The 208,825-nt window shown below is 43.0% G+C and overlaps 4 protein-coding genes across 7 annotated transcripts; 2 read left to right on the top strand and 2 right to left on the bottom strand.

The window, feature by feature from the left end:
• The first annotated feature begins 8,129 nt into the window (after positions 1–8,129).
• Positions 8,130–56,118, top strand: LOC106573647 (E3 ubiquitin-protein ligase znrf1). The gene is made up of 5 exons (XM_014148886.2): positions 8,130–9,412; positions 24,361–24,456; positions 54,021–54,126; positions 54,459–54,549; positions 54,835–56,118. The coding sequence occupies exons 1-4, from the start codon at positions 9,028–9,030 to the stop codon at positions 54,514–54,516; spliced, it is 645 nt and encodes a 214-aa protein (XP_014004361.1). The 5' UTR covers positions 8,130–9,027; the 3' UTR covers positions 54,517–54,549; positions 54,835–56,118.
• An 11,358-nt stretch (positions 56,119–67,476) lies between these two features.
• LOC106573646 (SNF-related serine/threonine-protein kinase) lies at positions 67,477–123,860 on the top strand. The gene is made up of 6 exons (XM_014148885.2): positions 67,477–67,920; positions 104,833–105,556; positions 112,890–113,031; positions 117,946–118,158; positions 118,364–118,501; positions 118,994–123,860. The coding sequence occupies exons 2-6, from the start codon at positions 104,968–104,970 to the stop codon at positions 120,213–120,215; spliced, it is 2,304 nt and encodes a 767-aa protein (XP_014004360.1). The 5' UTR covers positions 67,477–67,920; positions 104,833–104,967; the 3' UTR covers positions 120,216–123,860.
• A 3,181-nt stretch (positions 123,861–127,041) lies between these two features.
• On the bottom strand, positions 127,042–135,288 carry LOC106573645 (anoctamin-10). Of its 3 annotated transcripts, none has more exons than XR_001321394.2 (13): positions 134,942–135,271; positions 134,141–134,394; positions 133,562–133,735; positions 133,177–133,317; positions 132,746–132,865; positions 132,003–132,653; positions 131,686–131,741; positions 130,803–130,877; positions 130,369–130,533; positions 129,983–130,179; positions 129,628–129,765; positions 128,400–128,516; positions 127,042–128,312 (listed from the first exon to the last, which is right to left on the bottom strand). XR_001321394.2 is itself a non-coding variant. In XM_014148883.2 (13 exons), exons 2-13 carry the CDS (start codon positions 134,385–134,387, stop codon positions 128,304–128,306), a joined length of 2,085 nt encoding a protein of 694 aa, XP_014004358.1. In that variant the 5' UTR covers positions 134,388–134,394; positions 135,135–135,288; the 3' UTR covers positions 127,045–128,303. The 3 variants fall into 3 exon arrangements, 2 of the variants coding, with proteins under 2 accessions (XP_014004358.1, XP_014004357.1); XM_014148883.2 differs by having other exon boundaries at positions 127,045–128,312; positions 129,988–130,179; positions 135,135–135,288; XM_014148882.2 differs by having other exon boundaries at positions 127,047–128,312; positions 129,988–130,179; positions 134,942–135,270.
• Positions 135,289–139,924: 4,636 nt separating this feature from the next.
• Positions 139,925–197,442, bottom strand: LOC106573787 (fatty acid 2-hydroxylase-like). 2 transcript variants are annotated; one of them, XM_045697206.1, is made up of 7 exons: positions 197,055–197,442; positions 157,714–157,803; positions 153,185–153,327; positions 152,652–152,752; positions 144,639–144,811; positions 144,247–144,380; positions 139,925–140,868 (listed from the first exon to the last, which is right to left on the bottom strand). In XM_045697206.1, the coding sequence occupies exons 1-7, from the start codon at positions 197,334–197,336 to the stop codon at positions 140,814–140,816; spliced, it is 978 nt and encodes a 325-aa protein (XP_045553162.1). In that variant the 5' UTR covers positions 197,337–197,442; the 3' UTR covers positions 139,925–140,813. The 2 variants fall into 2 exon arrangements, with proteins under 2 accessions (XP_045553162.1, XP_045553161.1); XM_045697205.1 differs by having other exon boundaries at positions 139,929–140,868; positions 144,128–144,380; positions 197,055–197,441.
• Between the last annotated feature and the right edge of the window lie 11,383 nt (positions 197,443–208,825).

Consider the following 208,825-nt stretch of genomic DNA (forward strand, 5'->3'; position numbering starts at 1 on the left):
TAGTGGCTGGGTGTTTTGATACACGATCCAAAGCGTAATTGATAACTTCACCTTGAACCTTGTTTTACCCATCTATAAATAGGTGTCCTTCTTTGTGAGGCATTGGAAAACCTCCATAGTCTTTGTGGATTTAATCTGTGTTTGAAATTCACTACTCGACTGAGGGACCTACCAGATAGCTGTATGTGTGGGGTACAGAGATGGAGTAGTCATTCAAAAATAATGTTAAACATTATTATTGCACACAGAGTGAATCCATGCAACATATTATGTGACTTGTTAAGCAAATTTTGTACTCCTGAACTTGCCATAACAAAAGGAGTTGAATACTTGACTCAACACAATACTTGACACAACTGTTTTACAGAAACAGGGCTTGTCTGTCCTTTGTAAATAGAAAACAAATTGTGCAGGCTACTTTTATGTCCGTTTTAGATTATGGTGATGTTACCTATATGCATGCATCGGCGAACACATTAAAACCACTGGATGCTATTTACCATTGTGCACTCAGGTTTATCACGGGTGATAGTTACAAAAGTCATCACTGTATCCTATATCAACATGTGGGTTGGGCCTCTCTATCTGTGAGGCGAGAGCAACATGCTCTCTTGTTTATTTATAAAGCGCTTCTTTTAAAACTACCTCCATATATATCATCATTATTTTCCACTAGATATATAAATTTTAAAACCAGATCACAGATGTGGATTACATTAGAGACTCCTGCGGTCTCCACAGAGTTGGGTAGGACTGCCTTTAGTTCCTTTGCACCTTATTTATGGAACAAACTGCAGATCCAACTTAAGTTAGATACTCTGGTGTCCCTTGCCCATTTTAAAAATGTTATGGAGGATCAATATGATGTTGTCTGTGATTGTTTCTGTTGAATTGTGTCTTTGTTTTGTATGTTTGAAATGTTCTTGTCTGTATGCCTAAAACTGTACATGTCAACATGTTTACACAGGGCACAGCCGTAAAAGAGATCCAGGTCTCAGTCTGTTTTCCCTGTTAAAATAAAGATTTAAAAAAACACATTTCAGCTTTTCATTTCTAATTTATTTGTAAACATTTCTAAAAACTAAACTTCACTGTGACATTATGGGCTATTATGTGTAAATCAGTGTCACAATATTTCAACTTAATTCATTTTAAATTCAGGCTGTAACACATCAAAATGTGGAAAAGTCTAGGGGTGTAAATACTTTCAGAAGTCACCCTATGTGTGTGTGTGTGTGTGTGTGTGTGTGTGTGTGTGTGTGTGTGTGCGCACGCGCGTGTGCGTGCGTGCGTGTGTAATGTGTATATATGTGTGTTTGTGTTGTGTCCATATGCGTGTGTGTTTATGTGTGTGTGTGTGCGTATGTAATGTATGTGAATTTGTGTGGGCTTTGTGTCAATGTAGTGTGTGTCAGTGAGTAGTATATGTTGTGTATACAGTATATACTGTAGTTTAGTGTGTGTGTGCGTAGGGTCAGTGCAGATATTTTGGGTACCATTAATTGATTATGTTGCAGTCTCGCTATTTAGCAGTCTGGCTATTTAGCGGTCTGGGAATTTAGCGGTCTGGCTATTTAGCGGTCTGGGAATTTAGCGGTCTGGGAATTTAGCGGTCTGGGAATTTAGCAGTCTGGTTATTTAGCGGTCTGGTTATTTAGCGGTCTGGGAATTTAGCGGTCTGGGAATTTAGCGGTCTGGGAATTTAGTGGTCTTGGAATTTAGCGGTCTGGGAATTTAGCAGTCTGGCTATTTAGCGGTCTGGGAATTTAGCGGTCTGGGAATTTAGCGGTCTGGGAATTTAGCAGTCTGGCTATTTAGCGGTCTGGGAATTTAGCGGTCTGGGAATTTAGCGGTCTGGGAATTTAGCAGTCTGGCTATTTAGCGGTCTGGGAATTTAGCGGTCTGGGAATTTAGCGGTCTGGGAATTTAGCAGTCTGGGAATTTAGCGGTCTGGGAATTTAGCGGTCTGGGAATTTAGCAGTCTCCTGGTTTGGGGGTAGAAGCGGTCTCTTGTTTACTAGGTGTTGTGCAATGAATATTGACTATTAACTATTCTGTAACCACTCCCTCTTCAATCATAATTGATTGGAAAATGTTTTGTTAAAAAAGAAGACGTGTCATCGTATCTTTAAACTCCCTGATGAAGGCCATGAAGTTTTAAATTCTTTGTTCCATTGAACTTGCCATACAAATAAAGGCATTTGAATGAATTAATATGAAGAGTGCATTGGTCCTTCTTTCTTTTTGATGTCTCGGAGCCTGTTGGTCCTAGAGTCGATGCTGCTGTACCATTTGCCAAACAGTCTATAGCTTGGGTGGCTGGAGTCTTTGGCAATTCTTCGGGCCTTCCTCTGACACCGTCTGATATAGAGCTCATGGATGGCAGGGAGCTCAGCCCCAGTGATGTACTGGGCTATCCACACCACCCTCTGTAGCGCTTTGCAGTCGAGGGCCGTACATTTGCCATATCAAGCCGTGATTCAGACAGTTAAGATGCTCTCGATGGTGCAGCTGTAAAACTTTCTGAGGATCCGAGGGCCCATGCCAAATCTTTTCAGCCTCCTGAAGGGGACGAGGCGCTGCCTTGCCCTTTTCAGGACTGTGCGGGTTTGTGTGGACCATGTTAAGTCCTTAGTGATGTGGATGCCAAGGAACTTGACGCTTTCGACCCACTCCACATCTTTCTTCTAAAATCCACGATCAGCTCCTTGGTCTTACTAACATTGAGAGAGAGGTTGCTGTCCTGGCACCACACTGCTAAGTTGCCGTCGGGGATCAGGCCCACCACAGTCATGTGGTCAGCAAACTTGATGATGGTGTTGGAGTCGTGTGTGGCCACGCAGTCGTGGGTGAACAAGAAGTACAGGAGGGGACTACGCACACACCCCTGAGGGGTCCCTGTGTTGAGGATCAGCGTGGAGGAGGTGTTGTTCCCTACCCTCACCACCTGGGGGCGGCCAGTCAGGAAGTCCAGGATCCAGTTGCAGAGGTAGGGATTTTGTCCCAGGGTCCCTAGCTTGGTGATCAGCTTGGAGTGGACTATGGTGTTGAACGCTGAATTGTAGTCTATAAACAACATTGTCACATAGTTATTTCCCATCTTGTCCAGGTGGGAGAGGGCAGTATAAGTTATTTCCCATCTTGTCCAGGTGGGAGAGGGCAGTGTGAAGTGCAATTGATATTGAGTCTCATCTGTAGATCTGTTGAGGCGGTATGCGATTTGGAGTGGCTCTAGGGTGTCTGGGATGATGGTGTTGATGTGTGTCATGACCAGCCTTTCAATGCACTTCATAATTACAGATGTGAGTGCTACATGGTGATAGTAATTTAGGCAGGTTACCTTGGTGCTCTTGGGAACAGGGACAATGGTGGTCAGTTTGAAACATGTTGGGATTACAGACTGAGACAAGGAGAGATTGAAATCCATGAAGACACTTGCCAGCTGGTCTGCGCATGTTTTAAGAACACCCTGGTATTCCGTGTGATTGTTAACCTGTTTAAAAGTTTTGCTCACATTAGCCACAGAGAGCGAGATCACACAGTCATCCGGAAAAACTGGAGCTTTCATGCAAGGCAGTGTTATATTCCTCGAAGCGAGCATAAAATACATTTATCTCGTTTGGGAGTTCTGCATCGCTGGGCATCTCACGGCTGGGTTTCCTTTTGTAATACGTTATCGTCTGCAAGCCCTACCACATATGACGAGCGTTGGTGCCGGTATAATAGAGCCCCACAGTGGTGTCATAATACCCATGAAACCTAGCGGTCAGGGCCTAAAATTAACACCCGTCACCTGCCATTTTGGCATTGGCGGGTAAGATGACTATTTCACCATCCACGGTGGCGGGTTATCAGGGCTCCACAGTGCAAGCATTTCACTCAAATCAAATCAAATTGTATTTGTCACATGTGCCGAATACAACAGGTAAAAGACCTTAACTAACAGTGCAGTTCAAGAAAAAGAGTTAAGAAGATATTTACTAAATAAAATAAAGTCAAAATAAAAAGTTCTGGAGAAGATCTGCAGAGAAGAATGGTAGAAACTCCCCAAATACATGTGTGCCAAGCTTTTAGCGTCATACCCAAGAAGACTCGAGGCTGTAATCGCTGCCAAAGGTGCTTCAACAAAGTACTGTGTAAAGGGTCTGAATAATTATGTAAATGTAATATTTCACTTTTTGCTTTGACATTATGGGTTATTGTGTGTAGATTGATGAGGGGAAAAAACTATTGCATCCATTTTAGAATAAGGCTGTAACGTAAGATAATGTGGAGAAAGTTAAGGGGCCTGAATACTTTCCGAATGCACTGTACATTGTTTCACATTTGCGACTGACCTCTTGAATGTCCCGCAAGTCACTAGATTTCTCCAGGAATTCAAGTCAGGGAAACGTGCATTCTGTCCGGCTAGGCAGCCTCTTGTGAGGAAGCAAAATATCTTCAAGGGAGAAGAGGGAGGCAGGGGAAGGTCCGACTGTCTCCATTAAAAAGTCACTGTAGTTAAAAAGTAGATACCCGCCAAGTAACAAGTAATTAGCTAGCTACTAGTTTCTGCTGTGTGTTTACACTTTGCTTCCCTGGTGTGTTTACACTTTGCTTCCCTGGTGTGTTTACACTTTGCTTCCCTGGTGTGTTTACACTTTGCTTCCCTGGTGTGTTTACACTTTGCTTCCCTGGTTTGGCACGAGACTTCGAAATGGTGCAACAGTCGGCTATTGAGTCAAGCGAGAGCAATCGATTTCCGACAGTCAAAACAATCGGATAAAACAGAGAGCTTTGTAAACATTTGGCCTGTAATTACGTGGTATTATGAGAAGAGCACATGAGAGACATGTGCTTAGCTTAATCCTTTAAAAAAGATATAGCAGACTTGCTACATTTTCACAGAATAAATAGGCTCACCTGTCTCATTAAACACATTCTCGATATTAAATTCTGAAGATAAAGTAGACAGCATGTTTATCTTAGGTGACTTGTATTCCTTTGCAACAACAATAAAAGTTTCAGTGGAGGTGAGTGATTTCATTTGCAATTAGTAATTTATTCAGTAGAGGGCCCAAGGTCGCTTTTGAGCTAGCGCCGAGACCCCTAGAGGGCGTAATTTTCCTGATGTTGTAATACATGTAGGTATCGACGCAGTCAGCCCAGCCGGTAATACATTAGCGTCTCCTATGGACCGGCTCGTACATAAAACATTCTCCATTCAGGCTGCAAAGGAGTCGGTTTCCTTCTTAACTCGATCGAACCTGCCTTTACGTCATGTCGGAGTTATCGGAGGAATGACTTGTCTACTTAGGAGGAAAGGCTTGGAGTGTTCACATGCTATTATCCCTTATTGATGTCACTTGTTAAATCCCTAATACATGTCAGACATCCTTTTAAGGTATGTACCCAGGATGTCCCTCAGGTTATCTATCACTGGCCTTTTAACTATCCCAATGCCTAGGACCAAGAGGCATAGAGAGGCAGCCTTTAGTTATTATGCACCCAGCCTCTGGAATAGCCTGCCAGAGAACATGAGAGTGGCTGAAACTGTGGATATACAGTGTTTAAAAGACATCTTAAAACACTGCTTTTCCTTAGGGTGCTTTTTAGTTGTTCAGTTTGTGTCATTCTTTTATTTTTTATCTTATGTTTGTTGTGTAGTAAATGTTTTGCTTTTATTTTCATTGGGTTTTTTTTGTTTTTTTCCCCTGTAAATCACATTGCGTTGCATTCCATGTCTGAAATGTGCTGTATAAATAAAGCTTGATTTGATTTGATGGTGTATGTGTGCCATTCAGAGCGTGAATGGGCAAGCCAAAATATTTAAGTGCCTTTGAATGGGGTATGGTAATAGCTGCCAGGGGCACTGGTTTGTGTCAAGAACTGCAATGCTGCTAGGTTTTTCACGCTCAACAGTTTCCAGTGTGTATCAAGAATGGTCCACCGCCCAAAGGACATCCAGACAACTTGATACAACTGTCGGAAGCCTTGGAGTCATGGGCCAGCATCCCTGTGGAAAGCTTTCGACACCTTGTAAAGTCCATGTCCCTGACGAAATGAGGCTGTTATGAGGGAAACTCAATAATCGGAAGGTGTTCCTAATGTTTGCTATACTCAGTAAATATATATGTACAGTATATATTATAGGCTGTAGTAGGCTACAAAATAGACTTTCCAGTGACACTGACTCACCCAATGATGAAGATGAACCCTAGGCTACTCACCTGTCATGGCCGATGCGCTCGTGCCAATCAACAGCCTATCTTAAAATAAGCTACTTTGAAAAACAGCGCTGTTCGCTCAGAATCACTCAAAAAATTGTGGTTAGCTTCTACAGACAGATTAGTAATTTATTTTCAGCAGTAGGCATTTGCTTTCAAACTGTATGCCTACGATTTTCTCGTGATTGTATTTTGAAATTTGCAAAAAGCTAATTGACAGCCACAACCAACAATAGAAATATAATCCATAGATGCAGTTTCCATTCAAATCAGGATTGGCAACCATTTCTAGGGTACACATGAGTTTAACAGTCAAAGTGCCGGGGTTAAAGGTTCCAAAATCCTTCTATGGATTATATGTCTATGGCCACAATGCAACAAGCTGTTCTATATTTGGCAAGCGCTGCCCAAATTGTAGCCTTCATGACAGTAAGTGCTTACTATAAAATGTTTTCCACAGCTATTTTTTAGAAGCTATTGATCCTCTGTGGCTAAATGATGCTCTCTGGTGTAGTATTTTAAATTATTTTATTCATGTATGTTCAGACAGTAGTATGCTAGTATAATTTTGGGAATGAAAAACAAATTATATTATAATTTTGGCAAGCAAAAGAATAATAGCCCCATCTTGCGGCGCGTTGGGCTACCTTTGAGCAATTCCATGATAACAGAATGATCCTCAGACTCAGATTTTTCACTTTAAAATGTATGTCAAACAAAAACCAATGACTGCAAGGTTAAACAAACCATACAACTCTATAAACAAGGACTACTTTTAACAATTTCCACAGAAGATTTTACAAAATCACTTGAAGAACCGTGCAGATTCAAAGATTGGTAACATAATGATGGGTTGTGTGTGCTCTTTGTGCCCTGATTCGGTTACCAAACTTTGCATCTGCATTGACATACATTTTAAAGTGAAAGAATTCGAGTCTCAGCATCATTCTGTTACCATGGAATTGCCCCTTCTTAAAAAGCAGTTGGTAGATTTCCCTAATTGTTTTGATTTATTTGACTCTTATTTTAACAGGTACGTGGACTGAGAACACATACTAATTTACAGCAACGACCTGGGCAATAGTTACAAGGGAGAGGAGGAGGGATGATTGAATGAGCCAATAGGAAGCTGGGAATGATTAATTGTCCATGAAGGTATGAGGGCCAGATTGGCATTTTAATTAGTGTGTGTGTGTGTGTGTGTGTGTGTGTGTGTGTGTGTGTGTGTGTGTGTGTGTGTGTGTGTGTGTGTGTGTGTGTGTGTGTGTGTGTGTGTGTGTGTGTGTGTGTGTGTGTGTGTGTGTGTGTGTGTGTGTGTGCGTATGTGCCTGTACAGTATGTCTGTGCGTGTGTGTATGTTTAATGCAGCAGCAATGACTATACATCAACAATGACGTCCTGAATTGGATTATTTGACCTGAGATATGAGAATCAGAGAATCTGTGTGTTAGACTGGCTTTATTCTGCAGGAGTGAATGGGAGTGACAGGTGTCTGTCACTCCTGACTGTGCTGTCACTCAAACCTGCTCATTATCCTGAATCCAAGAGATCATTAGCCTGAATCCACAGACGATGTGTTCATGGCATATCATTTGTCTTTCAGCTTTGATTTATGCATGATTAATAGTTTTCTCATTAATAAATAGCAAACAGCGGCAGTAATAATTTACGTACCGCTTATAAAGGGTTTGTTAATGGTTAATAGTGTTTATTGTTTTTTTATTTATAGTTTAAGAACCAGTAATAAACAGTTGTATGATAATTGCGTGATAAATTCATGCCAATAACAACTAGGCCTATTTGGGGGAAATACCTTTAGACTGCTAATTGTCATTTGTCAACAATCTCAATAATTCATCATATGGTAAAAACGTGAATGCTGTGCCATCTGCATGTTAACTTGGTTATGACAGCGTTACTAGCTCTTATCAATCTCTGTCCTCTGCTCACACTGCGTTCGTCTGACATGGTAGCCTGGGGTGAGCCAGACAAGCACCTTCAATGGATTTCTAAAAGATAGACAGACAATTGGGACAATATTTTTAATCAATTCCTCGTGATTAAGAATATATATAGACTACTGTATATTCCCTATTCACACGCGTTACATTGTTAACCCGAGTATGCGCACTGAACGCCTCCATTGTCTACCAGCAGCAAGGAGTGAGAGCGAGCGCGCGGATATGAGAATGCAGGGGAGCGGCATACATTGACCCAAATCTCCGGGAACCGGAGAACAAGCGGACCCGGACACACGTACGTCGTTGGAAAGACAGACTGGCAGACAGACAGCAACAGTTGTCATGGCTATGGTTATGATCAGCTGAACCAGTCTTCAAGACAAAAATAATAACATTAAAGGGGGGTAGCCTAGCCTACTGCAGAGAAGCGCGACTGTCGGAACCGTTGTTGCGCTTTGTGCTTGTCATCATCTCTGTTGTGATTTGGAGCAGGCTGTCCTGTCATTCGTTGTGAGGGGAAAACGTTTTGCGTTTTGCTTATCTTTATCAAGGGGAGTTGTTTTTCTATCATTAATTTGACATCATCCTCTTATAAATGATCGTTTTTCTCTGTTGAGCTGAATCAAAACATTCGAGTCGCTCATGTTCCTGTCAGGGAAATGGGCTGTTGCGTCTGTTATACACAGCTGCTTTAGTCAGACTTGACAACCGGGATTTTTTGAAGCTGCCGTTTTGTCCCTGGCAAGGGGCGATCAAGTGCACTGCAGACAGGCGTGTCGGGGGCGATTCCAGTGACGGCTCTCGACTCTCTGCGGAGCCCCGTTTCAACAGCCCCCACCCAATTTTATCGGGCGATTTGGATGGGGGGCAAGCAGAGTACGGCAGGGCGGCCCCGGGGTGCTTTTCACGGTGTCTCGGCGGATGACAGCGCAGTGCCACCCTCGGCCCACTTTGGGCACTACCGACCAAGTGGCACTATGGGGTTACGCAGCCGCTCAGTGAGTTCTGTGGCTGGGATGGGCATAGAACATAGTCCTACGGTGCCCTTTGGGTTTTATACCCCCAGAGGAACAGACTCGGACAGGGCCGGAGGGGGGTCTGGCACTAACGCCGCCCATGGTAACGGCTACCAGGAAACGGGCAGCGGGCATCACACGGATGGTATGCTCTATCTGGGCTCCCGAGGGTCGTTGGCAGACACCTTGCCCCTGCACATTGCACCCCGGTGGTTTAGCGCCCACAGTGGTAAGTATCAACACAGCCACCCATGGCTGGCTGCACACATCACAGTTATCATTAGGCCTCTATGTCATCAGCAAACTTCCCTGCCATCCATGGAACTTCATTAATGAATTAGTGTGTGTGTGTGTGTGTGTGTGTGTGTGTGTGTGTGTGTGTGTGTGTGTGTGTGTGTGTGTGTGTGTGTGTGTGTGTGTGTGTGTGTGTGTGTGTGTGTGCATCAGGGCAGTTAATCAGGGGTTCATTGAGTGTCTGACCTTATGTACCTTATTGGGGGGGGGCACAGCTATCATCTGTTTACCTCAGACCACAATATGTCTCACTGACTGGGCTTTTCAGGGCCTGAGCTGCAGAATACTGACGACACTGGCTCAGGTCCCCAGGCACTCATTACCAAAGCCCAAACCAGCAACCCACAGGAGGGAATGTCAGGCATCAACATCCAGACTGTTTGCCTTTTATCGCTAGGTGACCCTGCTGTTCCTTTTGATGACTGAGACGCTCCCATAAAGGATAAGGCTATGGTCCTGCTTCAGGTACATAATTCAGCCCTGTTTTCAAGACATGGAGTCTCTCTCTGTCCTCTCTGTAAAATGGCTATTAATAAGGCTGATCACAGGTGCCTCCGTCAAGTGCCCTTGGGAAGTGGTGAGGGAGTGGGGGGATAGAAGGAAGACAGAGACACCAGATCTTAAATTCTACCAATTTCAAACTCTCCAGTCTGGTGTGGTCACACTCCTATCATAGTATGGATTTGACTGAATTGCAGAATTGATTGAAAGAACCATTAAAAATATATATTTTCAGGATATTTTTTGGAGCCTTTCTCTTATCTCAGTGGAACATTGGTCAGACATCTTGTTGCCTTCAATTGATTAGTCAAACTAGAAACAGTACTCACGGTCTGCAAAGCATGAAAAACTCTGGTGAGGTGCCACCATGGCAGGTAGACAGTAGACAGTTCTGCAGCATAATAAACAATGTAATTCATACTTTAAAACCCAAAGTCTGACACAAGGTCACATCTGAAATCCCCTATGACAATGGTATACATGCCGAGACACACACACACACACACACACACACACACACACACACACACACACACACACACACACACACACACACATTTCTTAGGCTTAAAGCATTAGAAATATTACAGGGCCTTCTGATATTTACCAACTGGACTGTTTTGGCCTGCCCTTTTCCATGCAGCCTCATTGATACTCCATTAATACTCTTATTAATATTGTATGACTGCTGATTAGTCTGATCCTGGCAGGAAACCTCATTCTGATAGCCAACTTGTTTGATCCAGCAGCAAACAGTTTCACTGATGCAGTTCCTGAACAGAGTCCCGTCTACATTGTCACTTAGTAAATTGCTCACCTACTGTTGTTGTTATGCACTCTCAGATTAGAGACCCCTTAGCAATGGTCTGTGTAATCTCTCCTCCTGTGATAGACCCATGGTGCTCACTCACCCATCACAGAGCTAAGTAATCACTCACCGATTTGAGCAGAGCAGAGGCACTGACTGAACTCTCTTTGAGCAGAAGCCAATGTAATTGTTCTAAAATTAAAGCCATAAGCAATCATTCACTTGTGTACACCACCATTTTAATTGAAATGTAAGTAATGATAATAACACACATGAACACACACACATACTACTGTAGACACACAGTGTTGTGGCTGAGTTTTAGTGGCAAGTCTTTTAGGAATGATGGGATGTGCTGAACTGAACATCTGAAGATCTGTGCTGAACTGTCTGGCAGCGGAATTCAACAATATAGGTCATTCTCAATTTATTTATGTTTTCCCTTCCCCTCACACACTCTTTCTCTATCTCTGTCTCTTTCTCTTCTCCTAATGTCTCAGCACAGTGTACACAGACTCCGAGACACACACACACACACACACACACACACACACACACACACACACACACACACACACACACACACACACACACACACACACACACACACACACACACACACACACACACACACACACAAACATACACACACACACACTCTACACTGGATGGCTAAGTGAGGAGTTTCTGTTGCTGCGTCTGTGACAACCACGTTTCTTGTCACTGCTATTTTCAAGACGAACACTTGCTTTCTCCTTACCACCCTCACAATATCCTCACACACTTGTTTCATCAAGACGCAGAGGACGAGGGAGGGAGAGAGGGAAGAAGGGGGATAGGGAGAGATGGAGGAAAGGAGGGAGAGAGGGAAGAGATAGAGAGAGGGAGAGAGAGGCTTGACATGTTCCTCTGACAGACTTCCTGTCACCAGTGTTTCACAGCCAGTCTGTTGTTGAGTGACAGCCGACAGACCTTTCTAATAAAAGGACGCCACAAGTGCAAACAACTGGCCAATTAAAAGGACAGGGGGCCAGGGCAAAGGCAGTGACAACCGTTGCCATGGTGCAGGGACTAAATCCTGTCATTATACAGCAGAGACTTTCTAAAGATAAACCTTTGACTTCAGTAGCAGGGGGCATAAGCCTCTGTTAATCAAAAAAGCAGATGATGCCACTGTATAGCAAGCATCACACTGATCACAGGATGCTTTCTATGTCATTAAGCATCACAAACCTAAATCACATAGTTTCCCAGTGCTTCCCATCACAGCAAAGCAGTCTCATTCACTGTGTAATGATACCCTAGTCTCTCCCACACAATACACCCCAATGCCATTACACACCTCCCTCCTATCCACACTCTACCCCCCATTTCACCTGTATCTAAGGCCACATTACCTCCTGCAATCAACCAGTTTAGTGAGGAACACAACAATAGGTCAGTATGTCTCTCTCACGGCTCCCTCCTCCCCATTTCTCTCTCCGTCTTTACCTCTCTCATTCAGCTGTTTCCATGGAAACTGCTGTTCTTTCCGGTAAGGTAAAGAGTTGTCTGAGTTGCGATTGAGTTGGATGTGATGTAATCAAATGGCTACTCTCCATGTATGGGCATAATGTCCTGTACTCTGGACTAAACAGGTCTCTAGACATGCTGACACACTCCAGCATTTAGTATCATCATTAGAGGGACAACCAGCCCAGACATGTGGAAAGAAGATGCACACAGGCATACACAAACAAACAAGGTCACTCATTTAATAAGCTTATCCATGTTGTCTAGCCTAATGACCTGTGATAGACAGTAAACAAGTGATGTCCTTGACATGACAGAAAGAGGGCATGAAACAGCAAGGTGTTTATTCTTCTGAGAGACAGAGGCTTTCTAGACAGCAGGGTATTACAGGGAGCTAGCTGTCACACTGCTTGCCTGCCGTTTGATTGGAGCAGGAGCTAGAGGCAGCCACAGACTTCCCATCTGTACCTTTAATGATGACTTCTCTCCTCTGGGTGCATCCCAAATGGCACCCTATTCCCCATATAGTGCACTACTTTTGACCGGGGCCAATAGGGCTCTGGTTAAAGTAGTGCACTATATAAGGAATACAGTGCCATTTGGGATGAACGTTCTGTCTGTCTGCCTGCCTCTCTTCTCTGTTCATAACGCTACTCCTGAACCTCTCAGTGTTGTGTCACTGAGTTTATGTCTGGCCTTCTACCACCATTCCACCTCTCCTCTCTTCCCTTCTCCATTACTCCCCTACATGATTCTCTGAGGGAGGACTGATCCGGTGTAATGTCATTTAGAATGCAGAGGAAGATTCAGTCAGGACTAGCTGATGAGATTTGTGTTTTGTGTACTATAATGTGTTTATAAATGTGACTTGTTACAGGAAGCTAGGCGTATGTCGCATGTCACTACTTCACAGGAGAGGCATTTGAACGTAAACATTAATTTGTTATCAAAATGCATTTTTTGGGGCAGAAATGCTTTCTGGGACATATGAACTTTCATGTGCCTTAATAACAAACATGTATGCCATCTGTAAATATACGACTAAAAGGGTTAATTTACAAGCCTAGTTGGTTTAGCCACAGAAAAAGGCAGGAACCTTCCCGCTAGCCATGATTGGCTGAGATAATGGATGGGTTGGACATGCCGAGAGATGAGTTCGGATTGGTCTGCCATGTAGCATGCTTCAGTCTATAACATGAGCTGCTCAGTATGTGTAGATAATACTTTCTCCTGCACCTTTTTTGAAAGATATCAAGAAAAACTGCAAAAGTGTTGCTACAGTGCTCTCAATATTGCTGCCCTGAATTTTTGTTGTTGTCATGGAAGAACTTGAAATCAGTGGAATGCCCGGTGTAAGCAGAATATGATAGCAAAGGAGATGGAGAAAATTATAGCGTTTGATTGCAAGTATACGGAGGGAGTCGAAAATCTCCGGATTACATCTCCAAACTAAGGCCAACCATGGCATCTGTAACAGAGAGGGAGAAGCATCCATGTATACGGGTAAAAGTCTAGCTAGCTACATTTTCAGATATATTATACATTTCTAATTTTGTCAGATAGTCATTTTCATTGCAAGTTAAAGCGTACTGTTAGCTAGCTAGCTAACGTTAGCTGGCTGGCTCGCTAGCTAACATTACGTGTATGACCTCTTTAGTAATATTATTTGCATCTCAGAAATCCATTTGCATTGCTAGTTATAGCCTAATGTTGGCTAGCTAGCTAAAATTGAACCTAGTTGGTTAGCCTTAGCTACCTGCAGATTCATGCGTGGTGGCTAGCTCTGATAATCGGGTTGGGATTAGGGCTGTGGCGGTCATGACATTTTGTAAACTGGTGATTGTCAAGCAAATAACTGCCGGTATCATGTTAACTGACTGTTATTTAACATAAACACATTTTGCATCTCCTGGTTTCTACGCATAGCCTACAAGCCAATGATGCAGATCTTTGGAACATCTACATTTTAAAAAGTCTAATAAATCCATGTAATATAGCCTACACCATCACAATAAATCCATTATTTATTTTAGACAGGTCTAAAGAAACACGATATGAAGAAAATGTAGTCTATTTCAGAAGAACAGTATAGCATACTCTGAGTTGTCCTTATGTTAGGTCCTGATCTGGCTATGCCATATGGCTGTGGGCTACGCTAGTTCATTTAGGGGACAAGCTTTGCTTAGAATTCCGTGGCATTATTTGTATATTATTTTATAGTATGAAGAATACAGTTGAATATAACTGAATAAAATAAAAATGATATTTTCTACAAACGATTTGAGGGAGTTCGCACATGTGGCTAGTCTATGTTTTGAGCAGTTAACAAAGAAACAGGTACTCCTACAGTGTATGCTTAAATTAGAGTTATTTATCTAACTTTAGTTGTGATAAAAATGTTGGGCTATATGTTTTGATTTTTCATACATTCTAAGGCTGCATGGTACAGCTCTAATGATGACATGAAAGGCATGAGCTCTGCTTAGTTTTTTTGCGCTAGCTGTACACAGTTCATCAGTCTCTCATTCACAATTTGACAAAGACTAGATAATGCCTCAAATTTCCCGGCTGCATCCCCTTTGTGTGGCCGTAATGCCCCCTAAAAGAATCCATGCCTTTTGCGGCCAGTGGCCGTTGTGCCCTTGGGCTGAATATAATAATTATAATTCCCTTCTCCCGGCTGCATGCCGAAGCACCTCTCACTCACATGGCTACAAGTGAAGACGAATACATCAGGGACGCAACTGCACACGTCCTTATCCAATTCCGAGGCGCATATTGAAGATATTGGAAGAACTGTCCACATTTACTTTTCGTCAGCGAACAAGATGAGTAGTGTCACGGCTGTCGTAGGAATGAGCGGACCAAAGTGCAGGGTGTGTGTCGTTCCACATTTTATTTAAACTGTGAAACTATGCAATACATAAATAAACTGAATGACAAAACAACAAACCGTGATGCAGAGGTGAAACATACACTACTCAAAATGAATCTCCCACAAACCCAGGTGGGACAAACACCAACTTAAATATGACCTCCAATTAGAGACAACGATGACCAGCTGCCTCTAATTGGAGATCATCTCAAACAAAGCATAGAAATACAAAAGTAGAACATAACAACATAGAAAAACGAACCTAGAAAACCCCCCTGTCACGCCCTGACCTATTCTTCCATAGAAAATAACAACTTACTATGGTCAGGACGTGACAAGTAGGCCTAAAGAACTGCAAAAGTGCTAGCCTATGTCAATCTACTATCCCCCATAGCACAAAAGTTGACCTATTCTATTCTGTGTGAGAAATAAATATTCCAAACATAGTCTGGGACAGTTGTGGGATGCGATAGATCCCAAATTAATAAAACCACTAGCATCAAAAAACATGGTTTTAAGCAATGAGCCTGATGCAACAGATGAGAATGTTTAGCTTAAAATGTGATAAACTATTTGGCTATTTCTTCATATTATAAGTGCAGCAAAGCGCACACAGTAGTAGGCTATAAGCGTTAACGCCATTCTCAAAAGTGACCACAAATACAATTATGCATGTAATGCTTTTATAATAAAGGTGCATTTTTATGGTGAAAATTATCTTCCCCAAATTTGAAACTCACATGCTGCTTATGTATGCCAGTTGGGCTCTATACCTGTTGTAAAGCAGATTATTAAGCTTAATTTTAAGAAGTTATTTGTCCACTTTAGTTGTGATACAAACCTTATCAAAACATATAGGCCTATGGGCTAGGCTACATGAGGTGTGCGGCTATGATTTGAAGTCAAGAAAAAAAGCATGCGCTGTTTCTTACCTTAAACTGATAATATATCATTCACAAGTGATAGGCTAATATTTTCACCCATCACACTACTCACCCATCACACTTTTCCATATACTAAATAATATATGTGTGAAATTAGTTTTGATTTAGAATGGTCCATTATCATGCACCTGTCTCAAAAACGGACAGCGGAATTTTTTTAATGTAATCTGTGCACTTAAATAGCGAATGGAGGACGCTTTTCCCGTGGTTTATTTGCATGCCAGCCAGGTAGGCTATACTCCTGTTGTAAAGAGAAGCAATATGGTTAATATTAGCAAAGTTGATAAATAAATATAGTAGGCCTAGCCTATAGAAAGATGATGGGATCCTCCTCTTTTTAATCGAGGCCATCACTCTGTTTTCTCATGCAATTGCATAGCCTATAGATATTTGATTACATTGTCATTGATGTCATAGTGATTAAAGGGACAATAGAGTGCTGAGTAACAGGCAGTTAGCACGTTTGGTAGGCTACTAATGACCATCAGCAGCAGCATCAGAGCTTGGAGAAGCCTAATTACGTGTCTAAACGGTCACGTGGAATTTGACTGCCATCATGACTCATGACCGCCGGTGTGGCGGTAATACGGTCACCATAACAGCTCTAGTTGGGATTATTGCCGTGTCCAAAACAACTGGGATCTCTGAATTTAGAAATCTCCGACTTCTGACTTCAGTGCGTTCAAGACAACTGGGAACTCGGAAAAAACGAGCTCCGACTAGGTCATGTGTACATGTCTAGACAATAGTGACCCATCCACTCAGCTAGATGTGGCTGGGGGGGGTGGTTATAGCATTTATTTCACATGACCCGCTCCTGTTGTAAAGAGAAGCAATGTGGTTAATATTAGCAAAGTTTAAGAGGGTGTGAACGATGCTGAATGGGTGTAGACACAGAGTTCCACTACGTGTACCAAAACATTCAAGGGCCATTTTTTCTGGTTAAAAATCACCTAATAATTATCTAATATTTATACAATATTTATCTGGACACTTTCTATTTTTGATGATGCTAGTAGGCAAATATGCAAGTAACCATTTCACTGTACTGTTTACACATTGTGTCCTGTGCATGTGACAAACTTTGATTTTTATTTGATATAGTGTGTGTTTACCAGAGGCGGTAATGTGAAGAACAACATGACCTGCACCAAAATCAGATTAGGATATACTGTAGGTCAAGGACAAGATAAAGTGTGTTTTTGCTACCACTTACACCACTTTTAGTCTTGAAATCTTTGGTTGTTTGGTTGTTTTCTACACTACCTTACTTACACTGTTCAGCACATGGTTTCACATGTGAATCCTTAAAGAGATGGTTGGGGCTAAGGCTTAAGAGGGTGTGAACGATGCTGAATGGGTGTAGACAAAGAGTTCCACTACCTGTACCAAAACATTCAAGGGCCATTTTTTCAAAAGTGGGGTTGCAAGTTTATCAACTTTCAAAGCAGAATTACTTTCCCATTGTTACTCAACTGCAGTGTGTGATGTACCACTTTCTAGCTCTGAGTCTCTACTTTTATCCAATGTAGAAAACGCAATTTCAAAGGTTGCTACATAGGACCGAATCGAGCTGGTTTGTCACAAATTGATACCAATGAGCTAAGTGAGGGATATTAAAATATGTATCTGAATATTGATATTGGGACTTTGAAATCCAATGATCTGCCCCTCAGGGCATCTTCTTAATGTGAAGACTCCCTATAGATGTTTATGTTTATGGAAGTCTTAAGAGAACATGTGGGTAGGCATCCATGGATTTTAAACCCACTGAAACCGACTCCTTTGATCTAATACATGCTATTTTTTTATATTCTAATCTATATCAACCATCAAATATTATATATCATTTATGCAGAATGCTTGAGGATATAACACGGAATTTCATTAAACTAGAGATGCATGGTTCGTGAAGCATACAGATTCATGATTGCTATAAAGTCAATTCAAGCTCAAGATAGAAGCAGAACATTTGTCTAAATGAATTGCTACAATGAATTTAAAATAGTATGTTGGCTTGGAAGCTGAGGATGAGTCATGATGAAGGTCTTTGGGAACATCTGGAAACTAAGGTCTAAAAGTTAGTACTTCATTCATTCGAAACTAGAAAACTATATCATTGCATTTCCTTCCTTGTTTTCCAGTTGAAGTTTCATTCCCAGGTTCATCTGGCTAACATTTTTCATTGAATGAGAAGTGAGATTCACAGTTTAGGCCTATGGAGTAAATTAGTTGATTTAATTGTAATTACGCAGTGGTGTTTGTGCCACATGAGTGAAAGATTATATCAGATGCATGACCTTGCCTTACTATCCATTGCTTTACTATCAATTGACTTACCACCTGGATTCGGTCTTATGTAGTAACATTTGAATTTCTGTTTTTTACATTGGATAAAAGTAGAGACTCAGAGCTACAAAATGGTACATCATACACTGCATTTGAGGAAAAAATGGGAAAGTAATTGTGCTTTGAAAGTTGATCAACTTGTAAACACACCTTTGAGAAAACCGTCTTTCAATGTTTTGATAGTACTATTGGAGAGCCCTTCTTTGTCTACACCCATTCAGCATTGTTCACACCCTCTTAAGCCTTAGCCCCACTCGTCTCCAACCGTTCTGTTCTAACTTGCCAGCCACTTCCAGACATCTAAGAGAGAGAGAGAACAGCTCAACATTACTCACCCTATCGCTCTGTCTGTGGTTTCGCAATCAGTGCGCACACTGGACGCTCTGACCAATATGTAGGGTTGTTCCGAAAACTCTGACCTCACAACTACAGTCAAGCACCCAAGCTAACTGGCTAACATTGGCTAGCTACTTCCAGACACATAATGAGAGAACAAATCACTCTGACCATTTTACTTGCCCTAGCAGAGCTGGTTAGGCTTTTTTCATGTTATCCAGAGTGTTGGTGACTGTAACTGTGCTGCTGGCAACAATTGTATGACGCTTTGTTGCCGACGTTTACTGACACCGTACATATTCAACGGGTTTTGAGCATTCAAAAATGCATCAGCTATTCTGCGCTCTGGCACACTAAGACGAGAGTCTATTGTTAAGAAATGTAGCTAGATAGCTAGCTAGGTAAACAATGAATCCCAACGCATGACGGAACGTTAGTTAGCGAACCAGCCAGCTAACATTAGCTAGCTAACAATACACTTTAACTTGAAATGAAAATACTTTGTCAAAATTAGAGTGGAGTCTTTTGTTAAGACATGTAGCTAGCTAGCTAAACAATGGACCATAATCACAACTCATGATGTTACTACGCTGCATGAATCTGCAGGTAGCTAACCAACCAGGTTCTATGGCTATAACTAGTCAAACAAATGTGTCTGAGATACGAAGAATAAGATCATACACATAATGTTAGCTAGCAACACAGCCAGCTAACGTTAGCTAGCTAACAGTACACTTGAAATAAAATCACTTTCTGTCAAAATTAGAAACGTGTAATATCTGAAAATCATACCAGTATACATCATGGTTGGACGCATCGTTGCCCTTAGTTTGACGATGTAATCCAGACTGGTGATTTCTCCATCTCATTAGTTATCATACTTGAATTCCACTGATTTCAAAACTCAGTCCTCCAGAAAGTGGAGAGCATACACATAACGTTAGCAAAGCCAGCTAACATTAGCTAGCTAACAGTACTCTTTAACTTGACATTAGGTTTATGCAGTTTTACTACACGATACATTTAGCCTGTTATGGATAGGGGGCAGTATTTTCACGGCCGGATAAAAAACGTACCTGATTTAATCTGATTATTACTCCTGCCCAGAAACTAGAATATGCATATAATTATTAGCTTTGGATGGAAAACACTCCAAAGTTTCTAAAACTGTTTGAATGGTGTCTGTGAGTATAACATAACTCATTTGGCAGGCCAAAACCTGAGAAGATTCCATGCAGGAAGTGCCCTGTCTGACAATTTCTTGGCCTTCTTGATTATCTCTATCCATTACAGGGGATCTCTGCTGTTACGTGACACTTCCTACGGCTCCCATGGGCTCTCAGAAGGCGGCAAAAAGCTGAATCGTGGCTTTGCAGGCTCTGGCTGAAAAACATTAGCGCGTTTGGATAGTGGCTGGTCACAGTACTGTGAGACTCAGGCTCGTGCACGAGTGGACTCCATGTTTTATCTTTGAACGAAAACCACCACTCCCGGTCGGAATATTATCGCTTTTTTTACGAGAAAAATGGCATAAAAATTGATTTTAAACAGCGGTTGACATGCTTCGAAGTACGGTAATGGAATGTTTAGAATTTTTTTGTCTCCAAATGCGTCATGCGTGTGACCCTTATTTACACTTCGGATAGTGTCTTGAACGCACGAACAAAACGCCGCTATTTGGATATAACTATGGATTATTTTGAACCAAACCAACATTTGTTATTGAAGTAGCAGTCCTGGGAGTGCATTCTGACGAAGAACACCAAAGGTAATCAAACTTTTCTAATAGTAAATCGGAGTTTGGTGAAGGCTAAACTTGCTGGGTGTCTAAATAGCTAGCCCTTTGATGCCGGGCTATGTACTCAGAATATTGCAAAATGTGCTTTCACCGAAAAGCTATTTTAAAATCGGACACCTCGATTGCACAAAGGAGTTCTGTATCTATAATTCTTAAAATAATTGTTATGTTTTTTGTGAACGTTTATCGTGAGTAATTTAGTAAATTCACCGGAAGTGTTCGGTGGGAATGCTAGTTCTGAACGTCACATGCTAATGTGAAAAGCTGGTTTTTGATATAAATATGAACTTGATTGAACAAAACATGCATGTATTGTATAACATAATGTCCTAGGGTTGTCATCTGATGAAGATCATCAAAGGTTAGTGCTGCATTTAGCTGTGGTTTTGTTTTTTGTGACATTATATGCTAGCTTGAAAAATGTGTGTCTGATTATTTCTGGCTGGGTACTCTGCTGACATAATCTAATGTTTTGCTTTCGCTGTAAAGCCTTTTTGAAATCGGACAGTGTGGTTAGATAAAGGAGAGTCTTGTCTTTAAAATGCTGTAAAATAGTCATATGTTTGAAAAATTGAAGTTTTTGTATTTTTGAGGAATTTGTAATTCGCGCCACGCCTATCATTGGATATTGGAGCAGGTGTTCCGCTAGCGGAACGTCTAGATGTAAGAGGTTAAAAAAAAAGCTGTGTTCGACATGATTACCTAAACATACTGACCAGCTCCAATAGACAGACACATGTTATATGGCAGACCAATCCAAACTAATCTCTCGGCATGTCCGGCCCACTCATTATCTCAGCCAATCATGGCTAGCGGGAAGATAGCTCTCTTTTTCTGTGGCTAAACCAACTAGGCTCGTAATTTAACAATTTTATTCGTATTTACAGATGGCATACAAGTTTTATATTAAGGCACATGAAAGTTCACATGTTCAAGAAGGCATTTCTGCCCAAAAACGAATTTTGTTAAAAAAAAATATATTTTTTACATTCAAACAGCTCTCCTGTGAAGTCGTGACTTGCGACATACGCGTAGTTTCCTGAATCGGTTCACATTTGGAGAAAAGTGAATAAATGTCTAATACTGCAGTGAGACTGTGATAACTTGTTGTATTGACTCAATCTGAGTGTAGACAACATTGGTGGGTAGGGGGAGGGTAATGTTTACAATTTACCCTGAAATCACAGATATTCACATTTTAAGCGCTTCTGAAGAAGGGTAAATGCTGTTTAACATCGCCTAAAAGAGGATATGGCTTTCCCTCTCTACTCTGTCTAACACATGGAGAGGAGTGGGAATATATTGAGAGGGTAATGATCCTAAGGAAGGAAGCTATCGTAGTGCTGGTGGCCAGTCATGGACATTTTATGAGCTTCCGAGACACAAGTATTTTTGTAAGGTTTTTAATTCTTTATCATTGACAATGGGGAATGGGGCAGGACTACAGAGGTATCATAAAAAATGCATGGAGTAAAGATTGAGTCTGTCGGCTTGGGTTGAGAAATGTGTCGGCTTTGTGGAGAGATGCCATGGGACACTTTAACAGAAGCGCAGTGTGACAGCTCTATTTCACTTCTGTAGAAACAGAGCATGCCCACTCCATAGTTACTAGGCCTATACCAATGGCTTGATATCTATACAGTGTGACAACTATACTGTACATTGTCCAGGGTAAGTAAACATTGGCTGTACTATTACTTTGTAAGGTATGATGAATCTGCTGTGATGGTTAGTTTCAGGTTGGGACATTCTTTGTGTTGATATTTGTGCTCTCTCTGCCAGTATGAAGTATGTCTTGTTAGTGGTTTGATAAAGGGCCAGCTCTGTGTTCATGAAACACACTGTGTTCACTGTAGGGAATATCTTTGTTTGCTTATGTTTTCATGCAGTCTTGTGATTTACTTTAATGGTCCCTATTTGACCTCACAGTTTCCAAGAATACAATCAATCCCCCATGACTTACTGTAAACTTTAGTTCCCAGCACCACCCTAGAAGTCGTACTAAGTTATTCCAAGCAACGAGTGGTATTTCTCAGTTACAGTATGTTCTCAGAGACTGATTTCTTTTCAGTGCTGTCAGTGGATGGATGAGCACACACACACAAAGAGGTCCACAGTATCGCCATGTGAACTCTGAACATTTCTTTGATCATTGAAATGGTCATAGAGCTGTTGCCATATACTGTCTGCATTGCCATTTACAGCTAGGGCCTCTTTGGCCTCTTGCCTTCTGGGAGGTGATCCATGGGCTGTCTCTATCCATCACATCCAATCATCTCTCATAGAAAGTCCTCACTCTACTTTTCTTCTGCACCTCTATTTTTTCTAAAATTCTTCCATTCCTCTCTCTGTCTGTCCCTAAGTAAGGGCTGGAAATAGCAGCCAGGGGAAATGTGGGTCAGCTGTCATGGGGGGCGGGGCTTCGGTTTACTGACTGACTAGGTTTTCTATCTATCCATCCCACCCTCATCCCTTTGTCATACTTGCTGTTTCGTTCAAGCTCTCTCATTTATAAAGCTGTCTCATTCACTTCAGCTCTAGGCCTTTGCAGGGTGTTTTCATCTCTCCATCTCTTCTCCTGACTGTGCTGGTCTGTCTGGTTATTGCTTTATGCTTTCTAGGTGAACCCCAGACAGACTCAGACCAACCAGACAAGTCTCAAAGTAAGAGTTTAGACTCTGATCCCACCGAAGGAATGAATAAATATTGAGTTAACATTAAGATTAAAACACACATTCTGGTGCGGGAGTGTGGAGCAGCGATAGTGCTGCAGTCTTCCAAGTATACATGAATGATATGGGTAGAAACCACCCCTGGCACATTCATGCGGTCTCTCCTCTACCTGTATCCCAACATGGACTTTCAATATTGTCTGAATAAAGAGAAAATACGTAACGAGGAATGAATAGCAACAACCTTTATGACTGCATAGTTGTCATTGGACCAAAAACAAGCTGATTTTGGCACAGCTGAGCTTTTTTTTGACCAGGGTCGGGGATAGGGTGCCGTTTGGACAGAGCCCTGGTGTCTGTGCTTATGGTAGTTGTGTACATGTGAAGTGTTGGGTGCAGCCATCTGAACACTACTGGTGTCTGTGTTAAAACAGTATTGAGGACTCATGATGCAAAACTCAACTCATGTGGTTGGAGGGAGAGCCACGCCAGGAATTTATGTAATCTCCTTTTATGTGCTTTGCTAATACTGTAATATGCACAAAGCTGAAAACAAACATCGTAAGAGAGATAGCTAAGATAGAGCTTTGCAGTAATTTCTGTCTGCTATTTGGAATGGGATATACACATTGACTGTCTTTCATTTGTATCAACATTTCGATTTTTAATATTCAGGGACCATGCACAACAAATATCTTACCAGATTTAGCAACATAGCTCATTTTCATCGGCAATGTCTTTTCATATGCAGGTTAACATTCATCATTTTTACAGATTACTACATGTTTATTACATAGTGAGTAAGAGACAGGTCTCTATTACATGTAAAGGGGACTGACTTGAAAATATCAACACACACAGAAAGACAGAGAGACACAGACAGACAGAGTGATTCAATGTGAGTCTACATGGTTGATGCCACTGTTTGTGGTGCCCCATTCTAGTTGGGAACACTGGTTTGTAAAAATCTAGGATCATTTGGTTCACTTATTCACTGTTGTGAGTTGGATGGTGGCTGTGAGAGCCAGAGAGCCAGTGTAACATGCATACACTAAAGTCTAACCAATCCTCCCTCTCTTTCTCCACAGGGTTCAAGTGTCCTGTCTGCTCCAAGTCTGTGGCGTCTAATGAGATGGAGGTGCACTTCATCATGTGTCTAAGCAAGCCCCGCCTGTCCTACAACGGTGAGACACCCTTCCTCATACAATATGGCCTCCTCCCTCCTCATCTCTGCTTCCTTCCCCTCACGTCTGCCACTTTTCCTCTATGTGAATCTCTGAAACCTTCTCCTCTTCCCCATCTCTCTCTTTTCCTACTTCAAATTCTTGCCATCTCTTCATCCCTCTATCTCTCTCTGGTTCATGTAGCCTCTTCTCCCCCTCTTACTCAAATGATGCTGGCTGTGACTGTAGGAATGTAGCTGTGAACTCTATATGGCCCGTCTCTCTAGTACCAGAGCTGGGGTCACGGTGGTGTGTTATTCCCTCCATTGATTCTCTCCATAGCACTACTTAGTCTGTCTGTCTGTCTAGGGGTGTGTCTCGATAGGATAGTACTGGAGTTCATAATTGTCAAATACAGTAGATATAGAAATAGAATTAGAATCCTGTATTTCTTTATCAATGGCTTGACCTGCTTGTACTCAAGTAATCACAGTATCCAAATAAGAAAAGCCTGATCTACATGTACCATACAGTAGCCAAATACATAGATAGTGGCCGTATGCCATTAGCGTTACTATAGTTTTTTGTGTAATGCTGTCATCAAGGCAACTACTTCGAATAATCTCAAATATGAAATATCTTTTGATTTGTTTAACACTTTTTTGGTTACTACATGATTCCATATGTGTTATTTCATAGTTGTGATGGCTGTACTATTATTCTACAGTGTAGAACATAGCACAAATAAAGAAAAACCCTGGAATGAGTAGGTGTGTCCAAACTTTTGACTGGTACTGTATATGTGACCGAACGACTTGATTCATTCTTACAGTATATAGCAACATTTGAAATTGTGTTTTTTACATTGGATAAAAGTAGAGACTCAGAGCTAGAAAATGTCTTTTTTGGGGCTAGCGGGAAGGTTCCCCTTTTTTCCCGTGGCTAAACCAACTAGGCTCGTAATTTAACAATTGTATTTGTATTTACAGATGGAATACAATTTTGTTATTAAGACACATGAAAGTTCACATGTTCCAGAAGGCATTTCTGCCAAAAAAATGTATTTAGATAAAAAAAATACATGTTTACGTTCAAATGCCTCTCCTGTGAAGTAGTGACGCGCGACATACACCTAGTTTCCTGAAACGAGTCACATGTATACCTGTCTTGACTCCCTGAGCACAGTATGTTCAGAGTCGATTCAGGTATTCAATCAGCCTTTCCAGGACATTATCGGTGACTGTTTGCTGTTCTTTTCCCTGTGTGCCTGCCTGGCTCCAGGTTGTGTGATTGACAGTGTGGCTGGCTGAGATATCTGTCTGCCTGTAGTCTTGGGCAGCCCTGTGTGACTGACTGACTGACTGACTGACTGACTGACTGACTGACTGACTGACTGTCCGGCCCAGCCTGTCTGGTCTGTCTGGGGCTGAATGTGACGATGTGGGCTACGTGTCACATATGACCAGTCTGCTTTCTGGGGCTCATTTAAGGCCAGGTATGTCTGGACACATAGGGAGAGGGATAAGGAGACCAATGAGGGGCTGAAAAGGAATGGGGTTAAAAGATTGATTGAGATAGTGAAAAGAAATAAAAAGAGAAACTGACTGGGATTGATGGAAGAGTACGGAGAGTGATACAGTGATGGCTGATAAAGAGTAAGAGGGGAGAGGAGTAAAAAGATACATATCTCCTTGTTTGTGTGGTTTTCTACTTCCCTGTCACTCTTTTTTTCTTACTTTTTCTCCCCCTCTCCATCTCTTCTTCTATCCCTCTCTATCACTATCTCTTTCCTTCTCTCTGTCACTCTCTTTCTCTCTCACAGTCTGTCTCTCTCTCTGTCTTTCGCTCTCTCCCCCCCTCCTCCCTCTCTGTCCGCAATCCCCTAAATTAGTGACACACAGGGACAGGACTGTGGCTTATCTTATTTCCCAGAATGCTCTGTGGTCTATTGTCAATCAGCTGGGCCCACTGCCTGTCACACATCAGCAGATCTCCTCTCTGCAAGGCCAATGTACACACACACACACACACACCCTGCCCGCAGTGGCCCGTGATAAATATGTGTGCCTGTCTGTATACTTACTGTGTTTCTGTTTGTGGAGCATTTAGAGAGTTGTGTGTGTCTATAGAGAAATAATGAGATAGACAATACATACATTGTGTGGGTATCTGGCCAACAAGGTTTGCATTGTGATATTGGTTAAGGGTTTGAAATGCCACACATTATTGTGTTGTTTACCCTGTGGTATTTACTGGTGCTTAGCGCCATGAACTCCCGTCTACCCCAGCGGGTATTGCTCCTGCTAGGGGATGAACATAGGGTGACACGTAAGTTACACCCAGATAATACAGAAATAGCAGTGCATTAACAGCAGTCAAAGACAGTTCCATCAAAATGATATGTATTGAATTATTCATGTAATATTTAGCTGATAAACTCCTTTCACACTCAGTGTCATTTGCATACAGTATTTTACCAACAGAGGTTTGGCATTCTCCCCAAACACATCAAATAGGAGTAAAGTAGTTTGTTCTCTCTCTCTCTCTCTTGATTTCTCTTTCTCTCCAACTCTATCCTCTCTATTCAAGGGCTATATTTAAGCATACAAAGTCGTAGCCCAAAAAAGACACAGTGGTCAGCTCACGTGGACTGGGTATACCAAGGCCTCACTCTCCAGCTCATACTCACATGTTCACTAAAACAGTGTCACATTCATTCACTCAACAACCACTTCACGAACACCCCTAGAATCCTATAAAACACTAACATAAGACAACCTATCTTTGCAACCACAAGAATGAAACAATTTAACACAAATAAAAATACATACACACCACACAGTCACAAACATATAGTACATAGGCGGTATACAGAGAGCCCTGTAGACATAATGCACTGTACATTGCAGTGGGAAGACCTAGACCAGGGCTCTCCAACCCTGTTCCTGGAGAGCTACTGTCCTGTAGGTTTTCTCCAACCCTTATCAAGTTCACCTGATTCTAGTAATTAGCTGGTTGATAAGGTGAACCAGTTAGTTACAACTGGGGTTGGATTGAAAACCAACAGGACGGTAGGTCTCCAGGAACAGGGTTGGAGAGCCCTGACCTAGACCTAAATCCATCCATTGTACTGTAGACCACATTGCATGTACACAAACACACACACTCACTCACAACTAACCTGTCTCCACCCTCCCTCCGGCTGGTTGGCGTAATGCGGAGGGAGCTGCTGAAGCCATAGCTCCTTAGAGGATAAAGCTAAGGAGCAGGAGAGTGGACTAGGGGAGGAGGAGGGGGTGCTTATTGTTCTAACGCAGGGGTGTGGAAGGGGAACAGCTGTGTATAGACTTACTGAGATCCAGTTTTGGAGATTGAGGATGCTGGAGGAGGAAAGGGGTTGGGGGAGAGGGGGAGGCAGCCAGGGGGTTGATGGGACTGGGCGGCTAAGCTAAGCTGATTTACATTCAGAGCATATGTCTTCTGTCTGTCTCACTCCATTTCACGCTGTCTTCTCCTCCCTTCACCTTAGCTGCCCCACATTTCCTCACTCCTCTCTCATCCATCCTCCTCCCTCTTCTCCCGCTTTCCTTTGTTCATATGAGGAGCTTCAATACTTAGAGTTAGAGTTGCAAAATTCTGGGACGTTCCAGGAATCAGGAGGGAATAAGCAGGAAATCCGGATTCCTCCATCCAGGATTCTGGAAAACCAGGAAATGTATTATTAAAGTTCCCAGAATTTTGCAACCCTATGGTATTTACCCAGGGATCAAACATTTTTAACGGTCATTCTCAAAGATACACTTCCTTGAATGCTTTGAATAGAGCATCAGAGATTCAGAGCAGCCTATCGCCTAGTAGTCTACCCTTTGTTTTAAAACCACACACTCACTCACACAAAACAGTCACCGCAAGAAAGCATGCATGCAGGCACGCACACGTTTCCAGGGGAAGAAGTATGGAGTGAGATTTGTTTCTTTACTCTGTAAATATGTTTATCACAATCCATGTCTATATTCAACATAAAGTGCCTTCGGAAAGTATTCAGACCCATTAACTTTTTCCACATTGATACGTTACAGCCTTTTTCTAAATTGATTAATAGTTTTTTTCCCCTCATCAATCTACACACAATACCCCGTAATGACAAAGCAAAAACAGATTTCTAGAAATGTTTGCTAATATCACAGTACAACTTGATTGGAGTCCACCTGTGGTAAATTCAATTGATTGGACATGATTTGGAAAGACACACACACCTGTCTATATAAGGTCCCACAGTTGACAGTGCATGTCAGAGCAAAAACAAAGCCACGAGATCAAAGGAACTGTCCGTAGAGCTCCAAGACAGGATTGTGTCGAGGCACAGATCTGGGGAAGGGTAGGAAAACATTTCTGCAGCATTGAAGGTCCCCAAGAACACAGTGGCCTCCATCATTCTTAGATGGAAGACGTTTGGAACCACCAAGACTCTTCCTAGAGCTGGCCTCCCTGCCAAACTGAGCAACCGGGGGAGAAGGGCCTTGGTCACGATGACCCAATGGTCACTCTGACAGAGTTCCAGAGTTCCTCTGTGAAGATGGGAGAACCTTCTAGATGGACAACCATCTCTGCAGCACTCCACCAATCAGGCATTTATGGTAGAGTGGCCAGACGAAAGACTGGCCACTCTGTAAAAGGTACATGACAGCCCACTTGGAGATTGCCAAAAGACACCTAAAGATTCTCAGACCATGAGAAACAAGTCTCTGGTCTGATGAAGATTGAACTCTTTGGCCTGAATGCCAAGCGTCACGTCTGGAGGAAACCATTCATACGGTGAAGTATTATGGTGGCAGCATCATGCTGTGGGGATGTTTTTCAGCGACAGGGACTGGGAGACTAGTCAGGATCAGTAGAAAGATGAACAGAAAAAAGTACAATGAGGTCCTTGATGAAAACCTGCTCCAGAGGGAAGATTCACATTCCAACAGGACAATGACCCTAAGAACACAGCCAAGACAACGCAGGAGTGACTTCGGGACAAATCTCTGAATGTCCTTGATTGGCCCAGCCAGAGCCCGGACTTGAACCCAATCTGAATTTTTTTTATCTAAAAACCTGTGTTTTGCTTTGTCATTATGTAGATTGATGGGGGGGGGGAGACTATTTAGAATAAGGCTGTAACGTAGTGTAACAAATTGTGGAAAAAGTAAAGTGGTCTGAATACTTTCCGAATGCACTGTATAACGTTATTAGGATGGGGTATGTCGAGAATGCACAGTGAGTAAACAAAAGTATATAAACAGAATATGAGGTTAGGGTGTACAACTATGGCACAAAGCATTAGACTTTGCCAAACTGCTTGCATGCAGTGTCTTATAACTGGTACAGATTTTTGAAAACTATACAATTATGTTGGTTTTCATTCCAACCCCTATTTCCACCCATAGTCTTTTCTTCAGACATTCATGGATCACTGCTTTGGGTCTGATGTCAGCAACACTTATGTCCGGTCCCAAGTCACTCCCCAACTATTTGTTTCTGTAAGGTGTGAGATAAATCATTACACTGCTTATAGACTAGATGTCCTCCGTTCGCCTATTAACAATTTGACTCACTCCCACATATGGTGAACACTTATCAGTTTCCAGGTCATTGAGGAGGGAAGGACGGAGGAATTAAGGAGGATTTTTTTTTTACACAATTTACAATCTCCTTATGCCTATTCTAAACAGAGAAACTACTGTATCTGGTCACATGAACTATAAAAGTGGTTGTTTACCCACAAATACAATTGTACACATTTTTCTAAAGTTGGTCACAAAACATTTTTGTCAATAACATTTTCTGAGAGTATTACCAGTGGGTCAATAAATACATATGGGAAAGAAGAGGAGGGCCACCGCAGACACAGGAGGTTGTTTGGTAGATTTTAGTTCCTAAACGAACCATGTGTCTGCTATGCTGATAGATGAAATCCAATCTTTACAGAATGTACTGGTGATGGTGCCCTGGTAGGCGGAAGGTCTGGAAGCATGTTGATGCTTTTGGAAGGCTGCCATCAACCACTGTAACCTTCATTGATTGAGTCAGGATCTTCCACCCAACCCAGAATTTGAGGAGCATCTTTAGCATGTCTCTTAAGGCTAATAATGAACAGAACAAAATCATTCCACTACTTTAGTAGTGTGTACCTTTTTATAGTACAGACTACTATTATAGCAAAACTGAATGTCTACATAGGTATTGAACTTGATTCCCATTTTCAAAAAACTGACGGAGGTATCCAGTTGTCAGGCATTTTGCGTCTGTTGGGCATTCGTCTACATTCTCATCACTGTCGTCGTCCAGGGGCCAGACTATTTGTGCAAGTACAATTTAATAGAAAAAAATGTGGTATAACATGACCTTAAATACCCATTGCTCCTTTTTTTCTCTTTCTCATTGGAACGTTAGGCGAGAACGTGCACTCAGATTTCCAGCAATTGCGCTGATTGGTTATCACACAAGTTCTTTTCCCCAGGGGGGTTGAGACCTGCTGTTTGAATTTGAAAACAAACGGTTTTCAAAGCAAGGAGGCAGCGCTCAGGGGCTGTGTGTGTGTGTGTTTTGAGTGAGTGTGTGAGTGACAGAGAGATGCAACCAGTGAAAGCACATCCACCCCAATTATTGACTCATTGTGTCAACAACATCAAAGATCTGCCTCCAGATGCACAGCCAGGGCCAGGTAAAGGGTATAGATGTACTAAAATGTCAAAATATTATGAAGGGCACTATACCTCTTGGCTTAAGACAGCGGCTGCCTCTCACCGAAACACCAATGGAACAATGTCTGGTCGCTGTGTCAGGAAGTTCCACACGGTGATCTCCTGAAGGCCCTTTCTCATTGTTTGTCAGACCACCTAAAATACGTGATTACAATGCACACAAGCCTTTCGTGTTGAGGAAGCAGTGCAACAGTTTTAAAAGGTTTTATAAAAATGTTGGCTTCATGCAGTTATATGCTAATTTCCTCAAAACAAAAACAATAACAATTGTACCTGGGGCGGCCAGTCGCATTGTTCAGCTTTCAACCCCAGCCCCCGTGTGCCGAGACCAAGACACGTTTAAATGTTGAAAAACAAGACCTGACCGAGACTAACCATCTTAAAATGACAGATAAATGCTGATTTTTTTCAACATTATCCATTGCATACTGGCAGGGCATACTCATCTGTCTTACACGTGTACAAAGCAAGGTGCCCTTTAACTTTTGTGTTTTATCACTTCTACTTCAACGTAACCAACAAGAGTCTGTACTCAGTGGTGTATCTTGACCTCTTGAGTTGAGAGACTACATAGGCTATTGTCTTATCCCAGACCGTGGCTCTTTCTCAACTGTATTTCCTGTTTTCCTCACCTCCTGGAATCCATGACAACAACAAAAAACACATTTGAGAAAAATGTCAGAGGAATCTCAAAGAAAAAGGGAAAGGGAAAAGGGGGATACCTCTGAATCAGAGAGGTGCTGGGGGCTGCCTTAATCGACATCCACGCCTTCGGCGCCCGGGGACACAAGGAAAGACAATTAAGAAAGAGACGTGGTCTCAAATACCATTATATTTGTAGTCTCTCAAACCATGTGGTGAAGCCTTAGAGCAGCACCCAGTCCATGATATTGGTACCAACACATAGTATAGACACCATGAATTAACAAAGACCGCATATGTGGTCTCAGGATCAGAACTACTGGATAAAGTAAATCTATTATAATGACACATTGACTCAATACATATTGTGTTCTTAGAATGACAATAATGTACACTATCAAAATACACACCAGCTTAATGGTGTCACTGATGTCCAAGGCCAGACAGTCATATGGTTCCACAGTGGCAGTAACTGCTTTTCTCCCCAAGAAAAACATGGACCACGGCCGAGCTCAATCCACGGAGGCACGGACACCCATGACAAGGCGTATGACATTAAAGTGAGATTCATGTCATGTGCCTTTATGCTCAAGTTAAGTCTGTACAGTATGATTACAAAACGTATGTCACGTCCTGACCAATATAAGTTGTTATTTTCTATGGTAGAGTGGTCAGGGCGTGACAGGGGGTGTTTTTGTGTTTGTTCTATGTTTTCTCTTTCTATGTTGTAGTTTTAGTTTGTCTATTTCTAGGTTAGGGTTTATTTTGTTGACCTTCAATTGGAGGCAGGTGGTCCTCGTTGCCTCTAATTGGAGGTCATATTTAGTAGGGGTGTTTCTGCATGTTGTTTGTGGGTGATTATATTTTGAGTAGTGTGTTTTTTTCCCTCTCTGCATCACGGTTTGTTGTTTTCTGTCACGTCCTGGCCAGTATAAGGGTTAATTGTCATTGTAGTTTGGTCAGGACGTGGCAGAGGGTATTTGGTTTATGTGGTTCGGGGTGGTGTGTTTGTTGTAGGGGATTTGATTTATGTATTCCGGGGTTTTTGGGCACTCTTCCTTGTTTATGTAATTCTATGTTTAGTCTAGGTAATCTGTTTCTATGTTGAGTTAATTGGGGTGGACTTCCAAGTGAAGCAGCTGTGTGGTGTTGCCTTTGATTGGAAGTCCTATATTAGTTGGGTATGTTTGTCTGTGTATTTGTGGGAGATTGTTTATTGTTTTGCCGAGTGAGCCTTTCAAGACTGTTTCGTTGTTCGTTTTGTTGTTTTGGTGTTCACTTAGTTTGTAAATAAATACACAAGATGAGCATCAACATTCCTGCTGCGTTTTGGTCCTCCTTAACCAATGACGACCGTGACATTTTCTGGTTAGTTTAAGTATTTATGTATTGCATCACGTTTCACTATTAAATAAAGATGTGGAACTACGAAAACGCTGCGCTTTGGTTGTGCTCCTTATCACAGCCGTGACAACGTAGCCTTTAATTGAACTGGTGACATTGCCCTCAACCCACAAGACAAAGAGCAGGAAACTGACAAGAAGAAATCGACAGAAACAGAATGCATGTCATTGACTAGGCAACAACATATTAATCAATGTTACAATGAACAACAAATTACTTGACTAGCTAGCAAATAAGCCTAGATGGAGCAAAACACAGCAAGCATAATTTCTTACTTTTTTATCAGATAATGGTCCAATTTCTTACCTTCAAACCAGTTGAGAAAGAGCGATTTGTCCTGCCTCGAATCACTTGTCCTCTAGTTCCTGAATGAAAATAAAAATAGATTTGCAACATTTATCATCAGCTAGCTAACTATCTGGCTAGCAAGATCACCAATTCAGGATTTAAAAACTGTGGTCCTTCAAAATTGACACATTCCTGAAGTTACAATTAGTTAGTTTAACGTAAGTTGTTCATCTAGCATAAACATGATGAGATTGACATCTATGCTAGCTAGCTTTATCGCATCCAACGTCGTTAGCTAGCCGATGTTATAGCTAGCTAGCTATATTTAGCTAGCTTGACTCGGCATCGGTTGTACTGTTGAAGTCGGAAGTTTACATACACTTAGGTTGGAGTCATTAAAACTTGTTTTTCAACCACTCCACAAATTTCTTGTTAACAAACTATAGTTTTGGCAAGTCAGTTAGGATCTACTTTGTGCATGACACAAGTAATTTTTCCAACAATTGTTTACTAATTAATTGTCTCACAATTCCAGTGGGTCAGAAGTTTACATGCGCTAAGTTGACTGTGCCTTTAAACAGCTTGGAAAATTCCAGAAAACTATGTCATGGCTTTAGAAGCTTCTGATAGGTGTCGTGTCTTTGGGCACCATTAACTGAAGACATGTTTATCAAAATAACTCCCTGTTATTATTATTACGCGACTAAACTGATTAATCGTTTAACTGTAATTAACTAGGAGATCAGGGCACCAAGGAAAATATTCAGATTACAAAGTTATAATTTTCCTAATATAACTTTCCTATATTATAACATTATATATTATATTATATTATAGTATAGGCCGATTATCTTATGGTTTAAATGGTGTATTTTACCTCGCGTCCGTCTCATTCCAAACGTCGTAAATTGTTGTATCTGCACGAACCCAGTCTTTACTAAGTCATCCATACATCAACTGTCTTAAAATCATTTATTTACTAAACAAAGTAATTCACAGAAAGTATACAAACAGTAATTATCGTCACAAAGAATTGGTAGAGTAATGTGCCCTAGTGGGCTAAACCGGCATGGCGGCTTGTTAAACCAACAGGGGGGTCAGCTGAGAAGACCCTACAGAGTTGATAAATATTAACAATTGATATGCTAAGCCTTTGCACATGAACGCTCACTCATTCGGGAACAATTGCAATCAATATATATTTACGCTCAGTGTGTCGTCGGGATCCTTGTTGGAGAGTTTGTGTCCTGTTGGAGAGTTTTTGTCCGTGTTCTCTCTCTCTCGGTTAGAATGGATCTTTCAAAGCGACATTCATTAATGTCGTTATAGAATGGATGTTTCGTCAGTCTTCACGTTCGATGATATCAAATTTATAGCTGCAGACTATTAATTAATATCAAAGACTTGTTCTTATTCTGTCAGTATTGATAGTCTAAAAGTTTAACCATGTGGTATGGTCAAAGTTCAGTAGAGGAATGCATGGTCAAACCTTGGCTCTCTTTTCTGAGGTAAACTGGTCTATAGAAAGTAACCCTGGGTGGGCTTATATACAGAACGTAGAAAAACTGTCACGTGACGCCTTGTCCTGTCTGTGTCCCTGGGGGCGTGCCGATGACTGAGTTAAGCTTTGAACAGAAATACAATTCTATCACATTAACATCAGTACATAGCCTCTCAACATATTCCAAATAGCTTTAATCTTATTAACCTCTCTGGGCTAGGCGGGACGAAATCGTCCCACCTACGCAACAGCCAGTGTAATCCCGTGGCGCGATTTTCAAATACCTTAGAAATGCTATTACTTCAATTTCTCAAACATATGACTATTTTACACCATTTTAAAGACAAGACTCTCGTTAATCTAACCACACTGTCCGATTTCAAAAAGGCTTTACAACGAAAGCAAAACATTAGATTATGTCAGCAGAGTACCCAGCCAGAAATAATCAGAAACCCATTTTTCAAGCTAGCATATAATGTCACAAAAACACAGAAGACAGCTAAATGCAGCACTAACCTTTGATGATCTTCATCAGATGACACACCTAGGACATTATGTTATACAATACATGCATGTTTTGTTCAATCAAGTTCATATTTATATCAAAAAACAGCTTTTTACATTAGCATGTGACGTTCAGAACTAGCATACCCCCCCGCAAACCTCCAGTGAATTTACTAAATTACTCACGATAAACGTTCACAAAAAACATAACAATTATTTTAAGAATTATAGATACAGAACTCCTTTGTGCAATCGAGGTGTCCGATTTTAAAATAGCTTTTCGGTGAAAGCACATTTTACAATATTCTGAGTAGATAGCCCAGCCATCACGGCTAGCCGTTTTGACACCCACCAAGTTTAGCCCGATTTACTATTACAAAAGTTTGATTACCTTTGATGTTCTTCGTCAGAATGCACTCCCAGGACTGCTACTTCAATAAAAAATGTTGGTTTGGTCCAAAATAATCCATCGTTATATCCAAATAGCGGCGTTTTGTTCGTGCGTTCAAGACACTATCCGAAGTGTAAATAAGGGTCACGAGCATGTCGCAATTCGTGACAAAAAAATTCTAAATATTCCATTATCGTACTTCGAAGCATGTCAACCGCTGTTTAAAATCCATTTTATGCCATTTTTCTTGTAAAAAAGCGATAATATTCCGACCGGGAATCTGCGTTTAGGTAAACAGAGGAAAGAAAACAAAGCATTCGGTTGACGCGGGCACGCGCCTGAGTCTCACAGTACTGTAACCAGCCACTACCCAAACGCGCTACTTTTTTTCAGCCAGAGCCTGCAAAGCCACGATTCAGCTTTTTGCCGCCTTCTGAGAGCCCATGGGAGCCGTAGGAAGTGTCACGTAACAGCAGAGATCCTCTGTATAGAGATAATCAAGAAGGGGAAGAAATTGTCAGACAGGCCACTTCCTGCATGGAATCTTCTCAGGTTTTGGCCTGCCATATGAGTTCTGTTATACTCACAGACACCATTCAAACAGTTTTAGAAACTTTAGGGTGTTTTCTATCCAAAGCCAATAATTATATGCATATTCTAGTTACTGGGCAGGAGTAGTAACCAGATTAAATCGGGTACGTTTTTTATCCAGCCGTGTCAATACTGCCCCCAAGCCCTAACAGGTTAAATCATTGTATACAACCATTTAGATGCAACCATTTAGTATGGTAATATGGCACTATTGTCTCTAATGAGTATCACAAAATTGTACCAAGCGGACCAGTTCGTAGCTGGATTCTTCCCCGATCTTTTATACCTTCTCCAAAACATAAATGTCGTTCGGTTCCCCAATTCTGTGAGTTGGAAGAATTCCTTTGTCTCTCTATGAAACCCCTCTCTGTCTCAAAACTGGGCCATGCGGCAGGACATTCTCCTTCAGAATTTTACGACCCCTCTCACCACAGCAGTGTCAGAAGTATAGAGGCCGGGGGATGGTGCATAGAAAAGGCCTGGTGCGAGGGAGGGGGTTCAACTGTGTTCTCTGTACCCAGAGAGAGGGCAACGTCATGACATAGGCTAATTGACATAATTTGAGTCAATTGGAGGTGTACCTGTGGATGTATTTCAAGGCCTACCTTCAAACTCAGTGCCTCTTTGCTTGACATCATGGGAAAATCAAAAGAAATCAGCCAAGACCTCAGAAAACTAATTGTAGACCTCCACAAGTCTGGTTGATCCGTGGGAACAATTTCCAAATGCCTGAAGGTACCACATTCATCTGTACAAACAATAATACGCAAGTGTAAACACCATGGGACCGCGCAGCCGTCATACCGCTCAGGAAGGAGTCGCATTCTGTCTCATAGAGATGAATGTACTTTGGTGCGAAAAGTGCAAATCAATCCCAGAACAACAGCAAATGACCTTGTGAAGATGCTGGAGGAAACAAGTACAAAATAATCTATATCCACAGTAAAACAAGTCCTATATCGACATAACCTGTGTCTGGTGTCTTGTTAGACTGTAAACTCTCCTTCCCAGACTCACATTAAGCATCTCCAATCCAAAATTAAATCTAGAATCGGCTTACTATTTCGTAACAAAGCATCCTTCACTCATGCTGCCAAACATACCCCCGTAAAACTGACCATCCTACCGATCTTCGACTTCGGCGATGTCATTTACAAAATAGCCTCCAACACTCTACTCAACAAATTGGATGCAGTCTATCACAGTGCCATCCGTTTTGTCACCAAAACCCCATATACTACCCACCACTGCGACCTGTACGCTCTCGTTGGCTGGCCCTTGCTTCATTCTCGTCGCCAAACCCACTGGCTCCAGGTCATCTACAAGTCTCTGCTAGGTAAAGCTCCACCTTATCTCAGCTCACTAGTGACCATAGCAACACCCACTCGAAGCACACGCTCCAGCAGGTATATCTCACTAGTCACCCCCAAAGCCAATTCCTCCTTTGGCCGCCTTTCCTTCCAGTTCTCTGCTGCCAATGACTGGAACGAATTGCAAAAATCACTGAAGCTGGAGACTCATATCTCCCTCACTAGCTGTAAGCACCAGCTGTCAGAGCAGCTCACAGATCACTGCACCTGTACATAGCCCATCTGTAAATAGCCCATCCAACTACCTCATCCCAATACTGTATTTATTCATTTATCTTGCTCCTCTGCACCCCAGTATCTCTACTTGCACATTCGTCTTCTGCACATCAATCACTCAGTGTTTAATTGCTATATTGTAATTACTTCGCCACCATGGCCTATTTATTGCCTTACCTCCCTTATCTTACCTCATTTGCACACACTGTATATAGACTTTTTCTACTGTATTATTGACTGTATGTTTGTTTATTCCATGTGTAACTCTGTGTTGTTGTATGTGTTGAACTGCTTTGCTTTATTCTTGGCCAGGTCTCAGTTGTAAATGAGAACTTGTTTTCAACTAGCCTACCTGGTTAAATAAAGGTGAAATAAAAAAATAAAAAAAATAAACCTGAACGGCCGCTCAGCAAGAAAGTAGCCACTGCTCCAAAACCGCCATAAAAAGCCAGCCTGCGGTTTGCAACTGCACATGGGGACAAAGATTGTACTTTTGGAGAAATGTCCTCTGGTCTGATGAAACAAAAATAGAACTGTTTGGCCATAATGACCATCGTTATGTTTGGAGGAAAAAGAGGGAGGCTTGCAAGCCGAAGAACACCATCCCAACAGTGAAGCAAGGGGGTGGCAGCATCATGTTGTGGGGGTGCTTTGCTGCAGAAGGGACTGGTGCACTTCACAAAATAGATGGCATCATGTGGAAGGAAAATTATGTGGATATATTGAAGCTACATCGCGTCCCATTTGTTACCAAGTTAAAGCTTGGTTGCAAACGGATCTTCCAAATGCACAATGACCCCAAGCGTACTTCCAAAGTTGTGGCAAAATGGCTTAAGGACAACAAAGTCAAGGTATTGGAGTGGCCATCACAAAGCCCTGAACTGAATCCCATAGAAAAGTTGTGGGCAGAACTGAAAAAATGTGTGCGAGCAAGGAGGCCTACAAACCTGACTCAGTTACACCAGCTCTGTCAGGAGGAATGGGCCAAAATTCACCCAACTTATTGTGGGAAGCTTGTGGACGGTTACCCGAAACGTTTGACCCAAGTTAAACAATTTAACCTCTTTGGCAATGCTACCAAATACTAATGAGTAAATGTCTGACCCATGTGATGAAAGAAATAAAAGCTGAAATAAATCATTCTCTCTATTATTATTCTGACATTTCACATTCTTAAAATAAAGTGGTGATCCTAACTGACCTAAGACAGGGAATTTTTACTAGGATTAAATGTCAGGAAATGTGAAAAACTGAGTTTAAATGTATTTGGCTAAAGTGTTTGTAAACTTCCGACTTCAACTGTATGTCCTAATGATTGAATTTAACATTCATATGAAAGTATGCCGTTGAAAATGTTAACATAATTTGTTGAATAAATAAACATAATTCTCACATTTCACGAAGTTGTTGTTTAATATTCTTCTAGAAAATGTTGTCCCAAGTCATGGGGATATAACATCCTGCCTTGACATGACGTCATCGCACTGCGCCTTACGTGACATAGATCTCAATGACTGGAGCTGCACTGTCCATTTGTGGATTGAACCAAACATTGTCTATTATATTGACAAGATAGTCAAGTGACCGCTCTAACAATGGAAATACATGTCCTCAAAGATGGAAGTCAGGCGGGATCAGGTGGGACCATTATAGCCAATGAACACATGAACAATAGGCCATAGAGATAGATGGAGGACTCATCTTTGTATCTGGGCCATTGTAACGTTTGTGACCCCATGGCCAGTGCCATTGAGGCTATCTCCATTTTGAAGTAGTCCATTTTCTTCTTCATTGGCTGATCGCTTCCACCCAGACTACTTTAAAGTGGTGGAAACCCTCAATGACAATGTCCATGCTAAAACAAGTTATATCCACGATGAGTCCTCTATATATCTGTATGACAACGGGCACAACTCAGATATAAAGTTGTTTTTTAAAGTTGCTGAAATGCCACGTGTGTCCGTCCACTTATATCAGTGCTTTCGTAACAACCTAACCATTATGAAACTTCTATTCGATCAAATAAGCCTCATGTAGCAAATTAGCAAATTTGACACACTCATTGATTCCTCACTTTGTGGGCTTACTTTCATGGACAATTTTGGCGCTGAGTAAAACCTCTTGCTTCATCTCTTCCTCTCTTTCTACCACACATATCAGCAGAAAATACAGATTCACAAGCACTTTTTGATGTGCAAATACACATTCCACAGTTGTAAATGTTAGGAATTTCTGAACATTTGCTCACATCGTTGTACATTTGTTCAAATTGTTGTTTTATTTGTGAGCTACGTTAAATACATTTACAGATCATGCTTGTATTGTGACTCATGCTGAACATGCATATGGATCTTGGTTTCATTTGTGAAATATTTATACATGTTTACGGATTATGGTTTTAATTAAGAAATGTTTTAATATATTCACATATCATAGTTTTATTTGTGAGATATGTTGAATATACGCACAGATTGTGGTAGACATATTTACAGAATAAGGAAACAAATCTCACTCCATAATGAAGTGAGTGAGTTGCTGTAACAGGATGTGGTCTGGTCTCCTACTTTGGTCTGGCACAGTGCAGCGCAGCATTTCCTGTCAAATTAAAACTAGGTTTTACTGGAATCCACCACCTCTTCTTCAAAGAACACTGTTTCGACATGTGTTTCAGTGAGTCATGGTAGGAGTATGAGCTAACATGTCATATCCTGCTGATCAAGACCTTGCTGAACAAACGGCTGGATGTTTCAGTAACAGCTCAGACTATACGGACACACAGACACACACACACACAGTAGAGCATACCCTTATAAAAAAAGACATGTTCACATGTTGAGCTGACATTTCATATGTGAAATTTAATTTATAGTTCACATGTTAACACCACCTTTTCACATCAATCAAATGTATTTATAAAGCCCTTTTCACATCAGTTGAAACCCAGCCTAAAACCCCAAACAGCAAGCAATGCGGTGGCTAGAAAAAACTTCCTAGAAAGGCAGGAACCTAGGAAGAAACCTAGAGAGGAACCAGGCTCTGAGGTGTGGCCAGTCCTCCTCTGGCTGTGCCAGGTGGAGATTATAACAGTATATGGCAAAGATGTTCAAATGTTCATAGATGACCAGCAGGGTAAAATAATAATAATCACAGTGGTTGTAGAGGGTGCATCAGGGGGTGAAACAGGTCAGCACCTCAGGAGTAAATGTCAGTTGGCTTTTCATAGCCGAGCATTCAGAGTTCGAGACAGCAGGTGCGGTAGAGAGAGAAAGAGTTGAAAACAGAAGGTCCGGAACAAGGTAGCACGTCCAGTGAACAGGGTTCCATAGCCGCAGATAGAACAGTTGAAACTAGAGCAGCAGCACGACCAGGTGGACTGGAGACAGCCAGGAGTCGACAGGCCAGGTAGTCCTGAGGAATGGTCCCAGGCTCAGGTCCTCCAGGAGGGGAGGGAGAGGGACAGAGAGAATTAGAGGGAGCATACTTAAATTCACACAGGACACCGGATAAGACATGAGAATTACCCCAGATATAACAGACTGACCCTAGCCCCCCGACACATAAACTATTGCAGCATAGATACTGGAAGCTGAGACAGGGGGGGTCGGGAGACACTGTGGCCCCGACTGACGATACCCCCGGACAGGGCCAACCAGGCAGGATATGACCGTACCCACTTTGCCAAAGCACAGCCCCCACACCACTAGCGGGATATCCGTAAACCACCAACTTACTACCCTGAGACAAGGCTGAGTATAGCCTACGAAGATCTCCCACACGGCACGAACCCAAGGGGACGCCAACCCGGACAGGAAGATCACGTCAGTGATTCAACCCACTCAAGTGACGCACCCCTCCTAGGGATGGCATTTTAGCACTAATAAGCCAGTGACTTAGCCCCCATAATAGGGTCAGAAGCAGAGAATCCCAGTGGAGAGAGGGGAACCGGCCAGGCAGAGACAGCAAGGGCGATTCGTTGCTCCAGTGCCTTTCCGTTCATCTTCGCACCACTGGGCCAGACTACACTCAATCATAGGACCTGCTGAAGAGATGAGTCTTCAATAAAGACTTAAAGGTTGAGACCAAGTCTGCGTCTCTCACATGGATAGGCAGACCATTCCATTAAAATTAAGCTCTATAGGAGAAAGCCCTGCCTCCAGCTGTTTGCTTAGAAATTGTAAGGACAATAAGGAGGCCTGCATCTTGTGACAGTAGCATACATGTAGATATGTACGGCAGAACCAAATCTGAGAGATAGGTAGGAGCAAGTACATGTAATGCTTTGTAGGTTAGCAGTAAAACCTTGAAATCAACCAAAGCCTTAACAGGAAGCCAGTGTGGAGAGGCTAGCACTGGAGTAATATGATCACATTTTGGGGTTCTAGAAGCCGTGCTTACTGAAGCTTACTGCTAACTGAAGTTTATTTTGTGCTTTATCCGGGTAGCCAGAAAGTAAAGCATTGCAGTAGTCTACTCTAGAAGTGACAAAAGCATGGATTAGCTTTTCTGCATAATTTTTGGACAAAAAGTTTCATATTTGCAATGTTACGAAGTTGGAAAAAAGCTGTCCTTGAAATATTCTTGATATATTTGTCAAAAGAGAGATCAAGGTCCAGAGTAATGCTGAGGTCCTTCACAGTTTTATTTGAGACAACTGTACCACCATCTTGGTTCATTTTCAGATCGAATAGAACATCTCTTTGTTTCTTGGGACCTAGAACTAGGATCTCTGTTTTGTTCGAGTTTAAAGGTAAAAAAATTGCTGCCATCCACTTCCTTATGTCTGAAACAGGCTTCCAGGGAGGGCAATTTTGGGGCTTCACCATGTTTCATCGAAATGTACAGCTGTGTATTGTCCACATAGCAGTGACTCCCGGTACCAAAACTCATAATTCTTCCTCGTTTTGGAAGAAACAAGCCTGAAACCTTGAACAAAGACTGTTGACATCTCCTGGAACCATAGGAATTGCAATCTGGGAGCTGGAATTACATAGGACCCATAGCTTTCCATTGAAAGAGCATGGAATCTCAAAAAAAAGAAAATTCCAGTTGGTTTTTCTTAGAATTTTCGGCTACCATATCAATTGTGTTATAGTCTCATACATTATGTTAACATTTCTACAAACTTCAAAGTGTTTTCTATCCAATGATACCAATTATACGCATATCCTGACTTCTGGACCTGAGTAACCGGCAGTTTACTTTGGGCACGTCAGTCAGGCGGAAATTCTGAAAAAAGGACCCTAGCCCTAAGAAGTTTTTTAATTTTAAGCCATGTTTCAGTCAGGCCAATCACATCAACATTATAATCAGTGATTAGTTAATTGACTATAACTGCCTTGGAAGTGAGGGATCTATTTTGAGATGTGAAATATCACAATCTCTTTCAATAATGACAGGAATGGAGAAGGTTTATATTCCAGTGAGATTGCTAAAGTTAACACCGCTATGTTAAGTTTTGCCAAACCTAGATCGAGGCACAGACACGAGGCACAGTCTCGATGGGGATAGCTGAGCTGACTACACTGACTATTCAGTGGCAAACTCCTCTAAGCTGGCAGGCTGGCTGACAGCCTGCTGCCTGACCTGCACTCTGTCTCATTGTGGAGCTAGAGGAGTTAGAGCCCTGTCTATGTTGATAGATAAGATGAGAGCACCCCTCCAGCTAGGATGGAGTCCGTCACTCCTCAGCAGGCCAGGCTTGGTCCTGTTTGTGGATGAGTCCCAGAAAGAGGGCCAATTATCTACAAATTCTATCTTTTGGAAAGGTTAGAAAACAGTTTTCAACCAGTGATTGAGTTGTGAGACTGCTGTAGAGCCCATCACTCACCCTAACTGGGAGGGGGCCAGAGACAATTACTCGATACCGACACATCTTTCTAGCTAATTTACACGCTGAAGCTATGTTATGCTTGGTGACCTCTGACTGTTTCATCCGAACATCGTTGGTGCGAACGTGGATAACAATATCCCTATAATCTCTACACTCGCAAGTTTTAGCCTTAGCCAGCACCCTCATCAGATTAGCCTTTACGTCAGTAGCCCTGCCCCCTAGTAAACAGTGTATGATCGCTGGATGATTATTTTTAAGTCTAATACTGCGGGTAATGGAGTCGCCAATGACTGTTTTTCAATTTGTCAGAGCTAATGGTGGGAACGTAAAGTTGGAAGGTAGCAAAGTAGCAACAAAGTACCCACGTGAGGAGAGTACCATGTTTTCACCTCATGTGAATTGTAGTTTCACATGAAATTTGCGGGTTTCACATTCACATTTCACATTTCAACCCCACATGTGCATCTGCAATTCCACATGTGAAAGTGTGATTTTCAAGGGGAGTTTTCTTACACATGAAACTGCAAATATGACTTTCATGTGATTATTTTTGACATGTTAACTCGCAATTCTATAACTGTGATTTTCAAATTCACATGTGAAAATTACATTTGCCATTTCACATGTAAGAAAACTTCACACTTGAAAATCTCACTTTCACATGTGGAATTGCAGATGCACCTGTGGGGTTGGAATTGCAGATGCACCTGTGGGGTTGAAATAATGTTATTCTCCTCACGTGTGAAAAGATGATTTCCACTGGTGGAGTTAGGGTAGGAACATCTAAAAAGCCCAAATGCGGGACCAGGGAATGATTTTGAGGGACATTCGCTGAACAGTGGACAGAATATTTTTTGGGGGGCAGGTTAATGGATCATGTTCAAATGGCAACATAGTTTTGCTGTATGAAGGGCGCTACCTGTTAAAGGGGCAATCCGTTTTTGGACTTATAAATGAACGACATGTACCCATTGATTCTTGAAGAATATAATGTACAAATGCCTCATGAGTTTAGTTCAATTGTAGTACTCCATCAGAACCCAAAATATAATCTTGTTTTACTCTGTTTGTAAACAAAGTAAATGTAAACAAACACTGTATAGTGTAAAATAACGATGGTTAAAAGTATAATTTCGATATCGAGTCGAGTCCTTGCATCCACAGCTTAGTCTATGGATTTGAGAGTGTTTGCTTTTCTCCAGCTATGTAGGGTCAGTCCTGGTCAGTCCCTGGATGGGAGACCAGATGTAGCTTGAAGTAGGGGGAAAACTTAACACGTGTTCAACCCACATCTGACTCTTGAAAATTTCAACAACAAATGTTTCTTCTTTATTTTTTTGTGATCTTTTCATGTTTATTTTTTGTAATGGGCAGCACAACACAGCACAGCACAGTCTCCGGGTTCTTCCTGTGCACAGAGACAGTAACTGTGAGCCATGTTGGGTCTACAAGCCAAACAATGATGTGGTGGTGGCACTGTGTAAAGGTGCCCGAATACTAGGTTCGGTTTGCTCCTAGCAGAACTCATCTAGGCGAAGCAAATGTCTGTGCCTCGCATACTAAAGTAGTAAATCCAAATCATGTTGGCTCCTGGACCCTGTCCATGCATTTCAAGGCTGCGTTGAGACAGTGGCTGCGTTTCAAACTTGTAAGAGACACACGCTCGTCCACTTACCCTAGCCTTATGCCCTCGGGGGAATCCCCGTCACCATCTTTGTCGTCAGTCCAAATGATTAGCCAAGCAAGGGAAGTTCGCAACGTAAGCCCCTCAGCCCTCGTTTTTGATCGAGTTTGCGAGTGTACAATTATGTTCACTTCAGGGACCGAAACGCCCCATAATTAAATTTGCGATGATTGTACATCCGCTTAGACTTAAAACCTCAACGTCAATATGGAGAAGTCAACATACAAGTGTAAGTAAAAATACATTTAAATAAGTTAGAAATTGTTCTACTAGTACACATGATGGCACAAACACATCTAGGTAAAGTGATGTTTTTGTTTGGTTATCTTTTGGAAATTGTAGAAATAAAACATTTTTCTTCTTCAGAAGTTCCAGCTAGGCAGGCTAACATTAGTTAGCTAATTAATTTGCTAGCTATCATACAGTAGGCATATATGAATAATTATATAGTTAATATTAGTAGACATGCAATCATAATTGACTGTAGCACATATAAAGCACCCACCCTGAAAACACAATCGTCGTGGGACGAACGAGGGACGAATTTCCGAAAAGGGCGGTCCATTTAAAATTCCTTCCTTCCTCCCTCGCCCCTTGCCCTGCAAGTGTAAACTAGTCAGACTTCATGATACGTCATCAGAAGTGCCTACTTAATTTGAGGGCTGAGGGGAGAGGGTGTGTCTTAAGTGTTCGGAATGCAGCCAATGACTTATCTGTGACCCAAGACCTACTCAGATAATCCCTACCATTGTGTCGCTGAGTTGTCATAGTGCTGCTGCAAATGTACATTGTCCGAGGGGCGTTGGCAGTCATAATGTAAGTAATCTAATTAATGTCCCTCTAACTCCCCTGATTGCCTCTGCCATTCCTAAAAATAGCCCACATTAACATGTGGAGCCTCATTCATGAAATCGATAACTTGCTAGTAACCGATAACATTCATATACTGGCAATCTCTGAAACCCACTTAGATAATTCCTTTGATGATACAATGGTAGGAATATATGGTTATAACATCTGCAGAAGAGACAGGAATGCCAATATTGGAGGTGTTGCTGTGTATGTTCAGAGTCATGTTCCTGTAAAGCTTAGATGGGATCTCATGTCAAATGCTGTTGAAGTAATATGGCTAGAGGTTCACCTGTCTCACCTGAAGCTCATTCTTGTGGGAAGCTGCTATAGATTACCAAGTGCTAATAGTCAGTATCTGGATGATATGTGTGAAATACTTGATAATGTATGTGATATCAACAGAGAGGTATATTTTCTGAGTGACCTAAATATTGACTGTCTTTCATTAAACTGTAACCAGTGCCTGCAGGTTATCAGTCAACCTACCAGGGTATTTACAAACAGTACAGGAATTAAATCATCCACATGTATTGATCAAATCTTCACTAATGCTGCAGAAATCTGCTCTAAAGCAGTACCCAAATCCATTGGATGTAATGGTCATAATACAGTAGCCATATCTAGGAAAACCAAAGTTCCAAAGGATGGGTATAATGTGTGACCGACCGCCTTGATTCAGTCTTATGTAGAAACATTTGAAATTGTTTTTGTTTTTATAAAACAGAGACATCGAGCTACAAAATGGTATATCATGTACTGCATTTGACGAACAATTGGAAAGTAATTCTGCTTTGAAAGTTGATAAACTAGTAACCTCACTTTTGAGAAAATGACCTTTGAATGTTTTGGTACCAACTGGAGAGCTCTTCTTTGTCTACACCCATTCAGCATCGTTCACACCCTCTTAAGCTGTAGCCGACCCATGTCTTTAAGGGTTGATCAGGGCTTTCTGTACTAACAGCAGCAGACAAGCACCCAAGCTAACTGGCTAACTTGCTAGCTACTTCCAGACACAAATGAGAGAACAGCTCACTGAACACTACTCGCCATAGCAGAGTTGGTTAGGCTGTTTTTATGTTATCCAGAGCGTTGGTGACTGCAACTGTGCTGTCAGATTGTCCGTACGGCCATATTCTGCGCTCTGGCACATTCAGACGAGAGTGCTCTGAAATCGGAGTAGATGGCCAGACTGACTTTACGAACACACCCAAAATGGTTACTTGCATAGTGGAGTCTTTTGTTAAGACATGTAGCTAGCTAGCTAGGTAAACAATAAACCATCATCTCAATTCATGACGTTACTACCCTGCATGAATCTGCAGGTAGCTAACCAACCAGGTTCAATGTTAGCTAAGTAACATTAGGCTATAGCTAGCCAAGCAAATGGCTCTGAGATACGAATAATAAGATCATACACATAACGTTAGCTAGCAAGCCAGCCAGCTAACATTAGCTGGCTAGCTAACAGTTCACTTTAACTTGAAATAAAAACGTCTTTGTCAAAATTAAAAATGTGTAATATCTGAAAATGTAGCTAGCTAGACTATTTTTCTCGTATACATCATGGTTGGATGCTTCTCCCTGTCAGGGATGCCATGGTTGCCCTTAATTTGAAGTTAAACTCCGGAGACAGGTGTTTTCTCCATCTCATTAGCTATCATACTCTAATTCCACTGATTTCAAAGCTCAGTTCTCCAGAAAGTCGAGAGCAACACTTATGCAGTTCTACTAAGCAATATATATTTTTTAAAGCAGCGTTAGACAGGATTACCTACACATACTAAACAGCTCAAATAGACAGAAGTTTGCTATATGGCAGACCAATCCGAATTCATCTCTCGGCATGTCCAGCCCACTCATTATCTCAGCCAATCATGGTTAGCGGGGAGGTTGTTCCCTTTTTCTGTGGCTAAACCAACTAGGCTGGTAATTTAACAATTTTATTCATATTTACAGATGGCATACAAGTTTGCTATTAAGGCACATGAAAGTTCACATGTTCCAGAAGCCATTTCTGCCAAAAAATGAATTTTGATTAAAAAAAAGTATATTACGTTCAAATGGCTCATGTGAAGTAGTGACCCGCGACATATACCTAGTTTCCTGAAACGGGTCACATATAGTGTATAAGAGGTCATACAATACGTTTTTTTGTGATTCCTATGTTGAAGGTGTAAATAATATTTGCTGGTCTGTGGTGTGTAATGAAGAGCAATCAGACGCTGCATTTGACACATTTATGAAATTGCTTATTCCAATTACTAATAAACATGCACCCATTGAGAAAATGTAAAAACTGTTAAATCCCCATGGATTGATGAGGAATAAAAATTGTATGGTTGAGAGGGTTGAGGCAAAAGAAATGGCAAATAAGTCTGGCTGAAACAGCCGATTGGCAAACATACTGTAAATTGAGAAATCATGTGACTAAACTGAATAAAAAGAAGAAGAAACTGTACTATGAAACAAAGATAAATTATATAAAGAATGATAGAAAAAGCTTCGGAGCACCTTAAATGAAGTTTTGGGCAAAAAGACAAACTCAGCTCCATCATTCAATGAATCAGATGGCTCATTCATCACAAAATGTACTGATATTGCCAACTACTTTAATGATTGTTTAATTGGCAAGGTTAGCAAATGTAGGCATGACATTCCCACAACAAATTCTAAACATCTATGCATAACTGATCAAATTATTAAAGACAAGCATTGTAATTTAGAATTCAGTAAAGTGAGTGTAGAAGAGGTGAAAAGCCACCTGGGTCTGACAACATGGATGGAAAATTACTGAGGATGATAGCAGACGATATTGTCACTCCTATTTGCCATCTCTTCAATCTAAGCCTACAGGAAAGTATCTGCCCTCAGGCAAGGAGGGAAGCAAAAGTCACCCTCTACTGGCTCAAACAGTCGGCCAATCAGCCTGTTACCAACACTTAGTAAACTTTTGGAAAAAATAGTGTTTGACCAGATACAATGCTATTTCACAGTAAACAAATTAACAACAGATTTTCAGCACTTATATGGAAGGGAACTCAACATGTACTGCACTTACACAAATTACTGATGCTTGTGAGCGAAATTGATAATAAAAATATTGTTGGAGCTGTTTTGTTTGACTTCAGTGCAGCTTTTGACATTATCGATCATAATCTGCTGCTGGAAAAAACTTCTGTTATGGCTTTACATCCCCTGCTATATTGTGGATCGAGAGTTACCTGTCTAACAAAACACAGAGGGTGTTTTTTAATGGAAACCTCTCCAACATAATCCGGGTAGAGTCAGGCATTCCCCAGGGCAGCTGTCTAGGCCCCTTACTTTTTTCAATATTTACTAATGACCTGCCACGGGCTCTGAGTAAAGCCTGTGTGTCTATGTACTGTATCCTGATGACTCAACACTATACACATCTGCTACCACAGCAAGTAAAATCACTGCAACACTTAACAAAGAGCTGCAGTTAGTTTCAGATTGGGTGGCAAGAATTAAGTTAGTCCTAAATATTTCAAAAAACTAAAAGTGGGATTTGAGACAAATCATTCACTAAACCCTAAACCTCAACTAAATCTTGTTATGAATAATGTGGGGATTGAGCAAGTTAACTTAAGGATCGGACCCTTTTTTCCATTTTCACCTAAAATGACATACCCAAATCTAACTGCCTGGATCTCAGGATGTGAAGCAACGATATACATATTCTTGATACCATTTGAAAGGAAACACTTTGACATTTGTGGAAATGTGAAATTAATGTAGGAGAATATAACACATTAGAAAGTAAATTAGTAAATTATAATACAAACAAAAAAACATGCATTTTCAATTTTTTTGTTGTTCCATCATCTTTGAAATGCAAGAGAAAGGCCATAATATAATATTTCAGTTTAGGTGCAATTTACATTGTTTTGCCTCTATATGGCAGCAGTGTGTGTGCAAAGTTTCAGATTGATCCAGTGAAGCATTGCAATACTGGACAATAATTTGTGTCAAGTCTGCCCAAATAAGTCAAATATTACAATTGATACATTTTCAAGTACATAACTATAGAGAACATACAAAAATGATATGGTAATGCAAAATGTAAGTCTACACACTGCCAGGAATGTCATACATGATGGATCATTAGCTTATACACTAACTTTCACACATTTAGATGGCCGGGTGGGGTGGGTGTGGAGCCAGAGACAGCAGCGGTCCAAACTGTAGAACCCAGTTCCTACATTTGAATATAAACATTTATTTTATCAAACAAAACTATGCTACATTTTATCTCTGGGACCCTCAGGATGACAAATCAGAGCAAGATTCCTGAATGTAAGTACATTATATACCTTCAGAGGTGAATGTATCAAACCAGTTGCCGTAATAAATATTTTGCTGTTGTTGTGCACTCTCCTCAAACAATAGCATGGTATTTTTTCACTGTAATAGCTACTATAAACTAGACAGTGCAGTTAGATTAATAAGAATGTAAGCTTTCTGCCCATATAAGACATGTCTATGTCCTGGAATGTTTGCTGTTACTTACAACGTCATGCTAATCACATTAGTGCACATTAGCTCAACCGCCCCGGTATAAGGACACCGATTGCATAGAGGTTAAGGAGACTAAACTGCTTGGAGTAACCCTGAATTGTAAACTGTCATGGTCAAAACATATTGATGCAGCAGTAGCTAAGATAGGGAGAGGTCTGTCATTAATAAAGTGTAGTGGCCTGAGGGCACACACTTAATGTGTTGCGAAATCTGTTGTGAATTGTATTGTAATGTTTTTAAAAATGTATAACTGCCTTAATTTTTCTGGACCCCAGGAACAGTAGCTGCTGCTTTGGCAGGAACTAATGGGGATCCATAATAAATACAAATACAAAATACTCCCTTAAAATAACTTTGCTTGAAAAATGAGAAAAAAGCAGCAATATTACTGTTTGTCCCTCTTGAGACACTATAGCAACCACATAGCCAATAACATTTCCTCAAATAGTCAGAGCCGGTGTATTACGATTTAATCTTAGTCCTGTATTGATGCTTTGCCTGTTTGATGGTTCGTCGGAGGGTATAGAGGAATTTCTTAAAAGCTTTTGGGTTAGAGTCCCGCTCCTTGAAAGCGGCAGCTCTACCCTTTAGCTCAGTGCGGATGTTCCCTGTAATCCATGGCTTCTGGTTGGGGTATGTACGAACAGTCACTGTGGGGACGACGTCATCGATGCACTTATTGATGAAGCCAGTGACTGATGTGGTGTACTCATCAATGCCATCGGAAGAATCCCGGAACATATTCCAGTCTGTGTTAGCAAAACAGTCCTGTAGCTTAGCATCTACTTCATCTGGCCACTTGTTTATTGACCGAGTCACTGGTGCTTCCTGCTTTAATTATTGCTTGTAAGCGGAAATAAGGAGGATATAATTATGGTCAGATTTGCCAAATGGAGGGTGATGGAGAGCTTTGTACACATCTCTGTGTGTGGAGTAAAGGTGGCCTAGATATCTTTCCCCTCTGGTTGCCATTTAACAAGCTGGTAGAAATTTGGTAAAACGGATTTAAATTTCCCTGCATTAAAGCGTTTTCCTGTTTGCTTATGGACGTATACAGCTCATTGAGTGCGGTCTTAGTGCCAGCATCGGTCTGTGGTGTTATATAGACAGCTACGAAAAAATACAGATGAAAGCTCTCTAGGTAGATAGTGTGGCCTACAGCTTATCATGAGATTCTCTACCTCAGGCGAGCAAAACCTTGTGACTTCCTTGTGTCCCAGCTGTTGTTTACAAATATACATAGACCGCCACCCCTTGTCTTAGCAGAGGCTGCTGTTCTATCCTGGTGATACAGTGTATAACCTGCCAGCTGTATGTTATTCATATTGTCGTTCTGCCACAACTCGGTAAAACGTAAGATATTACAGTTTTTAATGTCCTGTTGGTAGTTCAATCTTGCTCGTAGGTCATCGATTTTATTTTCCAATGATTGCACGTTGGCCAATAGAATGGATGGCAGTGGGGGTTTACTCGCTCGCCTACAAATTCTCAGAAGGCAGCCCGACCTCCACCCCCTTTTTCTCCGTCTTCTCTTCACACAAATGACGGGGATTTGGGCCTGTTCCCGGGAAAGCAGTATGTCCTTCACGTCGGGCTCCTTAAAGGAAAAAGCTTCTTCCAGTTCGTGGTGAGCATTCGCTGTTCTGATGTCCAGAAGTTATTTTCGGTCATAAGAGACAGTAGTAGCAACATTATGTACAAAATAAAATAATAAGTTACAAACATCGCAAAAAACGAACAAATAACACAGTTTGTTTGGAGCACATAAAACGTCATCCATCCTCTCTGGCATCATTCTACTAAATACTGATGCAGGGTTTTACCGGCTTAAGCCTGTCGCATGCTTCCCAGTTGAAACAGTTTGCACGGCACGGCCCCATTCTCATCGACGGGGCTGCTGTGGAGCAGGTTGAGAGCTTCAAGTTCCTTGGTGTTCACATCACCAACAAACCAACATGGTCCAAGCACACCAAGACAGTCGTGAAGAGGGCACGACAAAATCAATTCCCCCCTCAGGAGTCTGAAAAGATTTGGCATGGGTCCTCAGATCCTCAAAAGGTTCTACAGCTGCACCAGTACATCACTGGGGCCAAGCTTCCTGCCATCCAGGACCTCTATACCAGGCGGTGTCAGAGGAAGGCCCTAAAAATTGTCAAAGACTCCAGCCACCCTAGTCATAGACTGTTCTCTCTGCTACCGCATGGCAAGTGGTACCGTAGCGCCAAGTCTAGGTCCAAGAGGCTTCTAAACAGCTTCTTTCCCCAAGCCTTAAGACTCCTAAACATCTAATCAAATGGCTACCCAGACTATTTGCATTGCCCCCCTCTCTTTTACGCTGCTGCTACTCTCTGTTATTATCTATGCATAGTCACTTTAATAACTCTACCTACATGTACATATTACCTCAATTACCTCGAGTAGTCGATGCCCCTACACATTGACTCTGTACCGGTACCCCCTGTATATAGCCTCACTATTGTTATTTTACTGCTGCTCTTTAATTATTTGTTTCTTTTATTTCTTATTCTTTTTTTTTCAGGCATTTTTTAAATATTTTTTAAAAACTGCATTGTTGGTTAAGGGCTTGTAAGTAAGCATTTCACTGTTGTATTCGGTGCATGTGACATAAAATGTGATTTGATTTTGATTTGTTGGTCCAGACTAGACTGTGTTCAATGCTGCCCCCTGCTGTTTGTTTACACAGCAGCAACCAGATCAGGCCTAGACCTCTTTCTGACGCACTGACTAGATGCTCTTCCATCTGACTAGTCCCCAACTGTGTGTCTTTTGCTCTGTTCTATTCTGGTATTTCTGTTCTATTGCTGCTGTAGTTGTAAAGCCTATAGTAATTTACAGATTTTTTGTTGATCTTGATGCCTCACTGCCTTTGCTATTTCATATTAGGTACAATTTGATGATGTGTCATTGCCACTCACGGTTGTCTTGTGTTTTCTTTTTGTGTTTGTGTGTGTGTGTACCTGCTTGCCTGTGTGTGCGTCTGCCTGTGTGTTTGTGTGTGTGTTCCAGATGACGTGCTGGCCAGGGATGCCGGGGAGTGTGTAATCTGTCTGGAGGAGCTGCAGCAAGGAAACACCATCGCCAGACTGCCGTGCCTCTGCATCTATCACAAAAGGTGAGATGCCGGTACTACTCAAATGGCACCGTATCCCTTATATAGTGAACTACTTTTGATTAGGGCCAATTGGGGGCTCTGGTCAAAAGTAGGTTGCCACAGGAAATAGGGTGCCATTTTAGGACACACCTTCTGACTGAGCTCAGTTCCTGATCCTGACTGTACAATACGTACGCAGGCTCACAGGATTACACACAGCCTGAAATGACTCCACTAGATTAATTATACTCAATGGGGCAGTACATTTAGGCCTTAGCGATGTACTGTAGCTAAGGCCAGAGAGATATGTGCATTCATGTGATGATGGTGGGTTTTCTCATCTTTCTGTTCAGCTGTATAGACTCCTGGTTTGAGATCAATCGTTCCTGCCCTGAGCATCCTTCAGACTGACTGACTTCTGTGCTCCTACTCCTACTGTTCAAGGTGAGAGCATCTCCTCACCTCCTTCTCTTCCACACAGGAGACTGGTGACACGAGGTGTTTCAAAAAACATTATGATCCACATAGCTCACTCATTCGCTGCATAATGCATACGCAGTACGCACACACATAACCACCCTCAATAAAACGTACATTCTTAGTCAGTTTGAAGCTAGAGCATACTGTAAGTGTAAATTATGCACTCAAAATAACCTTCTGAAATGTCTTTGTGTATCCACTTTAATGTATGGTTAACATCTCCCCTCCATTTCTCTCTTTATCTATCAGGACACTTTATGTTCCTACCATGGATATCTGGACACTGAAGTAACCAAAAAACTAAACAATCAAAACAACCTATCTATCAATTGATCTATCAATCTATCAAGAGAATTCCTAGCAAACGGAACCAAAAAAAAAAAAAACATTAAGCTAATACTGTCACTTCCACATGCATAAAAGAGTGCTCCTCCTCCCTGCCACCTCTCCCCTAGCCCTAGAGGCTGCTAACTGCCAGTCCCTATGTTGGCCCAACTAGGCTGACCATCCCTCCAGGCCAACTGCCTCACCAGGCTGCTTGGCCCCCCAGCCAGCCAGTCACCACGCCACATGGCCTGGTCCTCTCTGGGCTCCTCCGGGGGTCTGGCCCTTGCTCTGCTCTGCCTTCCATTTTGCCTCCTAGGTTTGGCCCTGCCTGGCTCCATATCACTCATCTGGATCCAGCCATCTCATGGCCTTCATCAGGAAGAGACAGAGGAGGATAATGAAGATAAAGAAAAAGATGAAAAGGAAGGAATAGGGCTGGATGAACCCTGTGTGCCAGGGCAGGGTTGACTCCCAGGACGTTGTCTGATAATGCAACAAAAGGCTTTCCCCCAATCACCAGAGTTACAGCACCCGCCCACCCAATCATTAGTTGAAGAGACATGCGCTTATCTTTAGTCTTTACTTTGAGGTGGAGCAGCGATGTGTGAAGTGCAGCATTGGTGTGGCAGGCATGGTCTGTCTATGTAGGTTTCTGTTTGGGTTATGTGTGTGTGTGTGTGTGTGTGTGTGTGTGTGTGTGTGTGTGTGTGTGTGTGTGTGTGTGTGTGTGTGTGTGTGTGTGTGTGTGTGTGTGTGTGTGTGTGTGTGGAGGGGTGTAGTTAATGCTTCTATATGTGTCAGGGCAGTGAAAATATCAGTCAGACTACACTTGTTCTGTATGCGTTAGTGTGTGGAGGGGTACGTTGTTTATGCTTGGTGGTGGGTGAATGTGTGTGTGTGTGCTTATGTGTCGTGGGAGACAGTTGGGGGTCATTGGTTTATGTTTTTCTATGTTCTGGGACTGTGAGGATGATGTCCGTAAGCATACATGTGGTGTGGTTGAGGTTGGGGTGATGATGCAGCCATCTCTGTAGTGTGAGAGCCTGATTTGCTAAAGGGTCAAATAGAAGTCTGAGACAATACTATGTGTTGGTCTGTGTTTGAAATGTTTACAATTTAGATGTCCATTTTCCCTGTGTGAATGTGGTATTGCTCCATTTATTTTGCTAATGTTTACAGTTACATAAAATCGACATGACATACACACTCTTTCTCCTTGTTTTTGTCCACCAGGTTTTTGTTGGATGGGGAAACGCTGACCAGAATTAGTCATTTCCCTGTAAGAGCCTTGAGTGTGTTCATATGTGTGTATGTGTGATGCCTTTTGGTCTAAGCAACTGTCTGTGCCCCACATGTTTTCTGATGAAATAGGTCAGGTCCTCTCTGGTTGTGTTGGCTGATTGTGACTTAATGTAATGGACGTATTAAAGACCTATCAACCCAAAAATGACAGTCACATCGTGGAGCTATTCCGGGGTTTAACTTATTTATTCACATTTAACAAGATTTGTTTTCCCAAATCTGTCAGAAAACATACATTACTCTTCAGAATGCCTCTAGTGTATAAAGAATAATGATGATCCTGGAAGAAAAAAACTAACAAAGCTCAACAAATGGGTGAATATTTTTTCAATTTCTGCTAGATGAAAATGTAGAGAATATAGTACCTGTGAGGCCACTATAAACAATTCATTAGCAAGCAGACAACCACCAAGCTTCAACTAAACAAGGAACACAGGGGAGACAGACTACTAGTAAGTTATGATAGAGTATACTATATATATTCATGTCTCCTGCTAACTGTATCCCTGCCCGACTCTGCTAAAGGGCCATATACCTTGATTTCATTTAATGTTTTGAGATGACTTTTTTTCCAAGGATGTGAATGGGTGCCTGTTTTGGAGGTACCAACTAATTGTTTGATGATTTTGATGTGCAATCTGTGGGACGAATAATGATATTGATATATACACAGTACCAGTCAAAAGTTTGGACACAGATACTCCTTCAAGGGTTTTTCTTTATTTGTACTATTTTCTACATTGTAGAATAATAGTGAAGACATCAAAACCTTGAAATAACACATATGGAATCATGTAGTAACCAAAAAAGTGTTAAATAAATCAATATATGTTTTATATTTTAGATTCTTCAAAATAGCCACCCATTGCCTTGATGACAGCTTTGCACTCCATCACTCTTCTTCTTGATCAAATAGCCCTTACAGGCTGCAGGTGTGTTGGGTCATTGTCCAGTTGAAAAACAATTGATAGTCCTACTAAGCGCAAACCAGATGGGATGGCTTATCGCTGCAGAATGCTGTGTTAGCCATGCTGGTTAAGTGTGCCTTGAATTCTAAATAAATCACGGATAGTGTCACCAGCAAAGCACACATCACACCTCCTCCTCTATGCTTCACAGTGGGAACCACACATGCAGAGATCATCCGTTCACCTACTCTGCGTCTCACAAAGACACGGCGTTTGGAACCAAAAATCTCAAATTTGGACTCATCAGACCAACGGACAGATTTCCACTGGTCTAATGTCCATTGCTCATATTTCTTGGCCCAAGCAAGTCTCTTCTTCTTATTGGTGTCCTTAAGTAGTGGTTTCTTTGCAGCAATTTGACAATGAAGGCCTGATTCACGCTGTCTCCTCTGAACAGTTGATGTTGAGATGTGTCTGTTATTTGAACTCTGTGAAGCATTTGATGCTTGATGTTTTTTGCGACTGCACTTGAAGAAACTTTCAAAGTTCTTGAAATGTTCCGGATTGACTGACCTTCATGTCTTAAAGTAATGATGGACTGTCATTTCTCTTTGTTTATTTGAGCTGTTCTTGCCATAATATGAACTTGGTATTTTACCAAATAGGGCTATCATCTGTACACCACCCCTACCTTGTCACAACACAACTGATTGGCTCAAACGCATTTAGAAGGAATGAAATTCCACACCTGTTAATTGAAATGCATTCCAGGTGACTACCTCATGAAGCTCGGGCTCCAGCACAGCTCTCTAAGGCACTTCATCTCAGTGCAAGAGGCGCCACTACAGTCCCTGGTTTGAGTCTAGGCTGCGTCACATCTGGCCATGATTGGGAGTCCCATAGTGCGGCGCACAATTGGCCCAGCGTCGCCCGGGTTAGGCCAGGGTAAGCCATCATTGTAAATTAGAATTTGTTTGTAACTTACTTGCCTGGTTAAATAAAGGTTAAATATTTTTTTTTTTTTAAACATATTAAAAAAAAACTGGTTGAGAGAATGCCAAGAGTGTGCAATACGATTATCAAGGAAAAGGGTGGCTACTTTGAAGAATCTCAAATATATTTTGATTTGTTTCTAACACTTTTTTGGTTACTACATGATTCCATATGTGTTTTTTCATAGTTTTGATGTCTTCACTATTATTCTACAATGTAGAAAATAGTAAAATAAAGAAAAATGCTGGAATGAGTAGGTGTGTCCAAACTTTTGACTGGTACGGTATATAAATCTCTATATATATTTTTCATGTAATTTCCTTAACTAGATTCAGGCTTAAATGTTAATTTTAACAAATCTTCTCAATAAATAATGGTGTGCTAATGCTTGTCATTAAGCTATTTAGTTGACCCATCAGCTAATGTTTAAAGGCAAAAGCTGTGTTCTCTTCTGTCCTGGATAGATTGATAGATTATCTTGAGGAGAAAACTGGGATCACTCCTGTGACCACTTACAGGTGTTATTGCTCTGTTGCATAAAGCCTGGCTTGTTTTTCTCTCGTCTCATTGGCTTGTCTCAACACATGTCACCACTGAGCAAATAAGATTGTAAGAAGAAATCTTTAGAGACATGAGCAACTTCACCATGGCAATATAAATAAATACTTAACTCTCTATCAGAAGGGGCCATTTACAGTTTAAGTACAGTATGCACATATCAACGGCACAAAATAGAGCAGAAACAAAATGCAAACCGATGGATTTAGTTAATTACAAGTAATCAATAAATAATTTCAAGCCATACAGTTATGTTGTAGTAAAATCTAAAGAAGCAATTAATTCTGAGGAACTTAAGAGGATAAACAGAGGACAGACAATAATAACACAATTTGCCCTTGGGACTAGTCAGTAACTCACGCTATAAAAACAATTATACCAAACGCCTGACACCCGGTGGCAGACAGCGGTATTGCATCCCTATGGAGTACTTTACACTTCATTCATGTATTCAGTGCTCTGTGATAAGGTGATAGCTTCAGTTCCTTCAGTTACAGCACCTTCCCAGGATTCATTAGGTTTTTGGGGTCCAGAGTGGCCTTGAGGCCCTGCATGACCTTCATGGCAAGGGGTCCCAGCTCCTCACGAAGCAACACTCGTTTCCCCAGGCCCACCACGTGCTCCCATGTACAAGTCCTGTCCAGTTCCACTGCTTTTCTACAGAGTGAGAGAGAAACAGAGAAATATGAAGATAGGGATAAGAGAGAATGAGTTCCATGGTGAAGGACAAGGGGCAGATCAATGACGAGGTATAGAAAAAACGAGGGAGAAAATATAGAGGAAAGAGAGACCTACAGTACCTGGCCAGTCTCTCAGTGAACTCTAGTGACCTCATCCTGGTCATTTGGGTCCATGACCATTATACAGTGGAAGTTTCCATCTCCAACATGACCCACGATCAGACCTCAGGAGAGAAAGAAGCCGTAATACACTACTGTACACACACAAACATATACATCAGTTCCCCAACTAGCCGGCCCGAAGGCAGTTTTATTTAGCCCATCCAGTTTTCTGAGCAAAATATTATTATTATTATTAAACGTAGATATTTTTTTCATGTTCATTGTTGGATATTAAAGAAATCAGCACCGAGTGATTTACAGTGCCTTCGGAAAGTATTCAGAACCCTTGACTTTTTCCACATTTTATTAGGTTACAGCCTTATTCTAAACTTGATTAAAAAAAACATATAATAATCAATCTACACACAATACCCCACAATGACAAAACAAAAACATGTTTTAAGAAATAAAAAATGGAAATATAACATTTACATAAGTATTCAGACCCTTTACTCATTACTTTGTTGAAGCACCTTTGGCAGCGATTACAGTACAGTCAGTTCATTCTGTCGCGATTCCTTCATCCGCACAAAACAAAACATTACTCGTTGACTACAGTACTCATGTCATCTAGTTCTTAAGAAAATTATTTCTTTGTCGCGATCCCTTCATCCGCACAAAACAAAACATTACTCGTTGACTACAGTACTCATGTTATCTAGTTCTTAAGAAAATGATTTTTTTACACTTTCTTTACAATCTTTACACTCTCTTTGGATAATTAATTCCAATCATTTTAAAGTTAACAGCAGGTATTTTGCATGTAAGTTTAAGTATTTTGATACCTTTGATATCTGAAAATAAAATATGAACGCTCGAGGGAAACAGGCTTCCAGAAAAGAAATGAATACATATGATTGATTTGACATTGGAGGATTGGGTATGACGCTACAAGCTTGGCACACTTGCATTTGGGGAGTTTCTCCCATTCTTCTCTGCAGATCCTTTCAAGCTCTGTCAGCTTGGATGGGGAGCGTCGCCGCACAACTATTTTCTGGTCTCTCCAGAGATGTTCGATCAAGTCCGGGCTATGGCTGGGCAATTCAAGGACATTCAGAGACTTGTCCCGAAGCCACTCCTGCGTTGTCTTGGCTGTGTGCTTTGGGCCGTTGTCCTGTTGGAAGGTGAACCTTCGCCCCAGTTTGAGGTCCTGAGCGCTCTGGAGCAGGTTTTCATCAAGGATCTTTCCGGACTTTGCTCCATTCATCTTTGCTTCGATCCTGACTAGTCTCCCAGTCCCTGCCGCTGAAAAACATCCCCACAGCATGATGCTGCCACCATCATGCTTCACTGTAGGGATGGTGCCAGGTTTCCTCCAGACATGACGCTTGGCATTCAGGCCAAAGAGTTCAATCTTGGTTTCGTCAGACCAGAGAATCTTGTTTCTCATGATCTGAGAGTCTTTAGGTGCCTTATGGCAAACTCCAAGCGGGCTGTCATATTGCCTTTTACTGAGGAGTGGTTTCCGTCTGGCAACTCTACCATAAAGGCCTCATTGGTGGAGTGCTGCATAGCTAGTTGTCCTGCTGGAAGGTTCTCCCATCTCTACAGATGAACTCTGGAGCTCTGTCAGAGTGACCAACGGGTTCTTAGTCACCTCCCTGACCAAGGCCCTTCTCCCCCGATTGCTCAGTTTGGCTGGGCTGCCAGCTCTAGGAATAGTCTCTGTCACCAACAGCACACATCAATAAACATTCATGTGTAAGAGGAAGCTGGTTTGATGTTGATAATGATGTGTTTTCCTGTGTGCCAAATACACCAGATGTTGTTGTTGTTGTGGGGGGAGGCCAGAGGGAGGTGCTCATTTTGGAAGTGGGCTGCTCATTTGATGGCTACATGGAGCAGGCCTTTGCCGACAACAGCCCCTCGTTGCACGCTTGGACAGCCTCGGGTGTAGGTGGAGGCTGGCGACGCTGATATTTGACAGTCTTGGACACGTACACAGGCTTGCAGTGCGTGGCCTCCAGATTGCAGGCCTACCAAAGACTAGGACAAGGCAGTTGGCTAGGTATTGCTCTATTTCAGCTGTCGTGGACAGCCTGGCTGGAAAAGGAGGTGCTTTTTGAACCCTTGAGTGACCATGCATGTTTGAATCTTTTTTAAATGTACATTTAATTGGTGGATTCAAATAAAGCGTCTGTCTGTGTGTGTGTGTGAGACAGGACACATCTGCTCAGTGCCAGACGGCTGAGCTCACGTGTACAGACTCGTCTATGGCATGTTGCTGCCTGACTGCTTCACTCAAGGACACTCCATCTTCACCACACACAGAGCGGAATGCAGGGATCACCTGCTCTTACTCACCACTCTATTAGGCTAATAATAGCCTAATAATATGTAATCCGTACTTGAACAAAGAGACTATACAAGAACCACATAGGCTTATTGGACTTGTGATGAACTGCACTTAATTGTTCAAGTGTATACCCTGCATCTATAGACATTATAGATTGAAAGGTGAAAAAAACAGCATAGACAAACATTATATCCATATTATTATAAGCCTTACATAAGTATTCAGACCCTTTGCAATGAGACTTGAAATTGAGCTTAGGTGCATCCTGTTTCCATTGATCATCCTTGAGATGTTTCTACAACTTGATTGCAGTCCACCTGTGGTAAATTTAATTGATTGGAAATGATTTGGAAAGGCACACACTGTCAGTAAAAGGCACATGACAGCCCGCTTGGAGTTTGCCAGAAGGCACTTAAAGACTCAGACCAACAGGAAAACAACTTTATATTTACCATGTGGCCTTATCTTATTAGCCAACAGTGTACAGCCTGAGACCCTTCTTACTATTTCTTGTTATGCTTACCTTTTCAATTGCTTCCTAATTGCAATCACTGTAGTCCTATGTAAACCAATAAGCCTGGCAATTAGCATGGCAAACATGTTCATATGTAAATATTTCAATGAATCATTGTGATGATGAATTTTGAAAGAAGGCTATCATAGTTTCATGATAGCCAACATGGAACCATCAACATAATACTGCAGACTGTCGGAAGACAGATTTGATTGCCTTCATTTCTTTAATGTCACGATCAACCATCAGACACATATAAGACAAACACAAAAACATTAGCGAAACAAAGTAGTACATCCAATCATTGATTAAAGAATGACTACAATTACGGTTAGGTAGCAGTCTTGACCCCATTCATATTAATAGATAAACATTTGTGAATGAAACAGCTTACAAAGTAGCACCCTGATTTATGAGCCTTGGAGGCTCATAAATCAGCTCACCCAAAGGATTATATGCATTTGCCTATGTAACAGTGTAGGTTCCGTCCCTCTCTTCGCCCCAACCTGGGCTCGAACCAGGGACCCTTGCACACATCAACAACTGACACCCCACGAAGCATCGTTACCCATCGCGCCACAAAAGCCGCGGCCCTTGCAACGCAAGGGGAAACCCTACTTCAAGTCTCAGAGCGGGTGACGTCACCGATTGAAACGCTATTAGCGCGCACCACCGCTAACTAACTAGCCATTTCACATCGGTTACACCTATAAGGCACTTTGACCGCTAACATGCCTGCAAGGAGCATTTTTTTTAAACAGCCTACAAGGCAGCATCCTGATTTATTAGCCTCCGAGGCTGCAACTGAATCTGATCAAGCTCTGAGGCTGAAAGCTAATCAGATCAGCCTGTCAGGAATGGAGCTCTGTAAATGTAAATAATTATCCACAAAGCATGAAGTGTCCCTTCTAATTATACGCATATCAGTAATGCAAGCTAACAACCAGCATAGATAACTTGCTAACTAGCTAGCAAACTCACAAGACTAGCTAGCCAAGTGTGCTTGCTAAACAGCCCTGCTAGCAAGCTAGCTAACAAACTCAAAAAGATTGCTCATCAACAACAAATCAGTCTGATATAATATAAGTGATATATCAATATAAAGTTGCCTAAATTTTGAAAGATGCTATCTATATTATATTTTTTCCTCTAGGCTTCAGCTTTCTGGCTCGGTTTGAATGTGGCTCAATGGCTCTTGTTCCTTGGTTGCGATTGGCTCTGGTCTTGTAGATAGCACGCATCCTGGGAGACAGAGCTGCCGGTCATCGTCTTCTTCTTCAATGAGGTTTGACAGCATTTGGCATCCAATAAATGTTGCATTATCGCCACCAACTAGGCTGGAGTATAACTCCCTTATACTTTGCTTGAAAAAAAGGAAAATAAATCAACAAATACTCTAGCATCTAACCCTACACTCACTAAAAACCCACCACCCTACTTATACATTTTATAAACGCAAATGTCAGACAGAAAAGAAGCCTATAGTGATAACATTATTCCACTAGATGGGAGTATGGTACCACACGTCTGCTTTAGGCTATGCCTTATCTAGTAGGCGATAGTCAGATGCAATGTAGTAGGCCTTATGGCAGGCAAACAAATGTGCACTATTTTTGGAATTGAATAAGTTCCCCCTGACTAGTAAATTAGGAAATATAACATCAAGATTGGCCTATGGCTATAATTTTTTCAGCTAGCCATTGTATTTAGAAAGCTCTGGTTTTTGAACTTGTGACATGTCTGCAGGTCATGTGAAAGACAGCAGATAATTGGACTGAGAGTTTTCCTTTTCCCCAGATTAAATCAATTAAAATATCTGGCAACTTTTGTATTATAGCCCCAGTACCTAGTTTTGTCAATAAACTATTGCCAATGGTGATGATGGATTTACATATATCAAAGTGGGTCAGTGGCCTGCAGTGAGTCTCAGTTGGGGGCCCTTCAACCAGGACCCATGGTAGGCTATATAGAATAGAACAGTAATTCACTCATTATCCCATCAGAGATGTATGTGTACTGTGCCACAGGTCCAGTTCCAGAGGCCATGGCCAGGTTTCCTGATAGCGATGGAATTTAGGCTTACGAGTGTTTTAACGATGCAACTTTCCTGGCTGGGCCCAAAGCTCTGCTCCCTGGGCCAAATGTACTCAGAATCCTGATCATGCACCTGGAATGATGAAAATGTTCTCTCTCTTTCCACAATAGAACTCAAGGACTCCCCATATGTACTGTTTTCCCATATGTACTGTTTCCCCATATGTACTGTTTGCTTCTGCGCACATCTGCTTCCGTTTGCTTACAGGACTTTCTGTCCTCCTCCTTGGGTATTTACAGCTGAGCTTATGTGGTGCAACAGTAATGTACTTCTAATGATAAGTCAATTAAATATGTTACAGGTGTCTGAGAACAATCTTGTGTAATTTATCATAGGCTACAGTAGGGGAGAGTGGGGTATATGAAGCAATTTTATACATTTAGCATCACTCTGTCAAGTGAAATATAGTATTTTTTCCCCAAAAAATGATCCTTATGTAGTCTCAGGCTGTGTAGAAAAGAAATTGGGTACTGTTAAATCGGTGAAGCTAGCTCAAGGTGGATTTGTGATGATTTTCTGTGTTTCTTCTGTCCAGAGAGAGCGGGTGCTTCATGTCATGTGTTTAGGGACAATACCTGTGACTTGCTTTGTTCTCTGGAGCAGGGCACCTTTGAAAGAAGTGATTACTGGATCTACGGTGTCCACAGATCAATGTATAAGCAAAAATGTGGGTTGAAACCAGTACCAAAACCACGCAGGTCCCCTAAACAGGGGACTTTACATCTACGAGGTTTTAAAATCACATTTGAAGAAGATAAATTGTAGAAATCGGCGGGGGTTATGACTTTGTGGCCGTGGTAACTAGTGACGACCCCCAAACTCCGGCCTGGGGGCTCATTTGCATACATTTCAAACAAAATATTTCCGAAAAGTCTGTGCACGTACAAAAATATTAAGATTTATAAACTTGGAGCATGCATTTTTACATTTTAGTCATTTAGCAGACGCTCTTATCCAGAGCGACTTACAGTAGTGAGTGCATACATTTCATAAAAAAATGTTTTCTTTTCGTATTGGTCCCCCGTGGGAAACGAACCCACAACCCTGGCGTTGCAAACACCATGCTCTACCAACTGAGCCATACATACCAATGTTTCCCATTATAAATCAGACCTGTCATAAAACGGTGGGCGCATGAACGAGGCAAAACTTGAAAAACATAAGTTAACGCTGAACAAAAATATAAACGCAACATGAAAAGTGTTGGTCTCATGTTTCATGAGCTGAAATAAAAGATCCCAGAAATCTTCCACATGCACAAAAAGCATAATTCTATCAAATGTTGTGCACAAATGTGTTTACATCCCTGTTAGTGAACATTTCTCCTTTGCCAAGATAATCCATCCACCTGACAGGTGTGGCATATCAAGAAGCTGATTAAACAGCACGATCATTACACAGGTGCACATCATGCTGGGGACAATAAAAGGCCACACTAAAATGTGCAGTTTTGTCACACAACATAACGCCACAGATGTCTCATGTTTTGAGGGAGCATGCAATTGACATGATGACTGCAGGAATGTCCACCAAAGCTGTTGCCAGAGAATTGAATGTTAATTTCTCCACCGTAAGCCACCTCCAATGTTGTTTTAGAGAATTTGGTAGTATGTCCAACTGGCCTCACAACCGCAGACCCTGTGTATGGCGTTGTGTGAGCGAGCGGTTTGCTGATATCAATGTTGTGAACAGGGTACCCCATGGTGGCGGTGGGGTTATGGTATGGGCAGGCACTGACAATTTGAATGTACAGTGACAAGGTCCTAAGGCCTATTCTCGTGCCATTCATCTGCCACCATCATCTCATGTTTCAGCATGATAATGCACGGCCCCATGTTACAGGATCTGTACACAATTCCTAGATGCTGAAAATGTCCCAGTTCTTCCATTGCCCGCACACTCACCCAACATGTCACCCCTTGAGCATGTTTTGAATGCTCTGGATCCAGTTCCCGCCAATATCCAGCATCTTCACACAGTCATTGAAGAGGAGTGGAACATAATTCCACAGGCCACAATGAACAGCCTGATCAACTCTATGCGAATGAGATGTGTTGCGCTGCATGAGGCAAATGGTGGCCACACCAGATACTGACTCATTTTCTGATCCACACCGCTACCTTTTTTAAGGTATCTGTGACCAGCAGATGCATATCTGTATTCCCAGTCATGTGAACTCCATAGATAATGGCATAATACTTTTTTTTAATTGACTGATTTCCCTATATGAACTGTAAAAAAAAATGAACTGTTGCATGTTGCGTTTATATTTTTGTTCAGTGTATTTACTAGGCTATTAGGTCCAATTAAATGAGAGATGCGCATGGTAATTTGTTGTATGGCTCCTTCGGGAATATGAACCCATCACCGCCAGAAAAGAGGAGGAATATATTCTGCAATGGTTATGAAAATAAAAGAGTACAAAGATTCCTATTTCTAATGATACGATTCCGATGTCTAATTATTTTAGATTCTAAAAATAAAACACAGATTTTCGCTCTTCTCATTAATGGCAAATGGTTGCATTCTTGTTGATATGTTTTCCCGTTTGTATTTTTATTTTATGAATAAGCTTTTCATCATATGCCCCATTTGCACAAAATACTTGCCAGCTTGCAATACAATTTTTCAAGCACTAGAAAATGTGCGTATGCATGGTCTAAAGTTTGCGGAGAGGTCAGCACATTCTCACGTCAAGTTACATTTTTATAAATGCCTGCTCTTGGGGTGTATTTTGTACATAAGCACGGTTGAACTCTGTGGCCATACTGACTAAAGAGAATGTGTTTTACTATTTTCATTATTTCCCTCCAAAGGAATTCTAAAGAATTCACATTTGTAAAAAGCATTGTCTTGTGAAGTTGTGAATCAGGAGTTATGAATCATAGCTAACGCTACAGGTGACCTACTGTGATGTGGTTGAAAACTATAGACCACTATGCCTCACCCATATATAAATATGTGAAGAATGTATTCTCCCCATTGTGTTTCTTCATCTCCTCCGCCTACCTAATTATAGACACGCTGGCTGTTCAATTGCATAGTCCATAATAGTTTTCTGCTTTCTCGACTTCAGAACAGACATTTTCCTCTAGGCCTTTCCGCCTGCCTCAGCCCTAGCGCGCCATAGGAGAGAACATCCGCCGAATAAGACCGGAGTTAGCTGGAATGCTTTGACGTCAGTAGCAGGCCAACCCAGGCCAGCGCTCAGAGCCGACCAGACGGAGGTGAATGCACGAATAGGCTAGCCTACTGCAGAGAGAGACGCACTCACGTCGAGCATCCCTGTTGCCTCGTCCTTTGCGGAGACATCGGGGCACGCAAAAACTACGCACCTGGCACAGTCAACACAGCAGGACGAGGGGGAAATATTGTGTAATAGCGTTAAGATTTTAACACATCAAGAAGGCTAGTATTATTGGTATAGAAAGAAGTGCATTGCTGTTTACAGTGGTGGGTCGCTTCACTAGTCTCAAGGATAACCCATTTTCCTAACTATGGTAAGTATTTATTTTTTATCTTTAAGCTAACTATATTCTCAGTCATAGCAATTTTTGAATTATCTCCTTTGGCTATAATGTTATTGTCAGACTGCGGTGCCAGATGTGAACGACAAGTCTATGTTTGTGCATTTCATCAGACGCGTAAGCTAGTCAGTAGATGTGTATTTTACGAACTCGGGACTGCGAACTCGGGACTGCGAATAGCCTACTGCTGGTATTAATGTCCATGGGGACATTAGAATTATCATAATTTGTACTTTGATAACTAGATATATGCGCTGGCAGCTTTGACATAAAATTATACCGACTCACTTATGATCCATCCTCTCCAATACCGCTGTCATACAAAACTTTCACAATGCTTTAAAATACATTAAAATATATGTTAATGTTAATGATATATATTTGTGTAACTGTTTGGTAAGGATATCTTAATTCATTAAAGGTCCAATGCGGCCGTTTTCATTGCAATATTATAACATTTATGGTTAACAGTTAAGTACCTTACTGTGATTCTTTTCAATTAAAATGATCGAAAAGACACAAAAATAGCTTCTTAGCCAAGAACAATTTCTCAAGCAAGAATTTTTCTAGCATTGTCTGGGAGTGGTCTGAGTGAGGAGGGGAAAACTGAAAACGATCTGTTATTGGCAGAGTGGCTTGGGACTCTCTTTCTTATTGGTCGATTAATTAGTTTACCGCCTGGTGATGTCACCGGGCTAGCCAATACTCCATCCCACCAAAACAGACATTTCACAATTTTCACAATTTCACAGTATTATTCCAACCTGTAGTGTGGAAATATATAGATTGTAACGACCCTGGGTTTATAAGCGTGGATATCGACTCTGCCGCTCGAGCATGCTTTTGGGGCACAGTCGATAGCGCGCTGGACTTCGGACTAGAAGGTCGAGGATTCGAGACCTGCTCCCTGCCGTTTCATTACAATATATATACGACACACAAAATCACGTTTTTGACTGCACTGGGCCATGAATGGGACATGATGATAATGATTGTAGTACAGGGGATGATGAGTAAAAGGATTGTGAGACAAAGTCTTAAGTTTACCCATTTGTTCTGTGTGTGTTGTCCTTTGTTAGGGAGTAGCAAGTTTGGTGGCATCTCACAGTGCAGTGTGTGATCACTCCCCATCTCTCATAACTCTGTAGGCTATTGTTCGTTACTGTAACAAGAGCGCTGGTTCCTGGCCTGCACCTTGTCTTTCTATTGCCTTGCCATCCCCAGGGAGTACGGGCCAACTCTGACTCATCACAGGACTGCCTACCAGACAGGAAGATAGAGAGCAAGGGGGAGAGGAGAGAGGGAGAGAGAAGGAAAGGATGGAGGAGAATACAGATGGGGTGATTGAATAGCAGAGAAAAGTCAAAGTGAACTAACAGAGTGTGTGTGTATATATCCAGCGTGCATGTGTGTGTGTGTGTGTGTGTGTGTGTGAGTGAGACAATGCATACGTGTGTACATGTGACTGCTTGTAACTCCCCATACTTTATTCTGAGCAGGATGGGACAGTGTCCCCTGGGTCAGAGAGGAGAGAGCAGGCAGGTCACAGGAGAAGTATGCAGCTACAGACTAGAGGTCGACCGATTAATCGGAATGGCCGATTAATTAGGGCCGTTTTCATAAACACCTTTATTTACCTTTATTTAACTAGGCAAGTCAGATTAAGAACACATTCTTATTTTCAATGACGGCCTAGGAACGGGGGTTAACTGCCTTGTTCAGGGGGGATTTGGGGATTAGTTTTTGCAACCTTCTGGTTACTAGTCCAACGCTCTAACCACCTGCCTTACATTGCACTCCACGAGGAGCCTGCATGGCAGGCTGACTACCTGTTACGCAAGGGCAGCAAGAAGCCAAGATAAGTTGCTAGCTAGCATTAAACTTATCTTGTAAAAAACGATCAATCTTAACATAATCACTAGTTAACTACACATGGTTGATGATATTACTAGTTTATCTAACGTGTCCTGCATTGCATGTAATTGATGCGGTGCCTGTTAATTTCTCATCGAATCACAGCCTACTTCGACAAGTGGGTGATGATTTAACAAGCCCATTTGCGAAAAAAGCACTGTCGTTGCACCAATGTACCTAACCATAAACATCAATGCCTTTCTTTAAAATCAATACACAAGTATATATTTTTAAACCTGCGTTTTTAGTAACTATTGCCTGCTAACATGAAATTGTGTCACTGCTCTTGCGTTCATTGCCTGGCTCGTTGCGAACTAATTTGCCAGAATTTTACGTAATTATGACTTACCATTGAAGGTTGTGCAATGTAACAGGAATATTTAGACTTAGGGTTGCCACCCGTTAGATAAAATATGGACCGGTTCCGTATTTCACTGAAAGAAAAAAACGTTTTGTTTTCGAGATGATAGTTTCCGGGTTTTTGACCATATTAATGACCTAAGGCTTGTATTTCTGTGTGTTTATTATATTATAATTAAGTCTATGATTTGATAGAGCAGTCTGACTGAGCGGTGGTAGGCACCAGCAGGCTCGTAAGCATTCATTCAAACAGCACTTTAGTGCGTTTTTGCCAGCAGCTTTCGCAATGCATTGCGCTGTTTATGACTTCAAGCCTGTCAACTCCCAAGATTAGGCTGGTGTAATCGATGTGAAATGGCTAGCTAGTTAGCGGGTGTGCGCTAATAGCGTTTCAAACGTCACTCGCTCTGAGACTTGGGAGTGGTTGTTCCCCTTGCTCTGCATGGGTAACGCTGCTTCGAGGGTGGCTGTTGTCGATGTGTTCCTGGTTTGAGCCCAGGTAGGAAGGAGCGAGGAGAGGGACGGAAGCTATACTGTTACACTGGCAATACTAAAGTGCCTATAAGAACATCCAATAGTCAAAGGTATATGAAATACAAATCGTATAGAGAGAAATAGTCCTATAATTCCTATAATAACTACAACCTAAAACTTCTTACCTGGGAATATTGAAGACTCATGTTAAAAGGAACCACCAGCTTTCATATGTTCCCATGTTCTGAGCAAGGCACTTAAACGTTAGCTTTCTTACATGGCACATATTGCACTTTTCTTCTCCAACACTTTGTTTTTGCATTATTTAAACCAAATCGAACATGTTTCATTATTTATTTGAGGCTAAATTGATTTTACTGATGTATTATATTAAGTTAAAATAAGTGTTCATTCAGTATTGTTGTAATTGTCATTATTACCAAAAATTTTTAAAATCGTCCGATTAATCGGTATCGGCTTTTTTTGGCCCCCCAGTAACCGGTATCGGTATCGGCGTTGAAAAATCATAATCGGTTGACCTCTACTACAGACACAACTCACTCAACCCTGTACTTCTCCTCCAATAGAATTACAATTCTATTTCAATTCCTATTAATATTAACATGCTGTTCCATGTTAAGAAGAAATGGAGGAGTTAAATATGCGATAAGAGTTTAAATGCTGGAAATGAGTGTGGAATTGAATTCTCAGTGTGATAATGACTGAATTAAGAATTCAGAAGAGAGAGTGCTCTCTCAAGTCTCTCTGCTCCCCTATTCTCACGGTGACCTCACCATTTTGAATATTGCATGATGGGAACAAGTGAGATGAGATCCTACATAAGAAAACCCCACTCCATTCCTCCATCAACCCCTCCCTCCTCTATCCCCATCACTATCCTCACTCCATACCCTCCTCCCTCCCTTTTCCTCCTTCCATCCCGATCTTCTCATCCTCTACTCTCCCCTCTGATAAGAGACAGAATTGTTATTTATTTATTTTATTTGATATATTTTATTTAACCTCTATTTAACTAGGCAAGTCAGTTAAGAACAAATTCGTAATTACAATGATGGCCTACCATGGCCAAACCCGGACGACGCTGGGCCAATTGTGCGCCGCCCTTGTAGGTGTTAAGCATGTCCCAGTTTAGGTCACCTAACAGTACGAACTCTGACGATAGATGGTTGTGCAATCAATTCACATATGGTGTCCAGTGCACAGCTGCGGGTTGAAGGGGGTCTATAACAAGCGGCAACTGTGAGAGACTTGTTTCTGGAAAGGTGGATTTTTAAAAGTAGAAGCTCGAATTGTTTGGGCACAGACCTGGATAGTATGACAGAACTCTGCAGGCTATCTCTGCAGTAGATTGCAACACCGCCCCCTTTGGCAGTTCTATCTTGTCGGAAAATGTTATAGTTTGGGATGGAAATTTCAGGATTTTTAGTGGCCTTCCTAAGCCAGGATTCAGACACAGCTAGGACATGCCGGGTTGGCGGACTGTGCTAAAGCAGTGAATAAAACAAACTTAGTGAGGAGGATTCTAATGTTAACATGCATGAAACCAAGGCTTTTACGGTTACAGAAGTCAACAAATGAGAGTGCCTGGGGAATGGGATTGGTGCTGGGGGCTGCAGTGCCTGGGTTAACCTCTACATCACCAGAGGAAAAGAGGAGGAGTAGGATAAGGGTATGGCTAAAGGGTATAAGAACTGGTCGTCTAGTGTGTTTGGAACAGAGAGTAAAAGGAGCAGATTTCTGGGCGCGGAAGAATAGATTCAAGGCATAATGTACAGACAAGGGTATGGTAGGATGTGAGTACATTGGAGGTAAACCTAGGCATTGAGTGACGATGAGAGAGGTTTTGTCTCTCGAGGCACGATTTAAGCCAGGTGAGGTCACCGCATGTGTGGGGGTGGAACAAAAGGGCTAGCTAAGGCATATTGAGCAGGGCTGGAGGCTCTACAGTGGAATAAGACAATAATCACTAACCAAAACAGCAATAGACAAGGCATATTGACATTAGGGAGAGGCATGTGTAGCTGAGTGATCATAGGGCCGGGGCTAGCAGGAAGAGCCTGTTGAAACCCCCTCGGACGGTTACGTCGGCAGACCAGTCGTGATGGTTCGGCAGGGCTCCGGGTCGGCAGTGAAGGGTCCAGGCCAATTGGCAAAAGAGGTATTGTAGCCCAAGAATTGGCTGATGGACATCTTCGGCTGGCCGGGAGATGGGCCTAGCTCCAGGCTAGCTCCAGGCTAACTGGTGCTTGCTTCGGGACAGAGACGTTAGCCAGGAGTAGCCACTCGGATAGCAGCTAGCTAGCTGCGATGATCCGGTGTAGAGGTTCAGACGGCAGGTAGCCTAGTGGTTAGAGCGTTGGACTAGTAACTTGAAGGTTGCTAGATTGAATCCCTGAGCTGACAAGGTAAAATTCTGTTGTTCTGCCCCCGAACAAGGCAGTTAACCCACTAGGCCGTCATTGTAAATGAGAATTTGTTCTTAACTGACTTGCCTAGTTAAATAAAGGTAAAATAATAATAATAAAAAAAGAGCTTGCGGTTGGAATCCGGAGATGTGGTAGAGAAAAAGCAGTCCGATATGCTCTGGGTTGATATCGCGCTGCGCAGACTGGCAGGAATTGACCGGGCTGAGGCTGGCTGATGTCCGAGTTAACGGTGATGACCGCTAGCAGTGGCTAACCGACTACTAGCTAGTTAGCTGGCTAGCTGCTGATGGGGGTTCTGGTTCTATCGTATAAAAAAATAACAGATCTGTACCACATTGGGTGGGGCGGGTTGCAGGAGAGTATGTTCAGTCCGTAGATGGAAATTGAGATCAAAAACATAAAAAATATATACGAAATATTTACGAAGAAAAATATATATACACGGGACGGGACAAGACAAAACAGACGTCCGACTGGGTAGAAGCTGTTCAGGGTCCTGTTGGTTCCAGACTTGGTGCATCGGTACCGCATGCTGTGCGGTAGCAGAAATTATTTCTATGACTTGGGTGGTTGGGGTCTTTGAAATTTTTTTGAGCCTTCCTCTGACACCGCCTGGTATAAAGGTCCTGGATGGCACGGAGCTTGGCCCCAGTGATGTACTGATGTACACACTTCCGTCTGTGGCGCCTTGCGGTAGGATACCAAGCAGTTGTCATACCAAGCAGGGATGCAGCCGTTCAAGGTGCTCTCAATGGTGCAGCTGTAGGACTTTTTGAGGATCAGAAGGCCCATGCCAAATCTTTTCAGCCTCTTGAGGGGGAAGAGGTGTTGTTGTGCCCTCTTTACGACTGTGTTGGTGTGTGTGGACCATGATAGATCCTTAGTGATGTGGACGCTGAGGAAGCTCTCTACCTGCTCCACTACAACCCTACCGATGTGAATGGGGCCCTCCATTTCCTGTAGTCCACAATCAGCTCCTTTGTCTTGCTGACGTTGAGGGAGAGGTTGTTGCACCACACTGCCAGGTCTCTAACCTCCTCCCTATAGGCTGTGTCATCGCCGTCAGTGTCATCAGCAAACTTAATGATAGTGTTGGAGTTGTGCGGGGCCACATAGTCGTGGGTGAACAGGGAGTACAGGAGGGGACTAAGCATGCACCCCTGAGGGGCCCCCGTGTTGAGAGTCAGCTGGCGGATGTGTTGTTGCCTAATCAGGGAGAGGTTGAAAGTGAGTGAAGACACTTGCCAGCTGGTCAGCACATGCTCTGAGTACAGGTCCTGGTAATCCGTCTGGCCCTCCGTTTGACACAGTCGTCCGGAACAGCTGGTGCTCTCATGCATTGTTCAGTGTTGCTTACCTTGATGCGAGCATAAAATACATTTAGCTCATCTGGTAAGCTCGCGTCACTGGGCAGCTCGTGGCTAGGTTTCCCTTCGTAATCCATCATAGTTTGCAAGCCCTACCACATCCGACAAGTAGTAAGATTTGATCTTAGTCCTCAGTTGATGCTTTGCCTGTTTGATGGCTCGTCGGAGATCGTAGTGAGACTTCTTATAAGCATCTGGCTTAGTGTCCCGCTCCTTGAAAGTGGCAGCTCTAGCCTTTAGCTCAGTGCGGATGCTTTCTGTAATCCATGGCTCCTGTTTGGGATATGTATTAATGGCCACTGTGTAGTCGATGCACTTAATAATGAAGCCAGGAGGTATTTAAATTTGAAGCGTGCTGAAATGGGGCTGAATGGCACCAACAAATCACTAAGGATCATGGTGAAAGGGGCCGTAACTAGCAAAGGATCATGGCTGATGTAGTCGTTTTCATCCTGCCTAAGAGAGTCCACCGGGAACCTTCTCGTAGCCTGCCGGCTCGTGATTGGTCTGTGTCAGCACGTGGTCCTGTGTGACAACAAATGTAGTCGTCAGAATGGATCACTATTTAATTAAATATTTCAATTTGTAGCGAACTTTAAATAATTCACCATGGGGATCAAACACATTTTAGAGGCTAAAACGGCCATGAAATTGTTTTTTGTTTGAACGTTTTGGGGATCGTAATTTACATAGGTTTCTGGGTCAGACCAGGGATTTTGGCACCGCTAGGTTGTTACGCAGCAGCCGACCAGCAGAGCTTGTGACTTCACACTCCAGACCTGACACTGGGGGCCTGTGTAAACTGCAATCTGATTAATCCCGGAACATATTCCAGTCTGTGCTAGTGAAACAGTCCTGTAGCTTAGCATCCACTTGGGCGCATCACTGGTACTTCCTTTTTGAGTTATTGCTTGTAAACAGGAATCAGTAAGATAGAGTTATGGTCAGATTTAACAAATGGAGGGCGTTTCTGTATGTGGAGTGAAGGTGATCAAAGTTTTTTCACCTCTAGTTGCACAGGTGACATGCTGGTAGAAATGAGCAAAGATGGATTTCAGTTTCCGTATATTAAAATCACTGGCCACTAGGAGCACTGCCGCTGGATGCACCGCCTTAGCGCTCACGAGTGGCGGAGCGGTCTAAGGCACTCATTGATAAAGGTGTCACTAGAGACCTGGTTCGATTCCAGGCTGTATCATAACCGGACGTGATTGGGAGTCCCATAGGGTGGCGCACAATTGGCACTGCGTCGTCCGGTTTAGGGCTTGACCAGGGTAGGTTGTCGTTGTAAATAAGAATTTGTTCTTAACTGACTTGCCTAGTTAAATAAAGGTTAAATTAAACCAGCATCGGTTTGTGGTGGTAAATAAACAGCTATGAAAAATATAGATGAAAACTCTCTTTGTACATTTTTGATGCTCTGAAATAAATGATCCCAGAAATGTTTCATATGCACAAAAAGCTTATTTCTCTCATATTTGTGCACACATTTGTTTACATCCCTGTTAGTGAGCATTTCTCCTTTGCCAAGATAATCCATACACCTGACAGGTGTGGCATATCAAGAGGCTGATTAAACAGCGTGATCATTACACAGGTGCACCTTGTGCTGGGGACAATAAAAGGTGACTCTAAAATGTGCAGTTTTGTCACACAACGCAATGCCACAGATGTTTCAAGTTTTGAGGGAGTGTGCAATTGCCATTCTGACTACAGGAATGTCCACCAGAGCTGTTGCCAGAGAATGTAATATTAATTTCTCTACCATAAGCCGCCTCCAACGTTGTTTTAGAGAATTTGGTAGTACGTCCTCCGACCTCAAAACCGCAGACCACGTGTAACCATCATGTTTTTAAGCATGGTGGTGGCTGCATTACATTACATTTAAGTCATTTAGCAGACGCTCTTATCCAGAGCGACTTACAAATTGGTGCATTCACCTTATGATATCCAGTGGAACAACCACTTTACAATAGTGCATCTAAATCTTTTAAGGGGGGGGGGGGGGGTTAGAAGGATTACTTTATCCTATCCTAGGTATTCCTTAAAGAGGTGGGGTTTCAGGTATCTCCGGAAGGTGGTGATTGACTCCGCTGTCCTGGCGTCGTGAGGGAGCTTGTTCCACCATTGGGGTGTCAGAGCAGCGAACAGTTTTGACTGGGCTGAGCGGGAACTGTGCTTCCTCAGAGGTATGGGGGCCAGCAGGCCAGAGGTGGATGAACGCAGTGCCCTTGTTTGGGTGTAGGGCCTGATCAGAGCCTGAAGGTACGGAGGTGCCGTTCCCCATGTCCATGTTCAGCCACAATTCTGAGAAACATAGGATATTACAGTTCTTCCGGTCCCGTTGATAGGATAGTCTCGAACGGAGCGTGTCCAGTTGATTCTCCAGTGGTTGTATGTACGCCAATAGAATGCAGGGTAGAGGTGGTTCATTCCCCCGTCAACGTAGTTTCTCCAGAGTGCACCCACTTCGGCTTCACTTACTGTACGCCGCCTCTTTCTTCTCCGAGTTTTGGGGATTAGAACCTCGTCCGGGGTGAGCAGTATGTCCTGCACCGCCGACTCATTGAAGTAGAAATCTTCATCCAAATCAAGGTTAGTGATCGTTGTTATAATGTCCAGAAGCTCTTTTCGGTCATAAGAAATTATGGTGGAAACATTATGTAGAAAAATAGTTACGATCAATGCAAACAAAACACCCAAAATAGCAGAATTGATCAGGAGCACGTAAAACCGCTATCCAATCCAGCGACATGTCTCGTGTGTGCGTTTGCGCGTGCGTGTGTGGCAATGGATTTGTCCATATCCACCCTGGTCCTTGTGTTAAGTGCAGTACCTCTATTGCTTGTTTGTCTGGTATGTTCACATAGGTACAATGTGTTCTCAGCCTTTCTGCTCAGCTAGCACCAGGCACCAGAAGAATAGATATTCTCACCCATTTTCTCAAGATGTTAGCAAACAAACATGCTAAGTTTGCTGAAATCCTGATGCTTTAGCATTGTTTATTAATGTTTGTGTGCCTGTGAGTGTGTGTATGTGCATGAGAGAAATGTACAGTATGTGTTAGTTGTCAGTGTGTGTGTCTGTGTGTTTATAACAGTGAAAGTCATCTCCCCAGCGGAAGCCTGGTCCCTGTTTGAACACTATCAGAAGGAAACAGTGTTGTTTCCTCCCTGCTCCCTATAGGACGCAGCGGTCTCACACTGTGCTGTTTTAGGCCTGTTCTGCTTTGGTAGCTGACAAGAGAGGCAGTGAAAGCCACAATGAATAGGAGGGTGGCATTCTCTTTCACTCTCTCAGTCTCTGTTCTCTTTCCCTTTCTCATCTCTCCCTACTGTCTATCTCTTTCTCACATCTCCCCTCTATTTTACAGTCTACCACAGCACAGCTTGTGCACTGAACTTTGTTTAGCATTACTGCTGCTGTTTCTCTCAAATGGAAACATAAAAGCTCTATCCCAAGGACAGATCCTAAGGAAAGTCCGATCTTGCAAAACACACAAACAATGTGTGTGTGGCTGTGTGCATTTGAATGCACAAGTGTGAGTTAGACTTTCTGTGTATATACTACTAGTGTATGTATACATAGTTCAACTAACAATGATTGATTCCCAGAATGTTTCAGGTAGATTGTGTGCATTACATCACCTGAAAAACTTGTAAACAGGCTGAGGCCCAGACAAAGCCCAGGCCCAGACAAAATAAGTGGACATGAGTTGAAGCACTGTGCTGAACAATTAGCTGGTGTTTTTACAGACATTTTACAATCCTTGCTCGACCAGCAAAACGTGCCAGTATTGTGGAAAAACTCAACAATTATACCCATTACTAAAGCGTCTAATCCCTCTGTGCTGAATGACAACTGGCCTGTCGCCTTGACATCCTTAGTAATGAAAATTGTGAAAAGTCATTTTCTCAGCGCCACCCAGAAGCTCCTCGACCTGTTTCAGTTTACCTATCAGCCCAGCAGAGGAGTTGATGATGTCATTCTTACGCTCCTCAACATGGTCTGTAGACATCTAGAGGCCGCTAAATCCCATGTCAGGTTTCTGTTTGTTGACTTTTCTTCTGCCTTCAACATAATCCAGCCTTACATTAAAGCACAGAGGCTCATAATGGACTTCTCCTTAGATGGGGGGCTGGTTTTGTGGCTGTTGGACTTCCTGAGCCACAGGTCACAGCGGGTCAAGGTGGGTCCCCACGTGTCGGACATACACACCACCAACACAGGCTCCCCACAGGGATGTGTTTTGTCACCTCTCCTGTACATCTTGTACACTAAAAGTTGTACCAGTTCCGATCCTGACAGACACCTAGTTAAGTTCGCTGATGACACTGCCTTGATGAGGAACACCGTGGCCAGGCCCTAAATTACTTTGTAGAGTGGTGTGATGTTTCACACTTGGTCCTCAATACCAGCAAGACCAAAGAGATGTGCATAGGTGCGAACAACACCTACCTCTGCAATATCTACGTATCATCTACGTCAGAACATAGAGATTGTAGAGGAATATAAATATCTGGGTGTCCTCTTGGACAATAAGCTTCAGTGGAGTACAGACCTGGTCTACAAAAAGAGTCAACAGAGACTGCATTTTCTCAAAAAGCTGGGATCTTTTAATGTTGACTGTACTTTACTGACTCTGTTTTACAAATCTTTCATTAAGAGTATTTTAACTTTTTGTAATGTTTGTTGGTTTGGCAAAGCCACTGTCAGCCAGAAAAATATGCTGAGAAGGATTATCACCACAGCAAGCAAGGTACTTGGAGTCAAACAGACAGGCCTGGATGAGATCTTTAAGGTCAGGGCCCTCAGCAAGGCTCACAAAATTATTTTAGACCCAAGACACCCCCTGTACCTGGACTTTGAACGAATTTGTGCCAGGTGTGATATCGCTCCTAAACAGCTCGGTCTAATGTTCCTATCAATCCAGTAAGGCCAGCAGGCTAGTCTCTTTTTATTGCTATGTAACTGTATTGAGTGTTGTATTGTCAATTTGTTTTCTACTGTATTTAAAAACCACTTTAAACCTGTACATGATACTGCAACAGAATTTCTCCATGGGGTCAATAAAGTCAGTAAGTAGTCAAGCCAGTATGAATTGGTTAAAGCTCAATTATTGCTGGTGAAAAGAGCCAATAATGAGCCGAATTAGCTACTGTCACCTACCATTGACTGACATGTCTTGATACAACCGCCTGCATAATGTCTGCGTGACGCCTGCGTTTTATTAGGGCTGGGTGGTATACTGTATTTTATTATATACCGGTATTGATGCAGGGACTGGTTTGGGTTTTTACTTTACCTTCTATACCGGTTTTTGAATGTTTCGGTTTGTTGAATGTGATACGCCAGGTGTAATGCCAATTTTTGCTCGAATCAACTCTCCCCGCTCTTTCTCTCCGTGCCACTTTCCACACAGACCTAGCCACGCCCCCTGTCACTCAAGGAGCGAATTTGATGTTCCTCAACCACGAGACACTTGTGTTCAGTCTGCATGGTCTATGCAGCACATGCAATTCAATATCCAAGATGGCGTAGCAGTCAGACGTCTTTGTCCTTCGTCTTGTCGTGTCCCATGTATATATCTTTTTATACCTTTTCTTCGCATATCTTTTTTATATTGTTCTAAACCTCAAATTCAAAATACTCTCCTGCAACCCGCCTCACCCAATGTGGTGTGGATCTGTTTTTTCGAAAGTATTTACCTCGGAACCGGAATCCCCCAACAGAAGCTAGCCAGCTCACTAGCTACTAGCTAGTAGTCAGCTACCCACTGCTAGCGGCCATCAGCTAACCTTTAGCTCGGAAAGCTCTCGCCAGTTTGTTCAACGCGACTCAAACCAGAGCATACCGGACCTATTTTCTCTCCATATCCCCAGATTCCTACCGCAAGCTCTGAACCTTTTCACCTGGATCATCGCAGCTAGCTAGCTGCAATCCGAGTGACTACTCCTGGCTAACGTCTGTCCCGATACAAGCACCAATTAGCCTGGAGCTAGCCCATGCTAGGCCCATTCTCCCGGCTAGCTGAAGAGGCCCATCAGCCACTCCTGGGCTACAATACCCGGACCACTTCTACTGCCGGTACGGGGCACGGAACCCCGCCGATCCTTCACGACTGGACTACCGTCGTAACCTGCTCGAGGGGGCACTCAACTGGCCCCTACGCCGCGATGTCCCCTGAATACCCATCTGCTAGCCTGCTAGCAGCTGCCCGCTAGCTATCTAGAGCATATTGGACTGTTAGCTGAATAGACCCATCGGCCAATTTCTTGGGCCACTATACCTATTTTGCCAATTGGACTTGGACCCCTCTGCTACTCGGAACCCTACTAATCCATCACGACTGGTCTTTCGACGTCACCGCACGCGGAGGCTAAAACAGACTTTCCTCCCTCGCGACGTCCCTCTAAGGCCCTTCTGCTAGCTTACTATCCCCGGCCTGCTAGCTGTCTGAATCGCCGTGTCTCCAGCCTGCCCACCCACTCACTGGACCCCTATGATAACTCGGCTTCGCATGCCTCGCCCTACTATCAATATGCTTTGTCCATTACTGTCCTGGTTAGTGATTATTGTCTTATTTCACAGTAGAGCCTCTAGCCCTGCTTAATATGCCTTAACCAACCATTTAGTTCCACCTCCCACATATGCGGTGACATCACCTGGTTTAACCGTCTCTGGAGACAATATCTCTCTCATCATTACTCAATGCCTAGGTTTACCTCCAATGTACTCACATCCTACCAAACCTTTGTCTGTACATTATGTCTTGAATCTATTCTATCGCGCCCAGAAACCTGCTCCTTTTACTCTCTGTTCCAAATGTACTAGACGACCAGTTCTGATAGCCTTTAGCCGTACCCTTATCCTACTTCTCCTCTGTTCCTCTGGTGATATAGAGGTTAACCCAGGCCCTGCAGTGCCTAGCTCCACTCCTACTCCCCAGGTGCTCTCATTTGTTGACTTTTGTAACTGTAAATGCCTTGGTTTCATGCATGTTAACATTAGAAGCCTCCTCCCTTATTCACTGCTTTAGCACACTCTGCCAACCTGGATGTCCTAGACGTGTCTGAATCCTGGCTTAGGAAGACCACCAAAAACCTTGAAATTTCCATCCCTAACTATAACATCACCGACAAGATAGAACTGCCTAAGGGGGCGGTGTTGCAATCTACTGCAGAGATAGCCTGCAGAGTTCTGTCTTATTATCCAGGTCTGTGCCCAAACAATTTGATCTTCTACTTTTAAAAATCCACCTTTCCAGAAACAAGTCTCTCACCGTTGCTGCTTGTTATAGACCACCCTCTGCCCCCAGCTGTGCCCTGGACACCATATGTGAATTGATTGCACCCCCATTTATCTTCAGAGCTCGTGCTGCTAGGTGACCTAAACTGGGACATGCTTAGCACCCTGGCCATCCTACAATCTAAGCTAGATGTCCTCAATCTCACACAAATTATCAATGAACCCACCAGGTACAACCCCAAATCCGTAAACGTGGGCACCATCATAGATATCATCCTAACTAACTTGCCCTCCAAATACACCTCTGCTGTTTTCAACCAAGATCTCAGCGATCACTTCCTCATTGCCTGCATCCGTAATGGGTCTGCGGTCAAACGACCACCCCTCATCACTGTCAAACGCTCCCTAAAACACTTCAGCGAGCAGGCCTTTCTAATCGACCTCCGGGTATCCTGAGTATAACAGAACTCATATGGCAGGCAAAAACCTGAGAAGATTCTGTATAGGAAGTGCCCTCTCTGACCATTCCTTGAGCTTCTTGACTCTGTTTATTGAAGACTGAGGGTCTTTGCTGTAACGTGACACTTCCTATGGCTCCCATAGGCTCTCAGAAGGCGGGAAAAAGCTGAATGATGTAATTCCAGCCACTGGCTGAAAAATATTAGCGCTTTTGGCAAGTGCTCTATCAGAGGACAATGGGCTGAGGCGCGTGCACGAGTCGACCCCATGTTTTTATTTTCTTTCGTCTTTGAACCTAAACACAGATTCCCGGTCGGAATATTATCGCTTTTTTACGAGAAAAATGGCATAAAAATTGATTTTAAACAGCGGTTGACATGCTTCGAAGTACGGTAATGGAATATTTAGAAATGTTTTGTCACGAAATGCGTCGTGCGCGTCACCCTTCTTTATCATTCGGATAGTGTCTTGAACGCACAAACAAAACAGAGGATATTTGAACATAACTATGGATTATTTTGAACCAAACCAACATTTGTTATTGAATTAGAAGTCCTGGGAGTGCATTCTGACGAAGACAGCAAAGGTAATAACATTTTTCTTATAGTAAATCTGATTTTGGTGAGTGCTAAACTTGGTGGGTGTCTAAATAGCTAGTCCTATGATGCCGGGCTATCTACTGAGAATATTGCAAAATGTGCTTTCACCGAAAAGCTATTTTAAAATCGGACATAGCGAGTGCATAGAGGAGTTCTGTATCTATAATTCTTAAAATAATTGTTATGTTTTTTGTGAACGTTTATCGTGAGTAATTTAGTAAATTCACCGGAAGTTTGCGGGGGGTATGCTAGTTCTGAACGTCACATGCTAATGTAAAAAGCTGTTTTTTGATATAAATATGAACTTGATTGAACAAAACATGCATGTATTGTATAACATAATGTCCTAGGGTTGTCATCTGATGAAGATCATCAAAGGTTAGTGCTGCATTTAGCTGTGGTTTGGGTTTATGTGACATTACATGCTAGCTTGAAAAATGGGTGTCTGATTATTTCTGGCTGGGTACTCTGCTGACATAATCTAATGTTTTGCTTTCGTTGTAAAGCCTTTTTGAAATCGGACAGTGTGGTTAGATTAACGAGTCTTGTCTTTAAAATGGTGTAAAATAGTCATATGTTTGAGAAATTGAAGTAATAGCATTTCTAAGGTATTTGAATAACGCGCCACGGGATTCCAGTGGCTGTTACGTAGGTGGGACGAAATCGTACCACTGGCCCTAGAGAAGTTAAAATAAATGTTTATGCTATTTTTCTCGTAAAATAGCGATAATATTCCAACCGGGCGATGTTGTATTCATTCAAAAACTGAAAGAAAAAAATGGCGAGTTCTCGTGACCGCGCATCTCCAGTCTCACTGTCCCCAGGCTGACCACTTACAAACTCTGCTGCTGTACTTTGCCCAGAGACAGCAGACACCCCATTCCACTTTCTGGAGGCTTTAGAGAGCCAATGGAAGCCTTAGAAAGTGTCACGTTACAGCACAGATGCTGTAATGTCGATAGAGATGCAACAGAAGGACAACAAATTGTCAGACAGGGCACTTCCTGTATGGAATCTTCTCAGGTTTTGGCCTGCCATATGAGTTCTGTTATACTCACAGACACCATTCAAACAGTTTTAGAAACTTTAGACTGTTTTCTATCCAAATCAATTAATTATAAGCATATTCTAGTTTCTGGGCAGGAGTAGTAACCCGATTAAATCGGGTACATTTTTTATCCGGCCGTGAAAATACTGCCCCCTATCCCAAAGAAGTTAACTAACCTCCAGACGAGCTTCAATGCCATACAACTCTCTTTCTGTGGCCTCCAACTGCTCTTAAATGCAAGTAAAACTAAATGCATGCTCTTCAACCGATCGCTGCCCGCACCTGCCTGCCAGTCCAGCATCTCTGCTCTGGACGGTTTTGACTTAGAATATGTGGACAGCTACAAATACCTAGGTGTCTGGATAGACTGTAAACTCTCCTTCCAGACACACATTAAGCATCTCCAATCCAAAATTAAATCTAGAATCGGCTTCCTATTTCGCAACAAAGACTCCTTCACTCATGCTGCCAAACATACCCTTGTAAACCTGATCATCCTACTGATCATCCTACCGATCCTCGACTTTGGCAATGTCATTTACAAAATAACCTCCAACACTCTACTCAACAAATTGGATGCAGTCTATCACAGTGCCATCTGGCCCTCGCTTCATATTCGCCACCAAACCCACTGGCTTCAGGTTATCTACAAGTCTCTGCTAGGTAAAGCCCCGCCTTATCTCAGCTCACTGGTCACCATAGCAGCACCCACCCGTAGCACGCGCTCCAGCAGGTATATCTCACTGGTCACCCCCAAAGTCAACTCTTCCTTTGGCCGCCTTTCCTTCCAGTTCTCTGCTGCCAATGACTGGAACGAACTGCAAAAATCACTGAAGCTGGAGACTCATATCTCCCTCACTAGCTTTAAGCACCAGCTGTCAGAGCAGCTCACAGATCACTGCACCTGTACATAGCCCATCTGTAAATAGCCCATCCAACTACCTCATCCCCATACTGTATTTATTTATTTATCTTGCTCCATTGCACCCCAGTATCTCTACTTGCACATTCATCTTCTGCACATCTACCATTCCAGTGTTTAATTGCTATATTGTAATACTTCGCCACCATGGCCTATTTATTACCTTACCTCCCTTATCCTACCTCATTTGCACACACTGTATATAGACTTTTTGTGTTTGTTTATTCCATGTGTAACTCTGTGTTGTTGTATGTGTCAAACTGCTTTGCTTTATCTTGGCCAGGTCGCAGTTGTAAATTAGAACTTGTTCTCAACTAGCCTACCTGGTTAAATAAAGGTGAAAAAAAAACAATGTTGATGACAACAATGCTGTTTTCACATTGCTTCTTAATATAAATCCACTAGCGTTCTATAATGTCACTATTAGTTTGTGTATCTTACATCAGCAAACAGCTAGTTTGTCTTTTCTTTGCAAGTTGCCCTAAATCTTGTGAGACGCTAATTGTTAGAGCAAACGTAGCTAGCTAATACAGCCTGATAATACCAGTGATGGTGTAGACCTAAATCAGCATGTTGTTTGTGCAACAGTATCTTCTAAATCAAATGGAATATGCAAAGCAAGAATATGTTAGCTACATGAAGTAGCTAAAAGAAAACATGCAATGTAAGCAAGGCTTATAGAGTCCCGTAGGAAACACTTATCAACACTTTAGTCTTACCCTGTCACAATAACTCCTCAGTGGCATTTTAATTTGTGGCCATCTCAAACAACACTGTATTCAAAGTGCCAACTATTATATTCTAACTATAGAATTAGAATAGTCATTCTATTTCCATGATTCCAACAGTTTTTCTCAAAATTCGCAATTCAAATCGCAATTGTAACATTTGGTTAAAAATAAGTCCTAGATTATTTGCCCATATCGTGCAGTCCTACGTGGCAGTGTGGAAATGATCTCAATTGAGCAGTGGTGTAAAGTACTTAAGTAGTACTTGAAAGTATTTTTACTTAAGTCATTATTTGGGGGGATATCTGTACTTTACTTTACTATTTTTATTTTTGACTACTTTTACTTTTACTTCACTACATTCCTAAAGAAAATACTGTACTTTTTACTCCATACATTTTCCATGACACCTAAAAGTACATTTTGAATGCTTAGCAGGACAGGAAAATGGTCCAATTCACACACTTGTCAAGAGAACATCCCTGGTCATCTACTGCCTCTGATCTGGAGGACTCACTTAACACAAATGCTTTGTTTGTCAATTATGTCTGAGTGTTGGAGTGTGCCCCTGGCTATCTGTACATTTAAAAAATCATGAAAATGGTGCAATCTGGTTTGCTTAATATAAGGAATTTTTAATTATTAAGTACGTTTTATCAATTACATTTACTTTTGATACTTAAGTATATTTAAAACCAAATACTTTTAGACTTTTACTCAAGTAGTATTTTACTGGGTGACTTTCACTTTTACGTAAGTCATTTTCTGTTAATGTATCTTTACTTTTTACTCAAGTATGACAATTGGGTACTTTTTCCACCACTGCAATTGAGTGCAGGAAATGCAGAAATGATAAAAGTGCTGAAATTTGTTTTGGTTGAAGTTGAATTGAACAGTATAAAACAATCAGAATGGAAAAATACTGATTAAAATCACTTATAATGTATGTGTTGCCACCCTAGGATCACTCACTACTCATAAAGCAAATGTACAACTTTTATTATTCAAAAACAAAAAATACTGTGAAATACCATCATATATCATTTCTTTTTAAATACCGTGATATAATATTTTGGCCATATCGCCCAGCCCTACGTGTTATGTTGTAGTCTACCAGTGAACGTCTGAATGGCATGTAGTGAGACCAATGCCTGACTAATGTGTGCGTGACAAATGCATCTTAAAAAATTGCATTGAGCCATTGTGTTATTGACTGTACGTTTGTTTATGTGTAACTCCGTGTTGTTGTTTTTGTCGCACTGCTTTGCTTTATCTTGGCCAGGTCGCAGTTGTAAATGGGAACTTGTTCTCAACAGGCCTACCTGGTTAAATAAAGGTGAAATAATAAAAAAAAGCTATATTGTTAATCTGCAGGCTATTATAATAACGTAAGCCTCGACTGCGGGGGGGTCTACTCATACAATTTTGATTTGATTTTCTTTATTTTAGGTTAAAAAGAAGCATGGTAGGCCTACTGCTGGCAACTGTAGCCTATATTCAGCACTCATTTTTGGGGGGACACCGTTGCATTTGATGTGAACACCATGGCAGTTATGCACTCCAATAGTAATTATATGCAACATGCATCTAACCCAAATATAGCTGGGATCTTTCTCCCTTGTCAAATCAACATCTTCATTAGCCTATTATATTGCTGAAATTGCAACTTGAATCGATTGATCAAGTGGTTATAGCCTACAGTTACCTGATAGATATTCAAATCAAATCAAACTTTATTTGTCACATGCACCGAATACAAGTGTAGACCTTACTGTGAAATGCTTACTTACAAGCCCTTAACCAACAGTGCGGTTCAAGAAGATTTAAGAAAATATTTACCAAATAAACTAAAGTAAAAAATAATAATAACATAACAATATCTAGGCTATATACAGGGGGTACCGGTACCGAGTCAGCGTGCGGGGGTACAGGTTCGAGGTAATTTGTAGGTAGCGGTAGCAGAGAAAACAGTCTACGACTTGGGTGACTGGAGTCTCTGACAAGTTTGTGGGCTTTCCTCTGACACCGCCTATTATATATGTCCTGGATTGCAGGAAGTTTGGCTCCAGTGACGTACTGGGCCGTACGCACTACCCTCTGTAGCGCCTTACGGTCAGATGCCGAGCAGTTGAAATACCAGGTGGTGATGTAACCAGTCAGGATGCTCTCGTTGGTGCAGCTGTAGAACTTTTTGAGGATCTGGGGACCCATGCCAAATCTTTCAGTCTCCTGTGGGGGAAAAGTTTTTGTTGTGCCCTCTTCACGACTGTCTTGGTGTGTTTGGACCATGATAGATCGTTGGACACCAAGGAACTGGAAACTCTCGACCAGCTCCACTACAGCCCCGTTGATGTTAACGGGGGCCTGTTCGGTCTGCCTTTTCCTGTTGTTGTCATGCCCTGATCAGTTTCACCTGTCCTTGTGTTTGTCTCCACCCCCCTCCAGGTGTCACTCATCTTCCCCATTATCCCCTGTCGATTTATACCTGTATTTTCTGTCTGTCTGTTGCCAGTTCGTCTTGTTTGTTCAAGCCTACCAGCATTTTGTCTCAGCTCGTTTTTCCCTAGTCTCTCTTTTTCTCGTCCTCCTGGTTTTTGACCTTTGCCTGACCTGACCCTGTACCCGCCCGCCTGACCACTCTCTGTCTCTGACCCTGAGCCTGCCTGCCATCCTGTACCTTGGCCTCTGTTCTGGATTATCGACCCCTGCCTGCCTTGACCTGTCATTTGCCTGCCCCTGTGGTTACAATAAACATTGTTACTTCACACAGTCTGCACTTGGGTCTTACCTTGATTCCTGATAGTAGTCCACGGTCAGCTTCTTTGTCTTGCTCACATTGAGGGAGAGGTTATTGTCCTGGCATCACAGTTCTCTGACCTCCTCCCTATAGGCTGTCTCATCGTTGTCGGTGATCAGGCCTACCACTGTTGTGTCATCATTTTTGGTGTCATATTCGTGTCATAAGACCTATTCCGAACAAGCTATTACTAGAATGTTGGTTAGGTAATTATTACCCCAGCATCACTGGCATAGCGCAGTTTCTCTGGACCCCTCCACCCCCCCTCCCTAAAATATATATATATTTTTTGGATCTAATCCGTCAGCTGTCAGGCTCTCGCAAAGAGAGCCTGATGCGGCCATTCCCACTGGCAATAGGCTATGTTGTTCAAAGTGGCTAGAGAGGACACAGTAATGAGAGAAAAATCATATAGGCCTACTGGAAAAATAATAAGCTCCTGAAAATATTAGTATTATCATCCTATAGGATGAATCATGAAAAGAACTTGGCTACGTTTCATTCTTTGCACCCATTTAATAAGAGAGGAAATGCAAAACAAGCATCTGTCGTCATTCCTTGATCGCACATGCCGACCATCATGACGCTTACTGTCTACAGTTTTCTTTCTATCTGATTAAAGAGATGAAGTCCAGACAGGCTACGCTTATTTTAGGAAACTTTCTGAATGGACATAGAGAATTAGCAAACTCATACACCCACCCACTGAAAAGGACCCATCATTCAAAGCCACCTGCAGTACATCTCACTCAGACACACAAGCAAATCATATTTCTCCTTTCCCCAAAAACGTATTAAAAACCTTGCCTTAGCTTCAAATCCTTTCTGTACGATATCAAAAATGTGTCTACATTGTAGGATAATGCTAAATCAATGTAGTCTATCATATCAATTCATGAGAAAAGTTTTAAGGGGAAGATATAGAGACTGCTGAGATATAGGCCTAGGCTAAATGAAGACGCTGGGAGACGAATTCAGCTTTCAGCAGGACAATAACCTAAAACACAAGGCCAGATCTACACTGTAGTTGCTTACCAAGAAGACAGTGAATGTTCCTGAGTGGCCGAGTTACAGGGTTGACTTCAATTTGCTTGAAAATCTATGGCAAGACTTGAAAATGGTTGTCTAGCAATGATGAACAACCACTTTTTGAAAATAATAATATCATACAATCCAGGTGCACAAACCTATTAGAGACTTATCCAAAAAGACTCACAATTTTTTGGTTACTACATGATTCCATATGTGTTATTTCATAGTTTTGATGTCTTCACTATTATTCTACAATGTAGAAAATAGTAAAAATCAAGAAAAACCCTTGAATGAGTAGGTGTTCTAAAACTTTTGACCGGTAGTGTATATATATATATACACACGGAGTATACTGAACATTAAGAACACCTGCTCTTTCCATGACATACAGTAGACTGACCAGGTGAATCCAGGTGAAGGCCATAATCCCTTAGTGATGTCACTTGTTAAGTCCCCTTAAATCAGAGTAGAGGAAGGGGAGGAGACAGGTTGAAGAAGGATTTTTAAGCTTTGAGACAATTGAGACACATGGATTGTGTATGTGTGCCATTCAAAGGGTAAATGAGCAAGACAAAATATTTAAGTGCCTTTGAACGGGGTATGGTAGTAGGTGCCAGGCGCACTGGTTTGTGTCAAGAACTGCAACGCTGCTGGGTTTTTCACGCTCAACAGTTTCCAATGTGTATCAAGAATGGTCCACCACCCAAAGGACATCCAGCCTGTGGGAAGCATTGGAGTCAACATGGGCCGGCATCCCTGTGAAACACTTTCGACACCTTGTGGAGTCCATGCCCCGATCACTGGAGTCTGTTCTGAGGGCCAAAGTGTTACTAATGTTTGGTATAGTCAGTTTATATATCTATCATAAGGCTGTATGCCATTTTTGATATACAGTGCCTTCGGAAAGTATTCAGATCCCTTGACTTTAAAAAAAAAAATTTTAGGTTACATCCGTGTTCTAAAATTGATTCAATTGTTTTTTCCCTCATCAATCTACAGACAATACCCCAAAAACAGTTTTATTAGACATTTTTGCTCATTTATAAAACATATATAAATATGACATTTACTGTGCATAAGTATTCAGACCCTTTACTCAGTACTTTGTTGAAGCACCTTTGGCAGCAATTACAGCATAGAGTCTTCTTGGGTATGACGCTACAAGCTTGGCACACCTGTATTTGGGGAGTTTCTCCCATTCTTCTCTGCAGATCCTCTCAAGCTCTGTCAGGTTTGATGGGGAGCTTCACTGCACAGCTATTTTCAGGTCTTTCCAGAGATGGTCGACTGGGTTCAAGTCCGGGCTCTGGCTGGGCAATTCAAGAACATTCAGAGACTTGTCCCGAATCCACTCCTGCGTTGTCTTGGTTGTATGCTTAGGGTCGTTGTCCTGTTGGAAGGTGAACCTTCACCCCAGTCTGTGGTCCTGAGCGCTCTCGAGCAGGTTTTCATCAAGGATCTCTCTGTACTTTGCTCCGTTCATCTTTGCCTCGATCCTGACAAGTCTCCCAGTCCCTGCCGCTGAAAAACATCCCCACAGCATGATGCTGCCACCACCATGTTTCAACATAAGGATGGTGCCAGGTTTCCTCCAGACGTGACGCTTTGCATTCAGGCCAAAGAGTTGAATATTGTTTTCATCAGACCAGAGAATCTTGTTTTTCATGGTCTGAGAGTCTTTAGGTGCCCTTTGGCAAACTCCAAATGAGTTGTCATGTGCCTTTTACTGAGGAGTGTCTTCCGTCCACTCTACCATAAAGGCCTGATTGGTAGAGTGCTGCAGAGATGGTTGTCCTTCTGGAAGATTCTCCCATCTCTGCAGAGGAACTCTAGAGCTCTGTCAGAGTGACCATAGGGTTCTTGGTTACCTCCCTGACCAAGGCCCTTCTCCCCCGATTGCTCAGTTTGGCCGGGCAGCCATCTCTAGGAAGAGTCTTGGTGGTTTCAAACTTCTTCCATTTAAGAATGATGGAGGCCACTGTACTCTTGGGGACCTTCAATGCTGCAGAAATCTTTTGGTACCCTTCCTCAGATCTGTGCCTCAACACAATCCTGTGTCGGAGCTCTGTGGACAATTCCTTCAAACTCATGGCCTGGTTTTTACTCTGACATGCACTGTCAACTGTGGGACCTTATATAGACAGGTGTGTGCCTTTCCAAATCATGTCCAATTAATTGAATTTACCACAGGTGCACCTCAATCAAGTTGTAGAAACATCTCAAGGATGATCAATGGAAACAGGGTGCACCTGAGCTCAATTTCGAGTCTCATAGCAAAGGGTCTGAACACTTATGTAAATAAGGTATTTCTGTTTTTTGTTTTCGCTTTGTCATGATGAGGTATTATGTGTAGATTGCTGATGATTTTTTTTTTCTTTAATCAATTTTAGAATAAGGCTGTAACGTAAGAAAATGTGGAAAAAGTCAAGCGGTCTGAATACTTTCCGAAGACACTGTAGGCCTATTGTAAATGTGTATTATTGTGGCGTCACCATCTTCATTGCATATTAATTTGACAGAGGTAATGAACTACCCATTGATCAGCACAGCAATTGATAAAACAGGACCATGTTTAAAAAAACAAGTGTTTCTGAGCTCATGTCAATATTACACAGGTAAGCAAACAGTTACAGAAATCAGGAATAGAGTCTGGTTCTATAGAGTCCGGTTCTATAGACCTCTACTGTATATGAGAAACTGTGTCCAACAGACCACCACCTGTTGTTATGATGGTGACATACTGAACAAAAAAAAATGTTATTAAATAATGATGCTAAAATAATGATTTAAGGAAATACAGGCAGGCACCACATTTCTACAAGACAAAACAGCTGGCTCAATCAAGCATTATGGTCTTGTAATTATAAAAGCAAAGCTTACTTTCATATAATAAAAAAAAGCTTGAAAGGGTAGAGGAATGGGATTAGTGTGGTGTTTGAAGAATCCAATGCTTTAACTTGTATGCGGTACGAATCCCATTATTGTGGGAGCACCTCTAAGAGTATGAATTAGGCTGTTTGAGAAGGTTTGAATCCTAAGCAACCTGCATACATATTGTTTGAAATACAATATAACAACATAGCTACTGTAGTAGGTCAAAGCTGTGTGCTGGAAAACCTTGGTAGAGCATGGGTTGAGTAGGCATTGTGGTGCTCTTGAATTTCCTTTCTTTTTCAGCTTCACTTAAAACATTGTTTTTTTGTTTTTTTAATTAGCTATAACCTTGGTTGTCCTGCTTAACAGTGTTTTGTAAACATTCCACTTGAGAGAGAGCACAGAGAGAGAGCGAGCTCAGAAAGAGTGTGCAGAGAGAAAGAGAGCACAGAGAGAGAGAGCACAGAGAGAGTACAGAGACTTGGCCATCAGATACCCACTCCTTTGACCTGCACACATCAGACTGTGGGCAGGTCAATAATTCACAGAATTGATTCCTGCAGATAAACAGAGCTCTATGTCTGTCTGTCTGCACATGCTCCTCATAGGACTCAGCACTCAGACACATGTGAGAAGGCCTGCTCTCTCTCCATCCCTTCTGCTTCTTTGGCACATTAACCATTCAGTTACACACACTCGCACAAACACACACACACTTGTGCTCACACACTGACATGGCGGCGGCACACACACACTCACGGATACACACACCCACACAAACAAATTATAATATCACATTACAGATATCGATCCATACCATTTTTGCAGGATCGCAGTTATCTGACTCCCTGCCACTAACTCCCTGAATGCACTCAACATCCATAGCCTTTATTCCTTCCAACCCTGTCTGTATCTGCCACCCTTCTCCATTTAGACCTTCCCCACCTACCTCTGTTTATTCTAGCCCTTCCTCTCTCCTGTCCATTATCCTCTCACAGTTACGTGTATCCACACCTATAGTGACGCCTGTTCTGTTCTTTCTGCCTCCCTTCCTGTTTCCTTCGATAGTCCTCTGGGATTCTTGGACAGTTCACACTGGTCACAGAAGTCAGTTCAACGTCTAGTTTTGATTTACATGTAGTTGACTTTGTAACTAAGGTGAATTCAACATGACATCAACACAAATTTCACCATGTCATTGGATTTCGGTTCAAAGTTGGGTGAAAAAAAGACGAAATGCCCTTACAATGATGACTTTTTTCAAATTCAGTCAGTTTTTCACATTGATTCAATGTCATCACATTTTTTGTTTGAAATGACGTGGAAAACAACATTGACTCAACCAGTTTTTGCCCAGTGGGTTGTAACTTGTGAGGCACAGAGGTGGAACTATACTGTTTATGCTGGAATGTTTATGATGCCATTAAGGGATTTGAGATTGTTTTATGTCATGTGTTCCAAAAAAAAATGCCTTTTATGTTGTTGTAGTTTTTTCAAGTTTATGTTGTTCAACTGGCTGTGTTTGTTAGACAGAAGTCAATGAGGCCACCTGGCCCCTGCTTCCAGTCCCTTCTGTTTATAGGAAGGAACACTTCCCTAACCTGTCTGTCAGGTCACTATGTACTGTGCAAGAATGCACACACGCACTCCCTCTGCGTGGGTTCAATGACAGCCTGTGTCTGTGAGAAACTGGAAATGAGAATGAAATGCAGCCAGGAAATTTTGGCAACAGTTCTGAAGCTAAATGTCTCTATTGTAATAAAGGTGACTATGGCCACTGGGACTACTAAAATTAGTTTAAAGATTGTAAAGGGTGATTTACGGTCTTCCCTGTAGCTCAGTTGGTAGATCATGGTGTTTGCAACGCCAGGGTTGTGGGTTCGATTCCCACGGGGGGCCAGCACAGAAAAAAAAATGAATGAAATGTATGCATTCACTACTGTAAGTCGCTCTGGATAAGAGCGTCTGCTAAATGACTAAAATGTGATTCTGCTAGTATTATATGGGCGATTCCGCGGGAGCAGAAAATATTTTGGGAATCTCAGGTTGTTCTGGCAATTGTCAGTAGAAACTTCATGGTTTTTACATTTGTATTTACTTTTTTTAAATCGTGATGAAAGTGGGCCATTTTAGGCACTTTTTAGACATATACCTGCCTCCTGTAAGACCCTATGATCTATGAGCTGTACAGGATACAGACAACATCTTGGGTTCATTATACTCCTTACACTCTTAGAAAAGAAGGTGCTATCTAGAAACTACACTGAACAAAAATATAAATGCAACTTTCAGCCATTTCATTTTACTGAGTTACAGTTCATGAAAGGAAATCAGTCAATTGAATTAAATTCATTAGGCCCTAATCTATGGATTTCACGTGACTGGGCAGGGATGCAGCCATGGGTGGGCCTGGCTGCCAAGTGGGTGGGCCTATGCCCTCCCAGGCCCACCCACTGGGGAGCCAGGCCCAGTCAATCAGAATTAGTTTTTACGACAAAAGGGCTTTATTACAGACAGAAATACTCTTCCATTTCATCAGCAGTCAGGGTGGCTGGTCTCAGACGATCCCGCAGGTCAAGAAACCGGATGTGGAGGTCCTGGGCTGGCGTGGTTACACATGGTCTGCGGTTGTGAGGACGGTTGTACTTACTGCCAAATTCTCTAAAACGACGTTGGAGGCAGCTTATGGTAGATACATTAACATTCAATTATCTGTCAGCATGCCAATTGCACGCTCCCTCAAAACTTGAGACATCTGTGGCATTGTGTTGTGTGACAAAACTGCACATTTGAAAGTGGCCTTTTATTGTCCCCAGCACAAGGTACACATGTGTAATGATCATGCTGTTTAATCAGCTTCCTGATATGCCACACCTATCAGGTGTATGGATAATCTTGGCAAAGGAAAAATGCTCACTACCAGGGATGAAAACAAATTTGTGCACAAAATTTTTGAGAAATAAGCTTTTTGTGCGTATGAAACATTTCTGGGATCTTTTATTTCAGCTCATGAAACATATTACATGTTGCGTTTATATATTTTTTGTTCAATATAAAAGGGTTCTTTGGCTGTCCCCATAGGAAAACACTTTGAAGAACCCATTTTTGGTTCTCTTTTGGTGCTCTTTTGGGTGTCAGTTGGCTTTTCATAGCTGGGCATTCAGAGATCGAGACAGCAGGTGCGGTAGAGAGAGAGAGAGAGGGAGAGTCGAAAACAGCAGGTCCGAGACAAGGTAGTATGTCCAGGGAACAGGTCAGGGTTCCATAGCCACATGCAGAACAGTTGAAACTAGAGCAGCAGCACGACCAGGTGGACAGCCAGGAGTCATCGGTCTAGGTAGTCCGGAGGCATGGTCCTAGGTAGAGGTCGACCGATTATGATTTTTCAATACCGATACCGATTATTGGAGGACCCCCCCCCCCCCAAAAAAAAAGCCGGTGCCGATTAACCGGCCGATTTAAAAAATTTTTTAATAATGACAATTACAACAATACTGAATGAACACTTATTTTAACTTAATATAATACATCAATAAAATAAATTTAGCCTCAAATAAATAATGAAACATGTTCAATTTGATTTAAATAATGCAAAAACAAAGTGTTGGAGAAGAAAGTAAAAGTGCAATATGTGCCATGTAAAAAAGCTAACGTTTAAGTTCCTTGCTCAGAACATGAGAACATGTGAAAGCTGGTGGTTCCTTTTAACATGAGTCTTCAGTATTCCCAGGTAAGGTGTTTTAGGGTGTAGTTATTATAGGAATTATAGGACTATTTCTCTCTACACGATTTGTATTTCATATACCTTTGACTATTGGATGTTCTTATAGGCACTTTAGTATTGCCAGTGTAACAGTATAGCTTCTGTCCCTCTCCTTGCTCCTACCTGGGCTCGAACCAGGAACACATCGACAACAGCCACCCTCGAAGCAGCGTTACCCATGTAGAGGAAGGGAAAAAACTACTCCAAGTCTCAGAGAGAGTGACGTTTGAAACGCTATTAGCGCGCACCCCGCTAACTAGCTAGCCATTTCACATCGGTTACACCAGCCTAATCTCAGGAGTAGATAGGCTTGAAGTCATAAACAGCGCAATGCATTGCGAAGGGCTGCTGGCAAAATGCACGAAAGTGCTATTTTGAATGAATGCTTACGAGCCTGCTGGTGCCTACCAACGCTCAGTCAGACTGCTCTATCAAATCATAGACTTAATTATAACATAATAACACACAGAAACACGAGCCTTAGGTCATTAATATGGTCGAATCCGGAAACTATCATCTCGAAAACAAAACGTTATTCCTGTTACATTGCACAACCTTCAGTGTTATGTCATAATTACATTGTCACGATCGTCGTCGGTTATTGAGGACCAAAACGCAGCAGGTATGTGTATGCTCATCTTGTTTATTAACTTCCAAAAAACGAACGTACAAAAAAACACGAACGATTGACAAACTGACAGTCTGGTAAGGCACTAGGCTAAACACAGAACAATCACCCACAAATAACAAACACAAACACACCCTAATATATGTGACTCTCAATCAAAGGCAGATAGAGAACACCTGCCTTCAACTGAGAGTCCCAACCCCAATTAACCCAACATAGAACCAGACATACTAGACTAAACATAGAATACATGGAAACCAAACAGTGCCCAAAAACCCCGGAATACTAAATCAAATGCCCCTTCAACAAACACACCACCCCGAACCACATAAAACGAATACCCTCTGCCACGTCCTGACCAAACTACAATACTAATTAACCTTTATACTGGCCAGGACGTGACAGTACCCCCCCCTTAAAGGTGCTAACCCCGGAAGCACCTTAAAACAAAAAAAACAACCCCAAACAACAAAACCAAAATTCCCCTCTACTAAAGGGAGGGAAGGGAGGGTGGCTGCCGTCAACGACGGCACTGTGCTACACCCCCCCTCCCCAACCCACCTATATCTGGCGGTGGCTCTGGTTCCGGCCGTTCCAGGCTGTCGGGCCACTCTGGCATCGCCGGGGGGCAGTCGGGCCACTCTGGCATCGCCGGGGGGCAGTCGGGGCAGTCTGGCAACTCGGGACAGTCTGGCAACTCGGGACAGTCTGGGCAGTCTGGCAACTCGGGACAGTCTGGCAACTCGGGACAGTCTGGGCAGTCTGGCAACTCGGGACAGTCTGGGCAGTCTGGCAACTCGGGACAGTCTGGGCAGTCTGGCAACTCGGGACAGTCTGGCAACTGGGGGCAGTCTGGCAACTGGGGACAGTCTGGCAACTGGGGACAGTCTGGCAACTGGGGACAGTCTGGGCAGTCTGGCAACTGGGGACAGTCTGGGCAGTCTGGCAACTGGGGACAGTCTGGGCAGTCTGGCAACTGGGGACAGTCTGGGCAGTCTGGCAACTGGGGACAGTCTGGGCAGTCTGGCCACTCGGGACAGTCTGGGCAGTCTGGCCACTCCGGCAGTTCAGGGCAGTCTGGCCACTCCGGCAGTTCAGGGCAGTCTGGCCACTCCGGCAGTTCAGGGCAGTCTGGCCACTCCGGCAGTTCAGGGCAGTCTGGCCACTCCGGCAGTTCAGCGCAGTCTGGCCACTCCGGCAGTTCAGCGCAGTCTGGCCACTCCGGCAGTTCAGCGCAGTCTGGCCACTCCGGCAGTTCAGCGCAGTCTGGCCACTCCGGCAGTTCAGCGCAGTCTGGCCACTCCGGCAGTTCAGCGCAGTCTGACCTCTCTGGCGACTGTTGACTGGCGGGCAGCTCTGACGACTGTTGACTGGTGGGCAGCTCTGACGACTGTTGACTGGCGGGCAGCTCTGACGACTGTTGACTGGCGGGCAGCTCTGACGACTGTTGACTGGCGGGCAGCTCTGACGACTGTTGACTGGCGGGCAGCTCTGACGACTGTTGACTGGCGGGCAGCTCTGACGACTGTTGACTGGCGGGCAGCTCTGACGACTGTTGACTGGCGGGCAGCTCTGATGACGACTGTTGACTGGCGGGCAGCTCTGATGACGACTGTTGACTGGCGGGCAGCTCTGATGACGACTGTTGACTGGCGGGCAGCTCTGATGACGACTGTTGACTGGCGGGCAGCTCTGATGACGACTGTTGACTGGCGGGCAGCTCTGATGACGACTGTTGACTGGCGGGCAGCTCTGATGACGACTGTTGACTGGCGGGCAGCTCTGATGACGACTGTTGACTGGCGGGCAGCTCTGATGACGACTGTTGACTGGCGGGCAGCTCTGATGACGACTGTTGACTGGCGGGCAAGCTCTGATGAAGACTGTTGACTGGCGGGCAGCTCTGATGACGACTGTTGACTGGTGGGCAGCTCTGATGACGACTGTTGACTGGCGTGGCTGGGTTTACGCACTTGTAGCCTGGTGCGTGGTGCTGGTACTGGGCTTACCAGATTATGAACACGCACCTCCAGGCTAGTGCGGGGAGCGGGAACAGGACGAGTCGGACTGGGTTGACGCACTTCCGGGTCCACACGAGAGACAGGAGCTGGAAACCCAGGGCTATGGAGGCGCACAGTCGGTCTAGATCTTACCTCCTGCACAACCCGCCTTGGCTGGATGGAACTAGTAGCCCTGTACGAGCGGGGTGCTCGTACAGGGCAGACTGGGCTGTGCAGGGGCCTGATGGTAGCCGTGCGTAGAGCGGGAGTTGGGTAGCCTGGTCCTCGGAGGCGTACCGGCGACCAGATGCGCTGCGCAGGCATCCTCCTACCAGGCTGGATGCCCGCTCTAGCACGGCACCTGCGAGGAGCTGGAATAACGCGCACCGGATTGTGCGTGCGTATGGGTGAGATAGTGCGCTCCTCAGCGCAACATAGCGCTCTCCACCCCATACGCTCCTCCATATAACCACGGGTAGCTGGCTTCCGGCTCTTCTTACGCCTAGCCAAACTACCCGTGTGCCCCCCCAAAAAAAATTCTTGGGGGTGCCTCTCGTGCTTCTCCCTCAGCGCGTCCATGGTCTCGTACCTACGCCTCTCTGCCTTGGCTGCCTCAATTTCCCACTGCGGGCGGCGATACTCCCCAGCCTGGTGCCAAGGTCCGGCCCCGTCCAGAACTTCCTCCCAGGTCCACTTCTCCCGCCAGTCCAACTCGAATTCCCTCTGCTCCTTCTTCTGCTGCTTGGTCCATAGTTGGTGGGTGATTCTGTCACGATCGTCGTCGGTTATTGAGGACCAAAACGCAGCAGGTATGTGTATGCTCATCTTGTTTATTAACTTCCAAAAAACGAACGTACAAAAATAACAAAAAAACACTAACGATTGACAAACTGACAGTCTGGTAAGGCACTAGGCTAAACACAGAACAATCACCCAGAAATAACAAACACAAACACACCCTAATATATGGGACTCTCAATCAAAGGCAGATAGAGAACACCTGCCTTCAACTGAGAGTCCCAACCTCAATTAACCCAACATAGAACCAGACATACTAGACTAAACATAGAATACATGGAAACCAAACAGTGCCCAAAAACCCCGGAATACTAAATCAAATGCCCCTTCAACAAACACACCACCCCGAACCACATAAAACGAATACCCTCTGCCACGTCCTGACCAAACTACAATACTAATTAACCTTTATACTGGCCAGGACGTGACATACATAAAATTCTGACAAATTACCCAAAGTGTTGCATATACCCTGACTGCGTGCAATGAACGCAAAATGACACAATTTCACCTGGTTAATATTGCCTGCTAACCTGGATTTCATTTAGCTAAATATGCAGGTTTAAAAATATATACTTCTGTGTATTGATTTTAAGAAAGGCATTGATGTTTATGGTTAGGTACAGTCGTGCAACGATTGTGCTTTTTTCGCAAATGCGCTTTTGTTAAATCATCCCCGTTTGGCGAAGTCGGCTGTCTTTGATAGGAAGAAATAGTCTTCACAGTTCGCAACGAGCCAGGCGGCCCAAACTGCTGCATATACCCTGACTCTGTTTGCAAGAGAAGTGACACATTTTCCCTAGTTAAAAGAAATTCATGTTAGCTGGCAATATTAACTAAATATGAAGGTTTAAAAATATATACTTGTGTATTGATTTTAAGAAAGGCATTGATGTTTATGGTTGGAGCAACGTGTACCTAAGCGATTATATGCAACGCAGGACAGGCTAGATTAACTAGTAATATCATCAACCATGTGTAGTTAACTAGTGATTATGATTGATTGATTGTTTTTTATAAGATAAGTTTAATGCTAGCTAGCATTCGCGTAACCTCGTGGAGTGCAATGTAAAGCAGGTGGTTAGAGCGTTGGACTAGTTAACCGTAAGGTTGCAAGATTGAATCCCTGAGCTGACAAGGTAAAAATCTGTCTTTCTGCCCCTGAACAAGGCAGTTAACCCACCGTTCCTAGGCCGTCATTGAAAATAAGAAGCCTAGTTAAATAAAAGGTCTAAAAAATGTTTTTTAAATCGGCCAAATCTGCGTCCAAAAATACCGATTTCCGATTGTTATGAAAACTTGAAATCGGCCCTAATTAATCGGCCATTCCGATTAATCGGTTGACCTCTAGTCCTAGGGCTCATGTCCTCTGGGAGGGGAGGGAGAGAGAATTAGAGGGAGCATACTTAAATTCACACAGGACACCAGATAAGACAGGAGAATTACACCAGATCAAACAGACTGACCCTAGCACCCCGGCACATAGACCATTGCAGCATATATACTGGAGGCTAAGAAAGGCGGGGTCGGGGGACACTGTGGCCCCGTATGACAATACCCTCGGACAGGGCCAACCAGGCAGGATATAACCCCACCCACTTTGCCAAAGCACAGCCCCCACACCACTAGAGGGATATGAACAGACCACCAACTTACTACCCTGAGACAAAGCTGAGTATAGCCCACAAAGTTCTCCTCCACCACACAAGCCCGAGGGGGCACAAGACCGGACAGGAAGATCACGTCAATGACTCAACCCACTCAAGTTAAGTATAGAGCAAAAAAGCCTGGCATGACATGACGCATCCCTCCTAGGGACGGCATTGAAGAACACTAGTAAGCCAGTGACTCAGCCCCCGTAATAGGGTCAGAGGCAGAGAGTCCCAGTGGAGAGAGGGGAGCCGGCCAGGCAGAGACAGCAAGAGCAGTTCGTCATTCCAGTGCCTTGCCATTCACATTCACACCCCTGGGCCAGACTGCACTCAATCATAGGACCTACTGAAGAGATGAGTCTTCAGTAAAGACTTAAATGTTGAGACCGTGTATATCTCTCTCACATGGATAGGCAGACCATTTCATAAAATTGATCTCAATAGGTGAAACCCTGCCTTCAGCTGTTTGCTTAGAAATTCTAGGGAGAATTAGGAGGCCTGCGTCTTGTGACCATAGCCTATGTGTAGGTATGTACAGCAGGTAGGAGCAAGTCCATGTAATCCTTTGTAGGTTAGCATCAAAACCTTGAAATCAGCCCTAGCCCAGAAAGCCAGTGTCGCGAGGCTAGTACTGGTGTAATATGATTCTTTGGTTCTAGTCAAGATTCTAGCAGCCGTATTTAGCACTAACTGAAGTTTATTTAGTGCTTTACCCAGATAGCCGGAGAGTAGAGCATTGCAGTAGTCTTCTCTAGAAGTGACAAAAGCATGGATTAGATTTTCTGCATTATTTTTGGACAAAAAGTTTCTGATTTTTGAAATGTTATGAAGATGGAAAAAAGCTGCCATTGAAATATTATTGCTATGTTCATCAAAAGAGCGATCAGGGTCCAGAGTAACGCCAAGGTCCTTCACAGTTTTATTTGATACGACTGTACAACTATCAAGATTAATTGTCAGATCAAAGAGTAGATCTCTTTGTTTCTTGGGACCTAGAACTAGCATCTCTATTTTGTCCGAGTTTAAAAGTAAAACATTTTCCCCCATCCACTTCCTTATGTCTGAAACACAGGCTTCCAGGGTAGGCAATTTTGGAGCTTCACCATGTTTCATCGAAATGTACAGCTGTGTTTTGTCTGCATAGCAGTGAAAGTTGACATTGTGTTTCCGAATGACATCACCAAGAGGTAGAATATATAGTGAAAACAATAGTGGTGGTCCTAAAACGGAACCTTGAGGAACACCGAAACTTAAAATTGATTTGTCAGAGGACAAATCATCCTCAGAGATGAACTGATATCTTTCTGACCGATAAGATCTAAACCAGGCAATAACTTGTCCACGTAGACCAATTAGGGTTTCCAATCTCTCCAAAAGAATGTGGTCATCGATGGTGTCAAATGCAGTCTAGAAGCACAAGGACAGATGCCTTGGTCTAACGCCATTAAAAGGTCATTTACCACCTTCACAAGTGCAGTCTCAGTACTATGATGGGGTCTAAAACCAGACCGAAGTGTTTCGTATACATTGTTTGGTCTTCAGGAAGGCAGCTTTTTCCGGGTCAAGATTTGGCTTTTTCAAGAGATGCTTTATTACTGCCACTTTTAGTGAGTTTGGTACACATTCGGAGGATAGGGAGCTGTTTATTATGTTCAAAATAGGAGGGCCAAACACAGGAAGTAGCTCTTTCAGTAGTTTAGTTGGAATAGGCTCCAGTATGCAGCTGGAAGGTTTATATGCCATGACTATTTTTGTGAATGTGTCAAGAGATACAGGATTGAAAAACTTGAGTGTCTTCATTGATCCTAGGTCCTGGCAGTTCTGGGCAGACTCAGGACAATTGAGCTTTGGAGAAATATGCAGATTCAAAGAGAAGTCTGTAATTTTCTTTCTAATGATCATGATCTTTTCGTTGAAGACGTTCATGAAAAGCCATTCTCTCTTGGGAATGCTGCTTTTTAGTTAGCTTTGCGATAGTAAAGTCAATTTTGGATTGTTCTTATTCTCCTCAATTAGGTTGGAAAAATAGGCTGATCGAGCAGCAGTGAGGGCTCTTCGATATTGCACAGTACTGTCTTTCCATGATAATTGGAAGACTTCCAGTTTGGTGGAGAGCCATTTCCATTCCAATTTTCTGGAAGCTTGCTTCAGGGCTCTGGTATTTTCTGTAATACCAGGGAGCTAATTTCTTGTGACAAATGTTTTTTGTTTTTAGGGGTGCGATTGCATCTAGGGTACTACGCAAGGTTAAATGTAGATCTTCAGTTAGGTGGTTAACAGATTTTGGCACTCCAATGTCCTTGGGTACATGGATGGAGTCTGGATAGCGCAGCTTTTGATTATCCTGGGTTGTCTGAGTCTGAGCAGATTATTTGTTGTGATTGCAAACGTAATAAAATGGTGGTCCAATAGTCCAGGATTATGAAGAAAAACATTAAGATCCACAATATTTATTCCATGGGACAAAGGTATGATCCAGGGTATGACCGTGGAAATGTGTAGGTCCAGAGTCGATGATGGCAGGGTGGCAGGTAAGGTGGTGGTGATATGTTCCTTGACTAGTCTCTCAAAGCACTTCATGATGACATAAGTGAGTGCTACGGGGCGATAGTCATTTAGTTCAGTTATCTTTTCCTTTTTTGGTACAGGAACAATGAAGCATGTGGGGACAGCAGACTGGGATAGGGAGCGATTGAGTATATCCGTAAACACACCAGCCAGCTGGTCTGCGCATGCTCTGAGGGCGCGGCTAGGGATGCCGACTGGGTCAGCAGCCTTGCAAGGGTTAACATGTTTAAATGTCTTACTCATGTCGGCCATTCGGAGAAGGAGAGGGGGGCCCGTAGTCCTTGGTAGCGGGCCACGTCGGTGGCACTGTATTATCCTCAAAGCAGGCAAAGAAGGTGTTTAGTTTGCTTGGAAGCAAGACATCGGTGTCTGTGACGTGGCTGGTTTTCTTTTTGTTGTCTGTAATTGCCTGTAGACCCTGCCACATACGTCTCGTGTTTGAGCCGTTGAATTGCGACTCCGCTTTGTCCCTATACTGACATTTCACTTGTTTGATTGTCTTGCGGAGGGAATAACTACACTGTTTATATTCGGCCATATACGGGCGATTTTGCCCAATCTAGATCTAAGGCACAGAAACGGTCTCAATGGGGGTAGAGTTAAGTCTAATTCATGTTTTCTTTTTTGCCATGGAACATCTGGTATTGTAGTATACAAATCTAGTTTGAAGAGTGTGTTGTTACCAACAATATGTCTAAAATAAGATATATCTAAAAAGGTAGTTTTGAGATATCAATGTAAATATTTTTAATGTTGACTAAAGTCATGTGAAATTTTGTATTTCAAAATCTAGACATTCTCCATATTTGAGAGAACACTATAAGGAGTATCCTGACACCAAGATGTTGTCTGTATCATGTGCGTTTCACAGATCATAGGGTCTTAGGGTCTTACAGGAGACATATACAGTATACAGTAGGTCCAGCAACGTCTGGGGTAGGCCGTCATTGTAAATAAGGATTTGTTCTTAACTGACTTGCCTGGTTAAATAAAATAAAAAATCTGAGCAATGAAACTCTAATAAGGAACGCAACAGACTGCAGGGCTGAAGAAATTGCAGTGCATTTCAATGTTGTTAGGATCGAAGTGTTTTTTTTATAGTATTTCAAACACCACATCTCCCATACCGATCTGGATAATAAAAACCCTCCTCCATCTTGTTTGATATGAAGTACTGACTGTGTTTCCCATCGCTTAATTTGTCCAGGTAATGCATCAGTAGAGAGAGCCTCCAGCCCAACCCTCCCTCTCTTCATACCGAGACCCCTCATCCAGACTGAGACTGTCTCCAGCACCAACACACCACTCCCCTCACCCCGCCCTTGCCCCGCCCCACCCAGACATGGCTGCTTCTAAGAGTGGCTACGAGGGCAAGATCGCTGGCCTCTACGACCTGGATCGCACGCTGGGGAAAGGCCACTTCGCCGTGGTCAAGCTGGCCCGCCACGTCTTCACAGGCCAGCTGGTGGCGGTCAAGGTGATTGACAAGACCAAGTTGGACACCATGGCGACGGGCCACCTGCTGCAGGAGGTGCGCTGTATGAAGCTGGTGCAGCACCCCAACGTGGTGCGGCTCTATGAGGTCATTGACACCGCCACCAAGCTCTACCTCATCCTGGAGCTGGGCGATGGAGGGGACATGTATGACTATATCCTGCGCCACGAGGGTGGAGTGGCCGAGGACACGGCTAAAGTTCACTTCGCCCAGATCGTCCAGTCCATCTCCTACTGCCACCGGCTCCATGTGGTGCACCGAGACCTCAAGCCAGAGAATGTGGTGTTCTTCAGGCAGCAGGGAACAGTCAAGCTGACCGACTTCGGCTTCAGCAACCTCTTCAAGCCCGGGACCATGCTGATGACCAGCTGTGGTTCGCTGGCTTACTCCGCCCCAGAGATCCTGCTGGGGGATGAGTATGACGCTCCGGCTGTAGGTAAGACACATGGGGGACCTGGACAGTGGGTGTCTGGATGAGCAGGGGGTCTGTCTGTCCATCTGGATGTCTGGCTGATTAACTTTCTCTCTGTCTGTCTGGCTTGCTGGATGGATGGCTTTTTCTATCATAATGCTCAAGAGATGAGAGAAAGACATACAGTGTCTTCAGAAAATATTCAGACCCTTTAAAAAAAATATTTGTACATTTATTAAAAATTGAAAACAGAAGTACCTTATTTACATAAGTATTCAGACCCTTTACTATGACACTCAAAATTGAGCTCAGGTGCACCCTGTTTCCATTGAGCATCCTTGAGATGTTTCTTCAGCTCGATTGGAGTCCAATTTAATTGATTGGACATGATTTGAAAAGGCACACACCTGTCTATATAAGGTCCCACAGTTGGCAGTGCATGTCAGAGCAAAAACCAAGCCATGAGGTCAAAGGAATTGCCCGTAGAGCTCCGAGACAGGATTGTGTCGAGGCACAGATCTGGGGAAGGGTACCAAAACATTTCTCAAGCATTGAAGGTCCTCAAGAACACAGTGGCCTCCATCATTCTTAAATGGAAGAAGTTTGAAACCACCAAGTTTTCCAAACTCGGTCCTGGTGCCCCCCCTGGGTGCACATTTTGGTTTTTGCCCTAGCACTACAAAGCTGATTAAAATAATCAAAGCTTGATGATGAGTTGGTTATTTGAATCAGCTGTGTAGAGCTAGGGCAAAAACCAAAACGTGCACCCTGGGAGCTCCACAGAATTACCACAAATCCTCTGAGACCAAGATAAAGCTGGAGAAATGAACATCTGTGCAAGCATTCCTCTAGCTCACACAAACACAAGTATATATTCATTGAATCCATATTTAGAATTTACAGAAGCAAAATGTGAAAAGAAATTCAAGGGGATGTAGACTTTCTACACACACACACATACACACACCCACACACACACACACACACACACAAACGTGAACAGATGGAGTAGTCTCTGGGCTGCAGAGAATCTGGAATGGAAATGTAATTTGCGCATGGATAGGCGGCATAGCAATCCTCGCACGGCTTTAATCTAGGCCAGGGACAGTGAAGCTGTGTACATGCCAGGGGGTAGTTGTCTCTGTGTCAGAATAGGAGGATTGTGGGTTGCCACTCACAGTTCAGTATGTCCGCACACTGATGTTGTTTTTAATCTGGTCTGTTTACCGCAGACAGACAGGGTTGTATATGGGCTTTTTCTTCAATTTAAATCTAATTAAATACATTTCATTAAATCAAATGGAGAGTAGTGCAGGGAGAGTGAATGAATTATGAAGATATGTACTAGGTTCCAGACCTGCAGTATTCCTGACCTAAACATTCCCCAAGTACACAGTTCTATCCTGCCCCAGATATATGAACACCTGGCTGCACCTTATTCACCTGACCTCGTTGCTAAGAAAATGGCCTGTTATTGTGAAAACACCATGACATCCTCACACACATGGAACGTGTTGTGGTGCTGTGCCATTATCACCTTAACAGAACACTGAGAGACAGTAAAAGAGGTGAGTGAGGGCAGAGTAATTCCTTCTGTTCCTCGCAGTGTGGAATCCAGTAAACCTATTAGATCTGCTAGGTAATGGCCACCGGCCAGGGAACAGCTGAGTGTTCAATGACACAGACAGACACATATACAGGAGGACAGGATTACAGCTTAGAGGGAATCTAATCAGACTCAAACCTCATCTCAGCACGACACACTACTAGTCCACAGTGTGGTTCTATACATTCCTTAGTCATAACTGCTGATGGAATTGGCCATGTGAAATAATGAAGATCAGCACTACACTAAGTAAAGTATATATTTCCTATGGGTACATACTCTAGAAAATCTAGTTGAGACTGTTTGATGTCGATATTTCAGCACAGTGTGATCCAAGTAGGACTGGTAATACTACAGTACAGGGCTGTATGTGGTGCTGTGCTGGGAGTGTGCCAGGTTGAAAGCCCCTAACTGGGTCAGACCCAGACCAGCCTACCAGGTGACCAGAGCCAAGTGGGCTGCCCACTGTAGAGGGACCGCAGGGGTTTAGGCACGTGCACTGAAACCAAAACCAAAACCACCTCATTCACCTGCAGAATCAGGACCTGGCGTGAGCACCTACGCACCTTAAACATGCCCCCAAAATAAAGACTACACAAGCCAGCCCAGGAGATTTGTGACAGAATCCTTAGATCTGTATTCTCTGATCAGTCCTGTGTGTGTCACTGTGTGTTTGGGCTGTGCTCACCTACATTTGTAGTGGATGCTTTCATTCCCTCTGGTTAATACATTCGCTTGATGTACCAGCTAATCCACAAACACATCTGCGACACACTTTTGTAAAAAATCAAAACATGTTTATTGGCTTGCATGGCAGTGGCACTGCTGTAAAATAAAATCCCACATTTTTGGGCCTATTGCACGTGGGTGGCTTTGGCATTGTGTGTGAGACTGTGTGAACTGACCAGAGAAAGGTCCCATTCCCCAACCAACACACGACACGGGACAGGTTTCTGGCATTAACCTGGTTTGAGCCCGCTCATGATGACCCAGTGATTAGTGCCCTGTCTAAACAGAGCCTGGGAAACACACACATAGCAATGTGGCTGAAGAGACCTTTTTCTAGTGTCAACTTGTCTCTGATGTTATCTGACAGGCTTCGTTGAAGTCAAGCTGGGACAAGGCCTGACGAGTGTGGGTGTGTGTGGGGGAGGGGGTCCTATTACTACAGGATTCTATATGTCATTCTATGGTCTAGTCTCTGTGACTCAGTAGTCTTCAGATGACACCTGAAAACCCCATGGATGGAGACTGAGTCAGAGTGGTGTACAGTTACAGTATGACTGACTCTGAATGAATATTCTTTAGCTCAGCATGCTATTATTTTGGTCCACTGATCAGGTGCTGGTTTAATCCACACATTAGGCCTCAGTGACAGAGTGCCAGCTGAGAGAGGCAGCTCGCTCACTGAGGCCTGCTGCCACTACACTGCCATACAGCCCTGCTAATGATAACGCAACACTGCAAAGCATAACAAAACACAGCACAGGGTTGAGGTCAACTCCATTTCAATTCAGGCAATTCAGAAAGTGAATCGAATTTCCAGTGCAAGAATTTCCAACCACTCTGACGGTAAATGACACCTGGAAGATTGGACTTTCATCTGCTGAAGGGACAGAACGTGGCCCTGCAGCAAACTGCCAGGTGTGAAAGAAGAGCTGTAGAGACACACACATATATACACATATACATGAACACACGCACCTGCACCTGCACCCGCCCACATGTAGAATCATGTATTGACTATTTGTACACTGTGTACTGTATATTGTATGGAATATTGTATAGGTGGGTACTGTATACTGCTATGAATGGACCTCCAGGGGCATTGAACTGAGTGTCTGTCTCCTAGTTATTATGAGAGCAGTGTGACTGTCTGAACACAGTGGAAATATGATGAGGCAGAGACAATCAGAGGCCTGTGTGTGCAGAGTGCATAGTGCAGAGTCATGCAGGGTTCGTCCCATACCCAAGGCGATCTGACAGGGAGTCTGTTTTTTGTGTCTAACACATGGCTGTTAACGTTACATAAGCCAAACCAAGCAGTGTGGGGAAGAACAGATAGTCAGATACCATCTCAGGCCCTCTGTCTTGTCTTGTGTCCTGGGCTATTTCAGTAGATCTCGTCTGTCTACCTCTGTTCTGCCTTAACATTCAAGTCTACTTCACAGGCAGACATTTTCATTATGTATTTGTCACGTCTGCTCCCGCTCTTCCCCCCCAAGCGCCAGGCTGCCCAGCATCACGCACTCCTATCATCTATTACGCACACCTGCCTTCCCTCGTCGCGCGTATCTGCGATATTGGACTCACCTGGACTCACTCATCATCTGTTTATTACCTCCCCTATATTTGTCAGTTCCCTTGCTCTGTTCCCTGCTGATGCATTAATTGTCTTTTGTTTTTGTTACCTGTTTGCTGGCGCTGTTCCTGTCTCGTTCCATGTCCGTTATTTATTCAATGTTTTACTCCCTGTACCTGCTTCGTCTCTCCAGCGTCATTCATGTGACAGTATTTCTCTAAATCTGTAGTAGACAAACTAGTTGACATGTCAAATCTCTAGGTTAACCAAACATTTAAATGATCGTCAATTAAGAGCAGTAGGATTAAGTAATATATTTTAACAAAAGAGCAAGTACTTTTGATGTATTTGTATACATGTATTTCTAGATGAAACACTAAATAAGTTTGGTGAGAAGGTGACCATGAATTTGTGTTGTACTTTGTCAATTGAAAATGTGCTTAGAGTTTTGAAACCACTGCCTTTTTGATGATCTGTTTTGAGTTTTGTACTAAGAGTTATGAACAGATGGGGTGAGGTTTAGAGGGAGGGAGAGATGTAGATGGGAGAGAGCTCTCATTATGTACTCTAGAACAGAGTATTTCCTTTGAGTGAGGGAGCGGATTTCTCCTCTGGAGACAAACACCATCTGCTGGGATATTTAGAGAGAGAGGGCGGAGAGGAGGAGCAGGAAGAGAGGGAGGGGAGGGGGAGAGGGCACAGGGAGAGAGAGAGAGAGGGGGGGAGCAGGGTGCAGGTAGAGAGAGGGCACAGGGAGAGAGGGAGAAAGAGAGAAAGAGAGAGAGAGGGGGGGGCACAGGTAGAGAGAGAGGGCACAGGTAGAGAGAGGGCACAGGGAGAGAGAGAGAGTAGAGGGCACAGGAGAGAGAAGAGAAAGAGAGAGAGAGGGGGGGGTAGAGAGGCAAGAGAGGCACAGGTAGAGAGGGAGAAAGAGAGAGAGGGGGAGGGCACAGGGAGAGAGAGAGGGCACAGGTAGAGAGAGAGGGCACAGGTAGAGAGAGAGAGAGAGAGAGAGAGAGGGCACAGGGAGAGGGGGAGAGCAGAGAAAGAGAGTACAGAGATTTGGCCGTCAGACGCCCACTCCATTGACCTGCACACATCAGACTGTGGGCAGGTCAATAATTAGCAGCATTGAGCTCTGTGTATGTCTGTCTGCACATGATCCTCATATTCACACACTTGAACGAATGCACACATACAATATATATTGAACAAAAATGTAACCGCAACATGTAAAGTGTTGATCCTATGTTTCATGAGCTGTAATAAAATGCAATGCATTTACATCCTAATAGTGAGCATTTCTCCTTTTCCAAGATAATCCATCCACCTGACAGGTGTGGCATATCAAGAACCTGATTGAACAGCATGATCATTACACGAGTGCACCTTGTGCTGGGGACAATAAATGGCCACTCTAAAATTTCACACAATAGGCCGCAGATGTCTCAAGTTGAGGGAGCGTGCAATTGGCGTGCTGACTGCAGGAATGTCCACCAGAGCTGTTTCCAGATAATTTAATGTTCCAACGTCATTTTAGAGAATTTGGCAATACGCCCAACCGGCCTCACAGACCACGTTTAACCACGCCAGCCCAGGACCTCCACATCCAGCTTCTTCACCTGCGGGATCGTCTGAGACCAGTAACCCGGACAGCTGATGAAACTGTGGGTTTGCACAACTGAAGAATTTCTGCATAAACTGTCAGAAACCGTCTCAGGGAAGCTCATCTGTGTGCTCGTCATCCTCAACAGGGTCTTGACCTGGCTGCATTTCGGCATCGTAACCGACTTCAGTGGGCAAATTCTCACCTTCGATGACCACTAGTATGCTGGAGAAGTTTGCTCTTCACAGATTAATCCCGGTTTCAACTGTACCAGACAGATGGCAGACAGCGAGTATGGCGTCATGTGGGTGAGTGGTTTACCACCATGAGTGCCCCATGGTGGTGGTGGGGTTATGGTATTGCATTTTATTGATGGCAATTTGAATGCAACGAGATACCGTGATGAGATCCTGAGGCCCGTTGTCGTGCCATTCATCCACCGCCATCACCTCATGTTTCAGCATGATAATACACGGCCCCATGTCGCTAGGATCTGTACACAATTCCTGGAAGCTGAACATTTTCCAGTTCTTCAATGGCCTGCATATTCATCAGACATGTCAACCGTTGAGCATGTTTGGGATGCTCTGGATTGACGTTTTCGACAGCATGTTCCATTTAGGTCATCAGGCTGCTGATTATCCCGCACACCTGTCACCATCGTCTCGCGCACCTGTGCCTCATGACACTCACCTGGACTCCATCACCTCCTTGATTATTTTCTCTATATCTGTCACTCCCCTTGGTTCTTTCCTCAGGCGTTATTGACTCTGTTTTCATGTCGGTGCGTTGTTTGTGTTACGTGTTTATTGTTTCATTTATTTATTAAAACCCCTGAACTTGCTTCCCGACTCTCAGCGCACTTGTTACATTGGGCCTAATTTATTTATTTACATTGACTGATTTCATTATAGGAACTGTAACTCAGTAAAATCTTTGAAATTGTAGCATGTTGCGTTTATATATTTTGTACAGTATATAGAGAGAGATTGTAGGAGACAGAGACAGAACATGAGTATAATCACTGGGATTTCACATGGGTAAAATCTATCCTCATATAGGGCTTTCTCAAATATTTTTTTTTTTAACCTTTATTTAACTAGGCAAGTCAGTTAAGAACAAATTCTTATTTACAATGATGGCCTAGGAACAGTGGGTTAACTGCCTTGTTCAGGGGCAGAACGACAGATTTGCTAAAAGAGAATGTCAGTCAGTAAGAGCATAGCCAGAGCCGGCTATATAGAAGGCTCTGGGCAGGGCCATAGGGACACGGAGTGTCAGTGTGGGTGAGAGGTTGGGTCTCTCTGTCTCATAGGGCCACTCACAGTGTGGGTGAGAGGTTGGGTCTCTCTGTCTCATAGGGCCACTCACAGTGTGGGTGAGAGGTTGGGTCTCTCTGTCTCATAGGGCCACTCACAGTGTGGGTGAGAGGTTGGGTCTCTCTGTCTCATAGGGCCACTCACAGTGTGGGTGAGAGGTTGGCCCGGAGTGCTCCAGACCTGCGTGCTCCAGACCCTGCCTCTGACACACTGATTGGGGGAGGGAGAGTTACTGTATGTACTCACCCAGCTGTCTGGGACAAAGGCCTGGATCTGTAAACAACATCATTCATTTCAGCCGCTGGAACCAGCCTACTGAGGGACAAGTTATACTGTAGATGTTTGTTGGTTGGTTTGTTCCAGTGATTATTAGGGCAAGGAGTATTTTCTTGATCATGTGTCCTGACCATACAAATATCTAGGCCCTAGTGATCATATAGTATGTGTGTGCATACTCACTTTACGAAGTTTGACAATGTGTTTATGTATCTATGGTGACTGTATGCATGGTGTTTGTGTTACAGATATTTGGTCACTGGGGGTGATCCTCTTCATGCTGGTGTGTGGACAGCCGCCTTTCCAGGAGACCAATGACAGTGAGACGCTCACCATGATCATGGACTGTCGCTACACCGTCCCCGACCATGTCTCCGCAGACTGTACGGAGTGAGTAGCATCACCCTCTCCTTTGAGCCTCCAGCTCTCACACACACCATGCATTAACCTAAACACAGTGCCACACAATGCCGTTTAAATATGTCATGTGGTTTTAGAATTCTCTCAGATGCACTAGAAATAGACTGTGGTTATGCAACAGCGATACATGCAGACACATAATAACCACGATGCCAGTTGTCAGCGCTCCGTGTGTTTCTGAATGCCTTGCCCTAACTTGCCTTACCCCAGTCAGCCCCAGCCAACCTTTATTTTGACAAGGAGTCAGTGCTGAGACCAAGGTCTGGTTTCCAGATGAGCCCTGCATAGCACCACAATACACATCAAAATACAATAAACACATTAAACTACACATTCATATACACAATAAAATACACGTTATTATACACAACAATACATGAAAAGCAAAACAATCATAAAAAACGGTGAAAAGGACCCCTGACAAAAGGCTGAAATGCCCTAGAGGCACCAGTTGTATTGTAGATCATTCCACAAGTAAGGTGCAAGAAAATGAAAGGTTGATTTACCTAACCCTCTAGACACCAGCGGGCTTGATCATTTGTCATTTTAAATCTTAACAGTGATGTTAGGTAAGTCAGACGTTTGTGGAGCATATTGATGTGATCTACTTGACTTCAAAGAGGTGGCTGAGATTTTATTAACCCCATGTCTCCTATCGCCCAAACTCTGAACTTCACGCCTGACTGAGAACCTCGTGCAAACAGCCTTCTGGACACACTCTACCCTGTGCTCTTTGGCTGTTTTTGTCAGAGGGCGCAAGCCAATCACTGAATAGGGAATACAATATTGAAAGTTGATTTAAGGTGGCCAGCCAACCAGTGGGTAGAATAAAGAGATGGCTGAAATGAAAGTATATCTCATGATTTCCAAAAATGATGACAGTTCTAGGAAACTGAGAGTTGCTGAGTGAGTTGGTTCAGATCCATGTTGTATTGGACTGCCACTTGTCTGTAATTTATTGCGTGGTTACGATCAATCCCTGGATACCTAGTCACTCCATTCTACATCTGACCCCAGATCTCACCTCACCTCTGGTATCTATTAAAGTTCAATCTGAACAAAACTGTCTTTGTGTTAAAAAGGGATGAATTAGCTAAGCCCCTTGGTACCAATGCTATTTGTGTTTGAGACTCAAGAACACCCCTGCAGCCACTGAACCGCAGTCCAGACCTTCCAGACCTTGTGGTTCTGAGTCAGATGATGGAACCTCAGACGTCTAACTGACTGGCGCAGGAACAGTTTTAAACATAAAACCTGGGTCATATGACCAAGGCCCTGATGAAAGCTATTTTCATGGGAAGATGATTCCTTGCAAAACAGAACAGTCCTGCGGGCACAATCAACAGAGCGAAAGCAGACCTCTCCCTACCCACCCACCCTCCATCTCTCTCTCCCCTGCAATCTCTCACTATCTCCCTCTCACTCCCCCTCTCTCTTTCCCTCTCTCTCCTGCTATCTCTCTCTCCCCTCTGTTGCTCTCTCTCTCCCCCTCTCTCTCTCTCCCTTTCCTGCTATCTCTCTCTTCCCTCTGTGGCTCTCTTTCTCCCGCTATCTCTCTCTCCCCTCTGTTGCTCTCTTTCTCCCGCTATCTCTCTCTCCCGTCTGTTGCTCTCTCTCGTGCTGTCCCTCTGCTGCTCTTTTTCTCTCTCCCTACCTACTCTTGCTTTACTTTACTGCATAGTAGTGTTGTGGGATGTGCATGGGTCAGTTAGGAGGACAGTGTGTAAATCATTCATTTGTATTAATATTTCAGTAGTTGTATGAATAGGATATACCAAACAACAAGAGCATTATTGGAGGTTCAAAGAAGTATGGGCACTTGCACAGTGTAAATGGACATAAGGGAAAATAGGGCATTATTAAAGGAGGATAGAACCTTTAGGCTGAATGGTGATCCTGGTCTTGCATGGTTAAACCACTTAAAGGCGTGTGCACACACACGCACACACACACACACACACACACACACACACACACACACACACACACACACACACACCACACAATTGTTTTTCTATCCTCATGGGGACCTAAAATTGATTTCCATTCAAAATTCTATTTTCCCTAACCCTAACCCTAACACCTAACCCTAACCCCTAACCCTAACCCCTAACCCTAACACCTAACCCTAACCCTAACCCCTAAACCTAACCCTAACCCCTAAACCTAACCCTAACACCTAACCCTAACCCTAACCCCTAAACCTAACCCTAACCCTAACACCTAACCCTAACCCTAACCCCTAAACCTAACCCTAACCCTAACACCTAACCCTAACCCCTAAACCTAACCCCTAACCCCTAACCCTAACCCCTAACCCTAAACCTAACCCTAACCCCTAACCCTAACCCTAACCCTAACCCCTAACCCCAACCCTAACCCTCAAAATTCTATTTTCCCTAAACCCCTAACCCCTAACCCTAACCCCTAACCCTAACCCCAACCCCAACCCTAACCCTAACCCCTAAACCTAACCCTAACCCCTAACCCTAACCCCTAACCCTAAACCTAACCCCTAACCCTAACCCCTAACCCTAACCCCTAACCCTAACCCCAACCCTAACCCCTAAACCTAAACCTAAACCTCTAACCCTAACCCTAACCTTAACCCTAACCCTAACCCTTAACCCCTAAACCTAACCCTAACCTAAAATTGATTTCCATTCAAAATTCTATTTTCCCTAACCCCTAAACCTAACCCTAACCCTAAACCTAACCCCTAAACCTAACCCTAACCCCTAACCCTAAACCTAACCCTAACCCCTAAACCTAACCCTAACCCTAACCCTAACCCCTAAACCCTAACCCCTAAACCTAACCCCTAAACCTAACCCCTAACCCCTAACCCTAACCTTAACCCTAACCCTAAACCCCTAAACCTAACCCTAACCTAAAATTGATTTCCATTCAAAATTCTATTTTCCCTAACCCCTAAACCTAACCCTAACCCTAAACCTAACCCTAACCCCTAAACCTAACCCTAACCCCTAACCCTAACACCTAACCCTAACCCCTAAACCTAACCCTAACCCCTAACCCCTAACCCTAACCCCTAAACCTAACCCCTAAACCTAACCCTAACCCTAACCCCTAAACCTAACCCTAACCCTAACCCCTAAACCTAAACCTAACCCCTAAACCTAACCCTAACCCCTAAACCTAACCCTAACCCCTAAACCTAACCCTAACCCCTAAACCTAACCCTAACCCTAAACCTAACACCTAACCCTAACCCCTAAACCTAACCCTAACCCCTAAACCTAACCCTAACCCTAACCCTTGCCCTAACACCTAAACCTAACCCCTAACCCTAAACCCTAACCCTAACCCCTAACCCTAACCCCAACCCTAACCCCTAAACCCTAACCCCTAAACCTAAACCTAACCCCTAAACCTCTAACCCTAACCCTAACCTTAACCCTAACCCTAACCCTTAACCCCTAAACCTAACCCTAACCTAAAATTGATTTCCATTCAAAATTCTATTTTCCCTAACCCCTAAACCTAACCCTAAACCTAACCCTAACACCTAACCCTAACCCCTAAACCTAACCCTAAACATAACCCTAACCCCTAACCCCTAAACCTAACCCTAACCCTAACACCTAACCCTAACCCCTAAACCTAACCCTAAACATAACCCTAACCCCTAACCCCTAACCCTAACCCCTAAACCTAACCCCTAAACCTAACCCTAACCCTAACCCCTAAACCTAACCCTAACCCCTAAACCTAACCCCTAAACCTAACCCTAAACCTAACCCCTAACCCTAAACCTAACCCTAACCCCTAAACCTAACCCTAACCCCTAAACCTAACCCTAACACCTAAACCTAACCCTAAACCTAACCCTAACCCTAACCCCTAAACCTAACCCTAACCCCTAAACCTAACCCTAACCCCTAAACCTAACCCTAACCCCTAAACCTAACCCTAACCCTAACCCCTAAACCTTGCCCTAACCCCTAACCCTAACCCCTAACCCTAACCCCTAAACCTAACCCTTGCCCTAACCCTAACCCTAACTGCCAACCCTAAACATAACCCCTAACCCTAATTCCAACCCTAACCCTAATTGTAACCCTAAACCTAACCCCTAAGATCAAAATAACATTTTCCACATCCCCACGAGGGAGAATTTTCCTTCTTTTACTATTCCTGTCGGGACTTTTGGAGATTTACGGTCCCCACGAGGATAAAAGAGCAAGATGACACACACACACACACACACACACACACACACACACACACACACACACACACACACACACACACACACACACACACACACACACACACACACACACACACACACGCCTACCAGTGAGACGGAGGGAGCAGTGGCATCCCCTGGTGGTCATTCACAGGAACTTGTTCCTCTGCACCAGACTAGAGCCAGCTCTCAGCCTCTTACTGCAGCGCATTAAAACAGTCACAATAACAAATAGATTAGTCTGATGCAGACTTTGCACACCTCTCTGCACACACACACACACACACAGACATATAGAGAGGAATACAAAGTCCCCATCCTGTATCAGAGCCTGCATGGTGATGCACACAGTCAGTCTGTGCCATGCCTCTCAGCAAATGACCTGCCCTGCATGGATGCACCTAAACACTGTCTGATGTCTGCAGGTGCTCATGAATATTGATGATGAAATAGATTGACAGTTTGATCTCATATCACAGATAAATGGGGTTATGTGCTTTGCCTGTCAATAACTGAATCAGTATGCATGAGAAATTCACTCGTGTACCGGTGTTACAAAAAAAGAGACCACAGGGGTATATATAGTATCTGATCTATGGAAGGTGAATTCTCAACTGTGTCTATCTCTCTCTTTCTCTCTGTCTCTGTCTCTCTCCCTTTCTCTCTCCCAGTTTGATCTCCCGTATGCTGCAGAGGGACCCGTCTAGCCGTGCTTCCCTGGAGGAGATCGAGAACCACCCCTGGCTGCAGGGGGTCAACCCTTCCCCCACAGGGCACAGTGCCGCCCCCCTCACCTCCCACCGCAGCCTGTCCCAGGAGGAACACGAGATCATCCTCCAAGCCATGACCAGCGGCAACATCGCTGACCGCGATGCCATCCAACAGTGCGGACTTCCCTATATCTTCCTCTTCTCCCCATATTCTCTTTCTCTCAATCCTCTTCCTTTGTACTCTACCTCAGATCTGAAAGCTTTTAAAGCAAGATAACTTTAGTGATATGCATTTGTGGATGCAGTTCTGAAATGTGGTTGTTTTTAAATATTCTATTCTAAATTTAAACAAAATTGTGTGTCATTGTGTTACACCCAGGGCTCTAGAAGCGGATCAATACAACCACATCACAGCCACATATTACCTGCTGGGGGAGCGCATCCTGAGAGACAAGCAGGAGCAGCCCAGCGAGATCCCCAAAGTCGACAGTTCATGGGCCGAGCCACCACAACTCCAGTAAGACTCAGCATTCGTTTAGTACAGTCAGCCACAATGATTCATAAAGGCACACAGTGCAGTCAGTCAGGTACAATGATTCACAAAGGCACACAGTCAGTCCGTCACAATGATTCATAAAGGCACACAGTGCAGTCAGTCAGGTACAATGATTCACAAAGGCACACAGTGCAGTCAGTCAGTCACAATGATTCACAAAGGCACACAGTGCAGTCAGTCCGTCACAATGATTCATAAAGGCACACAGTGCAGTCAGTCACAATGATTCACAAAGGCACACAGTGCAGTCAGTCCGTCACAATGATTCATAAAGGCACACAGTGCAGTCAGTCAGTCACAATGATTCACAAAGGCACACAGTGCAGTCAGTCCGTCACAATGATTCAATGATTCATAAAGGCACACAGTGCAGTCAGTCAGTCAGTCATAGTAAAAATGCAACTAGCTGATCATGAACTCCACTAATTTCTAATATATCTTTCTCTTCTACAGGAGGCCGCGGTCTGAGCCTCTGGATCTGGAGCAGAGGGGGCTCCATGGCCTGCTGGCTGGCTGTCCCCGCCGAGGCGTGTCTGATGCTGGGGACTTCCTGAGCCACAGGCCCCTGCTGCATCAGCCACAGCCAAGTCACACAGAGAGCCCCTTCCCTGAGTACAGCACAGAGCCCTGCCTGGGGCTCACCCTGCGCCCTTCACCCCCTGATGAACCTCGGCAGGTCAAGAACCTGGGAGCCCTGCAGCTCATCTGTGAAGAGGAAGAGGAGGAGGAAGATGAGGCGGAAGAGACAGGCAAACCACATGTTGGACTTCATAATATTCAAACACTGCCTCATATAATAGGCTTGGTATCAACCACTGTGTCTACAGAACAGTCTAGTCCCATGCTCACAGCTCCAGAGGCTCCACAGAGCCCAGTCAGAGTAGTCCCAGGTCAGGGAGAGGAAACAGGCCTGTTGGCCACCTCAGTGGTGGAGGCACTGGAGACAGAGAGGGAGGAGTGGGACAGGGAGCTGCAGGCCAGGGTTTCTAGCCACAGCAGAGAGATGGAGCCTGACCAGGTGGCAGCCAGACAGGAACAGGAACAGGGTACGATGGAGTCAGGGGAGAAGCCCATGGAGGAAGGAGACATGTCATGTGACCTACTGAGGCTAGGTAGTCATTTGACTTCAGACCAGCCAATTAATGGTAGTTTGATCAGCCCTAAAGCTCACCCTTCATACCTGCCTGGCCTCGGTGGGGTGCAGTGTTGTGGGCAACAGGAAACTCCCAGCCCAGACATCATAGAAGGGGAAGATGCTATTCTTAAAAACAACAACATCACAGAGTCCAAGCCTAAGCTCCTGGTGCAGGGTGGGGGGTCCACCCCAGGCGCCTCACCCCGCGCTCTCCCCCATAACCACTGTGTGGACCAGGGCTCCGACGGCGTGGAGACGACCCGCAAGGTGGGAGGGCCTGGTGGGGAGTCTGAAGGGGACACTCCGGAGGAGCTTCAATTAGAGAGATCCCACAATGCACCACAGGGTCGCCTTGGGCCCAGGGAGATGGGGACAGACCCTACGTTCAGACTGGATCCTGGGAAGGGGAAGAACGTGAACCTGAGAGACCGCCTGCTGCAGTTCCCTCTCTGTGAGAAGGCCCTGTCCTTCAACATCCAGCCCACCTCCAAGGAGAAACTCCTGCCCTTCGCCCAGTACAACTGCTGCCATGTACTGTAGGCAGGGCCACCTGTAGATACCCTATACCTCCCACATTACTCACTCTATCCCCTGCCAAGGGGTAGGAATGGGCATCACTCCAGACACCCTCACACCAGGCCCAGACCCTGTCACTGTTCCATCTACTTCAACACAACACACTGGTGCAGACAGTATGTAGCCTATCTGAACGTCTGAGCTAAACTGAATGATCATACTGTGACCTCAGACACGTTCCAGCCAATTGTAGTTAGACCTGTGTAGCCCCCACCCTGACCTCTTTATACTTATCATCTACTGCTGCTTCCTTTGTGAGACAAAAACTGGACCTCATTGTGCTGCTATGTACTGGACTATAGAAAATGCTTTTTGTGTGGTCTTCTTAGACTATCACTATATACTGTAGCTTTGTATTGATTGCTATTTTATTTGCCCTTGAATCATAGCTTTTCATTTTGTACTAGCTTATCTAGAACTGAGCCCATTTTAGCATATGGTATGTTGTCCCTCTGAGGCCTGCTAGTACAGTGCTATAATTGGAATGTGTAAGATGATGCATAATGTATAGGTGAAAGCTACACTCCAGGCCTCAGGTGCCATGCTACGTTAGCTCAGCTTGCGGCCTGATGGAAGGTGTGATGATGCTCTTGACAGTGTAGCTGGAAGCATGGTATCATTTAATGCTGGGGGTTACTTACGTCAGTGACATTGTTGGTGCACTAATGTGGGTGCATTGTTGGGCAGCGTTGCTCATGGTCACATGATGAAGTAGCCCCGCTTGCGAACTTGAAAACCAGTGTCTGACCTTGGACCAAGGGGGAATTTCCTCTTGGTCTAATGGTCGAAGACGTTGGTTGCTCCCGTGGGAGACCCGGGATGATATCCTGCATGTTACATTGGCGCCCAACGTGAGGCGATCTCTCGTGGGGGAGGAGGTCAAAGGGGGGTGAATGTAGTGGACTTGTCGGGCTTGGTTGCTCACAGTCACGTGATGAGGTAGCCCCGCCTGCAAACTTCCAAATCAGGGTCTGCGTTAGGACCCGTGGCATTCCATGGTTCATATCACGTGTGTTACAGTAGCAAGACTTGGGATCTAAACTGACGGTAAGAGCAACACCCAGGGAGAGAAACATTTTTGGACAGAGTTTCATAATGGAGACTTAAAAAATATATATATGATATGGTATCAACTAAGTAAATGCAGGTCTTCCAGATTGTTTATGTATATGTACTTTATCATTATTCTTACAAATGCTATTGAACTCTTTTATCATAATGTTTTGGGGTTTTTTGTCGTAGAAGAGAGGTGTGTGATTATAACTATTGTTTTGTGTTCTAAGTGTGACAGAATTAATCAGGAGTGATCATGAGTCTCATGATTGCCCATACGAAGAAAAAAATACATTTAAAATATATGTTTTGATAAATTATTTAGGATACATGTGAAATTTTTTAAATTGGCCAAATAATGTATTTTTATTTATTCAATACATTTTAAATACATTCCAACATAAATTACAGAATATATTTAAAATGTTTATATCAATGTGTATAAAATGTATATCACAATATATGTTAAAGTCATCAGACAATGTATTTAAAGTATTTCAAAATGCATTCTGAAATACATTAAAGTTGTGTTTTAGAATATATTTTGACATTTATTTGGAAGTGTTTTGTTAAATATATTCCAACATGCATTTAAATGTATTTGTAAGAAATATATTTTTTTATTAAAATGTATGGCAAACATAAAAAAAGCCTAATCATATTGTAACAAAATGGTGACTGTCTTAACAATGAAGCTTTAGTAGGCTCTTTGGTCTCTCATGCACTTATATGAGTCTCATTAAGACTGCAGAACTGTCAGTCTACAATCTTAACCTTTAAGCACAGAACACAACATAACACATTAAGTGCCATGTCAGTTTGTCACGAGAGGCCAAAAAGCACTAAGACTAAGCCACACCTCCAAGTCTTCTAATAGGCTGCCACCATTACACAGTCTATTTTGTCAAAATGCATTTATTGTACTTGACACATACCAAAAGCACTAACATGCATATAAATGCATTTAAATGACTACAAAAATACCTACAAACATGATACATTATCGGTCAGTGAATGTGCATATGACAAATAAACAAACAAACTTGATGAGAGCATTGCAACAATGTCCTACAGGCAGAATTTAACGTGTGCTGGGTCGTTCCATGAAAATAGTGCCTTTTTGCGTCCCTTGTATATGTTAATAAGTAGAAATTATGCACCACTATTGAATTGTAAAAGCCTGTTATATGAAATTAAGTGCCATTGATATAGACCACAAGGATAATTCAATAAATCTGATTTTCAATATGAATAAAGCTTCCAATCCCCCTGTCACAAGGGGATTTATGGCTGATTTAACTAGTAGTTACCAGTTGGAGGGCCATTCAAGTGGATTTTTCCCAGATTTGGTAAATTCCCAATAGGTTACGAACGCACCATAACACCACTAACCATCCTCTGTAGAGCCGCTATGATACCACTCATTGGAAGCACAAGACCTATACCTACACTTTGACATATTGTGGAGAGTTGTATGATGTATGGTTTTTGTTTGAATTGATAAAACATTTTATAATAATAAAAACAGCCTAGTGCCCAATGTTTTTATTATTTAATTAAGCTGAAGAGTGGCACTTACTAATAGTCTGTTTGTTTTTTTATGGGGAAAACATATTTTTTATGAAGTTGAACATGTGCTCTTTATGACAGAATGTAATAATTAGGTGAAATCAAATGTTTTTTTGTACTCACCATCACAATTTAAATTATATCACTGCCAAAGTTTTGGCTTGGTGGCCCAACATTATTCTCCGTTGATCAATACAAAATAGAAGTTTAAGAAGCCCAATTAGGAACCACTTTGACACCCTGTAGACTAGATGTCATAGCCATGCATCTCTGGAATACTGTCAGGCATTACATGCATTTTAGTGAAGATGCAAATGTAGCTACATGTATTTGAAATACATTTTACTTTACGTTAAATATATTGAAATGTTTTTTTTTTCGTATGGGTGAGGATACCTGTAAAATGTTGTTGGATTTGCCTTGTGATTTGTGTATACATTTTGTTTGTCTAGTGTTTTCTACTGTAAGAGATACAGCTTGATCAAATCAGAAATCCTACTCTAGTCTAGATGGGAACTAGCTATTATGCAAGGAACAAATGTTATTGGAGAGTGTTACAGTACGAGTGTCTTCAGAAAGCTGTGTTCTTTCCCATCAGTGGAATGCCCGTAGGAACCATGGAACAGTGGTACACGGAAATCCCATGCTACTGAATGAGAGCAGAATGAATGGCGTAGTCTCAGCCCCCTCGTTGTGGAAGAGAAGAGTGTAGTGATGGACACAGAGCACTAACCTCAGCTGGCACATATAGGATATGAACACTCCAACTCCACCTCCCCTGTCTTCTTTCCTCTTCTGTCATTGGACGGGGGTGGGCCTCGGATTCCACCAACCGGCTGTCTGGTCCTCCTCCACACCTGGCCTGGAGTCAGCTGACTGAGGTGTGTCCATCTGTCTGTCGGCCCATTGACCCTGATTTAAACTATGACTATGTCTCGATGACATTCATTTATTTTTTAATTTTTTTATTAAAGTGGATTAAACCAGTCACGGTGTTGTGATGTGGTGATTTAAGGGTTACAGTTGAAGTCGGAAGTTCACATACACTTAGGTTGGAGTCATTAAAACTCGTTTTTCAACCACTCCACAAATTTCTTGTTAACAAACTATAGTTTTGGCAAGTCGGTAAGGACATCTACTTTGTGCATGACACAAGTCATTTTTCCAACAATTGTTTACAGACAGATTATTTCACTTATAATTTACTGTATCACAATTCCAGTGGGTCAGAAATGTACATACACTAAGTTGACTGTGCCTTTAAATAGCTTGGAAATTTCCAGAAAATAATGTCATGGCTTTAGAAGCTTCTGTTAGGCTAATTGACATAATTTGAGTCAGTTGGAGGTGTACCTGTGGATGAATTTCAAGGCCAACCTTCAAACTCAGTGCCTCTTTGCTTGACATCATGGGAAAATCAAAAGAAATCAGCCAAGACCTCAGAATTTTTTTTTTAGACCTCCACAAGTCTGGTTCATTCTTGGGAGCAATTTCCAAACGCCTGAAGATACCTCGTTCATCTGTACAAACAATAGTATGCAAGTATAAACACCATGGGACCACGCAGCCGTCATACCGCTCAGGAAGGCGACGCGTTCTGTCTCCTAGAGATGAACGTACTTTGGTGCGAAAAGTGCAAATCAATCCCAGAACAACAGCAAAGGACCTTGTGAAGATGCTGGAGGAAACAGGTACAAAAGTATCTATATCCACAGTAAAAATGAGTCCTATATCGACATAACCTGAAAGGCCGCTCAGCAAGGAAGAAGCCACTGTTCCAAAACCGGCATTAAAAAAAGAACAGACTACGGTTTGCAACTGCACATGGGGATAAAGATCGTACTTTTTGGAGAAATGTCCTCTGGTCTGATGAAACAAAAATAGAGCTGTTTGGCCATAATGACCATCGTTATGTTTGAAGGAAAAAGGGGGAGGCTTGCAAGCCGAAGAACACCATCTCAACCGTGAAGCACGGGGGTGGCAGCATCATGTTGTGGGGGTGCTTTGCTGCTGCAAGGGGGACTGGTGCACTTCACAAAATAGATGGCATCATGAGGTAGGAAAATTATGTGGCTATATTAAAGCAACATCTCAAGACATCAGTCAGGAAGTTAAAGCTTGGTTGCAAATGGGTCTTCCAAATGGACAATGACCCCAAGCATACTTCCAAAGTTGTCGCAAAATGACCACAAAGTCAAGGTATTGGAGTGGCCATCACAAAGCCCTGACCTCAATCCTATAGAAAATTTGTGGGCAGAACCGAAAAAGTGTGTGCGAGCAAGGAGGCCTTCAAACCTGACTCAGTTACACCAGCTCTGTCAGGAGGAATGGGCCAAAATTCACCCAACATATTGTGGGAAGCTTGAAAGAAATAAAATAAATCATTTTCTCTACTATTATTCTGTCATTTCACAATCTTAAAATAAAGTGGTGATCCTAACTGACCTAAGACAAGGAATTTCTACAAGGACTAAATGTCAGGAATTGTGAAAAACCGAGTTTAAATGTATTTGGCTAAGGTGTATGTAAACTTCCGACTTCAAATGTATGTGCTGTAGAGATTATCAACCAAGAATTATTCCTCTGAAGCGGTCATGGTTTTCATTTTTAGCCAGTCAAATTATAAAAATACATCAAAAGGAATTTCAGTACCTTTTTGGATGATTAAGTATGTTTAGTTTATTTAGTCAAACACAACCATCAACCCAGCTGTTACCATTCATCCAACACTGCATCTGTTCTGAAATCTTCCTTTTTAAAAGATACAGATAATGCACATGTAATACATAACATATACCAACATCAAGCTCATCATCAATCCATATGTTTAAATATAGTCATCTTCAAATAAAAGTACACAGATATGTGATATCAAGTGCTTTCAGTGGTGTTGCAATGTGCCTGAAGCGTATAACATAACACACATAATGTGAAAGTACACACTTAGAAAAAAGAGTTCAAAAAGGGTTCTTTGGAAGTCCCCATAGAAGAACCCTTTTTGGTTCCAGGTAGAACCCAAAAGGTTTCTACATGGAACCAAAAATAGTTATTCAAAGGGTTCTCCTATGGGGCAGCCGAAGATACCTTTTAGGCTAGATAGCACCTTTCTTCCTAAAAGTGTACGTGGAACACACTGTCGGGAACAAATGTACAAAATTATATGCATATTTGCACTTGTGTGATTATACAGCAAATGAAATACTTGCACAGTATGTTCCACACACACAATAAAGTCCAAAGCTACCCAATATTTCAAGAAGTCTCAAACACACTTATGCTGAAGCTGCATTAACACAATGTACAAAAGCTCTTAGCTCTTGCGCTTCGGCTTTCCTTCATCATCAGTGCCTCGCCTCTCACTCTAGTACAGGGATGTCAAATATATGGCCCACGGAATGGATCCGGCCTGCGAAAGGTTCCTATCCGGCCCGCGGGTGGTTTAAGTAAAAAAAAAAAATGTAAAAAAAAAAATGTTTTAAAAAAAATATATATATATATATATATATATATATATATAGCGAGAGAGAAATAGATAGATAGATATTCGGCGCATGCAAATTTTTTTTGGGGGGGGGGTTGACATATACAGTGCATTCGGAAAGTAGTCAGACCCCTTGACTTTTTCCACATTTTGTTACGTTACAGCCTTATTCTAAAATGTATTAAATTACATGTTATCCTCATAAATCTACAGACAATATCCCATAATGACAAAGCAAAAACAGGTTTTTAGAAATTGAGCTCAGGTGCATCCTGTTTCCATTGATCATCCGTGAGAGGTTTCTAGAACTTGATCGGTGTCCGACGCTCCCCATTAAGCTGACAGAGCTTGAGAGGATCTGCAGAGAAGAATGGGAGAAACTCCCCAAATAAAGGTGTGCCAAGCTTTTAGCGTCATACCCAAGAAGACTCGAGACTGTAATCGCTGCCAAAGGTGCTTCAACAGAGTACTGAGGTAAGAGTCTGAATACTTTTTTTATAAATGTGCAAAAATGTCTAAAAACCTGCTTTTGCTTTGTCATTATGGGGTAATGTGTGTAGGTTGATGAGGAAAAAAATATGTAATCCATTTTATAATAAGGCTGTAACGTAACAATATATATATATATATATATATATATATATATATATATATATATATACACACACAGTACCAGTCAAAAGTTTGGACACACATACTCATTCAAGGGTTTTTCTTTATTTTTACTATTTTCTACAATGTAGAAAAAAGTTAAAATATATAGATGTGTCCAAACTTTTGACTGGTACTGTATATATATTATTAAAAAAAATATTATTATATATTTTTTAGGGGGAATCAAACTCATTATACTTTAAAATGACTAAAACAACATTAAAACTGTGTAGAAATGCTAATGGGCCTACATTCTTACAGTTTCTTGAGTGTGTCCAGCTTCCTAAAAATCACCGATATGAAAGCTAAACAGACAAGGAGTATCAACATTTTCAAAAACAATGGAGAAGTATTTTTTGCACTTTTTGACAGTGAGGAAATATAGCACATTTTCAGTGCAGCTCTCCGGACCTCGTTGAAGACCGAATGGCCCCCGGGGCAAAATTAGTTTGACTCTCCTGCTATCTCCCATGACATGAGAGACTTCTCTAGTTATGACTAGAGCGGTCCTCCAGGGGGAGATACTGAGACTGACAGAACTTCTCAGGGCAGACTCTGGCTGGCTCCAGGATTTAGGTTTAGAGGTCAGACAGACATCTCTTTGGATCCTCCTCTCCGTCATCGACATGGCAGCTGATTCTAATGAGCCCCCAGGTCCAGACCAACATTTGAAGGGCAACAGGAGATTATGGACTTCCCCTCAGGGGTTCCCAGTGGTGTAAAGTACTTAAGTAAACATACTTTTAAGTACTACTTAAGTAGTTTTTTGGGGTCTCTGTACTTCACCATTCATATTTTTGACTACTTTTACTCCACTACATTCCTAAAGAAAATAATGTACTGACACACAAAAGTACTCGTTACAATTAGAATGCTCAAGCAGAATCATGGCACCTATCAATATAACACTTTGTCAGCCCTACTGCCTATGATCTGGCGGACTCACAAAACACAACTACTGTGTTTGTAAATTATGTCTGAGTGTTGGAGTGTGCCACTTTCTGTCCGTAATTCAAAATAATACGAAAATAGTGCCGGCTAGTTTGCTTAATATAAGGAATTTGATGTACAGCATTTACTTTTACTTTGTACTTTTACTCAAGTATGACAATGTAGTACTTTTTCCACCACTGTAATTAAGTACATTTAAAACCAGTTACTTTTAGACTTTTACTCAAGTAGTATTTTACTGGGTAACTTTCACTTTTACTTGAGCCATTTTCTGTTAAGGTATCTTTACTTTTACGCTAGTATGACAATTGAGTACTTTTCCACCACTGGGGGTTCCACAACCTTTATAGCTTCTGTAAAGTCAAAGGGACATGTTTGATTGTCAGACACTTGATTGTTACAGTAAGGTCAGGGCTTTTCTATAATGATTATTCTCTCACCTGCTGCCCAAGAGCTTGCATGGAGTGAAACTCAATCTGTTCCCTCTTGATTCTGACCCAGTCTGGTTCGTCTGGGATCATAAAAGCAAGAATCATCTTGACCAGGATCAGGACATGCTGACAAACAAACAAACAAACAAACACACATATACACTAAGAATTAGTATACATGAAGAACACCTCCACCCTAGTCACAGACGGTTCTCTCTGCTACTGCACGGAAAGCGGTACCTTAGTGCCAAGTCTAGGTCCAAGAGGCTCCTAAATTGCTTCTAGCCCCAAGCCATAAGACTCCTGCACAGCTAATCAAATGGCTACCCAGACTATTTGCATTACTACCCCCCCCGGTATGCTGCAGCTATACTCTGTTATTATCTTTGCATAGTCACTTTAATAACTCTACCTACATGTACATATTACCTCAATTACCTTGACACCGGTGCCACCGCACATTGACTCTGTACCAGTACCCCCTGTATATAGCCTCACTATTGTTATTTACTGCTGCTCTTTTAATTATTTGTTATTCTTATCCCTTACTTTTTATTTGGTATTTTCTTAAAACTGAATTGTTGGTTAAGGACTTGTAAGTAAGCATTTCACTGTAAGGTCTTCTCCTGTTGTGTTTGGCGCATGTAACAAATAACATTTAATTTGATTTGACCAGGTGAATCGAGGTGAATGCTATGGTCCCTAATTGACCTCACTTGTTAAATCCACTTAGATGTAGATGAAGGGGAAGACACAGAATAAAGAAGGATTTTTAAGCCTTCAGACAACTGAGACATTGATTGTGTATGTATGCCTTTCAGAGGGTGAATGGGCAAGACAAAAAATGTAAGTACCTTTGAACGGGGTATGTTAGTAGGTGGCAGGCGCATCGGTTTGTGTCAAAAACTACAACACTGCTGGGTTTTTCACACTCAACAGTTTCCCGTGTGTATCAAGAATGGTCCACCACCCAAAGGACATCCAGCCAACTTGACACAACTGTGGGAAACATTGGAGTCAACATGGGCCAGCATCCCTGCGGAACACTTTCAGCACCTTGTGGAGTCCATGCCCAGATTAATTGAGGCTGTTCTTGAGAGCAAGATGTTCCTAATGTTTTTTATACTCAGTGTACATACAGCATATGTCAGTTGGGCAGATAATGACATAGTAATATGCTATGAATAAGACAACTGTTATGAGCAAGATACTGAACTGTACTATAATCATACTGTACCTCGACCAGGATGGCGAAGAGTATGATGTTTCTGCCGCTAATCCCTCCCTCCAGACAGAACTCCCGGACCCGAGGAGACAGTAGCAACAGCCAGCAGTTAGACATGACTGAAACAAACCCCAGAACCTCAAACGCTGTCTGAAATATACAAAGGCATACATAAATATAGTTACAGGCACATACAAGGACAGGAGCAAAGACAGACACATGTGTACAGCGACATGGATAGGCACTGATTTGAAAATTACATTAACCACATGTATTTATTCACCAGATTTAGCTACATGGCTAATTTCCATCTGCAGTAAAATGCGCTCTCTGTTCACATTTTCACATTCCCTCTCTTAAAAACTACCTGACCTGCCACACTCCTATGTTGGACACAGGGGCTGAGAAGGGTTTACGGAACAGTTTACAGATCTTGTATGCGTCTGCTCTGATCTCTGTGACGTTGTTGAGGAGCAGGAGGACGGCGGTGAGCGGGTACACACAGGAGAACAGACTCAAATACCCAAACTGCACCAGCAACTCAATGTACTCAGCAAATAGGCCCTGAAACATAGTGACAGATGCGATAAATTACACACCAAAACATAACATTTAGTCACATACAGTACAAATGCAAATACACCCAACTTTAATTCAACCCCCTGCGGCACAGATACAAAGAAAGTCAGACGAGCACAATGAAGAGAAACAGAGGAAAACATTCAAACACAAAAACATTTTACATGGACTTACTGGAAAAGGGGGCAGGCTTCTCTGGGCTCTGAGTTTGTCCACATCTGGGTCATCCTCCTGCTGCTTCTTCTGAGGACCACTGAAGAAGCGGTCCACTATGAACGGCACCACCACCTCTGTACACTGGTTCACCAGTTGGGTCACGATTAGCAGAGACGCAAGCCTCTGTGTACACAGACAGATGGTAAACACACACAAAGATACCTGCTGTATACAAACGCACTCGCGCACGCACCCACACCCACGCACCCCCACCCACACTGTGATCAATTACTTTAGGTGCAGTACATACTGCACACAGAGAGAACATGATGTGTTCTGTTGCACAGCTCAAGAAAACATGTATTTACATTAGCTATTTTTACTGTTACATTGTATATCATTTCCTCTGGCCAGTCATAAACAAACAGTGCTGCCCAGCTAAAATCTCTTACCTTCCTTAGAAGTGGAAGGTCTTGTTTGTAGAAGGCAATGTGAAATAGCACAGCAAAATAGTTGAAGAAAGTGAACTGAAAAAGAGACATTTTGCAGTTTCAAAGCTAATTTCCAGCAATGCTACACATTTTGCCATGGGGCTGAGAACATTTTATAGTTTTAAAGCTGGTTTCCTGCAATTCTACATATTTTGCCATAGGGCTGAGAAAACATTTAACAGTTTTAAAGCACATTTTCTGCAATTCTACACATTTTTCCATGGGGCTGAGAGAACATTTCAGAGTTTTAAAGCTAGTTTTCTGCAATTGTACACATTTTTGCCATGGCTTATGCCATGTTCTTTTGCTATCTGGGGGACTCAAATATAACAAAATCAATGGGGGCCCCATGACAACGTTTTTATTTTGGCGATTGTTAGTTCCCAGAGGTGATCTAATTTTTAAATAAATTGCTCCATTATATTTTCTACATACTTTATATCTAGTTTATATCTAGTATATCTAGTCATTTAAGTTCACACTGAAAACATTTTACTGAAAATGATTTGGGATGGTAAAATAGCACACCGCCGCTGCTAAATGCATATATGGGAAACACTGAATACATATCCTGTTTACTGTATCTGATTTGCATCTCACTAAGGAATGGCTCCCACATCTGCTTATACATACACAGATGATACTATCTGCACACTACACCTACCTGTATCAGAATACATTTAGCTCTGCACCAGGGACTATTGCAACAGATTTAGATATTCTGTAGGAACAGAGAGAGAGAGGACCAGAGGGATAGGAGAAGGAGGAGGAGCTGGAGGAGGAGAAGGAGGAAGAGGAAGGAGAGGAATAAACTGACAGATGGGGAAGGACGAGTGGGACTGACCAGGAGGACTTTGGTGGTATGATGGTTCTGGAAGGAGGACTCCTCTCTGTGGTTTTCTACAAGAAGAAAATAAACAGATTTTCAGGTGTTACAGACAAACAATCTGTGACACCTTGTATCCAATTGCATTCTGTATGATTCTATTAGCCTATGCCCTTCGGTGAACTTTGCTCTGTTTTCACAAACATTTTACCCCCTACCACAATTATTTATCAACATCAAACTTATTGTCTCTCTCCCTCTTCTCAATCTGCTTCTTTTTCACCTCCTCCCTATCTAACCCATCTCCCTCTCCATCACCCAGTGCCCTTTCTCACCCCACTCAGTGAGTTGCATGGCCACAGTGCGGTACACATTCCCCAGCATGTTGGTGTAGACGATGTGAGCCACAGAGGGCAGGTAGAGCAGAGCTCCAGAGAACAGGGAGCCGCTGTCCTGATGGAAGCCCTGTGCCAGTGCCTCTCCGTGGTAGAACCCTGTCATACCCAGCACCACCATCCCCAGGAAGAACCCCACCAGGGGCACAGACACCAGGCCTACACGCAGCTGCCTCTGCCACTCCGGGAACAGGGGCTCCAGCCGCCCGGTCACAGGGTTGATCCCCAGGGTGCCGTGGAAACCAGGGCGGGGCTCAGCGAAGCGCTCGGCCAGGTGCAGCAAGCCCCAGCGGTGGGAGAGGGAGGAGCTGCGTCGCTTCCAGAACTCCAAGACCAGCGTGGACCACAACATGCTGAACACGGCCTGTACCATGTGACCGCTGACCGAGGGGCTGTCGTCCACCTCTACCACCCCCTCAACCACCCCCTCCCCAACGTGCTCCTTCACAACCCCAGCTCCTGATCCACCTCCAGGCAACAGAAAGGACAGCACCAGGCCTAGGATAGCAGGGGGCACCAGGGCCCAGGTGTAGAAGTCCAGAAAGCTGAAGTAAAACCCCATGGTGCCTCCGAAGTAGGCTTGGATAGAGTCTGCATAAAGGACAGAGAGACCATTAGTAGGATAAAGGAATACAAGTTTGTGTACGTGTGTCTATGTTTATATTTATGTTGTTGTTGTTTACCAAGAGGCTGTCCCCATATCTGCTTCCCAGAGTACCAGTTTCTGCACAGGTCTGTCAGTCTCTGCTTGTCATGCAGAGGGAAGATGTCCTTTATCACTCCCGCCTTCTCTAGCTTCTGACCTACAATATAGAGACAGGAGGGCTGGGCTAGAAGCTCGGCAGTAATGCATTACACTGTTAACGCTATCCAGCATATGTAAGGGACAGTGTGTTGTAGTTCTCAGAGACAGATCTCAGAGCAGTAAGAGAGGACAGGAGAGAGCACAGAAATGATCAACCAGAGGTGGTGCTCTGCTCTGCTGCAGAGCAGCTTAGCTAAGCAAAATAATGACAAAGAGAACAGAAAATGCTGAGGTAAACAGAATATCTAATACACAAGGACACGGATAAACGCACGCACGCACACACACACCCACACAGTAGAGACTCACATATGTTCTCCCTGGCCTTCAGGACCCCCTGAGACTCAGGGACTCCAGGGATTTTCTGCCCCTTCTGGGCCCTTAGAAAGTCCAGCTCATACTTGACTATGTACTGACGCTCCGCTAGCGTCAGGAACTCCTGCATGTCATCTGGTAACACAGAGGACAGGCGTCAATCAAGACTGTCATATATATTACATTTCAGATTTGATTTGATCTTTATTACTACAGTTTATTTCCACAGTGAATGTGTTGATTGTATTCCTACAGAAGATGTATTGGGTGCTGAAGATCTACACAACAAGTTGAATTTCAACTTGCCTAGTCGTGTTAGTAACTGCTATTACCGTAACTATCCCTCTACTCTTTCCCTGCCGATTACCAACATTCTTACCAACATCGCTGAAGTTGTCTCTGTCATTGTAGGAGAAAGCAACCATGTCTCCATTGTGGTATTTCTTACACAGACCCAGGTCCTCTGTGGCTCTGAGGAGGGTGCAGCGAGGAGCAGATACCACAATCACATCCCCACACTCATCCTCTCCAGGGTGGGCCAGCAACGCTGCGCCTAGTCCAGGGAGGAAGACAGGGGTTCAACCATATTCTCCTTGCCTCTACTGCAGTGTTCTTTGAGGGTGTTGTCCTACAATCTTCAGTTTCAGCCCGGTAATGACTGACACCTGATTCAGCTAATAAACTTAGATACCTGCACACTGATGAATGCTCCCGCAGTTGTATTGTGCAACATTTTGACTCAAAGGTCTTCGTCAGGCTTAACCGACGTTAATAAAGCAGTCACTGGATGTACGTGCACTACTTTGTAACAAGAGACTCAACTAATAAACTAATCATGAAGCCCAGGTGAATCTGCTGAATCAGATTGGGTTAATACTCAATAGTACTGAGCTGGAACAAAACACAAAGATTTAAGACGTCTGATCTGCTGCTGACCCTATCTGACCTGACCTCTCACCTCCGTCTCTCTCGGACACCTCGATCAGGGAGATGAGCCACCTCTTGGTGACGGGCTGGATGTTGTCTGACAGCTGGATGAGGACCAGGGGCTCCACCTGCTCAGACACACAGCAGGGACAGCTGACCTGCGTCCAGGAGCCCTGGTTCAGGACCTTCGTCTGTGTTTGGACGGAGCCTTCATCTTCATTACCCAGCAATGCCGTTGTCTCCCTGTGGCCTTCACCTTTATCACCTAGTGATGTCATCGTATCCCTGTAGAGAGGCAGTGTGTTACCTGGTTCATCATCTGTAATATATTTATACACCCTGTAATCCACACATTTACATGGAGAGTTCAAATGGCCATAGAAGGTTGCGGCTGTAGGTTAGAGAGCAGGCCAATTTGCATGTGATGCTGAGAGGACAGGGTAGCAGTAAAACATAGAGAGGAATGACCAGATGGCAGAGATCTGAAGTTGTGAACACTGAGGCAACATAGGAGGGCAGCAGTAGCCAGAGATAGACGTTATCAACAGAAACAAGGGGCCAGGCCGGCTGGAGTACATCGTCTTCTTTGTGCTTGGCTCTAAGTGCTTCACCTCACTGTCTCTTTAATTATGTTGTGCGTCAAGAAGGAACCGCAGAGAGCAACAGCAGTGTGGTAGCAGCATCTGAGCAGATAAGTAACTTCCTATGGACTCTGCCTCTGAAAACAGAGATATAACGTGTAACATCAAGGCCGAGAGGAAGAAAGTGAAAGCTAGATAGAGGAGGGAGGGAGGTAAAGACTAATGAGAGTGTATGAAGGAGTGTACGGTACCTGACAGGGCGCTGAGGTATAGGTCAATAGGCGTATGTGGATAGCTGGCCCACACCCCCTCCAGTGTGATGTTTGAACACACACAATCGCACAGACAACACACACACCAACATATACACACAGTTGTCCTGAAATAAAGATGGGGCCTGGTCAGGGGTCCTGAACACAGACCTAAACACACACACACACTTACACACTACGGATCTGTCCTTGCAGATGGTTGATTCAGAGTTGAGTTGCAGGACAGGAATGCAGGGAAACTTCTCCTTCCCTTTAGGGTGTGGAGCTCTGCTCGCTGCGTTTATTTTTCCTCCCTGACAGGCACCTCCCATCTCTGCCTGCCTTTGTCTGTCTGCCGCCCTGGGTCCTACTGTCCCACATAGCTCTGACTCACAGACCATAGCCGCCACAGTACTGAACTACTCACATACAGCAGGCTGCATATGCAGTGGGGTCTGAAATTATTGACACAATTGATAAAGATTAGCAAAAATAACTGTATAAAATAAATAATTCAAATACAATATTATATTGTATGCACTCCAAAATTGGGAAATTCTATTATTTTATACTAATACAACTGCTCAGAGAAAGAGATTTTGTTTAGCAAGTAATACATTCTCAGATACAGAGCAGAACTCATGGTTCCTTCAATGATGGCAAGTCACCCAAATCCTGAGGTAGCAAAGCATCCCCAAACCACCACACTACCACCACTATGCTTGACCGTTGGTATGAGGTTCTTACTGTGGTATCCAGTGTTTGGTTTTCACCAAACATAACGTGAGCAGTGTTGTCCAAAACGTCAACTCAAGTTTGCCAAAAAGCACCTGGAAGCACCTGGATGATCGTCAAGACTCCTGGAAAAATGTTCTATGGACAGATTAGTCAAAAGTGGAACTTTTTGGATGACATGGGTCACGTTATGTCTGGTGAAAACCAAACAATGTATTCCATAGTAAGAATCTTATACCAACGGTCAAGCATGGTGGTCAGAGGTGGTGCTAGTGTAATGGTTTAGGGATGCATTGCTGCCACAGGACCTGGACGACTTGCCATCATTGAAGGAACCATGAATTCTGCTCTGTATCGGATCAATCTGAAGGAGAATGTCAAGCCATCCGTCAATGAGCTGGAGCTGAAGCTGAAGCGCAGCTGGATCATGCAACAAGAGAATGATCCAAAACACACAAGCACGTTTACATCAGAATGGCTGAAAATCAACAAATCTAATGTTTTGGAATTGCCTAGTCAAAGACCAGACTTAAACCCCCTTGAGATGTTGTGGCAGGACTGAAAACAATTTATGCTAGAAAACACTCAAATATCATTGAGTTAAAGCAGTTCTGCATGGAAGAGTGTGCCACAATTCTTCCACAGCGATGTGAGAGACGTTTGGTTGCAGTCATTGCAGCTAAAGGTGGCACAACCTTTTGAGTTATTGGTTGTTGCATAACTTTATAAAATAAATGAAAATGATCAAAAGTTATATTTGTTAACTCAGGTCCCTTTATCTAATATTAGGTTTTGGTTGAAGATCTAAAAACCAGTCTCGAAAATATGCAAAAATAGAGAAAATCAGAAAATGGGGCAAATATTTTTTTTCACGCCACTGTATGCTGTAGGAAATCAAACCTTCATTAGTAGCCATTAGTAAGGCAAAGAATAACATAATGATCTACAGCTCAGTACATCAACATGACCATTCAAAAATAAATCATCGTAGGTTTAGAGTAAAAAGCTGCATTTCACTACACTCACAATAACATCTGCTAACCATGTGTATGTGACCAATAAAATTTGATTTGAAAACAAAACATGATAAGTGATCAGAAATATAAAGGCATTTATTTACCGATACTTCCCCATTTGCATAGACATTTAAAATTACAAAACAAAGGCAAAACATGTGCTAAACCGATTTTACAATATTATTGCATAATTGAGCAGAGAATTTCATTTGTCAGAATCAAAGCTTACAAGTTGTTAATAAATATAGAAAAATATATCTACAGGCCTATACTACTTTAACCCAAAAGGTGGCACCCTCCTGCTCAGCAAGACGCTTGGTCCAGTCAAAGGCTAGGGTGGGTGTTGATACAGAGGAGGGGGGAGGGGGCATGCCAAACTCAACTGCCATTATCATAATTTTCATCAACACCATCAGCATCCTTATTATCATCATTATCATCCACATATCACAACAATATTTGGTTCTTCATCAAGTCGTGAAAAGTTCATCATACAAAAGTCATCATCATAAGCATGGGTACAAATATTGTCTTCAACGTGCATATTCTCTACTGTGATATGAGTTCTTGATGCTAATCAGGGTATCTTACTGATCCTTCACTGACAGTTCTCTGTCCGAACACAACGTGAACACGACCCAACCCTGACCTGAGTTCCAAACAGACCACTCCCACTCCCACTTAAATTACTGCAAGGAGGAGGATTTTATACAGTAAAGCAAATGCTGGATTACACATATTTATGTGATGAAGAATTACTCTCTTGGCATATAAATCACCCCCATCAAGCCCCAATGGAGGTGATAGGAGACTGTGGACCCAGGACTTGTCCTTAGCGCACACACACACACACACACACACACACACACACACACACACACACACACACACGTTATGACCTAACAGTTCAAATCACTGTTTGAGACTCATGTACTTTGTGAGGCCCCAGTCCCCTGTCACAGTCTCCTCTCTCCATGGTCCCCTGTCAGTCTCCTCTCTCCATGGTCCCCTGAGGAACTTTTGGAGTTTTTGGGCTTATCTGTAGTGGATTCAACCAAAGGACAAATTATAAAGGGGGAATAAAGGAATGAACAAAAACATATGGAATGCAGAAGTTGGTATAAAGGATAGAAACTTTAGGATATAAAACTAGTCAGAACAGTTGAGGATCGGCCTGGAACTGAACCGAAAGCCTCCTGTAGTTTAGTCTGATGCAAGATCGTCATCCTACATGCAGAGAGCGGCACGGAAACCTATAGTGGAGTCCTTATCAGCTCCGTTCTGTAGCCATGTGCTCCTCCCTACAGCAGGAGACCTGGTAGACTGGCCTCATGCCCTCAGTGTTCTGTCTCTGTATCCATGACAACACAAATCCATCCATGCTTCCATCAATCTACACATCAATACACATCCATCTTTCGCTCACTCCATCTCTTTCCACCTAGTAAAACATCAACTCATTCTGACGCTTCATTTGACATGTCAACAACAAACCAGAGTGTATAGGAGAGAGATGGAAAGGGAAAGATGCAGTCTCTCTTTGTTTGTACAAATATTTCTATACATTTAGTCTAAATCACATTTAGACTAAATCAGCTCCCTCCATACCTTCCCACAGATTTGAAAAGGAAATGCCCCAGTTTAAGAAAGACACTACAGACTAAGCATCAGTGAATTCGGTGAGCACACGCTATCAACAATGTTACTAAGCGTTACTAAAAGTATTATTACCGCTTGACCTCTAGCTGCATAAACACTCCAGGGATAGAGAAGGGAGGGATAGAGAAGGGAGGGATAGAGAAGGGAGTTTCCTGAATCTTCTTAAAGGTATAAACATGGACAGCTTAGACGTACAGTTGAAGTCGGAAGTTTACATACACCTTAGCCAAATACATTTAAACTTAGTTTTTCACAATTCCTGACATTTAATCCGAGTAAGAATTCCGTGTCTTAGGTCAGTTAGGATCACCACTTCATTTTAAGAATGTGAAATGTCAGAATAATAGTAGAGAGAATGATAAATTTCAACTTTTATTTCTTTCATCACATTCCCAGTGGGTCAGAAGTTTACATACACTCCATTAGTATTTGGTAGCATTGTCTTTAAATTGTTTAACTTGGGTCAAACATTTCAGGTAGCTTTCCACAAGCTTCCCACAATATGTTGGGTGAATTTTGACCCATTCCTCCTGACAGAGCTGGTGTAACGGAGTCAGGTTTGAAGGCCTCCTTGCTCGCACACACTTTTTCAGTTCTGCCCACAAATTTTCTATAGGATTGAGGTCAGGGCTTTGTGATGGCCACTCCAATACCTTGAGTTTGTTGTCCTTAAGCCATTTTGCCACAACTTTGGAAGTATGCTTGGGGTCATTGTCATTTTGGAAGACCCATTTGCGACCAAGCTTTAACTTCCTGACTGATGTCTTGAGATGTTGCTTCAATGTATCCACACAATTTTCCTTCCTCATATTGTCATCTATTTTGTGAAGTGCACCAGTCCCTTCTGCAGCAAAGCACCCCCACAACATGATGCTGCCACCCCCGTGCTTCACAGTTGGGATGGTGTTCTTCGGCTTGCAAGCATCCCTCTTTTTCCTCCAAACATAACGATGGTCATTATGGCCAAACAGTTCGAATTTCGTTTCATCAGACCAGAGGACATTTCTCCAAAAAGTACGATCTTTGTCCCCATGTGCAGTTGCAAACCATAGTCTAGATTTTTTTATGGTGGTTTTGGAGCAGTGGCTTCTTCCTTGCTGAGTGGCCTTTCAGGTTATGTCGATATAGGACTTGTTTTACTGTGGATATAGATACTCTGTACCCGTTTCCTTCAGCATCTTCACAAGGTCCTTTGCTGTTGTCCTGGGATTGATTTGCACTTTTCGCACTAAAGTACTCCTTCCTGAGCGGTATGACGGCTGCGTGGTCCCATGGTGTTTATACTTGCGTACTATTGTTTGTACAGATGAACGTGGTACATTCAGGCATTTGGAAATTGCTCCCAAGGATGAACCAGACTTGTGGAGGTGTACAATTTTTTTCCTGAGGTCTTGGCTGATTTCTTTTGAATTTCCCATGATGTCAAGCAAAGAGGCACTGAGTTTGAAGGTAGGCCTCGAAATACATCCACAGGTACACCTCCAATTGACTCAAATGATGTCAATTAGCCTATCAGAAGCTTCTAAAGCCATGACATCAATTTCTAGAATTTTCCAAGCTGTTTAAAGGCACAGTCAACTTAGTGTATGTAAACTTCTGACCCACTGGAATTGTGATACAGTGAATTATAAGTGAAATAATCTGTCTGTAAACAATTGTTGGAAAAATGACTTGTGTCATGCACAAAGTAGATGTCCTAACCGACTTGCCAAAACTATAGTTTGTTAACAAGACATTTGTGGAGTGGTTGAAAAACAAGTTTTAATAACTCCAACCTAAGTGTATGTAAACTTCCAACTTCAACTGTATATAAAGACCACTATAATCTCTTTCACCCTCCTAAACATCACTCTTTATCCTCTCTTCCATATTCACACTCCCTCTCTCACTTTCCAGTCTCTCTCTACTGCAGGTTAGTAAACTCTTACCCTTCGAGGTCCGGAGCCTGCTGGTTTTCTGTTTTGCCTGATAATGAATTGACCCCACCTGGTGTCCAAGATCTAAATCAGTGCCTTAATTAGAGGGGACCAATGAAAAAACCCAGTGGAACTGACTTCAAGGTCCAGAGTTGAGTTTGATGGCTATACGGTTTCTGGTGGGATGTTGACTGTTATATCCTGTGACTGCATGTATCATCCTCCTTACTGCATTATAGTCATACAATCTCCATTTGATCATTTTGTCGATTATAAACAAAACATACAGAATCACCCCGAACCTGCGTCTCTCCAGTTCTGAAAAGATACCTTTTTTCTTTGACTGGCAGGTGGAACATATGAAAAGTGTGTTGTGTTTTGTTCGAAGCAGCCAGAGCCAGCCAGAGACAAAGACAAACTATAGGGACAGGCTGGGGCCAAAGGGTATGGGGTCATTGAAGGGGTTGATTGCCAGGTATAAGAGGAATGGGTGAAGGTTGCCCCCCAGTGGAGAGTAGAGTAAGTTGGGTCTTCTAAAAGGTCTGTTCAGGGATCAGTGTGTTGAACGGATAGTCCCACAATGTGGTGCTGATTCCAAAACCTGCAGAGGGAAACCAATTTATGCCATCAGTGAGAGAACAGTCAGAAATACTTATGCACACATACTGGAATCTAGGTATAATATTTAGGAGAACCATACACAAAGCTGAACTACAGGCAATTACAGAGACATATGAACAGTCTGAGGTAATATAATCAGTGCTTGACTTGGGCAGGAGCTCAGCGGAGATGAGTACCAGTACCTCAAAATGTTCTACTGCTTGAGATCCTGCTCCTGTTCTAGAATATTAGCTCAAAAGTACCAGCACCTATTTCAGTCCAAGCCAAGCACTGAATATAATACTTGATCTTGTTTGTCCCCCATCCTCTTTATCAGAAGTCACTATAACAACAGAAGTATGGTGATACAAAGAGCTATTCGAATCAAATCGTATTGGTCACATACACATATTTAGCAGATGATATTGCAGGTGTAGCAAAATGCTTGTGTTCCTAGCTCCAACAGTGCAGTAGTATTTAACAATTCACAACAATTCACACAAATCTAAAAGTAAAAGAATGGAATTAAGATATAGATAAATATTAGTACAAGCAATGTCGGAGTGGCATTCACTAAAATACAGTAGAATAAAATACAGTATATACATATGAGATGAGTAAAGCAGTATGTAAACATTGTTAAAGTGACTAGTGTTCCATTATTAAAGCAGCCAGTGATTCCATGTCTATGTATACAGGGCAGCAGCCTCTAAGGTGCAAGGTTGAGTAACTGGGTGGGAACCAGTAAGTGATGGCTATTTAACAGTCTGATGGCCTTGAGATAAAAGCTGTTTTTCAGTCTCTCGGTCCCAGCTTTGATGCACCTGTACTGACCTCGCCTTCTGGATAGCGGGGTGAACAGGCCGTAGCTCGGGAGGTTTATGTCCTTGATGATATTTTTGGCCTTCCTGTGACATTGGGTGCTGTAGGTGTCCTGGAGGGCAGAAAGTGTGCCCCCGGTGATGCGTTGGGCAGACCGCACCACCCTCTGGAGAGCCCTGCGGGCAGTGCGGTTTCCGTACCAGGCAGTGATACAGCCCGACAGGATGCTCGCAATTGTGCATCTGTAAAAGTTTGTGGGGGTTTTAGGGGACAAGCCAAATTTCTTCAGCCTCCTGAGGTTGAAGAGGCTCTGTTGCCCATTCTTCACCAGACTGTGTGGGTGGACCATTTCAGTTTGTCAGTGATGTGTACGCCAAGGAACTTGAAGCTTTCCACCTTCTCCACTACATCCCCGTCGATGTGGATAGGGGCATGCTCCCTCTGCTGTCTCCTGAAGTCCACGATCCATTCTTTGTTTTGTTGATGTTGAGGGAGAGGTTATTTTCCTGGACCTCTCCACCAGCGCCCTCACCTCCTCCCTGTAGGTCGTCTCGTCATTTTTGGTAATCAGGCCCACTACTGTTGTGTCGTCTGCAAACTTGATGATTGAGTTGGAGGAGAGGGCTGAGCACACAACCTTGTGGGGCGCCTGTGTTGAGGATCAGCAAAGTGGAGATGTTGTTTCCTATCTTCACCACCTGGAGGCGGCCCGTCAGGAAGTCCAGGACCCAGTTGCACAGGGCGGGATTAAGACCCAGGGCCCCAAGCTTAATGATGAGCTGGGAAGGTAGAACCGTGTTGAAGGCTGACCTATAGTCAATGAACAGCATTCTTACATAGGTATTCCTCTTGTCCAGATGGGATAGGGCAGTGTGCAGTGGGATGGAGATTGCATCGTCTATGGATCTATTGGTGCGGTAAGCAAATTGAAGTGGGTCTAGGGTGTCAGGTAAGGTTTGAGGGCATATGATCCTTAACTAGCCTCTCAAAGCACTTCATGATGACAGAAGTGAGTGCTATGGGGAAATAGTCATTTAGTTCAGTTACCTTTGCTTTTTTGGGTACAGGAACAATGGTGGACATTTTGAAGCAAGTGGGGACAGCAGACTGGGATAGGGAGAGATTGAATATGTCAGTAAACACGCCATTCAGCTGGTCAGTGCATGCTCTGAGGATGCGGCTAGAGATGCCGTCTGGGCCGGCAGCCTCGCGAGCATTAACACGCTCAAATGTCTTACTCACGTCGGCCACGGAGAACGAGAGCCCACAGTCCTTGGGAGCGGGCCGCGCCGGTGGCACTGTGTTCTCCTCAAAGCGGGCGAAGTAGGTGTTTAGCTTGTCCGGGAGCAAGACGTCGTTATCTGCGACGTGGCTAGTTTTCCCTTTGTAATCCATGATTGTCTGTAGACCCTGCCACATACATCTCGCGTCTGAGCCGTTGAATTGTGACTTCACTTTGTCTCTGTACTGATGTTTTGTTTTGCCTGTTTGACTGCCTTATGAGGGAATAACTACACTGTTTGTATTCAACCATATTCCCAGTCACCTTGCCATGCTTAAATGCGGTGGGTCACGCCTTCAGTTTTGCGCGAATGCTGTAATTTATCCGTGGTTTCTGGTTTGGGTAGGTTTTAATAGTCACAGTGGGAACAACATCCCCTATACACTTCCTGATGAACTCAGTCACCGTGTCCACGTCAATGTTATTCTCAGAGGCTACCCGGAACATATCCCAGTCCATGTGATTAAAGCAACCTTGAAGCATGGATTCCGATTGGTCAGAGCAGCGTTGAATAGACCTTAGCACGGGTACTTCCTGTTTGAGTCGGACTTTCTCTATGTTATCACAACCATACCATCTGTAGTTAATCATGAAACATACACCACCGCCCTTCTTCCTGGAGAGTTCTTTATTCCTGTCTGTGCGATGTACTGAGAACCCAGCTGGCTGTATGGATGGGGACAGTATATCCCAAGAGAGCCATGATTCCGTGAAACAGAGTATATTACAGTCCCTGATGTCTCTCTGGAAGGAGATCCTCGCCCTGAGCTCATCTACTTTATTGTCCAGAGACTGAAGATTAGCGAGTAATGTACTCGGAAGCAGTGGATGGTGTGCACGCCTCCTGAGTTGGACAAGAAGTCTATTCCGAACAACTCTTATCCGCCGGCGGTGTCTTAGAGCAGCCTCTGGGTTAAGTTCAATTGCCCTAGGGGTACGAACAAAGGATCCAATTCGGGAAAGTCGTATTCCTGAATGTAATGCTGGTGCATTACCGTCGCTCTGATATCTTTCTGGCTGTATGTAATAACACAAAAAACATTCTGGGTGAATAATGTAAGAAATAACACACACACAAAAAAATACTGCAAAGTTGCTTATGAGCTAGAAGCAGAGCTGTCATGTCTGTCGGCGCCATCTTACTGGTCCTCCTCACCTGCTCTTTGGTGTTCAAAGTGGTGCTTGACGTGGTATGCCTTGAGGCTATACAGGTAGGAGTTTTTCTGGGGGGAGCCGTAGTGAAGGTAGTAATGGATCATGTCATACACCACGTACCCAAACAGCCCCCCCACAAACAGGGACACCCCTAAGGCCTCAGGGAAGGCCTTGGTCAGCAGCAGGTAGAAGCTGCCTATCACCACTGAGGCCAGGCAAGGAGGAAAGACCAGGCGGGAGCCATCGTAGGGAGACTGGAAGGGAGAAATCACCATGGTGTTAGTATAGGAGCACATAGACTTTGAGTAGTTACTGCACAGTTTCGTTTTATCATTCTAGCATATGGCTTGGCCTAGATTTGGAACAAAAAGTATATCCTACTGCAGTTTCCCAAGTTTCTGAATTTCAAATGAATCATAAACAAAGAGGCATAAAAACACCTAAGTACGATACATTTTAAACGTTAGTTCCAGAGTATTGTTCGCTCTCTTCTGTATATGTCTGTACCTCACCTTATGATGCTGTCCGTGCAGCAGGAAGTGAATGGTGATGAGGTAATAGTTGTGGGCGGGCGGGCGCATGTGAAAGACGAAGCGATGGATGCAATATTCGATGAAGGTCCAGATGACCATGCCCATCACAAAGATGAGGGGAAAGCTGTACTTGTGCACCAGGAAGGAATAGTCTGCAGATGGAGGGGGTGGGACAGATACAGGCTTAAACAGGAATCACATTTCTACTAGACTGTACATGGGAACACGCATGAATTTGCTGGACAGATTTATTAACAAATAATGTGGCTGGAATCAACTACTTCTATTACTTCTTATTTCTCATGTTTTTTATTTTATTAGTTATACTATTTATTATATTGAATACTGCACTGCTGGATAGGGCTTGCATGTTTAGCATTTTACTGTACTTGTGCAAAATGTAAAATGTAAAACTGTAAATAGTCTACTATTTGAAAGTATTTTCAAATACTTATTTCCAAATACCAAATGCTTGGGTTTATTTAAGGCCAAGATAACGCATAGCAATTCGACACATACAACAACACAGAGTTACACATGGAATAAACAAAACATATAGTCAATAATACAGTAGAAAAAATAAAACATAAACCAGTATCCCTTCTGCAAATGAGGTAAGTTAAGGCAATAAATAGGCCATGGTGGCGAAGTAATTACAATATAGCAATTAAACACTGGAATGGTAGATGTGCAGAAGATGAATGTGCAAGTAGAGATACTGGGGTGCAAGGGAGCAAGATAAATAAATAAATACAGCATGGGGAAGAGGTAGATAGATGGGTTGTTGACAGATGGGCTATGCACAGGTGCAGTGATCTGTGAGCTGCTCTGACAGCTGGTGCTTAAAGCTAGTGAGGGAGATATGAGTCTCCAGCTACAGAGATTTTTGCAGTTCGTTCCAGTCATTGGCAGCAGAGAACTGGAAGGAAAGGCGACCAAAGGAGGAATTGGCCATGGGGATGACCAGTGAGATATACCTGCTGGAGCGCGTGCTATGAGTGGGTGCTGCTATGGTGACCAGTGAGCTGAGATAAGGCGGGGCTTTACCTAGCAGAGACTTGAAGATAACCTGTAGCCAGTGGGTTTGAATTCCATGCTGTCACAGTTACCAGCCCTTTCAAGCTTAACATCCTTATCATTTATCGCCCTCCAGGTTCCCTTGGAGAGTTCATCAATGAGCTTGACGTCTTGATAAGTTCCTTTCCTGAGGATGGCTGACCTCTCACAGTTCTGGGTGACTTTAACCTCCCCACGTCTACCTTTGACTCATTCCTCTCTGCCTCCTTCTTTCCACTCCTCTCCTCTCCTCTTTTGACATCACCCTCTCACCTTCCCCCCCTACTCACAAGGCAGGCAATACGCTTGACCTCATCTTTACTAGATGCTGTTCTTCCACTAATCTCATTGCAACTCCCCTCCAAGTCTCCGACCACTACCTTGTATCCTTTTCCCTCTCGCCCTCATCCAACACTTCTCACTCTGTCCCTACTCGGATGGTATTGCGCCGTCCCAACCTTCGCTCTCTCTCTCCCGCTACTCTCTCCTCTTCCATCCTATCATCTCTTCCCTCTACTCAAACCTTCTCCAACCTATCCCCTGATTCTGCCTCCTCAACCCTCCTCTCCTCCCTTTCTGCATCCTTTGATTCTCTATGTCCCCTATACTCCAGGCCGGCTCGGTCCTCCCCTCCTGCTCCGTGGCTCGACGACTCATTGCGAGCTCACAGAACAGGGCTCCGGGCAGCCGAGCGGAAATGGAGGAAAACTCGCCTCCCTGCGGACCTGGCATCCTTTCACTCCCTCCTCTCTACATTTTCCTCTTCGGTCTCTGCTGCTAAAGCCACTTTCTACCACTCTAAATTCCAAGCATCTGCCTCTAACCCTAGGAAGCTCTTTGCCACCTTCTCCTCCCTCCTGAATCCTCCTCCCCCCCCCCTCCTCCCTCTCTGAGGATGACTTCGTCAACCATTTTGAAAAGAAGGTCGACGACATCCGATCCTCGTTTGCTAAGTCAAACGACACCGCTGGTCCTGCTCACACTGCCCTACCCTGTGCTTTGACCTCTTTCTCCCCTCTCTCTCCAGATGAAATCTCGCGTCTTGTGATGGCCGGCCGCCCAACAACCTGCCCGCTCGACCCTATCCCCTCCTCTCTTCTCCAGACCATTTCCGGAGACCTTCTCCCTTACCTCACCTCGCTCATCAACTCATCCTTGACCGCTGGCTACGTTCCTTCCGTCTTCAAGAGAGCGAGAGTTGCACCCCTTCTGAAAAAACCTACACTCGATCCCTCCGATGTCAACAACTACAGACCAGTATCCCTTCTTTCTTTTCTCTCCAAAACTCTTGAACGTGCCGTCCTTGGCCAGCTCTCCTGCTATCTCTCTCAGAATGACCTTCTTGATCCAAATCAGTCAGGTTTCAAGACTGGTCATTCAACTGAGACTGCTCTTCTCTGTGTCACGGAGGCTCTCCGCACTGCTAAAGCTAACTCTCTCTCCTCTGCTCTCATCCTCCTAGACCTATCTGCTGCCTTTGATACTGTGAACCATCAAATCCTCCTCTCTACCCTCTCCGAGTTGGGCATCTCCGGCGCGGCCCACGCTTGGATTGCGTCCTACCTGACAGGTCGCTCCTACCAGGTGGCGTGGCGAGAATCTGTCTCCGCACCACGTGCTCTCACCACTGGTGTCCCCCAGGGCTCTGTTCTAGGCCCTCTCCTATTCTCGCTATACACCAAGTCACTTGGCTCTGTCATATCCTCACATGGTCTCTCCTATCATTGCTATGCAGACGACACACAATTAATCTTCTCCTTTCCCCCTTCTAATAACCAGGTGGCGAATCGCATCTCTGCATGTCTGGCAGACATATCAGTGTGGATGACGGATCACCACCTCAAGCTGAACCTCGGCAAGACGGAGCTGCTCTTCCTCCCGGGGAAGGACTGCCCGTTCCATGATCTTGCCATCACGGTTGACAGCTCCCTTGTGTCCTCCTCCCAGAGTGCTAAGAACCTTGGCGTGACCCTGGACAACACCCTGTCGTTCTCCACTAACATCAAGGCGGTGACCCGATCCTGTAGGTTCATGCTCTACAACATTCGCAGAGTACGACCCTGCCTCACACAGGAAGCGGCGCAGGTCCTAATCCAGGCACTTGTCATCTCCCGTCTGGATTACTGCAACTCGCTGTTGGCTGGACTCCCTGCCTGTGCCATTAAACCCCTACAACTCATCCAGAACGCCGCAGCCCGTCTGGTGTTCAACCTTCCCAAGTTCTCTCACGTCACCCCGCTCCTCCGCTCTCTCCACTGGCTTCCAGTTGAAGCTCGCATCCGCTACAAGACCATGGTGCTTGCCTACGGAGCTGTGAGGGGAACGGCACCTCCGTACCTTCAGGCTCTGATCAGGCCCTACACCCAAACAAGGGCACTGCGTTCATCCACCTCTGGCCTGCTCGCCTCCCTACCTCTGCGGAAGCACAGTTCCCGCTCAGCCCAGTCAAAACTGTTCGCTGCTCTGGCACCCCAATGGTGGAACAAGCTCCCTCACGACGCCAGGACAGCGGAGTCAATCACCACCTTCCGGAGACACCTGAAACCCCACCTCTTTAAGGAATACCTAGGATAGGATAAAGTAATCCTTCTAACCCCCCCCCCTTAAAAGATTTAGATGCACTATTGTAAAATGGTTGTTCCACTGGATATCATAAGGTGAATGCACCAATTTGTAAGTCGCTCTGGATAAGAGCGTCTGCTAAATGACTTAAATGTAAATGTAAATGTTTGGCGACGAGTATGAAGCGAGGGCCAACCAACGAGAGCGTACAGGTCGCAGTGGTGGGTAGTGTATGGGGCTTCGGTGACAAAACGGATGGCACTGTGATAGACTGCATCCAATTTGTGTGTTGGAGGCTATTGTTGGAGGCTATTTTATAGATGACATCGCCGAAGTCGAGGATTGGTAGGATGGTCAGTTTTACGAGGGTATGTTTGGCAGCATGAGTGAAGGATGCTTTGTTGCAATATAGAAAGCCGATTCTAGATTTAATTTTGGATTGGAGATGCTTAATGTTTATAGTCTAACCAGACACCTAGGTATTTGTAGTTGTCCACGTATTCTAAGTCAGAGCCGTCCAGAGTAGTGATGCTGGACGGGCGGGCAGGTGCGGGCAGTGATCGATTGAATAGCATGCATTTAGTTTTACTTGCATTTAAGAGCAGTTGGAGGCCACAGAAGGAGAGTTGAATGGCATTGAAGCTCGTTTGGAGGTTAGTTAACACAGTGTCCAAAGAGGGGCCAGAAGTATACACAATGGTGTCGTCTGCGTAGAGGTGGATCAGAGAATCACCAGCAGCAAGAGCGACATCATTGATGTATACAGAGAAGAGAGTCGGCTCGAGAATTGAACCTTGTGGTACCCCCATAGAGACTGCCAGCGGTCCGGACAACAGGCCCTCCGATTTGACACACTGAACTCTATCAGAGAAGTAGTTGGTAAACCAGGCAAGGCAATCATTTGAGAAACCAAGGCTGTCGAGTCTGCCAATAAGAATGTGGTGATTGACAGAGTCGAAAGCCTTGGCCAGGTCGATGAATACGGCTGCACAGTAATGTCCCTTATCGATGGCGGTTATGATGTCGTTTAGGACCTTGAGCGTGGCTGCGGTGCACCCATGACCAGCTCTGAAACCAGATTGCATAGCGGAGAAGGTACGGTGGGATTTGAAATGGTCGGTAATCTGTTTGTTAACTTGGCTTTCAAAGACCTTAGAAAGACAGGGTAGGATAGATATAGGTCTGTAGCAGTTTGGTCCAAGAGTGTCACCCCCTTTGAAGAGGGGGATGACCGCGGCAGCTTTCCAATCTTTGGGAATCTCAGACAATATGAAAGAGAGGTTGAACAGGCTAGTAATAGGGGTTGCAACAATTTCAGCAGATCATTTTAGAAAGAGAGGGTCCAGATTGTCTAGCCCGGCTAATTTGTAGGGGTCCAGATTTTGCAGCTCTTTCAAAACATCAGGTATCTGGATTTGGGTGAAGGAGAAATGGCGGGGGCTTTGGCGGGTTGCTGTGGAGGGTGCCGGGCTGTTGACCGGTGTAGAGGTAGCCAAGTGGAAAGCATGGCCAGCCGTAGAGAAATGCTTATTGAAATTCTCAATTATAGTGGAATTATCGGCGGTAACAGTGTTTCCTAGCCTCAGAGCAGTGGGCAGCTGGGAGGAGGTGCTCTTATTCTCCATGGACTTTAGTGTCCCAGAACCTTTTTGAGTTCGTACTACAGGATGCAAATATCTGTTTGAAAAAGCTAGCCTTAGCTTTCCTAATTGCCTGTGTATATTTGTTCCTAACTTCCCTGAAAGGTTGCATATCACGGGGGCTGTTCGATGCTAATGCAGAACGCCACAGGATGTTTTTGTGCTGGTCAAGGGCAGACAGGTCTGGAGTGAACCAAGGACTATATCTATTCCTAATTCTAAATTTTTCAAAAGGGGCATGCTTATTTTAGATGGTGAGGAAGGCACTTTTAAAGAATAACCAGGCATCCTCTACTGACGGGATGAGGTCAATGTCATTCCAGGATACCCCGGTCAGGTCGATTAGAAAGGCCTGCTCGCAGCAGTGTTTTAGGGAGCGTTTGACAGTGATGAGGGGTGGTCGTTTGGTCACAGACCCATTACGGATGCAGGCAATGAGGCAGTGATCGCTGAGATCTTGATTGAAAACAGCAGAGGTGTATTTGGAGGGCGAGTTAGTTAGGATGATATCTATGAGTGTGCCCGTGTTTACGGATTTGGGGTTGTACCTGGTAGGTTCATTGATAATTTGTGTGAGATTGAGGGCATCAAGCTTAGATTGTAGGATGGCCGGGGTGTTAAGCATGTCCCAGTTTAGGTCACCTAGTAGCACAAGCTCAGAAGATAGATGGGGGGGGCAATCAATTCACATATGGTGTCAAGGGCACAGCGTGGTCTATAGCAAGCGGCAAAAGTGAGAGACTCGTTTATGGAAAGGTGCATTTTTAGAAGTAGGAGCTCGAATTGTTTGGGTACAGACCTGGATAGTAAGACAGAACTCTGCAGGCTATCTTTGCAGTAGATTGCAACACCGCCCCCTTTGGCAGTTCTATCTTGGCGGAAAATGTTATAGTTAGGAATGGAGATTTCAGGGTTTTTGGTGGTTTTCCTAAACCAGGATTCAGACATGGCTAAGACATCTGGGTTGGCAGGGTGTGCTAAAGCAGTGAGTAAAACAAACTCAGGGAGTAGGCTTCTAATGTTAACATGCACGAAATCAACATTTTTACGGTTACAGAAGTCAACAAATGAGAGCACCTGGGGAGTGGGAGTGGAGCTAGGCACTGCAGGACCTGGATTAACCTCTACATCACCAGAGGAACAGAGGAGACGTAGGATAAGGGTACGGCTAAAGGCTATACGAACTGGCCGTCTAGCACGTTCGGAACAGAGAGTAAAAGTAGCAGGTTTCTGGGAACGATAGCATAGATTCAAGGCATAGTGTACAGACAAAGGTAAGGTAGGATGTGAGTAAATTGGAGGTAAACCTAGGCATTGAGTAATGATGAGAGAGATATAGTCTCTAGAGACGTTTAAACCAGGTGATGTCATCGCATATGTAGGAGGTGGAACAACATGGTTGGTTAAGGCATATTGAGCAGGGCTAGAAGCTCTACAGTGAAATAAGACAGTAATCACTAACCAGGACAGTAATGGATGAGGCATATTGATATTAGAGAGAGGCATGCGTTGCCAAGTGAACATATGGGTCCAGTGAGTGGTTGGGCTGGCTGGGGACACGGCAATTCAGAGAGTTAGCAGACCGGGGCTCACAAGCTAGCAGTTAGCAGATCGGGTTAGCAAGCAAGCAGTTAGCAGACCGGGGAAAGCAAGCTAGCAGTTATCAGACCGGGGCAAGCAAGCTAGCAGTTAGCAGACCGGGGCAAGCAAGCTAGCAGTTAGCAGACCGGGGCAAGCAAGCTAGCAGTTAGCAGACCGGGGCAAGCAAGCTAGCAGTTAGCAGACCGGGGCTAGCAAGTTAGCAGAAGGGAATTTGGGGGACGTCGCAATGGAGGTAAGTCTGTTTTTGCCTCTTCGTGCGGTGACGTCGATAGACCAGTCGTGGATTAGTAGGGTTCCAAGTAGCTCTAGGTAGCTAGCAGGCCGCAGTTAGTAGAAAGGGCCTTCAGCGGACGTTGCACCTGAGGGGCCTGTTGGAATCCTTGGGAAGATTATGCCGGTATTCCAGTCGTAGAGGATCGGCGGGGTTCCGCGCCCCATCCCGGCAGTAGAAGAGTTGCGGATATTGTAGCCCAGAAGTGTGCTTCGGTGGTAGCCCAGGAGCCCAAGCCGGGCTAGCTTCAGGCTAATTGGTGCTTGCTCCGGGATGGAAACGCTAGCCAGGAGTGGTCACCTGGGATTGCGGTTAGCTAGTTGCGAAGATCCAGATGAAAATGTTCAGAGTTTGCGGTAGGAATCCGGGGACAAGGAGAGAATTTTTTTTTTTTTGCTCCGTTATGCTCTGGTTAGACTCACGTTGTACGTACTGGCGAGAGCTTTCCGAGCTAAAGTTTAGCTGATGACCGCTAGCAGTGGTTTGCTGACTGATAGCTGGTAGGTAGTTAACTTAGCTGGCGAGCTTCAGTTGAGGGATTCCAGATCTGAAGTAAATACAAATACTTTAGAAAAAAACAGATCCACGCCACATTGGGTGAGGCGGGTTGCAGGAGAGTATTTAGAAGTTGAGGTTAAGGAAAATGTAAAAAAGATATGCGAAGAAAAATATATAAAAAGATATATGCAAGGGACACAACAGGACAAAGACAAACACGTTTGACTGATACGCCATCTTGGAATCCGCCATCTTGGAATACTTATGTTTTCAAATAAAAAAATATTTAAAAAAACTTACTTCCAAATACTTCCTACCCTAAATAGTATTTTAACCCAGGTCTGATGATTGCGTCTTTGTTACCTGTGCTGGCGAATAGTCTGGTTGTCTCCTGAGCCAAGGTGGTGTAGCAGTACCAGTTGAGATAGAACACCAGTGGCATCCACACAGCAGGGACCATATACCTACACGCAGAAAATCATATGGACTTATCAAACAGCAGTTTCTGAGGTAACATGCAAGTGTTAGGGCGGCAGGTAACAAGGTAGCAAGGGCGGCAGGTAGCCTAGTGTTTAAGCTTGTCGGGCCAGTAACCAAAAGGTCTCTGGTTCGAATCCCTGAGCTGACTAAGTGAAAAATCTGCAGATGTGCCCTTGAGCACTCAACCCTAATTGCTCCTGCAAGTCGCTCTGAATAAGAGTGTCTGCTATATTATGTAAATGTAAGTGCTTTTCTACACTGGTTTTCCTGACAGCGATTAAGCCTAGTCTGTACTAAAAAGCATGCTTAAGGGGAACGTTTGGGACCTCCCCAGAGTTTAAGAGGCTCAATTGAAAAAGCCTTTAAATCCAGGACTTAATCTGTGCTGGGATACATGTACATATCATCTCTCTTACCAGGATGTCTTGGTGCTGGCCTCCATGAACTCGTTCCCAAACAGGCGAATGGGCCGATCCACAGGCTGGTGCACCCAGGTCTCGTATTTCTCTCCCAGGTTGCCCACCTGCCAGGCCAGGGGCTTCCGCCAGTCCACCAGGTCCTGCAGGCATAGCAGGGGAGACACAGCTCAGGTTACAACACTGTACATACTGTAGTTTAAGCCTTACAGCACACAACAGTTCAACACAAGATGTCTATAGACTGTCATAACCTCATCAGTACTGCTTCTGCCTAAAACCTTCAATTGTCAAAGGACATATTGTTCTTGTAGAATCTAGATCAATGGAAATTGGACTCTAAAACGTATTTCAGTCATAGCTTTATGTGATAGTGTGATCAATCGGTCTCGGCTCTTCTGTAGGTGTTGTAATTGTCCCGCAGGTGGCAGTAGACAGACATATGGCCAGAGGAAGGGGGAGTTGTTATCCCAATTTCTGTGAAGGATCTGCAGATTGTCTCTCTGTCCATACCTTTAACTAAATGTCTCCTTTACCACGACCTTAGATCAAGACTAGGCAGACAGATTGGCTTGTTCCCAAAGTCATGGTCTCTTATTCATTATCATAGATTATAGGGTGGGTACTATATTAACTAGACCAAAGAGTCCTGCATGGAATAGCTTTTTGCTATAGTTGACAATATTGGATGAACTGAGGCAAACCGAAATCTAAAATCATTCATTGAGGACATCAATTGTCTTGGAGAGTAGGTTAAAAGTGGAGAATGGTTCTCAAAACATACCTGAAACCCCAAACTGATAAGTCAATAAGATAACAATGAGTGACACAAATGTCATTGTATTCAGGAGACAAATTTCCTCCACTGTGTAAGTATGTAGGCCTGAATGAGCCAGGAGGAGACAAGCTGTACTAGGCACAGTGCCTTCAGAAAGTATTCACACCCCTTGACTCTTTCCACGTTGTTGTGTTACAGCCTGAATTTAAAATTGATTCATTTGAAATTTCGTGTCACTGGCCTACCTCATAACGTCAAAGTGGAATTATGTTTATAGACATTTTTACAAATTAATAAAGAGTTAAAAGCTGAAATGTCTTGGTTCAATAAGTATTCATAAAGTTGCATTAACTCACTCTGTGTGCAATAATAGTGTTTTAAAAAAATGTATGACTATCTACCCCACACATACAATTATCTGCAAGGTTCCTCAGTCCAGCAGTGAATTGCAAACACAGATTCAACCACAAAGATCAAGGAGTTTTTCTAATGCTACACAAAGAAGTTCACTTATTGGTAAAAGGGTTTAAAAAAGTAGATATTGAAAATCCCTTTGAGCATGATGCAGTTATTAATTATACATTTGGATGGTGTATGAATACATCCAGTCACCTCAAAGATACAGGTGTCCTTCCTAACTCAGTTGACGGAGAGGAAGGAAACCGCTCAGGATTTTCACCATGAGGCCAATGTTGACTTTAAAACAGTTAGAGTTTAATGGCTGTGATAGGAGAAAACTGAGGATGGATCAACAACATTGTAGTTACTCCAAAATAGTAACCTAAACGACAGAGTGAAAAGAAGGAAGCCTGTACAGAATAAAAATATTCCAAAATATGCATCCAGTTTGCAATAAGGCTAAATGTGGCAAAGAAATTAACTTTATGTCCTGAACACAAAGTGTTATGTTTGGGGCAAATCCAATACAACACGTCACTGAGTACCACTATTCATATTTTCAAGCATGGTGGTGGCTGCATCATGTTATGGGTATGCTTGTCATCGGCAAGGACTATGGAGTTTTTTAGCATAAAAATAAATGGAATAGAGCTAAGCACCGGCAAAATCCTAGAGTAAAACCTGGGTCAGTCTGCTTTCCAACAAACACTGGAAGACAAATTCAACTTTCAGCAGGACAATAACCTAAAACACAAGGCCAAATACACACTGGAGTTGCTTACCAAGACGTCACTGAATGTTCCTGAGTGGCCTAGTTACATTTTTGATTGGACATACAGTGGGGGGAAAAAGTATTTGATCCCCTGCTGATTTTGTACGTTTGCCCACTGATAAAAAATGATCAGTCTATAATTTTAATGGTAGGTTTATTTGAACAGTGAGAGACAGAATAACAACAAAAATATCCAGAAGAATGCATGTCAAAAATGTTACAAATTGATTTGCATTTTAATGAGGGAAATAAGTATTTGACCCCCTCTCAATCAGAAAGGTTTCTGGCTCCCAGGTGTCTTTTATACAGGTAACGAGCTGAGATTAGGAGCACACTCTTAAAGGGAGAGCTCCTAACCGCAGCTTGTTCCCTGTAAAAAAGACACCTGTCCACAGAAGCAATCAATCAATAATATTCCAAACTCTCCACCATGGCCAAGACCAAAGAGCTCTCCAAGGATTTCAGGGACAAGATTGTAGACCTACACAAGGCTGGAATGGGCTACAAGGCCATCGCCAAGCAGCTTGGTGAGAAGGTGACAACAGTTGGTGCGATTATTCGCAAATGGAAGAAACACAAAAGAACTGTCAATATCCCTCGGCCTGGGGCTCCATGCAAGATCTCACCTCGTGGAGTTGCAATGATCATAAGAACGGTGAGGAATCAGCCCAGAACTACACGGGAGGATATTGTCAATGATCTCAAGGCAGCTGGGACCATAGTCACCAAGAAAACAATTGGTAACACACTACGCCGTGAAGAACTGAAATCCTGCAGCGCCCGCAAGGTCCCCCTGCTCAAGAATACATATACATGCCCGTCTGAAGTTTGCCAATGAACAATCTGAATGATTCAGAGGACAACTGATGAAAGTGTTGTGGTCAGATGAGACCAAAATGGAGCTCTTTGGCATCAACTCAACTCGCCGTGTTTGGAGGAGGAGGAATGCTGCCTATGACCCCAAGAACACCATCCCCACCGTCAAACATGGAGGTGGAAACATTATGCTTTGGGGGTGTTTTTCTGCTAAGGGGACAGGACAACTTCACCACATCAAAGGGACGATGGACGGGGCCATGTACCGTCAAATCTTGGGTAAGAACATCCTTCTCTCAGCCAGGGCATTGAAAATGGGTCGTGGATGGGTATTCCAGCATGACAATGATCCAAAACACACGACCAAGGCAACAAAGGAGTGGCTCAAGAAGAAGCACATTAAGGTCCTGGAGTGGCCTAGCCAGTCTCCAGACCTTAATCCCATAGAAAATCTGTGGAGGGAGCTGAAGGTTCGAATTGCCAAACGTCAGCCTCGAAACCTTAATGGCTTGGAGAAGATCTGCACAAAGGAGTGGGACAAAATCCCTCCTGAGATGTGTGCAAACCTGGTGGCCAACTACAAGAAACGTCTGCCCTCTGTGATTGCCAACAAGGGTTTTGCCACCAAGTACTAAGTCATGTTTTGCAGAGGGGGTCAAATACTTATTTCCCTCATTAAAATGTTTGCAAACCTCTTAGAGACTTACCCAGAAAGGCGATTCCAACATGTATTGAACCCAGGGGAGTGAATACGTATGTAAATGAGATATGCATGTATTTAATTTTCTATAAATGTACAAACATTGATAAAAACATGGCTTTCACTTTGTCATTATGGGGGAGAAAAAAATATTTAATCCATTTTGAATTCAGGCAGTAACACAACAAAATGTAGAATAAGTCAAGGGGTATGAATATTTTCTGAAGGCACTGCATGTGATAATCAATGTCAAGCGTTATGCCATCACCCAATGCATCACAATGACAAACACACACAGAGTTGGCCCTCACACACAGGTGTGCAAAGCAAAGGTGACTGGCTGCTATCCACTAGTCAATCCCAAAAGATTCCTAAAGCCTGAGGAAGACTGCCCCTGTTCTGTCATTGAAGACAAAGCAATATCTCCCCTGAGAAACGGCACCTTTACACTAGTACATCACTCTGAGCATACCGTTCGCTGTCTATCTCTACTGAACACTGATAAACCTGCCACATAGCCCATCTACTATAGACTGCCAGAACTGCCCCGAAACTACTGTCTCCAATGATTAGCTGTGAAAATTGGTTACCACACATTTTTTTAGCAAAGCTGGGTGAATGACCGTAAAAGTGGTCACCTCTCGATCTTTCCCCCCTGTCTCTATCTTCTCCCTCTATGTGTCAATGCAGGAGTGTGCTGTAGCTCACAGGTCTCAGTCAGAGGAGCGCTGAACTCAAGGGCATTGGACCAGACACAGGTAGTAAACCCTGCCTACCTGCAGCAATGAGCTCCTACAGAACAGAGACACAGCGCCACAATGTTGGGCCAATGACAGTCTCAAATACAGTACAGCTCTGGCATCTGAGCTCTACTTTGACTTGTAGTTAAACCCCAGAACATCCCCTGATTAGATCACCAGGCTGGCTGGCTGGTCTGATGCAGTGGTTGGATTTTAATGCTTAGAAAGATCTAGATGATGCCCCAAAGCCTGATCCATCTTAGTCTTTTTTCTTTCTGATTCTCTCTCTCCCACCCTCTTTCTCTGGTTGTGTTTTTCTCTCACCGTGTCCAGGTTGACTTGACTGCATTTGCTAATGGGTGAAGGCCCCTCGTCCACTGTGTGCTCCTGAGTCTTCTTCCTCTCCCTCGCCATCTGTGGAACAGGAGACAATGGGAGACAATGAAAGGGATTGTGAGCTCCAAATCAAATTGCAAACATCGGCAGGATATCCCATTAAGGCAACCTATTCACAATATAATGTTACCATGGGGATATAATGTGGTTAAGATTTGTCTGTGGCTAATCATGGAAGGTTATTTGTTTCTGCACATCCTCATGGCTATACTCCAGATTATTAAATGACACTATAGTATCAGTGTTGCCAACTACAAGTATCAGTGTTAGATGGTTGACACCAAAACACACTCATTGTTATCAGCATTCACTCAAAGAGTCACGGCACTTTCTACCATGTATTGACTGTATGAGTTACGAGTTTGAGAGCATAGATCTGCCTTCGCACTTTTCTCTTTATTATGGGCAGTGCGTAACAAGGACACAATCCTGATTATATCATAGGCCTACTGCACAGTCTCTTTGCTTCATATGGTTGTTAAGGCGCACTTATGCAGGCCCCAGTGTCCGCTTTGTAGAGTACAATCACGAGCTCTGCTGGTTGGCTACTGCTTAGCAACCTGGTGCCAAAAGCCCTGGTCTGCCCTAGAAAGCCTATGTATATTACGATCACCAGAATGGCCAAACAAAACGTTTTAGCTGGACGTTTTGGGCTCTAAAATTAGTTTATTACAATCGAGTTCGATCACCGCAGTGATTTGCTACAAACCGAGATATTGAATTAAATACTGATCCATTCTGACAGCTACATTTGTCATCACACAGGACCACGTGCTGACACAGACCAATCACGAGCCGGCAGGCTACGAGGAGGCTCCCGGTTGACTCTCTCCATAGACATTAAAAACCAGACTCTCTCAGGCAGGATGAAAACAAATACGTCGACCATGAACGTTTGCTAGTTACAGCCACTTTCACCATGACCCTTAGCAATTTCTTGGTGCCTTAGAGCAGTGGTTCCCAAACTGTGGGGCGCACCACCTGGGGGGGGGGGTCACTATTTAAAGTTGTAAGAGTAGAATGCACTAAGTGCACCATTAGTTCCTCTTGTCATGTTAGTCATTGCATGCCTTAGAGAGCCATTTATAAAACTTGTCAGAAGTGTCCAGATCAACTAGCCCATTTATTTATTTTTAATTTAACCAGGCAAGTCAGTTAAGAACAAATACTTATTTACAATGCCGGCCTGCACCGGCCAAACCCGGACGACGCTGGGTCAATTGTGCACCGCTCTATGGGTCTCCCAATCACAGCCAGATGTGATACAGCCTGGATTTGAACCAAGGACTGTAGTGATGCCTCTTGCACTGAGATGCAGTGCCTTAGACCGCTGTGCCACTCGGGAGCCATGTCAGTTAAGGTTTTTTTATTTTCGTTTTTTTGGGGGGGGGCGGGATGTTCCACCCAGAATTTTAAAAAAGTTTGTAAACCCCTGCCTTAGAGTACCACAGTATGAGTCATAATACCCATAAAACCTGGAGGTCAAACAGGGGAATGATTCCAATCATTTTTCCACCATAAATTTCTCCTAAACGGGGATTTTGGAAACAACCCTGGCGTGACATTTTGATAACCGTGTAAATCTCTCTAGGACAAGGTGACTTTTATCAATACAGCCAACTGTATTTACACCCAAAAGTAAATGCTAATTAGCTGCTAATGTGGCTGTCATAAAGAACTACAAATGCCAAGAGGATCTGGAAGTGTCTACCGAATCCAGGCAAAGGTAGAATCTCTGGATTAACTATCTAATGTTAGCTAAATGTAGTAATTAATAAATAGGCAACAATTTTTTTTAAATGGACAATTCTGTGAACTGTCTTGTGCAAGTTTTAAATTGACAAAATACCTGTTAGCAAAGGTACTACTGTATCAACTAGAGATTATGTGCAGGGGTCTTGCAGTCATTTCTAGTTTTGAATGTCTACTTTGACGCTAATTAACATTTTCGAATCTGAGAGAGGCGAATATATTGATAAAAGTCACCTTGTCCGAGAGCGATTTACATGGTTATCAAAACGTCACACCAGGGTAAGCCTACACGAAACACAGACCTTGTTTTAAGTGCTTGTAAAATCCCCTATGGGAACCATTTCCCTGTTTGACCACTAGGTATTATAACGCCTCCACTGTGGGGCTCTTATCAGCCCCATTCAGCGATATGGCACACTTCAAATTCAAATACTCCGGCTTCATGCAGCATTTTCCATAGGAATATGTAGATGACGTCAGCGCTACCATTATCTACTGGTTTCAATGTCCATACTTTTGTGTTTAAGTCACATTACATGACCTGTGTGGGTTGGTACTCAGGACCAGGGAATCTCCTCAAAGTGGAGCACTATTAGCTGATCATGTATATTCTAGGTTGTCCTAAAAACTAAGTGGGTGAAAATGACAGAGAGGTGAGGGATAACTAGATCCTTGGATAGCCAGGCTGTCAAGCTTGGTGATATGTGACATGAGGAGTTTGTACAATTAATACGACTAGGCAGTGAGGCATGACTCAGCTTGTTACACAATGGCATGCGTTTTAAAATAGTGTTGACCATTTAACCTCTTACATCTAGATGTTCCGCTAGCGGAACACCTGCTCCAATATCCAATGAAGGGCGTGGCGCGAAATACAAATTCCTCTAAAATCCGAAAACGTCTATTTTTCAAACATATGACTATTTTACAGCATTTTAAAGACAAGACTCTCGTTAATCTAACCACACTGTCCGATTTCAAAAAGGCTTTACAGCGAAAGCAAAACATTAGATTATGTCAGCAGAGTACCCAGCCAGAAATAATCAGACACCCATTTTTCAAGCTAGCATATAATGTCACAAAAAACAAAACCACAGCTAAATGCAGCACTAACCTTTGATGATCTTCATCAGATGACAACCCTAGGACATTATGTTATACAATGCATGCATGTTTTGTTCAATCAAGTTCATATTTATATCAAAAACCAGCTTTTTTACATTAGCATGTGACGTTCAGAACTAGCATACCCCCCGCAAACCTCCGGTGAATTTACTAAATTACTCACGATAAACGTTCACAAAAAACATAACAATTATTTTAAGAATTATATATACACAGAACTCCTCTATGCACTCGATATGTCCAATTTTAAAATAGCTTTTCGGTGAAAGCACATTTTACAATATTCTCAGTAGATAGCACGGCATCAGAGGGATAGCTATTTAGACACCCAGCAAGTTTAGCCTTCACCAAACTCCAATTTACTATTAGAAAAGTTTGATTACCTTTGATGTTCTTCGTCAGAATGCACTCCCAGGACTTCTACTTCAATAACAAATGTTGGTTTGGTCCAAAATAATCCATAGTTATGTTCCAACAGCGGCGTTTTGTTCGTGCGTTCTAGACACTATCCGAATGGTAAATAAGGGTCACGCGCATTTCGTGACAAAAGATTTCTAAATATTTCATTACCGTACTTCGAAGCATGTCAACCGCTGTTTAAAATCATTTAAAAAAGCGATAATATTCCGACCGGGAGTCATTGAATCCGTTCAGAAACGATAGAATAAAAACATGGTGTCGTCTCGTGCACGAGCATGAAGCCCTTTGTCCGCTGATAGACCACTTAGCAAAAGCGCTCGTGTGTTTCAGCCAGGGCTTGTAAGTACGTCATTCAGCTTTTTCCCGGGCTCTGAGATCCCATGGGAGCCGTAGGAAGTGTCACGTAACAGCAGAGATCCTTTGTAATGGATAGAGATAATCAAGAAGGGGAAGAAATGGTCAGACAGGGTACTTCCTGAACAGAATCTTCTCATGTTTTGGCCTGCCAAATGAGTTCTGTTATACTCACAGACACCATTCAAACAGTTTTAGAAACTTTGGAGTGTTTTCTATCCAAAGCTAATAATTATATGCATATTCTAGTTTCTGGGCAGGAGTAATAATCAGATTAAATCGGGTACGTTTTTTATCCGGCCGTGAAAATACTGCCCCCTATCCATAACAGGTTAAAACAAAGCAACAAAGTACAGTATATGCAACAACTGAACACGCCATCATTTACTATTCAAAGATTACTTTTGAATTCTTCATTCATTCTTATAAAATGGCAGGTGAATATGACAATATGAACCCCATGCTCATTTCTGAAGGTAAATTACATACAGTAGCTCAAGTTACGAGTGTGTTACGAGATGGTTTCACTTACCCTCTAATAATTATAATACATTTTAAAGTCAATTTTATTTAAGAACAAGTATGCAATGGAAATCAGCAAGGATGGGGGTGATATGGGCAGAATTTTTTGTTTGTGTCAGAATCTTTGCGGCACTGTTTTGGATGTAGTTTATGAATTGAATTTTCAGGCAGGCCCCCCAAGTACTGCATTCCCATAATCAATTCTGGAGAATATTAATGCATGAATTAGCTTTTCACCCATGTGGTGAGAGAGGGACTTAGGCGGGAGATGTCATTCTTTCACCTGGAGAACGTTTTTCAGACGTGACCAATGTGGCAATTAAAAGGAGACCGCAGGGTCAAATTTCACCATCAAATGAAGGGGATGACGTGGCCATCTATGACAGGGCGGATGCTGCAGGAGTTGGTGATCTGCTGGGGGGTGCCTCCGTCTTGCTGCTATTGAGTTGGGGGAAGTTGTTCTGCATCCAAGATTTGACCTCTTCCAGACAATGTTGACAGAGCAGATGTTGTGTCAGGCTTTGTTTTAATGTACACCTGTCGTCTGCTTAGCAGTGGAATTGGACACTGTGTAGTCTGACAATCTGGCCAAGTGGAAGCATGTAGAGCAGGAAGAGGATAGGACCTAACATAGAGCCTCAAAGCTGGTTAGCACTAAGGTGTGACTGAAGTGTAGTTGGCACTAGGTCCAAACTGGGTGGTTGTAATGCACCTTAAAGTTGGTTGCCAACTGACATATAAAGTCCACAGAAGAAGACGAAGAATACTACTGAAGGAGGAATGATTACTAGAAACTATTAGTTTCCCCTTTTATCTGTGGATTAAATGTCGGAGTAGAGAACATACTATTGCATGTGACTCCAAATTCTACAAAGATCTAGAAAAAAAAGGACCTTGTGCATTTCAGTTAAAATAGCAACCTAATATTTATATCCCAGGACAAATTCGCTAGCAACAGCAAGCTAAATGTCCATGAATGTTTAATGTGTTTCAACCTGTCCCCAAATTAATATAGTTGGTTCAGAGTTTGTTTTAATATTTCAAACAGACTCCTGGAAATGGGATGTGTCAAGGGACTTAATGTTTCTGAATTTAATAGTGTGCTTGGTACGGAGCTGAATTGCAGGGGTACTCAGACATTTTCATGGCCTTATGGTCAGATATACCCATCTCATGTACATCCAGGTCTGAGGCCGGAACTTCTCCAGTGATGAGGTCTAGTGTATGCTCACGATTGTGTGTGGAGATGTTGACATGCTGTACCAGATTGAGACAGTCAATCTCACTCTCAAGATGTTGTTTTTTGCCATCATTGTAAGCCTGCCACACACACACACACTATACGATTCATTCTTAGGTTTAATTAAATGTATGCAAGTTCTTGTCACAACCCGGCTCGTGGGTAGTGACACAGCTCTTATAGGACCTGGGCACAAAAAAATAATATAATAATCTTGCTCTTTATTTAACCATCTTACATATAAAACCTTATTTGTTCATCGAAAATTGTGAATAACACACCACAGGTTAATGAGAAGGGTGTGCTTGAAACAATGCACATAACTCTGCAATATTGGGTTGTATTGGCGAGAGTCTCAGTCTTTATCCACACACAGTCTGTGCCTATATTTCATTTTCATACTAGTGAGGGCCGAGAATCCACTCTCACATAGGCACGTCTTTGCAAAGGGCAGCAGTTTCTTAACAGCGCGATTTGCCAAGGCAGGATACTCTGAGCGCAGCCCAATCCAGAAATCTGGCAGTGGGTTCTGATTAAATAAAATTTTCACAGAACTGCTTGTGGCAATTTTGATGAGGCTCTCTTGTTCAGATATCTGTAAATGGACTGGAGGCAGGGCATGGAAGGGATAACGAATCCAGTTTGTGCCATCCGTTTTGGGAAAGTACCTGTGTAATTGCTCACCCAACTCACTCAGGTGCGTTGGGTGACATTGTCCGTAAGCTTCAGTTCATTTGCACACAAATAAAATTGTACAATGATGGAAAAACCTGTGTGTTGTCCTTGTTAATGCAGACAGAGAAGAGCTACAACTTCTTATCATAACCTCAATTTTGTCCCACACATTGAATATAGTTTGCGAAGAGTCTCTGTAAACCTAGATTCAGATCATTCAGGCGAGAAAAAACATCACCCAGTTAGGCCAGTCGTGTGAGAAACTCGTCATCATGCAAGCGGTCAGACAAGTGAAAATTATGGTCAGTAAAGGAAACTTTAAGCTTGTCTCTAAATTCAAAAAAGCATGTCAATACTTTGCCGCTTGATAACCAGCGCACTTCTGTATGTTGTAAAAGTGTTACATGGTCGCTGCTCATATCATTGCATAGTGCAGAAAATACACAAGAGTTCAGGGGCCTTGCTTTAACAAAGTTAACCATTTTCACTGTAGTGTCCAAAACGTCTTTCAAGCTGTCAGGCATTCCCTTGGCAGCAAGAGCCTCTCAGTGGATGCTGCAGTGTACCCAAGTGGCGTCGGGAGAAACTGTTTGCATGCGCGTTACCACTCCGCTATGTCTCCTTGTCATGCCTTTTGCACCATCAGTACAGATACCAACATGAGCAGCAGCTACATTTTGCTACATACGGACCGTTAGTGGAATTCCCGCAAGAGAGTAACGGTTAATGTAATTGAAAGTTCATTATTTGACTAGGCTACCTGTATTTGACACCGTTATTTCGCTGAACACTAGATGGTTTCATTTTATTTTTGGCCGTGAAGTGAGGCTACTCAGGTGAGAAAAAAACCTGACCCAAATGTATAGCCCCGTTGGAAAATATAAATGGACTGTTTGAAAATGTGAAGAAAAAAAATGTTGACATTTCTTTTTATTATTTTCATTTTAAATGTGAATCACATTTTTACTTGGTGTACCCCCAACGGCATTGCACGTACCCTTGGGGGTACGCGTACCCCAGTTTGAGAATACCTGACCTGGGATAACAACATTGGAGAGGGTAGGACACAGAGAGGTGATCAGCTCAGAAAACTCTGTAGTAAAAGAGACTGTTAAAGGGGAGCGATACATGAGTACCACAGTGAGATAACTGGGTGACCTCATTTTAAAAGCCATGCACTCAAATGATAAGCCAGCAGGGACAGACATCCTTTTCAGGTCAAAACAGTCTTTGTGGAAAACAGCAAGACCACCACCCCTGCCATGGGAAAGGGCCTGTTTCCTTGAGTAGGTAGAAATTACAACTTAGTCACAGGTCAATGTAACTGATGTACTTGTACTAGTAGAGACTTGTTTGTTAGAGACTGCGCATTAAACAGTGCCCGTGTTAAACGGGCCTGAGTGAGAGGCGGTACATATACTTTAACTGGCCACAGAGAGTCAGAATCTGCGCTGCATAGAGGGGGAAACATACAGTTCTGTGTGGACTCTTTTGGCTTATGAATGAAATTCCTACTGCCTCGCCATCCTCGATATTTTAGCTTTTTCTGTAGGATTCCAAGATGATTCCAAGTTGAGCTCCATACTCAGGATTTGTTTCATTCTCTTGAAACAATGAAGGAATCCTCCTGAGTAAATTGCGAGTGTCTCCCATTTCTGTACTTCATTGTCCTTTCTAGTGCTCCAGGAGATAATAGGTGAAACACTTCAATGCAGGTATTCAAAAGAAAACAGCTAGCTCCACTTTGTTGATGGCAGGACAGTCCAATTTCTTAACCAATTTCAACTTTGAAGTTCAAAATTACTAGATTAAAACAATCAGTACTTGATTAGCTACTCAAATACAAAAGTTATTCAAGAAAAATGCACATAAAAAACAACATTTTAAATAAAATAGCAGAGCAAATCAGCCTAGGCTGCCATAAGGGCACCATGGCAACCAAACTGTTGTCTAAACCCTCCTATCACAGAGTTGATCTGTCGTTTTATGGACACCTGTAATGATGTATGCTGAGAGACGGGTAGCAAGTTCAGGGAGTGAATACATTTAATAAATAAATGAACAAAACCAGAAACAAACAGCGCACTGACATGAAACAGGAACAGAAACAATGACGTATGGGGAAGGAGCCAAAGGGAGTGACATATATAGGGAAGGTAATCAGGGAAGTGATGAGTCCAGTTGAGTCTTACGACATGCGCGCCAGCGCATAACACCAGCGCGTAACGATGGTGATAGGTGTGCATCATAATGAGCAGCCTGGTGACCTAGAGGCCGGAGAGGGAGCACACATGACAGTACCCCCTTCCAGCCGCAGGACACAAACCAAAATGACATCCCGGAGATCAGGAGTGCACCGGTCACCTCTGCTGAGGTGCGAGAAACCTGTCAGTCTGGCTAAGATGTGGGAGCATGGCAACCTAGAGCGCCGGAGAGAGAATACGTGACAGTAGTCCCTCCCCGGCATGTTTGGATCCAGCCGCAGGACGCCAATCAAAAGGGAACAATCCCGGGGATCAAGAGCGGACTGGTCACCCCTGCTGATGCGCGGGAACTTGTTGCCGGCTGGGGCACGGGAACCTGATAGACCGGCTGAGGCAGGGGAGCCAGGTGATCCGGCTGAGACCAGACGAGCCGGTGGAAGCAGGGGAGCCTGGCGATCCGGCGGAGGCATGAAAGCCTGACGAACCGGTGGAAGCAGGGGAGCCTGGCGATCCGGCGGTGGCATGAAAGCCTGACGAACCAGCGGAGGCAGGGGAGCCTGGCAATATGTCTGAGGCATGAGAGCCTGTAGCGGCTCCCGGACCCGACGTCATTCCCACCGAAACCAAAAAACTAAATACATTCCCTGATGCTTCCCTTAGGTGAGGCGTTATTCCGTAACGATGTACGCTGAGAGTCGGGAAGCAAGTTCAGGGAGTGAATACATTTAATAAATAAATGAACAAAACAAGAGACACAAACATGAAAAAGGAACAGAAACAATGATGCCTGGAGAAGGAACCAAAGGGAGTGACATATATAGGGAAGGTAATCAGGGAAGTGATGGAGTCCAGGTGAGTCTGACGACACGCAGGTGTGCGTAACGATGGTGACAGGTGTGCGCCATAATGAGCAGCCTGGTGACCTAGAGGCCGGGGAGGGAGCAAACGTGACAACACCACATGACCTTTCAAAATCAAATCAAATGTTATTGGTCACATACACATATTTAGCAGATGTTATTGCATGGGTAGCGAAATGTTTGTGTCCCTAGTTTCAACAGTGCAGTAGTATCTAAAACAATTCACAAAAATCTAAAAGTAAAAGAATGGAATTAAGAAACACATAAATATTAGATTGCGCAATGTCGGATTGGCATTCACTAAAATACAGTAGAATAGAACACAGTATATACATATGAGATAAGTAAAGCAGTATGTAAACATTATTAAAGTGACTAGTGTTCCATTATTAAAGTGGCCAGTGATTCCAAGTCTATGTATACAGGGCAGCAGCCTCTAAGGTGCAGGGTTGCGTAACCGAGTGGAAGCCGGCAAGATATGGCTATTTAACAGTCTGATGGCCTTGAGATAGAAGCTGTTTTTCAGTCTCTCGGTCCCAGCTGTGATGCACCTGTACTGACCTCGCCTTTTGGATTATAGCGGGGTGAACAGGCCGTGGCTCGGATAGTTGATGTCCTTGATGCTATTTTTGGCCTTCCCGTGACATCGGGTGCTGAAGGTGTCCTAGAGGGAAGGTAGTTTGCCTTCGGTGATGCGTTGGGCAGACCGCACCGCCCTACGGTTGCAGGCAGTGCAGTCCGTACCAGACGGAGATATAGCCCGACAGGATGCTCTCAATCGTGCATCTGTAAAAGTTTGTGAGGGTTTTAGGGGCCAAGCCAAATTTCTTCAGCCTCCTGAGGTTGAACAGGCACTGTTGCGCCTTCACCACACTGTCTGTGTGGGTGGACCATTTCACATCGTCAGTGATGTGTACGCCGAGGAACTTGAAGCTTTCCACCTTCTTCACTGCGGTCCCGTCGATGTGGATAGGGGCGTGCTCCTTTGTTTTGTTGATGTTGAGTGAGAGGTTATTTTCCTGGCACTACTCTCCCAGGGCCCTCACCTCCTCCCTGTAGGCTGTCCCGTCATTGTTGGTAATCAGACCTACTACTGTTGTGTCATCTGCAAACTTGATGATTGATTTGGAGGCGTGCGTGTCCACGCAGTCATGGGTGAACAGGGAGTCCAGGAGAGGGCTGAGCACGCACCCTTGTGGGGCCCCTGTGTTAAGGATCAGCAAAGTGGAGGTGTTGTTTCCTACTTTCACCATCTGGGGCGGACCGTCAGGAAGTCCAGGACCCAGTTGCACAGGGCCCAGAGCTTACTGATGATCTTAGAGGGTACCATGGTGTTTAAGGCTGAGCTATAATCAATGAACAGCATTCTTACATAGGTATTCCTCTTGTCCAGATGGGATATCGCCGGGTGCAGTGCGATGGTGATTGCATCGTCTGTGGATCTATTGAGGCGGTAAGCAAATTGAAGAGGGTCTAGGGTGTCAGGTAAGGTAAGGTTGATATGATCCTTAACTAGCCTCTCAAAGCACTTCATGATGACAGAAGTGAGTGCTACGGGGCGATAGTCATTTAGTTTAATTACCTTTGCTTTCTTGGGTACAGGAACAATTGTGGAGATCTTGAAGCAAGTGGGGACAGCAGACCGGGATAGGGAGAGATTGAATATGTTCGTAAACCCTACATTCAGCTGGTCTGTGTATGCTCTGAGGATGCGGCTAGGGATGCCGTCTGAGCGGGCAGCCATGCAAGGGTTAACACACTTGAAATGTCTTACATCAGCCACAGAGAAGGACAGCCCACAGACCTGGGTAGCGGACCGTGTCGGTGGCACTGTGTTATCTTCAAAGCGGGCGAAGGTGTTTAGCTTTTCCGGAAGACATTGTACTGTCGACACTCGGGTTTGTTGTTTACATTAAAACATTTTCATTAAATTGGTTATAATCCTAACTAAAGTTTTGTTGCTAAGGATTCCACGATGCGGTTATCCTTCACGGCTGGGACTGCAAGTATGTGTTCCTTTTTTTGCGTGGATTGCTCGAGTGCTAGTTGGCTGTACCACAGACACCTGTCGCCGTGGGAAAGACTCATTGTTATCTTTTCGTAAAGCAACTGGTTGCAGTAAAGAGCCAATCTGGATACTAAGGAGATTCTGAGGGAAATCAACAAGTACCAACAGCTTTACGCTATGGAGGAACAACATACATGGCGAAAGGTCAATCAGATTTGTGAACATAATCCCTAGCTGTGTATTGCCACTTTCCATGTTGTCGGTTGTCTGTAGCTTGTGAGGTGTGGAAACACTTTGTTGCTTTTATGGATTTTGTCTTGTTGCTTTTTGTTCTATGTTGCTCTGTCTGCATGCCATGTCTTGCTTGTCCTATGTTGCTCTGCATGTGCACACTGCTCATTGATTGTCTGTATTGTAATTGTTTTTAATAACCTGCCCAGGGACTGCTGTTGAAAATTAGCCGGCTGGCTAAAACCGACATTTTTACTGAAACGTTGATTAACGTGCACTGTCCCTGTAAAAATAAAATAAACTCAATACTCCTTCATGGAAAGATCCGACCACCTCACAAAATAACTTTAACCCGACAAAAAAAAGAAAAACAGATTAATCTACAGACACGGACAAATGACTTACCATTGAGGTAGAGGCTAGTGCTCTGGCTGGAATCCATGCAACAATGGAAAAGTTTCTTGAGGGGGTAGCAGGGCTGAGGGGGAGTTTGGAGTTCAGCCAGAGTGAAATTCTCACGCTCCAAAGAGAAAACAAGACACTCACAGCCAAGGTAAAAATCCATGATTCAAACATGGATTGTCTACTCAGGGAAAACAGGGTGATGAAGGAGTTGCTACTAGACATACAAAGTCGTAGCACGCGTGAAAAATGAACGCATCCAATAATCCAGAGGGCGTGATCAGAGGATTCATGCAATCCGCCTTGAAACTTCCTATAGGGACTGTAAACAAGGTGGCTTTCCACCGAGTACACAGACTTGGAGCTCGGAGCGACAAGACCAAGGGTCCCCGACCGATCATCGCAAAATTTGAACACTACCAACAAAATGAGCTGATCAAAAGCAGAGGAAGGGACCAAATTCGGTCTCAATGACAAATTTCCAAGAGAGATAAATGAACGTCATAAGAGACTGTATCCGGTACAAAGACAACAAAGGAAGGATGGTAGGCGTGCCTTTATCAATGTGGACAAACTCTTTATAGATGGACAGCTATTCCGAGACAGCTCTATAACACCATGGCTTTACTAAATTCTACAGGGACTTCAGGTTATGAAAAAAAAGAAGGTATGGGAACTGTAAAATTATCTGAACATTATGAAGTGGATATGAACACACACACTCAATTGCATGCTTGCTTACACATACAGACTTATACATACATACACACACCCCTGATCTCACTCTCCTCTCTCTTTACTCTCCCTCTCGCTCTCCCTCTATTATCAAGAACTGTTTTATAATTTAATGTGTTTATTGTTTGTCTACAAGTTTATATATGTTTACAACAAGCAATGGGAAGATATCAGAATAGGGGCATTGGGGAATAATAACAACATATTGTATGGAATATATTTGTACTGTAGTGAAGCCGTCTCTAGAGTACTGCAAGGTCTCTTTCATGATCATGTGAAACGTCAATTGCTATGGAAATGCTGGGATGTGTTTTTCAATTATGTTAAAGGTAATTATAATGCAACTATGATGGTGATACGATATGGATTACAATTATCATCATGAATATCAAGGTTATATGCACTACATGTTACACAGATAGACATTCAACCATGCAAATTGGCAGAGTTATTATCTATTTGGACATCACAGATTATAGTCTTACTCTTATACAGACATCGTACACACTCTAACTATATCACATTCAATATCAACCTACTCAGATTTGCTACACACATAACATCTTGTCTCAATTTTCTAACATCTGTAGCATTGGCTCACAGGCAAACAGGCAAGGGAATAAAACAAATATTGCTAGAACCTATTTCTTGAATTCTAAATATCAGACATTTGAAAGCTCTAGTTTTAACCTTCATACTGCCATCAGAGGTATTAACTTTACAAGCACTAATTATTGTCAATTTAGACTGAGAATAGTATCTAGTTATGGTAAGGGATGAAATGAGTATAGCCAGTTATAATTGTAACGGTTTAGCAGATGATAAAAAAAGAAGATCAGTCTTTACATTGGCTAAAAGAAAAGGAATGTAACATATACTGTTTACAGGAATTAAAAGAGATTTGGCTCATTAATTTATATGGTCCAAATCAGGATGATCCACACTTCTTCGAAAACATTTATACCAATTTATTGAACTTACAGGCAACAAATGATCTAATCATTATGGTAAGAGACTATAACAGTGTTAAGTACCTCAATGGACCATAAAGGTAATCACTCTATCATCACCGTGCCCTTAAGGAAATCACAAATATTATGGACACATTAGAAATAGTGGATATTTGGAGACTAAAAAACCCCGACCTAGTGAGATATACATGGAGGAGACTTAATCAAGCTAGTCGTCTTAACTACTTTGTCTCTTTCTCTCTTGCATCAAAGGTTAAAAAGTTAATAGGAGACAGAATGCGATCGGATCATCATCTAATTGGCATTCACATAACTCTTATAGATTTTCCACGTGGACGGGATATTGGAAATTTAATTAAAGTTTACTGGAAGACAACTTATTTTGAACTAAGACAAAATCATTTATAACTGAATTTTTCCAGTATAATATAGGTTCAGCAAATCCCCTAATTGTTTGGGATACCTTTAAAATGTACCTTCAGGGGTCATTCAATTCAATATTCATCAATAATAAAAAAGCAGTTTCTGGCTAAAGAGACAAGACTAACAAGGGAAATCCATGAACTAATAGTACAGGTAGAGAGCGATAAAAACGATACTACAGAGATACCAAATAAGTTTGAGGAAAAACAAAAAGAACTTAAGGAACTTATTCAAGAACGATCGAATGTAATCTATTACAAAAATAAAGCAAACTGGATGGAATATGGAGAAAAATGCACAAAATTCTTCCTGAATCTCCAATACAGGAACGCTAACAAAAGGAATTTGCAGAAACTCTTTACTGAAGACTGAGTCATCTATGATTCTCCGAATGATATTTTAAAAGAGGAAGCTAATTATTTTAGGCAGATGTTCTCTTTTCCGTCTCATCCTTTCCCACTGAATGAAGATTATGTTAAGGAATTATTTCCAAATAATATAAAACATTTGAAAATTAACAAATGTTCACAAAGATCAGTGCAAAGGCCAAATTACAGAGGAAGAACTCTGAGGCTATTAAATCCTTTCAGTCTGGAAAAACCCCAGGCCTTGATGGCATACCGGTAGAGGTATATCAATTATTTTTTTATACACTAAAAGCTCCATTGTTAGATTGTTTTAACTACTCCTATAGAAATGGTAGTTTGTCAGGTAGTCAGCAGGAAGGTCTGATTTCTCTATTATTAAAACAAGACCCAGATGGCAAATATAAAAGACCCAGCCTATCTAAAAAACTGGAGGCCCCTTACACTTCAATGTTGTGATGCAAAAATACTAGCAAAATGCATAGCACTCAGAAGTAAAAGGGTTTTACCAGGTATTGTTCATCCTGATCAGACAGGTTTTTTACATGGACGATACATTGGAGATAATATACGACAACTACTAGAAATAATAGAACATCATGAAACATAAGAAGCCAGGAATGGTATTTATAGCAGATTTTGAAAGTGCATTTGATAAAAGTAAGACTGGATTTTATTTATAAATGCCTGGATTTTTTCAATTTCTGTAATTCTCTTATAAAATGGGTAAAAATAATGTATAGCAAACCCAGGTGTAAAATAGTAAATAACGGCTACTTCTCAGGAGAGTTTTGAATTGTCAAGAGGAGTTAAACAAGGGTGTCTGCTGTCACCATATCTATTCGTTATGGCCATCAAAATGCTAGCTATTAAAATCAGATTCAATAACAACATTAGAGGATTAGAAATCCAAGGCTTATAAACAAACGTGTCCATGTATGCCGATGACTCAAGTTTTATATTAAGTCCGCAAGCTAGATCCCTGCAATGTCTCATTAAAGATCTAGATAACTTTTCTGTACTGTCTGGACAAAAACCTAATTATGATAAGTGTACAATATTATGTATTGGATCCTTCAAAAATACAACTTTTACATTACCCTGCAGTTTACCTATAAAATGGGCTGATGGTGAAGTAGACATACTCGGTATTCATATCACAAAATATATAAATAAGCTCTCCACAATGAATTTCAATAGAAAACTTGTAAAAATAGACAAGATCCTGCAACCATGGAGAGGTAAATACCTGTCTATTTATGAAAAAAATGCCCTGATTAACTCATTAGTCATATCTCAGTTTACACACTTACTTATGGCGCTGCCTACTCCTGATGATTTATTTTTCAAATCATATGAGCAAAAAATATTTCGCTTTATCTGGGATGCTAAACCAGACAAAATAAAACAAGCCTATCTATATAATGAATATGAATTGGGTGGGTTGAGATTATTAAATATAAAAGCACTAAACCTCTCTCTAAAAGCTTCACTCATTCAAAAGTTTTATTTGAACCCTAAATGGTTCTCAAGTATATTACTAAGAAAAGCTCATCCATTGTTTAAAAATGGCCTTTTTACCTTTGTGCAGATTGCCATGTCTCATTTTCAATTAATTGAAAATGATACTTTGGAAAAAGGATCTCTCTTTTTCAAACAAGCATTGCAGAGCTGGCTACAATTTCAATTTCATCCCCCTGAAAAGATAGAACAAATATTACAAGAAATATTATGGCTGAACTCAAATGTGCTGGTTGATAAAATACCTGTATTTATGGGAAAGATGTTTGAAATGGGTATTTTGTTCTTAAATTATATGGTAAATTGGATTGGTAGAGTTGTCCTTCATGGAGTCATCAGAATTATACAGAAAGGTCTGCTCAATCCAAGAGTACAACCAATTGATTACAGCATTGCCCCAAAAATGGAGGAGGTGGGTGGCAGCGGGAGGAGGTAGGGAACTGGTCTGTCTGCCCAATATAAAGGGTCAAAACTGGCGAAGGAATAAAAATAGCATAAATAGGAAAATATACCAGTTTCATTTGAGGACCAGGATGTTGACAACTGTGCCATACAGATTGCAAAATAGTTGGGAAGAGATTTTTGATGTACCGATTCCATGGTACAGGGTGTATGAGTTTATATATAAAACAACGCAAGATTCAAGACTTCGTACTTTTCAGCTGAAATTATTATGTAGAATTCTGGCAACCAACAAAATGTTGAATATTTGGGGCATAAAATCATCGAAGCTCTGCAGATTTTGTTTTGAGGATACAGAATCAAGACCATTTATTTTGGTATTGCCCTCAGGTAGCCCGTTTCTGGTCTCAGGTTCAGGAATGGCTGAAAATGCATAGCATTGATCTAAAATTTACCCTAGAAATAGTACTGTTAGGAGATCTGGAGAGACCGGGTCAGTAAATTACTAATACTCTTAGGAAAAATATTTATCTTCAACTCACAATCTGTGGATTCTATTCGATTAGATAGATTGAAATTGTACATTAAACATCCCAGTATAGTTGAAAGATATGTGTTGCGTAGAAACCCGAAGTGGGTGGCCAACAGAGATAGATGGGATGGGCTGAGGGAAGCTGAGGGTTGGTATGTGGAATTGGAGACAAGTGAGAGCGGAGTTGCTGTGTGAGCGATAGAATGATGGTCAAAGATAGATTTTTTTTAAGAAAAAAAAGTCAAACTAAATCATAATAAAAAGTACATTTGAATGACACTAAGTGGCAGTGTTTTTACAACTAATGCCGGTTTGCCTGAGGCTGATGCCGTGCAGGTGTTTGTACACATGCACATACACACACTCTCATTCAAATAAACACTCTCATTCAAATAAACACATACAAGAACACACACATGTAATAGTGCCAGACATGCACACAAACATATACAGTTGGCATTGCTGTTATGATTTCAGTTGTCCTTGATGTCCTTTGTTTTAAATGTATTATTTTGTTTTATTTGTATTGTTGTTTGCTGTTTTCTTCTGTCTTTTCCTTTTTTGTCTTTAGTTCATTCTCTTGGTTGTTGGTGCATTGGGGGGTTCTTGTGGGTGGGGAATGGAATTAATTGTATTATTTTATTTTTATTTCTTCCTGGGGGGACTGTGGGAGGGGTCTCGAATGGTTGAGGGACAGCTATTGGGGAACTGTGGGGGGGGGGATCTTGGAGGGTTCGGGTTCACATTTTTTGGCCTGGTGGTAGATCGGTCAACATGCCCTTGAGCAGGGCATTGACCCTGGATGATTCTGTGTGTTGCTCTGAATGGGAATCTGTTGGATGACTGGTATGATGTAGTTATTGAGCGGCTTCACTGCAATATTCAATAAATAATAATAAAAAATATATATTAAAAAGGCGGTGTGTGCGACGTGGTTGGTTTTCCCTTTGTAGTCCGTGATTGTCTGTAGACCCTGCCACATAAGTCTCGTGTCGGAACCGTTGAATTGCGACTCCACTTTGTCTCTGTACTGATGTTTTGCCTGTTTGATTGCCTTACGGAGGGAATAACTACACTGTTTGTATTGGGCCACATTCCCAGTCACCTTGCCATGGTTAAATGCGGTGGCTCGCGCTTTCAGTTTTGCGCGAATGCTGCCATCTATCCACATTTTCTGGTTTGGGTAGGTTTTAATAGTCAGAGTGGGTACAACATCTCCTATGAACTTCCTGATTAACTCAGTCACCGTATCCATGTAGTCGACGATGTTATTCTCAGAGCCTACATGGAACATATCCCAGTCCGCATGATCAAAACAATCTTCAAGCATGGATTCCGATTGGTCAGACCAGCGTTGAATAGACTTTAGCACGGGTACCTCCTGTTTGAGTTTCTGCCTATAGGAAGGGAGGAGCAAAATGGAGTTGTGATCAGATTTTCAGAAGGGAGTGCGGGGAGGGCCTTGTAGGCATTTAGAAAGGTTGAGTTGCAGTGGTCCAATGTTTTACCAGAGTGAGTACTACAGTCAATGTGATGGTAGAACTTCGGTAGCGTTTTCCTCAGATTTGCTTTGTTAAAATCCCCAGCTACAATAAATGTGGCCTCAGGATATTTAATTTCCAGTTTGCACAAAGTCCAGTGTAGTTCTTTGAGGGCCGTCGTGCTATCGGCTTGAGGGGGAATATACACGGCTGTGACTATAACCGAAGAGAATTCTCTTGGGAGGTAATACGGTCGGCATTTGATTGAGGTATTCTAGGTCGGGTGAAAAAAAAAAGACTTTCTGTATGTTTCTGTATGTTATCACAGCATGATTAGTTAATCATGAAACATACAGCCCTACCTTTCTTCTTCCTGGAGAGTTTTTTATTCCTGTCTGTGCGATGTACTGAGAGCCCAGATGGCTGTATGGACGGGGACTGTATATCCCGAGACACTCTGTTTCACAGAAACATGGCTATGTTACAATGCCTGATGTCTCGCTGGAAGGAGATCCTCACCCTGAGCTCATCTACTTTATTATCCAGAGACTGAACATAAGTGAGTAATATACTTATAAGGGGTGGATAGTGTGAACGCCTCCTGAGTCGGACTAGAAGTCCACTCCATATTCCTCCTCTCCGCCAACGGTGTCTTGGAGCAGCCTCTGGGATAAGTTCAATTGCCCTGGGGGTTATGAACAAGGATCCAATTCGGGAAAGTCGTATTCCTGGTCATAATGCTGGTGCGTTATCGCCGCTCTGATATCCAAAAGTTATTTCCGGCTGTATGTAATAACACCCTTAAAAAAATCTGGTCTAATAATGTAAGAACACACAACAACAAAAAAATCTGTCGGCACCATCTTACGCCATCTAAACAACCTGATGAAGGCAAGCCTCCCTGTGACCTCATAGGGGCGGGACCTGTCTCGGTGTCATCCCTCCCAACATGTTTGTTCTGTGAGGGTCTTCCCATCCCCTCCTTTCCAAGAGATGAGGTGAGGCCGTCTCCTCTCCTCCCCTCTCAGCGCTCCCTGGCTCAGCCATTGGCTTGCAACTCCTCTCAGAGTCATACAGGTGAAATAGTAATCAGGTGTATAGCGGCAGAGCAGCAGCTCTCTCTCACTCTACTCTCCAGCTATACAGATGATTAAGAGACTGTACGTTATTTATAATGAGCGATACCTGGAGAAAATCGGATCTCTCTGAAATGAAGATGGATGGCAGAGAACAGAGCCTTAGATATACAGTTTTAGAAACATTTTGTAAACATCACATGGCAAAGTAGCCAGAAGGTTGTGGATTTGCAGACCACCACGGACAAGGGGGGGTGAAAAGATATCATTATAATAACAGCATTAATCCATCATCTTACATTTACATCATTTACATTTAAGTCATTTAGCAGACTTATTTGTGATCTGATAAATATTTTTTATATATAAACGCATTTCTTACATAGGTATTCCTCTTGTCCAGATGCAATTCTAAGTAATTATATTTGACTGGAGACAAGCAAAATCTTTGTTAATTCCACAACAGAGCATGACAACAAATGAGTGCATTCTGCAGCACTGGACACGTTTTGATTTCTATACAGGTGCTATTGTTAAGAGGATAGTCTAAGCTTGGAACAGTGCTAAAGGTGTCTCTCAACTGTCAAAACTGAGCACAACAGAACCAGTTACAACTGAAGTATCTGATCATCAATGAATTCAATAAAAGGCAATTCATTGTTTTACACTGCAGCAGCCTTCATTTTTTTCATTTGGGAAACTAGCATTTTCTAATTTCTTACATTTTATTCCATGACATTGATGTTACAAAAATAGATGTGTGTTGACTGTGATTAGAGTATGGGAATATAAGAGCATCTGCTAGCTAAATGAACAAACAAGGCATGCATAGCTCACCACATGATCCTCAAACCAATGACTTGCCAAACTCATGTTTCTAAAAGTGAATTCAAAGGCACGGTAGAATGACTGTATAGCCTAACAAGGCATTTTTCCTTTCATTATGATGTAATTCTAAGTAATTATTATTTTAGATTTTATACAGCCTCAATGCTAAATGTATAAGCATGTTATTGAAGTGCTATTGTTGAGGTGTTGTTGAAACGCTGAGCGCTCCTGCCAGCCTGTAGCGTCACAAATGCTTCACAATTGATTTCTTTATTGGCAGGCTATAGCCTTGAAATAATAAATAATAATATAGCGTAAATAATTCATTTTTGTTCCTTCTTAGGCTTCCTTGCTCCTGACTGACTGATTTAGAGTTAGTATGTTGTTTAATACCCTGTTGCTGTGCTCCCTCACTTTTTAAAAATTGAGAATACGCCGGGTTGCATGATAAAAAATAAAACATCTGGGAAAATCGGATAATTTGAAATAAATTAGCCTATATTGCCACAAAAATTCAATTAAAACAATAGAATGACAAACTAAATAAATATGTAGTTTATAGCAGCCTATAATTAGGTATCCTCCCTATATTCTCTCTCTATGGCGGTGGCACGAATGATGAACTGTAGGCGTGTGTGCAGAGGCCCGTCGGTCGGAGGCGTGACCACTTTGAGCGGGCCAAATCCGACGTAGCAAGAACAGACAGAAAACTCTACCAGGGGTTGCTAAATCGAACAACGCACTTGAACTCGCCCTAATGTCTGAGTGCTTAGCTTACAGAAACGTACCACCTCTGTTGTATATGCAGACAAACTGACCTACAACATGAACCTTATCACACCATCAAAATCTAGGATCCAAATTCACCGCGTCTGCAATGAATGTTCATAAAACTCCACGGAACTCCTGCAGTAGAACCCAGAACGATACTTGACCACTGCTGTCCATTCAAGACTACGATTCGAAGGGCGCTCACATCGCTCAAAATAACCCTCATCCAGAGGTTGGCTACATCTAATAGTCCTACTCGTCACATAATCTTCTATGTGTAATAATAACACTTCTCACAACGGTGCTCATTTAGTAAAGCTGAACACATAATGATTAATTTGTATTTTACATAGCAGATCCGAATATAATAGCATATAAGCCTAATGTAGACCTATAATATGTTACACCAAAAACATTTTACATTTACATTTTAGTCATTTACATTTTAGTCACAACACCTTCTCAGTCGTTTCTTATCTGAAGCTGAATAGTAAAATATTTCCTGATGTGGCAAAAAAAATGTAACAGCGCACGCGCTGCAGGATTTGATTGAAAGAAAATAGGCCTACAAGAAATGCTAATAGTTTGCTAACCACATCTCACTCTCTCGCTGCTTCCTCCCATTGACACGTTCCGATGACAACCAGGAGGAAAACAATTGAAGTTATGCAAAATGTATTCAAAGATATCTAAAATTGTCCGTCCAGACCTTCTGAAACCTCATGTCATGACTCTAGACAGCATCTCTGCCAAACAGACTGAAAGGTCTCTAGCTCAAACCCCCCGAACCGGCATGGTGGACACATCTACTGTTCTGCCCCTGAGCAAGGCAATTAACCTACAACAACTGCTCTCTGGATGCCGATACCTTTTAAATGTAATCTACATAATCTCCAAAAGTAATTATTTATCATGAGAGGGCTATAAACAATAACCAGTAATGCTGCATACTCCAAGATAGGTTAAAATCTCTACTTTCTGGTAAAAAGTGTAATAAATTGCTGAGGTGTAATCACTTTTGAGGACACAAGTTCAAGTACACAGTATGATACAAATATTCAATATTTTATGTATTTCCTATTCAACAAAACTGAAATTACTTATAATTTATCTAAATGTAGCATAATCAATTTATAAAATGATTAAGATTTCACCTTTATAACTGTAAAATACATACTTTTGTATATAAAGTGTATGTGGACACCCCTTCAAAATGAGTGGATTCAACTATTTCAGCCACACCCGTTTCTGACAGGTGTTTAAAAATCGAGCACACAGCCATGCAATCTCCATAGACAAAATTTGGAGTAGAATGGCCTTACTGAAGAGCTCAGTGACTTTCAATGTGGCACCGTCATAGGATGCCACTTTTCCAACAAGTCAGTTCCTCAAATGTCTGCCCTGCTAGAGCTTCCCCGGTAAACTGTAGGTTCTGTTTAAGTGGAAACGTCTAGGAGCAACAACGGCTCAGTCGCAAAGTGGTAGGCCACACAAGCTCACCGAACGGGACCGCAAAGTGCTGAAGCACGTAGCGTGTAAAAACCACCTGTCCTTGGTTGCAACACTCACTACAGAGTTCCAAACTGCCTCTGGAAGAAACATCAGTACAATAACTGTTCGTCAGGAGCCTAAGATCACCATGCGCAATGCCAAGCATCGGCTGGAGTGGTGTAAAGCGCGCTGTCATTGGACTCGAGTAGTGGAAATGCGTTTTCTGGAGTCATGAGTCACAACTCCCCATATGGCAGTCCGACTGACAAATCTGGGTTCGGCAGATGCCAGAAGAACGCTACCTACCCCAATGCATTGTGCCAAATGTAAAGTTTGGTGGAGGAGGAATAATGGTCTGGGGCTGTTTTTCCATGGTTCGGACTAGGCCCCATAGTTCTAGTGGAGGGAAATCTGAACACTACAGCATACAATGACATTCTAGATGATTCTGTGCTTCCAACTTTGTAGCAACTGTTTGGGGAAGGCCCTTTCCTGTTTCAGCATAACAATGCCCCACCGCACAAAGCGAGGTCCATAGAGAAATGGTTTGTCGAAATTAGTGTGGAAGAACTTGACAGGCCTGCACAGAGCCCTGACCTCAACCCCATCAAACACCTTTGGTATGAATTGGAACGCCGACTGCGAGCCAGGCCTAATGGCCCAACATTAGTGCCTGACGTCTAACGCTCTTGTGGCTGAATGGAAGCAAGTCCCCGCAGCAATGTTCCAACATCTATTGTGAAAAGAGATTGGCACTGTTGACTCTTATATGTACTTGGGTGTAATAGTGGACAACAAACTGAACTGGAAGGAGAATTCTCACAGCGTCTACAAAAAAATTATTGCTAAAGTTTGCAAACACTGTATTATACACTTTTCAAACCTCTGGTCACCATACAATTTAGGTTAACGAAATACGTACTCAAAGGTCATGTACCACTGATCACTATTGTTAGTTGGTGTACAATTCCTTACATAGCACATAACCACACCTTCCTGTATTCATAGCAGGTAACAAAGTGTAAGCATTGGACAGTGATGAACAAATGAGGCCTAGTTTTGCATTGCCAGACAAACCATATTCTCGTTCAAGAATTAGATGTGACCTTTTCTGGTGACCAAACCTAACTACTGTTCTTCCTCCATTGCTACTTCTACAGTAGGGGTCTGGGAGTTGTAAGGGTATGTGGGTAATTGTCTTTGGTTGCAGTGGGCTGCCTGGTGTGGAGGCATACAGGCTGGGAGAACTGAACAGTTACATTTTATTCATTTAACCAGACAACAGAGCTTCTTCATACCCAGCCATTAGCCCTACACAGAGAGTAGAGGAGGGGTATCAGACGCTAATAAGGCTCTCACTGTGTCCTCCATCTAATAGGCTGGGGAGGAGAATTAAGGAATGAGTGACCAAAAACAAAGGGGATGGACAGAGGAGACCCTAGCACAGGCTGGTATCATCAGAACAGGGGCCACAGTGTGTTGGTGGGGCCACAGTGTGTTGGTGGGGCCACAGTGTGTTGGTGGGGCCTGGGCAGATGGGTGTGGGAGAGGAAGGGGGGCACGGTTTTGGGAGGGGAATGCATCGGGGGATACTGACGTCACAGACAGGCAACATGAACAGCTGCCCACCCAGCTGGCCAGAGTCACAGCAAGATCATGTGGAGCCTGCATTTCCCATTCTTTACAGCAGCTAAAGTCAAAGACTTGACGTACAAAACATACTGAAAAAGTCCAAGACAAAACAGGGAACCACTGCCGCTCACATAAGGGCTATATACTAGACTATAAGTAGGCCTACACACATACAGCTGAAGTCGGAAGTTTACATACACTTAGGTTGGAGTCATTAAAACTCGTTTTTCAACCACTCAACAAATTTCTTGTTAACAAACTATCATTTTGGCAAGTCGGTTAGGACATCTACTTTGTGCATGACACAAGTCATTTTTCCAACAATTGTTTACAGACAGATTATTTCACTGTATCACAATTCCAGTGGGTCAGAAGTTTACATACACTAAGTTGACTGTGCCTTTAAACAGCTTGGAAAATTCCAGCAAATGATGTCATGGCTTTAGAAGCTTCTGATAGGCTAACTGACATCATTTGAGTTAATTGGAGATGTACCTGTGGATGTATTTCAAGGCCTACCTTCAAACTTAGTGCGTCTTTGCTTGACATCATGGGAAAATCAAAAGAAATCAGCCAAGACCTCAGAAAATAAATTGTAGACCTCCATAAGTCTGGTTCATCCTTCGGAGCAATTTCCAAATGCCTGAAGATACCACGTTCATCAGTACAAACAATAGTACGCAAGTATAAACACCATGGGACCACGCAGCCGTCATACCGCTCAGGAAGGAGACGCGTTCTGTCTCCTAGAGATGAACGTACTTTGGTGCGAAAAGTGCAAATCAATCCCAGAACAACAGCAAAGGACCTTGTCAAAATGCTGGAGGAAACAGGTACAAAAGTATCTATATTCACAGAAAAACGAGTCCTATATCGACATAACCTGAAAGGCCGCTCAGCAAGAAGAAGCCACTGCTCCAAAACCGCCATTAAAAAAGCCAGACTACGGTTTGCAACTGCACATGGGGACAAAGATTGTACTTTTTGGAGAAATGTCCTCTGGTCTGATGAAACAAAAATGGAACTGTTTGGCCATAATGACCATTGATATGTTTGGAGGAAAAAGGGGAGGCTTGCAAGCCAGAGAACACCATCCCAAGTGTGAAGCACGGGGGTGGCAGCATCATGTTGTGGGGGTGCTTTGCTGCAGGAGGGACTGGTGCACTTCACAAATTAGATGGCATCATGAGGAAGTAAAATAATGTGGATATATTGAAGCAACATCTCAAGACATCAGTCAGGAAGTTAAAGCTTGGTCGCAAATGGGTCTTCCAAATGGACAATGACCCCAAGCATACTTCCAAAGTTTTTTCAAAATGGCTTAAGGACAACAAAGTCAAGGTATTGGAGTGGCCATCACAAAGCCCTGACCTCAATCCTATAGAACATTTGTGGGCAGTGTGTGTGAGCAAGGAGGCCTACAAACCTGACTTAGTTACACCAGCTCTGTCAACAGGAATGGGCCAAAATTCACCCAACTTATTGTGGGAAGCTTGTGGAAAGCTACCTGAAACGTTTGACCAAAGTTAAACAATTTAAAGGCAATGCTACCAAATACTAATTGAGTGTATGTAAACTTCTGACCCACTGGGAATGTGATGAAAGAAATAAAAGCTGAAATAAATCATTCTCTCTACTATTATTCTGAAATTTCACATTCTTAAAATAAAGTGGTGATCCAAACTGACACAAGATAGGGAATTTTTACTTGGATTAAATGTCAGGAATTGTGAAAAACTGAGTTTAAATGTATTTGGCTAAGGTGTATGTAAACTTCCAACTTCAACTGTAGCTAACCCACCACATTACAGGCTAGTGCTGCTCATATCCAGAGTGCAGTTCTGACAATGAGTGGGATGAGTAAATGGCAAAAAAAGAGTGATCAGGACTAAGGTTGCACATTTTGGGGAATATTCAGAGGTGGAAACTTTCCATAGGAATTAACAGGAATATATGGGAATTAACAGAAATATATGCAAATTAATATTAATACCATTTAAATGTAGTTGTTTTTTACATTGGATATATTTACCATATCATATGGAGACAGAAACATAAACCTTTTACCTTATCATAAGTAGACAATTTCAAATGAAATAAAAAACAATTTAGTTCCGAATTGAACTTTAATTAAATGAGTTGACTCTTCACATGGGATGATTACACTGAACAACAAAAGAAAGGGAATGTTGAATGATCCCCATCGCATCTCCCAAAAACATTTTCAAAATACATCTGTAAAATGATAGTCTAGAAACTATAGCTTTGGTTGTCTTCCTCTCAGGCTTCCATGTCTTCTCCCTGGACCTCCTCAATGTCCACCTCTTGAACATCAGACTCTAAGGCCACATCTTCACTGTCACTTCCAACCTTGTTGAGCCTTGTCAGGCTCAAAGACTCAAATTTGCCCGGATGGCTACCAATTTTTCAACCCTTGTATTGGTCAGCCTGTTGCGTGCTTTGGTGTGTGTGTTCCCAAACAAGGACCAGTTGCGCTCTGAGGCGGCTGATGTTGGTGGGATTTGGAGGATGATGAAGGCAACAGGGGAAAGAGCCTCACATCCACAAAGTCCCTTCCGCCAGCTGGCTGATGAGATATGTTGGCACGACTGCCATATTACATCTCCATCCCAAAGCCCTTTCTTGGAAGTGTACTTTGCCAGACTGCCAAGAACCTTTCCCTCATCCAGGCCAAGGTGGCGAGACACGGTAGTTAAGACACCATAGGCCTTGTTGATCTCTGCACCAGACAGGATGCTCTTGCCAGCATAGTTGGGGTCCAACATGTACGATGTGGCGTGTATGAGCTTCAGGCAGAAGTCTTCACGCTTTTTGATGCATTTCAGAACTGCAGTATCCTCTGCTTGGAGCAACAGTGAAGTGGGCAGCGCAGTATGGACTTCTTCTCTTACATCTTCTAGCAGAGTCTGAACATCAGACAGGATGGCATTGTCTCCCTTAATCCATGCAATGCTATAGGTTTCAGGAGTTTCAGGCTGCTTACCACTCCCTCCCAAAATACATCATCCAGGAGTATCTTCTTGATGGGGCTGTCCATATCAGCAGACCGTGATATGGCCATTTATTGGAGAGATTCCTTCCCCTCCAGGAGACTGTCAAACATGATGACAACACCACCCCAATGGGTGTTGCTGGGCAGCTTCAATGTGGTGCTCTTATTTTCTCACTTTGCTTGGTGAGGTAGATTGCTGCAATAACTTGATGACCATTCACATACCTAACCATTTCCTTGGCTCTCTTGTAGAGTGTATGCATTGTTTTCAGTGCCACAATGTCCTTGAGGAGCAGATTCAATGCATGAGCTGCACAGCCAATGGGTGTGATGTGAGGGTAGGACTCCTCCACTTTAGACCAAGCAACCTTCATGTTCGCAGCATTGTATGTCACCATGCAAATACCTTCTGTGGTCCAAGGTCATTGATGACTGTCTTCAGCTCATTTGCAATGTAGAGACCGGTGTGTCTGTTGTCCCTACACTTGTAGAATACTGGTTGAGGGGCGGAGATGATGTAGTTAATTATTCCTTGCCCACAAACATTCGACCACCATCAGAGATGATTGCAATACAGTCTGCTTTCTCTATGATTTGCTTGACCTTCACTTGAATTATGTTGAACTCTGCACCCAGCAAATTAGTATATAAAGCATGTCTGATTGTAGGGGTGTGTGCTGGGCGAAAAACATTCAGAAATCTCTTCCAATACACATTGCCTGTGAGCATCAGAGGTGAACCAGTTGCATGCACAGCTCAAGCAAGACATTCATCAGCATTTCTCTGACTATGTTCCTCCATTGAGTCAAAAAAACTTCTGATTCCAGGAAGACCATGAGCTGTTGCTATCGGAACTTTTGTTAGAGGTTGCTTGTTGTGAGCGCTGAGGGAACTTTAAGCACTTGGCCAGATGATTCTGCATCTTTGTTGCATTCTTCACATATGATTTGGCACAGTATTTGCAAATGTACACAGCTTTTCCTTCTACATTAGCTGCAGTGAAATGTCTCCACACATTAGATAGTGCCCGTGACATTTTCCTGTAAAGATTAGAAAATGAGTAAAAACTAAAATACAATTCCATGTACAGATAAATATTTAAGCAGTTAGATTAAACAAGTCCTTTGTAAGATAAATGTTTTAAAATGAAACATGTATGGAAACAGGTGAATTAACACCTCAGTTAGCAGGCTCAAGCAAGCTAAAACCCACATGATATCAAAAACTAACTAGCAGAAATTGTTAACAAGTTAGAATTGATTTAAAACACACTTTGCTGTAGGCTACTATTAAACAAAAATCATGTATGTCATAAAATATACTGCTCAAAAAAATAAAGGGAACACTTAAACAGCACATCCTAGATCTGAATGAAAGAAATAATCTTATTAAATACTTTTTTCTTTACATAGTTGAATGTGCTGACAACAACATCACACCAAAATAATCAATGGAAATCCAATTTATCAACCCATGGAGGTCTGGATTTGGAGTCACACTCAAAATTAAAGTGGAAAACCACACTACAGGCTGAGCCAACTTTGATGTAATGTCCTTAAAACAAGTCAAAATGAGGCTCAGTAGTGTGTGTGGCCTCCACGTGCCTGTATGACCTCCCTACAAAGCCTGGGCATGCTCCTGATGAGGTGACGGATGGTCTCCTGAGAGATCTCCTCCCAGACCTGGACTAAAGCATCCGCCAACTCCTGGACAGTCTGTGGTGCAACGTGGCGTTGGTGGATGGAGCGAGACATGATGTCCCAGATGTGCTCAATTGGATCCAGGTCTGGGGAACGGGCAGGCCAGTCCATAGCATCAATGCCTTCCTCTTGCAGGAACTGCTGACACACTCCAGCCACATGAGATCTAGCATTGTCTTGCATTATGAGGAACCCAGGGCCAACCGCACCAGCATATGGTCTCACAAGGGGTCTGAGGATCTCATCTCGGTACCTAATGGCAGTCAGGCTACCTCTGGCGAGCACATGGAGGGCTGTGCGGCCCCCCAAAGAAATGCCACCCCACACCATGACTGACCCACCGCCAAACTGGTCATGCTGGAGGATGTTGCAGGCAGCAGAACATTCTCCACGGCGTCTCCAGACTCTGTCACGTCTGTCACGTGCTCAGTGTGAACCTGCTTTCATCTGTGAAGAGCACAGGGTGCCAGTGTCGAATTTGCCAATCTTGGTGTTCTCTGGCAAATGCCAAACGTCCTGCACGGTGTTGGGCTGTAAGCACAACCCCCACCTGTGGACGTCGGGCCCTCATACCACCCTCATGGAGTCTGTTTCTGACCGTTTGAGCAGACACATGCACATTTGTGGCCTGCTGGAGGTCATTTTGCAGGGCTCTGGCAGTGCTTCTCCTGCTCCTCCTTGCACAAAGGCGGAGGTAGTGGTCCTGCTGCTGGGTTGTTGCCCTTCTACGGCCTCCTCCACGTCTCTTGATGTACTGGCCTGTCTCCTGGTAGCGCCTCCATGCTCTGGACACTACGCTGACAGACACAGCAAACCTTCTTGCCACAGCTCGCATTGATGTGCCATCCTGGATGAGTTGCACTACCTGAGCCACTTGTGTGGGTTGTAGACTCCGTCTCATGCTACCACTAGAGTGAAAGCACCGCCAGCATTCAAAAGTGACCAAAACATCAGCCAGGAAGCATAGAAACTGAGAAGGGGTCTGTGGTCCCCACTTGCAGAACCACTCCTTTGTTGGGGGTGTCTTGCTAATTGCCTATAATTTCCACCTGTTGTCTATTCCATTTGCACAACAGCATGTGAAATTTATTGTCAATCAGTGTTGCTTCCTAAGTGGACAGTTTGATTTCACAGAAGTGTGATTGACTTGGAGTTACATTGTGTTGTTTAAGTGTTCCCTTTATTTTTTTGAGCAGTGTATATTCACCCCAGCCAGTATTGTAATCAAAACTTACCAGAAAGCATGTAGTCCTTGGCTCAGACAGTGTAGTAGTGTGGGCTCAATAGCATCTCAGTGTGCAAGATCTTGAGAATCTGCTGTACATGTGATGGAAGAATGCACTGTGCATGCAGAGGGTTGCAATTCCATTGAATTGGGGACAGTTTAACCAAAATATGTCACAAGACCTAGAATTGCCTTATGTGTATCCCACAAATAGGCTTCACTGTTATAAGCTAACTTTGATGAATTTAAGCAAAATTCCCCAAAGACCTGGGCTTAACTTCATGGAAAATGTCCTGAAAAATTTCGGAAATTTACCGGAAAGTTTCCGACCCTTTGCAACACTAATCAGGACACAATCTCAACTATCACACGAACAGACTAACAGTTATGTTAAGTCCAGGCTGTTGTGAAAGATTATGGATGGATAGCTTGTTGTATAAAGGAGCAATGAGAGAAAGCAGGGAGTTTCTTTTGAACAGTATCGAGCAGATTATTCAAGTGTTTGCTAACAGTTGCTGGGTTGGGCTGTTTAGTCATTTCCAATGTGGATACAGGTTCAAAGTTCACACTATTGGAGTCCTTAAGCTGAGCAGTTTGTTAACAAGAGGAGACAAGACACATTCAGTATTACTCAAATACATGTGTACTCGAAAAAGATCATAAACCTCCACCTCAAGATATTAATAACATCTAAGCATATCTGAGGAGCAATGAGGGCCCAGTCAAAGCCTCTATTAAGCATATCATTATATCACATTAAAAAAGGTCTCCCCCAGACGACATCAACAGCTCCATCCCTCGTCACTGCGACAAGGTCATGTGACTTATCTTGGTTAATTGTTAACCATCACTATTATATATGTGCCAGGGTAAACAGTCAGACGGCTACATAGTTGAGAGAGATAAGCCACACACAAACACAGCCTTAATTGAGTGTTAACTAAAACATTATACATCTCATTCAGTGGAGTCTCCTTAGAGGTGGACCATCCTACTCAGGGAATTTCAGAATTGTCTTAATAATGAAACATACAAAAAATGATACTTTTTAGATGAAACTATACTAAATATATTATTCACGTCACCAAATTACTGATTAAAACATATTGTTTTGCAATGAAGGGTAGCACCATGGTGTAGCCGGAGGAAAGCTATTTTCCGACCTCCTCTGGGTACATTGACTTCAGTACAAAACCTAGGAGGCTCATGGTTCTCTACCCCTTCCATAGACTTGCACAGTAATTATGATGACTCCGGAGGATGTCGTCCAACCTATTTGAGCTCTTGCAGCAAGAATTTACATGTTGTCCATGCAATCAAAGGATCATAGAATGAATCTAGTCCTGAAAGCATAAGCTACACTGGAGTGCTTAAAGTGTGGTCAGTAGTTTACTCAAAAAGAGAAAGAAAGAATAGTTGAACAGTTCAATTAATTTCTTTAAAAAAAAATATATATTTTTTTTTCTTAGTTTACCTTTCACTTACTTAGCTAGCTAATGCAGCTAATTTAGCCTAAACAACAACCTGACTCAAACAGAGGATGCTATTTATGTTAGTTAGCTGGCTAAGGCTATCCAACACCACAACTCTTCCAACTCAAGGTAAGCTTTATTAATTTATTGCCACCAGGGCCCGCCGGTGTAACTGCTAGCTATACACTGTACTGCATGATTGTACACATAGATTGGTTTGTGGGTTTACTAACACGTTAGCTACTAGAACTATGTTGACTATGACGTTAGCTAATATGATGACAATGATGTAGGTTGTGTAGCGGTTAGCGGTGATGGTGTGAACGTTTGGCTTGGAGTTTTTTTCCGCCTGTTCACACACAGCTGTTGTGTGGTGCACTGAAGTCCACAAGTAAAGGGAAAAGGTGAGAGGAGGAGTGTTTTTATGTCAGAAGGAATTAGACAACGAGCAAAGTGACGATGCTGTATGTGCCTGCTATGAAAGTCAACTGTGTGTGAAGGTGATCAGGGGTGTATTCATTCAGCCGATTCTGTTGCAAAATGAGAATTGGAATGAAACAGGATGGACCAACCTGAATTTGTCCAATAGAAATTCTAGTTTTAGTTGCAAAACAGAACATTTTGCAACTGTTTGGACTAATGATTACAACCCAGATCAGCTAGATGCAAGCAAGAGTTTACAAGGCGGTATTGAATGTCTCACTGTCTGTCACCGAATTACTCCAATTTGTCTCTCAACCTGTGCACCGACGTTATAAACTTTCATTTCTAGCCTCGGTTGTAAAATGGCACCAACCGCCACTGACCTCATTGTCAGATAAGTCTCAGTCTCAGTCACATCAGTTGAAATGGCTCTGTTGAAATGTGTAACCCTGGGCCTATTGGGTATGAAACTACCACCTTGTCACGTCTCGGCTGCAAGTTGCTAATTGCGGCAAGTGGGTAATGAAGTAATTAAGGTTGACTTAATTACTCAATTACGGTAACTTACGGCACATGCATTCAAGTCACAACAGTCACCTTGCACAAATGTCACCTCAGCTGTTTATTAAAGTGTAAAAACAGTCCCAGGCAGGTGTTTCAAATTTTAGGAATTTGTCTGCCATATAACAAACCTGCATGAATGATTCCATTTATGGGAGTAAGATGTCTTTATAAAAGTGTGACTTTTCCTTGTGGAAGACATGGTGGAGAGAAACAGTAACAGGGTATGGTGGTGTGTGAATCCTCTCCCTCTCCTCAAACACACACAGAGGTTTAAGTTAGGATAGCAGGATAACTCAGCTCCTCTCACTAACAAAACCAGTCAAACCTGACTGGCAAGAAATCAAGATTACTCTCATTCACCAACGCATGCACACAAATGATCTTTCTTTCAGTTGGATGGATAGGGATGGTACTACAAGCAGAGAGAGAAACTGTAGCTGGAGACGTTTGGGACTTGGTGTCATGTTACTACATGCACAGTTAGACAAGACACTGCCATTATTTTCCCACAATATCCCAGAAGAGCCCTTATAGATTTCAAACACGATATGTACATGGTGACCAGTGAGTTGAGCTAGATTCAGTCTGAGCAGCAGGCAACCACTGAAAATCTCTTGCGGTGGAAACTGGGAAGACTCTTCAGTATGCAGAATCCTATTTAGCAGGTAGAAAATTCAAAGCTCACAGATTGGGAAAGACAGGTGTATGGGAAAGACAGGTGTAAGGGTATCTCCACATATACCAACATGGTCTCAGCATTTCGTATTATTCTGTACGTAAATCCGAGACTCTCCATTTAGTATGATATGTTACATTTTGTATGGTATGTATTCATTTGTGGATGTCAGTCATTAAATTTGTATGTTACTAATTACAATTTGTATGATATGTTACAGATTACAATTAAGGTTAGCTAGGTGGCTAGGTTTCTAACATTAGCTATCTGGCTAACATTAGCTAGGCTTGGGGTTAAGGGTTACGGTTAGGAGTTAGGTTAACGGAAGGATTTGCTAATATGCAAAGTAATTGCAAAGCAGCAAAAAAGTAATAAGTTGTTGCCAAGTTGCTAATTACAAAAAAATTCAAAAGTTGTCCGTGATGAGATTCAAACACGCAACCTTTCGGTTGCTAGACGTTCACATTATACGTCTACCCATCCACACCAACCAACCACACTCCTTTCATTTTTGCTTTAAGTAACCATACCAAACATAATTTATCATACTACATTTCAGTGTACCGGGTTTAAGTGTCCCGGGTTTACCATGTTACGTCTAGTCTGTGACCAGTCTGCATATACAGCTTAGCACACATGAACATCATAAATGACCAGGACAATGCTGACATGGGCCTTTGCAGACCTAAATAACACTAATATCAGGAAGTAGGCATAGAAAGATGATTTTTATGTTCTACGTGCTTTTAGCTCAGCATAAGATGTTAGTCTCTTAATCACTGGTACAATAGGTTTGAGGAAGAAGAAGGCTCCCCCCACTGGGCAAAAACTGGTCATTCCAACAACAAAAATTAAATGTGATTTGTTTAACACTTTTTCGGTTACTACATGATTCCATATGTGTTATTTCATAGTTTTGATGTCTTCACTATTAATTCTACAATGTAGAAAATAGTAAAAAAATATATAAGAAAAACCATTGAATGAGTAGGTTTGTCCAAACTTTTGACTGGTACTGTATATTTATTATTTTCATGAGTAAGACACATGGTTTTGGACACTTGTGAAGTTTTACATGTACATTTTAGATGTGGTCACCCTAATTCCACCGGTGAAAACATTGCTCCAGCAACATGCTAACACCATCTTTTCACATGTGAGGAGAAAAACATTATTTCAACCCCACATGTGAATCTCCAATTCCACATGTGAAAGTGAGATTTTCACAGTTGGAGTTCTTACATCTGAACCTGAAAATTAGATTTTCACATGTGATTGATTTTCACATGTGTACTTGCAATTCCACATGTGAATGTTTTTTACATTTGAAACTGAATATCTTGATTTTCACAAGTGAAAGTTAATATGTGAAACAGAAGCCTGTCAATTGAAACTGAACCCGATGGTTTGAATTGAAGTGAGAAAATAAGACTTTCACAGTGAGATGAACATGGTTGAAGTGACATACTAAGGCATAACTAATGACTAGCACGAGGGAACAGTTCAAAGTGTTAAACTGTGGTTAAAGCCCCCATGCAGTTATTTATTCTTTTTTTTTTATCATCACTGTATGTCTCATAAATCACTTTGTGTTTGTTTAATGAAAATAACTAAAAAGTATATTGTTTTATCATGTATTTCCCTGACCCTCCTTTGAGCATTTCAAGGGCCAATCTGACCATGTAGGCATTAGGAAACAAATTTGAAGATATTTACATACACCGCCTTGATTGCCTGATAGGATAGTCGAGAGCCCACCCCCTTAACCAGATTAACAGTCATTGGTCTATTATAAATCAGATCACATTGTGACATCATGATGTGGGCTGAAAGTTCCATCCCACCTGAACAGGCTGAAATTCAAGGCATTTTTTTCAAACAGCTCTTATACAAAAAAATAATCTACATTTCAGAGTGTTATTTCAACCTCATAGTTTGGAAAGATCAAAAAACAGGAAAATGAAGTGTTTAATTGCACTGCCCCTTTAACAGGATCAACACAGTGACACAGTGTTCAACTGTGGTTAACAGGATCAAGGCCTAGGGTAAATTGCAGTCTGGACACAGACATGCCAAACGTAGTCAATAAGTGCCGCCTTAAAGGCAGATGAAAATATAGCCCAGTGTGTAACTGTGGTTAACAGGATCAAGACAGTAGCAGTGTTCAACTTTAGTTAACAGGATCAAGGCAGTGACAGTGTTGACTTTAGTTCACAGGTTCAAGACAGTGACACAGTGTTTAACTGTGGTAAACGGGATCAAGACAGTGACAAAACCACATGCCTCCCCCATGCCCACACTAGATACTGGAGGAAAGATAATCTCTTTTATCTGATCTTCATTTTCTGGAAGACATTGATTTCAACTCCCTCTCCAACTAAACCTGCATGTCACCTACCACCATTAGAGTGATGGAAAGTTTCTCCCAAATTTGCTGACTGTGTTATGGGTCATACAGTACTCTGCTTGCATAGTGGGTCAGACTGACTCAGACAGACAGGATTTACCAGTTTTAAAATACAAACACAGTGAGATTCTGATGGGAATTGCCTTTCTGACAAAAGCTTTGTTGCAAGTCATAAACACACACCATCTTTTGCTCTTTTAATTATGTTGTCATGGTAACATGCTGAATTTAAACAAGTTCCACTCCTTGGCTGGGAGCCTTTTTCTACAACACTCTTTAAAATGTCATCACCTCCGCACTGATAACTTTGGCTTAAATAAACTCAGCAAAAAAAAACGTCCTCTCACTGTCAACTGCGTTTATTTTCAGCAAACTTAACATGTAAATATTTATGAACATAACAAGATTTAACAACTGAGACAAACTGAACAAGTTCCACAGACATGTGACTAACAGAAATTCAATGTGTCCCTGAACAAAAGGGGGGGGGGGGTCAAAATCAAAAGTAACAGTCAGTATCTGGTGTGGCCACAAGCTGCATTAAGTACTGCAATGCATCTCCTCCTCATGGACTGCACCAGATTTGCCAGTTCTTGCTGTGAGATGTTACCCCACTCTTTCACTAAGGCACCTGCAAGTTCCCGGACATTTCTGGGGGGAATGGACCTCACCCTCCGAACCAACAGGTCCCAGACGTCTTCAATTGGATTGAGATCCGGGCTCTTCACTGGCCATGGCAGAACACTGACATTCCTGTCTTGCAGGAAATCACGCACAGAACGAGCAGTATGGCTGGTGGCATTGTCATGCTGGAGGGTCATGTCAGGATGAGCCTGCAGGAAGGGTACCACATGAGGGAGGAGGATGTCTTCCCTGTAATGCACAGCGTTGAGATTGCCTGCAATGACAACAAGCTCAGTCCGATGATGCTGTGACACACCACCCCACACCATGACGAACCCTCCACCACCAAATCGATCCCGCTCCAGAGTACAGGCCTCGGTGTAACGCTCATTCCTTCGACGATAAACGCGAATCCAACCATAACCCCTGGTGAGACAAAACCGCGACTCGTCAGTGAAGAGCACTTTTTGCCAGTCCTGTCTGGTCCAGTGACGATGGGTTTGTGCCCATAGTTGACGTTGGGCACAGTCTCTCTCAGCCTATTGCGGACAGTCTGAGCACTGATGGAGGGATTGTGCGTTCCTGGTGTAACTCTGGCAGTTGTTGTTGCCATCCTGTACCTGTCCCGCAGGTGTGATGTTCGGATGTACCGATCCTGTGCAGGTGTTGTTACACATGGTCTGCCACTGCGAGGACAATCAGCTGTCCATCCTGTCTCCCTGTCTTAGGCGTCTCACAGTACGGCCATTGCAATTTATTGCCCTGGCCACATCTGCAGTCCTCATGCCTCCTTGCAGCATGCCTAAGGCACATTCACGCAGATGAGCAGGGACCCTGGGCATCTTTCTTTTGGTGTTTTTCAGAGTCAGTAGAAAGGCCTCTTCAGTGTCCTAAGTTTTCATAACTGTGACCTTAATTGCCTACCGTCTGTAAGCTGTTAGTGTCTTAATGACCATTCCACAGGTGCATGTTCATTAATTGTTTATGGATCATTGAACAAGCATGGGAAACAGTGTTTAAACCCTTTACAATGAAGATCTGTGAAGTTATTTGGATTTTTATGAATTATCTTTGAAAGACAAGGGCCTGAAAAAGGGACGTTTCTTTTTGAGTTTAGTTCTGTGTTGTACACCAGTGGGAGGACTATAGGATGAAAGGCTCATTGTAATGGCTAGAATGGAATGAAAGGAAAGAACTCAAACATGTGGTTTCCATATGTTTGATACCGTTCCAATAATTTCATTCCAACCATTACACTGAGCCCGTCCTCCTATAGCTCTGCCCACCAGCCTCCACTTTTGTAAACTCATAAGAAACCCTGGCTGTATGCAGTCTACAAACACTAAGATCCAACGTAAACACTATACAGAAGATACAAAGCCAGTCCTATGGGTCCTGGTCAAAAGTAGTGCATTATATAGGGAATAGGGTGCCATTTACTTCCTTCAACAAAGTAGTAAATTATATAGTGAATAAGGAGCCATTTGGCTCCTTCTCCATCAGATCAGACCTAGGACATGAAAGCATTGATCGTTCCAAATGGATGTTTTAATAGACTGTGTCTGTTATAATAGCAACAAATATCTGTTATACAGTGGGTATAGAAAGTAACCACCCCCTTTCAAAATGTTCACCTTTCGTTGCCTTACAGCCTGAAATGAAAAGACATAAAATCAGACCTTTTTCCCAGCTTTATTTACACACATTAACCCACAATAGCCAAGTGAAAAGAATGTAATCTAAAAAAACCTCAGAAGATTAATTAAAGTAAAACACCCCATTTGGATAAGTGGGGTGTGCTCTTCAGCAGGGACTGGAGCACTTGTCAGGATAGAAGAGAAAATGGACAGTGCAAAATGCTGACAGATTCTTGAGGAGAACCTGCAGACATCTGCCAGGAAGTTGAAAATGGGAAGATAGTTCACGTTTCAACATGACAATGACCCAAACCACACCGCCCAAAGCAACTGTAAAGTGGCTGAAGGACAAGAAGGTGAATGTCCTTGAGTGGCCTAGTCAGAGCCCGAACTAAATCCCATCGAGAATCTGTGGAATGACTTGAAGAGTGCAGTCCATGAGCGGTCACCATGCAATTTGACTGAGCTTCAACTCTGCAAGGAAGAATGGGCACATATTGCACAGTCTGGGTGTGCAAAGTTGATAGAGACGTATTCAAAGAGACTCATGGCTATAATTCAAGCAAACGGTGGTTCCACCAAGGTTTAACTCAGGGCGGTGTTCATTTATCCAAGTAGGGTAATTTTAATGTTTGAATTGTAAATCATTTGAGGTTTTTTTTCCCCTCACTTGGATATTGTGGCTTACTGTTTTGTAAATAAAGCTGGGGGGGAAAAGTTGCAATTTGTGTTTTCATTTGAGGCTGTGAGGCAACAAAATGTGAACATTTTGAACGGGGTTGGTGACTTTCTATACCCACTGTATGTGTACACACAGTATATTCCTTCACATTCTTAACACAAAAATATTGTTGTGCCATCATGTCCTAATGCCTCCACATTAGAGAGTATGATGAATGACAGACTTAGCCTCTCATCTATTTATTCAGGTTCAATGGGCAGCCAATAGAAAGCAATTGCGGCTGGCAGAGCAAGCCAGGCAATTTTATCCTTCAAGAAATGCCCAAGTATCCAAAATTGCACCTGCCAAGAGTGAGACAAGTGGAGCCACACAGAGCTATCATATTCCTCACAGAAGAAAACTAGGAGGAATTAAAGAAATGCAATAGGCCAACCATCAAGAGATAACACACAAAAAAAGTATATTTGTAACTCAGGAAATTATTCACTTATTTTTGTGAAAATCCACTCCTATAAAATACTGTCTTTACTCATCTAATGTACTGTACGTTTGATCAACATTAATGTTTACAAAACACATGCATGTGGTTTGCAAATAGGGGAAATGAGAGATTGACAGCTGCAAATAGGAAATGCGTCTCAAAGCAGATGTGAAAATCACACCTGCATGTGCAGCAAGTTCCGTTTTACCATGAGAAAATGAAGAAAATCTTACTTTACTGTAGTCTACTTTCAGTAACAGACAAGAAACTATGCTTGAGTTAAAAGTATCTGAGATATACTTGTTATTCTCTTTGAAGGCTCTTTATTGGCATATAGGCTGCACCTGTATTTCATCCGCACTACCGTCTGTGTCCAGCTCTCCGATGTAGTACTGTTCCATCCACCGCCTTGCGTTCTCTGAGTGCCGGTGTGGGGGTCCCTCCATCTCCGTCCTGATATCATTCCCTGACCGGCTTAATATCAGAGCCTCTCCACCCGGGTGAATTCGAAGGAATCCCGTCACATCATAAATTCTCGTCCCCGTTAATACCCAACATGAGTTTTTAGTGGAATGATTGGCTACCTCCTTCTCAGAGAAAAACCGAGGTGGTTCCGATGGAGACATTTCGATGCTGAAGTATGCACAAATAAAATAACTAAAGGAGTGGGTACAAGCCCCCTTGGCATGCCGACTGACCGCGTACTGACTTCTAGCTCATCTCAGCACTGACTGAGTTTACCCGATCAACTAATTTACATATCATGAATTATTCATTGCTCAAGACTGCTCAAAGCTCAGCATTTCATCTACCTGTTGCGCGCTAGCTTTTTACCGCCAGTGTTTACAGCTATAATATAATTATTCCAACGTTAATTAGTGGTTGAAGCCAGCGAAGCTGGGTCAAACGCTATTGTATTTGTTGGCGCTAATTATTAGGGGTTCAAGCAGAAAATCTGGTGAAACCATATTGCATTTGTTGGCGTTCATTATTATACATCTTCTTCTGCCAAGGAAAACTGACATGAACATTCCCGTAAAATAATTTCTATGATGATGCAAAATCGCATGACGGTAAAGGGCCATTGGCCATATCCTCTCATGCAATGCCATGCCAATTTGCTGTATGGTGGCGCTATAACAAGCAATTGAAAATGCAAACTTTGAAAGGTCACGCCCCACCCGGTGTTACATATAGTCCATAAATTCACAAGGAAAGAATTTGCCTAAAGGACCTATAAGGTCTGCCATGATGGATTTTGAATTTTGTGAAAACCACATAAAATGCTACTCCTCTAGCACCGAATGACCGATCTGCAAGAAACTTGATATGTGGCATCTATGGACCAAACTCTCTCAACGCATTTTCCAGACTATTACCTCGAACAACATGGCCGCTACTGACCAATAAAAACGAACGTGGGCGTGGTCTGGCTCATACACGCATATAAATCATATATGAATATTCATATTGTAACAAAACTGGTTATATCCAAATGCTGTCAAGACAACAAATGCAAGCACATTCAGATCAACCACACGGTGGCGCTATAATGGGCACATGTTTATATATCTTGATCGGTTTGACTCAGAATGCTGGAATTTGTCACACATGCTCAGGGGTATGAGTTCAGCAAAACTGTAAAGTGTGCTTCAGTTTGGCCGCATGGTGGCACTGTTGGGCAGGAAAAACATTAATGCAAGCACATTGGCTCATAGCGGCCAGTATGTTTGAGCTATGGTAAATGGTGTACATTTTTCTACATTTTTAAACAACATCTTCTCAGAAACCACTAAACCGATCTCGCCAAAACTTGTAGTACAGTATAAATTGCAAGATCTTTAGCTGCATTGTAAATTAAGTTGATATCTTTAACGTTATGGCCCATGTGAGCAATTGAAGTTGAGCAAGTTTGGGCCTGACAATTCAAGTCATTCTTGGAGGGCAGTGGTGTAGTGGAGGGTATGTGGCCCTTTTACCCACTTATATTGAACAAATACAAATACAACATGTAAAGTGTTGGTCCCATGTTTCATGAGCTGAAATTAAAGATACCAGAAATGTTCCATTCACACAAAAAAGCTTATTTCTCTCAAATGTTGTGCACAAATGTGTTAAAACCCCTGTATATGAGCATTTCTCATTTGCCAAGATAATCCATACACCTGACAGGTGTGGCATATCAAGAAGCTGATTAAACAGCATGATCATTACACAGGTGCACCTTGTGCTGGGGACAATAAAAGGCCACTCTAAAATGTGCAGTTTTTTTCACACAACACAATGCCACAGTTGTCTCAAGTTGAGGGATTGTGCAATGTCCACCTGTTGCCAGATAATTTAATGTTAATTTCTCTACCATAAGCCAGCCCCGGACCTTCACTCTTGACTTCTTCACTTGGGGATCCTCTGAGACCAGCCACCCGGACAGCTTTTGAAACTGAGGAGTATTTCTGTCTGTAATAAAGCCCTTTTGTTGGGAAAAACTCATTCTGATTGGCTGGGGCCTGGCTCTCAAGTGCATGGGCCTATGCCCTCCCAGGCCCACCCATGGCTGCCCCCATTTCCAGTCGTGTGAAATCCATAGATTAGGGCCTAATTTATTTATTTCAATTGACTGTTTTCCTTATATGAACTGTAACGCAGTAAAATCATTTACATTTACATTTTGTCCAGTATATTTTTCAGTGTGCACTGTGTACTCGGTTCTTCATCCCCATGATGCGTATCAAAGTAGTGTACTTCCTGCTTAACGTGGAACGAGGGAGAACTTGTTTCGTTGTATTGGAAAGTTTTTAAAGTCTCTGAAAAAGTATTCTATTGAACATGTTTTGTTACTAGCTAGCTACCTTTTGAGTTTGGATACCGTGACGTGGTTGGCATCCGTTGATGGGACCGCTGTGATCTGTCCAGGGATCCTGCTGACCAATGGTTGGATGAGCTGCTTGGCATAGCAGCTAGCCTAGATGCCACTGTTAGCTGCCTATCAAGCTAGCGGGGTTTCCTTGAGGGCTTGAACTCAGCCTGTGACGCGGTTAGCCCTTGTGGCTGGGACCACGGGTTGTCCCGGGCTTTAAATTGTCTAGAATCCCTGCAGTTTGTTGTTTTTTCCATCTTCACTGCGACCTGGCCTTTCTGGAACTGCGAGAGGTAACAGCATAGCCTGCATTGCTACCATGGCAAAAACCAAAGCCGGTGGGGGTACCGTTGAGGACAGTGGTGTCTCTCTATCAAACAAAAATAGTTCCACAAGCAGTTGTTACAACGACAAGAAAATAGCTTCCAAGCGTTGTGTCCAAATACTGCTGGAGTCAACGAATAAAATAATGGACAACCTGACCAGAGAGGTCCGGACCTGAAGAACAATTTGCAGTTCTCCCAGGGTCTGTTCGATGAGTTTAAACATAAAAACGGCAAGATGACAGCAATCTGTAAGTCATTGAGAGAGGACATCAGTTCTGTATTTGAATCCATGATAACAATGACAGAGAAATCAGGGACAATCAAGACGGAACAACATTGTTGTGGACGGAATTGCAGAATCTCCTCCATATGAGATCTGAATGTAGTCTGAGGGCAAAGTGAGGGAAATTATTTTGGAGAAACTTAAGACAGACTACAGGAAGATTGAGCTGTAGCGCACCCACAGGCTGATAGTGGTCAAGTTCCTTAGGTTCAAGGACAAGGTAACTGTTCTGGAAAGAGCCAAGAACTTGAGAGGAGCATACATCTTCCTCAACGAGGACTATCCAGAAGCTTTGCGCCAAAAGAGAAAATAACTTATCCCCGCCATGAAAGCAGCTAGAGCACATGAGGACATTGCTTACATCCGCTATGACAGGCTCATTGTCCACTCTCCCTCCCAAAAGCCTAGAAGGGATGAGAAAGCCAAGCCTATGGGTTTGTAGCTTCAATCCCACAGCACACACACACACTTACTCACACCAACTGATTAATGGACTGCTGAATGTTTTTGCTTTGTTCCTCTTGCTGTGTTTGTTATTTTCCATATTACGTCTATCTCTGATAAGCTACCCAGGAAAGGACTGAAAATAGCCCATATTAATACATGTAGCCTTAGAAATAAGGTTCATGAAATCAATAACTTGCTAACATCAGATAACATTCATATGTTGACCCTTTCTGATACTCATATCAATAATTCCTTTGAATTAGCAATACAGGATGTAACACCTAAAGAGGAGACACATGATTATGGTGGAGGTGATGCTGTATATATTCAAAGCCATATCCCTGTAATGCTTAGAGAAGATCTCATGTCAATTGTTATTGAAGTGTTGTGGTTGCAGTTTCACATGCCTAATTTAAGCCTATTATTTTGGGGTGTTGCTATAGGCCACAGTCAGTATCTAAATAAAGTGTGTGAAATGCTTGATAGTGTATGTGGTGTAAGTGGGCAAACTTAGCCAGGAAATGCCAACAACGAACAGTGAGCCATCGTATTCATGCAAAAAATAAAGAAAGAAAAACATTGTAAGTTTGAATTTTGTAAAGTTAGTGTGGGAGAAGTGGGAAAATTATTGTTATCAATCAATAATGACAAACCTCTTGGCATTGATAATTTAGATGGAAAGCTACTGAGGATGATATGACCACTCCTATTTGTCATATCTTTAATCTGAGTCTAGAGGAAGGAGTTTGTCCTCAGGCCTGGAGGGAAGTCAGTCATTCCGCTACCCAAGAGTGTTAAAGCGGCCTTTACTGGTTCTAAGCAAACTGTTGGAAAAAATTGTGTTTGACCAAATACAATGCTATTTTTCTGTAAACAAATTGACAACAGACTTTCAGCATGCTTATAGAGAAGGGCACTCAACATGTACTACACGGACACAAATGACTGATGATTGGTTCAAATAAATTGATAATAAAAAGATTGTGGGAGCTATACTGTTAGATTTCAGTGCAGCCTTTAATATTATTGGCCATAACCTCTTGTGGAGAAAATGTAGGTTTTATGGCTTTTCAACCTCTGCCATATCGTGGATTCAGAGCAATCTATCTAATATAATTCAGGGGGTTTTCTTTAATGGAAGCCCCTTTAATGTCAAACATGTAGGGTGTTGTGTACCACAGGGCAGCTCACTATACCCTCTACTATTTTATATTTTTACCAATGACCTGCCACTGGCATTAAACACAGCCTGTGTGTCCATGTACGCTGATGACTCAACCATATACACTACCAGTCAAAAGTTTGGACACACCTACTCATTCAAGGGTTTTTCTTAATTTTTACTATTTTCTTCAATGTATAATAATAGTGAAGACATAAAAACTATGAAATAACACATATGGAATCATAAAAGTGTTAAACAAATCCAAATATATTTTAGATTCTTGAAAGTAGCAACCCTTTGCCTTGATGACAGCTTTGCACACACTTGGAATTCTCTCAACCAGCTTCATGAGGAATGCTTTTCCAACAGTCTTGAAGGAGTTCCCACATATGCTGAGCACTTGTTGGCTGCTTTTCCTTCACTCTGCGGTCCAACTCATCCCAAGCCATCTCAGTTGGGTGAGGTCAGGTGATTGTGGAGGCCAGGTCATCTGATGCAGCACTCCATCACTCTCCTTGGTCAAATAGCCCTTACGCAGCCTGGAGATGTGTTTTGGGTCACTGTCCTGTTGAGAAACAAATGATAGTCCCACTTAGCACAAACCAGATGGGATGGCGTATTGCTTCAGAATGCTGTGGTAGCCATGCTGGTTAAGTGTGCCTCGAATTCTAAATAAATCACAGACAGTGTCACCAGCAAAGCACCCCCACACTATCTACCCAGTGCTTCATGGTGGGAACCACACATGCAGATATCATCTGTTCACCTACTCTGTGTCTCGCAAAGACACAGCGGTTGGAACCAAAAATCTCAAATTTAGACTCATCAGACCAAAGGGCATATTTCTACCGGTTTAATGTCCATAGCTCGTGTTTCTTGGCCCAAGCAAGTCTCTTCTTATTATTGGAGTCATTTAGTAGTGATTTCTTTTCAGAAAAATCGACCATGAAGGCCTGATTCACGCAAAGTCCTCTGAACAGTTGATGTTGAGATGTGTCTGTTACTTGAACTCTGTGAAGCATTTATTTGGGCTGCAATCTGAGGTACAGTTAACTCTAATGAACTTATCCTCTGCAGCAGAGGTAACTTTGGGTCTTCCTTTCCTGTGGCGATCCTCATGAGAACCAGTTTCATCATAGCGCTTGATGGTTTTTGCAACTGCACTAGAGGAAACTTTCAATGTTCTTGAAATGTTCCGCATTGACTGACCTTCATGTCTTAAAGTAATGATGGACTGTTGTTTCTCTTTGCTTATTTGAGCTGTTCTTTGAAATGCAAATGACATTGACAGCTATATGCATCCATAGATAGTACCAGAGAACCATAGTAATTTGGAAATGTTTGTGAATGTAACCAAGACTAAGGAGATGATTGTGGACTACAGGAAAAGGAGGACCGAGCACGCCCCCATTCTCATCGACGGGGCTGTAGTGGAGCAGGTTGAGAGCTTCAAGTTCCTTGGTGTCCACATCAACAACAAACTAGAACGGTCCAAACACACCAAGACAGTCGTGAAGAGGGCACGACAAAGCCTATTCCCCCTCAGGAAACTAAAAAGATTTGGCATGGGTCCTGAGATCCTCAAAAGGTTCTACAGCTGCAACATCGAGAGCATCCTGACTGGTTGCATCACTGCCTGGTAGGGCAATTGCTCGGCCTCTGACCGCAAGGCACTACAGAGGGTAGTGCGTACAGCCCAGTACATCACTGGGGCTAAGCTGCCTGCCATCCAGGACCTCTATACCAGGTGGTGTCAGAGGAAGGCCCTAAAAATGGTCAAAGACCCCAGCCACCCCAGTCATAGACTGGTCTCTACTACCGCATGGCAAGCAGTACCGGAGTGCCAAGTCTAGGACAAAAAGGCTTCTCAACAGTTTTTACCCCCAAGCCATAAGACTCCTGAACAGGTAATCAAACGGTTACCCTGACTATTTGCACTGTGTGCCCCCTCAACCCCTCTTTTATGCTGCTGCTACTCTCTGTTTATCATATATACACAGTCACTTTAACAATACATTCATGTACATACTACCTCAATTGGGCCGGCCAACCAGTGCTCCCGCACATTGGCTAACCGGGCTATCTGCATTGTGACAAATAAACTTTGATTTGAATATGGAAAAAAAAAAACCTTCATAACCTGGTATTGACATAATTTCACATGATTTAATAATAAATGATTACATTATGTTTTAGTTTAAAAAAAAAAAATAACAATACAGACATTATTGAATAAAGCATACTTCAAATTTCCATAAAGGCAGTTAGCTACAGTACACTTGACAGGTGACACCACTACACTGTTCCATCTCAAAGCAGCATAACGAACCATTGAGAGCGCGATTGACTTTGTTCTTCTCAGGAATGCAGATTGTGAACCCTGGGTGACCCTCAGTTGTAATTCCTTGATTCCTCATGTCCTCTCTCCTTTCCCCCCTTCTCAAAATGCATTAAAGGAGAAGATCCAATGTGCCTACCCTCAGACCTTCTCCACCGATGCATTTCTAGAAGGAGACAAGGAAATGGACACACGGGATCAAGGAAAGACAAAACGAGATCCACCACTTGTGTTCATGGGAGGGGCGGTAGAGGGCGGGTTCACCTGGGGGCGTGTATAGCTCCTCTGCTTTCTCAAAGTCCCCCTCCTCATAGCTGGGGGAAAGAGAGGGAGGAGGCAGGAGAGGAAGATGGACAGAGAAGAGAGAAAACAAGGATCATAAAGAGATATGGGGTTGACAACAATGATGATGTTCAGCTCATAGTACTGTATATACTGTATGAACAATAAGGCTGCGTTTGTGTGTGTGTGTGTGTTTGTGTTAAACCGCTCGAGTCACACAAAATGGAATATAATGTTGCAGATCAGTTAAGAATGACACAATTTCATGTGACAAACATCTAAAGACCAGCATCACTGTAACGGGAGCGTTTCCATTTAAAAATAATACGTATTTGGGTGTTTTTGGAGCCTTTGTTCATGTTTTTTTTGACACCGCCATACTGCACAACGTTGGGGTAGGTGTGTTGGGGTAGGTTTTGCAAATACAAGTGAAAATGCAGGAAAAAAAACTGTCTGTACACTTCTATAGCATGCCATTTACATCAAAAATACAGATTTGGTTGTAAAAAAAACTTCTCCTTTAAAAATAAAAAATAAACTTAAAAAATGTTTTGTCTAGGACTTGTCTTAATGGGATTATATGCAACAGCCCTCTGGTGGCTTTGTTAGAAACATTCCATCTCCTCAACCTACTCTGTGTTTGTAGAGCTTGGCCAGGTGTTTGAGGATGTAGGCCAGGGAGGGGTGGTCAGGGGACAGAGCTCTCATCCTGATGTCCAGGGCTCGCTCATACATGTCCTCTGCAGTCTCGTACTCCATCCTCTCTGTGTGTAGGCCAGCTAGATTGTTGACGGACTGGGCACAGTCCTGGTGGTCCGGCCCCAACCTACACATTTCCAGAGAATGGGTCAGGCACACTTTGGCTGCCCTGGAAAACACAGCAGAGATGGACACAGAACTTGAAGTCCCCTATTTAGGGGATTTTGAGCGGTTCTAGACCGGTTCCAACCAACATTTGTGTGTACAGACCGCTCTGTGAGTGGTGCAACATTAATCTACCATTAATCATTAATTAACATTAATCTACCATCTACAAATCTACCATTCCAGTGTTTTACTTGCTATATTGTATTTACTTTGCCACCATGGACTCTTTTTTGCCTTTACCTCTCTTATCTCACCTCATTTGCTCACATTGTACATAGACTTATTTTTCTACTGTATTATTGACTGTATGTTTGTTTTACTCCATGTGTAACTCTGTGTTGTTGTATGTTGTCGAACTGCTTTGCTTTATCATGGCCAGGTCGCAATTGTAAATGAGAACTTGTTCTCAACTTGCCTACCTGGTTAAATAAAGGTGAAATAAATAAAATAAATAAAAAAATTGCTGTGCACTCCTTGACAGTTCTGATTGTCACGCTTCGCATTCCGTTCTTGCAGTTTATGAAATATGACACCTAATTTGCGTAGGGAGCAACACGTCACATTTTCTGGCCTATCCAGACAAAGGATTGAACTCCCCTGTCTGTGAACCTCGCAGCTCTGCTTACAATATGGCATATGAAACAGGAGACTCTTGTGATTAAAGCAGTCTCATCTCGCTCTGATACTCTCAGATGGATTTGGAGCTCTCAACATGAAAAAAAACAACTAAATAATGTCATGAATTTAAACAAGACCACTTTCTCTTGGTCACAGAGGGACAAAATCACCTTGTGCTTAAAGCTGAACTTGTAACGAGTCAGCAGGCATTTGAATGGCATCTGGGCAGAAAATACTCTCTCATTAGTTATATGAAATGTTGCCAATTTTGTATTGTCACTAAATATGATCATATTTGTTTCAAAGTTAGAAGATAAAATATTATAATCCATTTTAGAATAAGGCTGTAACGTAACAAAATGTGGAAAAATTGAAGGGGTCTGAATACATTCCGAAGGTAACTTACTGTATGTATTCTTAAACAAATCTATGCCAAGTTCACGAGGCCACTGATGTGAAACAATTGTCTGAGTTGCCTAATGATAAGTTCACTACTGCGTGGTGTGGTCACACTTGTCACGTTTGTCGTATGAAGGAGCGGACCAAGGCGCAGCATGTGTCTCGTTCCACATTTTATAATAACTATGAAAATATGCAAGACATACAAATAAACTACTAAACAAAATAACAAACTGTGATGAAGAGGTGAAACATACACTACCTCAAAATAATCTCGCACAAACCCAGGTGGGAAAAACAACCACTTAAATATGATCCCCAATTAGAGACAACAATGACCAGCTGCCTCTAATTGGAGATCATCCCCCCCATAAAACATAGAAAAACAGAAACTAGAACCACACAACATAGAAAATACAAACTAGACAAAAACCCCTGTCACGCCTTGACCTACTCTACCATAGAAAATAAGAGCTTTCTTTGGTCAGGACGTTACAGTACCCGCCCCCCCCAAAAGGTGCGGACTCCGAACGCAAACCTGAAACAACAAAAAAGGGAGGGTTAGGGTGGGTGACTAATGTCGGTGGCGGCTCTGGTGCAGGACGAAGAACCTTCTCATCCCGCGGATGTCCTGCATCGGAGGCGGTTCTGCTCATCCTGCTTATCCGCCAGTATAGGAGGCGGCTCTGGTTCGAGGCGTAGCCCCCGCTCCGCCAGCTGATCCCTCTGCTTTTGTGTCATCGGACCATAGATCATCGCCGGAGGCTCTGGACTGCGGATCATCATCGGAGGCTCCGGACTGGGGGCCGTCGCTGGAGGTTCCGGACTGTAAAACTGTCGCCGGAAGCTCCGGACTGTAAAACTGTCACCGGAAGCTCCGGACTGTAAAACTGTCGCCGGAAGCTCCGGACTGGGAAAGCGCACTGGAGGCCTGATGCGTGGGGCTGGCATAGGTGGCGCCAGACTGGTAACGCGCACCTCAGGGCGAGTGCGGAGAACGGGAACAGGACACACCAGACTGGGAAGGCGCACTGGAGGCCTGATGCGTGGGGCTGGCATAGGTGGCGCCAGACTGGTAACACGCACCTCAGGGCGAGTGCAGGGAGCAGGAACAGGACACACCAGACTGGAGAGACTCACTGGAGGCCTAGTGCGTAGAGCCGGGACAGGTGGCACCAGACTGGTGACACGCACTTCAGGGCGAGTGCGAGGAGCAGGCACAGGGCGTACTGGGCTGTGGAGGTGCACTGGAGGTCTGGAGCATAGGGCTGGCACAATCCGTCCTGGCTGGATGCTCACTTTAGCCCGGCAAGTGCGGGGCGCTGGCACAGGACGAACTGGGCTGTGAATGCGCACTGGAGACACCGTGCGTATCACCGCAAAACATGGTGCCTGACCGGTCACATGCTCCCCACGGTGAGTACAGAGAGTTGGCACAGGACGTACTGGGCTGTGAAGGCGCACTGAAGACCTGGTGCGTATAGCCGGCCTCATTTGTACCGGAACTTTAACACACTTCTCGGGATGAATACGGGGAGCTGACTCAGGTGGCATCTGACGGCTAACACGCTCCTCAGGGAAAATTGTGATACCTCACATCTCAAAATAGGGCTACTGGATGTTAGATCCCTCACTTCAAAGGCAGTTATAGTCAATGAACTAATCACTGATCATAATCTTGATGTGATTGGCCTGACTGAAACATGGCTTAAGCCTGATGAATTTACTGTGTTAAATGAGGCCTCACCTCCTGGTTACACTAGTGACCATATCCCCCGTGCATCCCGGAAAGGCGGAGGGGTTGCTAACATTTCCGATAGCAAATTTCAATTTACAAAAAACAAACAACAACGTTTTCGTCTTTTGAGCTTCTAGTCATGAAATCTATGCAGGCTACTCAATCACTTTTTATAGCTACTGTTTACAGGCCTCCTGGGCCATATACAGCGTTCCTCACTGAGTTCCCTGAATTCCTATCGGACATTGTAGTCACAGCAGATAATATTCACATTTTTGGTGACTTTAATATTCACATGGAAAAGTCCACAGACCCACTCCAAAAGGCTTTCGGAGCCATCATCGACTAAGTGGGTTTTGTCCAACATGTCTCTGGACCTACTCACTGCCACAGTCATACTCTGGACCTAGTTTTGTCATGTGGAATAAATGTTGTGGATCTTAATGTTTTTCCTCATAATCCTGGACTATCAGACCACCATTTTATTACGTTTGCAATCGCAACAAATAATCTGCTCAGACCCCAACCAAGGAGCATCAAACGTCGTGCTATAAATTCTCAGACAACCCAAAGATTCCTTGATGCCCTTCCAGCTCCCTCTGCCTACCCAAGGACATCAGAGGACAAAAATCAGTTAACCACCTAACTGAGGAATTACATTTAACTTTGCGCAATACCCTAGATGCAGTTGCACCCCTAAAAACATTTGTCATAAGAAACTAGCTCCCTGGTATACAGAAAATACACGAGCTCTGAAGCAAGCTTCCAGAAAATTGGAACAGAAATGGCGCCAAA

Source organism: Salmo salar, chromosome ssa16 (genome assembly GCF_905237065.1).
Source record: "Salmo salar chromosome ssa16, Ssal_v3.1, whole genome shotgun sequence".
In the NCBI taxonomy this organism is placed as follows: domain Eukaryota; kingdom Metazoa; phylum Chordata; class Actinopteri; order Salmoniformes; family Salmonidae; genus Salmo; species Salmo salar.

Coding starts and splice junctions, on each gene's coding strand:
- LOC106573647 (XM_014148886.2), top strand. CDS start 9,028: ATGGGGGGCAAGCAGAGTACGGCAGGGCGGCCCCGGGGTGCTTTTCAC. Junction 24,457..54,020: donor GCCCCGCCTGTCCTACAACG/GTGAGACACCCT, acceptor TGTGTGTTCCAG/ATGACGTGCTGGCCAGGGAT. Junction 54,127..54,458: donor CTCTGCATCTATCACAAAAG/GTGAGATGCCGG, acceptor CTTTCTGTTCAG/CTGTATAGACTCCTGGTTTG.
- LOC106573646 (XM_014148885.2), top strand. CDS start 104,968: ATGGCTGCTTCTAAGAGTGGCTACGAGGGCAAGATCGCTGGCCTCTAC. Junction 105,557..112,889: donor GTATGACGCTCCGGCTGTAG/GTAAGACACATG, acceptor TTTGTGTTACAG/ATATTTGGTCACTGGGGGTG. Junction 118,502..118,993: donor GCCGAGCCACCACAACTCCA/GTAAGACTCAGC, acceptor TCTCTTCTACAG/GAGGCCGCGGTCTGAGCCTC.
- LOC106573645 (XM_014148883.2), bottom strand. CDS start 134,387: ATGACATCACTAGGTGATAAAGGTGAAGGCCACAGGGAGACAACGGCA. Junction 133,736..134,140: donor GGTGTCCGAGAGAGACGGAG/GTGAGAGGTCAG, acceptor TCCCTGGACTAG/GCGCAGCGTTGCTGGCCCAC. Junction 132,654..132,745: donor GATATGGGGACAGCCTCTTG/GTAAACAACAAC, acceptor TCCTTTATGCAG/ACTCTATCCAAGCCTACTTC.
- LOC106573787 (XM_045697205.1), bottom strand. CDS start 197,336: ATGTCTCCATCGGAACCACCTCGGTTTTTCTCTGAGAAGGAGGTAGCC. Junction 153,328..157,713: donor GTCAAGTCAACCTGGACACG/GTGAGAGAAAAA, acceptor CTATGCCTGCAG/GACCTGGTGGACTGGCGGAA. Junction 152,753..153,184: donor GCCAGCACCAAGACATCCTG/GTAAGAGAGATG, acceptor TTCTGCGTGTAG/GTATATGGTCCCTGCTGTGT.